This window comes from Myotis daubentonii, chromosome 3, assembly GCF_963259705.1.
Source record: "Myotis daubentonii chromosome 3, mMyoDau2.1, whole genome shotgun sequence".
NCBI classification, from domain to species: Eukaryota; Metazoa; Chordata; class Mammalia; order Chiroptera; family Vespertilionidae; genus Myotis; species Myotis daubentonii.
The window spans coordinates 75,095,239-75,383,596 of NC_081842.1; the positions used below are offsets into that span (position 1 = coordinate 75,095,239).

Below are 288,358 nucleotides of genomic sequence, written 5' to 3' on the forward strand. Positions count from 1 at the left end.
GGTCTTCTTTAACTGCTAATGATCCAAATGCTATTTCATTGGTAAAATGTAAAGAATGGTATGGGGAGGAAGTCATTAAATTACTCAAATGATAACAATAGCAAATGGTTTCATGTAAAGTATGTAGTAGAAAGGGAAATTGAATCTACTGCATATAAAAATATCACATTTAACTTATAGATGGTGTTAAAGGAGAATACATATAAATCATTAGCTACTAGAGCCGCCAGCATATTTCTACTGTAATTGGCAATGTTAATATTATAAACATTGCATTAAATATAGTTTTATAAGAATTAAATTGGTAGTCAATACCGTAGCATTTGGGGAGATTTTTTTTATTACCATGACAATTGGAAGCAGTGGGGATTTGAGCTTCTAATTTTAATTGATAAACCGCTTGCTATTTGCTGCTATTGAGCTCTAATGGCCTGTGGTCTGTCTACTTTTTCATCATCATTTCTGTGCAATTGAAATAAAATAATCAATTAGTCTTTTAAGCACAGCATCTGTGTTTCTAGGGCAAGTTGAGAATGGAAGTAGAAATCGATTTTGTGATGAGTCCCAGCGGGGTACTCTTTTCCTTCAGGAAAGTTCCCATCTCTGAGCAGAAGGCAGCTGCTAGATTTAGGGCAGAGGAACAGAGATGTGTAAGTTTAGTACACGACCGATAGTGTTTTAAACTGGTGACAACTGACATAACTGAGTGCAAATCGAATGCTACATTAGTTGAGAAAAACACAAGTGACCTAAAGAAAGTGATACCTATTCAGTATTACATACCTGGAAGGAAAGAAAGCCAGAACTCTAACTGTACATTGGATCTACTGCGACCTCTATGAGTGATAAGCTGGGCATGGATAGGAATTGAGGAGGAAGGAATCTGCAACGATGGGAATCTCTATCCTCTCCCAAACTAGGGAAAATCTTCACAAAGTCCCTGGGTTTTTTCACATATACCTGTCACATGCGTGCAAGGCTGTGCTTAATGAGTACTGTTTCTATAGAAAATATCCCTCAGGAATATATGTATTCTAAAGCTTATGCACAGGACTAAGATAACATCAGAAGAAATAATCTGTAGTAATAAGAATCTTAGGTTAATGAACATAGCCAGAATGTAGACACAAATGAGCAAGACCATGATATGTATACTCCCAGCTGACTATTAATGTCCTACATGACAAGGAAGACATGCCCAGTTGAAAAAGCTCCATGGATTCATTAATAGCCCAAATTTTGGTTAAAAAGATACCCTTTTGTTCTTCTGTTGTTTAATTTTCAATGATGCAGCCTAGAGCTCATAATATTCATTCCATTACTATCAACACCAGCCCAAGCAGTCAAGCTGTCATCTGTATCCCTCCAACACACACACACACACACACACACACACACACACACACACACCACACACACACACACACACAGAGCTTTCAGTGGAGGAAAGACAAAGTTCCTCATATCTTGAAGCACAATAAGAATTTTTACCTCATTCGGTTGTTTTGATTATTAAATGAGCCAATTTTTATAAAATGACTAGCACATGGAAATCTCATAAAAATTGCTGCTGCTGCTGCTACTATCTGGATCCAAGGCAATATATAATTTAGGTATTAAAATTATGCATGAGTCAGTTGTGGTATAATGCAAAGAGCTGATCTTGAAATCACATCAGCTTAGGTTTGAAACATTTAACGACTGAGTTTGGCTAACTTAACCCCCCCGAATCTCCAATTCTTCCTGTGAAAAACGGGGCAGTAACATTTACCTCTGGATTGTTGTGAGGAATAAATGTAAAGTAACTGATAAATGTCAATGCTTTTGCCATTTCCTCCTGAACCTCCCCTATGTGAGTCTCCACTCTAGACAAGAGGACTGAATGAGTGGACTGTAGCCCCAGACATTCCTTCCTACTGAGTGATTGATGGAAACCTGTTATCTCTTTCCCAGCAGCAGCAGCTCTTGACTGCCACACAAGTGTTCCCTAGAATGTGTTGTTAGCAGATAGTGATGCTTTATTGCTCAAGGTCAGCTGACCATTTCTCTGGAGGAGTGGGAAGCCCGAATAAAGTGTGTGAACCATTCAGAATATGGTCCTGGATGGATACAAGAGTGATGGCATCCTTCATACCCTGTTTCCAGCAACTTCACCTGCTTATGCAGCACTGAAATGCCCATTCATTATAACTGCCCCCATAAGGTACCCTCGTTTTTATGTGAGTCCCTAAAGCAAATCATCTATTCCCAAATTTGTTTTGCAAATTTTCTTCCAGGATTTTTCCAGCTGCTCTCTGGATTTAAGCTCTCGTATAGCTGTGTCTCCTTCCACAATCCTTTCCTGCTCTATTTCTTCCCAGATGTTGTCCATAACATTTGAAGTGGACAGTAATGTGTCTTGTTCTAGCCCTTCTTCAAAGGGGCAGAGTGGTCTTTGAGGCCAGGGCACAGATTTTACAGTATGAAACAGTCCGTATTATTTATCTGTATGGGACCAACATCAGTTAAGCTTTAGTTATCTCAGCTGTGCAATGGAGATAATAATGCACTCTGGTAAATAATTATTGATGCTAAAGTGAATGCGTGAATGGAAAATGCCTGGCCCATAATTCATGCTTAACGTTTTAATGCTTTTTTTTTTACACACAGACTTGCTTAGTCTATCTTCTTGATACACCTTCTATTAAAAACTCTTACACTGAACCTATTGCCCTGTCAGCTAGTCCTGTCACAGCTTCAAAGATGCAAGTGGTGAGCAAGTGGCTGTAGAAATGCCTCCAGCTGGATCATTCCAAAGCCTCAGGCTTGGTTGTGGGGATGAGAGGAATGGAGATTTCCTGGGAAGGAGAGGTGACACTATGGTCCCACCTTCTGTGAGACCACAGTTGGCCTGACAAACAAGAACATTTCTGGGGCACCCACTGGGCTCAGTGAGGGGTGACCCAGGAAGGAGAAGATGGGCCTTCTGCCGTACTGTTCTGCCTGCCAACAGCTTAGACTCCTGAGAGAAGCCGGGGAGTCAAGGTCAGCCGAAAGGATGTCACATCACAATGCATTCTACTCAAGAGGAGCTAATTTTAAGCTGGCAAGTATTCTACCTGTTAGCACAGAAAATATTCATTCCTGGAGTAAGGGAATCGGGATTTAACCAGATCCAGAGCACCCAGGGGGGCCTGTAAATCACAGAGCTGCTGAACAACCTGAGCACTCTGCTGAGAACAGTGAGAGTATGTGTTCCAGGCACAAAGGTGCACAGAAGCCTTTTGTAAACCGAATGAAGGTAGATGCTGTGCAATGGCTTCGCAGAAGGACAGAATCTAGGACGGCAGATACAATGAAGCCACAGCTAAGCCAAAGTCCATCTGCTATCTTTGTTTACTCAGTCCCTTTAAAATTTTCTGATTTGTCATTTGTGGATATTACCGGATCCAAAGGAAAATCTCTCTTCACCAGAGAGGGGCTGGGGATGGGAGGGGAGGCGTGCAGGGGCCGAGTGTGGGCTTGTTTAGCGTTGCTGTGGATCCCCCCTCTGCTTGGCCAGGGCAGGTTGCTCCACTGTGAGATAATGTGGAGCATGAGTTCCCCTGCTGTCTCAATTATTTCTGAAATGCAAACTTGCAAGGGCTGATTCACATGCTCGTGCTTGGGGAAAAAACCAAGCCCTTCCACACACACACTCCTGGGCTTTGTTCTCCTGGTTTGCTTCTGCGGGTTTCACTCTCCCCAGGTTAACTAGATTCTTGTAGAAACTAAACCGAAACCAAAGTGGGAAGTTTAATCCAGGTGGGCGGCTTATCAGTAATTTTATACAACCTTAGAAGGGGGATGTGTGACTGGCATTTCTAATTACTTATAATAACACTTTCATTACTATGGCTCTTTTCTCCTAAGGATTTTCTGATTTCAGCATGCTTTAGGCTACTGCTATTCATCACAGCTTATTGATTTAAAAATTGGAGTGAGGTGATATGCTAATAAGCAATCTAAAATTGTCTTTTAAAATTACATTTATACATGTTTTCTTTATTACATTCTTATATTGCCAACAGTGCATACTTTGCTGTTTCAATTACATTATATTTCTTTTTCAAAGGCAAATTTCAAAGTTTTAATTTAAAACAATAATTAAAAACAGCTAATAGAGTCTATCATGCTTACAGACAACTTTAGTAAAAGAGAAAGAACTCTAGATTTGAGACATAATTAGTAGGTTTAGTTTAGCTGTACCACTTTCGAAATTATTATTTCACCTTACCCACCTCATGTCTTTAGGCATAAACCAAGGACGAAGATGTCTACTTGACTGAATTGTGGTTATAAGAACTGAAAGTGATCAAGTGCATAGAAGTTACCAGGTGAAAAAGTTTATGATATTAGTGTGTTGCTGGATAAACAGCAGATAGAGACCAATGTTCAAAGAAGTGAAGGATATCTTTGAATAGAGGTTCATATTTGAGCACTATGGATAAGGATGAAAAGATAGGTTTCTTTAGGAAGCTCCTGAATCCTCTGAAACAATATGCAAAGCTTCTGGGCACCTGCATAGGTTAGAACTCTGTGGGTTGCAGGTGACAGAAACTGGACCCATACTAGCATATCCAAAAAGGAACTTAAATAAAGTATGGGTGGAAACACGGGTACCTTGGAAACAGGTGGAACCAGGGCTTGGAATAGAGCGAAGGTGCCCCCGCCACCTCGTGGCTCTGTTTCTCCCATAGGTGGGCCTCATTCACTTACCCAGCTGACCCGCTTCTTCCAAACACATCAGGGGGCATGGATTCAGATGATTACATCACTCACAATGGAGAGGAACTGACGCTGTATTTCTCTACTCCCAAATTAAGTCCCAAGAAATGATACTGATTATCCTGTCCTGCTCAGAACCAATCACTGTGGCCCAAAGATGCTAGTGGGGACCACTTGTAAAACATAGAGTGGTAGTGGGGGGAACATTTCCTGGGGGGGTGGGGGAAGAGGCTAAATGTGGTTCTGAGAAGACAAAATTCACACATATACTACTTTGTGAGATATTTTTCAGATTTTCAATTGTTTTCATTCACTATAGACTGTAGATTTGAGAATTAAAAGAATGTTTCCTTTTGTGGAAATATCTTGTGACAGATATTTCTCAAAGACAGCCAGTATTTCTGGCCAGCCTTGCTAGCCTCCATAAACGCATGAGCTGGAGCCAGTTCCTATGTAAAACGTTTTCATTTAACTTTAGTCCTACAATTAAAAAATTAATGCAACCTATTATTTATTAATAACTCTCACATAAAAGAAATTATTAATATTTCAACTGAAGTTCACAGAAGACTAAGATCTAAGAATTCACAATGGACATCTTAGGCTCTATAAAAATGGATATTATATGTAAATAGATGTCAATTTAACTCAACAGATACTTGAATACTTGTTCTGTGTAAGATTTGAGGTAGACAATGTCCAAAGCTAGTTGACAGCTTGGGAAAACATCCTTTGTGATGGCTACGCAATGGTGTTCAGTTGCGTCTCAGGCACCAGTCTTGCTGCTGTGAAACTATGTGTTAGATGTGGGCAACATTTCGCTCAGTAGACTGGGCAAACCAACTACTCTGCCATATGTGGGCAGCCTCATCCCATCACGTGAAGAGCAAAAAGAGAGCGTGCGCTTACGGACATGGACAACAGTATGGTGATTACGATGGGGGTGGAGGACTCGGGGGAGGAGAGGGGATATATGAAAGAAAACAATAAACTTAAAAGCACACAAACAAAGGTAGGTTTTTCTGAAACGCATTTCTGCCTCAAGACTGCAGCATAGAAACACCACCTGTGTCCAGCCTGAGACTTGGGGCTGAAGACTGGAGCCCTCAGTCCTCCCGACCTGCCTGCCTGCTCCAGAAGTCAGCCTTGCCAGCCTCCACAGACGCATGAGCCCGAGCCAGTTCCTCTCCTGTTCCCTCCCTCCCTCTCTGTTTTGTTTCTCAGAAGAATCTTGACTGACACAATATCCCTAAATTATACAGTATCCAAAATTCAGGAAAGGCCAGTAGCCCAAGAATAAAACGGGTGGAAGCAGAGCAGAAGAGGACATTCTCCAAGTTCACCTACCTCGTCCTGGACCCAGACCGGATGCGGGCCTGTAGGAGGAGCGGCTGATGCGGCTGATCACCACCCGCCTGCACCTGCCACCTGCGGGGAGGCAGCCGTCCCTACTGCTGCGCCTGCGCGAGGCCGAGGAGGCGGAGCCCGGGGAGAAGCCCCAGGTGGTCAGACACACCTGTGGGTCCTGAGCATCCTGCTCATGATGGGGGCAGCGTGGCGGGCGTCTACAGCAGCAAGATCTCCAGCCAGGTGGAAATCAAACCTAACACGCTAGGCCACTACCTGGGCGAGTTCTCGCACCTACAAGCCTGTGAGGCACGGTGTCTGGCACTGGCATCGGGCCACCCACTACCTCCACTAGGTCCCACTCAAGTAGCCAGCCCGGCCAATTAAGGCACAGACTTAAAAAAAAAGTGACTGTTCTGTAACTGTTCATGTAAAATACAAACAATATTTAACTTGGATCAAAGTGAGAGAATTCACATTACAACTAAATTAAGATATATTTGTTACATATCAAAATGACAAAAAATGAAATGCTTGCTCATACTCATTGGTTGTGGAAAAACAGGATTATCTTATGTCGTTGCCAGAAAAAAAAAGATACAACTCTGTGTACATAATTATATTTAGGAAAATTGAATGCACATTACACTTTGACTCAGCAATCTCACTTCTAGAAGTATATTCCAGACACACACTGGGAAAAAATGTAAAGTATACATAAGACTACCCAGGGAAGATTTATTAGTAATATAAAAAAAATTGCACACACTGAAATATTCACTAATAGGAAGTTGATTGAATCAATCATGATGCAATCATAGAATGGAGTATTATGCAGGTGTAAAAAGAGATTAGTCTCTATTTAAGAGGAGTGATTGCTAGGGTATATTGTCAGGTAGAGTAAATAGGGAGAATATCCATGTATATAATATATAATTTATTTATAGTATTTCAAAAAAGAAACAATGGAAAGATAACTTTAAAAATCCAATAATAATGACTACCTATCAGAAAGGAAACATAAAGGGTAGAAGAGGAAGAGGATTGCGTTATAAACCTGAGTTACAATTTTGACATTGAAAACATGTAAATATTTTATATATAATTTAGAAAAATATATATATTTTTAATATATTTTATTGATTTTTTACAGAGAGGAAGGGAGAGAGATAGAGAGCTAGAAACATCGATGAGAGAGAAACATCGATCAGCTGCCTCCTGCACATCTCCCACTGGGGATGTGCCCGCAACCCAGGTACATGCCCTTGACCGGAATCGAACTTGGGACCTTTCAGTCCGCAGGCCGACGCTCTATCCACTGAGCCAAACCGGTCTCGGCTAGAAAAATACATTAAATAGGAAAAAAATTAAATTTAAAAAATTTGAACAAAGGAACTCAACTGTTGATTGTATAACAACAAATAGACAAAAATTATTTCAGGTTAAAAAAAATTCAAGTGACTACTTTTAGTAGTAGATAAGTTATTTTGAAACAACAATACATATATTTAAAAGTAGATAATTAGCATAGTTAAGGAAAACGATTATCAGCATGAGACCGGAAAGAGATACCTGCCTAACTAAAATAAAATAAAAATAAAACCTGCAACCTACATTTGAAGTGGAATTTTTTTTTCCTCTTAATAAAAACATTTATTTTCTGACTGTCCATAGAAAAGGCCTAGCAGCAATGATAATTCATGTGGTTTGTAAGTTTGATTTTCCATTAAAATATTCTAGGACTCTTGGTGAAATAGCTGATTCTACTCAGACCTGTGGCAGAAAATGGAGAGGCGAACATGTTATTGTAACCAGAAATAGAAATTTGTCTATATCAATGGCCTTATATGTAAAGAATTCAGAAATTAAATGCAAAGGGCTTCCTCTTATTGGCCTAAAATAAGACAATGTGAACATCAAAAAGAACAATGATTACCATGTACTGAAACACACAAAATACATAAAAAATCTATCAGTTCATTAAAATTCTTAAAAAAAAAAGACTCTTTGATCATCATTTAGGGATCACTAGTGTCGATACCCAATGCTATTTCTCTAAAAACTATTTAAAGAAGAGCCAGGTATCTGTTGTTCCTTCCTGTGCAAACTTTACTTTGGTAAACAAGTAATTCATGTGTTACAGAATAATTTCCTCTAATACCTGCAGATAGAATGATAGAATTAGAAAATCATTTATCAACCCCTACATTATCAGTGGAACTTGGACAAGGTCATCAATGGATGTTCAACCATTTGTTAAAAATTGATAGAGAACTTCATGACAAGCACCTTGAACCCTAAATATAATCATAACTAAAAGTGGGACTACCACTAAACAAGTGCTGGCGAGGATGTGGAACCCTTGTGCAATGTTGGTGGGCACGTAAAATGGTGCAGCCGCTGTAGAAAACAGTATGGCAGTTCTTCAAAAAATTCAAAATGGAATTACCATGTGATCCAACAATTCCACTCTGGCTGTATACCAAAAAGAACTGAAATCAGGGTCTTGAAGAGTTATTTGTACATCCATGTTCATAGCGACATTATTCACAATCTCTAAAATGTGGAAGCAACCAAGTGTTCATTGAAGGGTTAATGGATAAGCAAATGTAGTATATATTTATGCAATGGGATACTATTTATTTATTCTTAAAAAGAAAGGACATGCTACAATATGCATAAACCTTGAGGACGTTACGCTAAGTAAAATTAGCCACTCACAAAAAGATAAACAGTGTATGATTCCTCTTATATTAGGTACTTGGAATAGTCAAAGTAATAGAGACAGAAAGTAGAATGGTGGTTACTAGGGGGTTGGGGGAATGTAGAATGGGGAGTTATGGCAAGATGGTCAATTTTATGTTATGTATATTTACCACAATTTTACAAAAAAGTAAGACTACCAGACACATGCCTCTTGATGTGATACAAAAGGACCTGCATATTACGGCCTACAAGAGATGTTTGCCCAAATAATTGCACCGAAATCCAAATTTAACTATCAGTTTACCAGGAGTACAGGGTGAGGAATGAGTTGAATTTGCATTTTGTTTTTATTTTTGTTTGTTTTCCTTCTCTTCATATTCTAACTTTATTATCTTTGTGTCATAGAACTAGATAGAGGACAATCACAGATTGGTGATTATCTTTCTGTAATAAGAAGGAAAATTTCCTTGTGCTTGACCATAACTGTTCTTTCAAACTAGGACTTCCTCCACAGGTAATATACACCTTATCTTCTTTTTAGTTTTTTAAACGAATTTATTTTTATAAATTTACTTTAAACATAGTTTGTAAAAGTTCAAAAAGCTTATTCCCTACCCTTCTTACGCATTCACAATTCCAGTCTCCGGAGATAACCTTCCCCAGGCCCAAACCACTGTTTTAGCTTTCTTTTTCCTTCCTTCCTTCCTTCCTTCCTTCCTTCCTTCCTTCCTTCCTTCCTTCCTTCCTTCCTTCCTTCCTTCCTTCCTTCTTTCTTTCTTTCTTCCTTCCTTCCTTCCTTCCTTTTAATCTTTATTGTTGAAAGTATGAGGCCTGGGTGAGGGCGGGAGTGAGATGAGGAGCATCTTGAAGTTTGATAGGAGGAAGAAGGGGTGAGAAGAAAGCTTTAGAAGCAGAAACCAAACCCGTAACAAGTAGTTCCTGTGGGAAATCACAGGTGGGAGACCGTATCTGGCTGACTCCTGTGTAGATACAAACAAATCAAAACACTGAAATCACTTATAACTGTTTGCTAGGGACCAGGCACTAAGTTTCTTCTACTTACTTCTCACAACAATCTTTGGTGGGAGGCATTCTTTTCATTGTTTCACAGATAAAGGTTGAATAACTTCCCCAAGGATACCCAACACTCACACAGAGGAGGTTTCAAAAATTCAATGTTAATACTTGCTTGACGGTAGAAGAGCAAATTCATGGGAGAGAGCATTGCTTTCACCTCTCTAGCTAATGCAAATCACTCTTTTTGATTTGTCCTTGGCTTTTTTATTTGTCATCTACTACATTTTATTGATCCAAAGGGCCAAAAGTTGTAAGACTCAATTATTTTATGTATTAAGAAAAAAAATGCTGTCAATTAACATATAGCATAATATTTTATCATTTAGAATTTTTATTTGCTGCCTAATGAATAAATTTCAATAGTATTATTAAGACATTCATTTTTTAATATATATTACCATTATCATACAGAAAATCAACAATTAGCAAATGAAGTTGGCTAAGAATTCCTAAAATTTCTTACCATTCAGAGTGTGACTTTTTCTACATTGCTTTACAATTCATCAAGGTTTATGTTTTTTTATACCACTTTCTTTGTGCCCCTGAGAGCCAGAATATAATTAAAGTCCATTGGTGCTGGGCCCCTAAGTCAGTTTTGAAAAGATATAGAGGTAGCTTACCTTTGAATACCATTTGGAACTTACTCAGCCCATTAAATCCAAACCCTTCCCACCTCTCCCTGAAATTATTATAATGGAAGTTAAAGGAGTACTTTTGATTTTTCTCCAATGTACCAAAATTTAATTTTGCAACTTTCAATGCTGGAGCTTTTCATATTTTCCTATAAAATAACAACTGTCATGATTGCTGCCAGGTAAAGTAAGGTGACATGGACCATAACTTGTATCTTAATTATGAGATGTTAAAATATGAGCAAGAAAAATGCAGGCTTTAGGGTTGTTAAATATGGTAGCTAAAAATAAGATTCATTTAAGCATCATGACCTTGTGGGGACAGGATATAATTCGAATAGTTTGCTGGTATACTGCCTGGGTTTACTAGTAAATCCTCTTCAATTATTTACTGTGTGTCCAGTGGCCATTTTTTTCCCCTCTTGCCCTATTGATAAGGGTTAGCTAGCTAGCTTAATCAGGCAGACAGGAAGGAAGGGTGTCTAGAGAGGATAGAGGCATCTTGGCCTGAACAGTTAAAGCAGCGTAAGTTAGATCAAAAGCAGCCCTGACCTGAGCCGCTTGGAGACCCATGAGGGGTAATAAAACATCTCTGGCCAGGACAACCGTGAGAAAGCCATAAGGTAGATCAAAAGCAACTCCAACCTGAACAGACAAGATGGATATGTGAAGGACAGAGAAATGAATAATGTGGAGAAAGACATACATTCACAGAAGATTAAAAAAAAAGTCACAGGATATGGGGTGGGGGAGGAAACATTTTCACAGAGGATAGAGGAATGTTGCATTGGCCTTTGAAACTGGTACTATGTAGCAGAGTGGCCAATGATTACGAGGAAGGGTCTCCAGGGTATATACCTCAAGATAAAGAGAGCAGTGGTCACCCTTCTTAGCCAGGAGAGACAGAGTATTAGAATTAGAATCTGGTTTAGAGATAGAGATAGAATCTGCTTGCAATAAAGTTTCTGTACTTCTCACCCACCATCTTTTGTCCGTGGCTTCATTATTCAAATCCACCTAGACAAGAACCTTGCTGGCTTTCTTTCCTATACAGTACATATTTGGTGTGTCTTTTATGAACTAAATATTAGCATAGGTGCTTGGAAGTCATTAGAAAATAAAATAAGGATCACAATGTTATGCAACTTGATTTTAGTCTTAAAGAAAGAGGAGCATTTGATGACTGCAGAGAAAAAGAAAGACAGTTTAGATAAGTGGAATATCTAAGAGAAAGCAGGGAAGTAAAACAACAAAGTTGAAATAAAAATGTATTTTCCCTACTATTAATTTAGGCTCTTCAGAAATTACTTTTCTAACCTTCAAATTCTTTATTTCCATATTACATGAATAAATTGTGTGTAGGAATGGGTTTGTTTGTGTCTATTACACTTTAAAATAAAAATACAGATGAGCTCTCTTCTACAAAATATCATGCATTTTCTTCAAGGTGAAGAAGAAAAACTTCTGCCAAAAATGATCAGTGAAATGCAAAAAGAGCAACAGCATGAAAACGAAACATAAATGAGGTTTATGAAATTATCTTGGTTATATTTCTCTAAGGTATTGTGTGCAGCCCAGGTGACCCTCTCATTTAGCACAGACAGACTTCTTGGTTAACTAAGCTGCCTTTGGAGGTACTGTGATGTCATTTATATGTGTTACAGATCTTGTTTTTCCTTTAAATCCACAAACACATACATCCTCCCCAAACACAAACAGCCATTTTGAATTTGAAATATTTCCCTGGATTCTTCATATAGGAACAAATCTGTTATTTTGTACAGGAAATATTTTTCCTTTGCTTGATATCACAGGCTGAAGAGCTTATCATTTTTAGCAATTTAAACTTAAATAAATCAGCATGCTCACTTGGATTGGCCTCTGTTCCTTCACAGTCACATATAGTCGTTTGCCTTAATTAAGTTAATAATAAAGGGATTAAAATTCCTAGCTTGCAAGGGAGAAGCCTGTCAAAAGTATTAAATTTTGAATTTAAAATGATTGCCCTTGCATGCTAATTATCAGCTGCCAGAGATACAGAGGAAACTCAGGAAAATGATACTCTAAGCACGTGTTAGTTTAATTCTGGAGAAGAACCTTTAAAGAATGAATTGCATTGAGATGTGCTTTCTAATCAGACCACACATTAATTTAGATCGATGACCTCAAATCCTTTAAATCCACTATCACTGGCAGTAATTGCGAGAATTCTATAAGACTGTCTACAAAGTTTTCTACCAGGGCACAAGGGAAGATGGATTTGTTAACAAAATTGAATTTGTAATTGTGAACAATAGAAAACTCATCTCATTAGTTGTAATGGTGATGAGATAATTTGACTCTCCTGTAGTTGATGAGTGTGTAAGAGTTTCGAAAGAGGAGAAAAGTGGAAGGAATGGTAAGAAAGAAATTACCAATAACATTACTTCTTATCTACAATCTCCTAGTTACTTTCAGCAGCCTAACTGACTGGTACTCCATAGTGCAGACAATCATTTTCCCTTTGTTTAGTCTAGGTATACACGCAATAATGAGGCACAGTTAGCACTGGTGCTGATTGCTGTATTGTTTATTCAATGATCTCAATCTGAAGAACCAGATACCCGAATGAAGAGCATCTTAAGTGCCCTGTCCTTGGATAGGAACTTGGGAAGGACTCAGGAATTTTTGGTTCGTGGGAGAAAGTGGACAATTCCCTTGTTACTTGAAATCACCAAATGTAGTCTCAATTCAGTAAGTGTGTCCATCCAGGATATTAATCAATCATTCAATGCTAATTTCAAGGGAGGCTTTCCTTTCTCCAGTCTGTTCTAAGACGTGGGCGCCGAAATGAGGTGTGACTGTCTCCTTTCTCCCCTTCAGCTTCGGGATATTCAAAGTTGTCTCTTTTAATTATTTTGTTATTATCATTTTTCTCAAACATAGCATACCCGTTGAAATACAAAGGTAGCAAGTAATTCACCTGATTGAATTGGAAGAGGTGATGTCACCACAAAGATTACTCAGTCCGTTTTAGCTGTATGGGGTCACCTACATCCATACTGCTGTTAACGGTAGTAGACAAGGACAATGCAAGATAGACACACCTACATCAAGCACCTACTCACTATAGAGCAGGCACTGTGATCCCTTCGACGATTCAACCCTGGATATTGCCAGGGCCTGCTGAGAGCAGCACAGAGCTGATTTAGGCTAGAAAGAAGAACCGTTTCACATTTGTGGAAAAGACTGTTTTCAGGAATAACCACCAGCAGCTAGGCCAGCATTTGCCCAGGGACTAACCTATTGGGCCAAATACCACCATCAAGTTCACTTCACTTTCCCAATGTGGGAAAATACACTGCGTATAGTTTTCATATTAAACACACACACACACACACACACACACCTGTTTCTTTGCTCACTGCCTCCATGTTTGTAAACTATACTCTGTTGAATTGGGTTCCCCCTGCCCTGCAATTTAGTAATCTGCAATTTACTAAATAGTGGGGGCCAGAGTAATTTTCTCTTTAACGTGTGCATTTTATTCTGTTAAGGAGAAGGCGATCTTATGTAATTAGTTCTGCGGCCATTTTACAGATGAGGCAACTGAGGCTCAGGAGTTATGTTCAAAGCCTCACTGCTAATGAATTGCAGATCCCCATTCTTTTAGAAGTCCATTCGAAATCTATTTCTAAAGACTGTCATTTTTTTTCTCCATTAAACCAATAAATACATCTGTCCTTCAGGAATGCCTTGTGCCATTTGGTGGACACAAAAATGAAGTGCCCACGTCTACCCTCACACCATTGTCACCATCACTTCGTCCAGGATGTCATGGACAGTGAGAATCTGCATAGCTTGCAGGAAAGCTTGCTGAGGGTGTATGTATGTGTAGGTTTGTTTAATAACTCCTTTCTAATTGTTTCATATTTAAATAGCCCTGTCCATATTTCCCTCTTTTTACACTGAAGCTTCCTGCTGAGTTTTATATGCCTGAAATGTGAAAACATAAGTAAAGGTTAATAAATGCAGTTAGAACAAGTTTTATTTCTTTTAGGATGTTCCCATTTAGTTAGTACCTGGGCACCTGAGTGCTTGTTGATTTGCATGATTGTCCTAATGACCAATGACACGAATAGCTGAAAATCTAATTAGGCCCTCTGAGCTGAGAATATTTTTAAGGGACTCTGACATTTGGTGAGGAATGTGGTGTCAGCAGAATATCTAGCCTGAATGTAATTTCTAATTTGAGGAAAGGTATTGGCATGTAATTATGTGGACATACAGAGAGAGCAATTATATGAACCTGTCATGAATGCTGAACTTTCAGAACAATGAGAAAGGACAAATGGGGGACCAGTGCCAGACAGAACTCACAATGTGCCCAGACTGCCAGGAGACGTGTATATGATTTATATACGCAAGGAACATCTCCAAACAGCTACCTAGCATTGCTACAAATAATCCCTATGCGTTGATGCCAAAGTATATTTAATACATAGAGGGGTAGGGGGCCCTGGGTAGTGAATATTGACTCCAGAATGTCAGGGAAGAGGGGAAATTTTCAAAAGCACAAACGTTTAGTCATTACAGCTTTAATAAAATATGCCCAATTATTTTTGGGTGAACGAAATCCTATATAATAAAAGCCTAATATGCAAATTGTCCCCTCGGCTGGGAGTTCTGCCAGGAGTTCGACCGCTTGCTACGACTTGTGCTGACACCAGGCTGCGACACAGAACATGGTGGGCGTTGGCGTCACAGCACTGGCAGAGGGCAGCAGTGGAGATGCTGTAGGCCCCTATGGGCCCTGATGAGAGAGGGACAGGGGTGGGATGGTGGAGCAGGTGAGTGGGCAGCTCCAGGCCAAGGTGAGTGCAAGCCACTGGTCGGCAGGCGGGGTCTGATCACCCTGCCAATCTGATTGTCCCGCTGCCAGGCTTCCAGGCGCTGAGGGAGCTGGGTGGGACCCTCTGCCCGGCTCCCTCAGCACCTGGGAGCCCAGCGGCCGCAGGGCGATGGGTGGGGTGATCAGGCCCCTCAGGCGGCAACCAGTGGCAGTAGTGGGGGTCAGGTGGCCAGAGGAAGGGAGGGAGTACCTGGCCTGCAGCTTGCAGCCGCTAGGGACCCTACCAGTACACGAATTTCATGCCCTGGACCTCTAGTGTTTTTGATATTATCCTGACCTAATAAGCCAATCAGGAAGTTGTTACCTTGAAGAGGTGTGCTAGTTAGCTATTGTTGCATACAACAATCTCAAAACTTAGTGGCTTCAAGCACTCCTTTATAACTGTGGCCCATGTATTGTAGCCCAGGTGTCTATGGATCATCTGACTGACAGCTGATGCAGATTGGGCTCCAGTGATCTTGGCTGAGCTGGCCCTGCCATACCCTGTGTTTGTCTGAGGCAGCTTACCTGGTGCAAATCTGCTGTGTGTCTTTAACCCCATCTTGGCATGAACAGGCTGGCCTCGGCTTGTCCTTCCCATGGTGACAAGCAGTCAAGAAGAAATATGGTATGCTGCTTGAGGCCTAGACTCAGAACTGAAAAACTGTCACTTCCACATGATTTTATCGGATAAAGTGAATCATATGGATGAACCTAGTGTCAAGGAGTGAAAAAAACATTCTCTGATCCTTTTGTGGGAAGAATTGCAAAGTCACATACCAAGGCTATGGAGACAGGTAAAGGTAAAGAATTAGGGCATTTAATGCCTGGCTGGTGTGGTTCAGTGGTTGAGTGTCAACCTATGAACCAAGAGGTCATGGTTCGATTCCTGATCGCGGCACATGCCCAGGTTGCAGGCTTGATCTTCAGTGTGGGGTGTATGGGAGGCAGCCTATCGATGATTCTCTCTCATCATTGATGTTTCTCTCTCTCTCCCTCTCCCTTCTTCACTGAAATCAATAAAAATATATTTAAAAAAAAAGAATTAGGGCATTTAATGCAAAAAATGGCCCATGAGTGAAACAGGAATAGGATTCTTTTTGCAGAAGCATTTGGTTTTGGGAAGCATCTTCTGAAACACACAGGGGAGGATAGAAAGGGCCTGTGCTGTGGTATTGCTGTAGTAGTCTTGTCTAGGAAGAAAAGATGAGCCAAGGACAAAATAAAAAACTGTGTGAACTGTTGCTGACATGCTTCCTCCCATAAAGTCGTCTTTTAGCAAAAGCTCGGTTAACTGCAATTGTAAATCTATGTGCTTCATATCTGAAAACTCGAGCTGACATGCAGAACCAAATCATAACTGAACAGCTTCCTGTGGTTATCCAACTTTCTAAACCTGTCCTGCTCCACTCTGGGACAGCTGTAATACTCTCTACAATAAATATTTTAAAAAAATAAACTAAATAAACTATTTTGGTAAAGTCCATTTGACTTTTCTCCCAACCACATGATTTTCTCATTGGATCAAATGCTTAGAAACATAATTTTAAAAGAGGGGGAATGATGAAGATGGACGAACAAAATCTGCCTCAGTGCCAGTTCCTCTTCAGTGCGATGCCAAGAGTCCCTGGGCACTGATCCTGATGGTATTAGTGTCAATTTAACTCCATTTTGTTGCAGAAATCCCATAAAAACAACAGCGTTAATATTTATCAATCTGTTCAACCTTTGAAATGAACACTGACTCCACACATTGCCGTTATTATCAGGACAACAAAAAATAGGAATCCTGTCATGATAACTATGAAGTACATATTTGATATTTTAATAATTACATTTTATTGCATTTAATAAAAATATCTCAAAAGAATGTGAGAGTAACAAAGTCACTATAGGAATCTTAATAGATTATCAGTTAGGAATGTGGGGAAAGAACTGTGAGTTGTTTTTGTGGTTTTGCCAATATGACCAAAAATTCATCATCTTTTAAACAGCTTGTGTGTAACTGTTATATATGATAAACAAAGCTCTCCAAATTAAGAAAACTCATAGAATATGACTCCGTACATGAACCTTCAAAAGTTTTAAACAGTAAACTTTCCTCTTGGAATCAGATTCAACAATAGGTGATATATCTTTGTCTCTCAATACAAAGTCTATTTTAAAGCTTTTGGTGGACAATTATAATCAAGCTAAGAAAAAGAAGCTTAATTGTTACTGTCAACAATGTAGAATCCAAGAATTTCTGGGTAAATTGGGTTTTAATAACAATTTACCTTCTAAGGAATCACTCTAATACTTAGACATAAACATTTTCTTAACAGAAATATTCTATTTCCTTAATAGGCCATTCAGGGAGAGGGTTGTGAATCTACTTTCAAGCAATAACTTCATCTTATTTCACTAATATTTCACTACATATTATTTCTTACTGATGAGAATTCAAAGAATGATATAGGGTTGCCCGAATTTCAACCGTTATTTCTGTGGAAGTGAACATCTTAGATCATATGTGAGTCAAACCATCAATTTTAAATTGTTAATTGAAGCTCCACTTATCCTGGCCTACCTGGGAAGATATGATCATAAAGAAAATATTTATGGGAGTTGATATTTAATTTTGATTCCCTTACACAGAGTCTAAACCGAGTTGCTATCAACTTCCAAAGGCACATTTTGTCAAGTGCTGTACCTTTTGGAGACCACAACCTCTGTTCTCTGAATATACAAGTTTTCTCAAAAATCTAATAATTTATGAGCCTCTATTATGTTGAGGCCCTCATTTATTTCCTGATATTATAGAGTTTATGCAATTAGATTTATTCATACAAATTTCACTGCAACTGTTGAGTCTAGTATGTGGTATTGTAACTGTAACACCTATGAATGCCTCACATCAAAGTGCCATGAACATTTTCACCCTACAGCTGCTTCCTATTTGACAAATATTTTGTATCTATTCAAGAAATTCCTTTTTAAGTAAGGAAAATGGGGCAAAAAACCTAATACTTATATAATAATTTGTTTTCAAAGCGGTTGTCATGTCTTTCTTTGAATATGAATGACATGTTGCTAAGGGGATCAGATAAGCTATTCGATGCAGATCTTTCCTCTTGGTCGTCTTCCCAAGCATAGATAGACGTATGTTCTTATAACAGGGAAGGCAAACAATGTAGTGAATAGAACTTGGACTTTGGCATCTTGATCATAGGTCCAGGCTTACCCACCTCCCATGTGTGTGATTGTAGACAAAGTTATTTACATTGTCTTGATCTGTAATATGGAGATAGTACCTCCTGTGACAGGATGTTGAATACATTCCAGTGAAAGTGTAAATAACACATCAATACAGTGCCTGTCTCATAAGAGGTACTTGGTGTATGACAGTAACATGCATGTTTAAAATATATTACATACATATATGCACATCACATTTTTAAACATGTGTTTTAAATAAACACATGTAATTATATATATAATAGAGCCAGGGTCCTAACAACGGATGGCTCGACCAGACCAGAAGTCAGTCCTGGGTTGCCATGGTGACCCAGCACTGACTGGGGCCACTGCAGGTGCCCTGACCCAACACTGACTGCAGATCAGGCTGGGAGAGAGGCCTGCAGAGAGAGAGGCAGGGTCTGATCTGAAGCCTCTGTGGCAGCTGTTGATCAGAACTTGCCTCTCTTTCTCTCCTGGCCTGGCCAACAGCTATGCCTCCATTTCTCTCCAGGCCTCCACTGGGGCTGCTGATCAGCCCCACCTTTCTGATCAGGCCCCGTTTATAGGCCCAGAGACACTGACTGGCATAGAAACTGACCAACCAGAACCAAGTTGGCTGGCAGAGGAGGGTAGTTGGGAGCGAGATCAGGCTGGCAAGGGGAGGGCAATGAGGGGTGATCAGGCAGGCAGAAGCAGTTAGGGGCGATCAGGCCAGCAAGGGAGAGCAGTTAGGGGCAAGATCAGGCTGGCAGGGGAGGGCTATTGGGGGCTTCCAGGCTGGCAGGGGAGGGCAGTTGAGGGCGAGATCAGGACAGCAGGGGAGGGCAGTTAGGGGCAACCAAGCAGGCAGGCAGAGGCAGTTAGGGGCGATCAGGCAGGCAGAAGCAGTTAGGGGTGATCAGACAGGTAGGCAGAGAGGTTAGGGGAGATCAAGGCAGGCAGGCAGATGGGTTAGGAGCAATCAGGCAGGCAGGCAGGTGAGTGTTTAGGAGCCAGTGGTCCCAGATTGTGAGAGGGGTGTCCGACTGCTGGTTTAGGCCCGATCCCTGTGGGGTCCCCGATTGGAGTGGGTGCAGGCTGGGCTGAGGGAACCCTCCCTCTGAGCATGAATTTCGTGCACTGGGCCTCTAGTATCTAATAAAATATCTAATCATCCAAACTCAGCTGGAAAATCTATAATAATAAAAGCGTCATATGCTAATTAGACTGGACATCCTTCAGACGACCTTCTGGATGAAGCCGTGGCTGCAAGGGAAGCCCGGGTCCCAGGTGCCAGAGGGAAGCCAGTACTGGCAGCTGGGGGAAGGAAGGTCTACTCTTGCACAAATTTTGTGCATCAGGCCTCTAGTTATATAATATTGGCCTATTCTAGCCTTTATTGATGGTATAACCAGTTCATGTGTCAATTAATATTTCCCAATTTTACATATTATAAAAAGGAGGATTTCTTGATTAAAGAAGTTTGGAAACTATTACTAGATTGGGCCAAGCATGGCCTTTAGAATCAGATCTGGTTTTTATACCAACTTACCTACTTAGAAGCTAAATGTGCTTGGGGCTTATGGAACCTCTCTAACCTTAGATTTCAGCTATTAAGTGCGGGGGGGTGGGGTGGGGTGGGGTGTGTGTGTGTGTGTATTTAACACTATTTACAACTAGTAAGGATTAAATAAGATAGTGTATGATTGGCCCTAGCACACAGTATGGGCTCAATAAATATTAATTTTTTTCTCTGATGTTTACAGCTGACTTTATCTTATTTTAAAGGTAAAGAATTACTATGAAAGTTCATGCCTCAGTAATTTTCAATGGTAAACTGAATGGCGTGTTAATAATAGAAGCAAAGAAATAGGAGCATGTCCTCTTCATTATGTTCCTAGGACAACCACATGGGACACCCACAATAAGTATGATCCTATCTCTTAAGATAGAGACACATACATTATAGAACCAATTTTAGGTAAAATCTAGGACTGGTTCAGGTGGCAGAATAGGAAGGTGTAGACAATTCCATTTTGCTGAATTCCTTCTCCAGAGAGATGAAGAGTCACAATGAGTTTTCTACTGTTTAATAAAGACAACTATTTTCTATACACAAACATCCTAGTTTAGACAAGAGGCAGACAGCTGTGAGAGATATGTGAAGACATATTTCCGTTTTATTATCTTTTAGGCTTAGACGGGTGTGTTAATCCATTTCCACATACATTTGCTGTAATCAAAGATTGGAAGTGAAACTTGAACTGGCAAAACCTGTCTCCTGTTGCCGAAGAGCTAAACTGAAGAGACGCAGCTTCGGAAGTTGAGGATTGTGCACGATCTTCCTTCCCAGCCTCGCTGTGCACACCTCTGCCGTCACACACACAAGCTTTCCTGCTCATCCGGGCATGGATTCAATAGTTCTAATGTTGTCTCCCGTTTCCCGGTAAACTTTCTGCTTTCCGTCCAGAGCTCTGTGCTGTGCATGTTCTGCTCTCTAGGTTCCGACACCCGTTTTCGGACTCAGTTAACCACAGCAAATGAAAGCCAAGAAATAACGGTAGCATAACCCTCTTTTTCTATCGTCGCATTGCTTCTTTCTGCAAATATCCCCTAGGAGTTAGACTTTGAACCTTTGATCTCCCACACCAAAAGAAAAAGTATTTATATGAAAGTGACTTCATTTTAGTGTTCATGGTTTATTGTGGAAAGCAGGTGTTTAAAAATTTTAGAATTTCTTTAACAAAATTCTAAAGAAAAGAGAAAACAGAGAAATCACAGTATTTACAGAGAGATAACAGAATGGCTTTGCCATGCAGAACAAATAACTTTGGTTTTTCCCCTTTCACTTTGGTTTAAATATTGACCAAGATTCAATTTTTTTCTGCCAAATAAAACTTCAATAAATGAAAGTTTAGAGGCAAGATAACATGTTTGTCCCCCCTCCCGTAATATTTTACACAGCTTTGAGTCTAATAAGATATTTTATGTATTTAATTCATACCAATGCACTACAGGAAGCTTTTATTAAACTGAAATACTATTGCCCAGATAGTAAATGGTTTACAAATGTACAATAACATGTGTTTCTAAACAATGCAGAAGTGGCAAAATATTATTCCTAATATCCATCTTTAATTTATTTTTCATTGCCTTCATAATTTTTATTCCATCAATATAAAAAAACACACACCAGTTTTCCTCTTTCTCCCAAGAACACAGTTCTATACCTGGGAATCTGATGTTCATTTTCTTTTTCTACAAAGTTTTGTAAATCTTGGGACAAAATGGCTGTGCAGTGTTCTCCCAGAATCCAGGCTTCTGCTTGAAAGAGCAAAGTTTAAAAGTCTAGTCACAAGTAGCTACTGGCCCATATCCAGTCTACTTCAAAAAGTTTCCATTTATACTACCACCCTATAAAGTTCCTCAAGCATAAAACACGCTTATAAAGTTACAAATTTGAATGTAACTAAAGATACATAGACATTTTATTATTACACTTTTATGTACTGCTTGATAAATTATGTACCAGTTAAAAACACTAAATTATCTCAAGGTGCATTCAATATCTGTAGCATAGTTAACAAAAACACACACGAAAAAAATATATATTCTATATTCTGTGGAAAATAACACAGCTTTGATAATGACCACTGTTAAAAATCTCCAATTCTGACTGATATCTTTTTTAAAAGGAAATGTGTATAATTTTAAGGCAGTGGATAACCCAAAGGATTTAACACCAATTTTTAAATACAGCGATTTACATTCTGATCTATGAAAATGGAAATGTTATCCATGATTTTTCCAAACTGTCTCTCACACATTGTTTTTTTTTTTCCTTTCTTCTGACAGAAAATAATTTACTAGCAGATGTCTCTAAAGTGCTACCCAAATTCTGTAATGTTATTTTTTTTTCAGTATAGGCAAAATCGTCGGTTTGGGAGTACCGTTATTACGTATGTGCGTCCATATGCATGTGAGATTTCCTTCTGAGAGCCAGCTGGTGGTGCATACGCAGCATCAGCTCATCCAGGGCTTATCAATCTGACTCTCCGCCTCCCCCTCTCATGATAAAACCACAGTTTTGTAATTGGGCAATGTGTGTGTTCCCAGTCCTCACAAGCTGCCACCTTTGGGAGTTAGGGGCTTGTGAAAAAGTTTAGGGGCGTTACTGATAGCAATCAGAATCAGAAATGTACCTGCTCAGATTATCCATATAAACAATTGAAATAAAAACATTACATTATACATCAGATTAACAGCAACTCCCAGAACAAAGCTTACAGTGTATAAAAATAGCTACGTAAAAAATTTACATAAAAGGCAAACAAAAGGAAATCCTCAGTGCAGACATTTACAGAAAAAAAATCAAACCAAACACAACATATGACCTATCATCATGGCTACCAAAACTTGTTGTTATTGTTTGCAATTTCATTTTATTGTTTGACTTGAGATAATTCTCTAAGATCCTGTGACAGCTTGGTAAAATGAACTGCTTAATATTTGAACCATGAATTGCTGTCAATGTCTTTGTATATGTCTTAAATACAATCCACGTTCATGCTTCAATTGGCCTATATATTTTTTTCTCTGAAATAATGAAAAAAAAATAATTTAGTAAGTTACCATAGCAATCATTTCTTCACCATCAACAGATGCTTTGTACTAAAAGTGACAGGAATTACTTTATAGGAGACTTTCATAAAACTTCATTGTCCCTGAACCCATCTGTAATGCCAGGCATTGCTATGCCCCTTCTGCAAATAATTTTTTTGGAATAGCTGAGTGTCTTTATTTTTACAAAAATGGCTTAATTCATGTGAAGAGCATAAAGGTTTTCGGAAAAACATGTCATTCTGTCTAAAAAATTCACATATCCCTTCAAATCACACTCTTTTGTGGGCTTTGTCTTCATGCTCAATTTTCCTTTGAGGATTTACTCTATCCCATTTTGAAGATAACAGTAGGTAAAAATCTATGTTTATGAAAGATGGAGGAATGAACCCTAGAGAAGCAGAAAGAAAAAAAACACCACAGGTGGAAATGCTGCCTGCCTTGCTTCCAATGAAAGGCAAATAGGGGGAAAGAATCCAGCTCTTCTTTCTCTCAATCAGTTTGAGGTCCTATTTTTCAGATTTTAAAAGTGTCTTACTTAAATTATTCTATTTTTCTTTCCTGTGTGCATCCGCCCAATTATAATTCTTTCCCAGGCCCCATATCTTCTCTATGGGATTAATTTGGGTGACATGCTCAAATTGTGACTATGGCTTATGTATAATGATCCAAAGTTTTACTCTGGTTGTTGGGGATTTTAACCTCAGAGAGTCAGCAACAGTAACAGTTATTCTCACTCAAGGACACACAGAATAATGTGCCCAAATGACTTATCTTAAAAGAATCACACTCATATACATTACATATAAATATATGCAATACACATAACAAGTGTATATATATTATATGAATACTAGAGGCCTGGTGCATGAAATATGTGCACTAGAGGTGGGGGGGGCGCTTAGCCTGGCCTGCATCCTCTCACAGTCCGGGGCCCCTTGGAGGATGTCTGGGACCCCTCACTCCTCACCACCCGCCTGCTCGCTCCTCCTTACTGCTCGGCTCACTGCTCCTTAGTGCTGCTGCAGAGGCAGGAGAGGCTCCCACCACTGCGCTCGCCAGCCATAAGCCCAGCTTCTGGCTGAGTGGTGCTCCCCCTGTGGGAGCACACTGACCACCAGGGGGCAGCTCCTGCATTGAGTGTCTGCCCCCTGGTGGTCAGTACACATCATAACGACTTGTCATTCTGGTCGTTCTGCCATAACGGTCACTTAGGCTTTTATTATATAGATATATATGTGCATATACCGACACATATATGCATACACATTAGTATATAGTATACATACTATCTGCAGAAGTGTATGTGTATGTATACACAAACTTGTTGGTCTTTTAACTAACATGATTTGAGAGATGGCTGTATAAACACTCTGATACTTTTAATATCTTAAATTCTTGGATTAAAATTTTTATATTTAAATATTATTTTCATAATTGTTTTAAAAAATAATTTTAAATTAGTAGAATCAGCACTCATCCAACCAAAACACAGTTTATAAAATTAAGCTTCTTTGCACTCAACAAAATTTTTGACATTAGAATACAAAATGCTAATTAAATGTTAAAATCTCAAAATTGATTTTAATTATTCAGAGGATAATGATTATTTGTTTAGAGAATATGGAAATGGTTGAGATTTCATTCTTTTGAAGACATCTGAGTTACCAAAGTTTGCTTTTGAAAAGCTCTCTTCCTGTTTTAAAAGCCTCAATTTTGAAGCACCTTACTGTCAAGGCTTTCCCTTTCATCTCTTAGGGTGTTTCATTCTTTACTGGGAATTATTTCTATAAACCACACACAGCTCACTTACCTGGACAACAAGAAAAATTTCTCTCTTAGGCTTCTGTTTTGTGATTGTTTTCTTCTAACTTTTTATTTTCCTCCAGATTACCAAGGTCCTTGTTTACATGTTTTGATGCGGTCCTGTAAAGGAATTAATTAAACATTATTATATTGACACACACATTTTCCTTTTTGAAATTTAGGGTTCACATTAATGTATCTTTGAGAAGCACATGTTTTACCTCTAATACAGGCAAACCACTAGAATGAACAATTCCACATCTGTGAGCCTTGATTGGTAACAGGACCCATTCCAATGAAATGATTTTGACAGTTGGGTTGAATTAAATAAATGCTAAGAGAAATATAAATCTATTATTTTGAACACAGACTATACATACTTAGTTGCCTCATGGTTTTGGCTGGGTTTTCTCTCCACTTTCTGGAAAGTAATTATTATCACTTTTTAGTCAAAATTCTCATTCTGTGCAAATAGTTTCTGGCAAAAATTTTCTGAGGGAGTTTCCCTAGGGCCTTTCCCTTTTTAGCATCCCCTATTATGCATCCAGGTTGAGCCAATCCCCTATAGCTTTGTTTATGGATTTTATTTTATTGGATAAATCAAATGCAAGATTAGAAAGAGACTGAGATTTATGACAGAAGATTGGCAGCAGCAGAAGCTAAAGCAGCTCTACTGTGGTGGTTCTCAAATAGTGGTCCCAGATCAGCAACAGAATTATGAAAGCAGAAAATGCAGATGGGGCATACAATCTATGATAAGCAAGACCTAGTGGTTCTGCTGCAAGCTAAAGTTTGAGAACCACTTCCCTAGCGGTTGCCATGGTTACATAGAATTGACTAGGTCCTATCCTTTAAGCACTGAAACCAGGTTTTCTTAAACCTGCAGCTAAATTCTTTGGTTTTGTGACTACCCAGGAGAAATCATCACTGTATCTGTGTATCATTTCCTTCTTTCCTGTTTCCTTCCTTCCCTCCCTCCCTTTTTCTTTCCCTAACTCCCTCACTCCCTGTTTTAAGCACATCAGGGGAACCACAGTGATATGGTACTTCAAATTATTATTGCTATATAATTCCTAGTAATTCTTCTACATTTAAGATGTATCTCTTGGTTATGGAAGCTGGGGTAGAAAACTCCAATTTCCCTCAAAGTATTTCTATTCTTTAAATAAAATTTCTGGGCTCATTTGCTAAGAATCACAATTTTACCAGAAAAAGTGTTATAATGGTATATGACATTGGTCCAAGTGAGATAAAGACATACAGTTCATTCAAACTGAAACATTCATTATATTTAGTATAAATTTAATTTGTGATTTAAAAATCCTTAGTTTAGCTTAAATTACAGCCTTCTAAATCTATGCATAAAAGCAAGAGAGCAATCTTAAACTCTGTCAACATGATTAAGTTCTATATGTGATAGCGTTTTACGAGAAAGGTATTTAAAAATGTAAATGAGACCATGTTGTAAGTTTGAGTCTATATCTTGAGTTATATATCACATAAAAATCTTCATTCTTGTACTAAAATGGTACATCATACTAAATGACAACTTCTTTATCATATATATTTTCCAGGCAAATAAAAGAATAATCTGTATATAATTGTGTGTGTGTATATATACCATCTACATTATATATATATATATTATAGGCGATTTTAGGTCTATTCTCTTTTGCTAAAAAATTACTTAACTAATGCATAATAAAATCTTAGTAACCTCAACAGTAAAATATGAGGGGTGGTGATTTAGGATGCTCTCTAAGACCTATTTTAAGGCCTAGACTTTCTATAAACCTACAAATCCTTTAAGATTTGATTTGTTGAAGAGTTATATAGATATAAAATAATGTACCGATAATAAAAGTAAAATTCAATAAATTTTCAAAAATTTCATGCATGAATGCAACCTGTACCCAGCTCAAGAAACAGGATAATTGCAGACCCTGAAGTACAACATTATGTTCCTTCCACTCACTATTGCCTCCCAAAAGTTACCACAGTCCTGAGTTCTCACAGAACAGTTTTACCTGTCCTAGTAATGTGAATATAAATGGAATTATACCTCATGCATTCACTTTTTTCTTTTATTTAACCACAACCTAAGTTTGTGACATTCATATATAATATTGTATGTAGTGTAGGTTTTGATTCTCATGGCTGTATAGTTTGTCATTGGTTCAATAAATAATTTATTTATATATTTTACTAGGGTGGGCATTCTTGCTCTTTGTTCTTTCGGGATTTCACTTATACTTGTTAGATCTTTGTGTGTTGTCCCACATCTCTTATTTTCTTATGTGTCTTATCTATTATTTTTCCTTTCTGTGCTTCAATCTGGGTGATTTCCATTGATATGTATTCTAGCTTACTTCTCTTGTGTTCTGCTGTGGCCAATCTGTTTTTAATTTCATCCACCCAAGACTTACTTTTCAATATATATTTTCAGGTCTAAAGTGTCAATTTGATTTTAAAATATTTTAAAATACATTTAAATTCTCTATTCCATTAATCTCCAATGACCATATTTTTCTTCCACTTTCAAGATATTAGAGTTATTTAATATCCTTGTCTGTTAACTATAGTATCAAAATCATGCATGAATCTGCTTGTTTACCTTTTCTCTTGATTACTGATTGCATATTCTTGACTCTTTGCATATCTAGAGTATTTTGTATGACACCATGTATAAATGAACTGTAGAGATGGCAAATAATGTTGTTTTCCAAGAGATAAGGTCCCCCTTTCCTTTGTTAAGTAGGCAGGGTGAGGGGCTGATGACTCCAATTCAATCAGAGCTTAAGTTAGGCTGAGGCTCAGCTGCAGTTTTAGTAAGACCCAGTGTTCCTCTGGTTTGCCCTTTCCCCTAAGGCAGTGATGGCAAACCTTTTGAGCTCGGCCTGTCAGCATTTTGAAAAACCCTAACTTAACTCTGGTGCCATGTCACATATAGAAATATTTTGATATTTGCAACCATAGTAAAACAAAGACTTATATTTTTTGATATTTATTTTATATATTTAAATACCATTTAACAAAGAAAAATCAACCAAAAAAATGAGTTTGCATGTCACCTCTGACACGCGTGTCATAGGTTTGCCATCACTGTCTTAAGGCATGACCCTCCAAAGCTTCTGATTAAGATTCTGGCAAGTCCCACTATTTCCACCCCTTAAATACAGAGATCCATCTCTTTGGAGAGTTTTCATCCATATCTCCAGCCATCTATCTCATGATACTTCAAAATATGGGCACACTCTTTATTCTTCTCAATTTGAGTATAGCTTCTTGAAAGTAAGGATCATGTTTTACTTCTATTTACCCATAGCATATAATACACTGACTGAATATGGTAGGCAGCCAGAAGGTATCTGATAAACTGACCTCACTGTATATGTGTTTTTTCTTCACTATGATATTCTTAATAAAATTTTCTTTTCTCCAGCTGACTTTATTGTAAGACTATAGTATATAATACATGTAATACACAAAATATGCAATTGGTTGTTTATGTTTATATTTATTTCCTTTTACTGTTCCTTATATTAGTGTTCTACATACCCAGCTGCTGTTTTACAGACAAGTAAAATATAGAGAATACTACATAGAATGACAAAACTTGAGTGATGTCTTACTATAATCTTTTGAGATAAAATTGCACAAAATCATATGCATAAATATGTACCTTGATTATTCTAATAGAGTGTTATAAGTTAAGAGTCATTATTGTAATCTCAAGAACAACCATAATAAAAGAATACAAAGAGGTAGGGTTAAAAGACCAGTAGAGCAATAAAAATGCAATACTAAAACTTATTTGAGTACCTGAAAGCAGGAAAAGAGGAACATAGGACAACTAAGAGAACAAATAGGGAGGGGGTGGTCTTAATTATATTGATAATTAAGTCAAATGTAACTTGTCTAAAATAGCCAATTAAAAGTTAGAGATTGTCAGACTATACTATGTAAGCCAAGAAAATGCTCGCGAGCAGGGGTTAAATTATTTTTCTGAAAGGTCCAGATAGCAAATATTTTAGGCTTGCATGGTTATTGTTCCAACTCTTCAACTCTGGCAGTGTATTATGAAGCAACCAACAGTGGCTATGCTCCCATAAAACTTTATTTACAAAATTAGGCAGCAGCCTGGAGTCATAGTTTTATCAGCCTTACTGTATACGAGATATACTTTAAATATACATAAAGAGATAAATAATTGAAAATAAAAGGGTAGAAAAAGATAAACATGTAACCAGTAAGCTTATGGATGCCATGTGGCTATATTAATACCAGGCAATGTAAAATTCAACACAAGCAATATTGCAGTGATAATGAGAGACATTTCACAATTATAACAGGTTTAACACCTAAAAAAGTCATAACAACTACAAGTGTGTGTCCCTAATGAGAGAATAAAGCAAACACTGACAGTACTTGAGGGAAACATAGACAAGTACACAATCTCATTTAGAGACTTTAATGACCTTTTCTCAGTAGCTGATAGGATTAATGAATCAAAATTCACTATACATGATCTTAATAAAGTAGCTAGTACTGGGTGACTTGAGCACTGGAAATGTATACTTATATCCTTTATATGTAAAGTGATTTTGTATAATTGAAAAAAATTATAAAGATAATATTTTAACAAAGTATTATCTAACCTGACCCAACATACAGCTATAGAACACCATACCCACCAATAATCAAATCATTTTTTTCAAGGGCCAACATAGCATCTACCAGGGAATACTGCATGCCTGCATACCAGCTCAACCCCCCAACCATCCCCACAAACAAAACCCCACAAATAAATCTCAATGAATTTTAAAAGAGTATAAGCATACAGAGGAGGTTGTCTTAACAAAACAGAACTAAATGAGAAATGTTTAAAATTTAAGACAGTTCTAGTTACATGACTCCAGATAAGAAACCACAAAAGGAATTTAAAAATATTTTGAACTGAATAAATATGTAAATACAACATACTTGAATTTGTGGAATGTTGTTAACAGAGTGCTGAGATTAAATTAATAGTTTAAATGCTTGTGTTATAAAAGAAGAAAGGTTAACATCCATGATCTAAATTTTCCCTTTATGAAATCAGAGAAAAAAGAGCAATTTAAACTCTAAATAACTTGAAGAAAGAAAACAGTAATATAAGAGCAAAAGTAATTAAAATTGGAAATAAGCAATAGAAATAAAAACAATGCCAAGAGTTTTTAAAATATTAAGAAAATTAATAACTCCCTTAAAAAGACTAAGCAAGATAAAAGAACAAAATACAAAATAACAATATTAGAAAAAGAGTGTTATCACTACACAACCACAGGCAAAAAAAGGATAAGAGAATCCTATGTATAACTTTTCTTTTTGCAAAAATATCAAGAAGTTAAATGAAGAAAACATTTTTCTTGAAAAACCAAAATTTATACAAGAAGTAGCAACTTTATTTCTATTAACATATATGTTAATCCTCATCTGAGAATATTTATTTTTGCCATTGCTTATTTTTAGAGAGAGTGAAAGAGTGGGAGAGAGAGAGAGAGAAAGAGAGAGAGAGAGAGGGAGAGAGAGGGAGAGAGAGAGAGAGAGAGAGAGAGAGAGAGAGAGAGAGAAAGAGAAATATCAACTCTAGAGAGTGAGAAAAAAACATTGATTGGTTGCCTCCCCCATGAGCCCTGGGGCTAGGGATGGAACCTGCAATCCAGGTATGTGCCCTTGACCTGGACCACAACTTTTCAGGGCAGGAGCTGATGCTCTATCCACTGAGCACACTAGTTAGGGCCATTTATTATTTTTTTAAACAAGTTCTCATAAAGAAAGTTCTAGGCCCATGTGGTTTCACCATTAAAATATATGAAACTTTTAAGAAAGTAACACACTTTTTCAGTATAAAAGAGGATGGGACTCTTTCCAAGCCATTTCATGAAGCTCACATTATCCTAGCAACAAAACTTGATAGAGATATCACAAGAAAAGAAAATTACAGATCAATATTCCTCATGAATGCAGAGAGAAAAAATCCTTAATAAAATGTTGGCAAATTGTATCCATCAATATATAAAAATTATGACACATCATAAAGACTTGGATTTATTACGGGAATACAACACTAGCTTAGAACTCATAGTCAATCAATGAAATTTATCATTTTTTTAAGAATAAAAATGAGAATAAATGATTATTTGTAGAAATAACTGATATAAATGTAATGTAATATAGAAAGGGTGTTTGAGAAAATTCAACAGTGATTTATGATAAAAACTCTTAGCAATCTAGGAATAGGAATACTGAAAATTTCTTTAACCTGTTAAGGACATTGGGTAGTAAAGAATTTGGCCTTGCTCAAAAAGCAGTCTGGCCTTTGTCCTTAGTTCCTGGGAGATAACCTCTAAATAGTTAGAATTTTCTGAGTGATAGGAGTCACCTTATTCATGGTGAGCCTCTTAGGTCACACCTGATAGTTTATGCTGAGGAAATGCCCCAGTAAGGGCCATCAACGCCCACTAGTCTTAGGGTGTAGGGTGGCCCCAGCTCAGAGAACAACTATAAGCATTTGGGTGGCTTTGGCCATGGGATATCAGCCTGACTCTGGGAAAGTAAAAGGCTGGAGACTGAGTTCATCCACGTGGACAATTAATCAATCAAGCCTACATAATAAAGCCCCAATACAAATTCTGGACACTAAAGCTTGGTAAGCTTCTCAGATTGGCAAAATCCATACTTTTGGAACACATCTATATCAGTAAAGTAACACATCTCTGAGTACAAAGGATACATCCCATATGGAAACTTCCCAGACTCTACCCTATACTTTTCTTCCCTTGGTCAATTTTGGTTAATCCTTTAATTATAATAAACCTACGAGTATAATAGGTTTCAGTGAGTTCTGTATTTCTAGAAAATTACCAAACCTGAAGATGGTTTTGGGAAACCCATCAAACTTGAGTTGAGGTCAGAAATGAGGGCAATCTTAAATGGATTCTTCCCTCTAACTTTGTGTTTGTACCCTAAATCCTTGCAGTTGGGGTCAGAAATCTTGAACAGACTTGGCAATTTGGAGGACTGTGTCCTCAACCTTACAGTTTGACTAACTCTGGGTAGGCACATATGAAAAACATACAGTTAACATCATCCTGGGAAATACTGAATAATTCCTTCTGTATGATCGGGAACATGTAAAGATGTCTGCTGTCACTCTAGTCCAGCCGTGGGCAAACTAAGGCCCGCGGGCCGGATCCGGCCCATTCGGCTGTTCTATCCGGCCCGCGGAGCCAAAAGAGCGGAGGGTTCTCTTGCTCTCCCCTCCGTTCCTTCACCAGCAGCAGTGTTAACATGTATTAGTTCACACAAACACTCCATCCATGCGTTTGTTCAGGCCCTCTGGTCCAGTTTAAGAACCCATTGTGGCCCTCGAGTCAAAAAGTTTGCCCACCCCTGCTTTGGCTCAGCAGATTCGATTCCCATCAAGGGCACATGCCCGGGTTGCAGGCTCAATCCCCAAAAGGGGGCGTGCAAGAGGCAGCTGATCAATGATTCTCTCTCATTATTGATGTTTCTATCTCCCTCTCCCTCTCTCTTTCTCTCTGAAATAAATAAAAATATATTAAAAAATAAAGATGTCTGCCATCAACATTCTATTCAACATTGTATTAGAGCTCTCTATGAGTGCAAGAAAAATAAAAGACATATAGAATAGAAGAGAAAAAGTAAAATTACCTCTATTGGCAGATGATCGTTTTGATAGAAATCTTAAGGAACCCACAAAACAACTAATAAAACTAACAAATGAAATTAGGAAGATATTAATCATGGGGGAAGGCAGGAGGGGTGGAGGGGGTGAATGGGGAAAAAAGGGAGACATCTGTAATACTTTCAACAATAAAGGTAAATTTATAACATATATTAATCATAATACCATATATTACTATAAAGTGGAAAATAAAAATTATAAAATGCTTGCATTTATAATATCTGCAAAATACATAAAACCATGAATTTTATAAGATTTCCAATATCTGCATTAAAATTTATAAAATATTGCTAAGAAAAAATTGAAAAAATTATATGGAGATATGTATGATATTCATGGATTGAGAAACTAAATATATATTTTTAAAATATGCTTTATTGATTCTTTTAGAGAGAGAGAGATGAAAGGAGAGAGAGAGAGAAACATCAACGAGAGAGAAACATTGATCACCAGACTCCTGTATGCATCCCGACTGAGAATGGAACTAGCAACCTCTTGGTGCATGGAATGGCACTCAACTAACTGAGCCACACTGGCCAGGGCAGGAAACTAAATTTTTTAAAAAAATATGTTTTGATTTATTTCAGAGAGAGGAAGGGAAAGGGAGAGAGGGATAGAAACATTAATGATAAGACAATTACTGATTGGCTGCTACTTGCACGCCCCCTACTGGGGATAGAGCCTGCAACCAGGACTTGTTCCCAGATCACTCAACCACTGGGCCACCCTGTCCAGGCTGGAAACTAAATATTTTTAAGATATAAAATCTATCCAAATATACCTATAAATCTAAAGCAGCCACAATCCCTAAAGTTTTATAAATTTTTTGGTAGAAATTAACAAGTTGCTAAATTTTATATGGAAGTACACAGAAATAAAATTGTTAACATAAACAGAATATCAAAGTTGAAGGGCTCACATTATTATCATTATTATGTGCCAAGGTGAAAAGAAAGTCTTTATAGTAAGTGGTGCTGGAATGACTGGTTAAATATATATAACTAAAGCAACAAACAAACAAATACACCACCTTTACCTTATACCATACACAAAATCTTATATGTATCATGTCCTTAATGTAAAAGTTAAAACTATAAAATTTCTCAGAAAAGACATAGAAAAAATATATTTACTATTTTGGGAAAAGCAAAGATTTTGTAGAGTGGACACGGAAAGCACTAAACATTATATGAAAAAATTGAGAAGTTTTTTAATCAAAATGAAAAACTTCTGTTCAACAAAAACAGCATTAATATAAGGAAAAATCCAGCCATGAACTAGGACAAACTATTCAAAATTTAATTATGACAAAAGACTTTTGTGGAATATGCAAATAATTCTGACAACTCAATCATAAAAGGACAAATTCCAATGAAGTTTTTGGCAAATGATTTAAATATTTGCTGCACAAAATAAGATGACCAATAAGCACATAGACTTTAAAATCATTAGGTCTCAAGGAAATGTGAGTTAAAACCAAAATTAGATATCATGCCATCCTTCCTAGAATGAGAGAAATTAAACTGAATGACAACCCCAAATTCAAGTGAGGATGTGAAAGAACTGAAACTCTCATATACTGCTGGTGGGAATCGCAGAAAGGACAAATACTTTGGAAAGCTGTCTGGCAATTTCTCATGAACAAATATCTACCCTATGACCTAAAAATTCCATTTCTAGATATTTACCCAAGAGAATAAAAACATGTATATGCCCACCAAAACATTTGTTTGAGAATGTTGATTTTAGCCATATTTTTAATAATACCCTGAATAGAAACTATGCAAATGTCCATAAACAAGAGAATGGATTAAAATAATGTGAGATATCCTAATAATGGAACACTACTCAGCAATTAAAATAAGATTATTAATACATTTATCTCAGCAACATTATGTTAAATGAAAGAAGTCAGACAGGAAGGTGTACATAATGTATAATTCCATTTATATGAGGTTTAAGATTAGTCAAATCTTGGTGATAAAAGTCACACAGTGTCTACCTTTGAGAATAGGGCTGGTGGGTCAGATAGGAAGGGAGTTCAAGAGAACTAGCTGGGGTGGTGGAATGTTCTATATCATGATTTGAAGTAATGGTTACAAAGGTATATACATTTATCCAATAAGATGTAACTGTACATTCAATGTAAGCAAATGTTACCTTCATACTATAAAAACATACAGGGGTAGGCAAATGTAGGGTTACAGTTATTCTTATGGAAAATAATACAATCTACACTAATAAAAGAGAAAAATGGTAATTGGCGTACGACGCTACCCTTTTCATTGGCTAATCAGGGCTATATGCAAATTAACTGCCAACAATACGGCGGTTAATTTGCATATGTAGGCACAATGCAGGGAGGGGAAAGGGAAAGCAGGAAGAAGCCCCCTGCCACTGACAGTGATCGGAAACCCAGGGGGGAGCTAAGAGCTGCCCCCCAGCCATGATCAGAGAATCAGGCGCCTTTGCCACCCTGGCCAGTGATAGCAGGAAGTAGGGGTGGAGACAGCGATGGGAGCTGGGCACAGTCGAAGCTGGCAGTCCCGGGAGCTAGGGGTCCCTTGCCTGGGCCTAAAGCGGAGCCCACGATCGCAGGGCCGCTGCAGCTGCGGGTCCCCGCTGCCTGGGCTGGACTCCTAGGCCAGAGGCGTTAGGCCTGGGCAGGGGCAGAGCGGGAGATCGCAGGGAGCTGGGAGTCCCCTGCCCAGGCCTAATGCCTTGGCCAGAGGCGTTAGGCCTGGGCAGGGGCGGAGCCTGCAACCACGGGGAACTGGGGGTCCCCTGCCCAGGCCTGACACCTCTGCCGGAGGCCTCAGGCCTGGTCAAGGGGCCGATCCGGTGATTGGTGATCGGAGGGTGATGAGGGTCAACTCCTCTGGCCGAGGCATCAGGCCTGGGTGGGGGGCGGAGCAGGGGATTAGGGGGATATGATGGTTCCCTTGCCCAGGCCTGAAGCCTGGGTCAGAGGCGTCAGGCTTGGGCGGGGGGTGGAGCAAGCGATCAGAGGGAGATGGGGGTCCCCTGCCCAGGCATGATTCCTGGGCCAGAGGCCTCAGGCCTGGGCGGGGGTCAGAGCCAGTGATCTGGGAGAGATGGGGGTCCCCTGTCCAAGCCTGACACCTCTGGCAGAGGCGTCAGGCCTGGGCAAGGGGCCGATCAGGCAATCGGAGGGTGATGGGGGTCTACGCCTCTGGCCGAGGCATCAGGCCTGGGCAAGGGGCAGAGCCAGCAATCGGAGGGGTCTGGGGGTCCCCTGCCCAGGCCTGACGCCTGGGCCAGAGGCATCAGGCCTGGGCTGGGGGCAGAACCAGTGATGGGGGGAAATGAGGGTCCCCTGCCCAGGCCTGATGCCTCTGTCAGAGGCGTCAGGCCTGGGCAAGGGGCCGATCCTGCGATTGGAGGGTGATGGGGGTCAATGCCTGAGGGCTCCCAGTATGTGAAAGGGTGCAGGCAGGGCTGAGGGACACTCTCCCCCCCACCCAGTGCACGAATTTCGTGCACCAGGCCCCTAGTAATTAATAAATAATAATACAAGAATAAAATGTTTCTCATACTCACAATTGTAAACCTACTTTTGCCCCACCCTGTTGTGAGAAAAACGAAAGCATGATCCCTTTGGTCAGAGATTGAAAGAACCAGGCAAACAATGTAATCCATTCCCATTTTATTTACTTTCTAGGTGGATTTGTTTAGGGATGGATAGTAGTTTCTGTTATTTCATCAAGCTGTACCAAATAGAAGGGGATATAAAAAAAAAATGGTATTGAGGAGAATTCTTCCTAGGGAAGTTGTGGTATTCAGGGCAAATCACATATCTTTCAGTATATCTGTACTGTGAAAACTATCACTGCTCACAATCAGAAATTACAAAATGGATAAGAGAAACATGAAACATTTGTAAAATATGAGTTGGTTAACTTCAAACTAATTATATTTTTTATTTTAAAGTTTATAAAACAAACAAAAAAAATGGAATGGTAAATGAAAAACAAAACTCTCCCTTCTTTTCTTAATCTCATCTCCAAAAACAGTAACTACTAAACTGACACTCTGGTAATGCCTTCATGTGCCAGGCACTGTTCTAAGTGCTGCATAGATATTAAATTATTGTAGCCATAGGAAATCTCTATTTTACATTGAGACTAATAAACTTGGTTGTGGTCACATAGCTTCTAAGTAGCAAAGGCAGGATTCAAACTCCAACAGTCTGGCTCCAGTATCCATGTACCAAGTTACAGATATGCTAAGTGAAATGTACTAAGTAGAAATGAAAATAATGTTGCTGGTGTGGGAATAGGTATTCATTGAGTATATGTATATACTATTTATTTATATGTGTTTTATTATAAACTAGAGGCCCGGTGCATGAATTCGTGTACCAGTGGGGTCCCTCGGCCTGGCCTATGGGATTGGGCCGAAATGGCTCTCCGACATCCCCTGAGGGGTCCAGGATTGCCAGAGGGCACAGGCCAGGCCTAGGGAACCCACCAGTGCATGATCAGGGCCAGGGAGGGATGTGGGAAGTTGGCCAGCCTAGGAGGGACCGCAGGAGGGCTCCAGGGCATGTCCGGACTGTCTCGCTCAGTCCCGATCAGCCAGACCCCAGCAGCAAGCTAACCTACCAGTCAGAGCGTCTGCCCCCCGGTGATCAGTGCACTGGTCGACTGGCCAACTGTCTGCCCTCTGGTGGTCAGTGTACGTCATAGCAAGCTGTTGAGTGGCCTTAGCATATCATTAGCATATATTATGCTTTGATTGGTTGAACGGCCTACTGGACAACCAGACACTTAGCATATTAGGCTTTTATAATATAGGATTTCTTTATTTTTTGTTACTGAGAATCCACTCTCCCTAGCAGAGAAAAACCTTTAAAAATTATTCTGATTACTTTTGGCTTGGCTTTGAGATTGCTGTGGCAAAAATCAATATAATTTTATGGATGTATCCTTTTGTAAAAATTCAGAGATTTGAAAGAATTATAGAGGTTAAAAATCCATCTATGACTGGAAGAGAACAAACACTTATTTATATCATTCCCTTCAGCAAAATATTTTCAGTCAATTGATTTGAGGGACGCAGTTAGGCATTTATAAAGAATGAGTGCTTGAGTAAAAGATACTAATTATATGATTATTTGTCTTAAACTTTCTTCATCAGTTGACTTTTTGTAACTTAATACGGGAGAAATTTTAAATCATAGAATCCCAACAAATTAACATTAGGAGTAGCCCTAGAGGTGACCCTCTAGTCTAATCCACGAGGCAGAGAGAAGAGGCCAGTGGGCCTGGGTTCTCACCCTCCTGTGTCAAGTCTGAGCTGAAAGACCTTGGACAAGTCCCTCCTCTAAAGCATGCCTGCTCATCTGTAAGGGGGGGAAACAACAGGACCTATGCACAGGGCTACTGTGAGGGTAAGTGTGACATATAAGCGAGACCCCAGCAGGTGACAGGGCCTCGCCAAATTGAAGGTGAGTCATGGAGCTAGTCCTAAGGCCGTTAGCTATGAAGTCGCAGAAGGGAGTTAAACCTGGTCTGAATGCTTCATCTGTGTTATTTCCATAACTGAAGAGCCTATGAAGGGTTTAAGTTACTTTAAAATAATTTTTTTAGAAGATTAGTTAGCTTTTTTGAGAGATTTCCCTCAATAATATAAAGTTATTTCGAGATCTCCTTCAAAGAAGGTAGCGGATTAATCTGGTGGCATCTCCTAAATTTGCTTCAGTTGTTGCCAAGAGACTAGACATTAAGTGTTCTTACCACAATGTGAAATGATAATTATTTGCCCTGATGGAGGTGTTAGCTAATGCTACAGTGGTAATCATATTTCAATATATAAATGTATCAAATCAATACATTTTGTAAACCTTAACCTTACTCAGTGTTATATGTCAATTACAGTCCAATTAAAATATTATTTAGTGGGGGATGGAGGAAGCAGCAAAAGTGAATAGCATGGGAGTGGTGGGTATAGCTAATACATCACAATCTTGCAATGTGCTATCATTTGAAAAGATACAGGAACTGTTATAATAGAATTATGTATCTGAAAAACAAAAAGAATCCCATTTAAAATAATTCATACATGAAAGAGCTCATAAGATTGTAGGTTTTCCAAATGCAGGCATATGTACAACAAATTTGAAAACTCAGAGGCAGCATGAGAAGTCATTAATACTTTCTAGTTTGAGAAGCATTTTCTGTGATGTTTAACTTATAGTATTCCTGGGACACACCATAGTAGGGCCATGGGACTGCAGGTATTTAAGACTTGGGACCCTGGCCCTGTAGAATTGGCACTTCCAGCAAGCTGGCTACTGACATCTGTACAAGTAATTAGAATCGCATCCAAGAGAACAGTTCTTTACCCTCTTCCCTGGTCACAGCTGTCAGCAGACTGAGTTTCCTTTTGGCCCAGGATTAATTAGTTAAAGGAGAGGAGGGCTCTAATCCCTGCATCCCAGGAGGACAGTTTCTGCCAGCAATTTCTGGGTTTAAAGAAGGAAGTGAAGAATAAATAGTTGGTCTTATTTCAACTTTCAAGTTTATGTCCTTAGAATTTCCAAGAGTCTCCAAAGAAACTCTCCATTTAAATAGGGAATCCTTTTATCCTCAGTAAGAAATAGAAAATGGCCTTTTCATCTAGCAAATATGGGGACCATCCATTTAAAAGATGAGGAGGCCAACACAAACATAACCACACTGAATATGCATAAAAACAGGATGCCACCTGCATGCATTCTGCATCATGGCTTGAGGTGCATTCTTAAGGTGCTACTGTTGGGTCGGCACATAGCCTGGCCCATGGCAAGTGCTCAGGGAACAGGACTTCCCTTTACCGTTGAAAAAAAATAATTAAAATAAACATTTGAAATAAAACACAAAAATCCAAATGTGTGTGTGTATGTATGTGTGTATATATAAATATTTATATACAGATCAAAGAAATTAAAAAAAAACTTGAAAACATTCTATTTTGATACAAGCTGATACAAGCCCTTTCATCTGGAAATATTTCAGATCACATGTAGTAGGGGAGGGGACAACCATGGTTGGTTCTGCCCTTTAAGTGGCCAATGACCTTGTGACTCTGGTACTTTCATGTGATCTTATTTTCCCTCTAGTTTACACTATTATTTGTGGATCGATAGAATAATGAGGAATTTCCTTTCTTCCTTCTGGCTTCTGTCAGACCATGGCTAGGGCAGCAGAAGGAAGCCCAAACTTGGATTAGCCCCTCTTCTCACATAGGGAGAGAGACCACGTCAGCCCTGAGAGCTTTAGAACTCACCCTCCATCCCAAATACTATATTAAATGCCAGCAGGACATCAAAGTCAGGTATGCAACTTTAATTCCAAAGATGTCCTGGGGAGGCACCAAAATATATTTGAAAATATATGGGATATGGAATATGCTTGGTCAGGTTAATCTCACTGAGCTTACTATGAAATAGGATTAGTTGTATTCCCCTCATTAAATTGTTGAGGATTCAAGTAAAAGAACAAAAACAAGAAAAAAGAAAAAAAGAGTAGTAGGTGCTTATGTAGTGATAAATGAGGAAGGATTTAAAATGTGTTATAAATGGTACCCCGGCACTATCTTTTCAATTTATTCAGTAGGGAGCCAATCTTCCCTCATCAGAGTGAGTATTGATTGGAAATAGAATTCAGCTAAAATAAACTTTCCTGTGAGATCCTAATTCCATAAATCAAGAAATACTAATGAGAAGGGTTTTAGAAAGGTTTAATATAACATTGTTCCTTAACATTTCAGTGTTATAGGCAAGTCCTCTTTAGTCCTTCACCAATTTAGAACTGTCCTTTTTTTTTTTCCTGAGACAGTAGTGGAATAAAATAGCATTATATAAGGGCAGAACTAACAGAACATATTTGTAATTTTCAGATTTCCAGATTATCTATACATTACACACTAATTTTCATGAAAATAGTCATGAATTCCAGAGTTGCAAAAGATAAATCTCTCGCTAAGTTTCTAATACTCAGACAATGTGCATTTTGAGATTACAAATATCTGGTAAATGCTTACTCCCAGTTTACTGATAAGAAGTATGGTGGTCAGGGGTCTCTTAAATGCAACAAACATGAAAGTTATGGTTTTAATAAACCTCTGGACAAGTTTGTGGCTACATCATGCTGCCTTTTCCCCTTTATCTTTGGCTCTTTTAATTTTTCATTAGTTCTTGTACTATAAACTATGTAGGAGAGGATTTGGAACTCAAATAGTCACATTAGATTCCTGCAGAGCTAAAAGCAATGTTTGGAGGACAGGATGAAGAGAAAAGGAGTAAATAACTTAAAAATTATTAAATTATCTCTAGATCTTCTATGTTCTCCAACCTGTTAAACAACTAGACATGGTGTGGGCTTAGTCAAATAAAGGCTCTTTGCCTGGAACTGTTAGTTAAAACCCTACACATAAGGGAAATATCCATTCTCATTACTAAAAAAAATATCCTAGTAAAAAAAGGTTCCAGTGAGAAGTTATATGAATCAAAATAGCAGAGGAAGCATGAGTTCTTACTCTGCTATGAATATAGCATTTTGAAATGCTAAGCACCATGCTAAGCACTTCTTGCTGCAGGTCTCCATACTAAAAATGGATATAAAAATATATAGCTCATAATAATGGAATGGGGAGTGCATGTTAGCTGGGTAGCCACTAGGTATGTTAACAAATATACTCTTAAATTCTACTTGGGTATAAAAGATTTGTTTTTCTCATCTCTCTCAAGTGAGTTTTTAAATTGCCAATACAAAAAACTTCCCCAAATGTTTCTCGAACTTCTCCAATGGGCAACCTGTGTCATTGAGGCTTTTAAATAAAATATTTGACTCATAATTTAATTGTTGCTCAAAGCTATTTGCAACAATAAGTGACTCTAAACTTACTGATGATATTATTTTGTAGGATGGTAAACAAGACTATATATTTTTAGGTGTCTGAGGGAAAGTCTGGACCATATCTTTATTAAAAATTTATCACATGTATGTAAAATGGTGAGGAATTAGCTACAGGTAAAAATGAAACCCTTACAATAATTTGTAAAGTTTAAGAAATGATCTAGAAGAGGAAAAAGAAAGAGAATATAGTAAAGCCAAAAATGGACTTAGCAATTCTGAACTTGAAGGTTCTTATTATAAATATGAACATTAGACAAAGGGATTAACAATAATTCATATTGTCAAAGGGCTGCCTTATCTCAGAGAGCACCAGCAAGGAATAACATGCTAACAATAATCAGGAAAGCAAAGCACTTAGCAAACTTGAGGAGTGCCACAAATTCATTAGGAAAACACTTTGATTCTTGGGATAATAAATGAAATTTATTATCAATAATATTAACTCTTGAAAAGTAGGAACAGTTTTCAATTAAGTAACAGGTATTTGAATGAAAGTTCAAGTCTGATGGTAAAAAAATATACTTAATTTAATAAGATACTTTATTTTTATTATTTTTTAATATAAATTCTTTATTGTATAAAGTATTACATATGTCTCCTTTTCCCTGTTGACCTCTCTTCGGACACTCCCACTCCTCAGCACAAGCCCTCACCCCCCTGCTGTCTGTGTCCTTTGATTATGCTTATATGCATGCATACAAGTCCTTTGGTTGATCTCTTACCTGCCCCACCCCCCTTCCCCTGCCTTCCCTCTGAGGTTGGATGGTCTGTTCGGTGCTTCTATGTCTCTGGATCTATTTTTGTTCATCAGTTTATGTTGTTCATTATATTCCACAAAGGAGTGAGATCATGTGATATTTATCTTTCTCCAACTGGCTTATTTCACTTAGCATAATGCTCTCCAGGCCCACCCATGCTGTTGCAAATGGTAAGAATTCCTTCCTTTTTTATAGCAGAATAGTATTCCATCGTGTAGATGTACCACCGTTTTTTAATCCACTCATCTGCTGATGGGCACTCAGGTTGTTTCCAAATCTTAGCTATGGTAAATTGTGCTGCTATGAACATAGGGGTGCATATATCCTTTCTGATTGGTGTTTCTGGTTTCTTGGGATATATTCCTAGAAGTGGAATTACTCAGTCAAATGGAAAATCCATTTTTAATTTTTTGAGGAAACTCCATATTGTTTTGCACAGTGGCTGCACCAGTCTGCATTCCTACCAGCAGTGCAAAAGGGTTCCTTTTTCTCTGCATCCTCACCAGCATTTGTTGTTTGTTGATAGCCATTCTGACAAGTGTAAGATGGTACTGCATTGTTGTTTTGATTTACATCTCTCAGATGATTAGTGACTTTGAGCATGTTTTCATGTCTCCTGGCCTTCTGTATGTCCTCTTTCGAAAAGTGTCCAATTAGGTCCTTTGCCCATTTTTTGATTGGATTGTTTTATCTTCCTTTTGTTAAGTTGTATGCATTCCCTATAAATTTTGGAGATTAAACCCTTGTTGGACATAATATTGGCAAATATGTTCTCCCATGCAGTGGGCTTTCTTGTTGTTTTGTTGATGGTTTCTTTTGCTGTGCAGAAACTTTTTATTTTGATGTAGTCCCATTTGTTTATTTTCTCCTTAGTTTCCATTGTCCTAGGAACTGTATCAGTAAAGATATCGCTACGATATATGTCTGCTATTTTGCTGCCTATGGATTCTTCTAGGGTTTTTATCATTTCCCGTCTTATGTTTAAGTCCTTTATCCATTTTGAATTTATTTTTTGTGTATGGTATAAGTTGGTACTCTAGTTTCATTTTTTGCATATATCTGTCCAATTTTCCCAACACCATTTATTGAAGAGACTATCTTGGCTCCATTGTATGCTCTTGCCTCCTTTGTCAAATATTAACTGAGCATAATGGCTTGGGTTGATTTCTGGAGTCTCTGTTCTTTTCCATTGGTCTGTATGTTTGTTCTTGTGCCAGTACCAGGCAGTTTTGAGAACAGTGGCTTTGTAATATAGCTTGATATCTTGTATTGTGATCCCTCCAACTTTGTTTTTCTTTCTCAAGACTGCTGTGGCTATTCAGGTCTTTTTAAAATTGCATATGAAATTTTGGAGAGTTTGTTGTAGGTCTTTGAAATAAGCTGTTAGTATTTTAGTGGGGATTGCATTGAATCCATAGATTGCTTTGGGTAGTATGGACATTTTAATGATGTTGATACTACCAACCCACGAACACGATATGTTCTTCCATCTCTTTATGTCTTCCTCTATCTCTGTTTTTTCAATGTCCTGTAGTTTTCTGAGTACAGGTGTTTTTGTATTTTTTTTTTTTACCTCCTTAGTTAAGTTTATTCCTAGGTATCTTAATATTTTTGGTGCAATGGTAAATGGGCTTATTTTTTTAGTTTTGCTTTCTGTGAGTTCATTATTGGTTTATAAAAAGGCCACAGATTTCTAGATGTTAATTTTGTATCCTGCTACATTGCAGAATTCATTTATTAGGTCTAGTAGTTTTTTGATGGAGTCTTCGGGGTTTTCTATGTACAGTATCATGTCATCTGCGAATAATGACAGTTTTACTTCTTCTTTTCCAATTTGGATGCCTTTTATTTCTTCTTCTTGTCTGATAGATATAGCTAGCAGTTCCAGTACTATGTTGAACAGGAGTGGTGAGAATGGGAATCCTTGTCTTGTTCCTGTTCTTAGGGGAAATGAGTTTAGTTTTTGCCCATTGAGTATGATGTTGACTGTAGGTTTGTCATATAAGGTTTTTATTATGTTGAGGTATGATCCTTCTATTACCACTTTGTTGAGGGTTTTTACCAGGAAAAGGTGTTGGATTTTGTCAAATGCATTGTCTGCATCAATTGATATGATGCATCTATGTTCATCATGGATATCCTATATAATAAAAGGGTAACATGCCAATCGACCAAATGGCAGAATGACCGGTTGCTATGACGTGCACTGACCACCAGGGGTCAGATGTCCAATGCGGGAGTTGCCCCACAGGGGGAGAGCTGCTCAGCCAGAAGGCGGCTGATGACTGGTGAGCACAGTGGCGGTGGCATGAGCCTTTCCACGGGGAGCCAGACTAAGCTGTCAGTCAGACATCCCCTGAGGGCCCCTGGACTGCGAAAGTGCACAGGTCAGGCTGAGGGACCCTTCCCCTCACCCCCTAGTGCATGAATGTCATGCACCAGGCCTCTAGTTGGCCTCTAATTCTCTTTCTTTGTAGTGTCTATATCTGGTTTTGTGATTAGGGTAATGCTGGCTTCATAGAAAGAGCTTGGAAGTTTTCCTTCCTCTTGAATTTTTTGGAATAATCTGAGGATAGGTTTTAGTTCTTCTGTGAATGTTTGGTAAAACTCCTCTAAGGACCGGGTATTTTGTTAAAAACAGTTTTTTGATTACTGTTTCAATATCATCAGTGGTTATCGGCCTATTCATGTTTTTTGATTCTTCCTGATCGAGTTTGGGAGCTTGTATTTTTCTAAGAATATGTCCATTTCTTCTAGGTTGTCCAGTTTGTTGGAGTAGAGTTGTTCATAGTATTTCTTTTATAATCCTTTGTGTATCTATGGGGTCAGTAGTTACTTCACCTCTTTCATTTCTGATTTTGTTTATTTTGATCCTCTTTCTTGGTGAACCTGGCTAGAGGTTCATCAATCTTCTTTATCCTTTCAAAGAACCAGCTCTTGATTTTATTGATCTTTTGTATTGTTATTTTTGTGTGTGTGTTTTTTCTTTTTCTTTTTTTGTCTCTTGTCATTTGTTTTCACTCTGATGTTTATTATTTCCTTCCTTCTGCTTACTCTGGGCTTTTCTTGTTGCTCTCTTTCTAATTCTTTAAGTTGTTGGGTTAGATAATTTATTACCATTTTTTTTGAAGTATGCCTATAGGGCTATGAACTTCCATCTCAGGACTGCTTTCACTGTGTCCCAGAGATTTGGAATTGTTGTGTTTTCATTGTCATTTGTTTCCAAGATACTTTTTGTTGATTATGTGATTTTTGTATCTCAATTTGTTTATGTGATGTATAACGTTTATTAATTTGTGGATATTGTACCAGCCTTCCATCCCTGGGATAAATCCCACTTGGTCATGGTGTATGATCTTTCTAATGTAATGCTGGATCTGATTTGCTAGAATTTTGTTGAGGATTTTAACATCTATGTTCATTAGTGATATTGAATTTATTCTTTGTAGTTCTCTTTCTTTGTAGTGTTTTTATCTGGTTTTGGAATTAGGATAATGCTTTAATAAGATACTGTAAAGGAAATTCAGGAAGGTGTAACCATTAGCCTATTGATACTATAAAGGCAAGTGTCCATTTACTTATCCATGATGTTAATTTTAGGTTACCATCTGGTAATAACTAATGTAGTAACAACCTAACTGCCCACATAAATTTCTTCTATTCATAGAAAAATGGTATCTGATGAAATACCGGGAATTAGAATAGGGAGATTAAGGATGTTGGGGATAGTTCAAGAATTTAACAGTCATTTGATCATAATTTAGAGTACAACTGCTCATTTTTCAGCTCAATTTCTGAATATACGGAAATTTTATTTTCATTCTTTTAGGAAATAAAATTACTTTGGAGTATGTCAGAAATCCTAAGAAAATTAAATAGAAAACCCTAGAGCCCAAGCTGCTAGATTTGTGCATTTCTTATTGTCTGTTATAGATTTTGATCATTAGGAAACATATAAATAGATAGTGAATTTCTATAAGATAGATATTGCCTCTGGGAAACTCTTTGCATTTCCTTTCACTTTCATGGGACAGGCAGGGAAACTTCCTAAATTTTCCACAGAAACCATGGACACAAGCCCACATGAAGTAGTTGTAGGCAAAATGTTCACTGAGAAAAGGAACACGTGTTACCATGTGATGGTGGGGACTGACCAAGATTGAGGAGTGAAGTCCCAAGATCAGAAATGACTGTACCCCAATGTGAATGTGCACATATACATCAAATTCAACATACAATAGGAAAATGGTTCTGCCTTACATGACCAAACAAGAGAAAAAGTAAGGCACAGTGAGAGGTAGTAAGGCCTGGTGGTTCTAAAACAACACAAAGATTCTAAAACATCACTGCCTTAAACACAATTCTGTCCCTTATCAACTGTTCAAGTCATTTAACCATTACCTGCATTAGATTTTTTAAAATGTAAAATCTCTACATGTAAAACCCTAACATGCAAATAGACCAAATAGCAGAACAACTGAACCAGTCACTATGACGTGTGCTGACCACCAGGGGGCATGTGTGTAACATGGTGGGCACTGGCAGCAGAGCGTGGAACATGCAGGGCGTTGGCCACGGTTAGACAGTGGAGCAGGTGAGAGGGGGCTCCAGACCAAGGCTGGGCACCAGTCACTGTCATTGGGGTGAGCCTCTCGTGGTTACTGAAAATTCTTTGCTCCCATGCTGTGGTCCTGCCCGTCGCTCACCCCTGCTGCTGGCACTGGCTCTGCTCACACCCGGTGCTGGTGCCAGAGCTGCTATTCACAACCACTGCCAGCACCTGGTGGTGCCCCCGATCAGGGCTTCTTCACCTCCCCCTGCTCCTGAGGGGCGATCGGGGCAGCAGCTGCTACTTGCACCCCACTGACAGTGCTGGCCCTGCTCGCACCTGCTGCTGGCGCCGGCCCCAATTGCTCAGCACCATCAGGCCCCAATCACTCTGTGCCGTCAGTGGGTGCGAGCGGGGCCAGTTCATCAGTGCATGGGAGCAGCAGCGGTGGGAGCCGGACTGCTGGCAGACAGGCGACCGGGGACCTCAGCAGAAGGAGCCAGGCAGGGGTGCAGAGGATGGGCCGAGACCTCCTCTGTGCCCACTGCAGCCTTGTGGCCCACAGTTCCTTTCAAGGTGCATGAATTTGTGCACTGGGCCCCTAGTATGAATAATAATAGTATCTACTTCAAAGATGGGTTATGAGAATAAAACAGAGCTCAATACATGCTCATATAATGTGACTTAAAAATTTCTGAGCTAGTGTCTCCCTTTGAGCTCCATTTGAATATTTTTCCACTGAAATTGTTCATATCTTCATAGAGTAAGATCATGAACACTGAGTGTGCTTTTTCGTTTGATTTTCTTTTAGGTTAATTTACCTGAGCTGTTAAAAGTGGTTATATTAGACAACAAGAAAATATAAAATTAAGTCCAAATTTGCCACTAGCTATACACATCCCCTTGCAAAAGTCAATGTCTTCATTTATAAGATAAGAGGATTAGAAGCCCATGTTTTAAATGAGCAGTATATCACAGAACCACCAATAAAACTTTTAAAAAATGCAAATGCTAAAACCCATCTCTGCCCAAGTTCATCTCAATATAGGGTCAGGGGTGGGGTGATGAGAAGTAAGAACCAGGCATGTGGGAATGTTAAGAATATTTTAGTTAATTGTATTTTCATTAAAACCACTGTTAGATGATTTATAAGGTTGATACTATCTGTATTATTTTATGATTCTAATAATTTTAAACCTAAACACCATCTAAGTCATTTTAAAGTAATCTTGGTACTTTGTCTAATAATTTTTTTAAATTCAAGATGAAATAATGAATAATTTTTATTTGAATTACATCATTCTATGGAGCAAAGTGACCTAAATAGAATAGAGGAGTAGTGACAACAAGATTATTCTAGCTCACTGGCAGTTTCACTGATGGCTAGACCTGTCCCTGCAAAGATACTTGGCCATATGTGCAGGAAGTACTAGTCACTTTTAAGTAACCTCTATCAACCTCCATAAAATGGTTTAGAATGGTTGACTTTTAGGCAATATGTGGTTTTTAAAAATCCACCTAGGCACTGAAAAATTAAATAGCTGAATTCAGACTATTGACTGAGAAAAGTAATGAGACACATGTGAAATCATACTCCAAGCCGTGTCCCCGATGTTGGTAATATCACTATGAGCTGAAAGCAAACAGGATCAGCCTGAGGTGGGTGATATGTCTTTCCTATCATAGAAATTACAGCTGGATGGAGCATTGCATTTTCTCCCGGTGGATGTCAATGAACAAGAAAGATCTTTCCCACACAACTTACTTTGATTTCTTCATGTACAGCCAGTAGACAACTCCAGCAACGAGGGCAGCAAGGAGGAGACCAACGACGATGCCCACAATGAGCTTTGCCTGATCATTCACCTTTTCTCTGTTTTCATCTACAACAAAGAAGAAAGGCCCATGCGATTATAGACAATGCCAAGGATTTTTGGAAGGAAATCAATCTGGTTATTATTTCTTATTAAAAATGATTGTGGCTCACTACTATTAGTAACATGCAAACTTGTGAATTGAAAGGATACAATTTTAGCATTCTTACTATCTCGTTTCATTTTAATTCAAGTCAAAATTGTGGAGGCTAAGAAAATTACTTAAACATTGACACTTCATAAATCTTGAGCTGACAGTCAAGGAAGAAGAGTCGGCAGCATAGTACCTACCACTTATCACATCTGCCTCATCGTGTTCTGGAATACTTACTGAAATGAAAAATGTTAATATGAAATTAAAAACAAAATTTGTTGATAAATGAAAGTCACCTTTACTATTATAGTATGATATAATAATACTTAGAGATAAAATATCTATTCTAAAGCTAAGGGTAGAAAAAATTTTTACATTTAATAGAGCGGGAACTTTTCTACAAGAAAATTAATCTTCTTTTAAGGAAGGAGAGTAGTTAAAATTGCAAAAGGATGAATTTACCATAAAAATTTCACAACTGACAAGCTATAGTATGAATCTAAAATACATAGAAATTTCCCCACAACCTACCATCTTTTAATGGGACTTTTTTTTTTTTTTTAAAGAGAAACAAGTTGCCACATATGAAATCTACAATGCAGTGTTTCTCAAATTTTCTCAATTTTTCCTGCCTCAATAGAGGAGAAGTAATTTTCTTCGTTAGTGTTAGGGACTTACCACTAGAGACCTCCTTAAAGTGGTGGGGCTGGAGGTTAAAACTGGGGATGTCTTGGAAGTTAAGAGGCACTGTGTGTGATTTTGTAAAAGCCTTCAAAGAACTCTGCTGGTGCCAGGCTCCTGGCTCATTCTAGGAATCACTGCTGCAGTGGATTGCCAGCTGAAGTCAAATGACCTAAATATTCTCCTAGGCATGGGCCTGAACCAGCACGTCCAGTGACGTTTGTTAAACTGCAGATTCCCCAATCCTTCCTCATAAAATTGGGATCTCAGGAGGTGTTCACTGAACTGGAAAACGACTGTATTAAATGTTGATCAAACCACTGCGAAGTCTAGAAGACCACTCTTCAATGGGTTAAAATAAAAAGAGAGACTTGTGTTCAGGGAGAAAGGATACGTTTCCTTTCTAGGTAGAACAAATCAATACTCGCTGAATTAAATTCTGAGAAGTCAATGCTCCTATTTTCCAGTTAAATTTGTTGGGTTCTTTTCTTGTCTGTTCAGCAGGCTTTAATATTCCAGTCATAATCTATTAAAAACTATTATCTTTAGACGATTATTTTCTCCTGGCTCCAGCTAACTCCTGGCCAGTGTATTCCTATCCTGCTAATGTCACATACAGATTCCAACTGATTGAAGCGTAAGAGTTTGGAAGGTCAGGTAGCCTCCTGTTCAGAGCGGAACCTCATTCTAAGCCTCTCCTGATTTCAGGTTGACTTAGTAACGGGAACAATGACAGAACTGAAGATGATGGGTAATTTCAAATAAATGACAAATGTTTTCAGAAGATGCTTTTGGTGTGCATGCATTACCCTGATTTCACTATTGACAATTTTTTTTCACTTTTTCTGAGATAACCTCATATGACTTTTAGCTATGATTCAACTATTGTATTCAAAAGCATCAATTTTTAAAACTGGATTTCATTAATTCTGACACCAATTTGACTACCAATTTGCTAAATTACTTTAAGCATGTGACATTCCTGTACAAAATAACAGCAGGATAAATACCACAAATAATTAGTATGCAAAATAACAGATTAAAGATAATTAAAATTTTATCAAAATTAAAACTGTTACACAAGTGTTTTAAGAAAATCTTTGAATTATCTATACTCTGAACACAAAATATAGATTAAATAATAGCAACTCAGTTCATATCATCTCATGCTCTTAGGAAATATTCCCATATAAGTTAAGGCCTTTGATCCATAAGACATGAAATAATTTAGCTGTCAAGACAAGAATTATAAAAGAATGGACACCACAAATAAAAAAAAAAGAACCTATGATGATGATACCAAATGAAAAATAAATAAAACTTACCATAATGCAGGATAGGAAGATGGAATTGAAGATTTTAAACTAATGAAGAATAACTTCAAATTTTCTTACTTTTTTAATGTCAGAAATGAAATACTCACTAGCAGAGACATTCAAGGAGTTTACTGTTCTCTCCAGCTGGTTTTCTGCTGTGCAAGTTAATGTAACATTCTCTTCAGGGGAAATGATAATTTTACTATAATACTTGCCATTGATATAAGGAGATTCCTCTGTCTGGAAAAGAACAAAGAAATACAGATTTAGAAATGGAACTAGGTCAATAACATGGGAAAGAGTAATGCTGAGTGAAACAGGATAGGTGTGGTGCTCTGTAGTGCTATCTGATGTTCAAGGGTATATGTAAGGTCATAGACATAGACTATTTCAGGTTTACATCTACAGCAGAGATGGGAAAAAAAGTAGTAAATTCATAATTGGACTCCTGTTTATGCTTGTATTATAAATTCTAATAATTAAATTCACTAAACTCATCTTTTTCAAAAGATACTCAGAGTAGTTAATATTTTGGCATGAGAGTACTTATTTCAAAATATTAATCATAAATTTTCCCATAATAAACTAATGAATTCAGTGCTCTTTTAAAAAATACGTTTTTATTGATTTCAGAGAAAGAAATGGAAAGGGAAGCATATAGAAACATCGATGAGCAAGAAACAATTGGCTGCCTCTTACACACACCCTACTGGGGATCGAGCCAGCAACCTGGGCATGTGCCCTGACTGGAAAGCCAATCAGTAACCTCTTGGTACATAGGATGACCATTATGTCTAAGTACATATTTATATAGGTTTTTACTCACGGGAAATCTCTTTTTTCCTCAATTTTCCTGAGCTAAACACAGAGGATGAGTTCTTTCTTAGTTATTGGTAAATTCATTCTGTTGTTGTGAAGTATTGATGAGGACAATCACTGTATTTAATTCCTCCAAAAATGAGACAATTCAATTTAATCTCTTCCTAGAACTAGACTCCTAAGTCTAATATGACAAGAGCAAATATGTACTTGTGCTCTTTTCTCAATCCCTATTTAGACATGCCATGTATTGGTCCCGACTTAGTTTCCCTTCAGCTGCAATGTAAGGTCCTTGAGAACAAGAGCTAGTTTCATGCTTAGGGATTTTTTCTAGTTCCTGGGGCAGGGTGGGGCAGGGTTTTCAGGAGTTGTAAAATAATAGATTCACCATGTGTTTTTGGAGGGAACAAATAAAAGATTATGTGTATCAGCACAAACCTAGAACAAGAAAAATAACATATCACCTAGTGGGCCAGAATCAATTCTTCTCCTTGACAATGAAGAATAGCATTATTATTTTTATCCTCATAGTAAGTTCACCTGCTATTGTACCACTTCCCACCAGTATTTTTCATGTGACTTTCTCACTGAGTCTTTCTTCTTGTTATTTTTAACTCTACACATATATTTACTCATTTCTTTTATACCTTTGCATCTTTCATTCATCAAATATTTATTGGGTGCTTATTTTTCTATTTTTTTTATACTCACATTACCAATACCTATAGGTTCTTTTTGACTTTAATTGAATAAGAGAAGGGGAAAAAGAAAAAAAATTAAGTCATTTTTGATGCTAAAATTTAACTTGTACATTGTATAGGTGGTTCACATCTTCACCTGAGTCAGGACACCTACATTTCCTGCCAGAGCCTCTCTGTCCTGCTTGTGCATGCTTTCTGTGTGTCCCCATCCCACCTAACCAGATCGGTAGTCTTTTGCTTTGGGGACCTTCCATGTTTGGAATTATGCAAATATATATGAATCAATCATAGGTAAAAGAGCCAAAATTCACCTTGTTCTGCAAAAACCACATTACATAATTTGGACCAGCAGCCCAACATCCCTGGACAGAGAAAGAGTAGAAATTTAAATTTAAAACTCAATTGCAACTCTGCTTTATGTATGCCTTCTCAGATTGCAACTGGGCCCAAAGCTGAGAAAAAGGCAACACAGAAGATTCAGAGAATCAAATGGCACCTCTGGGTGTTGTTGAAGAGTCTTTATGTGGCTCCACTGAGAAGAGCGACCTGAAGACTGTCAGAGAGAAAATGGAATTAAGAAGTATCTCAGTAACCTCAGCAGACTGGCAAGTTAATGAGATCCTAGCTCTGAACCCCTAGTGACAGACCAGATTCTCATCGTTTTAATTTTTTTTAAAATTTTGCCAAAGTAAAAAGAAAATTACTGGTGGTGTTCATAACTTCTTAGCCCTTTACTATGACTAAAATGTCCTGGCAAAGGTACAAATATTGTTTTGGTTTATGTCTCCTTTGGTTCAGAAGGACACGTCCTAGTTACTATGTATTTACCTAACCTTACTCTGGCCCGGGCCCTGGCACACACAAACCAGGCCAGATGTCAGCGAACACTTGAATGTGTTCTCTACCACACTTCAGGGCCCAGTTTTAAGAGGAAATATCCCTTAATGTGCGTAAGTAAGCAAAGTAATGGAGGCCACTTATACTCAGACGTGTTAAGTTTATCATGCAGAAAAGTACATACCTTAATGTTTTAATCACCAGGTTTCAGGAGTTAATTACCATGGAACAACATCCAATTTATGTTCTTTTAAAAACAGATACTGACCACAACACCATGATTCTTTCATTCTCCATGGCCCTGGTATCTAAAATCTCTCTTTGAGCCATGTTCTGCCTTTGGGAAAATTAAGAATTTAGCAAAAGCTTCCTCTGAGGACATTCTGAAAATTTCACCTTGGTAAGCAGCCTCACCCAGAGTCCAGATAAAACCCCATATTGGACCAAGTGCAGCATATAACAAGAAGATGAATACTTGCTTGGTTTATGACACTTCCGCTGCCAGTAATTGTCCACTGTATGGCAGGCTTCGGAAACCCTTCCACATGGCAAATGACTGTTTTAGATAGGCCTCTTGGATCAATGATTTTTGTCATTTTGATTTGAGGTTTTCCTGAAATATTATTAAAAACAAAATAAGATGTTGACCAAAGGTCATAGAATTAACCAGAGAGCAAATTCTCAAAGAAAAAATGGAGGGAGTGTTTAAGTATTTTATTACCTTCTACAATGAGAGTCAATGACTCTCTTTTCTTTAGTCCTTCCACCTCCTTCAGAGCAGTTTCACAGACATAGTTTCCCGCATCCTGATATTGGAGACTAGAAAATGATGGGCTAGATTTAAGCCTGGTGTTATCCTGATTAAATAAAAAGTTAATTACTGCACAGGGCACAATAATAACTCTCAATGTGTTTACTAGATAAATAATTAGCCCTAAAATGATTCTTCTGGGTCTAATGAAAACACAAGCTTCTTTTCTTAACTTCGGATGACTTCAAAAGTAGGTTTCCCTTTTCTTTTGTACTCCTAGAATTGGACATTATTTCAGACTCTTCTGTGTATTGAACTTGTAATTTGGAGCAGTTCTTAAATTTCTGACACTCAGTTTTATTATTTGTAAAAGAGGGTAATAACCTTCTTGAACTGTTATGAGGCCTTTTTATAAAAACAATACAATGTGTTTACACTAAGGAAAGTTCTTGATGCATAGTAATTACTCCTTGTAGAAAATGTATAACTAGGAATGACAGACATTGAAGACTTGTGCTACGTAATCAATGATGGGTATAGATGCTTGAAAGGATACAGTTATCAACAGGGGATCCAATACAGAGCCATGGCAATTATGACAACATGCTTTATTGATTGATTGATTGATTGATTGATTGCTTAATCTTCACCCAAGGATATTTTTCCTTTGATTTTTAGAGAGAGTGGAAGGGAGGCAGAGAGACAGAGATACAAACACATCAGTTGGTTGTTTCCAGTACATGCCCTGACCAGGGCTGGGGATGGAGCCTGCAACCACGTTATCTGCCCTTGATTGGAATCAAACTCGGGACCCTTCAGTCCATGAGCTGATTCTCTACCCATTGAGCAAAACTGGCTAGGCTGACAACATGCTTTTTAAAGAAACCCTTAATAACAACTTACTATCCAATTTCAATGAACAAAGGAAATATAACATTTAATTTAAAATAATCACTTGATATATAGAAAATGATGCTATTTTATTAGGAATTGAAATGCTCAGATGCAGACAACTAAACTGAATCCTAAGATTATGTGATCTTTGTCCACTATGAATTTTTTCCTCTCCCATCAACGAACCAACGGCCAGACAATATTGATCACTAATATTAGGTATTCAATTAACAACAGTGACTGCAGTTGATATAGAAACTGGTTTAGTCAAGTAAACTAGAGTCTTTAGTCCTGTAGTAAAAATACTATGAATGTTCATAATGCCACTGAGTAGTCTAATTGCTTAGAACTTGTCTAGCCCTTTGATTATCAACTACTATAAATATATAATGTTAAATATACAGTCTCTTGAGTAACACTTTAATATCTGAGTGAACAAAAAGTTGTGATAAGGTGGTTAAAACAAAGTGCAATAAGAAAGAGTCAGAGAACACGTAACTGGCTCTGGCATTAAAAGAGATCAAAGAGCAATACAAAGTCATTTATATTTTCATCAAGAAGAAGCTCTAGGAATAAATTTCTCCACAATTGTTTATAAAGATAATACTTGCCAACCCTTACTTCAAATGGTATGTATGCGTTTTGTCAACACTTTACTGGTAAAATGCTCCTGTTATATGCCATGTTCTGGGGATTAATGTACTAAGTGTTTAGATTTAGTAGCCAAGGATTTGGGTGGAGGTATCACAGTTACAACCATTGACTTTCGGGGGAACCCTGTCTCAAATAACAGATTACCAATCCTACTTTCGTACTCTAAAAATATAGCAATAATTGGGTCCAGGAAATGCCCTACATTTCAGATAATTACAAGAAAATATTAGCACTCCCTCAAGAAGTACTGACTGAGATCCTAGCATGTTCTAGGTGTTCTACTATGGCTTAAAGATGAAAGAGATATGTACCTCCAAAGAGTTACTACTTCAGTAGAACACACATTCAGACACTTAAGATTAGTTTCAGCAGTCTTTACTCTTAGTAAGGCTGGAGCTCAAGTCTCTACTCTGTCACTTATGTGCTTTGTGATTTCTTTCATTTCAACCTCTTTATGATTAATGCGAGGAAATAATAAATGTCCTGCATATTTCACAGGGTTGTTGTAACTGTCATGTAAGAATAATGTGGGTTACAACACATCATAAATCCTTCAGCCCTAAAAAATATAGATGTTCTAGAGGCCTGGTGCACGAATTCGTGCATGGGTGGGGTCCCTCTAGGTGGCCTGCGGGGATCGGGCCAAAACCCTCAGTCCAATGCCACCTGCAGCTTCTACCTGCCACTCCTGGTCATCCTGGCCCCACTGTGCCTGCCACAGGCTCTTGCCCAATCAGTCCCTATCAGGAGAGGCTTGCACTGCCACAGCAGCACTTGCCAGCCATGAGCCCTGCGTCTGGCACTCTCCCAAGGGGAATGGCCTGCGGGATTGGGCTGAAACCAGCTCTCCAACATCCCTTAAAGGGTCCCAGATTGCAAGAGGGTGCAGGCCATGGTAAGGGACCCCACCGGTGCATGATTGGACCGGGAGGGACCGTGGGAGGGCTCCAGGGCCTGTCCGGCCCATCTCTCTCAGTCCCAATCAGCCAGACCCCAGCAGTAAGCCAGCCTACTGGTTGGAGCATCTGCCCCCTGGTGGTCAGTGCACATCATAGCAAGCTGTTGAGTAGCCTTAGCATATCATTAGCATATGACACTTTGATTCATTGTTTGGTTGTTCTGCTGTTTGGTCTATTTGCATATTACCTTTTTATTATATGGGATATGTGTGTGTCTCTGAGCATGCATATATGTGTATAATTACTTAGTATATACACATTATTAAATTAATACCCCCAAACTAAGTTTCACAGAATCCATTATAAATGCTGCACTATTGTTTAGTACCTCTAAATTGTATTGTGACATGATTTTTATTATTATATACTAGTGGCCTGGTACATGAAATTCATGCACAGGGGGGATTCCCTCAACCAAGCCTGCACCCTCTCCAATGAGGGACCTCTTGGGGGATGTCTGACTGCAGGTCCTATCCCTGTGGGCAGTCAGACATCCCTCTCGCAACCTGGGACCACTGGCTCCTAACCATTCACCTGCCTCCCTACCTGATTGTCCCTAACTGCCTCTGCCTGCCTGATCGCCCCTAACTGCCCACCTCTGCTGGTCTGATCTTGCCCCCAACTGCCCTCCCCTGCCGGCCCGATCACCCCTAACTGACTCTGCCTCGGCCCCCACCACCATGGCTTTGTCTGGAAGGAAGTCAGATGTTCGGAAGATGGCCAGTCAACCTGGTCTAATTAGTATATTACCCTTTTATTAGTATAGATCGAGTATGAGTGTGAGTACCCTTGAATATACATTACCCTTGAATATACATATTGTATATCACATAAAATGCAAAAGAAGCCTGAGGAAGAATCAGTTCAAACAGCAGATATTACCAAGGAATATTACTTACTTTCATCCATACCACAGTTGCGTTCCGACTAGCAGATATTGTGCATGACACAGGCAGGGCATCCCCGATCTGCTTGGTCACTTCCCCACTTGGATTTAAGGACAAATCCAAATCTGTGAAGCAGAAAATCTGCTTAAAATTCAAACTTCAGGAAGGAAGATAATCAAAATATTTTATAGAAGAAGTGATCGGGAAAATCCCTCTAACTTCACTTGAAAATTCAGAACTGATTTGTGTGCCTGAAATAACTGAACTATAGCATAATCAGTCATTTTTCAAACCAACTTTGAGACCAGGTTAGACAAGTGAACGATCCATCTAATTGATTATGCATTTATTTCTAGTTAACATGATTGATGTTTTCACTGCACATATGTATACCCCAGGGGTCTACCACTTTAAGAAAAAAAATTCTTAAATCACTTCTGGAAGAACATAAAGAATGATGATGACTAGGTAAATATTATAAAAACAATAGGCAAAGCATAACATGGGAAAATCAAGTATATGTAGCCAGGAAATAAGTTAAAAAGTCATGAGGGAGTCTACATAGTTTCTTCAGAGAGAATTAACTATGGTAGTTGAGTATTTTTTTAAAAAAGGGGTTCAATTTTTCATGCAGTTGACATTTTAAATCAGATCTATTGTAAGGTACACTGTTAGCAGATATCATCTTTTTAAAATTGAGTATATATATCTAAGGAGGTATAATCTTTTAGAGAAATAATTTCTATAAAAATTTTACTGTCATAGTATAACCTGTATGAGGAAAATCTAGTTCAATATGATAAACATTTCTTGTACAGCTACTATGCTCCAAGCACTGATTGGAAATACAGAGATGAATCACTTGAGCATATAATGTACAATTTTTGAGGTAGAGATAATTGTACACAACTATGCAACTATAATCCACAGTAGTATGAAATCAGCACCTGGTGGCAAACATGCTAGAAATTAGGGGCTCAATAAATATTTGTTGAAAAAACTAAAGGAAGGGCTACAAACAGTGGTATAAGTAAAGATGAGAGTATAGAGACCAGAGCCAAATTGGATTTCAAAGCAGTAATAAAGGTTTTGTATAGGGGGCAGTATGATTGTGGCCCCAGTGGTTGAGAAAGACTCTGATAAGTGGAGATATAGAAAAAACTTCTGCCACATAAACAGTCAAAGAGGTGAGAGAAATTTCACAATGGCGAGTAATCTGGTATGAATGGTTATAACATACGGAAGATAAATTAATTGATGCCAGGATGTAAAGGACTGTGCTTGCCAATCTCAGAGTTGTAACTGTACTCTATATCAGTGGGAATTTGCTATCACACCCTGTGCTTCTCCTTGGTTTTACCTGTTATCATTGCGATTCGTTGGTTGTTTGAACCTCAGTTTTAAATTCTTGTTTCTCCTGCTAGGCTATAAGCACCATGAGGGCAGGGACAACAATTTGAGTTGGCACTGTGTTTCCACCATGTCTGCCACATGGTAGGCTCTCAAAACTATTTGTTGAAGTATGCTTTCTCAGTTTCTCTTTAATATTAAAATACGCATGTTCACATAGAAAAGTGGAGTTTTTTGATGAATTATATTTAAATAAAAATTCTATTTAGGGTGAGTTAGAAGCTTTCCTTTCCTAGAGAGTTAACTTGCCAGTGATAAAATATTTTAAAGCATGAGGGCGGGCTTTGGAAGTTCTGATGAAGAATCTCTACGTGCAGGAATTGGCAGGAAAATAGCAGACATTTCATCAGCAACTATGGGTCTGTGGGTGGAAGCCCTGCTGAGAGGTCTGTTTTGCAAACATGTGCAAGTATGGGCTGGAGATTCTCCAGCCACACACACTCCTTCCGGCCACCAATGAAAAGAAAACAAATCTTGTTTTTGGAAAACAAACAAGCTATCCAGATAAATGGGCAAAGAAGGGGTTTTTATGTTTTCATTTCATGTAACTTAGAGAAACATCTTGATGAGCTTGCAATACTTTTTTCCAGCTTTTAAGAAGCTATCTAGGACTTAAAATCTAATATTAAGCGTCTACCTGCCAAAAATAAAAATCATTTAAATCCAGTAAAATGCACTGAACTCCAATTAAACTATTACATGCTTTTACATTTTTTTCCTCATCCCAGTATCCTGGAGGGACTATGTGGCTGTATCCAAGTGCTTTGCTTTATTAGTCTGTTATCTATTTCTCCCTGCTTGATCTACAAGCGATACAAATAATAGCCCTCTCGTTTTAGGGTTCCTAGTAGCTAAGTAGCTAACATCTCTTCAACATAACCGTACCACCTCTTAGCATTGGATTATTGGTTATTGACCCAGTTATATCAGATAGTTATTCCATAGGAAATTCTATATGTTGGTTATAACCTCTTAATTCACTTTATTTTTTCATAGAACAGGCTGGATAAATAATGGCCCCAGGGCTGATTAGTTCTCAAAGAAAAGTAGTGCTGTTGCTATCCTGAGAGATCACTGCATTTTGTCTAAACAGTCCCTGGTGGCAGACATACTCAGATCTGTGCAACATGAATATTGAGCAAAAAACAGAGAAGTGGACGGGCTGTGAGTATTTCTTAACAGTGCGCCATTTTTACAGGCCTTCCCAGGATGCCCTTCCAACATCACACACTCCAGAGTAACCATCTGGTTACTCCGTTCCCTAAAGTACCTCCCTGTATCTCCCTCAAAGTTTTAGCTTCTGTCCTACCTGTTTCCCAAGCATTATGGGTCAAGTGAAATATTTAGAATCATTTCCTCAGGACCATTTCTAAATTCTCTTTCAATTTTAAAACAAGGAAACCCCTCATAATCAATAAGATGGCAGTGGATCATGTCTAGAGGAAACCTATTTATATGATGGTGCTGTTGGGTGCAAAATATATGTTACAATGTTTGGTCTGTGCTTCCAAGCAAGACTGACATTTGCCCAAAGCACTCTGTGAAGTCTAGTGTCACCAGAGAACAGTTCAAATTCATTCCCAAGTTCCTCACTGCATCAAGTACATCAGTAATACAGACTTCCAGGAGTTACAATATAACGCACACAAGTAAAGTGTCTGTTTTCTATGTGTATCTTTTGCTATTACATTGGAGTAAATATAACTTTTGAAGTACATGGAGATCAAAAGCAGGTGAAAAGTTAACAAAAAAAAGGTACTTCAGGGTGATTTTGAAGAGGCTCTAGTTCTAAAAAGTTTCATCTTTCTCCAAAGAAGCCAATAAATGGCTTTTAGTAGTCTCTACCCCCTCTTCCAAAGGTTGAGTCTATATTAACTTTTATTTTTAACATTAACTTTGTGCTGCTTGGGATTGGGTATTAATATTATCTATGCTATTTTCAAAGTGATACTTAATCTATACTTTTATGTGACAAGTGCAAACTTCGTCCATTTCAGGAATATCTAAATGTTTTATTTAAAAGATAAAGAGTTATTTCTTTAATATCCATGTATATATTTTGTTGGTACCTCAAACTGAAGGCATTTATAAAAAAGATGGAGGTTTACCATGGTCAAAGTTGCAGCTATTTGACCCATGCAAGGTTACAATATTGCAGTGCAAATCTGGAGCGAGGTGGAGCTGGTTTCTATGACCTTCAGTAAGTCACATGAAACCACATTATATAAAGAATACGGTGACTTACAGTGCACGGTGATGGCTGTTGATGCAACCAGGCTATTTCCGTCTGTCAGGGAGCATCTGTAGACTCCTGTCGCATTGCGTCTCACGTCTGTCAGTGTGTAAGTATGTGAGCTTCTTATTCCTTCGGGCTGTCCCTTTTGATAGAGGCAAAATGTCAGGTTATTGCACTTGGTAGCTACAACAAGAACAGTGGTATTTCTTGATGAAAATGACATTTTCTCAAATAATAAAAAAAGTTATATAGTTCTTTGATTGGACAAATAAGAGTAGAGTTTGTATTATCTGATTCCTGGAAAAATAATTGATATGGAGGAGCTAATTTACATTGTATTGATGACATCTGTCTTATTGATAGCATGGATTACATTTTATTTCTTTAATTTCTAATATTTTCTTTTTATATTTATACCTTGCCTAATCTGATAGAAATATTCAAGGTGACTTAAAATAAAACATGCCATTTATCCAAATAAAAAAAAGAGAGAGAAAAAGAATGGTAGGGAATAAGGAAGGAAGGAAGGAAGTAGGAGGTAAGGAAAGAAGAAGTAGGAGAAAAAATAAATAAAAGGAAAAAAAACAATGACAGACTAAAATATTAAAATATAGATGAACTGGAAATATATGTAAAAAAATATAAATACCAGATATTATTGCTAAAACTAGACAACATTTGGCTCTGTGATCGCCGACAGCCAAGGTGGAAACATAACTAGTTTCAAAACAGCATTTGCACATGAGACAAAAACAGTATGTCAATTTATTAGAAGAAACAAAGTTGTGTGTCAACATTGAAGTCTAAAGAAAATTACTTATACTAGTCTTCTGAGTAATGTTGCTTGGGATTAAGATGACAGTCTTCAGCACTACTGAGTAATGCAGCAGATGACATTGTAAGCGTACCCCTGCAGTAAACACATACATAGTTGTACAAGGCTTCTCTCAATGGCAGGTTATGTCAAAGAAAAACTCAGAAAGAGCTGTCGGAGAGCAAAGAGTTGTCCTCACGTGAGCTGTCTCCTAGTCTGGCTCTCTACCACTATGACATCTAGAACACATCCTAGAAGAATTATCCAAATGATCCTCTATACATATCATTTCTTTCATCTATGATACTGATGAAAGTCAAGGAACTGGTGCTTCGAAACCATCCACCATGGCAAGATATCGCCCCAGCTTTAGTCTGACAAGCTAACTATAATCTGCAACAGGACTGTTCCTACTTCAGAGGTCCCCAGGTGTGCTCAGGAAGGTGCTATGGATGGATTTAAAATCTGTATCAGAGCATTTGCTGCCATCACTCTTCATTTCAGTTACCTGCATCTAAAGGTTTTTATAGTTTACTTGGATAATGAAGGTTGAGGTTTTATAATTATGGTTTTCTGTGATTGGCGTTTTTCCTCAAAATCTCTTGACATTGAAAAAACAAAAAAGGCAAGGCCATTGGAAGATGCTGAAAAATGGTATGCCTTGCCCCCAAGAAAAACAGCCTTTCTCACTTAAGCTACTCATCATGTGCATTCAATCCTTAATGTCAGCCAGCTGACAAACAACAGGACAAATGATAGAGTTCTAGCTCAAGTAATAATCTCAAGCACTTACTGGTAAGTAAAAGAAAAACTCCTCAGGGGGAGGGTTGCCATTGCCTAGGCATTTCAGAGTAATGTTGTCCCCTTCTTTGATGGCACTTCTTGGTGGCAGCACTTGGAGTATCACTTCCTCTGTAGGATCTGTAGGAGTCACAGATACGAGTTAACCATTTTTGTCAAGTACCAAATTACTCTGTACATACAATGTAAATGACTAAATTATACACAATTTTCTCAAGAAGCTAGTCATGGTAATTACTTAAATGTATCTTTTTATAGAAGGATTGAAGTTAATAGCTACTTGCTACACCAAGCACTAATCTTGGTTAGAACAAACTGCAAAGAAACCTTGTTATAAAAAAAAAAATCAATTTCTTCTTAGCAAAATTTCTTCAACTGAGGTAGGAATGACCATAATTATTTTATGGGTACCAGACCAGCAGGAAAAATTGCACTATGTGATTTCATTATAGGGACATTTAACTATATTATATGAATCTTAACAGTTTGGAAAGACTGGATCAGCTAGGAAAGTAGCTAAAGCTATTAGGCACTCCTGGATTCACATTACATAATAATACTTTATATTAAATAAAAAGACACATGAGCTAAATAATGCCAGCAATATTTTGGGGATTCAGGAGAGTAGGTCCGCTTTCAAAAAGATGAATGCCATGAACCGAGGGTGATGCTAAACACAATCAACAAGACCATAAGTATATTGTAATTCTGTTCCGTTCAGTGGAGCCAAGATGCAACTTTCATTCCATTTTGATCAATTTTAGGGAGAAAACAGGGCCAAAGGGTATTCTTTAGTGAGGCTACTGCTCAACATTAGAATGCTAAAGAAATTAAAGCCTGGAGCCAGTGGACCATATCTAGCAAATATACACTAATAAAAGAGAAACATAGTAACTGGCGTACGACCGCTACCCTTCCCATTGGCTAATCAGCGAGATATGCAAATTAACTGTCAGCCAAGATGGCAGCCGGCAGCCAGGCAGCTTGAAACTAACATGAGGCTTGCTTGCTTCAGTGATGGAGGACTCCAACGTTCCCTGCAGGCCGCTGCAGGCCTCTGAGCCTGCAGTTTCAAACATTGTAACAAATATAGACACTAAACAAAACCCCAGAAACCAGCTTTCAGCGGCTGGGATCTCAGAGCTGGAGTTGATACAGAGTTTCGAGAACCGAAACAAACCAGATACCTGCTTTCAGGAGCAGAGGCCTAAGAGCTGGAGCCTCAGAGCTAAAGCTGGCCCAGAATAAAAAAGAAAAAAGAAAAAAAGGAGCAGTTGGGAGCTTCAGTCCCAGCCTGAAAACAGGCCTCAGCCCCTCACCCAGACTGGCCAGGCACCCCAGTGGGGACCCCCACCCTGAATGGTGTGTGACCAGCTGCAAACAGCCATCATCCCCTCATCCAAGCTGGCCAGGCACCCCAGTGGGGACCCCCACCCTGATCCAGGACACCCTTCAGGGCAAACCAGCCGGCCCCCACCCATGCACCAGGCCTCTATCCTATATAGTAAAAGGGTAATATGCCTCCCAGTACTGGGATCAGCGGAGCTGAGAGGCCTCCCGGCACTGGGATCAGTGTGACAGGGAGCAGCGCCCAAACCCCCTGATTGCCCTGCGGCTCTGTGTGTGACAGGGGGTGGGGCCACAACCTCCCTAACAGCCCTGCTCTTTTCCTGACAGGGGAAGGCGCCCCAATCCCCTGATCGGCCCTGCTCTGTGCATGACAGGGGGCAGCGCCCCAACCCCCCTGATTGGCCCTGCTCTGTGTGTGACAGGGGGTGGTGCCACAACCTCCCCATCAACTCTGCCTTGAGTGTGACAGGGGGCGGTGCCCCAACCCCCCAATTGGCCCTACCCTGAGCGTGACTGAGGGTGGCATTGCAACCTCCTGATCCACCCTGCTCTGTGCATGATAGGGGGCGGCGCGCCAACTCCCCAATCGGCCCTGCTCTGAGCCCGACCAGGGGCTGCACCTAGGGATTAGGCCTGCCCTCTGCCACCCGGAGCAGGCCTAAGCCAGCAGGTCATTATCTCCCGAGGGGTCCCACACTGCGAGAGGGCACAGGCCGGGCTGAGGGACCCTCTCCTCCCCCCTAGTGCACAAATTTTTGTGCACCGGGCCTCTAGTCTCTATATATAAAAGCCTAAGCAACCAAATGATCAAAGGACTGAACGACTGGTCGACCAGTTGCTATAAGATGCACTGACCACCAGGGGGCAAATGTTCAATGTAGGAGCTACCCCCTGGTGGTTAGTGTGCTCCCACAGCCAACCTCCCCCAGCTGGCCAACGGTTCCTCCCCCAGGCCGGTGGCCTGGATGATCTCGATCAGAGCCACTGGCTAACCTTCCGTGGCCCCTGCCCCCACCAGCCAACCTCCCTTGGCCCCAATCAGCCCCAATAGCAGGCAAAGCCGAGGGACCCCACCCATGCATGAATTCATGCACCGGGTCTCTAGTATGAAATAAAAGGAAATGGTGCTGGTAGTTATAAATCACCCACTTTCTAACTTAGCCACCTGTTATATAACTTGATAATACAATAAACAATGAATTTCAAAACTATTTAATGCAAAGGTTTATTTTACAGAACCTTTCCAGAGGCTTAATACCATTTAGGTATGCGCCTATATTTCCAAACTGGTAGCACGAAAAATGATCTATGAAGACTTATTTTGCTATTAGCTAAAACAAGTAAATGGTAGATTTGGGTGCTTTCTTCTATCTCTTGCAGGCACTTATTTATATTTCTAAGATTAAAGTACAGGAAAAACTTAGGAGGATTGTTTTAAATTTCTTCTTTGCCATTTCTTCATGCTTGGGCATCTCTGAGTATTTGCCCAGAATGTTCTGAGGCTGAACAATGATTGGTTTAATATATTTCTTGTTTGTTTTTCTTAATTTGTCTGAGGTAGAATCCTGACAAGCAGTTCCTGGTAAAGCTGGAAAGTAAATTGTTTGATTTTGTTCACATACTCTGACCTTCCATTCCTGGGCCTTCCTCACTCTTTTAGGCGCCCCTTCTCCGACTAGCTTTCGCCCATTGCTTGCCACGGTGGCACATTTGCAATCAAGGCTGACACAATCCATCCGACTTCCTGCTCCATTTCAAAATTCCCCTTCTCTGTGTCCCCTTTTCAATAGGCTCTGCTCTGTATTAGAGGGTGGAAGGACTGAGTTCAGAAGGTTAATGTAACATTTTACTTTTCACATTTTACTTTTCTTGATATCCACTAACATGCCTCAAGCAAAACTAATGATCTCTTGCATTCCCTTTGCCCTGATTTTGAATTTTACTCTGTCATTCTGCCAGTTACTCTGGCTTTCTCCTTTGTCTTCTCTTTTCCACTCAATCACCCAGTCTTAATGATTAATACTTAAAATATTTGGCACGTGAGTCTCTCCTTCTATCCCTATTAACACTTCCCTAGTCCAGGCTCTAATTAATCTACAGGGGAAACACTGCCATCAAACTTAATTCAGTCCCTCACCTTCTCTTTTCTCCTCCTTCATATACAGAGATGGGCACAAGTAGGCTTACAATTTTGAGTGCACCATTTATTCTTGTATTATTAGTTAATTATTGTATTTTACATATGAACAACTATAAACCTACTTTTGCCCATCCCTGCGTATTTCCTCTAAATCAGTTTTTAAGCTGTTCTTTGACTATTACAATGATATTCAAAACCCTCATGCATTCCCAATATGTATGACTGAAATAAATAGTTCCTAACCTGGTATCTATTTTTCATCTCACTACTCTATACATACCCCTACATTATTACCAAAAGAGACTACTCAAATTTTCTTTCTCCCATCTCTTAATTTATCCTCTGTCCAGTCATTTATTCATTTGTTAGCTAATATTTTGTGTTACTAAGTACTAGAGTTATAATGTGAAAGCAGCATACTACCCACCTTCAACGAACTTTCAAATTACGATCACACCACACTTAAGACTATAACGTAAAAACTGCACAGATATAAGCGAAGTCACCACTGGTAGCTTATAGATGAGAGTGGGAAGCTTCTAGTAGGAATTGACTCTGGACCTGGGTTTTGAAGACTAAGTAGGTGCTTGCTAGATAACAATGGTGAGGTGGTAACAGTATATGACTAGGCTTGTAAGTGGTATTTTAGAGGAAGAATCTGGAAAACAACAAACTGTGGTAGGTACAGTGAAGTAATGAAGGTTGAGACAGAGCAAGACCATGTGCATGGGAGACTTAAGGCATATTGAAATTGCTCAGGAGTGTGAAGATCAGTCTCAGAGATCTAAGGTGTCATTGAAGAATTTTAATGACAGCAGTGACACAGTCACCTGTGTTTTAGAAAGATATTTCTGACAGCATCTTGGAGGGCAGCTTGCAGTGAATAAACAAGAGGAATACTATTTAGAAAAGTATCACTCAAAATATAGATGATGAAGAATGGTGACATAATTTTGGGTGGTACAAGAAGGCAGAAATCAGATAAACACAACAATTAAGAAACTAGATTCTATAAGGATTCTTAACTGACTGAATTAGATAAGGAAGGAATGGACTTGGACAACTTTTTCAAGATGAATTTATCGAACTTCTTTTTCTTGAGTGTACGCTATGTCCTTTTGATTCAGCTGCCCCCTTCTCTTCGCTGACGTCATCCTGGAGCAGGGCTTCTCAAAGTGTGGTCTTCGGTCAGCAGCATTAGCATCACCAGGGCATTTGCAAAGCGCTGACTCCTCCCAGCACCAGTGGATGAGAAACTAGAGCAGGGTCCAGCAATCTGTGTTCCAACAAGTTCTCTAGGTGATGCTGGTGCATATTCAAGTCTGATGATCACTGTCCTTGAGCACCTGAGCTCTTAGGACTGTTCACCAAGTCCCTGTGGCACCTGGACCGCTTGCAATCTGGCACTGACAGTTTCCCTAGTGGAGTAGCAAATTCCTTAAATATCAGGACGACATCACAAACATGTTTGTGTCTTCACCATGAGGCCCAGCACTGCATACATTGTGCCTTCTCAAAAGCCATGCTGAATGCACCCAGTACAGCCAGTCACAGTAAAATAATTGCCTTCAATAAGATCAAGAACCTCTCTGCCTATCAAACTCCCCATGCCTGACACGCACATACACTTGTTCTTTCTTAAGCCAATTTCCCATTCTTTAGTACTCATCTTGATGCTCTTTCCTCTCTTGTATTACTGCACTTATACCAAGACAGTTTATTTCCAGTTGAATATTTGAACAGAGAGAAATAATAGCTTGTTTTTAGATAAGCTGCACATGATGAAATCCTCTCAATCATTGCTTTTGAGTGAAGTTGAAATGTGCATATTTGCAAAGTGAAAGGCAAAAATGACCCTTTATTATTAGGACAAGTGGAATTTCAGTTTTGTTCTTAATAAGGTTCCACACTTTATGGAACCAAAATAGAAATGTAGGTGGGTTAAAAACTCTAAGGCTCAGGTGGACTTTATGTCCTTTTTCCAGAGCAGATGTAGAAGTGTTAGGTTATGCTCCAACACATGGCAGCATTACAAGAATTTTTGATGCATTTAAAAAATAAACTTCTTTCTTGCCTTTTCCTAAAAAGATATCACTATATATATCTTTATGTAGTAACAATGATAATTTTGTAATAATGAAAATAGTACTTAATAAAGAGCATTTAATATGCCATACAGTATGCCATTTTAGATTTGTGATTTCACTTAATCTCCATAATGACACTATTAAATTAAGTATTATATTTTTCCCATTTTGAGATAAGAAGAGTGAACCCTAGAGTATTTAAGCTACTCTTCTAGAAACACAGAGTAATAACAGAGCAGAGCCAGGATCACCAGCACGTTTGCTCTTCATCATTAGATTATCTTGGCATCTGTCTTACAGGAAAGAGCACGGCATTAGAGAAAACGATTCTACCCCAGCCTCTAATTTAGGACAAGTTTCAGGGCCTCACTTTACTGCTAAGCAAAATAATTAAGTTAGACCAGATAATTAAGAAGTTTCCTTTGTAGTCTATTATTACAGGTTTCAAATCTGTGAAATAAAGTTAACCAAAACATCTTGGAATACAACATCCTATTTAACTTAAGCAACTGATTTCACTAATAAAATAAATCTCATAATTGAAATGGAAAGCCTTTATCTAGAAGACCAATCAGCCATAAGCCTCTGTTCATCTGTCATTCATTTAGGAAAGCATCGGAGGGCATTTTGAACTCCTAGAAAGTTCAGGGCTATGTGTCAGGGCTCAGAACCATCAGAGGGATAAGACTAAGTTAGAGATCTTGTATTTAAGGAACTTTAGCATCTAGCAGAATACAGAAAAAAAACACTAAAAAAAAAACCAATTAGGGAGTGAAAGATATCACAAGACACGTAAGCCTTTATTCTATAGGTCTTTCAACGAGGAAGAGATTATTAGTGTGCTATGGAGTAGGAGTATGGGGTTGAAAGTAGAATCCCAAAATCATTAGCGACTTAAAAGGCTGATAAGCATTTTGAATTTTTTTCCTAATGAATTAAATTGCATAATGATATGTTGAGTTACTTACAGTAGATATCAAAGACTGCTTGTTCAGAAAAAACTCTTTTCTGGCCCGATGGTCCATAATATGTCACAGAGCAGGTGAATGGCATTTGTATGTCAGCCTTGGTTGTCTTGTACTCCAGGGATGAAGTCATGGTGTAGAGTTGAGTTACCGGGTCCATTTCTTTTTTAAAAACTATGTCCACCACTGAAGAAAATACAGAACACTAATGACAGGATCTTCATTTAAAAAAAAAATCGCAATTCTTAATTAAATGCCACAAACACCTTTAAGAAGTGGTTTTGTCCTTCTCATGTATTCAATAGGAGGGGAAAGTGACATGTAGTGAGGTAGGACATCTTTTCAAAACCATGAACCAGAGACAAAGACAGAAATAGAATCCCGGAATCTGATTTTCCACTCACTCTAATTAACTTCTAAAACATGCCACACACAGAATCGTTTTCTCTGCTCTAGATTCTTCTGCACAAGGGCTAAAATGGTGTTTTAAAAATCACTTAGTGATTTAATGGGTACCTAAAGTAACATAGCACATAGTCACAGATCAAAAGCGGGCAACACATTCAGGTGCAGGACAGTTCAAGGCATCCCAGATGAGAGAAGTCAAAGCAGGTCGTCTGAACTTTGCCCACTTAGTACCCACCTCCTTCAAGGGGTTGCAGCACTATTCCACTCCTGTACCACGTGATGTTGCCCTCTGGATAACTGTCTTTTGAAATGCAGTCACCCAACTGCAAAATAAAAGAGGAAATGTTACTACTTTGGTTTCCTCAGTGGTTGTCAATTTGGAAGCTCAGAATCGTCAGGGGATTTTACCAGTAGAGTCATCCCAAAGTTTTCCTGACCCACTCATTTTCCAAGCACTGACTAAGGGCTGAATGAATGCTCTCTTATATAAAAACAATTATGGTCTTGCCCATTTTAAATTATGCCACAGATGCTGCAACTATTAATAAATAGTAAAAACATTCATGTAAAAACATTATCCATTTTATTTTGTGCATGATTCCTTTTTAACTAAATTCCTTTTTAACACGATTCCTTATGAACTAAATAACATAATTACATTAACACTGACGATTGCCATGGTTCATAGATCTGCATATGCAGAAATCACTAACAGTGTTACAGTGTGGCTACCTCTTCGGCTTCATACTACATCCATTCCATACTACAGTGCATACACCCACCGCTTTTCTTCAAATGTGTTTTAACTTTAACATTTATTGTTTATAAACTAATTTATGCAGGAAAAGTTAATGTGATTAAAAGAATTCCAGACTTGTTTTTATTCCATCATAAGGTAAAATTAGCTACTGAAATGGGATTATTAGTCAACCGATGTGCCCAAATATGGAACTCCAGATTTGTCCCTCTTCCATTACAGCCTCCCTCACACCTCTGCTAATGTGATATTTCAAATCTGACTTTTACTTCAACTTTTCAGTAGTTTAACTTGTCAATAGAATAAAGTCCAAATTCCCTGTGTAACACATAAGGCCCATCATAAACCAGCCTCTTCTTACCTCTCAAGATTTACCTCTTACTTCACTCTCTCACCTACTGTCTTAGCACCCAAAAGTTCGGCAATGGAAATAACTATGTTTTCCAAAAAATGTCATTCTCTTCCACATCATATTACTTCAAATTGCTGGCCTGGGAAAAATCTACTCATCTTTCATGACTCCATTAAAAATGTTCAGTTCATTCAAACAAGAAAGACATGCTTCTCTCTACTCTCATTTCCCTCTTCTCCTTCAGAAATGGCATCGCCTTCCTCTGTGTCCCCACTCCACCTTCTGCAGACCTTCTGACTGGCACCTGTCACACTGTCAGCTACACAATCACTATCTTGTTTGTCTTGGCATCTGAGGCCCAGAGAAGGCATTTAATACTAGGCTAAGGAAAGCAACTAATCAAAAACAAGCTCTTACCTTTTTCAGCTGCTCTGTTTCAAGAAATGGTGCTTTGCTAACAATTTCAGGTTTAGATGGTTGCTCTAAAGTTAAGTAGAGAAAGGTTTTAAGTACATGTGGAAGTATAAAAATATGTGTTTTGGCTTATAAAAATAATTCATTTACTCAAACTAGAAAAATCAAGCAAAACATATACTAGTAGGTTTCCTATATAAAATGTCATTATGAAATCAAGTTAGTCCACCTCTTTAAATATTTGCTTTATTATGTTAAATATTATTTAAAATGTTTGCAACTCCTTTGAATAAAATATCAATAGTGTTTTCTGGACACGTTATAAAGAATAAATATGGACATGATTACCATGCCCACTTATCAATAGCTTCCAACTCCTTAGGTGAAGGACCTGAATGCACATGAATCAGAATCACAGGGGTACTTGTTTACTATGCAGATTTCTGAGTTCTACCAGGCCAATAGAACCGGGGGGGGGGGGGAAGAATCCCATATATTTACATTTTTAACAAGTTCCATAGGGAACAGAGGACACAATAAAGTTTCAGAATCATTGCTCTAAAATAATGAGAAATACAAAGTTAATTAAGGGACACAGAGGCCCAACTTTCCAGTATATCTCAAACCTTATCAAGTCAAGTCATATTACAAAACTATAAATGTGGTGATATTTTTCAAATTTGTAAACTGAGATAATGGACAGAAGCATTTTAAATACAGGAAATTCTGTAAGCACAAATTCTGATAGAGGCATCAAGAAGAATTGGTTAAAAATTTCAGCAACAAGGTAGTATTTAAGCTTATTTTATTCTTTTCCACTAGTTTTCTAGCATTGATGAAATTTTTAATTATCTCTAACAATTAGCCTACAGAAAATGGAGATTGCCTCGTTGGCATTGATTTTTTGTGAATTGCATGGTGCAAAATTATTCTATCCTCATATAAACAGACATATAAAAACAACCAGCTAGTCTTTCTTTTATAGTCTTATTATTCATCAACTCCAATACCAAACTAAACTGGCTTTTTATAATTATTACTCAATCTGGAATTCAGTTATCAGGCATGCTACCTACCCTGACCATTCCAGGAGACAAAGATGAAAACAAAAAAGGCGGGGCAGCAAAGTGAGTATCACCAGGACTATAAACAAGAAATGTAAACTTCTTCAGATTAATATTGAGAGTTCATTTCCCCTTTGCAATATTTTATATTATAAATTAGAATAATGAATAATAATAAATCTGCTTATGTGTGGAATGTGGAACTCATGCACTTTAATTATAGAGGGCCTATTTACTATTAATTCTAGAAATATTATACAATTTTCACAAGTGATTATCTATTTTCTAAATACATATATTAGAAACAAAACATTAAAAAGATAGAAACATATAAAAAAGAAACATAGAAGAATAGAAAGGCATGACAGAGGCAACTACATTGATACAAACAGGAAGTGACACTTAACTCCCTGGTTATTAAAGATGTGATCAGCCCTGGCTGGTGTTGCTCAGCCGTTAGAGCATCAGCCTTTCTCACTGAAGGGTCTCAGGTTTGATTCCTGGTCAAGGGCACATACGTGGGTTTCAGGTTTGTTCGGTCCCAGGCCCTGGTTGGGGTGTATGCAGAAGGCAACCAATAGATGTGTTTCTCTCACATCCATCTCTCTCTCTCTCTCTCTCTCTCTCTCTCTCTCTCTCTCTCTCTCTCTCTCTCTCTCTCCCCCCCCACCCAATAACCTCTGGTGAGGATGAACAAACAAAAAAATGACCAAGAAAACTTATTAAAAACTGATAAAAACTCAATATAAACAGCAACTTCTGGGAAGCCTTCCATATATCATTAAGCCTTGATGTGATCACTATGTTTAATGTAGTATCATTGTGTTCATAATCACAACTCAGAGTTATTGCTAATCATTAAATCTGTTGAGAATTGATGTTTTAATGCAAATATAATACATTTGAAAGAAGTCTGCAACCAAAATATTCAAACATAATGAAAATCTTGGGGCTTAAATAGGTAAACAAAAATCCTTTGGGAACTAAAATCGATAATTTAGTAAAAACTCTCTGAGAGCTGAAGGGAAATAAGATCCTAAATTTATTTATGTGGTCAATCAAGTCAAAATTAACAAGAAAAAAATGTGTGTGGTTTTTTGTTTGTTTGTTTCTTCTTCTGTAGTTTCTATGCCTGGAATACATGGAGAGATTTGAAAGATCCTCTGAAAAAACGGAGGTTCTTAAAACAAAATGTAGGTAGTCAGTTTGCCTAAGTCTCACTACTTTCTAGTTCACCAAAATCACAGTTGAGAACATACTTCCTCTTATGTGAAATATATTTCTCTCTTTTGCCTGGTGAATCCTGTGATGTTTTATCAATTCACATAAGATCATGAATACTTGGCCATGTGTAAAGGACCAACTACCATTAATGTCTTCAAAAATTTATTCTTTTTTTAATAAAATGAAACTAGCAAACCCAAAGAACCTTGATGAAAGAATGCTTAAACTTTAGTCCTCTTTACACTGATTCATCTTCCTATGTGAAAGAGGGAATCACAGTGGGTATTGTGGAAGTAATAGTAATACCTATTGCATTTATTTGAGTTATTTTCTCTTTAAGCTTTTGTTTCAAACCCTCTATATTAACTATATATTCTGTATGTAATTTTCTCTTATATTAGCTTGCAACAATCGATGAGTATTAGTTGGAAGACTATAAAAGAGGACACACGTACTATTTTAACAAAATTGCATATTGATTCCAAAGTGTTTAAAAAAACTTTTCATGAATTATGTCTTAATATGATTCAAGGATTCATAGAACTGAACTGAAAGAAAAAGTATAGAACTGAAAGAAAAAGTCATGCCCCAAATTTATTTGCATTATTAAAATAATTTTGTCAAGTGTCTTATAGCCAAGTGAGGATGGAGTAATGAATGCAAAACTGCTCTATATCATCCACAAGGTAGAGTGTTATTATAAAACCAGACACGGGAGAGCTCAATTTGATGTGGCAGGAGAGCAAGGAAAGGCAGGTGAACTGTGACGTTGGCTCAGAGTGCTTTTCTCAGAACTTTGCTAGCAATCACCCCTCACAAATCCTGATGTACTTTAGGTAAACCATTGTGAGCATGGATTGAGCTTATTTTCCTCATGAGATGGGAAAGGTGTTTTTTTTTTATATTTAAAGAATTAGAATAAAATATATAATTTAGGTCTCATTTGTTAAATAGGTCACTTTCTGCTTCCTTCATTAGAAAAATTATTTGCAGGTTGACTAACTTTCCCCAGGGAGGTAGGAGGAAGCATGCTCAACTCTGATAAAACACTGAGAACAATATCCAAAGCAAGTGCTAAAATAACTCTGTAAAACAGAGAGAAGAGCGGGTCCAGGTGCACACCAGACTCTATGTCATGGGAGCAAGTCTTTCTTTAACACGACAGACACCAGAGTATAAGAGGCTGGACAGATTAGCCTGGATTGTGGTTTTCAAATGATTTCTTAGAGGTGAAGCTCTTCTGCTTCCCCTCATTTCCCCTCTGAACAAATTATCATGAGAAAACTTTGAAATACTGAGTAGGTGGAATTCTAGTTAATATAATAGAAGTAGCTCCTCACTTTCTCAACGCTCTAGAATTGTCAAGCGGATCTTAGGAACACAATGGGAAAACTGGCTTCTAATCCAAAGAATTTATTTTAGTGATGAGGAGGGATGCTTAGCCCCAGCATACTATGAAGTGACTTGCCCAAGGGTAGAAATTATCAATATATATATATATATAATTATTTCAGAGAAGAAGGAAAGGAAGAGAGAGATAGAAACATCAATGATGAGAGAGAATCACTAGTCTGCTATCTCCAGCAAGCCACCCACTGGGGGTCAAGCCTGCAATCTAGGCATGTGCCCTGGCTGGGAATCCAACCATGACCTCCCGGTTCATAGGTGGATGCTCAAGTACTGAACCACCCCTGCCTGGCAACAGCACATCTAACAAAGCTCAGTCTCCTGATGACCAGTTCCGTGATTTTTCCTTGATACCACTGACAGCAGCCATTTGGCAATCTGGGTACCCATTTGACCTCTAAGACCTTTGCACAATGACTGGAGTGAATCTTTGAGAACTTTTAAAGGTCTATTCTTCCTTTTCAATGGTATTAACTTCAAATGGACATTAAATGTAAAAACAGTTTGATTTCAATGCCATTCAACTGCCAAAAAATAAAAAAGCTGTATTAGTGGTGACAAAGCACACAATTTATTGTGATCTGGGCTGCTTTATTGAAATGATTTCTTACATTTGAGGTATAGGTGAAAACTAAACAAACAACCCTACATTAGAGGTAACAAAGTCATCAGTCATGGCTCCTAGTTTGAATAAATGCAATTTGACTTTGCCCATGAGATGACACTCTGCAGCAAGCTGATCTGGGATTAGCTCACGTTAACCACTCTCCATTCTGTGGTACACAGTGCATGTTGCTAGGTGATTTGACAGAAGGAAACAGAGGACTGATTGATGAGCCTAGTAACTCTTAAGTGACTGCAATATATGCATGCGTAGCATGAAAGCCTCCCTGCCACAGCTGCTGTTTGCTTTATGAAAAGTGACCCAAAGTAAATTCTTTCTTTTAGAAAATGAAGCGAAGCCCCTATATGCTCTTGTACACATTTTCTTTATCATGAGCTGTGCTGTTCATTTGATAAGCCTTGCAGTGTCCCATGGTTACTAGTACAAGACTCCATTTTCTAGAGCTTGTAACTTGTCCATTTAAATTCTCCCTGGCCCAGGGCCTGGAATGCAAATTCTGTTTCTGAGAATCACTTTGTTTTCAACAACATTCAAAAGAGAAGGGGTTAGGGGTGCTGAGGGTATGCGGGTGTGAGTTTGTTTTCACAATCAGAAATCCTCTGTATTCCAAAATGGTTTGCAAATTTTATCTAATTAGACCAACTGAATTTTTTTCAGCTTGCTGTAGGGCATTTTTTTTTTTAAAAAGAGTATAGTCTGAAAATTGTCACAAATGTAACAACCTGGACTTTCTCAACTTTCTTGTATACTATCTTGAGATTAGGTAATTTTAGCCCATTAAAAAAGAAACCCGACAATGACAAATCAAACACAGAAACTTTGGAGTGCTGCGACTTAATCTCTGCACCTGCTGGGGTACATTCTTGAATGTGCTTAAATTTATGACATCATGACCTCATTTAAAAAAAATGCTCTCTTTAGAGAGCGTCCCTAGCAGTGTACCATCCATCTTCCTAATGGCACCAACATGAAGTAAAAGAAAGAAAAAAAAGTACATGGGCCATTGCCAAATACAGGTTGTAGTTTTTTTGGGGTGTTTAACAGAAGGCGGAATGACTGACAAACACTTGACAGTTGGTTTGATTCCTAAAATAATCGAGAAGAGTGGATGGTTTCTGGCAAGTGCCTTCTAAGCTAAAAAGGTAACCAACTGAAACCTGTCATATGCTTTTACAAGTTTCTTCTGGAGAACAAAGCACTCTTTGAATCTGTGTCATGAAGTCCATAGGAGCTTTGAAGTCCACATAAATACTTAAGGGACAGTCCTCCCTAGTTGCATAGGCTATTATGAGAGAAACAAGAAAAATCCATGCTTATTGCTGCAATACCATGGCCCTCTGGGTTTCTGCCTTCCCTATTTATTTTAATTATTTCTAGGTGCTGCCAAGTCACCAGGAAGCAGAGAGAAAAAAAACTGAAAAGTGAGACCTTCTTCCCTAATTAAAAAGACTGGCATTCTGAAGCTTTGGAGATGATTTTCTCCCTGTATTTTCTAAAATATTATGATGCAATAGAGGTGGGGCATTTTATTTTCAATATTAAAAGATAAAATACGTTAATTAGAACTTCTCATGTCATGTCACTCATTTGCATAGCTATTTGCCAAGTCACATTACCTGTTGGGGCAGGGGAGCCTTGACATAATGACTACGTAGTTACTCCAAGTTTCTTCCACACTCTTCTTTTAACCCTACTCTATGTTTTCCCTGTCTTGTTTTCTACATATACATTCAGGATATGGTTAATTTTGTTATTTTAGGGCAATTTTATACACCTACTGAACACTTTTGAAGAAATAAATCAGCAAGCATTAAAGGCTAGGATATGTGTGTGTGTGTGTTGGGGGGGGTGCGTTATACATATACACACATATATAAAACTTAGATGTCTAAATCATAATATAGTTTGGATTTTGCCTGTATTTTATACATCAAAATTCTGCCTAAAACAAATATATGTATGCATGACATGCATGATTACGTGTATGTGCTGTGTAAATATGTAATATCACAGGATATTTATTTGTACGTGTCAGTGTATGTTAAAGATCACGTGAACAGATTCAGAAACAGAGAAGCATCGATCAGACCATCAAACCTCAGAGGGAAGGCAGGAGAGGGTGGGGGTAAGGGGGTGAGATCAACCAAGGGACTTGTATGCATGCATATGAGCCTAACCAATGGACACAGACACCAGGGGGGTGAGGGCATGAGTGGGGGGGGGGCAGGCAATGAGGAGATAAGGACACATATGTAATACCTTAATCAATAAAAAAAAGTAAACTAAAAAAAAAATCAAGCCCCAATTCTCACATAGTAATACCTCACATCACAGGAAATTTTAGCCGACAAAACAACAGAGAATACTCTTTTAGTCCCTCACTTTAAAATCCTTTTTGAATTTTGTTTTGTTTTGTTTTCCTCACTTACAGAATGCATGAGAATGAAGATCGCTAGGAATCCTCTTACACAGATACCTGCTTGTGGAGACACTGCAGAGAGTTCTCCTCTTTCTCAGGAACATTTTCTAGTACCAGCCATCAATCCCACTTAGCACTTATACTGCCGACTACTTACTGAACACCTTGACTATTGTAGGAGCCTCGAACACGTTGTCCTCAGTCACTAGCATGCACACAAATCTCTTTTCATCGCTGATCCTCGCATTACTGATGGACAGAGTGTAGTTTTCGGAGAGGCTCAATCTGTCTTTGTATTCTGGCACATCGTCATACTGCACACTTTTCTTCGTAGAGGATCTGAAGGCAATAAATACTGGGGAGCCATCGGGCTTTTCCTAAAAGTTAAAATAACAATACATTTTAAATACAAGCTTATGCTGATGTTTCAGGATCATATCCAGAACAACAAAATTTCTTTGGCCGTATTCTTCCACTGATATTTGCAGTTGTGTCCAAAAAGAATAATCATGGATAAAGCCTCACATAAATCTTTGGGTACAGAAAATTAATCTTCACAAGAGAAGCTGTAAGTTACTTTACAGGTACCCGCTTAAATATCTGAAGAGGGAAGGGCAAAGCTCTAGGAATCTGAGCCTTCCTTGCATCTGGAGGGCAGAATTAGTGACCATTTAAAAACTAACAAGAGCTGGCCTTGTGTCTCATATAAAGGGAAAAAAATAGATGTAAACAAATATACAAATGCACACAATGATATTCAGCTAACCACCAGAGCAAGCATACACCTGAGCTGCAAACATGCCTTTAGCAGTCATGGAGGATTCTTTTGCATATTCATGACTTTAATGTATATATGGTACTTTAAATACCCATTCCTTTCATTTTTCAGCCAAGACTGACACAGCTGACCTTTACACATAGCATAGTTTAATGACTCTTCATGGAGGAACAGTATTTGCCCTTGTGAAACAATCATGTCCATTTAGCAATAGAATCAGATTAATCACTAAAATCCATAGTTTTTCTACCTGAGGCATAAAACTTAGCTCAAAGGGCTTTCATATAAAAGCTTTTTATCAAAATAAAATATAATCTGGGCATACACGGCTACGCCAAAAGCACTAAGACATGTAATTCATTTCTTCGTCTGCTCCCATAAGAATTATCTTACCTATTAAAGGAATTCAATAAAAAATAGGGGGAATCTCTCTTCTACCTACCTCAAGACCTTTGAGAAAATAAAAATGATAAAACATTTTAAAGTGCATAGAGAATTTCAAAGTGTTACATTTTAAAAATTATTAATATTTATTACTGTTCTGGATGCAATGTTTATGTCCTCACCTAATCCATGTCAAAGTCCTAGCCCCATGTGTTAGTATTGGGAGATGAAGCCCTTGAGAGGTAAATAGGTTTAGATGAGGTCCTGGCAATGGTGCACTCATTTGGGATTAGTGCCTGTATAAGAAGGTGAGAGACATGGGTGGTGTCTATCTCTCCCTGGGAGCACAGAGGAGAGGCTATATGAGCACGTAGCAAACTGTCAGCTGTCTACAAATCAGGAGGACCCCCACCAGGAGTCGAATGTGCTAGCACCTCACCTTGATCTTGGACTTCTCAGCCTCCAGAGTTGTGGGACATATCTGTTGTTTAAGTCCATGTCTCTGGTATTTTGTAATAAGGGCCCACACTAATGCAATTACTAATCTAACCTTGGAGTTCCCAAGTTTTAGTTGGTTGAATATATGAATACATCAATACTGTTCTTAAATATTTTAATTTTGTCACAGGTTTATAATGTAAATCCTTGCCCTAAATCATTACTCATTAAGAGAAATATGTTAGACCAGTACCTCAAATTTGTGTATTCATTCATTTATACAATAAATAATAGTTAAGTTTTGAGTACTTAACTGTATACCAAGTGCTTTATTTGAGCTATCTATGCATTCATTAATTTAATACTCATAACAACCTTGAGAGTTATGACATTAGTGCCAGACTAGACAATGGAGACAGAGATTGGTTATGTAACTTCTCCAAAGGCCCAGCTAGTGTATCTCAGCAAAGCAAGACTGGAGCGCAGCAATCTGGCTCCAACGTGACTACCTAGCACCACTCTCTACAGCCTTTAGATGCTGCCTCCGTACCAGGCATGGAGGCAGGTACAGGTGAAGAGGTTGTGGGAGTGGGGTGCAAAGGGGAGCACCGGGAGTTAGGATCTCCATTCACTGGGAGGTGACCACACAGGAGGGGAAGAGATGATCCTTCCTTCCTCAGTGTTTGCTCCCTTTCATTCTTTCCAAACCTGCCACTTGTCTCTCAGGCTAAATTATATTAGAGCTTGTATACGATGCCTGCAAATCAACAGTTTTCAGAGCACATGGTCCATCAGATGCATCTCATCAGTTTATTGCTGAAGCTTTTTACTACATTAACCATTTGAAAATTGCCATTATTGTTTGTTTCCACTGCCACAGTGCCAGTGCAGCTTAGGTGAAAATTATTCCCTAGGTTATCCTCAGAGAAGTCTGTGATCACAGAAGCTTGCACCATCTGTGTTCTACTAATTTTGGCAGTAAATTTGACTCAACAGGTCATAGTCTTCAGACAGTAGGAATTTTAGGGGTGCAAATAGACTCTGTGGTAGTCTCCAGTCCATAGGAATTTTAGGGGTGCAAATAGACTTTGTCCTCATAAGCCTTAACTTCATATGTCCACTTTTATAGGAAGTCAGAAATAGTTTAATGTGCGCTGGGTCAGAGAGGCGGGTGAGCACAGTGAAGTGCTTTGTCGCTGCACTGCCTCGCTCTCCTTTCACATGCCCCTCACATACAGTGTGCTTGGACTTCGCAGCCCCACAGTCATAACAGCTTATATTTTTCATGCAACTATCCATGTGCCAAGCACTGTGATATGAGTTACTTCATGTAACCCTCACAATACTATAGGGAAGATTATTCTTATCAACTCATTTTATCGATGAGAAAATGGGGATTAATTCCCTGCCCAGAATCCCACAGTGAGTGTGTGGTAGAACATGCTGGTCTGACTTCAGAACCCATATTTTAAAAGAATGTGCTATACCACCCTTTGGTGCAGCCTTAAGCACATTGACCACATTTCCTAAATTGTGCTCTGTAGAATGTTTATTTTTACATATATCTGAGGGGGAAAGTTTGTATGGTTTAATAAACCTAAGAAATCAATCAAACTCAGACAATTCAGAATGCACCCTAATATATGAAAAGCTCTGAACTTCAAAATGAACTTCAAAAATTATTTGACTATTAAATCATTTTCTTATTCAAATATATTTTAATATATCAAGAAGCTGGGGCACATTTGCCATTATGTTCAAGGAAACATGTCTATTTTAAGCTGATAAACTACCATGAGTCTCATGTGACCCAGCATTGGGAAATCATGTCTCATAGAACACCTTTTGTTGGTTTTGGTAACTAAGTTGAGACATTTTGTCAGCCAATGTTACCTAACTGCTCTACATCCGCCTACCAGGGTATCTACCCTCCATTTCCAGATCCATCTGTACCTGGATACTTGAGAAAATATGAATTTGCTGTCTGAAAAAAATGGATAAAGTCAACAATGTTAAATGTAAAAGGCACCTACCATACCAACACAGTTCTGAGACTAAATCACCCGAAATGAGCTTTTAGTACTGATGATTAGTTTTCAGTGAACACTTGGGTATGCTGGCCACAGCAATAGGTGCACTAAGCAGAACACGAGCATGTCATGTCGCTGCTGTCTTCCGCGAGGCTCTGTCCTGTACGCCACCCGCTTTTCTCTGGAACTCTGCCTTTCCTTCTGCCTCTAACACTGAAGGTTGGGTTTTTCAGATTAATATGACCTAAGAATTAGGTGTTTATTGGCTTTATTTTAAAATAGTATTTGTTATGTAAGACTTAGGAATTAATTCTTTTTATATGTTCAACACAGGAATTCTACCTTCTTCCATTTGTACTGCAGCTGAGTATTTCCAATATGTTCATTTGAAATTCACATTCGCTCACAGATGGAATTTTATTTCAAAAACTAGAGGCCAAATTAACCAAACCCAAGGGAGGTCCCACTTACATATTTCCATTTGCCAAACATGAGGTTCTGAGGTACATCGAGTCGGCAAGGCATGATAATGGTATCTCCATACGTTGAACTTACAGTATACAATCCAAGGCCTTAGGAAAAAAAACAACAACAGAGAAAATTTTAAGTATTTTCTTGAAGTAACAAAGTACAGTAGTTCCCCTTATCCACAGGGGATATGTTCCAAGACCCTCAATAGATGCCTGAAACCACAGATAGTACCAAGCCCTAAATAGACTACATATTTTTCCTACATATAGAGCATGGGGCAAAAGTAGGTTTACAGTTGTGAGGATGCAAAACAGAGTTCATTTTTGTATTATTATTAATTATTGTATATTGTTCCATACAAACAACTATAAACCTATTTTTGCCCCACCCTATACATACATATAATAAATTTCTAAATTAGGCACAATAAGAGATTAACAGCAATAATCTCTCTATATAAAACCATAATATGCAAATAGACCGAACAGTGGGACAACTGAACAACCGAACAACAGAACAACCAGTCGCTATGATGTGCGCTGACCACTAGAGGGTGCACACGGAACATGGTGGGCATTGGCTGCGACAGGATGGTGGATCAGGTGAGTGGGGGTGCCAGACCAAGGCAGGCGCTGGTTGCTGTCATCGGGGTGAGCCTCTGGTGGTTATTAAAAATTCTTTGCTCCTGCACGCTGCGGTCCCACCAGGCGCTCACGCCTGCTGCTGGTGCCCTGTGCGGGCCCCAATGGCTCAGCACCATCAATGGGTGCAAGTGGCAGCTGCCGGCCCCAATCACTCCTGAGGACTTCTCCACCTCCGCCTGCTCCTGAGGGGCGATGGGCAGCAGCCGCTGCTGGCACCCACTGACAGCACCAGCACCGCTGGCACCCACTGGTGGCGCTGGCCCCAATCGCTCTACATCATCAGTGGTGCTAGCAGGGCCGGTGTCATCAGCATGTGGGAGCTGTTGTGGCAGGAGCAGGGCTGCTGGCAGACAGAGGACCGGGACCACAGTGGGAGGGGCCGTGTGATGGCATGGAGGATGGGCCGAGACCCTCCCCTGTGCCCACCGCAGCCTCATGGCCCACAATTCCTTTCAAGGTGCACAAATTGGTGCACTGGGCCCCTAGTTAACAATAAAATAGGACAGGGCAGGATAGCATAAGATTTCATCAAACTACTCAGAATGGTGCTCATTTAAACTTATGAATTGTTTATTTCTGGAATTTTCCCTTTAATATTTTCTGACCTTGGCTGTCCATGGTAACTGAAACGTAAGAATTGAAGTCTTGGATTCAGGGGGCAGGGGAGACTGCTGTAAATACATTTTAAGATATATATCTTGACGTTTATTTATTATCATTTTATCTTAAATGACATACTAAAAGTGTGAAGCTAGAACATATATACTAGTACTATCTAAATATCATCAGCTCTTATTTAGCTACTAAGCCTTTGAATGTCATGAAATTCAAATTTACAGCCTCCCTCCTCCAATTTTATCAGGGAATTCAAAGAGTGTATTCCCAATGAACACAGTGAAATCTGTATTTTCTCTGTATTTTTTAAAATATATTTTAATTGATTTCAGAGAGCAAGGGAGAAGGAGAGAGAGAGAGAGAGAGAGAGAGAGAGAGAGAGAGAGAGAGAGAGAGAGAAAGATCAATGATGAGAGAGAATCATTGATCGGCTGCCTCCTGTACACTCGCCACTGGGGCACATGAGCCCACAACCAGGGCATGTGCCCTAATGAGGGATCTAACTGTGACCATCTGGTTCATAGGTCGACACTCAACCACTGAGCCACAAAGGCCGGGCTCTCTGTATTTCATGGGAAAAACATTCACTATATTTCAAAGAAGTGTGGAACTAGACAAAGATGAACATGTATTAAATTATCAAAACTAACTTAAAATATAATTTTCACTTGAAAATATATTTATCTTCTGGAAAAAATTTTAAAGTATTAAAAACTAAGAACTAATACATATAGGGCTGCAATAAATTTTAATTATAAATGGGAAAATAAGCATGAAAAGGGCTTATGTTGTAGTAGTAATGGTTAAAACACTAGTTTGAATTTTAAATAAATTATTGTCACAATAAGAATTTGTTGTATGAAAATTCTTCATAAAGTATTTACAAAATGCAAACAATCTAACTTAAACCATAATTTGAAACTAAGGCACTGAAAACTTCTTACACATTTAATTCTATATAAAAATATGTAAATGATAAAAATTAAATTGTAAAAAGAAAATACCCCACAATTTTTATATTTGTATGTAATAGACTATTCAAATCCATATATATTCATGTAATTTTAGAAAAACTCAGATATTTAACTTGTCAATAGTACTTAGGAAACACCTCAGGTTTTTATCTGATATTGTTTACCATAATCTTTAAGATTAAATATTTTTATAATTAAGATATGTCATAATTGGATATAGAGTGAAGGGGCTAAATTTAATGGTAGAGAAAAATATTTTGTCCACCAGGTGGTGCTAAAGTGCAAAGCTAAGGCAATTTGCAACACATAAATAAGACCATTTTATGACTTTCTGAAGAAACAGGGCAGGGTGAATAGCATATTTCACCATTACCCACGAATCACAACACACACAAAATTTCATATTGGGATAAAAATAATTAACCTTTGTAAAAATAAAAACAGCAATAAAATCCCTATTTAAAAATTCTGTCAGTTAAGGAAGCTATTTCCCTTTAAAGCAATTTTGCTCCAGTGAACAAAAACATTAAAAATAACACAAATTTTATGTATTTATGTCACATAACAACTAGTTTCCAGAATTTTTAACATTGTTGAAATAAAGTACACATGGTATAACCCACAAGAATGTGGTTTTCACTTGCTATTGGAGATAAGATGTTTACTAAAATTGTTTACTGTATCTTCAATGCTATAATATAAAAATTACCTCAATATTTTTTAAATTGCTTAGTCTTTCCTATGTTGTAAATTTAACTCCTTTTAACTTCGATCCATTGAAAAGCATAAGCCTGTAAATGAAGAGATGATCTCTTCAGCCTTATTAAAATAAAAATAAGAATTGTGAGGAATGAGATCCATGGTTGCAGATAGGCCAACTAATTGGAGTTAAGAAACTGCTTTATTTCACAACACAGAATAATTTTCTACAATTCTTTAGCTTCTAAATATGGAATTTTAATTGTGCATTTTAACATCTGTTAATGCATTAACCAGGGACAGGTATGCCAAGCCAAGGAAACCATTTTGTGATTTAATGTTTTGTTTTATTCATCAGTATATAACAAGGTGTTTGAATATGCAATAACCCTAAAATAATCTGGATCTATACCTTAGATTATGGCAGGACATCCACCTCTAATTATCTCATCATGATAAAAGCACATCTTTCGACAACTGACGCTGCTCCCATAGTTAGTCAAGAAGTGAAAACAACTTACAGGGCTTAGGTACCAACGAGGGGAATCGTTTGCCAGATATACAGAGAAGCAAGAGAGAATTCCTTTTCCAAAAATGTAATGCTTCGTGCTTTCATACAGACCCTTTTTCTTTTATCTTCCCTAGAGAACTTTAATGTGATATATATACACACACATCAAATTTTATTAAAATGGTAAAGCTCTACAGATTTCAAGTCCATAATGTATTAGTGATGAAAGTGCAGTTACAACAGGGAAGGGACCATATATGTTTAGTCTCTGCATCCCTACGAGCAGCTCCTAGAATAAAATGGGCTTCTAATAAGGTGACTGCTCATTTGAACATTGTGGACTCCTTTCCATTTTGTTTATCAAATTAACTTTTGAAAATCAGGAAGGAGTTGACAACACTGGGATTTTGAGAATTCTTATTCCTACCATATATTCTCAAGGGTGTCATAAATTTTGATTCATATAAAACGGGGATTTGTTTTTGCATGGCACTATCTTTTTTTGAAGAGAAATAATACAACATTTTTGTAAGAGTTCATGGATAAAACTACAGAAAACATGCCCCCTTTCCTTTCAAGAGAAATTAAGGATTATTCGTGCTCTGTGATTTGCAAATGATACTATGAAATGTCATTTTGTTACTTGTGATGACCACAATAATTTAAAGATGATTTAAAGCAGTGATAATTTAAAATTATTTTAAAATTCATGCATTGAATCTTTTAATGACAACTTGACATCTAAAATTAGCCAGGGAAGGACTCTTTCAAACATAAAAAACATAAGGAAAATATGACATGTGACAAGAATCAGGCCAATAGGTAAAAGGCCAACAGTTACAGACAGAAGCACTAGTCTACAAATTTAGGGCAGAATGAATGAATGATAATCAATTGGGTGGAATTAGGGTCTACAATTATGATGATTTAAAAAATAATTTTCAAGTTTGTTATAATCATCAACCTTCTTCTTCTGATAAGAGTATACTGACTTCCAGGTTCACCTGAGAGAAAGGAAATTCTTAAACATGGGAGAAAGCTAATCTCTCCAACTCTGTAGGGATGAAGTGGCTACAAGGACAACTGTGGTTTGGTGATGAATTGGCATCCTGATTTCTAAAGATGTCTGTCTTTAAGATGAAGTGCCAGTGAGACTAAAAGTACTTGTCAACACAAATGATTCTGTTTATATTTTTCATAGAAGAGATTTTTATCTTTGAATTGCCAAGTCTGAATTAAATTTGCCTTAGAATTTCCCTACAATTTTCTCTCTATAATATAAGTTCGTTAAGTTATTCATGGTTTTGTAGTCTAGAGATTATTGGACATTATTGCAAATATAGAATGCCTATGATGTCCTTTCTCAAAGAGGTTAAGTGTAAAATATAGAAGAAATGTGTGTGTGTGTATGTACAAGTTTGTGCACTTTTATGTGGTACATGTTATATTTACATGTACATGCATATGTTATAAGAAGCTTTAAAATGGGCTAGAAAATAACTACATTTGATGTGTTCTATAAATTTAAGGTATTGTTATAAATTATTAATACTGATGTTTCTATAAATATGTCCTGATATAAAATAAATTATAAAAACATATTTGAAAATATTTGCATAATTATTTAAATTTTTATGAATAATAATTAACTAAAGATAAAGAACAATAGAACTAGAAAGGCTACATAGGAGAATTCAGTGAAAATACATGGGAAAATCACAGCATAAGAAAAATCTCTTCACTAAATAATCCTGACATATAGAATCTCAGGCAAGTGATCATAAAATATAATTGGCTCAGAGCTTATAAGAAATAACTCTCAGTTATACAGAAATGTTAGGTAAATTTATTTGTGCAAACGAATTGTTGAGGAGAAGTAGGTAGAAATAAGAAAGTTATTCTTAGAAGTTACTTTCACATTTATTTGATGAATTTGACAGGTAAACATGCTAGTGTCCCAATATGCTTTATTAATAAAGTAAAATATGTACAACTCTAAAACATGTAAATATTTTGTTACATCAGTTTTTATCTGTGTTTCTCAACTTCATCACCACTGACATGTGGGTTGAATACCGGTAAATCTTTACTGTGGGGGACTGTCCTGTATATGTTAGCAGCATCCCTATCTGTGCCCATTAGATGCCAAAGTACCCTCCTCCAGTTATGACAAGAAAATCTCGAGACATGACAGATGTCCTGTGGGTGGAAAATTCCCAGCCCCAAACTCCAGTCTAGTTGAGAACCACTAGTTTAGATTTTCAACAATTGGCCTCCTTCATTCAATAAAATGTGGTTTCCAATAAAGGGAATTTTGTTACAAAATAGAATCTTCATGTAGGACTAAATAACATTCAGTAGGACTGAATATGAATGAAGGGGTGGATCTAGAAAAGGCGCATAAAACACCTTGCTATTATGAAATTCAAACTTTTTTCCTCACAAAACATCTTATAGTAAACTATACAAGGGCATTGATTCCTGACTCTAGGAATTTGAGATGCAATCTCTTCACAGAAATGTCAAGAAACATTCTAACAAATCTAACACATGTGCCACAATCAAACACAAATTATACATGCTACTTAGTATATGTACTTTCTAAACTATACATGTACTTTCCAAACTATATGACATTTTATTTAATACTAGTGGCCTGGTGCATGAAATTCATGCACATTAAAAGGGAATTAATTAGAGGAAATATTTTAATATTGCTATTTGCCCTTTTTCTATAATAGAATTGTCAGAGATGAAAGAAAATTAGTAAAATGTATATGAAAATATCCCTTCTTTCAGAGTCTGGGGTGTGCCGTGGGACCCAGAGTCAAGTCCCCGCCCATCCGCACATACCTCGAAATCATGCAAGACCCAGACCCAGCCGGCCCCACCCCCATCAAGCCCCACAGGGCACAGGGTGCAGCCTCAGGTCCTCTGGCCCAGGCTCAGGTCCCTGGTCCCGGCATGACAGCATGATGACCATTTGCATATTAGCTCTTTATTATATAGGATGATAATATACTATAGTTCTTTTAATAGAGAGTGAAGTAGATAGCTTTAAAGTATCTTCTAAGCCTATGATTTTATGATTCAATGACATAAAGTTATTTCATATTTCTTCCCATACTTTATTGCATTAAACAAGAGCTTAAGATATTTGTAAAGGTCATGTGATATAAAACAAGTAAGACTCTGTGTGTGTGTGTGTGTGTGTGTGTGTGTGTGTGTGTGTGTGTGTTTCAAGGTCCTGTAATTCCCAAGTAATTTGGAAAGGATGGCAGATGGGAGAAGAGAGCTGATGAAACTTAATGTTATTTTGAGAAATAGATAAAAGGGTTTTTCTTCTCTCTCTTCCTTTTTCAATTTCCTTTCAGTAAACTTAAATAGTTGGGGGCCAAGATGCGTCTTTTGCTGAATCTGAGAAGGGATACATTTGCTAAACATTTACTTTCTGCATTGCCTTTCAAAGGGTCATATATCATAAAGTAGGTATGATTGTATAATTCCTACAAATAAGAAAATCAGTAATTCTTCCTGTCTCTTTCTCTCATCAGTTCCTGCGATTCTGTAAATTCATTACACTGTATCTTTAGATACAATGGTGAGGACATTGTGGAATAACATTTAGAGGGAAGAGGACCATCTTATTAAATTATAAAATACTGCTGGTATACAGAAATATATTTTAAGATATATGCTCTTCACTCCCTTTCAAATTTGGTATATTATAATGCTCAAAATATTTAATTATTTAAAAAGTATAGGTCAATGTAAGAATCCATATTATGTCTTACAAAGGAGATTTATAAAAACAATACATATTTTAAAAGAGTATCAGTATTTGCACTACTGTGCTGAAAACTATCTTCTCAATTTCCCATTTCCCATAGCTCAGTAAACTATAAGCATGGAGTGACCTATGAGGCTGGATAAGTCATAATTCTTCCCAATTACTTTAGGCTTTGTCCCATCTCTCCTTTATTTTATCATTGTTCCTTAGGCTCTGTCGGAATTTCTGTATGTCCTTAAGGCCCATCTCAAAAATCATTTATTTATATCTTCATGCATCATCTGTTTGTAGAGCACCTACTACAGGCACATTGCTAAGTGTTCTTTGTGGGGAAAACACATAAAAAGAATACTGAGGCCAATTCCTCAAGGAACATGAGGGAATTCGAATGCTCTGCTTAAGAGGTTAACTAAATGCTGTGTGAATGCATAGAAAAGAACCCCAACAATGAGCTTGATGATACAGATAAAGGCTTCTTGGAATAAATTTCATTAGTTTCTATAGATAAGAATTATGTCACCAGAATGTCATAGCAGGGACCACATGGAGTCACTAAGTGACATTTGGTCTCCTCTTTGAAGGCAAACTCCATTTTTTTATTATAGTAATTTCTACATAGTAAATCTTTGGCCTTCATAAGGAATATGTCCTAAGACTGGCAATTTTCCCAAATTCATAAATGCACATAAAACTTCTCTAATAAAATGCAATAAATTGTTAGATCTTTTTAATATCTCTTTACTTTCAACACTAGCATTTGAATTCCTTTTGGGGCTACTATAAGTTAAAAGCAAAAATTCTATTTAGAAATTATTTAAAAGCAAGAGAATTGATTTAAGTAATACATGCTTATTTTTATTTGTTGAGAAATGCCACATACATTTTAAATCAGCAAATGTACAGATTTTACTGTGCTTGTTAGAATTTCTTAACTTTGGGTCCATAAATGAACTCTAGGGCATCTGTAATTCCTCTAAAGTAATTTAAAAAGCCCCAAACTGTGGTATAAAAACATTTGCTTTTATATAAAGAGAATTTAAAGCTTTCATCAAATTGTCAAAGAGAACACTGAATAAAAATAAAATATTTAAGGTTGAATAGAAAGTATGGAAGCACAATTTGACGGTATACACCCAATTTAAAAGGCTAACATGCTTTGATCCAGTCATTCTACCACTGGGAATCCATCCTACAAAAGTTTTTGCACAAATGCACAATTGTATACAAATATAATACAGCATTATTTTGAATACTAAAAAACTGTAGTAACATAATGTTCATTACTCTGGCAATAATAAAATAAAGTGTAATCCACACCATGTTATACATTAACTCATTGAAAAGAGCTGAAAACCAAATATATTGTTTCTTTTCTCTATATATTGTGTTAACCATTTTTTATCATTTATACATTATCATTTATTCATTGGATACTAAGTGCCTACTCTGTGCCAATCACTGTTCCAGGTCCAGGTTGGAGAATTCAGCAGAAATAAATAAGTAAGTAAGTAAGTAAGTAAGTAAGTAAATAAATAAATAAATAAATAAATAAATAAAACATGATAAACCTGCTTGCATGGAGTTTAAATTATATATATATATAATTTTCCTTCAAAAAAGAGAAATTTGTCAGTATAATTCCTCTACTGTACTGCAAGTTATTCGAAGGAAAGCCTACATTTTACTCATTTAAACATTTTTTGCAGCACCATTTGCAGGAGCTCAATTAATAAAGGGTAAAGTAAAGCCCACTGCACTATATTGAAAGTAATTCTCAAGAACATATTCTAGAGCTTGTATTTTTTTCTCTGCATTTAGCATTCCAGAAAGCCATGTGTGCTACTTTTTGAAATTCTAGGGCAGTGGTCGGCAAACTGCGGCTTGGCAAACAGCGGCTCGTGAGCCACATGCGGCTCTTTGGCCCCTTGAGTGTGGCTCTTCCACAAAATACCGGCTCTTCCACAAAATACCAACTTCTGCACATGGGCCACGAAGTTTCAATCGCACTGTACGTGTGTGCCCACACGTGGTATTTTGTGGAAGAGCCACACATAAGGGGCCAAAGAGCCGCATGTGGCTTGCGAGCCGCGGTTTGCCGACCACGGTTCTAGGGAATCCAACAAATTGATAGTGAGAAGTGCTATGGTGATTAGAAGTCAATATCTTAAAATTGTTTAAAAAATCTACTTTTGCCTTTTTTTAAAAAAATATATTTTATTGATTTTTTTACAGAGAGGAAGGGAGAGGGATAGAGAGTTAGAAACATCGATGAGAGAGAAACATCGATCAGCTGCCTCCTGCACACCTCCTACTGGGGATGTGCCCGCAACCAAGGTACATGCCCTTGGCCGGAATCGAACCCGGGACCCTTCAGTCCGCAGGCCAACGCTCTATCCACTGAGCCAAACCTATTAGGGCTACTTTTGTCTTAAAAAACTTTTTAATCATATATAACATTCATGCAAAACAGTGCACAGATCTAGCCTTTTGCGAATGTCACTGAAAGCACCAGACTTGAAGGTTTCTTTGGCAACTCTCTGCACATTCTTTGTTCTAGTGATGAGACTGGGATTCCCACACATTTGTCCCACAGCTGAACTCTGTGTTTACTGTGTCATCATTCCTCAGTGACGAGGCTATGAGTCCATGCCAACATGCCAAACACTGGTCTTTGTGCAGGGACCAACTTAAATACAAACCCCTAAAAACACTTAATGCTGTGTGTTTGTATATGGAAAGGACAATATTCTATATTTTATTTTAAAGTAGATTTTCACAGTGAAGAAGACTAAACAGTATACTGTGTAAGCATATTTTCCTTTAGACTATATAGTTTGCTTATTATAAATGAATAACATTTATGTAATTAATAATTTATGTTAGTTGAAGTTTATAAAATTTACTAATGTCTATTATCACACTTCTCCTAATTATCTAGGAATTAATGCTGTGTTTTTTTAAATGCTCATATAAGGAGAATCATATAATTGTTCCGCACTCAGATAATTACTCAATATAATGCTCACATGGAGTTTAAATTCTAGACATATATATTTGAAATATTATCTTCCTTCTGCTCTCCTTTCTGCATTAGTTCTTGCATTAACTATATTCAGATCCTGAGGACTTCAACTGCGAACTAGCTTATCAAAAGAGGTAGATAGAAGAAACCAATATTTGAAAACTCCTTGGGTTAAAATAATGAAAAGGAAAGACGAATACATTTATGCTCCATTGCTTTGCATATTTTTTGAGCTTGAAAGTCCAGGCTTAACTACTTAAGAATTTCAGTTGTATCTGAATGTGAAACTTACATTATCCTGTGCATTTTGACATAAATCATATTGATATTGTGAATACAGTTCAGTTATTTTTAGCAAGAACAATAACTGTACTGTGTTCTTGAAAACACTATCAATAGGAAACAGGCATGACACTTCATGAAAAACCTTAATTGTATCATCTGAAGTAATGGAAACTTGGAATTGAGACTAGAGTCTGCCTTTAGAAAGAGTTCATAGTTATTATGACATTAGTAAATTTGTTTTCTGCAAGTAATTTAATGCCATGACAACTATAAGACCTCTTGATTTGAGAAAATCAAAGCTGTCCTTAATAACACTCTCAAATCCCCAAACAACAAATTTCTAATAGATTTACTACTTCTCAAAATGTCTTAGGAAAGATGTGTCACAAAGATTTTTAGCAAATAAGGTCATCATTATTTCACAGAAAACTTTACTTAATAACAGCCTGTGCTAATTGTATTACTTTACCATTTAAAGTAATATTCAACAGCATTAGATAAATTAAATTTATCATTGAGGTAATGAATTACCAGTGATAGCAAATTAATTGTTAAGGCAGAGTAGTAAACTTCTGCTTCTGGATTGGTTTAATGGTCTTTTCCAGTAGGTTCCCTTCTGGAATATTCCATATTAAGTATTTAACTAGGTACTAGAAAATGTTTACATAGGTTGAAATAGGTTTTTGCTTTTTTTTTTTTTTTCACATGAATCCCAATTAGCATTGCCTATGTCTCCCGAGGATATATATTTCAATCAAACATGGTTAAGTAATAAAGGTTAAACATTTATTTAATAGGTTTTCCCACATATTCAGCACAGATTGCTGGCTGGTTTCCGAGACTGAAATTTGTGTAAATTCCATGCTTTTAATTGACAACTCCCCAGAGGCGTTGTAATATAATTTAAGGTCATAGGAAGAAAATGATGGCTCTCCATTGCACTTTCCTTTTCTTTAAGAACTAAACTCAGCTTACTATAAAATCTAGTTTTCCAGTTTTGAGGAAAAAGGAGAAATAGAAACATTTTTCCAAGATAATATTTTTGAAAGAGATGAAAACCACAGGAAAGATATACAATTTTAAAGTGATACAAATAGTTATATACACCTAGGAACTCAGCATAATCTGTTCTATGAAATGGAAATCATCTTCCAGACTTTGGGAATCTTTTGTCACCTCAAAGACCAAGTGAGCCTCGAAAACAATACCCATTGTAGCTTGTCCACAGTGACAGCTCAATGAAGTAACTATGGAATGCATGAACTTGGAGAGACAATGCTGTCATCTATTAATATTAACAATAACTTTTTAAATATTCAATTTTCCCTGACAGTTATTATTCTTAATTGAAGAGTGGGAGGAAAAGTGGGAAAGAGAACAGAATAATTTAGGAAGGCAATGAGTAGTGAGGAGAAATATAGAAAGCTGTATTGAAAGGTAGTTTTATCATTGCTAAGGGTGTTCGAGTGGAGGAATGTTTTAATGTGCATATGAAATCTGGACCTGAAGTTGTCTCCAGCTTTGAAACTGTCCCTTACTCCCAAAGACTTTAACTCTGAAAGCTCCATTTCATCGTACCAGTGGCCAATTGTAACTTAACCAAAGAAATATGTGCATATACGCATAGCCCAATGACAAAGACAATAGTGCAAGGAAGGCCTGGAGTGGAGCAGGGGCCTGGTAGAGGTGGGTGGTGGGGGAGAGGAGATGGAGGGAGGAAAGGGGGGAAATGGGGGCATCTGCAATACTGTCAACAATAAAAATTAATTTAAAAATAATAAATAAATAAAACGTGCCATATTTACACTTTAATTTAGAAAACTGTTTAATGCACCACAGAAGAAATTTTGGAAAACTAGCTATCATGGACAGGTAGGGAAAAATAAACTAGATAAAGGAAAGAAGTTCTTACAAGAAAATGTGCCTTCTGTAGACCGTGATCATACAGGAACCCAAGCATGTGAAGTGCTATTAAACTACACAGGTACACCTCTCCTGAGAAAGGTACCTGTAGCTGGTTTCCAAGCTTGCAAAAGTTTATGTCATATCTCACCTGCTCCTGCTATCCATCTTCACAGCCTCATATAAGCATCACTACATCAATGCTTCCTTTTTACTATTCAAAGGGGACAAAAATGTTTGTGAGGTTTGATGGACATGAAATGTACCTCATAGCCCCCAACTGCAGGGAATGTAACTTTCCAAGGAGCCCAAATGGGACACTCTTCTAGCCATCACCAAGTTTGTGTTGGTCATACTTTCTACTAGCAGCTCCCAGCTCATGATTGAGTGCAGCAGCGATATGAAGGCATGCAAGGTGCTGAGTCACGGGACTTCTCTGAGGTCTGACTATGACCAAGGACTCCCCAACTTTCTGACAAACGTTCCTTAGACTGCATGGCAATTTAGGACACATCCACCAAACCTTCTTTTCCTCAGGGTCAGGTTTACTGTACATTGCTGTCTGGTGATTCCCTCAGCTCACCAGCTCCCTCCTCATTTTTTTCTAACATTAGTGTTTCCTCTAATACGATCCTTGCATTTTTAATCCACTTTGGCATCTATTCTCAGAGACTCCTGACTAATACATGGAGGAAATTAGGCAGAACAGAACTATTTTGGCCCTCCTCTGACATTAGTATAGCAGGATTTCAATATGAACATGAGAAAATACACACTATACTTTGATTTAGTAAAGAGTTAGCTAAATTACAAACAAGTGATATAGTAGAGCAATATAATAATAATAATGGACTTTTTATGGTACTTTATAGTTCACAATATTCTTTTATGTCTATACTAGAGGCCTGGTGCATGTCATTCGTGCACTGGGGGAGGGGGTGTCTCTCAACCCGACCTGTGCCCTCTCACAGTCCTGGACCACTCAGGGGATGTCTTACTGCCAGTTTAGGCCTGCTCCCCGAAGCCAGACATCTCCTGAAGGGTCCTTAGCACTGCCGCGGAAGTGGGAGAGGCTGCCGCCACTGCCTCTGTGCTCACCAGCCATGAGCCCAGTGGCGAGCCTGGCTTCTGGCTTAGCGGCTCTCTCCCAGTGGGAGCGCACTGACCACCAGGGGGCAGCTCCTGCTTTGAGCGTCTGCCCCCTGGTGATCAGTGCACATCATAGCGACCAGGCATTCCACCGTTGCCTTCGGTCAATTTGCATATTAGCCTTTTATTATATAGTACTGCATGTTTTTGCATTTGGAACTCACAAAGTCCTGTATTTTGAGCATATAAATTTCTATGGTGAACAATTATTAAGATATTTCATTTTACTGATAAGACACTGTTCACCCTGCAAAGCTAAGAGAGGATTCTGACATTACTAAGCCAATATGTGGTAGAGCCAGGGCTCAAAATTAATTCTTAACTAAGTCCAATTCTCATCACTATCATAGATATAGAGAGAGTAATTACATGTTCATATTTCATTTTATATGAAGGTAAATTTGGGAATATTGCTTGAAAAGTGTTATAATGCTTTCCACATTTAGACTTAGATGTTTAAAAAAATACCCTGTATATTGGAGGAACTACCAAAAAATAAACTAATATATTTGATCACCTATCTCTCAATGGGCTGCTATATAGTAATTGAGCATTTATTCCCAGGCATACTAACTCCTTTCCATGATAGCTCATCTAATTTTCAAAAGAACAAAGAAAACTATAAAAAAAAAAAAACCTGAGAAGGTAGGCATCTTTCAGATAAAGGGCCAGAGGTATAATAAAGCTCTTTAATGTAGACGAGGCACTCAACAGAGAGAGCAGCACTTTACACGTAACGGAGCAGAGATATAGACTGCCAAGAACTTTTCATTGAATGAAAATGTTGGGATTCAAATCCAGTATTTCTAATTTTAAAATCCATGTCTTTCCTTTCCATCAAAAATACTTTCCACAATTACAACTTTTAAGTGAGATGAAGATTTAAACTCACACAAAAACCTGCACATGAATGTTATAGCAGTTTTATTCATAATTGCCAAATTTTGGGAGCAACCAAGATATCCTTCAGTAGGTGAATAGATAAACCAACTGTGGTACAGCCTTGCAAGTGGAATATTATTCAACACTACTAGGAAATGAGCTATCAAGTCATGAAAAGACACAAAGGAACCTTACATGCATATTGCTAAGTGAAAGAAGCCGATCTGAAAAGGATGGGCACAGTATTGTTCCAACTATATGCCATTAAAGGAAAGGCAAAACTATGGAGACAGGGAAAAGATCAGTGGTTGCCAGGGGTTCAAGCAGAGAGAGGGGGAGGAAAGAATACGTGGAATACAGGAAATTTTTAGGGCAGTGAAATTATTATGACACTAAAGTGGTGGATACAAGTCATTATACTCTTATCCAAACCCATAAAATGTGCAATACAAAGAGGGAAACCTAATATAAATTATAGACTAATAATAATAATAATAATGTATCAATAGTGGCTCAACAATTCTAACAATGAGACCATACTAAAACAAGATGTCAATAAAAGGAAACTGGGAGAGGGCACTGTTGAAGGAGTTTATGGGAACTCTACTTTCCTTTCAATTTTCCTGTAAACCTAAAACACATAAAATACTCTATGAATTAAAAAAAAAATGATGCATAAGTTTCTTCAGTCGGTGGAACATGTTCTATCTTTAGATAATGTCATTTATATTCCTTGATTACGGCACAGAGAAGGACATAAAAATCATCCAGGGCAAAGTTTTGCATCCACCAGTACAGGTGATCTCAGCCCAGGCAGCTGCGTCCCCAGGTGGACCTCAGGGGGTGCTGACACACCAAGGCCTCTGCTGGACAGAGTGTCCGGGGCGGAGGTGAAGCCCGGTAATTGCTGTTTTAGGTCTATGTTCCCCACATTTTCCCAATCCCATTGAGGAGCTAATACATTTGGTTCACCTTTCTGTTGAAAAGAGATAGTGTCTTTGATAATTTGTTCATGGTTACTGCTCAAGGAGACAATGACACTAAAAATTCCCCTAAACTGAATATTATAACATCACTTCTTTGGCTCTGCTATTTTTAACATATTTTAAAGACAAATGTGTCATTGAGGTTAAAAATGTTCCCTGTTCATACCCATTAAAAGAGTTCCAGGTTACAGAGATGAGCTCTAAGAGTTTCAGCAAGGGTTCAGATGTGTCATGACTTTTGTTTAGGAATTTCATTAAAGTTCTATAACGGAAAGAACTCCAAAAGCTACCGTCCTCCCAGGAAGAAATGAATTAATAAACAAACAAACCAAATGGAAAAGACTGAAATGACTGTCACTGTCTGAAAAGCCAATGGTAATTTCCAAGCCAGCTCCCTCTTAAGAGTCCTACAAAAATGTGGAATAAGTGTATGCTTTTCAACCATTATGCTACCATTCTCAGTATATTATACAGATGACAAAGAACATCTCTGGAATCAACTTGAAAACATTTTCTTCTTTACCTTTTTTGAATTGCAGGCAGCTTCAACATACAAATATGATTACTGGCACATATTCAATCTATTAGTATATATTAAATATCTTCTAGGGGATTAGTATGACTTTAGAGTTTGTTACTCAGAAATCCATTGATTCTTACATTTAATTTTTAAAAACTGGAAGCTACTCTACAAAGGAAATTTCCAACATAACACCTTATCTAACAGTCATCCAAGGTAAACATGTGGACAATGAAAATAACTGATACACACAGGACTTAGTAATATGTCATTATGGAAGTGTGGTATTCATTCTCAAAACTCTGTGGTTATAAGACAATTTATGATGATGTATGTGAAAATCCAGTAAAATCTATTGAAAAAGAAAAACTGCACGTGCTTGGAAAATAGACTACATATAAATATGGGTTACACGTTTATCCAGTATTGTTGATGCTAATTGAGAAACTGTACAAGATATATGTGAGTGCTGGGAGGAGGGGGGTTAAGAGAGGTGGAGGAGTGAATGGGGGATTAATGGTAATAGAAGAAGACTTGACTTGGGGTAGTGAACACACAATACTGTGTACAGATGAAGTGTTGTAGAATTGTGCATCTGAAACCTGTATAATTTTGAAAACTAGTGTCACCCGAATAAATTCAATAAAAAGGAGAAAAATATACAAAATACTAAAAAATAAAAGATATATATTAAACATCAAGAGCCACATGCTGCATTTTCATATCATAGATTTTTTTAGTTATTGACCTATGCTAAACATTTCCTAATTTTTCCTACGAATATTTTCTATAAACTTTTGAAAATCAAATTTCCCTTAATCCAAGGATTCTATTTCATAGTAATTCAAAGACATTGGGTAAAAAGCTATTGATTGGTTACAACATATCAGATACTATGTTTCTTCTGGGCATACAAATATAAAGACATTCTCTATTCGAGATTAAACTCTACAAGAAGCAAATGAAACACAACTAGCAGCACAGCACAGCGGTTAAAGCATAGTCTCTGGACTCAGACTGCATGAGTAAGACTTGAGCCCTGCTACTAATAAGGTAGCTGAGAGTTACTCAACTGATAGGTGCTCATGTTCCCCAACTATTAAATGGAAGACAAGAACAGTATGAAGCTCACATGATTAAGGTGACTATTAAATAAATAAATATATGTAAGTTGCTTAAGAGTGCTTTTCAAGGAAGAAGTGCTCAGTAATATTAGCTAGTATGAAAGATGCTCAATATTACTAGTCATCATGGAAATACAAATCAAAACCACAGCCCTAGTTGGTGTGGCTCAGTTGGTTGAGCATCATCCAGTGCATCAAAGGATCACGGGTTCGATTTCTGGTCAGGGCACATGCCCAGGTTGCAGGTTAGGTCCCAGATGGGGGAGTTTATGGGAGTCCACCAATCAATGTTTCTCTCTTACATTGCTGTTCCTCTTCCTCTCTCTCCATCTCTCTTCTCCTCTCTCTAAAATCAATAAAAACACATTTAAAAAAATTAAAACTACAATGAGATATCTTTACACCTATGAGAATGACTATTACCAAAAAGCCAAATGACAAGTGTTGGCAAAGATGTAGAGAAAAGGGAAACTTTGTGCACTGGTTGTGGGAATATAAATGGGTACTGCCATAAACACACACACACACACACACACACACACACACACAAACAAAGAACAAAAACAAAAACAGTACAGAGGATCTTGGCTGATATGGCTCACTTGGTGGGTGTCATGGTGCACCAAAAAGTTGCAGGGTGGATACCCTGTTGGAGCACATGCCTGGGTTGTGGGCTCAATCCGGGTGTGTGCAGGAGGAGAACAATCAATGTTTCACTCTCACATCCATGTTTATCTTTCTCTCTCCCTCTCTAAAAATCAATTAAAAATAAAATTTAAAAGAAAAGAAAAACAGTACAAAGATTCTCAAAAAATAAAAATAAAAAATAGAACCATATGATTCAGTAATCCTACTTCTACCACTTTTAGGTATATGTCACAAGGAAATAAAGCACATATTTACATTTTCATGGTAATTGCAGCATTATTCACAATAGCCAAGATATGCAAACAACCTAATTGTCTGTCAGTGGATCAATAGATAAAGAAAACGATACACATACACACATATGAATGCTATTCACCCTTAAAAAAAAAAGAAGAAAATCTCTAAATCCTCTAATTATGACAGTATAGATAAACCTAGACATTATGCTGAGTGAAATAAGTTTTACAAGAAAGACAAATACCTACTTAAAAATACAAATCTCACTTATATGGTGAATCTAAAAAGAAAAACAAACAAACTAAAAAAACCTTGTAGAAGCAGAGAGTAGGATGGATTTGGGGATGTAGGGGGAAAATGGTGACACATTAGTCAAAGGGTATCAACTTTAACTTATAGGGTGAATAAGTTCTGAAGACCTAATACATAGTGTGGTGACTATAATTAATACTAACCTATATATACTTGAAATTTGACAAGAGAGATCTCAAGGTTCTTATCCCCCGACACACACACACAAAGGGTAAATATGTGATATGTAAATTAACTCGAATGTGGTAATCATTCACAATGTATACATATATCAAAACATCACATTATATACCTTAAATACATTAAGTATAAATAATTTAAAAATATATACAGTTTTTAACATTAAGAATTTATAAAATGTCTCAATAAAGTTCAAAATGTGTGGTTCCCTGGTTTTAATTAAATGGAACATATGCGAAATGTTGTAGGCGCAGAGGAGAGATTGATAAATAGATTGGAGAAGACCTTACCTAAAAAGGATATTCATAGTAATCTTCACAGGTGAGAACTTATTCAAGTGAAAAGGAAAATGCAAGAAACCCCTTGTAGAAGAAAGGCTAGGAACAAAAGGCATGATCATGCTCAGCCGTGTGCCTTGACACTGAGGGCATGTGAGAGGCAGCAAAGGAAATACAGCTGGAAAAGGAACTTTGTGGGTGATACTTTGACAAAGCCTTTAAATAATAGCTGATAGAATTTGGACCTTATCCCATAAGGAGTGAGGAGGCAATAAAAGGATGGCAGTGAAGTGGTCAGATTTCTGCTGTAGCCTGGAGGATTACCAGCTGGAGAAGGAACTAGAGGGAGGTAGACCTGTTAGGAAGTTAAACTGTTTAGAAGGTCACGTAATCACAGTGAAACAGGAACGGGAATGAAGAAGAGGAAGCATGATGAAGAGGAGACATTTCCAAAGTGTAACTGACATGAACTTCAGTAAGTTTGCTGTATGGCGCAACTACAAAGTTCACATTTCCCAACACAGCTAGGTACACTGCTCACATGAAGAACAGCTAATACTCAGTCTCTCCAGAAGCACATGATACACTGTGTGTGAAATCACACGCTCGCTAGGCAAATAAGAAAGCTGCCGTTTTGTGTTAGCTCTTTGGAGAAGCTTGAGACTAAATAAGCAGAACAGTCCAAAGCAAATATTAACTCTGTTGGCGTTAGGTGCCTCGATTTCTAAACTCAGATTGTTAATGTAACATGCATTTTGACTTTAACACATGCAAGCCCTTGTTGGTCAAACCTATACAGAGAGAGAAAAGCCCAAAGCTAGAACTTAACAGCCATAAAAAATATTGCTTTTTTTTTTCCTACGGCTTTATACTTACCAATTGGAGCTTTGATAAAGAAAAAAGACATAACATTGTGCTCTCTGTCACTAGTAATTTTTCTTCTTTGGAGCAGTTCCTAAATTCTTTTGGGACGCCCGAAGTGTTTCTGCAAACACCGATGAGTGGACTAAGGACCTCATGCAAAGATCTGATGTAAAGTACAAAGCCATGGTGCTATTATTGTTTAAACATTCCAATTCCCAAGTGATAGTGTGACCACAGAGATGTGTCAGCCCTAGTGCTGCCAACTTCAGTTCCTAGTGCATTTCAGCTTTCATCGGATGCACCATGCCTCTCCTATACAGGGAGAGAGTGGGAAATACTACTTATATATCTTTCAAATATCTCTTTCGAATGTTGCTCATAGCCAGGAGTTAGCAGCCTCTGGTGGTTTTGTGCGCGCGCGCGCGCGCGCGCGCGCGTGTGTGTGTGTGTGTGTGTGTGTGTGTGTGTGTGTTCCTTTCCTTGCTGTACAAAGGAGTAATTGAGCTATCTGTGCTCCGTCGATCCCACTAACCTGCACCTGCCTGGCTGATGGCCTTGCTCCTATTCACTATTCAGTTGCTTCTGTTTCCTTAAATGCCCCGACTCTGGGAAATGATTTCCAACATTATGGCCTCAAGATCAAGGACTGTGATGTCCCCCAGATCTTTATTATTAAAAACTCCACCATTGCCCACCCAGTGTGGCTCAGTGGTTGAGCATTGACCTGTGAACTAGGAGGTCTCGGCTCGATTCCCTGTCAAGGCACGTGCCTCAGTTGTGGGCTTGATCCCCAGTGTGGGGCGTCCAGGAAGCAGCTGATCAAAGATTCTCTCTCATCATTGATGTTTCTATCTCTCTCTCCCTCTCTCTTCCTTTCTGAAATCAACAAAAATATATTTTTAAAAAGTCTCCCATTGATGTTATGCAGCAGATGCTATCTTCATAAAATATCAGTTCTATAACTTGTAGTTGAAAGAACACTGGCATAGGAGTCTAGAGACCTGAGTTTTTGTCTCACCTTTACCTCTACTCATTGTAATCCTGCCTTCCTGGGCCTCAGTTTACTCATGGATCATATGATATAAAACAAGGCTTAAATAGTCTAAGGTTCACATTCCCCAATATGAGAAAAGCATACAGTTAATGCTTGGCTGGGATTTAAAGGCATATTACATTTGTGTCTGGACTGGAAAAAGCTTACAAAAAGAGAATATCATATTTCTCATTTCAGAACTTAATTTACTGTTGGAGGTTCCCATGAATATTTTAGTAACTTGACAATGAACAAACTTTGGTTGGGGTTTTAACTCTATATCAAGTGATTATTATTTTTAGATATAATTTGGTTTCCTCTAGATTGGGTACCACTATCATTTAATAATTATTGAAACTTTTCATAAGTTCCTCAGCATGTAGTATGTTTTGGGTGTTGGTGTGTACCCTGTTCTATATCTCTCTGATAGTACTATGATAATATGCTCATGAGTTTAGAAACAATGCTGCAAAAATTCTGAACCAAGAAAAAATCATTTTGTTTAAATGTGGAACAAAGTTAATTAATGTTATTTTATCTTAATTATTTTCATTACAGATAATAAAAATTAACTGCATTTCAAAATTAGAGTAATATTTTATGCATTTAAGATTATTCAGATATAATTTTCTAGGTAATTCAAATGTAACCCCTATGTTTCATAGATTTTTAATTCTTTTACAAGGAAAACACTTGTACCACGCTGAATACTCTCCTGACTTCAAATATGACAATAGTTAACATTTTGTAGTGTTTGATCCTTCCAATTACGTCACCAAATATGCCATCTTTTAAAGCCAGTGTTATTCAGACTATAAATAAGCTTTTCTGTGATAACTCAGTTATTTCCATAAGCATATTATGCTATAATTCAGTGAGGATCTGGGGAACTACTAAAGTGATTAAACCTGTTTGCCAGGATACTAAACAGTCCCACCCCAACAGGATTTTGAAATTGCTGTTTTGTTTGAGGTGATTGATCTTTTTTCTCACTCTTCCTGTCACTTGTGCTAACAGCTCACCTTGCACAGCACGTCAGAGCCTACGGAGCACTTTCCCATGCACTGCTCCACTCTGTGACTGCCTTGTAGTCCCTTTCCAATTTGCCACCAAAGTGCCAGGCCTTTGAAAACAAGATAATCAAACTTAAAAAGAGATTCTATTTAGAGAGTAAATAGTCTCAGAGTGAAGGCCCCAAGGAGGTGCCTTCAGAACAAGGTTTAGTTCATGGACATCAGCATTTATTTTGGCTGCTCAGAACTTTTCTATTTCCCATGGGTTCTGGACTGGGCCCTAAATGGTTGAGGTTGGCCGGTAAGAAGCCTCTGGCTTTATGAAATATTTCTGCCATGACACTTTTATAAGGAAATGTCTAGTGGTTTATGGACATTGTACATTAGAATGTGAATTAACCATGGAGATTATTTTCTGCAGGATTCCCATCATGTAACTAGGGAGGCTGAGGACCAGAGAATTTTTAGTATTAAAGGCAGAACAGACTTAAGAAAATGACCCTTCTGATTCTCAATCCAGTTATTATTTTTATTAACACCACACCATGCATTTGTTCTAAATCATCTTGGTGTGGGAAGCCACCCACTGTGGATACTATCATGACAGTGCACCAAGGATTGCGGAAGGCCTATGGACCTTGGGAGTTAACAGGGCTGACGCTAAGCACCTCATCTGTTGAGATAGTGGTGGCTCAAGGCAATTCCCTAACCCGAGAATCCTTTTACTGTTTACCAAACTTTACCTTTGATATGCCTGTATACATTGCTAAAGAGCAAATGTGTATTCAAGTAAATAAAAAATGAACTCGCCAGAGGTCAGTGTTCTCTTTATGAGAGAGACACCACCTGGCCCCCTACCGCTTAATAATTCATATTTCTTGTCTAGTGTTTTTCATTTGTGCATCAGCCCCTCCTTCAGATCCTGAACTCAGCCGTGCATGTCGTGACATCTTGGTATTTTTAAGTATTGAATTTTGGAGAGTTTAGCATAACTGATATGTAGAAGATAATGCATTTTCAAGTGTAGGTACCATGATATGCAATGAAGTATGTACTAGAACCACTGCCTTTCCACTGGTAAAGTGTAAATACTGTATCAGTACTTTCTCTGGAGCTTCTAAAGTTAGTGATGAAACACTTCAAAAAAGATGCTATCAGGGGGATCACTTTGTAAAGTATATTATTGTCTCATCACTATGCTATACACCTGAAACTAATACAAAATAATATTGACTACAAACTATAAATTAAAAAAATATATTCATTCTTTCTGTAAAAAAAGAAGAGATATTGATTTTGTAGTGAAGGAGGGAGGGAAGAAAAGAGAAAGTGAGGGGAATGGAAGGAAGGAAGCAGAACCAGGAGAAAATCAGTCATTCTTTGTATATTAATATTAAGGAAATATGGCAATTTCTGTGTGTCAAGAGTTTCCTCCCATCCTAATATAAACTAGAATAGTTTGTTATTTCAATTGCAGCTTTCTGACAGAGGTTAAGGGTGGCTTAATTGGTTACTTGTAAGTAATGGTGTGGCTGAAAACTTATTACTATTCCCCTAAATATTTCACTGTCAACTAAACACAACATCAAACGCTTTGTCATTCAAGTGAGTGATAGGTATAACTTGATATTTAATACTTTGTAGATGTTGAAAGTAGGAATAAACTGGTTGCCTATTACCATTTTTAGTTTATGCTCTTGATGGTCAAATGACCACTCTGGAATAGAAGGAAAATGGAGCAAGAACCTTGAGGTTAGAATATTTCATTTAAAAAACTTGTATAATGAAATAAAGGTAGTCCATAAATCTCACTTTAGAAAAGTCAGTCTGTTAGTTCCTTATCAGTAACAACTTTGCAGCATGTTTATACTTAACAACAACAACAACAAAGTGAAGTACACTTTTCCCCTTGATTAGAAGAAATTGGCTTGAATAATTGCAGATTTGTTGTTCTTATGACATATTCATAATGATTCACATATTTCTCATTGGACTTAGAATTCTGGGGAAGAAATTCTACTGTCAATTAATGTGGAAACTGTGCTGGTAAATCAAGTATAATATCAAAGAAATAAATTAGGAGATTGTCACTGATATGAAGTCCTAAAGAAAAGGTAGAATGAAGATCCTGAATAAACTCTGTTAGAGAAGCCAATCCATAGCTCACTGACATCCTACAAATAGGCTCTGAAAACAAAGTGGTTGTTCTATAAAGTAATTTGAAATAAGAAATGGTAGCAGAAATAATATTAATTTTTAAATTAATTTAGGACCAGTATTCATCAGCATAGCAATTTAAAAAACTCAATTTTAAACAGTAGTTCTCCCTTGGGACTGCTAGAATTAAATGAAAGTAGAGTAGTGAAGAATGCAGAAGAGAGGGGTGGCCATATTTGAACTCAGGTCATTTTGGGTAAGCTGTTCTCTTTAGAAAGCACCTGGGCTTTCCCCAGAGGATCATGAGGAAATGTGGTTCTGCTTGCCATCCTGCTAATGTTTATCCTCCTTAATTATTTGCATTAAACTTGATAGGCCAATTACATCACACAGCAACTTCTTTACCCCTAGCAGATTTTAAAAAATCTTTATTGTTGAAAGTATTACATATGTCCCCCTTTTTCCCCTATTGATTCCACCAAGCACACTCACACCCACCCCAGGCCTTCACCACCCTATTGTCTGTGCCCATAGGTTATGGATACAAGTTCTTTGGTTAATCTCTTCCCACCTCCCCCTCCCCCGCCATCCCTCTGAGATTTGACAGTCATCTCCAGTATTTTAATTTTTTTTATTTATTATTTATTTATTTTATTTTATTTTTTATATATATTTTTATTTTTTAACCAGTATTTTAATTAATGAAAAAAATTAATTGGTATGTAGAAGGACATGAACTAATTTATAGAACATATTTTAAGGCAATAAATTTTCTTTTTTCTATCTAGCAAGATAGAATAAATAATTTTTCTATATATGGTTAGAAATTAAACCATGTTATAGTTAGGTGAGATTTCTGGGAATTTGGAAAAGAATAAATAAAATATACCTTATTACTAGGCCCATTTACTAAACCGACAATATTTTACCATGAAGAAAATCAACAAAATTTCTTCTTTAATTTTTAACTGTAAATAACATTCTAATCTGATCTTTTGTTTTAACTGGTAATTCACTTATCAATTTTGGTCTCCTCTTACCTAAAGTTATGAACTCTTAGAGGGTATAAGATATTTGCACATTTTTAATTATTTTCTAGCTCTTGGATATTAAAGATACTAGAGGACCAGTGCACAAAATTCGTGCACAGGTAGGGTCCCTAGGCCTGGCCGGTGATCAGGGCCAATCTGTGGGGCGGCCAGCAGGGCGATTGCGGGGGAGAGGGAGGGGGTGCGCTGGCACCCACTGCCTTGGCTGGCCTGGGGACAGCTCCTGTATTGAGTGTCTGCTCCCTGGTGGTCAGTGCGCATCATAGCGAATGGTCATTCAGCTGTTCGGTCTACTTGCATGTTAGGCTTTTATTACATAGGATAAGATTTGTACTCTAAGTGGTTTTGAAAATTCTACTTTGCTTATAGTTTTTTAAAAAAATATATTTTATTGATTTTCCCACAGAGAGGAGGGGAGAGGGATAGAAAATTAGAAACATTGATGAGAGAGAAACATCGATCAGCTGCCTCCTACACACCCCCTACTAGGGATGTGCCTGCAACCAAGGTACATGCCCTTGACCAGAATCAAACCTTGGACCCTCCAGTCTGTAGGCCGACGCTTTATCCACTGAGCCAAACTGGTTAGGGCCTGCTTAGAGTTTTATAGTGACTTCAACATCATTTACATTCAGGTCGTACATTTTAGCAACTTTCATGAACTCAGAAGTAATTTTGTGACATTATACTATTTAATTTATTGCCATTCATTTGCGTAAAAAAAGGTCAGATAAGCTGTATCCTTTCTATTGCCCAACATATATATCTTTTGACCATAGATTACCACAATTCAGAGAATTCTGAAAAATACCAGTATTTATATAACATATTGGAGAAACTTTTTTTTACTTCATTAGCGCAGCTTGTGATGGAACTCAATCTAGAGGGAAAAACACTAAAGACATTATATCATAACCAATATTGTTTTCTCATATAAAAGAATAATACAATAGAGATTTAGCAAGGTCCAACTTTAATTGTTAAGCTAAAAGGTTTCTATCTGAACTTTTGTTTCACTACTGGGCCGTTCTGTACCCCTGAAAGTTTTTAAGTTGGAGAGTTTTATTAGATTCCTTCTATGTCAGTAGCCTCCAAGCAGAGAGTAGAGCTCCAAGCACAAAATTTCTTCACCAATGGAGCAAAGCTAATATGTTATGTCACACTGAGCAGATGACAGCAAGAAAGATAAACATATACTATACTAATAAACATAATTAAAACGCACACGACTACAGGCGGACAAACATGACAGACTGATAACAAGGTTATCAAACTTAAGACAAATTGCACTGTGATTCTTCTCTATTTAATATGGAGGCCTAAATCCTACATTTCGTAACAAAGTCTTCACACATTTAATTTTTAGAAAACTTCTCACTTATGCTGAAGTTTCATATTTAATTGAGCAGAAAGTACAGAAGAGTGAGGCAGAAAATTACTGCCTGGAGGAAAACCCCCAGAGGTTTGGTAAAGTTCTTGTTTGAACCCCAGCACCATGACTTCCTCGCAGCAGTATAATCTTCGATACATTTCTTAACCTCTATGCCTCTCTCCTTCATAAACTGCACAATGGGACTAATTGTACCTATCTTTCAGCATGAAGTAGGTAATGAATGCAGGCCATTAGTCACTCTGGCACGTGGCGGGTGCTTCACAAAGAATAGTTCGATCTCCCTCTCAAATGGTAAGAGCCAAGAAAATCTGTTTGGAAACACACAAGTGACCATATCTCCCCAATGAAAAATTGAGACATATCTGCCAAGTACAAATGCATTTATGGTGACAGCAAGGCAAAATATTCAAAACTCCAAACACCACTGCAAAACCGTAATAGTTGTTCATCATGTTATGAGGAATGTAGACATCAGGAGAGCATCCAAGCACATTCATTTTTTAAAAGAATTTTATTTAACAGCCCGTGGTGTTTTCACAAAAATAGAGGCGGCTAACTAGAGCACAACACATTCAGAAAGTCAATTTTTCCCCCAAAAGACACCTAGATACCTGCATGATACTTTCCATGTTACTGTAAATTGCTGGGTGACCAATTCTGATATATGCAGATTCAAATACAAAGATAAGGAGAACCTGAAGAAAGTTCCTTATCCATTTGAATGACTGGAGAATGCTCTTCTTCCTTCTCGACCTCCTCTTTCTATTTTGTATCTACAGGGAATTAATTTCTTATCTTCAATATAGTCAGTGACTCTTTAAAAGCCCCCTTTCCTAGTGAGAATGATTTGTTGTTTGAAGAAAAGAAATAGAAAATAGCGTGGTTCTCTGGGTTTAGGTGAACAACAAGTACACTTTATTTGAATTATTTTCCTTAAGATGCTACAAAATGTTCTTTTCTTCAGTGATTTAATTCAAAAATAGAAGAATTTTTATTTAGCTCCTAAGAGAAGTTAGAAAGAAGTAATAGGGTGAAAGAGGAGATGGAACAAACCTGTTCCATTTCATACTTGAGGGCTAATCTTTACTGCACTTCTTCATTGCTTCTTCTTGTCTCCTCCTTACTCTGCCAGATACACATACACGTATTTTTATTTAATTGGACACCCAGAATATCTAACCTCACTCAACAGGGTTAGAAGTCATCTCTGCAGAAAGGACCTCTTCTATTAATAATAAATTACCTCACAACTTTCCCTGAAGATAGTCTTATCTACCTTCGTCACTCTGTTTTGTTAATGCGCTCAGCACCAGGAATATCAGAAGACCTCGTGGAGAATGACAAATGGGAGAGCATGCAGATGATGTCCGTGATGACTGTATGCCAGGTCTAACAAAACTGAAGACAGTGAAGAGCTATAAAATATATATTTCCTTTACAGTGACTGAGGAGGACAGGAAGCTTTTATAAAGCCTGTTTAGGTGACAGTATCCAAAGTATTAACTTTCTCTCTCCTCCTCCTCCATCCCTATTCCATCTGCCTTTCTTAGAGCATGCAAAATAAGCAAAACTCCCTGTAAATTCACCCTGTTCAATTTCCTCCTCTTCACCCCAAAATGTCCTTTTGTACTACAGTTCACACCAAAGGGGATCCTGCCTATGGACGTTCTGAGATACCATGAGCTCCTAAGCGTCAAAGGCATGCCGCTCCAAAGAAAAAGAAACCGAGGAGCTAAATTACATTCTGGTCATCCCTGCTTTCTGACATGGAATGACCTGTCAGGTGCTTTGTAAAGAGACCTCACAGCTCTCAGGAGCTCATCACGTCGGATGCCATTCAGAGGCAAGAAGAAGTATTATTTGGGTGAAGAGGAAATAAAATATCCAATGCTCCCGGGTAAGTCAGTCAGTCAGTCAGTCACTAAGTAAGTAAATAAATAAATGATAAAACAAAAAACAAACCTCCCCAACGTGAATGAGTAAAAAGGAAGGTAGGAAGGCTTTTGAAAGAAGGAGAAAAGAAGCATTAAAGCACCAAGGAGAAGAAGGGCATCTGGGCGTAACAAAGAATAAGAGAGGAGACAAAGAGATGGGGGCATTTTTCCTGGCAAATCAGTGTTGAACATATCTTTTCAAGAAAGATCAAACTTTTTTTCTTCTTAGGTAAGTAAGGTACTGCTTAGGCTGAAAAAGAAAAAGGAGGAAGGAAGGAAGGGAGGGAGGGAGGGAGGGAGGGAGGGAGGGAGGGAGGGAGGAAGGAAGAAACCCCTCACCAAACAAAAGAACCTTTGCTACATTCTAGAATATATCACAGTTATCCTCACTGGCCTTCTTTCCACTATGCAATTGGTGCAAAAAAAAAAAATTATTCTAGAGTAGGGGAAATAAACAGGAAACTCTTAAATGGTTTTAATACATAGGGGTATTTTAAACATATTGTCTTTAGTAGACAAAACAGTCTTGGGATCAAATGCATGCTTCATCATCTACATAAACTGTGAGCTTGAGAAGTTACTTAAACACCCTAAACCTCAAATTCCTTATGTGTAAACTAGGGATAATGATGGTCTTTGTTTCTTTGGGTTGTTTTGAGGCCAAACTGAGTTAATTTAAATTACCACAGTGGACTCTGATACATCAGAGTATTTTATTGCTGCTGCAAAGCCAGCAACGTTGTATCTGTCTTTTCCTCACCGCTGCAGGAAAGCTTTGAAGGACTCCTGCAATTAGGTTGGACCTACTTTGATAATCCAGGATGTTCTCCCCATCTCAGCATTCTTAACCTAATCACATCTGCAAAGTCCCTACAATGTAAAGTGCCATATTCCTGAGTTCTGGGGAACAGAATGGGGACATCCATGGGAGGGGGTTGTGGGCAGCATGTCATTCTGCTTACCACAGTCTGGTACATCATGTACTCCATAAATGTTGTTACTTCATTATTATCATCATTACTATTTTATTGAGATGGGCATGCACCTACAGACTCTTGTAACAGGTGTTATTGAGTGACCCTGCTCTCCAAAACATATTTACACTGCTCTTTCTCAGATGAGGATTAGAGACCAAGATATTTTAAATGATTTGTACAAGGCCATTCAGCCAGGGGACACTGGTTTTATACAGTTGGTTGACCATTCCTGAATTGAAACAGTGTTCTCCCATATTACAGATCTGGGAACAGTAATCTGAAATGTATACTTAATATTTACACTGAATTTAATGTTTAATTTCCATAGATTGTCAAAAATATCAAACTAAATTCCTTACCTATATAGCCAAAAGCATCAAACCATTGAAACAATTTTTCTGTTTTATATAGAAATGCTCTTAAAATGTATTAGGGAGAATGACAATAATTGCTAAACTTCATTGAAGTCAGGTTAGAATTTAGAATTATAAAAAGTGAGTTTTTAGAGAACGAATATATCTCTGTACCTATATTTTTCCTTGCTTGCTTTTTATTTCCTTTTCTTTTTTAGTTACCATAGTTATGAATGAATACCATTGTTCAGTAGACAAAATCAACACCTTAAGAAGAGAACATTTTGTTTCTAATTTATGATAGCATTATATCACTAAACTATTATTCCATTTTTCTTCTACAACATTCCATGTTGATTCAAATAGGCTACACACCAAAATTGTTTGAAATATGCTGGGTTGTAATTTTAAAACATCACCAATAAACCCTGCTAGAGGGAAATAAGCACAGGCTAATGATACCTTATAAATCTAACATAAGCCAATAGTTTTATTTTGGTCACATAAATACTTTACATAGACAAATCCAAGCAAAATTATGTTTCTATTTTTAACACATTTAAATCAAATTATGATAAGGCATTTGATGGCTATATCTCTTATTCCTCCAATAAACTTATGAACTTCTTCACTTTTTATTTGAGTTCTCCCAGGCAAACTTTTCAAATTTCTAGACATCTGATGCATAGCAGTATTAAACTTACTTGAATGAGAAACAATGGTGGAAATGTTCTATTAATAACTAAATAAGTCATTCCTAATTATTACTCCTTTTTGTAACTTCTGCTTTCTTTTTTTCTTTAGGACCTCATGAAAAGAGGTTACTTCATTAGTAGAATAACTGGGATTATCTAACCAAAAGTCAATTTAGCAATGAATTTAGCCATTTGAAATATGCATAGATGATAGGATTTCTGGTTTACATGTAACTAATGAATGACAAGTGTATTTTTCCACAATGTTCCAGCTATGTTCAGTATACCTTCTCATGGCAGTTTCATATCTCTTGATATACAAATGTTCTGAGTATAAACCCAAGTGTACATGATACTCAAAGTATGTATTATTCTATTACAAATTGATTCTTTTTTGGAAGAATTATTTGTATTCAAATTGCAGGTTAATATTGAGTAAAAACTACATATACTGAAAATTAATTTTTCACTTATGGGAGTCCATGAAGAGTCAAAGATAATGGGTATTCAAAAAGATTAGTATCAAGAACATTCAAGCTTTATTGAGTCCAGTTCATAAATGATGAAGAAAAAAATCCAATAAAAGTATATTTTTTAATTTTACATGAAGAGAACATTTAGAAATCACAATCCTAAATCCTAAGCTATACCCTCCTTTCTTCTTAACCATTCCTCCCAAACAAGAGAGAGAGAGAGAGAGAGAGAGAGAGAGAGAGAGAGGGGAGATATTTTAAAAAAAATAGAAAAACAGGAAATAAAGAATCACAGGACATAAGTATGCATTTCAGAAAGAACAAAACTTTTACTCCTTTTTCAAAGGTACTACAGGCTAAGAGGATTCAGTATCACAAAGTAAACCTGAACAGATATCTTTATTTACTGAATTCTTTCATTAAGTGTTAAAATAATTTTATCCCACATAGTCACTTGACATCACTCTTCTAGTTAAGGCATCACTGAATGTTTGTGAAAGAGTAGGGACAAAAGAGGCTCAAACATTTAGTATTTAGAAAATGTGAGATAATAAAAACTTGACTGCAATGCCTAAATATTGAAGGCTCTTGCAACCTAGAAACTCTCAACACAGAAAAATTTTAGGAAAGAGGCCAGTTGCAGCCAAAGGAAAATTATACTTTTGAGCCTTACTTTTCCAAACTCCTTAGTTACTTGGTAGGGAAACACAATATCTTAAAATGTACCTGAGTGTAGAGACTGATAGCAGCAGTACTAATTCCACTTCTAGAGTGTTATTGGCACAATGACTGGAATGTGAAAAATTACACTGGTTAAAATCATTAAACGGTGACCTGGCAGAGTGAGTTCAAGTGATGTATGGGGAAAAGTATCCAGATACATTTTTTTAACAGCAATAAGTCTTTTCTCTATGCCAACACAGTCTTCAGAGAATGTAGTTTATATTCAGTCTAATAAAATAGATTGAATTATGCCTAAAGGCATCATAAATGTGTATATTGACACTGACACCTCTTTTATGTATTCTCCTTGGGAATAACATGTTCTAGTAGAGAAAATCCTTAATATGATTAAAACATACCCATCTACACTAATAAAAGAGAAACATGGTAATTGGCGTACGACCGCTACCCTTTTCATTGGCTAATCAGCGAGCTATGCAAATTAACTGTCAGCCAAGATGGCGGCCGGCAGCCAGGCAGCTTGAAACTAACATGAGGCTTGCTTGCTTCAGTGACGGAGGAAACCAACGTTCCCCGCCTGCGGCTGGAGGCCTCTGAGCCTACAGTTTGAAACATTGTAACAGATACCGCAGGACTTCAGCCAGCAGATTTGCAACATTGTATGCAATGGCCAGGAACCTACTTTCAGCGGAGGCCTAAGAGCTGGAGCCAAGCCTCAAGCTAAAGCTGGCCCAGAATAAAAAAAAAAAAAAAAAAGGAAAAAAGGAGCAATTGGGAGCTTCAGTCACCCCCAGCCTGAAAACAGACCTCAGCCCCTCACCCAGACTGGCCAGGCACCCCAGTGGGGACCCCTACCCTGATCCAGGACACCCTTCAGGGCAAACCAGCCGGCCCCACCCATGCACCAGGCCTCTATCCTATATAGTAAAAGGGTAATATGCCTCCCAGCACTGGGATCAGCATGACAGGGGGCAGCGCCCAGACCCCCTGATTGCCCTGTGACTCTGTGTGTGACAGGGGGCAGGGCCACAACCTCCCTATCCATCCTGCTCTGTTTGGTACAGGGGAAGGCGCCCCAACCCCCTGATCAGCCCTGCTCTGTGCCTGATAGGGGGGAGCTGCCCAACCCTCCCACCCCCATGGGCCCTGCTCTATGTGTGACGGGTAGAGCCATAACCTCCCCATCGGCCCTGCCCTGAGTGTGATAGTGGCGGCACCCCAACCCCCTGATCAGCCCTGCTCTGTGGGTGATAGAGGGCGGTGCCCCAACCCCCTGATGGGCCCTGATCTGTGTGTGACAGGGGGCGGTGCCCCAACTCCCCTATCGCCCCTACTCTGTGCGTGATAGGGGGCAGCGCCCCAACCCCCTGATAGGCCCTGCTCTGTGCGTGACAGGGTACAGAGCCTCAATCCCCCTGATGGGCCCTGCTCTGTGAGTGACAGGGGGTGGCGCCACAACCTCCCCATCGACCCTGCCTTGAGTGTGACAGGGGACCGTGCCCCAACCCCCCAATCGGCCCTGCTCTGAGCCCGACCAGGGGCTGCACCTAGGGATTGGGCCTGCCCTCTGCCACCTGGGAGCAGGCCTAAGCCAGCAGGTCGTTATCTCCTGAGGTGTCCCAGACTGCGATAGGGCACAGGCCAGGCTGAGGGACCCCCCCCTTCCCCCCGAGTGCACAAATTTTTGTGCACCGGGCCTCTAGTTTAATTATAAAATTACACCATATTAACAAGACATGTTTGACATTTTGAATGGCAATTTTTCTTCACTGCATTGAACACTCCATTGATTTATCCATCAAACTGGGTAATATGTTGGGCATAATCTATCCTATGATTGATGATATGAGGGTCAAAACTATTGTCCTGTATTCAAGAGAAGAAATCCCCTAGGAAGTAGCAGGTTGTCTGAGTGTGTTGGACCATCCATTATATGCCTTCCAGATTGCTGCGTTTTTCTAAATTCTGATTCTTCAACCTCCTTCATCACTGTCGACTACCATTTCTTTAGTGTGTCTAGTTTAATGATTTTTCCCTTCCTCTCCTTGCTACTTCTAAACTGTCTTCCACTAAAATAAACTAAGTCAGACAACTGAGATTTAAAATTCAGCAATCTTAATTTTTCACATAAGAAACTAAATCAGTGTATTCTTTTTCCCCCCTCCATTATCTAAATTCTGGCAGCATTTCCTTGTCTTTGCTACAGGATAGATATAGAATTAGTTCTGGATGAATGGCATTGTGAAAACTGCCAAAATCTGACTATGAACAAATATGGAATACATGGGTTTGCTTTTATTTCTCTTTAAACCATCAGAATATATGTATTTGCATATGAAAAAGGGGTATTTATTGCTATCTCAAGGGAGCTTGTTAGAAATAAAAAGCTCAGCACCACCCCCACCCTGCAGACCTACTGATTCAGAACTTTGACATGATATATATGCACATACATTTATCCCTACATGATATATATGCACATACATTTGACATGCACTGATTTAGCACATAACTCTCCAATAAAACGACCTCATGATGGACTTTCATTACTACCGTCTGAGAAATCAGGATTTTCTTTTTTTTGGATCTCAGTCTTTCCAGTTAACACTCTTCAGACTACCATCATGGATTATTTTCGTTATATGACATAACTTTAGCAAAATTTTTGTTATTCTTGTAAAAAAAAAAACAACACCTTCGAAATAAGTCAGTCAGAGAAAGATAAATATTACATGATCTCACTCATTTGTGGAATATAATGAACAACATAAGCTGATGAACAAAAACAGATCCAGAAACAGAGAAGCATCGATCAGACTGTCAAACCTCAAAGGGAAGGTAGGGGAGGGTGGGGGTACGGGGGAGAGATCAACCAAAGGACTTATATGCAAGCGTATAGGCCTAACCAATGGACACGGACACCAAGGGGGTGAGGGCATGAGCGGGGACGATAAGGGCACATACCAGTATGTAATACCTTAATCAATAAAGAAAAAAAACAACTTTGAATTTAAATAAATTTGTTGCAGATAAGTAGATACATTATTCAACTCAACTTAGAGCCATAAATCATAGGTTTTTAAATCCTCAAAGAACATTATAAATCATCAGGTTCAATCTAATCCCCTCATTTTTCAGAAGAGAAAACTAAAGTCCAGAGAGGTGACTTGTTTTACCACATTAATCAAGTGTTAACATGCTTTATGCTGTCTTATTGACAGGTTCTCACATTCACTTACAGGTATCCAGGTATTTTTTTTTTAAACTTTTTTTGTTGAAATTCATACACTCACTCTTTTTACACATGTCAGTACCAAAGCTGTTCAACGGGCTTATTATCCCTTAGATTCCTCTGCATATCTTTATCAAGATTTGTAGTTGGGCTCCCATTTATTTATGCCTCAAATAGTTTGTTCCATTTTTGTTATTGGCCCTGTGTCTAAATTAAAGCTTTATTCATTTTCCACTGTTGTTCTCCTGGTTTCCATTTTTGCCTGGATTGACCTTTACATTCAGGTGGTGGCACTCTGCACAAGGTCCTTGAATTTTACTGGCTCAATCTGTGACCTCTTAAACTAGCAATTTTATCTTTCCCTATTACATCATTAGATCTCCTGGACTGGTCTTGTTATTTACCTTGTAAGTCTTCAGTCTCATTTCTCGGTTAGGAAAAAAAAAAATCTCAACTCTACCTCCCTTTTCCAAAAAAAAAATAAAAATATTTAAGTATATTTAATTGATTTTTTTTTACAGAGAGGAAGGTGAGAGGGATAGAGAGTTAGAAACATCGATCAGCTGCATCCTGCACACACCCCCCCCCCCCCCACTGGGGATGTGCCCGCAACCAAGGTACATGCCCTTGACTAGACTCAAACCCAGGACCCTTCAGTCCGCAGGCTGACGCTCTATCCACTGAGCCAAACCGGTTCGGGCACTACCTCCCTTTTTAATCCTACACTTAACTCATAAGAATAAGCACTAACATTAGTAATGGCAAAGGCTTAATGGCAGGAGATTATGATTTCTGGTGAAAAAAAGAAAAAATGAAGAAATCTTCTCTTTCCAGTTTCCCTTTCATGTCCTGTTACAGCTCTTGGATTGCTTGTCTCCTCTGCATTGCTTTTCTCTTAATCTTCCTGTATAGTAATAGGGGGCCATGGGCAGAAACACTTCATTTCCTTCTCACAAGCCCATGGCATCAACCAGGAAAAATGGAACAGGAGTTGACCCCACAAATTAGATTTTACTTTAGGTCTTCTGTGAGACATACATTGCATTAGATGAAAGTTCAGCCCAACTAGGCAAGAGCATAGGGATTTAAATTTAAAGTCTAATTAGAAATAAAAAGTGTTAATTTACCTGGAATCCCTCTTGGGCAGTGGTTCTCAACCTTGACTGCACATTAGAATCACCTGGGAATCTTTTTAAAATCCTGATTTCTGGGCCTCATCCTCCGGAAATTCTGTTTCTTTGTTATGGGGTGGGGCCACAACATTAGTAACAAAGAAACAGAATTTCTGGAGGATGAGGCCCAGAAATCAGGATTTTAAAAAGATTCCCAGGTGATTCTAATGTGCAGCCAAGGTTGAAAACCACTGCTCTTGGGCATAGCTCTATATGAGGATCTGAGATATGGACACTCTGGAAGAGCAGAATAAGAGAAACCCTTCTTATTGAAACTGCCAAGGGACCTAGACAATTTTGTATGGCTAGATTTTTTTTTTTAAAAAAATAGTTATTCCACCTCTAAAATTTATGACATTTGAATCTCAGCTGTTTTCCCCAAATGAAAGCTTTCCTTTTTACAGGTGTTATAGATAAAACTCTTGCAAAACTAGGCAACAATTATCTTCCTTCACTAATAACCCATTTTGAATCTCAGCCTAGCACAGCAACTAAATAAATATGTCTTGTACTCTGCTCAGAGAGATAGCACAAGAATAATTCACCATTAAAAATAACCTAATTTTTAGTGCAAGTGTTTATTTTCAAAATATAATTCACCCATTTTAAAGTTAGACCTCATGCTAACCAATTTAAAAATTAATGTTGAAAGACAAATGGAAGCTATTTCCTGAAGCAAGTTTTCCATCCATATTTTTAGGAATGCCTTTGGATTGGTTAACTGTCAAAAGTTGACCTTCCTAAATGCCCCATATCTGGTGAATTAATTTAACTGTGTGTATATGCATCCTGTTCTGTGGTAAATTACATAGTAAACAACCAGTGCAATTATAACAGATGCTTGCTCACTAAAATGCATAAGATGAGAATTCAGAATTACATAGAACACATTCTCCCCTTATTAAAAACAAATGCTAATTTCCTCTAATATGGACTTTGTCATGCAATTTGAGCTCTTCTACTCCCCTTTCCCTTAAAGAAGAATTACTAAATTACAGTTAAGTATACTATAGAACACAATTGATGTTTGTTGAATACTCATTTGGAAGGTAGCAAATACATAAGGCTTTATAAACTTATATAATAGCTTATTCATAGGATAGCAATTTATGTGAAAACTAGAGGCCTGGTGCATGAAAATTCATGCACTGGAGGGGGGGGGGGGTCCCTCAGCCTGGCCTGCCCCCTCTCACAATCTGGGAAACTTCAGGGGTGGGAGGCGACCCGGTGATCAGGGGAAGGTGACGCCTCATCACACCTCTGCTGCTGCCACTGCCGGCAGTGCAAGCCTCAGCCGGCCCTGGTTACCTGCGCCTCGGGATGCCCTGGGTGGCTGAGGGGACTGGGGGACTCTGGAGGAGGGTGGGCCCGGCCTTGCCACATGCCTGCTGCCCCGGTGGGGCTGAAGAGACTGGATGCCGCCATCTTGTGGCTGTGGGCGCCGCTATCTTTGAGGGCGGGGCACAATTAGCATATTCCCTCCTTATTGGCTGTGGGCACTGCCATCTTTGAAGCTGGGGAAGTCAATTAGCATATTTCCTCCTTATTGGCTGTGGGTGCTGTCATCTTTACGACAGTGTGAGGGTAAATTAACATATTCCCTCTTTATTAAATAGGATTCACTAAGTGCCACAACATCTGAAATAGTTAAATATAGTAAGCATCCACTATGCACAAAAGCATTTTTTTAATCAAGGAGAGATTTAGAATTATCTATCACAATATTAAAATCTTTATTCAATAAAGTGGACCTGTGTCTCTCCCAGTAGGACCATCACTGTAATGACAGGATGCTGTTTTATGAAGCATGGGAGGATCAAGGCTTTCATCTAAAAACATTAAATTTAGAAGGTTCAAAGTTGTTACAAATAGATTAACTTATTAATGCTTTAATTAAAAGGTATCCAAACAACTGTTGATACAAAAAGGTATACAGGCAATAATTTTCTAGCAAGAAATCTGACGTTATTGTTATTTTTGGTAGCTGATAACCCATAAAAAGGAGCAAGTTCTTACTTTACTCAGATTTTTAAGAATTATCCTTTTTGGCTGAGCTCGTTTAGTGTCTACAAATCAAAAGGTCACAGTTCGATTCCCTAGTCAGGGTGGGCACATGCCCATGTTGTGGGCTCAATCCCTAGTAGGAGGCATGCAGGAGGCAGCCAATTAATGATTCTCTCTCATCATTGTTTCTATCTCCATCTCCCTCTCCCTTCTTCTCTGAAATCAATAAAAAAATACATTAAAAATAGTTATTCTTTTTAGTAAATTGATATAACTTCTGCTAATCTTCTATATTAATAGTAGAGGAATATGCAAATTGGCCAGATGCCATCACATAAGGACCAATCAGGATGGGGCAGGGCCGTAGCGGAGAGCTCTCAGCATGCCTGTGCCAGGGTCCGTCCGAAGGGCGCGGAGAGGAAGGGAGAGCAGATGGGCAGTTAGGGGAATCAGGCCAGGAGGGGAGCGCAGATAGGTAGTTAGGGGAATCAGGCCAGGAGGGGAGAGCAGTTAGGGGGATCAGGCCGGCAGGAGAGAGCAGTTAAGGCCAGCAGGCCGGCAGGGGAGCAGATAGGGGCATCAGGCAGGCAGGCAGGTGAGCAGTTAGGAGCCAGTGGTTCAGATTGCGAGAGGGATTCTGGACTGGAGAGGGTGCAGGACAGGCTGAGGGCCCCTCTCCCCCATGTACGAATTTTGTGCACGGGGCCTCTAGTATATTCATAAGCTATTAATTAACATTTGAATACTCAGTGATAAATACTAGTTTCAATGTTTTATTTTTTTTTAGGTAAAAATGAAATACTGGCAATTTCATATTGTTTAACCTAAAACCAGGGTTGATAGATAGATAATTTCATTAATACCATGATTATCATCTAGTAACCCAAATGATTAGCTTGTACTACATATTTATTGAATGGAGGAAAAAAGGAAGGAAGGAAGGAAGGAAGGAAGGAAGGAAGGAAGGAAGGAAGGAAGGGAGGGAGGGAGGGAGGGAGGGAGGGAAGGGAGGGAGGGAGGAAGGAAGGAAGGAACAGTGGATATTTGACATAACTCTTCTATCTATAAATCTGCTTACAGACCTAATGCTTAAATCCAAGTTTCTGGGTTAAATCATATTGATTTCATGTGGCTTCTGCCATATAAGAAGCATAGAAGAAGGTAAGTTTCTTCTGTATTTTTTAATTACATGCAATGATCTTACCCCTACTTCTCTTTTCTTTCTTCTCTCTCTACCTCCCAACCACACCTCCCTCTAAATGTAGTACTGTTTGGCACCTCTAAAATAAACTAGATTATGTCTTAGGATTTCTTTCAGGATTGTAATCACATAATTTCTTTCAAATATATATCAATGGGATACTCAAGGTAAAACACAAGGGCATTTTCTGACCAGGAGCAGTCTGTGTGTGAACAGGGCTTATGCCAGCAATTCGGATGCACCATCCACAGGCTTCTTTTCACACTGCATTAGAGATGAAAATTTGTTTTTCCCAAAATATTTACATTTATTTTTATCTCCATCTGTTAAGCAGAGTTTATTTTCATAATTCAAGGTTTGATAGTTAAAAATTGGACAATGAATAAAAAAAGGTTATTATATTTTAATTTTTGAGCCAATATTTATAGGACATTTGGTAAATATTGAGAATATTTAGAGATTTCCACTATTTTCCGAATAAGTCATTCCTGATGATAAGTCTTATTATGAGCTTAGTGAAAGCATTTGCTTTCCTAAGGTGAGACCATGCACCAGTTCACCAGCTTCCCAGTTGTTTCTCTAGCTGAGCAAAGCTTTCGTTTTGGTAGCATATATCCATGACAGCTGTTTATTCCACGTTTCCATTGAAAGCCTATTAATATGAGTCCCTGGGGGATAATTATGATCATGTATGAATGCCTTGGATGTTAATGATTTCTCTTCTGCCCTCTCTCTTGTCTTGACCCAGATATTACTATGTACTAGTAGTATCTTTCAGGCTTCATAATACTGATAGCACCCTGAAAGTCATCCACACTGATTTTGGTTAAGAAAGCTTAAGTTTTGGTAAATATTTTTTAGTTAACTATATATAATTTAACAAGTAGAATTTTCTCTCTCTATGGGGTATGTACTAATATTGCCCAGTAATAATAATGTGATTCATTGACCTTTGTTCATCAGGAATCATTCAGATTTAATAATTTTTTTTGAATCCTGGTATGGCAATCATATAAGATGTCATTTGGATAAAGCTTGTGAAGGAAAACATCAACATTATCCTAATTACACATATTTTTTATTTGGTTTCAGTTGACATATAATAAAAGCAATTCATCCAACAGAACAAAAACTGGCAATAATTGCTCTCTTACATTCCTATTTGTACAATTTCAACATTTTCTTAAATGGTTGATTTTATGATGTATAGTATGAACGTGACATAAGATGTCTATATTTGTCCACTTTTATTTTCTAGAAAATTGCTTCTGACCCAGAAAGTTTCCTGCTAATTCCAATACTGTATGTAAAATATTAGAGCTAAAAGAATCATTTCACTGAAACTCTAATTTAAGAAAGAAAAAAAGGTAAGGGGACATTGAAACTTACTTAATTATACATAGCTTATTACAAAGTATTTAGTAAATTAATTGGGTTTTATAAAACCCAGACAGGTGAATCTCTCACATTCAGAATAGAGCAAACTATAAATATGATTTAAAAATGTTAATTATTACATGTGGTTCATTTCACCTCCTTTGACTCCACTGTAACATGTGATCACATACGTTATATAATACACAGTTCTTACTTTACCTTCATGATATCTTGCTCTCCCACTACTCTTCTCTCTTCTCTGAGTGCCCCTTCTCTTCCCGGGCTGCCTGGATGTCCAGGTTTATTAACCGCATCCAGTTGTGGGAACCTCTCTGTGTATTCAGCCCGACATGCTCCAGTGGTTCAGACCCACATTTGCAATTGCTCACAGGTCCTCTTCACCTGAATGTTTTACAGACATCTTAAGCTCCATACTAGGTGTACCGGTTAATAATAACGAATTTTGTAATCAAAGAAAACACTGTAATTTCAAGAGAAACATCACAAGTGCTTTATTCGAAGTAATGTCCATCACTAGCTACACATTTCCCCCATATTTCAGGTAATTTGTGGATACCGTCCCAATAGAACTTTTCTTGTTTTGAGGCAGATTATTCAGAGACCCAATTTTACTTCTTCGTACGTTTTGACGTGCTGCTCAGAAAGTGCGTGTGCCATCAATCGGAACAAGTGTTAATCTAAAGGAGCAAGGTCTGGTGAATACGGCGGGTGGGTTAATACTTCCCAGGCAAGATCTTTTAACATGTCTTTAACTAGTTTTGAAGTATGTGATAGTGTGTCATCATGAAGCAAAATTACTTTGCCATGTCTTCTGGCACATTCTGGTCATTTCACAATCAAAGCACGGTTCAAATTGATTACTTGTTGTTGGTAGCAATCAGTATTAATGGTTTCACCTGTTTTAGAAGTTCATAATATACCACACCTTACTGATCCCACTAAATGCAGAGCATTGTCTTCTTTCAGAAGCGATTTGGACTTGCAGTCGATATTGATGGCTGACCTGGATCACCCCATGATTTTGTGCATTTGGGATTCTCAAAATAAATCCACTTTTCATTGCCAGTCACAATTCGATGCAAAAAAGACTTTCTTTAGTGTTGTTGAAGCAACATTTTACGATGACTTTTCAGTTTTCCATTTGTTTTTCATTCAGTTGATGTGGCACCCATTTTCCTTCCTTTAAAGTCTTTCCCATTGCTTGTAAACGATCAGAAATTGTTTACTGAGCAACATTTAATCTTTCTGCAAGTTGTTTTTGAGTTTGATATCCATCTTCATCCAATAATGCTTATAATTGTTGGTCTTCAAACTTTTTCGTTTGACCTGGATGTTCTTTGTCTTTCACATCGCAATCATTACTTTTAACACGTTTAAACCAGCGTTCACAAGTATCTCGAGAAGGAGCATGTTCACCATAAGCTTCCCGAAGTATTCAGCAGCACTTTTCTTCAAAATAATGAATTATAACTTCCCGCAAATGCTCTTTTTTTTGGCACAAATTCGACATTTTTAAGTGTAAAAATATGATGTTAACACATTCAGCAAATTTGACATATTAAGTTTTGAGGTTTGTTGTCAATACAACAAAATAGCATACATATCAAATTGCATATATATCAACATATGTATAACTCCATCTATTGGAAAAAATCCGCATTATTAACTGGTACACCTAGTAAAGCCCAACCTGAATTTTCCTCATCTTATCATCCATAAGCTTCTTCCCCTCTTTATTTTCTACTTAGTTATTAATTCAACAATCTATACAGGCAACCACGTTGGGTACTTGGACGTCACTCTAGATTTCTCTTCCACCCTCAATTCCCAACTAAAGAATCACAAAAATCCTCCCATCATATTATATTGACATCTGTTATCTGTCCCCTCCTCTTTTTCCCCAATCTACCACATAGAATGAACTCCATAAATATTTATTGATGAAAGAACAAGAGTGAGCAAGTGAATGATGACTAAGACAGTTTCTAGCCTTGGCGCATTCTAACAAATGGAGAGAGACAAATAAAGGAATATTGATATGATGCATGCTATGTTGCAAGAGAGATCATATATGAGAGGTACTTTACCAGAGCTGGGGCTCAAGGAAGTCTTTCTGAAGAATGAAAACCTAGGTAATGAAGAAATTTATTTACTCATTTATCTACTTAGTTTTCTACTAATATCTTTAGATTGAGTAGCAGAGGAAAATTAGATGAGGAAAAGGGGGAATTAAGCTGGTTCCATAAAGACCTGTTTGCCTTTTCTATTTTCCAGGTAGCTATAACTGCTTAGATGCTCTTGGGTACAATTTTTCCTAAAGGACCTATGATCTCTGTCTTGCAAAATTAATGGCTTACAGCGACAGACTTATCCCCAAATTTTAGCCACAGATTATGAAACATGAAGCTTCAATTAACTAGCTGATTGCATTGTTCTATGAACTTTTATATGAATCCAAGTAAATCTTATGTTTTAATAAAAAGTGTAGGCTGTACAAACACTTATAAAGCTGTAGGATCCTATGCAGTCACAGCCTTCTTTAGGGTATGCTCCAATTCTGGGCTGGTCTCAGCTATGTGGTGACAGTATGAACAGTTTTTTCTGGTGGTCTTTACTAGGTTTACTTGTTCTGAAATGGACTAATTATGCACTAATAATTATAGTAATAATAAGAATGATTCAACTTTTCATAATGTATTCCCTTTAAAAAATTATTGAGAATTTAGAAACTTTCTTCCTTTATAAAATAAATTAATATTAGTAGGAAATGATCAAGACTGAAGTCGTATTTCTTGACTTTTAAAAATATATGTGTTTCATTAAACTTTCTGTTCAGGACTAATTATGAAGCCTATAAAATAATAGTGTTGCTTATTCTCTAATTACCAGATATGATTCAGTAAATAGTGAAGAAACCAACACATTTAATTATCATTTTGAAGTTAAACATAAAAACTATCTTTAATGAATTGGTCAAAAGCTGAAATAACACTTTTATAATTTTATAAAGAACAGACTAAGAAATACCTAAACAACTGAAAAAGAGAAAATATGGTTTTAATTTTTTCTATCAAGAAAACCTCTCATCCCTATATTTGTGCCACTCTATGTCACAATTCACTTCAAGAAATATGTGGGGAAATTAAATAAATGAAAAGGTACCATTTTAAATCTGTATTTAGTCTGGTCTACTTACAGGCTATTCTTGAAGTAAATAATAAAAACCTACTAACTCAGAATTGCACACTACCTTTCATTCTCATTTCACTTATTTTTAAGTCTTTTTAAGAACTAACACTACATTTTAAACTCAGTGACCTGTAACCTATGCTATGATTTTTCCATTCTTCAGAAAAAAAGGTAAAGGTTTTTCACTTCAATCAGTGAAAAATGAAATTCCAGTTGCTTTCAGTATGGAAATACGAATAGCATCACCTAAGTCATCCTTGTCCCCCATGCAATCAGTGAGCAACATTAAAAAGTAAATATGGAATATAGTTATGAGTTCATTTTTGATTTGGAAAAATAAAATATTTTTATACATCTGATATAAGTACCATGTTTGGTGGCATTTGCTTTATTAGCCCTATAAAGCATCCTGAGCTCACCAATTTTCTCTTAGCTTTCTAGCTAAAAAATACATTCCACTATCATAGCTGCTGCAGATTCCTATTTTTGTAAACAGTGTTAGGAAAAAAATTTAAAACTTTTCATGTCCCAAGGCTGTGCTACTCCTAGCCTCTCTGGGGGTCAACGGATAGGGCAATGGGAAGAGTTATGCACTGTCACACCCTGAATGAAATCTCATCAATCAAGACAACAGGATTTCACTCTCTGGTGCCTTCTTTCCACCAGACTGGAAAGAAAGGAAAGGATCCCCAAACAAGCAATTCTGTTGACTTACTGTGTAAGATCAGGGGAACAAATGACAGTGCTCATATCTCTAGTAAGCACTTTTCAACATGAATAAATTGTTCCCAGAAAAGTAAATTTTATGTGAAATTTTATTTCATAAACACAACAGGTTCAAAGTAACCACACATAGAAGTTTAGAAAGATATAAAGTCAAGTTTTATTCTAGATGGAGAAAAGTTCTCACCCTGCTAAGACCTTTTTTTTGCTGCATGTTAGCCTAGCATGCCCTTTCAACAATCCCTGATGACTGCCATGCTGAAGTCATGTTTCAGGGATTTGGATCTGAACTCTATGATTTCCTCTCAAATAAATGGCTCACAATTTTTCTCCCTTCTCAAGGCATCTCTTAAGAACTCTTTCAAAGACTTCATGTACACACAAGCACCCACATGCGCGCGCGCACACACACACACACACACACACGCAACAAGGACTTTAAAAAACCCTGAGTAGGACAAAAATTTGAGGCCAATGAATGAGTAAATTTTTAAATTTTTCTTCCTTCCACTGTGTTTTTTCCAGATATCATTATTTGCTAACAGATTTTGCCAAAATGTGTAAATTCATATTGTTGGGATGGTAGTAAGGAATGTAGAGATGCTATGAATAAAAGCTGGCCTGTTTCAGTTGTGTTTGGTCTAAGGTAGGAGTAGTCACAACTGAGTGAAATCCCCATAGTACACAATCTTGTTGAAAGCTTTGCTAGTGTGATTGGATTTGGGGAACTGATACATACCATCTAAGTTCATAAGGAATGGCTATTTAATCCAAATGCAAATAAACAGGTAGTTGCAAAAAAAAAGATGTATGTAAAAAAAGATTCACTGTGATAAGACTAAGCATAAAAAACCTGCAGTGACTATTTTATATCAGATAAGGCATTTCATAATGATACAACAATCAGTTAACAAGAAGATGTAACAATCACAAATACATATGAACATAGTAATAGAGCTTCAAAGAATATGATGAAAAAATGCATAGAATTAAAGGAAAAAATAAATGTTGCCGTAGTCATAGTTGGAGATTTTAAACATCTTCTCAGAAATTGATACAACTAGACACAAAAAAACAGTAAAGGTGCAGATAATCTTAACAACACTGTCAACCTTGACCTAATTGATATTTATATACCTCTACATCCAGCAACTTCAAAATACACAACTTTTTCAAGTAGTCAATATGCCAAGATAGATATATGTTGGGCCATAAAACAACTCTCAAGTGCAAAATAAGTAAAATCATAAAAATGTGTCCTCTAACCACTATAAAATTAAGTTAGAATCAATAAAAAAATGCCTAGAAAAAATATTTGTGACTTAAGTGCTAACCTTTATTTACTTATGAAATATATTTATGAATAAAATAAACTTCCCAAACAATATATATGGTGCATTTTCTAGTATACTCAACTGTTATAGAACTTAAGAAGAGAAAGAACTCAGAGATAAGCAAAAGGCTGTGGTCTTACTTCTAAGTAATAAAATATTTAAGTATATGTGGTCAATGAGCTAGTTAGTGATATTCCAGAATTTACATGTTTTGTTTTAAGGTGCTAAAAGAAAGGGATACAAATGCAAAACATAATTATGAAATTCAGTACCTATCTTTGCCACATTTCCCAAAAGAGTTTATTTTTGCAGTCTTTGGTAGTCATTATTTTTCACTGACTGTTCCTATTTTTAAATCTATTTGTTAATATTCAGTCAACCTTGAAAAGAAAACTCTGTTAAATATGTATAATATATTGTATGATTAAAAGGGCTTTTACAATTTAAATACAGTAACTGAACAATTTCCAACCTGATCGAGAGTTTTAATTCAGTTAAGTGTGAATGGCAGAAAGCTTTAAGAAAATGTTAATAGTTAAAATCCCAACATTTATTTTTATTAGACTTATATAATCAAACATTAACTTTGTGTTCTGTTTTCATTTTTGAAACATTTATCTTTTAAAATCTAATTAGAGAAGAAAATTTCACTCGTTATGTATTTATTAATTTGAGAAATACTGTGAGGCATTATGCCAAGAGTTAGCGGTATAATCATATTCTTTGCTCTAATATAGTTTATATTCCAGTGGAGAAGTAAGAAAGTAAATTAGAGTACAAAAATAGGTAACTATTTAATTATAACAGTGCTACAAAAACAAAGTAAGTGATATTATCAAAGCATGTAGTAGACATCCTCAAGTGACAGTAAATGAAACAGCGCTTTGAGGAATGAGTCAGAGTTAACTAATCAATGGAAAGAGTTTTGGATAGAGGGAAGAATAAATGAGGTTGTGAATCAGGAAGGAGAAAATGGGTTTGAAGGAACTAAGAAGAGGCCTATCAGTGGAACACAGAAAGAAAGGAGGTATGGTCTCCAGGTAAGGTAGTTAAGATTACCTGAGTTTGGAAGACAAGTAAAGGATGTTTTTTTCCTAGATGCAAACGGATAGCCATGTGAAGCATTTTAGACAGGGAATTTAAAATGTAAAGGAATGGTAGATATTCTGATTTGGAGAGTGAAAGAAAAGACTAAGTAATAGTTTCCAGGTTTCTAGCTTAAGCAACTAAATGATGCTGATGCTACTTGTACTTGCTGAGATGGGAAACATGGAAAAGGTAGATTTCTGTGGAAGAACTATAGAGTACTGCTTGGGACATGTATGACGTTTTAGTGGAGGTATTGTAAAGACATTCAGAGGAAGAATTTAGGTGTACAGCTCAATGCAGAAGTGGGCATCAGAGGAGGGTTTTCATTTTAATTTGAGGACCATTAGCACACAGACGATAATGGGAGCCATTGTTGTGAATGAGAACATTTAGAGAAAGAAGAGAACTGGTATAGAGACACAAAGCTCATGAACTCCAACATCTGCAGGTTAGGTAGATGAGAGTGAGCCAGCAAGGAAAGCCAGGGTAGGACAGGAATGAGTGTTGTGCAGTGTGGGGGCAGCAAAAATATTGTGTCTAGAAGAAGGAATCACCCATAGCTTGTAATACAGTTAGGCCAGAGAAGTCATGTACAATAATCAAAAATCCCATTGCATTAGTAATACAGGCCGCTGTTGATCTTAGGAGGAATTATTATTATTTTTGTGTGGAGGGCTAAAGCTCGAAGGAAAATAGACATTGAGAAGAAATGATGGGTAGAAAATGAGGAAATGGAAATAGCGATTGCAGATAGCTACTTACAAGAAGTTTGTCCATAAAAGAGGGGGAAGGAGAAAGTTGCATATAGAAGAGCGAAGGAAAGTCGGGTAAGGAAAAAGACTTATTCAGGTGGGAGGATTCTGAGCATGGTGATGATGACAAGGAGCCAGTTCAGAAGGAGAAATTATAGACACAAGAGAGGGTAAAGTTCCTGAAGAACTGGGAGAAGCTATGACTGAGATAATTTACATTTTAAGAGTTAGTCCAATAATCAGAGGCAATATTTTAGAAGAGGCTTTCTCTTAGACTTATTCAAATAATCTGATATTTTGCTGAGCATGAAATTTATAAGGTAGTTATATTCGAGGCTGAAAAACTTTACTGCCAAATTTTGTGTTTGTGTGATATTAAGTCTTCTGTATTTAAAACTTATGCTTTGGTTAATGAAAAGTTATAGATGTGTTTTATCTACTCAGCAAACATCATCTTAAAGGGAAATGCTAACTTAACCAGCAAGTTACTTTCAAGCAAGTGCACAACTGAACCAGACGAACAGAAAACATATTGCAATTTAGTGTTTTATTTCTGTAGCTTTAACTGAGTGATTTCTCCTCAGAGCAACCAAAATGATTTTTAAATCTTATTTTACATTTTGCTAGCACATAAGCCAACCTCACATGAAGGATATTACATAGTGTTATTTGTGCCATTTTAAAATGTATTCATTGAGGAAACTATAAACTAAACTTCAGTATTAATAGACTTTGTTTGATGGCTCAAATTCAAAATCCAGGTTTCAAAACAAACTCTCTTCACATACTGACAATGCAAACAAGCACCCTCAAGGATAAAATAGATCAGAAAGTGACTTGGCAGGTTTTTAGCCACAGTAGGAGCTAGGTAGATAGCTCTGGCTATAACTGAAAGAACATGGCAGAGCTGTTCTAACTTATGATTAGATGAACCATCAGCCATAGTATATCCATTGTTAAATAATCAGATATCATTTGCTCTAATTGAGCTGCTATAGGGGTTGATCTTCAACTGGCCAGTTGAATGAATGACTGGCTGGAATCTGTAAACCATTTTATATATGGCAAAAATAAAAAAACAACTGGGAAACCAAAGGAAGTTAAAAACAATAATTCTTATAGATTATAATGATCACAGAAATATTATAATTAAAATTATAGTATGTCTACCACCAATGTAGCATATAGCTATCACTTACTCCCAAGAGAAATTGACTAACTTTTGAATGTAAAATAATAATTAAGTTTTAGCCCTAACCGGTTTGGCTCAGTGGATAGAGTGTTGGCCTGTGGACTCAAGGGTTCCGGGTTCGATTCCAGTCAAGGGAATGTACCTTGGTTGTGGGCACATCCCCAGTAGTGGTGTGCAAGAAGCAGCTGATCGATGTTTCTCTCTCATCAATGTTTCTAACTCTCTATCCCTCTCCCTTCCTCTCTGTAAAAAATCAATAAAATATATATTAAAAAAATAATTAAGTTTTATTCCTTCCTTTTTAAAAATGTTTTTATTGATTTTTTTCATTATTAAGGTATTACATATGTGTCTTTATCCCCTCATTGCCCTCCACCCCCCTGCTTATGCGCTCACCCCCCAGAGTCTGTGTTCATTGGTTATGCTTATATACATGCATACATGTCCTTTGGTTGATCTCTCCCCTTCCCCCCACCCTCCCCTGCCTTCCCTCTGAGTTTCGATGGTCTAATCGATGTTTCTCTGTCTCTGGATCTGTTTTTATAATTAACAACATAAACTGATGAACAAAAGCAGGTCCTTCCTTTTTTTTTTAAATAAGGGAAGTCTTATGTCTGAGTATTTTCATTTATCTTTGAAAGCATAGTTACCAAGTGAATTAGATCAATTATGAATGAAGTTACATATGGTTGCTCTTAGGTATTAACCTCCTGTTCTGGGGATAGTTCGATAGGCTGAACATCCTTTCACAAGAGAAAACACATGCTCAGAAAATTTTCCATATGATACCTCAATCTTATCTAACAGTAACAGTAGGGAACAAGTTGGAGTACATAAAAGTCGTGAAGCTGCTTCGTGAACACTACAGAGAGGAGGCGACATGCAGAATGGGTAACAACAATTCTACTCGTGGTCTAAGTACGTCTTTAATTCAAAATTATGGGAGGTCAAGTAACAGAACAGTATCAAAATTCTTATAACAAAGTTTACATAATCTATTTGATGTTGTTAGGAAAACAGCATTTGTTTTGAGTAATTGCTAAAGCCTCAAAGGATCCTTTCCCAATTATTGTCAGTGAAACCAAATGCTACAAAATAGAACCACAAGTACATATCCTCAGCAACTGACCCATAAAGGCATTGTTTTAACCTTGTATATAACCTTTTGACAAATACTTGAAGATAGTCAGCTTAACTTTTTGAAGAAAAACTGTCTCATTCCCCACATCACCTAGTGGCTTAAGTGACCTAATACCTTTCCAAGACTTCAATGGGGGAGGATGGAATAGGAGAAGGAATGTGCCATGAAACTTGGTGGATGGGAGTCATGCACACATTCCTTAGTCATAATGTGCTTTAGTGAGAAAACATAAGCATATGGGAAAGGAATTTACTATAACCATATTGTAGGATTCCTGAGAATTGAAGAGTGTTCATCTGAGATTTGTGATCATGCACATTATATATGACACTAGTCATAATAGTTGTACAATTTTTCTCCAGCCATGTTCACCAGCTTATGTGTAACCATAGGAAGACAGCTAACTTTATATTAGACTAGAGGCCTGGTGCATAAAATTTGTGCCCTGGGGGGGCTGTCCCTCAGCCCAATCTGGGACCACTTGGGGGATGTCCTACTGCCGCTGATCATCCCTCTCACAATCGGGGCTGCTGACTCCCAACTGCTCATCTGCCTGCCAGCCTGATCACCCCTAACCGCCTCTGCCAGCCTGATCACCCCCTAACCCAGCCGTGGGCAAACTACAACCAGCGGGCAGAATCCGGCCCGTTCGGCTGTTCTATCAGGCCCGCGGAGCCGAAAGAGCGGAGGGTTCTCTTGTTCTCCCCTCCGCTCCTTCACCAGCAGCAGTGTTAACATGTATTAGTTCACACAAACACTCCACCCATGCTTTTGTTCCGGCCCTCCAGTCCAGTTTAAGAACCCATTGTGGCCCTCGAGTCAAAAAGTTTGCCCACCCCTGCCCTAACCACTCCCCTGCCAGCCTGATCACCCCTAACTGCCTCTGCTAGCCTGATCACCCCCTAACCACTCCCCAGCCAGCTTGATCACTCCTAACTGGCCTCCCCTGCTGGCCATCTTGTGGCTGTGGGCATCGCCATCTTTGAGGGCGGGGCAGTCAATTAGCACATTTCCTCATTGGCTGTGGGTGCCGCCATCTTTGCAATAGCATGAGGGTCAATTCACATATTCCCTCTTTATTAGATAGGATTGGGGTTTGTTGAGTAAGAAAAATAGATGATGCAAAGGACACAAGTTATAGTTGGTAAGGATATAACCACAATGAAAGATCAGAGGATTTAGCCTGGGAAAGATGGAAGTAAGAACAAGATGGGGAAGGCTGATGAATCTTGAAAAGAAAATATTGTCTTGTTATATCAAGATTTTTTTGATTATGGTAGAGAAAGTAAGCTAGAAAAATGTGTCATTGTGGCCAGAAACTGGAATGTTTGAACCCAAGATTTTGAATGTGCAGCAATTAAGCATAATGACACAGTACAAGGGCCTACGAGGGTCTATGCTAACTGCTGAAGAGACAATGATTAGTACGACAAATGGACCTGATACATGGATTTTACGTTCTTTGCTGAGTCCTCTTGGAACTCAATTTTAGACATTCAAACAAATATATGTTACAATATAACAATAAATTGTTTATTTTTGAACTGTTGATTGATATTAATATTTAGATTACCAGAAAATGCCCAGTTTTAAGCATGAAGGTGCCAAGATAAAATTCTCCAAATATGGGTATGTGACACTTTTGATCCATTGCTTAGAGAAGAAAATAGACATGGGATCTATCAATATAATAGCATTTTGTACTTTCCTAATATTCCTTTTTCTCTATTATTTTCAATTACAGTTTACATTCAATATTGTATTAGTTTCAGTTGTACAGCATAGTAGTTAGACAGTCATATACTTATAAAATGTCCCCAATATTTCCGATACTCATATGGGACAATACATAGTTATAATATTATTGACTATATTTCCTGTTTATATTTTACATCCTCAAGACTATTTTGTAACTACTAATCTGTACTTCTCAATCCCTTCACCTTTTCAGCCAGTCCCCTAACTCCTTACACTCTGGCATCCATCATTTTGTTCTCTGTTTCTATGAGTCTGTTTCTGTTTTGTTTGTTCATTTATATTATTCTTTAGATTCCACATGTAAGTGAAATCATATGGTATTTGTCTTTCTCTGACTGAATTATTTTACTTAGTATAATGTTCTCCAGGTCCATCTATGCTGTTGCAAAGGGTAAGATTTTATTCTTTTTATGGCTGAGCAATATTCCATTTTATATATGTACTGAATCTTTATCTATTTGTCTACTGATGAGCACTTGGGTTGATTCCATAGCTTGACTATTGTAAATAATGCTTCAATGAGTATAGAGTTACATATATATTTTTGAATTAGTGTTTTGGGTTTCTTCGGATATATATCTAGAAGTGGAATCACTAGGTCGTAAGGCAAGTCCATTTTCAGTTTTTTGGGTTTTTTTGAGAACCAATATTCCTAAATATTGATCAAAACTATTACAACAACAATTTTGTTATGAATGCTTTTATTGCTTTAGATTGTAGAGACATCGTTAGCAAAACTGACTTTGAAGAGACAGACCACAAACCCAGGAAACTCAGAGAACACCACGCTAAATAAATGCCTCAAAAGCCCCTAGGTATAACATTTTCAAACTTCAGGAAATCAATTTTTAAAATATTGAAAGGGGACAGAGGGAAAAACACCAAGCACACATAGGACCAAAGATAAAAAACCATTTGTCTTCAAATAAATTGTTCATTTATTTTTTTATTATTATAGAAGCATGTTGCTTTATATTTCAGCTGACAAAAATCCAGTGCCAATATTATGCTATCTTACCATAATACCTTCTCCCCATAAGTTAACTAGTATAAAATTAAGTAGCATTTATATAGACATTCTCCACACAGTCGAGTTTCTCTTGCTAATGTTGACTCCTTTTATCCAGAACATTTTTCATTTGCTGACCTTTTTATAGTATAATAATCAGGATTTTTACAGACAAGATATTCTTAGGAAATTAAATTCTTCCTTCCTTTTTCTCTTTTTTCAATAGTTTGGACTTACAAGACTTAAATTCTGGTTTCCCAAAGAGAATAATTTAATTATAGCACAATAAAGAATCTTATTCCCCACAGTATCAAATTTGATCAGTTCCACACTGAAACAATTTTCCAAGCAATATTCAAATTAAAGTAAATAAATAAATAAATTTATCTACATGCATTAGAATAAATATCTCTTTATTTTCTTCCTTCTCCTTTCCCCGGTCTCCTTTGTTTGGGAGAACCGAAGTTGAGAGGAAGGGCAGGAAATTATAAAAGTAAATGTAACATTTCACAGAGCAGCTTGGAGATTTAAAAAGCTCTTTACATACTAATAGTACAGTGCTCAGAAAATGGGATGTTCTGACTAATTAAATCTTCTCATGAACTTAAAGTAAACTCAGGAGAAAAACCTTTTTTAGAATTTCAATCCTTTTAAAAACCTTTTGAAAATGGTTTAATCCCCTTCTTGGCTTATTAAGTATAATCTGTGGAGGAGAATGAACATATTTGGTGAGTTAGATCGTGTGACTCAGAATCATCACCATGAATAACAATTCTCATTGTACATTTCTGGGATGGTGTAGGAGTTTGAACTGATTATATATAATCTTCAAGCAATGCCATAGAAGCTTTTCTTCAGAATAAATCCTGTTTATCACTTCCTTTTTCCCTCACTTTTCTCTTTCTTTCAAATTTCAGTGTTATAAAATTCTGATAAACTGAGAACTATGGTTAATCCTATTTATAATTTTAAACTAACTTTATATGAACAATTTCTGATTATAAAAATAGAAACTACTTTAATCATATTTAACCTTTCAATCCTTGCTGCCTAACTTCCATCAACCTGGTTGCTTATATTATTAACTCATTTCTTTATACAAATACATCATTGATTACTGTGGCCCAGAAGAACCTGAAAAAGAGTTGTTTTGATTAACTGTGTAAGTTCCTTCTCATCCTGGTGAAGATATGTAGAACTTTTGAGATGAGAGAAGTTACATACTTCCTTAATCTAAAGTGCACAGAAGATGGAAAGTTTATCCAAGGAGAGGATAGAAAAGCTGATAGTAATCCAGAATTTTCTTAGAATAATTTTTAGTTTATCTATTTATTAAACAATATTATTAACCTCCTATGTAAAAAGCACCCCTGAATCTTGGTACTTCGTTCCAGCCTTCTAAGACTTCAGAGAGCAATTGAAAATGTATCACTTTCCATTCAGGTAAAAATTGTAAGCAGAAATTAAACCTATCTTTTGCTGAATACTTACCACGTGGACACACAAATACACATAAACATACACACAAACACATACATATATATGGTATTATTAAAATTCATAGTGTCCTAGGAGATAAGAATTATTATTTCTATATTTATAGATATGAAAACAGAGGCTCAGTAAGGTTAAACTGGAGAATTTATGCTCCAATATGAGATGGAAATCATACTATCAGCTAGAAGAGTAAGAAAGAGATTCCTTCAGGACTAAAATTTGGTCCTAAATGGTTACTAAATTGGGAGAATATGAAATCAAATTGCTGGGTATTGGAAGTAGGCATACAGAATGATATAGTTGCAGTTAAAAGCTTAGAGTAGAATTCTGCTTCTAGAGTCCAGAAAGAGCAACTTTCCTACATGTAAAAACTATAGCCTAAAAATCAGGGAATGAACTATATGTAGCAAATATTTTGTTCACACACTTTATTTATTTGGCCCTCAGGCAAAATCCTGTAAAACCAGGAAACTTACCCGAATTCACCCAGTGCCATTCTCTTTTTCTAAGTTTACATGTCAACTCCTCTGTCCTCTGCTTGCTGATCTCTCTCCAGTAATTTCAAGTTACACAAATAAAACCCATAGTCTTACTGCCTTAACGAACCAGAGTTTGGAGCTAACACAGCATCCTGAGAGTGAAGGGGAAATCTTGGAAAGAGCTGGAGGATAGTGGGGGGGACAAATACTGTGTATTAACTGCCTACTATCTAGCAGAACTCCAAACTACACATGAGCAGAGGATACTCTAAGAAAGCTAATTAAGGCAAAAAGTTAGGAACAAAAATGTTAGCTGCTGCCCACAATAGGAGAGATGAAGTTTGGAATGAAATACTTCATAAAACAGAACAAAACAAAAATCACTCTTTGGGAGAATATAAAGAACCCAGAGGCTCTACAATGTGTTATTTACGTGTCCTACATGTAATCCAGAATTCCCACACATATGAAGATACAGGATAATGTGACTCATATAACAGAAGAACAGTCAAGGGAAATTGGCCCTTGTAAGACCCAGATGCTCAAATTAGCAGTCAAGAATTTATATCAGCTATTATAACTATGTGCAAAGACATAAACATTTACATTAAAAATAAAAAAGAAATGACATCAAGAAATAAAAAATAACTGAAAATTGTAATATTAAAAATACAATATCTTAAATAAAAGGTTGGAGTTGGCACATAGCATTTGTTTAGGTAAGCATCATTATTTTCAGAAATGCCACCTTCACATTTTAAGTACAAAAACACTACAAATATGAACTGAAACTAATTTCATATGCTTTTGGTCTTTGTCTATGGCTTCATTCAGCTTTGTTAGTAAGGAATTCTTTTTTCAGAAAGGGCTAGAGATGCTAAAGTAAATCATATTGGCAGCTGTTCTCACACACTGCTCACCAGAGGCATGAAATCCCAGCCTTCTTCCAGTGGACAAAGCCTGTTAATTTTCTGCATTGCTGACAGAAGACAAAAATTATTTATAATTTCTATTATTTTATAAAAATTAATGTAAGTGAATACATGTTGGTCAAGTACATATAGTCTGACCATCCTATCTAATAAAGAGGGAATATGCTAATTGACTGCCCCACCCTCAAATATGGCAGCACCCACAGCCAATAAGGAAGGAATATGCTAATTAACTGCCACTCCCTTAAAGATGGCGGCGCCCACAGCCACAAGATGGTGGTACCCAGTCCCCTCAACCCCACTGTGGCAGCAGGTGTTTGGCAAGCCTCGGATGGCTGCTGCCCAGCCACCCAGGGCTGCCCTAGGCTCAGGTAACCAGGGCTGGCCTAGGCTTGTGCTACTGGCAGTGGCAGCAGCAGAGGTGTGATGGGGCGTCACCTTCTCCTGATTGCTGGGTCAACTCCCACCTCTGAGGGCTCCCGGACTGTGAGAGGGGGCAGGCCAGGCTGAGGGACCCCCCCCCCCTCCAGTGCATGAATTTTCATGCACCGGGCCTCTAGTTAAAAATAAGAGTTCACTCTATGACATTACTTGAAGAAAAGAGTATGCAATGCACAATGTGATGCCATTGGATCTCTTAACATTACTACTGGACCAACCATGGTTGATCAAACAAACATCTTACTGACATGTCTTTATCAAGGTGCAACTAATAAGGTAGTTTTACTACATATTTTGTAGTTTCCTGTCCAGTAGTGATGCCAAAAAAAGAGAGATACAGTCAAGAGTTTGGTAAAAAGTTTTCTCATTATTTCTTGGCTTAAACTTCAAGTGCAAGTTTAGTCTGAATCAAGCACTCTCCCTTTCCTAAATCCATCATTGGTTCTCCTACTACACCATATACATAGCTCAATGATGAAATTAGCACATTCTATTGTAACTGTCTTTTTATTGCCTGCATTCCATATCATACTCAAACTTCTTAAGGATGGTATAAATTACCAGTGTTTCAGGGCCAACAGGCAATCATTTTGGGGAAATTATCTTCCAAATTTACTGTGGGAAGCTGCCTATTGTCTTCACTAGCAAAGAGGTGTGGACAAGGATCCTGGAATGCTGGAGACCCTTGAGCTCTGGCAATGCTCAGGGCTGTGTACCCACTGTTAGTCCAGACAATGGTAGCTGAAGCAACTTCCCCATTTACTATTATGTAAATCCTTGCTGATGGGCTAGTCTGCCTATTACTGGAAATTGCCTGCCTAAGGGTCGTGGGTGTATCCCAAACCAATAAAAGGTTGGCGAGGTCTGAGCACCAGTGGAAGTTGGACTTGCCCGCCTGGCCCCCCCAATATTTCCAAATTATTATTTCTTGTCTTGTCTCTTTCATTTGCGTGTGGCCCTCTTCCAGATCCTGAACCCTGAACCACGCGTGACATGGGGGGAACAAACACATACAACCTTACACAATTTACTTCCGGACCTCAACAAAACTGAAAAATTGAAAGTGAAAAATGAAAAATGAAGAGAGAAGTTTTATAAGGCAGCGGAGGCAGTGGTGTTCGGATGTAGTATAACACTACATGGAGCCACAGGGCTAGTCTGCAAAATGAGATCATTCATTTGGATGATTCGTTTATTTGTAATTTGTGCTTGGTCCACGGCAGGCACCAAGTACATTTTCTCACGTTTGAATCAGGGTGTAGAAATCATTTGAACCAACATAATTAGAAACCACACCCTAATCTCTCTTGATATATTTAAGTCATCTGTAAACCTCACTAAAAATATTTTCCTTATAAAAAATGTGTCAAAAAAGACTAAGAGTCAAATTAGCTAAGAATGTCATCTTCTAGGACAGAAAGTATAAAATGAAAGTATGCAAGTAATAAGAAATATTGAGAAAGAACATGTAGTGAAAATTTTCCTATCTCTCTCACAATCTTTATGGAAGAGGCTTATTATCAACCCAAATATTTCTAAGTTGTAGAAGATCAATTAAACTAGTACTGGATGAAAATATCGCTCTTTGTTTAGTTCTAAGTTCATGAAATAACTATTTAATCTGTAGAATGACATTCTGAAGGAATCTTCCCAGCAGTATAGTAAAAATTTTTTTAGATAAATATTACTGATCTCAATAGAAATAAAGGCAAAGAAAACAATATTAATTTTGCATGTAATTCATTCCAGGAGGGGTTCCTATGTACTTTTTTATATACAGCCTCTTTAATTCTCAGTGGAGTTCTGAATAAGTGTTATACTCATTTAATAAGTAGGAAAATTGAACTCAGAGGGACTAAATTATATCTCCAAAGTTACACATCTGTTAAATGGTGAGGATAGGAATTAAACCTCATTCTACATATGCCCAAAGTTCATGTTCTTTCTATTCTAATGCAAATTGACAAAATGCCATTTTGCTCTGTGCATCAGTTTCTGATGAGCTTGCTTAGTGCATGTAAGTGCTCCTTCAGGACCTACTCACTCTACTTGGAACTGATAAAATCTAAAGTCTAACTCCACGCTATTGAGACTAGACCCTGAATTTCCTAGTGGAAAAATCCAACAGCCAGGTCCCTAGCATCTGAGGCTAGAAGTCAAATATCTGATTGCTCATTTGACCTGGATCTAGACAAAATCAATTCAGGTCATTTGTCACTAATTAATATGTGCTGAAACAATGTCCTAAACATTCAGGGTCCATAACCTTTTCATTCTGCATGTCTCATGGATACCAGAATGCAGTCACCTCTTGATTAAACTGGATGACAATTTAACCTTTGAGCTGCATCCTGACACATGAAAAGGAATAGCTTTGATAACCTAAGGAGCTGGGAAGATTATATTTTTAATATAAAAAGAACAAATGGATATCAGAAAAGCACTTAAATGCTTTTTATTCAAGGAGCGGAATCTCCAGAACACATGCACCCTTAATAAATGAGTAACCATTAAATAAAAATGTGAAGATGGCACAATGTTAAAGAAAGCTTTTGCCTGATCTCTGGCCCCTGATTGCTGATTTGCACTTAAGAGCATAGTCATTCTGGCCTGTTCATCTATGCTTTCTTGGAGAACTTTCAAGATGATCAGAAAGGTACTTAATAGGTATAAGAAGTACTGGAAATTAAGGAAATCTAGACCTACAAGGACAAGAGCTCCCCCAAATGTTGAAGAGTTAAGAAACTATCATCATAAAGTAGGAGTAAAAAGACAGTCATTGTCATATCCTTTAAGTTAGCAATTAAGCACCAATAAATAAATGGTGAAGTCATTTAAAAAAAAAAAAAGATATTAGAGGCTTGGTTGAGTGGCTCAGTTGGTTGGAGCATCATCCCATACACCAAAAGGTTGCATCGTTTGATTGTTAGTGAAACAAACAGCTGGGTTTTGAAGGATAAGCATTGCCTTATTGTTGTATTTTTCCTGGTGTTTAAAGTCAGAATCTATTTGCTTCTGTGGTAACATGCAGGGGACTAGATCCCTGACCAGGCTTAATTTGAGATACAAATGTGTTCCTGAAAGATTAAAGCTGCAAAGTTTCTGCAAATTTGAGGAATTTTATTAACAAATGCATTTAATACTTATCTACAATAACAGTAGGAGTAGAAAACAAAATAAAAAATTTCTTAAACTCTCTAAAGGATTATCAACCATGTTGTGCTGAGATAAATATATTGCTTTTTAAAAGCTTGAATGAGATAGTTTAAACTGGAGATGGGTACCTTCAGACATCATGTTGAAAGGGGTGACAAACTATTCAAACCACATATAACCAAAGAGTGGGTGTAAATATCTGACTCATAGTAATGGCCATTCCCTTGACCCTTACCAATTCTTTTTCTCTATCTATACATTTTTTTTTACCATGCGCCAGTTACCATTATATTTTTTATTACCTGCAAAACCATTTTGTCCATTACCAATCTTGATAAATCATGTCTCTGATTCCCCTGAACCTATTCTTTAGCAGTTCAGAATTTTCGGGGGGAGGGGGATCATGTAACAGTGTTAAATGACACCACTATGAATGTATTTTTACACGTCTTTTTGTTATCTCCAGTTCAGAAAAGATATGTTTCTACTCTTTGAAAAATCACATTATTGCTTATGCCCTCTCTATTGAATCTTCTAGTTCTTTCTCTACGCAGGTTCTTTTTTCCTTAGCTCATGAACAAAATAAACAAGACCCTTCTATCCTTGCCTCTTGTGACTACTAAGAATTACTAATTTTTTTTCAACAAAATTTTGAAGTTTTTACCATATTATTGCATTTCTAACTTTAAAAAAAAAATCCTCACTCAAGGATATATTTATTGATTTAGAGACAGAGAAGAGGAAGAGAGAGAAAAAGAGGAGAGAGAGCATTGATGTGAGAGAGAAATATTGACCAGTAGCCTCCTATACAAGTCTTGACCAGGAATTAAACTTGCAACCTTTATTAATCAGCAAATGTAGTCACCTCTTTTGGATAAAAAATTACTCCTTGGTAAGATTTGTTTCCCTTTATCTACACTAATAAAAGAGAAAAATGGTAATTGGCGTACGACGCTACCCTTTTCATTGGCTAATCAGGGCTATATGCAAATTAACTGCCAACTAAGATTGGCAGTTAACTGCCAACAAGATGGCGGTTAATTTGCATATGTAGGCACAATGCAGGGAGGCGAAAGGGAAAGCAGGAAGAAGCCCCCTGCCACTGACAGTGATCGGAAACCCTGGGGCTGCCTTTGCCCTGCCCCCCAGCCATGATCGGAGAATCAGGCGCCTTTGCCGCCCTGGCCAGTGATAGCAGGAAGTAGGGGTGGAGCCAGCGATGGGAGCTGGGCATGGTCGAAGCTGGCAGTCCCGGAGGCTAGGGGTCCCTTGCCTGGGCCTAAAGCGAAGCCCACAATCGCGGGGCCGCTGCAGCTGCGGGTCACGGCTGCCTGGGCCGGACGCCTCAGGCAGAGGCATCCTGCAGGGGCAGGGGCGGAGCCCGCGCGATTGCGGCGCCCCCCGCTGCCACTGCAGGTCCCCGCTGCCCGGGCCGGACGCCTAGGCCAGAGGCGTTAGGCCTGGGCAGGGGCGGAGCCTGCAACCGCGGAGGCCTCAGGCCTGGTCAAGGGGCCGATCCGGTGATTGGTGATCAGAGGGTGATGAGGGTCAACTCCTCTGGCCGAGGCATCAGGCCTGGGCGGGGGGGCAGAGCCGGGGATTGGAGGGATATGATGGTCCCCTTGCCCAGGCCTGAAGCCTGGGTCAGAGGCGTCAGGCTTGGGCAGGGGGTGGAGCAAGCGATCAGAGGGAGATGGGGGTCCCCTGACCAGGCATGATTCCTGGGCCAGAGGCCTCAGGCCTGGGCAGGGGCCAGAGCCAGTGATCGGGGGAGATGGGGGTTCCCTGTCCAAGCCTGACACCTCTGGCGGAGGCGTCAGGCCTGGGCAAGGGGCCGATTAGGCGATCGGAGGGTGATGGGGGTCTACGCCTCTGGCCGAGGGATCAGGCCTGGGCAAGGGGCAGAGCCAGCAATCGGAGGGGTCTGGGGGTCCCCTGCCCAGGCCTGATGCCTGGGCCAGAGGCATCAGGCCTGGGCTGGGGGCAGAACCAGTGATGGGGGGAAATGAGGGTCCCCTGCCCAGGCCTGACGCCTCTGTCAGAGGCGTCAGGCCTGGGCAAGGGGCCGATCCTGCGATTGGAGGGTGATGGGGGTCAACGCCTGAGGGCTCCCAGTATGTGAGAGGGGGCAGGTTGGGCTGAGGGACACTCCCCCCCGACACACCCAGTGCACGAATTTCGTGAACCGGCCCCTAGTTTTGATGATAAAATACAATTTCTGATAAAGTAGAAATTTACTATTCCAAGGACAGCCAATGCAATAAAATTTATTATTTATCCTACTGTGCTTATAGTTACAAAGGAAAAACATAAGAAAAAATTAGCACAGCTGGTGTAGCTCAGTGGTTAAACATCGACCTATGAACCAGAGAAGGTCATGGTTTGATTCCCAATAGGGCACATGCCAAGGTTGCAGAATCAATCCCCAGTAAGGGGCATGCAGGAGACAGCCGATCAATGATTTTCTCTCATCATTGATGTTTCTATCTCTCTCCCTCTCCCTTCCTCTCTGAAATCAATAAGACACACACACACACACACACACACACACACGTCCCCTTACTCTGTAATCCCTTGTAGGTAGCTATTTGTCTGTCTCAAGTAACCAAAACACGTCTATACATGTTTGCTAAATAGAAAAAGTTTCCTTTCTAAAATGTTCACTATTTCTTTTACTAGCTAAAAACTCTGTATACAGAAATTTTATATTTGGGAATCAATTTTATATTTGGGATTATGCACCATATGAACAATGGTAACTTACTAAATGCTTTCAATTACTGTTCCATTATATTGTGTTTCTTAGTGTCAAATGTTCCTCTCAGAAGCTTCCTATGAAGATTTTGGTGAAAAAAATCTGAATTTATAAATACTTCAAAATAAAATACTTGGACAAAAAAAATCTATCTACCTACGACATAATTGTCCCTGTTCATGCACTGCCTTGTACTGATATGGAGGTTGACTGATTGTCTCTTTGAGAGGGCAGATATTTCACAGGCACTAAATGTGACAAAACAAGCTGCACATTTTGTTAGCTTATTTTAATCTTGCTTGTAGTGAACAAAATATCTGCGCATCATTAAAAAAAACAAACAACGCTTCCTTATGAAGGATGCAAATTTTATGAATTGTCAATCATCCAGATAAAGTACTTTGCAGTTTCTGGGAAATTGCTTTTCATTCTATTGACTAAGTGACTTCAGGGAAAATACTTCAGTGAAAAAACAAAATCTCCAAAATTTCTAAATAGCTTTATTGTATATCTGAATCCACAGCCTCAATATTCCACAGTTACATATTTTAACACATTTACCATGAAAATGGAGTAGATATCTGTGCTGTCTCTAAAAGTCAACAAGGGATTGTTTAAGAGTAATTGTGAATTTTAAAATTTTCAAGAGAATTAGTCTAGCCTTGTGATGCAGGTGGTAACCATCAAGTAATCTTCTTTTTTTCAAAACCTCCAAAACTCACAATTCTTGTAAAATGAAAATTTAAAAAACCTTAAGAATATTCTAGTTTTTATCAAAATGTCTTAAGAAAGTGTGTTAAGTTGTTCACTGTTGGAAAATTCTGTTTATAAAGTTATATAACTTAAAGATTCCTGCACCTTCACCTTCTTAACATAGAGATTTACTGGACACAGAAATAGACAAATGAGAAAATATATTTGTGAAGATAAAAATTCTATCAGAACAGGCAGTAATATGTACACAGGAGAGCCAGCATTAGAGAGACAACTACCCAGTGTCTGCCGCCCGAGATAATGTTGTGCTGACACAGTAGAAAGAGCACTGAGGGAGGTGAAATATTACTGAAATTCAAATACTGGGATGTTCCTTTTGGGCATATATTTTTTAATCAAAATTAAAAGTGATATTAATCTATAACCCTTTTCATGATTGAAATATAGTTTTGTGACACGTATACAACAAAATAAGGTTAAATTGCATTATATTTGTTATGTAGTATGTCAGCTATGAAGGAGTAACATTTTTAAATAATATGCAAGATGCAGATTTAAGATGGTCATGCTGCCACTTTATTTTGCTTGTACATATGGATCTGATCTCTCTCAATTTTCAAGTTAAATTTAGAGAGTGCACAGCTAATACTCTGTGTGTCTTGGAAAAGTGCCAGGATAAGACTGTGAGAAACGGCTGGAAAAGTTAGACTAACAATATAGCATTTTAAACTGTATGTTATTCTGAAATACAAGCTTTGTAAGGACATATTTAATATTAAACTACTTAAGACTTTAACTAATGCTTTTGTAATGGCTTTCAACTATGTGATCATGTTTTAAGAGTAATACTGAGTTTCAAACATCAACATAGACTTTTGTTAGCTTTATGTTCTGCAACATTTTTGCTCTGGGCCATGAACACCTGATTGAAGATGTTTTTTATCCTCTAGAACTTACTCATATTCATTGATTCACAGTGTAATTATTTTTTAATAATTACACATTACATTTTGCACTTTTTAAAACACATTACACTTTGAACTGTTAAATATGGGCCTTTGATATAACTTTATATATAATCTGTAAAAACAGATGGTCATATTTTAGTAAAAGGCATTTGCTGAAGGTAAAATACCAAATAATTTTATATTTATACATGTATATTATTTTATCATAAAATATACATAACCAAAAATCTTTTGAAGGACATACCAGTATCGCTCTTGCCAAAATAATTATTTCTCTCTTGTATTCTACCTGTCTCTCTGCAAAATCTATGCCCTATGTTCTCAAAAGCCATGAGAACTAAGAAAGCAAGGTATAAAAATATTACTAATAATGATTTTAATATTTGTCCTGATGATAAGTATTCATTCAATGGCTGTTGAATGGAAGGTATTCATACTGACCAACCTGTTATTTTAGTTTAGCCACCACTTTTAATTTTTTTATAAACTTTTGATGAACATGAGATTGTTTTATACTCATTTGCTTCTAGAAATATGTGACATAAGTATTCAACACTTGGTATAGAATGTCATATTCAAAATTATATTTTGATTATAATTTCTCAGTGTTATGGAAATTATTGAGTAACTCCACTTCCTTCTGGAATAATAAAATATATATCTAGTGTGACTGTTCATGTAATCAATGCATAGGTAATAAGGTTAGGTATGACCCCTGTGTATATGCACAGGAAAGCATGTATAGAGCATTAACAGACATTGTCCTCCAGAGCCTGGAGTAGGGCTTGGCACATAGTTGGTATTAAATAAATAGCCTAGGTCAAAGTATGTGATGGTAGTGCATGAAAGAAAAAACAATGAACTAGTAGTTAGAAGAAATGGTTCTAATTCCCACATAGTATAAACTATTTACTGTCTTTCCAATTATCATCTCTGGGCTCCATACTACTTTTCTCACTTGGAATATTTTCTCCCTTGCTTTCCACCAGGGATAGCCACCCATTCTTCAGGTTTCAGATAACTCCCACTTCTTCACATAATTCTGATTGAACCTCAGCCAACACTGATCTCTCCCCTTCTATACTTATGAGTTTGTCAATTGATACCTCATTTTATTTAATTTAACATCTAATTATGTAATGGCTTATACTACTTTTGAATTGCTTAACATGTTATAAGTCTGTCTTCCCAAATTAGATTCTAATTCGAAGGTCTGGAACTTGTAATTGAATTTGACTCGTATACATGCTTTATTTGACCATCACAAAATGTCAGTGTTTAGCTAGCTGCAGATATTCACATGAGAATGCATAAAAAAAACCAAATTGACAGTTTTCTAGTTCCTCTTGGAAAAATGGGTCTGCATTCTTGTTTGGCAGTCATCAATGAGAGCTGAAAAGCTCCAGCTCCTTTAGTCCACACACATATTTCAGTCAATCCCACCTAGCCTGCTTTATTTATGTTCTCTGCCTAGAACCTGTGGGATGTGTGCGATGTTAGCCCCTGAATGATGATATGCCATGCTAATATACCCATGCCAACACACACACACACACACACACACACCAAATGTACTTGAAGTCTCTACAAAGCTCAGACATCTCCATCTATACATCTCTTAGGCATATGATATTCAAGATACTAAAAATTTTTAAAAATTATTTAAATTTTCAAGTTATCTTTCTGTTTTCTACATATCTGTAAAGTGGGTTTCAATGAAAATTGATGTTAAAAATATTTTATTTATCTATTTTGTTAATCCTCACCTGAGGATATTTCCCCCACTGATTTCTTAGAGAGAGTGGGAGGGAGGGAGGGAGGGAGGGGGACAGACGGAGGGAGAGAGAGGGAGAGAGAGAGAGAGAGAGAGAGAGAGAGAGAGAGAGAGAGAGAGAGGGAAATACAAAGTGGGAAAGACGAAAGACACATGGATTGGTTGCCTCCCGCCCCAGGGAGCAACTGGCAACCCAGGTGTATGCCCTTGACCAGGAATTGAACCCATGGAATCAAACCTGAGACCCTCTGTGCACAGGCTGATGCTCTAACTGCTAAGCCCACAGGCCAGGGCTAAAACCACTCCTTTAATTTCTAGCTTCTTGCAATTAGAAATTGAAAAGCCATTTTGACTTCATCTATATCTCTGTATCCAAGGACTTCCCACGCTCTGTAAAATTTCCTGGCAGAGAGAACAGTTAGGATGGTGGAGAGCAGTTTATTTTCTTCTCTCCATTCCTATTGCTTCTGCCCTCAGAGTCTGCATTTGGTGAAATGATGCCCTTCTCTATGGGGAAGTACCTGTCCTGAAAATTAACAGAGCCCCATGAAGAGACTCCAGTTAGTTTTGCTTCAGAGTCCAGAAACCAGAGTCAATTTATAGCCAATAGTAAAAAAGTTGTTTTAGAGCCCAAATTCACTTTCATGGAGCTTGCAAAATGACACTTCGAAACATTCACAATGATCTAAGAGACGAATGGTGAAATGTTTTGGCACCAGCAAGTCTGGCATGCAGCCCTTGAGACAAGCAGCATTTCAACCTACATCCTACCTGACTTTATTAGAAGCACTGCGCGTGAGAGAAACAGGAAATCTGTGCTGTTAAAGCAATGTGGTGAATTATAAATTAATGAGGGTTTTGTATGGGAAGGGAATAACATCTGCAGAAGAGCGGATCTCATAAAGACAAAAGGGAAAAAGGTTTCCCTTAATAAAACATAACCTTTCTGCATGCACAATCGATTCTCAATTAGTCAGACCAGAGAGAGTCTCCACCACACACTGTCAGGATGGCCTTACTTTGCTTCCTCCCCCCTACTCTCTTCTCTGGTTTTGCCTCCTCTCACCCAAGATGTTCCTTGAATTAATATTCCCAAATATTTTCTTCATTCTCTTTCTGCTGTCAAAATATCCTGTTGACTTTTAAAAATTTCCATGGAGTCTCCATTGCATGGGACTGCCTTTCCTCACATAATTTCTTACCCCTTTTCTGCCCCAGCCTAATGCTTAATCAACCAGACTGGGTAAGAAGCCAGAGGAGAGCAGGAACTAAGAGGAGAAAGGGCCCAGCCAGTGTCGCTCAGTGGTTGAGCACAGGCCCATGAACCAATCGGTCACTGGTTTGGTTCCCAGTCACAGCACATGCCCGGGTTTTGGGCTCGATCCCCAGCAGGGGGTGGTGGTAGGCAGCCTATTGATGTTTATCTCTCATCAATGTTTCAATCTCTCTATCCCTTTCCCTTCCTTTCTCTTTAAAATCAATACAAATATATTTTATAAAAAGAGGAAAATGGTTTCCCTAGGAAGTGTTCTGATTCCTTCTTTACACCTCTTTAATGAGCCTACAACAAGGATATCATCATTTTGGAAGTTCAAAGAGACTACAGGGATATTTGTTGGAGTAATTTAAAAATTCAATTCAATAATTATGGATTGAGTACTTACTATGTGCAAAGCCTTTTGCTGGGTAGCACAGGCGAGAGAACTCCCTGCCCTATAGGGGCTTACAATCTAATTGGAAGGGAAAGTAGAAGACACTTTTACAAATAGCCATGACATACATGCTTGGATTATGGTCACACCAACAATTTACTGCCCACTAACGTAGGCAGGTGGCCATTCAGTAATTTCTTCTGAGACACTAACTAAACGTTCACAATGTGTCAGCTGCTGTGTAAAGTCTTGGGGAATATCAAGATGCACGAGTTAATACCGGCCTCCACAGTCTATTAGGGAAGAAAACCGTCACAAGCACCTGATTAAAATGGTTCTTCAAGTAGAGAAAGGCATGGCTATATGGGCCCCAAAGAGAAAATTTCTACCTCTGCCCAGAAATGGGCAGCAGTCTCAAAAAAGTCCTCACTTACCTGTGGTTTGTTTACTGTTAGTTGCCACTAAATGAGACCTGGCTAATAGATAATCTGTTAGATAATTTTTTCGTGTTTGCAATTTGTTTCTGTGAGTAGGAATAAGTTATGGGATGTATTATTTTATTATAGTGTTAGTTGATAAAAGCAAAGAATGTGTTATAAACTTGATAGACTTTTCAGATTTACATTTTAAAATTATACTAGTAAATATAATGTTATCTCCCTTTTAAATAGGGTCGGTATGGCTCTTGAGCAAGTCATTTCACCACCCAGTGTCTCCGTTTTCTCATATGTATAATGGGTACAAAAATACAACATAGGGAAGATTTGAAGATAAGATGAAATAAAATAGTAATACATATTTTTGTGTAAAAATTCAAATTGTACCAAGCAAATTAAAAACACTCAAATATAACACAAATATTACTATTGGTTTTCTCAAAGGGGCTTATGACACTCACACAATTAAAAAACCACTACCCTATGCTTTCATGAGGAATAATAACAATGATTGATTCATTTAAATTCTTCTTGGGGTGCTAAGAGGGTCCAAGTAAGGTGGCAGTGGAAGATGAAAGTTGGCCTAAGACAGTGGTCGGCAAACTACAGCTCACGAGCCACATGCGACTCTTTGGCCCCTTGAGTGTGGCTCTTCCACAAAATACCATATGCGGACGTGCATGTACAATGCGATTGAAACTTCGTGGCCCATGCGCAGAAGTTGGTATTTTGTGGAAGAGCCACACTCAAAGGGCCAAAGAGCCGCATGTGGCTTGCGAGCCGCAGTTTGCTGACCACTGGCCTAAGACATGGGGAAGATGAAGGTGGTATGAGTCTGCACACCAATTCTGGAAGGACTTCTACCAAAATGCCTCTGCTTCTGCAGAGCAAATGGGAGTGATATTGAGAGAAAATATGGCATTTCAGTCAATAGTAGGAGAAAAGGAAGAAAAGAGGAGGTTCCAATTGTGGGAAAGAGATAAAGTGAGCAAAACCATGTTGGAGTATCTCATCCATTACCTGGAATGGCTACTGTATGTTACAGATGGGGCACCTTCAAACTGGTAAATCTGTTGTGAATATTGATGCAACTATTACGGGAACTGTTATTAGTACCATTTGGGAAATAATAAGTAGTGCCCAGAAGACAGTAGTAAACCTGGGAGAACACCCTTTCCTTCAAAACACACAGGGAACTGTTCATGCCTTATTTGTTAATGAGAGATGTGGCAATGTAGCATAATATACCAGACTAACTTTAATTAGCAGTGTTTTATAAATTCATAATTTGGAAAGAGATGAGAAAAACAATCTTGATGAAAATAGTATACTGCTGTTAAAGTACACAAACAATGCCACCAATATCTGGGTAACTTTCCTCCTCTATTACTCATTATTTTCAACCCATTAAAATTTTTTTGACAAATGTAGATTCTATAAGGCTGATTGGTTTGATTAACCTAATACGAAAAAAAAAAAGCCACTTACCAACCTTCACCTAACACTGACATAAAGTCTTTATGTCACACAGTTCCTGGGTTTTGGCATTTGAAATGGGGCTACGGATTGCTAGGAGAAGGAATGGGGTTGCAGTGCAACGGATTAATTAAACAGCTCTCAGGAATGATATTGAAAGGTAACTGATTAATTGAACATTGAGGCCATCTAATCAAATAGCAGACACAATAAATATGTTTCTTCAGAGATAAATCATACCCTTATTAGCATATTCATTTATACAGTTGCATTAACTCTTTAAGTGCTTTTTAAGCTTTGCTTAGCCAGAAATAGCCACCTGCTACAGATTTTTTTCATGTTATTATAAAAATGCCCGGTGAACATGCTAGCATTAATTTAAGATTGGATCAGTTTAATCATGAAATATGCAAACTTACTGTTCACCAGCACACAAAAAAAGGTTAAAAAAAATCAACGGAATCATTATTATTATTCCACACAATCTGCAGTGAGGCAAAACATGCAATAGTGTTGAAGATGCAACAAGAACCTGTTTTACATTGAACCCAGGGTTTAGTAAAGAACATATTGCTGCGAAAATGCCAAAGATCCACCATGCTATTCATATATGAAAATATATCTTTATAGGTATAAAAACATGGTTATTCTTTTTTTTTTTTTCAGAAAAGCCTATAAAAGAAGATAGTCACTTTACAATGATAAAGCTTTAGTAAATTAAAGGGTAGATCTTAAACCAGGGCATCTGGGAAAATATAAATTCAGAAGTCCTACAGCAGTTCATTTGTATTTAGGACTGTTTTCCCTTTGGCTGAAACTGAAGCCCTGGCCCCATTTTTTACACCAGGGCAGGATCCAGTTGCCACAGCTGTGCAGCTGGATGAATAGGAAGAGCCTGCGTCCTGTGCCTTCAGATGCTCACCATCAAAGGGGGTCTGTCACCCTCTAGTCCAGAGGCGAGTTCCCTGCCAGCCTGAGGGAACAGAGCCGCATGGGGGAAGGGCAAGAAATCACAACGATAAGAAACATGGCCTTGTCAGCATCTGAGCCCAGGAAGCTTTAGTCCTAATTCAAGTCCTGACTGATTCCTGTGTCAATGGCTTTCTTACAGAAACCCTAGCTCCACCGAAGGGAGAGCTCTCCGGGAGCAAGGTCCTGCAAACACCTCCACTGCGCAGATGTCATGTGGAAAATTGGATGGAGCCATGTTACTCATCTCTCTAAATTGAAATTGGCTGAAAGGGCAGTATCGTGTGTAGCAGCAAAATGTTACAGAGCTGTTGGCTGAAAAGGGACTTGGAAGATTAGTGGGATTGTTTTTTTCTTAAATGGAGACTAAAGAATGCAGGTGACATTTTTCTTTTAGCTTAAAGGAATTTCATTGGATCAGTCATTAACTGGACAATAATATTTTACATATTCTTTCTGTTTATAAAACTTTCAACTTTAGGATGGTATAAAAGGTAAAATGTGGTGAGTATATGTGCATATATGTAAAGTGAGTATTATATGGTAAGTATATATATATATCTGAAAATAGATTAAAATTGATCAGAAAAGCAGGTCTCCAAATTGGAACTGAAATGCTTTCATTACTTTACTGAAGCACTGATACTGATAGTTCAGCTTCAGATGACATTTAAATAGCTAACCACACTTCTGGAAAAAAACAAGTATTCCCCATAAGAACTTTAAAATCCCAAAAGCTTTTTTGTTGGTGGTGGTGTCTATATATCAAGGATTTATGTTAGACACATCCAATTGCCAAAATCTGGAGATCTGCATGAAAAAATACAATCAGAATTATTAAATATTTTCCACCTTATATTTTTATTTACTCCTTAGACTATTATAAAAAGAAAAATAAATTTATCTTTTCATTCTATTCATGTTTATTGGTAACAATGTTATAAAAGATTCCATGACCAAACACTAGCACTATTTGACAACAAAAGGAAAACATTTATCAAAAACATGCTAGAGTTTTCAGAAGGGTATTTTAAAAGTTATAAACACAAATTTGTTTCCCTTATAGTAGGACAGGTGGTCATGTACCTTTAAAAATATCCTTAGTCTTTCATAGATACAGAGAACAAACTGATGGTTGCCAGAGGGGAGGGGGTCAAGGGAGTGGGGTAAAAATGGTGAAGGGATTAAAAAGAACAAATTGGTAGTTACAAAGTAGTAATGAGATGTAAAGTACAGTACAGGGAATATAATCAATAATATTTTAATAACTATGTGTAATGCCAGGTGGAGACTTGAAATATCTGGGGGATCACTTTGTAAAGTATATGACTATCTAGCCACTATGCTCTGTACATGAAACTAAAATAAAATAATATTGAACATCAATAAAATAAAAACAACACAAATTTGTTATCTTAAAATAAGTGAAAAACTATATATATGTGTGTGGGTGTATATATATATATATATATATATATATATATATATATATATATCTCCTATCTAATAAAAGAGAAACATGGTAATTAGCGTATGACCGCTACCCTTCCCATTGGCTAATCAGGGTGATATGCAAATTAACTGCCAGCCAAGATGGCGGCCGGCAGCCAGGCAGCTTAAAGTGAACATGAGGCTTGCTTGATTCAGTGACGGAGGACTCCAACGTTCCCCGCCTGCCGCTGCCGGCCTCTGAGCTTGCAGTTTAAGAAATATTGTAACAAATATAGAAGCTAAACAAAACCCCAGAAACCAGCTTTCAGTGGCTGGGATCTCAGAGCTGGAGTTGATATAGAATTTCGATTATAGAGCCGAAACAAACCAGATACCTGCTTTCAGGAGCAGAGGCCTCAGAGCTGGAGCCTCAGAACTAAAGCTGGCCCAGAATAAAAAAAAAAAAGAAAAAAAGGAGCAGTTGGGAGCTTCAGTCCCAGCCTGAAAACAGCCCTCAGCCCTTCACCCAGACTGGCCAGGCACCCCAGTGGGGATCCCCCACCCTGAAGGGTGTGTGACCAGTTGCAAACAGCCATCATCCCCTCATCCAGGCTACCAGGCACCCCAGTGGGGACTCCCACCCTGATCCAGGACACCCTTCAGGGCAAACCAACCAGCCCCCACCCATGCACTAGGCCTCTATTCTATATAGTAAAAGGGTAATATGCCTCCCAGCACCGGGATCAGCGGAGCAACGAGACCTCCCCGCTCCGGGATCAGCGTGACAGGGGGCAGCACCCAAACCCCCTGATTGCCCTGCGGCTCTGTGTGTGACAGGGGGTGGGGCCACAACCTCCCTATCTGCCCTGCTCTGTTCCTGACAGGGGAAGGCGCCCCAACCCCCTGATTGGCCCTGCCCTGTGCCTGATAGGGGGGAGCTCCCCAACCCCCTGATCGCCCTGCGGCTCTGTGTGTGACAGGGTGCAGCTCCCCAAACCCCCACCCCACGGGCCCTGCTCTGTGTGTGACGGGGTAGAGCCATAACCTCCCCATCGGCCCTGCCCTGAGTGTGACAGTGGCGGCACCCCAACCCCCTGATCGGCGCTGCTCTGTGGGTGATAGAGGGTGGCGCCCCAACCCCCTGATCTTCCCTGCTCTGTGTGTGACAGGGGGCGGTGCCCCAACTCCCCTATCAGCCCTACTCTGTGAGTGACAGGGGGGAGCTCCCCAACCCCCTGATGGGCCCTGCTCTGTGCATGACAGGGGGTGGCGCCGCAACCTCCCCATTGACCCTGCCTTGAGTGTGACAGGGGGCGGTGCCCCAACCCCCCAATCGGCCCTACCCTGAGCGTGACTGAGGGTGGCATCGCAACCTCCCAATCCGCCCTGCTCTGTGCATGACAGGGGGCGGTGCCCCAACTCCCCAATTGGCCCTGCTCTGAGCCCGACCAGGGGCTGCACCTAGGGACTAGGCCTGCCCTCTGCCACCTGGGAGCAGGCCTAAGCCAGCAGGTCGTTATCTCCCGAGGGGTCCCAGACTGCGAGAGGGCACAGGCCGGGCTGAGAGACCCCCCCTTCCCCCCCCCCCGAGTGCACAAATTTTTGTGCACCGGGCCTCTAGTATATATATATGAGGCCCGATGAATGAAAATTCATGCACTGGAAGGGGGTCCCTCAGCCCAGCCTGCCCCCTCTCACAGTCCGGGAGCCCTCAGGGGTGAGAGGTGACCTGGCCATAAGGGGAAAGCAACGCCCCATCACACCTCTGCTGCTGCCACTGCCGGCAGTGCAAGCCTCAGCCGGTCCTGGTTACCTGAACCTCGGGCGGCCCTGGGTAGCTGGGGGCTGAGGGGACTGGGGGACTTTGGAGGCAGGCACGTGGAGTGGCCAGGCCTGCCTGGGGGCGGGTCTGACCTTGCTGTGTGCCTGCTGCCCCAGCGGGGCTAAGGGGAATGGGTACTGACATCTTGTGGCTGTGGGCACTGCCATCTTTATGGGAGGGGTAGTCAATTAGCATATTCCCTTCTCATTGGCTGTGGGCACTGCCATCTTTGAGGGCATGGCAGCACTTAGCATAGTCCCTCCTTATTGGCGGTGGGCACCGCCATCTTTCCGGGAGGGGCAGTCAATTAGCACATTCCCTCCTTATTGGCTGTGAGCACTGCCATCTTCGCGACAGCATGAGGGTCAATTAGCATATTCCCTCTTTATTAGATAGGATACAAACTGAAATAATACTACTAAGCATTTTGGTTCTAATTGAGAAGCTAAACACCTTATATCCCGAGGGGTCCTGATTTAGGTAGCTGTGGCATTTTTAATGATTTTTTTTTCATGTTCAGTAAAAATTTTAAGATGTACTTTTAGGCTTTTTACAACTAATTTTACATTATGTTTCATCAAAATGTTTTGTTTCCTTAGCCATATATATATATATACCTAAGCAACCATTATGACCAAACGATCGGAACTGGTTGTTATGATATGCACAGACCACCAGGAAGAAGATGCTCAACGCAGGAGCTGTCCTCTGATGGTCAGTGCACTACCACAGTGGGAGCACCTCTCAGCTAACCAACCTGTCCTGGTGGCCCACCAGTCCAGCAGTAGCCACTCACTCCCTCATTAGTCCTTCAGATCCAATCTCTGGAGAACGGGCCAGGCATTGATGGACCAGCACCACCAGCATAATCCCAACAGCACCACTGGCCTCCTGGAAGTCAACCTCAGGCACTGTGGCCACTTCCCTTCCCTAGATGCTCCACAAGGAAGAAATGATATAAAAGTGGCCACCAGGTGGCACCTGACAACCAGCACGAATGTCAGCAAATGGATCTGGATCCCGGGCCAGCAAGGGCATGCCGCCCCCGCCCCCTCCCTCAGAACCTTACCCATGCACGAATTCGTGTACTGGACCTCTAGTAGAAAATAAATTGCAATACCATGCCCAGCCAGTGTGACTCAGTGGTTGAGTACAGACCCATGAGCCAGGAAGTCACAGTTTGATATCAGTTCAGGGCACATGCCTGGTTTATGGGCTTAGTCCCCAGTAGCAGGTATACAGGAGACAGCCAATCGATGATTCTCTCCCATTGATGTTTCTATCTCTCCCTTCCTCCCTCCCTCTGAAATCAATAAAAACATATTTTAAAAAACTTTAAAACATTGCAGTACCTTTATAATAGTAAACATAGCCACCTCTATTTTGAATGCATTGTAAAAAGCAGCAAGCATATCTTGCTCTATGATAGACAAATCATGCTGCTCTTATGGTGAATTTTTTTTATGTTCCTTTAAGAAACTAGTGGTGGTTAAGTTTTATTTGAAAGGTATAAAATGAGTTCAGCATTTATACTGCTATACAATTGCCCCAGATTCTCTTTATCATATCAGCAACATTATTAAACTTGGTCTATGTCTTTGGCATTGTGACAGCAGTCTTGCAAAATTGGGTGTGGATGAATAAAAGTAGGCATTAAAGAAACATTTGATTTATCTTCCTAACTAGAGGCCCAGTGCATGAAATCATGCATGGGTGGGGTCCCTCTGGGTGGTCTACAGGGATCTGGCCAAAATCCACAGGAGAATGCCGCCTGCAGCTTCTACCTGCCACTCCACTTATCTCAGCCCTACTGTGCTGCCAGGGCTCACACCCCATCAGTCCCGATAAGGAGAGACTACTACTGCCATAGCAGTGCTCGCCAGCCATGAACCCTGTGTCTGGCACTCTCCTAAGGGGAGTGGCCTGCGGGATCGGGCTGAAACTGGGTGACATCCCCCAAAGGGGTCCTGGATTGCGAGAGGGCACAGGCCAGGCTGAGGGACCCCACCAGTGCACGATCAGGCCAGGGAGGGACCTCGGGAGGGACCTCGGGAGGGCTCCAGGGCATGTCCAGCCCATCTTGCTCAGTCCCAATTGGCTGGACCCCAGCAGCAAGCTAACCTACTGGTCAGAGCATCTCCCCCCTGGTGGTCAGTGCACATCAGAGCAACTGGTCGACCAGTTGACTATCTGCCCCCTGGCGGTCAGTGCACATCATAGCAAGCTGTTGAGCAGCCTTAGCATATCATTAGCATATTACGCTTTGATTGGTTGTTCGGTTGTTCTGCCATTTGGTCTATTTACATATTATTACCCTTTTATGATATAGGATACTGTGAAAGTAAAAGAGTTTTGAATTTATTTCAAAGAATGAAAGCATGCACCAAATTCATATGCAGAACCATTGGAAACTCATCTACATCTATTTTAAACAGCAAAGACAATTTCATTCTACTTTTATTCAGTACTTAAGATCCAAGCCTACCTGTATACGTTTCATTATAATTTCAAGAGAAGCCATTTTAAACTACAGATATTTTATATACATTTCCTGGTTTTAAAAGTATGTTATTTTGGAAAAATTCCAGCTATGGTTTTAATTGATGAATTATTAAATTCTACTGTACAACTCTTGCTATAACTCAATGTTTTTAGATAGCCATGGTTTAATGCGTTGATTCTCAATATTTCTTCATCTTTAGAAAGCTCATTTGCACAATATATTCTACCCAGAAACACTGCACATGAACAGTATAATTTTCAACACAGTAGAAGTGGAGGGAACCAGGACAAGGCATACTAGATTTGGGGGAAACTGGGAGGTAGGCATGCAGTTTGAAAAAATTACCACTAAGGATCATGATTTAAACCCTAGGAATATATGCCTATCCTCATGTGAAAATCAGTGATTAAATGGACAATGCTTCAATTTAGTTTTCCAAATAATACATATAACATTTTAATAGTGTACTTCATATCTCAGAAAGGGTGCGCTCAAAATAGGAATAAGAAAAAATATCTTCAACTTGAAAAAACCATTTTTATTAGTGTAATTTCTGCCTCTTTTTAATAAGTTTTGACCTATTAAATGCCTCTTTCAACCCGAGAACTTGGAATTCACTCATTTTCACAAGTAACTATTTTAAAAAACTATTTTTTCTCCTCAAATTTTGATATTTTTGTCACTTATTCTAAGGAACAAAGTAAAAATATATTTTCATTATTTCCTTACAGTGGAAAAAGTGTTTCATAAGTTATTTAACCAATTTCCTACAATGCTCTAATATACTTGGAAAATATTAAAGTTCTAAATTTTGCTTAAGTCCATTTGGGCCTCTAAGAGTTAGGATGGCTTGAACAAACCCAAGAGACAAAGAAGTGGATAAAGGTCCAAGGTAGATTGGTTCTGGTTATATTCCAGCATTGGCCCACCTCCACTATTACTTTTCTCAATACCTTCACAAATACATTATATACCAAGAAAATGAAAATGTATTGGTATATGTTAAATATCCTGGGTTATTTTTTAAAGCTGATAATGAAAAAAAAAAACAAAAAACACACCACTTCACCTATAATAAATAATAAAAACTGAGGCTTAACTAGAAAGTATTGAAGCTTGAAAATAGGTTCTAAATGCTATTCCAAAGGAACAACAGCCATAACCTACATGGAATTGCAACACCCTTGGGATAAATATATTGCCCTTCAGGGTGACTCCTTAGAGGGATGCAGCCTCCATTTAGACATTTAAGTAGAGTTGGATTTCTTAAAATATCAATCTTGTAAATTCATTTTTATAGTAATATCTTAATATTGAAGATAAATGCTAAGCCCTTCTTTTATGAAACTTACAATATAAAGTGGATTGATTGGAGCCTGTTACAGACAGAAAAAAAAGAAGCTTTACAGAAGCTTAGATGATGTGTGAGAAAAACAGACATTTGAAGGTGAGTGTGAAGGGGCTAGAATACTATTTCATTTATTGATCACAGGATTTACAAGCAGCAACTTGGGAAGGATGCATGGTCAAGGTCAGCTGCACCTTTAAACATAAGTTCACCCATTACTGATGAGCTACAGCTCCATATGTTTCCTACTAAAAATCTGTGAAGCCTTTTTCTTTCAATTGATTAAAAGCAAAGAAAGTTGACAAGGGAACTAATGAGCTATACATAATAAATGAGGTGGCAATGTTCTTTTCTAGTCAATCTTCCCTTTTATATAAAAGGGAGCAGAAACCTGATTCAATGCATTGCCATAGACACTGATCCATGAACTTCAGCCACTGTAGCAACTACACTGTTGAAACCACATAGTTACCTTAGTTAAATATGTGCAAACATGAGAAACAGAGCCAATGACCTGGTTCTAGGCTAAAAAAATGTAAGCCCACAAGAAAGATTAGATATTTAGAATTTATGTATTTTCTTTTAGTCTGGTTGGTAACAACGTATCATGGGCTTTGGCAAATGTTCAAATGATATCTAGGCTTCTGCTCATAACCCAGTGATTATGGGTGATGTAGAGAATCAAATCAGATCCAGGTCTTATTATTTTACATTAGTTCAGGCATCAGCAACTTACTACAAATGTTCTTGAAAGGATTTTCCAACTCATAGGAAGGCCTTGAGTAAAAATAAAGACTAGAGAAACTTTCTTTTCAGTGCTTTCTCTCTGTTTTAATTTCACCTTTCTCTCTGGTTTCCATGCCCTCATTCTGTTTCCCCAAGCAGATTCTGCAAGATCCAAATGGCCAGGACTCCCAAAGAGACTCACACCTCTCCTCCACTGCTTGAAAATAATACCCTGGGGCAGAAGATCTGAGATAGCATAGAAAGAAAAGCAATTTGTTTGGTTATCTGATGGAGGTAATTTATGGAGAAGTGTGAATCCACTTAAATTTCCTGCCTAACTTGCTTTTAAAGAAGACATTATTAACATAAATGATTCTTTATAAGTGACAGGAGGTGGTAGGCCTAGTGCTCTTTGCTAACTTCTTATCTAGGGCATGTTGGAGATAAGAGGTCAGTAACTTGGCCACCCTTTAAAGACTGCACCACCTTTTTTTTTTTTTTTTTTCTTGAAAACTTCTGATTTGCTGGTCCCTTTGCTTAGTATTAAAGGCAGGGACATAAAGGAGACACTTTCCAGTCTGTTCTTGAGAAGTTGTAACTGGAGGATGTTTTCTCCCAACCCATCCTTCCTTTCTCACTCCATCACAACAACACAAATAATTTAGCCAAACAACAAAATTAAACAGATCTGAAAAGGCCCTGTGCTACTCTAGAATGAGCTGTAATCAATAAATATTTTGCTTTTTAGCTTTAGAATTGTTCAACAAGTGATTTATTCGCTTTTCCTATCACAACTGCTACCTCCTAGAAGAAGCTTCTCTCTACTGTTTCATGTTCTCATGACTATCCTGCTCTGAACTTGACTTAGGAGCTGACTTAGGCGCTATTCCTTGTGCATCTATAGCTAAAGGATTCTGAAGTGTTTTCTCAAATTCTGAGTTTATTTTCTCCTTATCCTCTCAAGAGTTTTATCCTAATCACTTTAATCTTCATTCATAAGTAGAGTTCCTTGCAAATAGTGGCTTTTATATATTGTTGAATGAAGGTTGTATAAGTGGTATTTTCTCCATAGGAAAGAAATAATACTATGTATCTAAATAATCTTTTGACAGAAAAATATTTAACAAATAGTTGTAACTTCATATTCATTTGAATGCAAGACAATAAGTCAAATTATGCAATCTAACAAAAACTTGTGTCTTAATTTGTATGAAGATGGAAACAAGGACAAAAGACTTTAAAACATAGCAAACTAAAATTATTCAAGTTTTACTGAACCTTTGATTGAGGAAATTGATGAAAATGGGCTCTGAAACATTAATATTTGGTAATGTTTATCTTTACAAAGGTACTAATGGAAAAGTACATCTAAATTTTGTCATTCTTATTACTTTTAAAAGATTTAAATGAGGTTAAAGGAAAGGTCTTTAATCAATAGTGTTTTCTGACAGAATTCACTAAAAGAAAATTCTTCCACTAAGACTAAATGTTCCTAGAATAATTTTTTAAATGTCTACAATGCCAGTGACCAGTTATTTAGAAATTATTTCTATTTTACTTTGTTTTATAATCATAAATCATAAGGGGAAAAAAGCATAATAGTTTGTCTCACTTGGTATTTTGAACTTATAAGATGAACAGAAAATAACCAACAACTTTATACTTTTCAGTGCTGTAGGTTGAGAGGTCTTACTCAAAATATTGATTAATTCCCTGACTAAATAAGTAATGAAGTGGAGAAGAGAAATAGCGTGCACATTCAGAAATCACTGAATATAATGTAAGGATTTGAAAACAAAACTGCAAGGATGATGAAACAAGATAATTTTATTCTTTTGGAATACAGAATTGTGTCATACTAAAAACCTATTTTTAGAAATTTTAAAGAAAATACTTGAATGTATGTTAAAATTTTTAATATGAAAATGTACAATTTAAATTATTTTGATTCATTACTTTCCACTTTTTAATTTGAAGAACTGATATTACCCATCTAAATTAATCTAGCTTTCCTTTTATTTATAGTACTTCCATCAGTATCTAATCATGGAACACTTAACATACATTTCTTATTTTACTTTTTAAACAGAATTTGTTTATGTGCATTTTTCTTACAATGGTGTAGCAAAGCAAGGAAAGTAAAGAAGAAAACTAAAAGAGAGTGGACTATGTTCTACAGATTCTGCTAGGAACTTTCATATACCTTGTTTTATTTAAAGACAAACTCAAAACCAAGAAAGAGAATTATTTTCCTGCAGAAAAACAGCGATAAAGTGAGTTGTAATTTTAGAATAATAATTTATTAACATTTATTTATTTTTTAAATTTGTAGACTAAAAATGAACTTAAAAACATTCTTACAACCACACTTCTCCTTCTATGTTATAGACAAATATCAGCAATAACAACAACAACAAAAATATCAAGTTCTACAGCCGCAGGAATTCCACTGTCTATAAAGCAACTATACTTATTGCCTTGACCTTCAGGCTGGAAGACTCATTCAGGAAATACAAAATAGGCCACAGAAGTTACTCACTATGCCTTGGGATCAGATTCATTGTTTGCTCTGAATACTTGTATTCTGATCTTAGTGCACTTGACCTTTTAGATTTTAGATCAACACTTGCTCCAACTTTCCATTTCAGAATTCAAGAAGCTCAAGAATCCACATTTAGCCCAAATTCTTCACATCCCCAATTCCAAATCATTTATATGACTGATACTATGACTTTCTTCCCAACAGAATAATAAGCTTATTTTAGAAAGAGTATATTTCTTATCCAAATCATAGTAAGTATAATTTCTTGAGTGGTTACATGAGGAATGTAAATTCTATATGGTTTCCTATATATGTAAAAAAAAAATCAAAACATATAAGGTATTTTTGTTTTGCTTTGCCCCCCCACCTTGTCCATTTCATTGATAATGAAATTGAGGCATATACTAATGGTACAAGCCGCTGAAATTACCTAAATGATCATCTGAGATTCCATTCCAGATTCCAGAATTACAATTACAGAACTTTGAACTCAATATTTGTTCATAACCTAATTAAATAAAACCTCTGAGACCTATCACTTTGAGTTAATGATTCTAAAATTCTTTGGCTCCTGACTACTGAGAAGTACAAATCCTCTGCCATTTTTTCTAATTCCCTCAGTTGTTACTCTAGATACTAACAATCACAAAGCCATAGTCTCTGCTTTCATCCTTTGGCTCCTCACTGTCTAAGAGTTTCCAACCATCTCACCCCGGCATGAAGAACAAACACTTCACCTGATTTGCTACTGTAATATAAGATCATCCCAAATCCATATCCTTGGTCAGTAGTATAACATTACTTCCATCTATGTGTTCTTTTCAGTAACTTTAGCAATATGAATGGTTCATCATAGGGTTAACAGTCTGAAATTTTTCTAATTAATCTACATTTGCCATATAATTAAGGATTGATGCAACATCCAAGTTCTGAGGCTTCCAAGAAAATAACAAAGCCTAGTATATTACTGAAATGTATATATAATAATTTAACAGGAGCTTCCTGTTAAGATGGTGGAATAGGTAAATATGGTACTCACATCTTCCCAAGACACATAAAAATTACAACTAAATTACAGAATAACCATCACTCAGAACCACCTGAAATGTAACAAATGGAAGCCCTACAACTGAGGATATAAAGAGGAAGTCTGGAATAGAGACTGATAGGAGTGGGGAAGACTCAGAATTGGTTGATCCCACAACCACTTGTGGTGGATAAAAACTGGAAGGGATACCTCAGCTGCAGAGGTTCCCCCTGAGGGAGGGTTCCACCCCCCACACCAGGCCCCCTACCCTAGGGTTCAAGTGCCAGAAAGAAAAGTCCTCATAACTCTGGCTGTAAAACCATCAGGTATTGAGACTGAGTGAGATAGAGGGCTGCTGGAGTTCCAGGCAGTTTCTCTTAAAGGGTTACACACAAACTTACTTGGACTCACTCCCTCTGAGCTCCAGTGATGGAGCAGCAGCTTGAAAGGCACCAGGGGCATAACAAGGCAGAACTTAATTGTCTGGCATCAGGGCAAGAGCTGGAGGGACAGCTTTCTCCCAGACAAAGCTGGCAGATGCCATTGTTCCTTTTCTGAGCTCTCCTAATATAGAGCCTAAAGGTGAGCAATAGACCTGAGTCTCCATCTACCTGGCTAACATTGTTCTCCACACCCTGGTGATTCCCTGAGAGCCCACCCCACTCAACATCGTAAAAAATGAATATGGAAACAAGGAAAAAGAACCAGTCAGAAATGAAGGATACAGTAACTGAAAGGAAGAACAATTTACAGGGAATCAGTAGTAGAGTAGATAAAACAGAGAACCAAATCAGCAATTTGGAAGATAAGAAAGCAAAAGAACACCAAAAAGAAAAAAAAAAATCCAAAAAATAAAGATAGATAAGGAGCCTTTAAGACAAGTTCAGGCATACCAACATTTGTATCATGGAGGTGTAGAAGAAGAGAGAACAATAAATTGAAAACCTATTTGAAAAAATGACAGAAAACTTCCCTTACCTGGTGAAATAAATAGACATACAAATCCAGAAAACCACAGATAACCCAAACAAGATACACCCAAGAGGCCCACACCAAAACACATCATAATTAAAATGGCAAAAAGAGAATGTTAAAAGCAGCAAAAGAAAAGCAGTTAGTTATCTACAGGGGAATTCCCATAAGACTATCAGCTGATTTCTCAACAGAAACTTTGCAGGCTGGGATTGGCCAGAACTATTCAAAGTGATGAAAAGCAAGAACCTACAACTAAGATTACTCTACCCAGCAAAGCTATCATTTAGAATTGAAGGTCAAATAAAGACCTTCCCTGACAAGAAAAGCCAAAGGAGTTCATCACCCACAGATCAAGATTACATGAAATTTTAAAGGTTCTTCTTTAAGAAAAAGAAGAAGAAAAAGATAAAAAATATGAACAATAAAATGGCAATAAATATATGTCAACAATTGAACATTTTGACAGTTGCAAGGTAAAAGAGTGATTGGGGGTATGGGTAAAAAAGATGAAGGGATTAAAAAGTATAAATTGGTAGGTACAGAATAGTCATGGGGGTGTAGAATACAGTATTCGGAATATAGTCAATAATATTCTAACATATATGTGTGGTGTCAGTTGAGTATGAGATTTATTGGGCTGATCATTTAGTAAGACATATCTAATCACTGGGGTATACACCTGAAACTAATATAATATTGTATGCCTACTGTAATTTAAAGTACAAAAATGACTAAAAATGTAATTATATTCCTTGTCATATAATTTTGATATATATTTCATAATGAAAATTTTTCTTTATCAATTTATAGATGTAATCCTCCTTAGTAGATACTGAATAAATATGTTATTGGATTATAGAGATTTATTATTTTCTAATCAATTTAAAAGTTTTAACATTTAAAAAATTATTTGTGTCCATCAAGTATAAAGATAAATAAGATGTAAAGGAGTCATAAAGATGATTAAACAGATTATATAAACAATATGGGACATATTACATTATATGAAAATCAAGCATGTTAAATTCATCTTAAACCAGTACATAATCCATGACAAATTAAAGATTCTCCATCAGGTCCAACAGTAGCAGATCATTAACTGAAATATGATGCTTCATGCTTCACATCATAAAGAGGATCACATTCTTCATAAATAATAAGACAGATATGAGTAAATATTTAGAAAACAAATGGTAGGAATAGACAGCAGACGCCAAATTCATGCCATAAAGGTGATTTTACATTATTTAAGGAGTTATGTTGCAGATTTATTTACTTACAAATTGGTTTTAAATACCAGCTAAGTATTTTCTTTTAAAGTTTAAATGTAGCCTAAATTTAACATTAATAAAAAGATATATTTTCTTGCTGTAAAATGTGAAAGTTTAGGAATTTCCTTATATTTACAGCTGTAAAAATACATTGCTCCTAAATTATATACAATGGTCTAAGTATGATAATTTGTACTCATTTGTAATTTGAAAAGGAGTACATACCAGTGTGATGAGTTTGAGAGTAGATTTTAAAAGAAAAAGTTTCCATGTCAACTTACATCCTTTTTCCTCTTTTGGGGGGAAAAAAGATGTTAAACTAGATTCAGAAAGAAACTATTATTCCAGGAAGATGGTATACTATTAGGACAGTAGTCTCTTTAATATTATAGCTAACTAGAGTTTTTTACCAGCTCCATTCCAAAGGTTCATGGAATATAGTTAAATTAATCAGAGTATCTTTATGCACTAAACTTTTTCCCTATTAACTGTTAAGAATGAAGTGTTCTAATGATTTACCATGTAAGAATTAGCCAGCACTTGTTTCACAAAGTACCTAAGATTTTTATTTTATTTTTAAATATATATTTTTACTAAGGTATTACATGTATGTCCTTGTCCCTCCCATTGCCCCCCTCTACTCCCCGCTCATGCCCTCACTCCCTAGTGTACATGTCCATTGTTATGCTTATATGTTTGCATACAAGTCTTTGGTTGGTCTCTCCCCTTCTCCCGATGCTCCCCTGCCTTCCCTCTGAGGTGTGATGGTCTGATCAATGCTTCTCTGACTCTGGATCTATTTTTGTGCATCAGTTTATGTTGTTCATTATATTCCACAAATGAGTGAGATCATGTGATATTTATCTTTCTCTGACTGACTTTTTTCGCTTAGCATAATTCTCTCCAGGTCCATCCATGCTGTTGCAAATGGTAGGAGTTCCTTCCTTTTTACAGCAACGTAGTATTCCATAGTGTAGATGTACCACATTAAAGAATGCTTCCAGGAAATATCAATACAAGGAATAATAGTTTTGAAATTTCCTTGTCTCAAGATGTACTCTGAGGAGGTTAAGAGGTATAAATGATAGAAAGATAAAACTGATTTTACCTTTGCCATGAAGTCATATTAATTATCATGAAAATAGTAGTCCAGAAATGGGGGAAAGCTTTCTAAAAGACAGCTAATGAGCTCCCCAAGCACTATCAAAATAATTAATATTTTTACTAATAAAATATAAACATTCTATAATGTGTGACATATTATAGGTTTAAAAATTCTATTAAGTTTTCAGAGGTTTGTAACTTTATAGGCAACAATCAATTGTAAGAAAAATAAAACTAAATAGTTTGTTCTCAAAGTATAGAGGGTGGAAGTGAAAAATGAATTAGTCAAGCAAATATTGAACCAAACTTCAATGCAAATAGCTCTCATATCATGAAATATATTATACTAATTATTATAGGCTCAATGTTTATGTCTTCCTAAAATTCATATGTTGAAGTCTTAAGCCCCAATGTGATGGTATTAGGAGGTGGGGGCATTGGAGGTGATTAGGCCAGGAGGGTGAAGCCCTCATTAATGGAATTAGTGTCCTTATGAAAGCGATTCCAGAATGCTATCTTGTCCCTCCCACCATGTGCGGACCCAATGAAAAGATGTCTTTGAACCAGGAAGTGGGCTCTTATCAGAAATTAAATCTGTTGGCACCTTGATCTTGGACTTCCCAGCCTCCAGAACTATAAATTTCTGTTGTTTATAAGCCCTCCAGACGATAATATTCTGTTATAGAAGCATGAACAGACCAAGACACAAATATTTTGCCTGAAGTCAACACATAATTCTTTCTCTCCACTGGAATAAACAGCACAAGGGTAAAGATTTTTGTCTGTTTTATTCAATTCTCTGGTCTCGGGATATAGAAAACATCGTAGTACACACACACACACACACACACACACACACACACACACAAATGGTGAGCACTTTCTTTTCTCACTTATCCTTTCCTTTCTCTTTGATTATTTATCGGAGTGTGTATTTATTGCTTGGGCCACCCCGACAGTCATTCCCTTTTCTGGAAACAGCACCTTAATTTTCATTGCATCATCACTCCTTCTCTATCCTCAACATGTGCAATTCTGGCAGATTGACATTGTTCCCACACTCCAAACTGACAGGCTCCAGAGAAGAACACACACATAATTTGTCCAATAGGAATGGTCCTTTCAACTGAGCCATATGATTGGTTCAGATGAGCATGTGACCAATGCCAGGCCAAGAAGATTCAGCTGAAGAACTTTTACTGGAATTATAAAGAAAGAGAAGCTTTTATACTGAAGTTGCTGAATGGATGGACTGCATTCCTGGCTATATTAACACAACATGGCAAGAAGTTATCCAAATAAAATAAAAACAAAAGAAAACAAAGCTAAGTGATAGTACAATGTGTATTTTGGCAGTATCTGAGATCTGGATTCTAGGCCTAAAGCCATTTCTATCCCATTCTTTTGAAGTTATGTGACCCAATAAATTTAATTTTTATAAATCTAATTTGCGATAAGATTCCTGTTACAGTGGGGCCTTGACTTACGAGTTTAATTCGTTCTGAGACCGAGCTCGTTAAAGAGCTTGTTAACTCAAATTACTCTATCAACTCAATGCAAAAAATCGGCCGAGAGACAGCTGGTATCTCAAAAAACTCGTTAGTCGGGACACTCATAAGTCAAGGTCCCACTGTACTTGCTTCTGGAAGAGTAATCATAAGCAGACCCTCCAATAGCATTGTGTTAATTACCTATGGCCCTATATATAGAAAATATAAATAGCATCATGCTGATGTTGAGTCATATAATAACCATTGGAGTAAAATAGTGATAGGCATATGGTATGCTCAGAAATGTCCAGCAGTGTTTGGTTCTCCTGTTTATTTCCTCAGACTAGATTTCAAGAAGAGACAGTAGTGTTTGTTAACAACTCTAGATGGTACATCTTTCCTTGTGTGACTTGCCACTTGTTTCAGCACTGCTGACTATAGAACTGAAGTAAATTTTTAGTTACATTTTTGATAATAATAAACAACTATAGGCATAGTTTAGATACAGAGAAAGAACAATGCATATTTTGAAAATGATTACAATGTATTAATTTATATCAGGGCCTAAAATGGCTTCAAAAATCAGCAACATCTATACCCTCATTTTACATTTGAAGAAAATTAAGGGACTTGCCACTGTCATATCACCAACTAGTAGGAGAAGCAAAGGCTACAATATAGCAAACCATACTATGATTTCACTTATTTTATATTATAATTTCTTTCCAAAGATTTGCTGTGAAATTCCATACATAAGAACTTAAAATATTTATTTACACTTAGAATTCTATTCACATACAGAGAACTGGTCCACAGTTGCTGCATACATGTATTGTCACTGGGAAGAATGACAAGGAATTTCATAGTGTGCTCTGCACTCTATAAGAGCTCATTAAACAGTGATTTCATTCACACCCTCAAAAATCCAATATAAACTTATACAAGAGTCAAAAAATAAATTGCTTCATTTCTAGAGAATTACCTCACTTTTAGGTCAATGAAACATAACTCATCTAATGCTACTTTAGTGTCTTGGCAAATTCAATGTATCCCTACTTACGTCTAAGAACAGGTCTATGAATTACTTTAGTAATTGCTCATGAGGATAAAATGGCCAATGTAGAATACATTGACATACATTAATATATGAAATTTTTAGTGGAGGCTCAAAATCTGAAACAAAATATTCTGCATATTACATTTTTGAAATATGGGCAAGCCATCGTAAATTAAAATCTAATTTCAGTTTTAAGTGTATCAGCTTGTCTGAGAGTGCGCATACATATACATTTCCTATTGTGATGGAAGTAATGTCAAGCTCTGTTCAGCAACCCAAGTCTTCTCCTTTTTGCATCATCCAAAGGAAGTGAAGGAGGACTTTGGTTGCTTAGCCACAACTCTTATTCATGGATTCTATGCAATGCAATAGTCAGGATCTTGTAGTGAATATCTCCTTGGCTGGAATACCAGAGTGTTTTATTGAACCAGGGAAAGCTCTGATTTGAAAACTGCACATTGATTTATATTTATTGATTTTGTTTGTCCTTTATAGACTTTGGCATCAAGGGCCTGGCATCATCTAGGATATCCTGCGACATGTATCTGGCAATAGCAGAAGAATTAAGTTCTCAGAAATGTATCTCATATTGAAGCCTGAATATTACAACTATAAGCAAACTATAAGCAAGAGCTTTCATAGCTCTGGAAGAAGGAAAATGTGGCATTTAAACTGAAATTTAATGTAGGCATTTCTGTTTTCCTTTCCTATGTTGTCATTTCTCAAAGCTCATGTTTTGAACAGAGTTATCCAGCTTAATTTGTAAATATGCACACACACACACACACACACGTGAAAAAATGTAATGCTAATATTAGTGGGGCGCATTGATTATCAAAATGGTTAATGTATGCTCCTGTCAAGTTTCAGAGAATATGGTTAGCACAAGAATATTTATAATTTCTTGTAATAACCTGCTGGTTTGTGCCAATCATTGCTCTGCTTAGACTCTGCAGGATAACTTACTTTCTGCTATGCATTTTTCCATGCCTAGATGCGTCAAAGGGTTGGTATACAGCAGACTATCGAAAAGTCAGGATAGTAGACGCATGTACCCCAAGGTGCGACAGGAAGACTTTTTAAAATAGCTCTTGGGAAGTAAGTATTAAGCAACTATAAAAGTCTTTGTGGAACTTGGTGATATCAAAATATTAGTAAGGACCTCGTTATGTGTGAAGCATTGTGCTAAGTTTCACATTCTATATATTGTTAAATTCTCATTAAAAAACCATAGGAGATAGGCTCTGTACTTTTTTACTATTAAGGAAACTGAGGCTCACAGAAGTTAAAACTCCCTGCTAAACCAATTTGATAAAAGAGAGAATCAGGATTTCAACCCAGATCTCCCTGGATCTGAAGCTCTTCTCTCTTTCACCACAAAGTGCTGCCTCAAACCTAAGCCACTTTCTAAGGGAAGTGTAATGGAAACTGCTCCTTTCAGGATTGTATCTAGCACACAAAATGTAAACATAAAAGTTTATGTTTAATTACACCTTATAAATTATTTTCAAATGTTTGAGAAAAAAAGAGATTTATTTCATTTTGTTTGATTTTATTTTTCCTGCAGAAAAAAATAGGATTTGATATGTATGAATTCTTAAAGGCTTATTTTTGTTTAAATACACTCTAAAACAATAAATTTGCATGTTGTATATTTTACAATTGTCAATAACTCTGTTTTTAAGAGAATTTCCATGGACACCTCTTTATAAGCAGGGATTTATCATTTCCTGAATATTAACTGAGAATAGATTCCTCATATATGTAATTCTGGCACAAATGTATATGGAGGAGCTTACAGGCATAGCTGATTCTTTCATTTTACAGACCAGTTCATTATTACACTTCAAGTTTTGCTACATGAAATTCTCATTCTTATTGGAAATACACCCCTACTAAAAAGCATTTGTTCAATACGATTTCATTATAATCCGAGATGTGTATAGAACTGAAAAGTAAATTACTATCTTATACTTTTAAGCGATTCGGTCGTCAGTTTGGAAAGAACAGTTTTTGAAGTATGACAGTTAATGATAATGCTTTGGCTCCACTTGCTGTCATAACTCATAACAAAAATAGGGTGGAAATTTATTTTAAAAATAATAAACACAAACCCAGGAGAGCTTAGACACTTTTCCTTGCACAGTTAGGCATGGTAGATTGATTCCTTTAATGGCCCTATTCTTTACTCCTTTCTGTATAAACTACATTTGCCATGTGACTTTGTAGTTCCTCTCACAGAGGCAGCACAATCTCTCTCCCCACTTCTTACATTTGGGCTCACCTTATGCTTTGCTTTGGCCACTGAAATGATAGCAAATGTGATGCAAGCAGAGGCTTGAGAAAAACACGTAATTTCTGCTCACTCTTGGCTATGACCATGAGAACTTGCCAAGCTGTCACCTTTCATGATAAGAGGCAATCGTGGACCACGTGAGGCATAGCCAGTGCCTGGATTCCCCCTAACCACGCTCCTACCCCTCCCATCACTGCTACAGACACCTAGGAGTAAACTCTGCCATCCAGCCAAACTCAGCCATGATCAGCGGGACCCCCAAAGACTCATGAAGCTAAGTAAATGTTTACCGTTAACTTTTGATGGTTGTTTATATTGCCACATTACTGTGGCAATATCTAAATTATATACTGTCTCCTCTTACTATTTTTTTTTCTTTTTAAAGGTATAAGTGGGGATCTGCAATTAAAAATTACATTCTTTATAATAAAACTAGAGGCCTGCCTGGTGCACGACATTCGAGCCCTCTCGTAGTCCAGGACCCATTGCTCCTTACTGCCCGCCTGCAGAGGAGGCGAGAGAGGCTCCTGCCACCGCCGCTGCGCTCGCTAGCCCTGAGCCAGGCTTCTGGCTGAGCTGCCCTCCCCCTGTGCAAGCATACTGACCACCAGGGGGCAGCTCCTGCATTGAGCGTCTGCCCCCTGGTGGTCAGTGTGTGTCATAGCAACTGATCGTTCTGCTGTTTGGTCAATTTGCATATTAGGGTTTCATGATATAGGATATACTTTCTATTTTTAATAAGGAAGTAGCCCATGAGCATATTTCTATATTAAGGTTCACAGTAAATTACCATTCACTGAGTATCTACTGTTTCTGGCACTGTGCTGGGAACTTCCAAATATAAATCAATAATATAAAAGATCATGCCTGGAATGAATTGAGCAATAAAATAAAGTAGTAATGGACTATAATCCATAGCATAAATTAAATATAAATAAGTCCATACTGATATAAAGAATAAATAAATAAATAAATAAATAAATAAATAAATAAGAATAGGTAAATATCCCTAGCAGAATAATTCCACAATAAATTAGGAAGCTACTCCAGCTTCAAGGAGACAGCACATAAATACTCCTAAGTGTGGGCTACGCATAGTGACTTCCTTCCAAAGAGTCCAGTTTAGAAAGAAGCACAAAGACTAGCTTTACAATGGAGTAATCTGATAAACATCAACTCAGCCAGGTGAGCCAATTGACATTGACATTGACAACTCAGTCAATGTCTACAGTAGCAGGCTGTGTTGATAATATGTGCCTTTGATATGATGTGATAAAACTAGCATTTTCCCTTTGTAGTTTTCCTTTCCAAAGTCTATTACCTCAATCCACATATTGTCATAAAAAATCAGACAAACCCCAAGTAATTATGCTACTAAATTCATAACCAGTTCTCACCTAAACTGTCAAGATTATTATAAAGATAAAAGAGGTGGGGAGAAACCCCAAGCAACTGTCACAGCCAACAAGAGCTTAAGGAGACATGATGATGGAAGGTCATCGTAATGTTCCAGAAAAGTAACATCAGGTAAAAATTAAGAGGTTATGAATAAAGTATGAACGTTAGCAAATAATTATGTAGTCATATTGGTTGTTAATAAGGTTATTATAATTATCAAGCATAGTTTTTTTAAAATGTGAAAATTTGTAATTTCCCAAATACTATTATAAAGAAATAAATTTTAACAGACTGCTAATTTAATATAGACATTAACAAATAGTGTGTCACTCTGGAAGATAAAATAACTTATGTAGGTTAAGATAATTAATTTTAATTCTAAAATGGATTTAAATGAGTAAATTGCACACTGTTTTAATATAATTTTGAAAATAAAATGCAAATTGCATTATCACTTGTTTTTCACTAACATTCTCTAAAATTGTCAAATATCACTTCTTGTCACACTCTGAAGATTAATGGTAGAATCACAGAGATACCAGCTGTTTAAATATTCTTTTTATTTACCATGTTAGCTTAATAAATAACCAATCTGCTTAGCAACTATAATCTTTTTGAAGCCAAAAAGCTTTTGTGGAGATCCCCTACATATGGAAAATTATTATATGTTTAATACTGGGCCATTATCTGTAATAATTTAATATTATGAGACAAATAATAAAATTTTATCAGTGAAATGACAAAAATAACCCCTTGTTCAAATGCTTTGTAGCTTAAAAAAAAATTAAGGATATCCAATGGGCTTTGGTAAATAGGTCTCAAAGATAAAGGAAGCATGTGTAGAAGACATTTAATAAAGCATGCCTCTCATTTTTTATTCCTTTTCTGTTTGGTTTCTCAGGAATCTGTTTAACAGGGACTGCAGTGTATTTGCTTCAGGCAGAGGCTTTCATTCTCTTTGTCTACTGATGTGGCAGCCGAAAGAAGAAGGGCAGAAAGTATGGTTAACACTTAATACTACGTTTTAAAAAGCAAAATAGGCTTTTTGCAGATTGAATTATAGTGTTGAGTAATTTAAAATGTTGGTTTAATGTTTATTATTTGAAGTTAGACATGATCTGAAAGCAGATCACAGATTTCAACCATAGGTTCTAATGGAATCATGGTACATTTGATTTTTTTTTTCTGTAAATAAGAATATCAACATGTATTCATTCAGACTGTTTGTGTCTGTGTGAAGGTGATATTGAGGATAAATAGACAAATGTAAGTCACTAAATCATGAAGATTAATTTCTTGCTTCCTTAAGGTCCTGTTTATGCCAATACTAGTCTGGAAACCAACTCCACATTGTAGCACTAACATGCTTTCTTGCATGCCCTCACAACCACACTTTCAAATTTTAATATTCTTTTTGGTTAACTGTTTCAGAAACTAGTAGTATTAATCTACCTTTTCTTTGCATATGATCCACACACCAACTCCTATGTCTCCACAGGAGAGGCAAATAGTCAAACTATAAAGAGAAACATTAGTTACCTTTTATTTTTTTATTTAAAAAAATATTTTATTGATTTTTTACAGAGAGGGAGGGAGAGGGATAGAGAGTTAGAAACACCAATCAGCTGCCTCCTGCACACCCAATACTGGGTATGTGCCCGCAACCAGCAACCAAGGTACATGTCCCTGACCGGAATTGAACTTGGGACCCTTCAGTCCATAGGCCAACGCTCTATCCACTGAACCAAACCGGTAGGGCCATTAGTTACCTTTTAAAAGCAGCATTCTGGCCCTCACTGGTTTGGCTCAGTGGATAGAGCATCGGCCTGCGGACTGAAGGGTCCCAGATTTGATTCCGGTCAAGGGCATGTACCTTGGTTGCGGGCACATCCCCAGTAGGGGGTGTGCAGGAGGCAGCTGATCGATGTTTCTAACTCTCTATCCCTCTCCCTTCCTCTCTGTAAAAAATCAATAAAATAAAATTTTTAAAAAGAAGCAATTCTGAAATACTTGCTAGAACTCAGGACTGTAATATATACTCCTTGCATTTGCTCAATAGCTTATTCCCTTATTAATGAGATTAGCAGAAAATTAAATAAGGGTATTTGTATATACATTCCTAGTATTTATCTATAATACATGCATTATATGTAGCATTTTAAAATATGTATATAGATTACTCAATTAATCCCTTTCATTGTCAGAAAACATGAGTATTACAATATTTTCGAAAGAAAAAGTCTCAGAATAATCTTTTCTTCTCAAGAAAAGGAGGTAGTTTAAAGATTTAGGGACAAAAATTTAAAAGATAAAAACACACACTCTCTTTATTTTTAATGGTTTTTATTTTAGACTTTATTGCTTCCAGGTTTGTTAAACCTTAAGAGAATCATTCTGTCAAAGAGGTCTTTTAACCCTGGAAAATCTTTTGGTCAAAGAACCTAAGCTTCTAATTCTAAGGTTGTCTGATAATATTTACTCAGTCATGGAGAGTTTATAAAGGATATGACTAGTGTGATCCCAAGAGCACACAGCAACTGCAGGCATTTCTAGGCATTCAAATATTTAGTTCAGATGGTTCAGAATTATAAATGAAAGATTTAAAAATATTTTGTTTTCCTTTTCCAAAATTCTTGTGTGTGGGCAGGGAAGGGGACAGATATTATCTCAACCCAGCATTTGATTTCCCTACTATTACAGGTTGTCTCTGACCTTGGAATGCTTTGTCTGGACACTTCCTTTGTATAATAATTTGTAGGCATTTCCCAATGGAAACAAGTTGGTGCACATGATGGTGAGGGTTTCAGGAGAGGCCACAGAACAAGGTAAGGGCTGATAAACAGCAGGAAAGAAGTCACAAAAAGAGAGTTAAAAAGCACAGGCAGGTTAGGTTATGTTGAGCCAAAATTAAGTCCAGGGTTTCTATATAATAAAAGCCTAAGCAACCATTATGGCGGAACCACCAGAACAACCGGTCACTATGATGCACACTGACCACCAAGGGGCAGACACTCAATGCAGGAACCGTCCCCTGGTCATCAGTGTGCTCCCACAGGGGGAGCACCACTCAGCCAGAAGCTGGGCTCATGGCTGGCGAGTGCAGCAGTGGTGGCGGGAGCCTCTCCCACCTCCACAGCAGTGCTAAGGAATAGCGAGTCAAGCAGTAAGGAGCAGCGAGCAGGCGGGTGGTAAGGAGTGAGGGATCCTGGACTCCAAGAGGGTGCAAGCCAGGCTGAGCGACCCCCCTGCAGTGCACAAATTTCGTGCACTGAGCCTCTAGTATCTAATAATCTGATAAACTCCATGGCCTCTTCCCCAACAAACCTGCAAAGACTTTAAGATGAACAATTCAGCCCAATCTCTGCCTGCACTGTCATGGAACATTGTGGAACACATTTAAGGATCCCAGGAGCTCGGGGGTGAGGAGACCTTGCTCCTGATACAGAGTCAGACAAGGCAGGGGAAATACAGACGTAGCTCAGAGATATTGCAGGTTGGGTTGCAGACCACCACATGAAAGCTAGTACAGGCATACCTTAGAGAGAATGGGGGCTCAATTCTAGAGCACCGTAATAAAGTATCAGGATAAAGAAAGTTTAATCCTTTTGCTGGTGGAGAGTTTTGCCTTCAGTTTGTAAAAAACACAACCCCTGTGGACTGCAGTAAAGCAGGGCAGGCTACAGTGAAGTGTAGAGGAAGACAGGTGGAGGCAGAGGAAAAGCAGAGCTTTCCTGTCCCCAGGCTTCCTTGTCTTTCCTTCACACTTACAGGCAATCTTTAGCCTACGGTGCAGAAGCAGAGAGGACAGAGGCAAGAAGTGGCAGCAAGGAACATTTTAAGAAAATCTAGAGTTTGCCTTTCTCCCCTCACTCCCATTTTTCTCTGCCTTCCATCTGCTCTTCCTCCCTTCTCCCTACCTCTGTAGTACAGAAGAAAGACACAGTAGCTGCCAGGGGAGCTGACATCTGCCAGGGAAGGAGGAGCATAGCCAATGGGATTCCTTTGATAACAGATCACCTTTATTGGCCATTCTGCTCTCCTAGCTACCCTGGCTTCCCTCCCTCCATATATTCTATCCCTCCTGCGTTTACATTTCCTCCATTTCCCCATTGGGCAAGGGATTACTAAGAACTGAATAAGGTTCTTTTGAAAAGTATGGGCTGTGGCTGCAATAAGAAAGTGACTTTCTCTCCCTCTCCCCCTCCCTTCCTTCTTCATTTCTTAAGGATCCCTAGGGCAGCACAGTCCCTCCTGGCACTGAGGAAGGTAGCTCAATCTCTATGTCTTTCTAGGAAGAATGACTGGTCAAATGTGATGGAAATATCCCAATCATATAAAGTACGAGACTGCCTACATTTTGTTAAATTGTGCTTTTATTTAAACTGTAATAGAAACATTTAAAAAATAAGTTTGGAAAGTTTTTCTAATGATTATTTGTTGATGTTAATGCTAGCCATATTTATAATTTCCAGGAAATATATACATTTATGGGTTAATTTACATTGTACATTTGAAGTGAGTAGAAATTCTAAAGTGGCCAGATGTCCTTTAACATATCCAAGATCAGTTATGTCCCAGAGGAAAGCCCTTTTTGAAAACATATAATGACATGCAGTCTTAAACTTTGTTAGCCAGCTGTTATATTCCTTCCTCCATTGTTTGTTAGTCCTAAAAGTAACAAAATTACGTAAATAAGTATCATTGTCCCAGTAGAGATATCTAGAGATTGGGTCTAAACCTTATTGAATTCTGGCGAGGTTTATGAATAGTATTTTGCCCAATGACATTCAAAGTCTAATTCAGAAGAATCCAAGTTGCTTATGTAGTTCATAATTCAATCTACAATTGAACATTTTTCTTCATCTCAGACTATTGAGGCATTTCTTTTGTAACAACACTTCTAAGTATTTTTGATTTCTAAGATAATATAGAAAGAACCTTGGTGCCAAGAACCTTCAAAAATAGAATGGATATAGATATATGGTTCATTTGATTTGACACAACCTATAAAGATTATTTATTTTAAACTTCTAATTTACCAATTAAAAAAGTAAGACCCAGAGAGCTTAAATGACTGCCTCTCCCCCAAAAAAGTCACTTAGAAAGTTAAAATCACTAAATATAGATTCAAAAATACCCCAATTCTCACTCAAATTATTTCCAGTTTATAACCCTAAAATGAGGAACATAGACAAAAAGGCACCTACAAAAATAGAGTTTTGCTATGATCTTAAAGCTAGCATACCCTCCAACTAAAGGAATAGGTCTTTTATAAAAAGAAAGAACATAAGAGTAATCTCATTTTTGATAGAAAGACTTCTCAATTCCTAAGAAATGAACAAATCACCAACTACATAGCAACCAGGCAAAAACTACTGCTCAGATTCTAAAACAAATTTTTCTCATTCTAATAATCATGTGATGGATACTTCCACTCTACAGACTCCATCCACTTTATAGTAAAAAATATTAAAACTTTGTCAGCAAAAAATGCCTCATAGCTGTAGGATTTATCTTTTTACCACATACATATTACTGGCTATTTAATTTATGCCTACTTATTATAAGGTACTGCATGGTACATTTAAAACATAAGGTTACAGCTAATCAGAAGCTAATTAAAAACTTGACACTATAATTTTCTGTGCTTGCTTTCATCTGTAGTTTTACGGGAGTAATTATATGATTTTTAATAGTGTGATCTATTTAATTTTTACAAATTTTTCTTTAAATCATTAATGGAGAACAAAAATCAGCTCTCTGAAGTAGAAAGTATTCAGCAGAGGCGCTAAAGGCCCAACTGTCTTCTAACGGAGGCATCTCCTCTGATTGAGATTGAGAAGGTCACTCTGGAAGAGGAGGGAACTCTGGCTAGCCTCTCCTGTTCAAGTCTAGCTAGATATTACACACACACATGAGAGAGAGAAAGAGAAAGAGAGAGAGAGAGAGAGAGAGAGAGAGAGAGAGAGAGAGAGAGAGAGAGAGAGAGAGAGAGAGAGAACCAGGTAACACTAATAGCAAAACAAATAGAACCAGTATGTCACTAAACATACAGCACAGCCTGAACTCAAATAAGAAAGTATTTTTTTCAGAGAGAATAGCACTTAAACTATAAGAATTGATTAAGTATTTATCAATGATGAAGCACAGAACAAGACTGTAAAGATTCTGAATTTTTACACTGATGCCTCTATTGATTATTAAAATAACTTGAGGCATCTTTCAGCCCATTTATCTCTAGAATGACTCAAAATAGCTGAACATGCTGCCACCCAGAGGGGGGAGGCAGTATAGTGAAAGTAAGAGTGAAGACCATGTAAAACACCCAACTTCAAGTTCTTGTACCACCATGTACTCCATAGTACTTACTTAACACAATGGCAGGCACACAGGAGATGCTCAGTTTGGGTTTATCATAAGTGACTGAAGCCAGTCTTCCTGGTTAGAAAGTAAGTTATTCTTTCCTCTTCTTCTTCTATCAGAATCAGTCCATCAGTAGATCATTTGTTTATTTGAAATGTCAATGGTGTTCTGAACATGTTTTCATAGTCTGATGGATGCCATGTTAGTCTGGCTACACTTTGCATCAAGATTTCTGTAACATCAGCACTTATCTCACTAATTTTGTCCTTTCCCAAATAAAATTTGTCTTTTTTTTCCTGTCGCTTTTAAACATATTCAAATTTTACCAATGCCTTGAAATACAGACCTTAACAAATCCCTGGTTATAATGCCAGTAAAATATTCCCTAAACTGGCCTTACAACTATTCAACATTTACCCACAACTCTAAAATCACACAAAGTTGATTCTTCAGTAGAATACTATACAAATTCTCATTTCTATACCAATGTGCATTTGCTCTGAAATGCCCTCTTAGCTTCAGTGCAGAAAAAGAACATTATTTTTGGATTAAAAAAATTTAAGAGCTTATCTCAATTCTGATACTTGAATAGATGTATAATTTAGGATAGCTTGGCTCATTATAAAATGAGAATAACTACCCAACACACTTTTGTGAGAATCAAATGAGATAATAGCCTATATCTACACTAATAAAAGAGAAACATGGTAATTGGCGTAAGACCGCTACCCTTCCCATTGGCTAATCAGGGCAATATGCAAATTAACTGTCAGCCAAGATGGCGGCCAGCAGCCAGGCAGCTTGAAACTAACATGAGGCTTGGTTGCTTCAGTGATGGAGGACTCCAACGTTCCCCGCCTGCTTTGCTGGCCTCTGAGCCTGCAGTTTCAAACATTGTAACAAATAGAGATGCTAAACAAAACTCCAGAAACCAGCTTTCAGCCGGCTGGCATCTCAGAGCTGGAGTTGACACAGAGTTTCGATTGTAGAACCGAAACAAACAAGATACCTGCTTTCAGGAGCGGAGGCCTCAGAGCTGAAGTCTCAGAGCTAAAGCTGGCTCAGAATAAAAAAGAAAAAAGAAAAAAAGGAGCAGTTGGGAGCTTCAGTCCCAGCCTGAAAACAGCCCTCAGCCCCTCACCCAGACTGGCCAGGCACCCCAGTGTGGACCCCCACCCTGAAGGGGGTGTGACAAGCTGCAAACAGCCATCATCCCCTCATCCAGGCTGGCCAGGCACCCCAGTGGGGACCCTCACCCTGATCCAGAACACCATTCAGGGCAAACCAGCCAGCCCCAACCCATGCACCAGGCCTCTATTCTATATAGTAAAAGGGTAATATGCCTCCCAGCACCGGGATCAGAGGAGCCGAGAGGCCTCCCTGCACCAGGATCAGCATGACAGGGGGCAGCACCCAAACCCCCTGATCGCCCTGCGGCTCTGTGTGTGACAGGGGGTGGGGCCACAACCTCCCTATCCTCCCTGCTCTGTTCCTGACAGGGGAAGGCGCCCCAACCTCCTGATCAGCCCTGCTCTGTGCCTGATACAGAGCTCCCCAACCTCTGATCGCCCTGCGGCTGTGTGTGTGACAGGGTGCGGTGCCCCAACCCCCTGATCGGCCCTGCTCTGTGTGTGACAGGGTGTGGCACCCCAACGCCCCACCCCCCACAGGCCCTGCTCTGTGTGTGATGGGGTAGAGCCATAACCTCCCCATCGGCCCTGCCCTGAGTGTGACAGTGGCAGCACCCCAACCCCCTGATCGGCCCTGCTCTGTGGGTGATAGAGGGTGGTGCCCCAACCCCTGATCTGCCCTGCTCTGTGTGTGACAGGGGGCAGCGCCCCAACCCCCTGATTGGCCCTGCTCTGTGCATGACAGGGGGCAGCGCCCCAACCCCCTGATTGGCCCTGCTCTGTGTGTGACAAGGGGTGGCACCACAACCTCCCCATCGACCCTGCCTTGAGCGTGAGAGGGGGCGGTGCCCCAACCCCCCAATCGGCCCTACCCTGAGCGTGACTGAGGGTGGCATCGCAACCTCCCAATCCGCCCTGCTCTGTGCATGACACGGGGCGGCACCCCAACTCCCCAATCGGCCCTGCTCTGAGCCCAACCAGGGGCTGCACCTAGGGATTGGGCCTGCCCTCTGCCACTTGGGAGCAGGCCTAAGCCAGCAGGTCGTTATCTCCCAAGGGGTCCCAGAGTGAGAGAGGGCACAGGCCGGGCTGAGGGATCCCCTCCCCCCCGAGTGCACAAATTTTTGTGCACCGGGCCTCTAGTATATATATATATAATTTATTGAGAGCATATATAGCAAAGCAAATAGAACCAGGCCTCATTCTATGTCTTTTACTTATAGGTATGCATTTGATACTGACAATAAATCATGAAGTAGCTAAAATACTATTTCTCATTCATGAGAAAATTATGGCACAGAATGTTAAAGCAACTCCCTAGTATGTGGTTTTTGAGCTGACACTCTTAACTACTAAAAGAAAAATGTATCTAGAATAGTGTACCTGGTATAGGCCATATTAGTGAATGAGTAATTTAACATTTTAATAAAAATGCATCTTGTTTTAAAAAGTACTAGTATTTTCTCCCCAAACTATTCAAATTATTTGACTCAAGATAAAATAGCCACCATGAATCAAAGTTACTGACTATATAATTAGACCCTTATAAGTTCTATTTTCCCTCTGTGAAAAGTACACGAACTCTCAACTACAGGCTCAGGTTTATTAAAGTGGTGATTGCTTTGGACTTTAATACAAACATAGTCCTGCAAGAATTAAAAAGCACATTGTATAGAATTTTAAAATACATGATTATATGTTCTGTTTTTTTCCTGAAAGAACAGATGTTAAAAATATGCCCAATAAAATGTGATCAACTATTATATGCAGCTTAAAGTTATTCAATTCTAAAATCCTAGGATAACTGATTCAGCTAATTTTTTTATTAAATCATTGCCCCTGTTCATCCTCCACTGAAGCAATCTGTACACAAATGAGACTCCGTAGACATTGCTAACTGTGACTTGTCATAATATTTATTTTCATAGGTACTGAAAAAGTACATTGCATATCTTTATTCAATAGTGTATATGTGTTGGGGGAGCAGTTAGCAAAGAACCAAGGATATTATAGTAAAGAACTCAGGATATTGTAATTATATTATAATGTTTGTAATCAACTATTATAATAAAGTTGTTACTCTAAAGACTTTGTGATTCATCATTCAAAATACAGGCATGAAGATCTAGTAAAAAATTTCTATTTCACTTAGCTTTTTCAAAAACGCTCTAGTGGCCAGTTGTTACTTTCATTGCTAACAGTAGAAACTTACATTAGAAATTTACAGTAAAAATTATATGACTTACCTATATACTATGCTGTAAAATGGGATGGCTACTATATTTTCAAACAGAGCTAGTACAGCTGCTAGTTATGAGTCTAATAATTTCTGAAAAGTATGTTCTGTTGTTAAATATGTCCTTCCCTAGAGTGATGACTACACTTGCTCTTTCTCTCCATTAGTGATTTCCCACTTGAACACTGTGTATGCATCTTGTGTTCCTAAACAGTCAGTGGACAGAGGGGGATGGAGTGGGGAAACAAGTTCATCTGGCATAATTTTATAATTCTTAGTGACTAAAACACTGCTTGCTTGAAAAGCTGTTTCTGTTTTGTCTTATTATTGTTCAATATTCTGCTCCATGATACATCAAAGAAATCCAATACTATACCATAATGATAACAACCAGCATGTTGCACACATTAAATGACTGCTACAGTTCCCATAAAGAAAGAAAGGCTCTATTTTCTCCACTTATCACTTTTGATCAGGCAAAGCACATATTTTTCCCAAGGCTATAAAGTATCTCAGAGGCAAAGCAAAAATTCAAAAGCATTGCTTCATCAATCAGTCTCCATAAAGTACATTGGTTCAAATAAAAAAAGGAAGGTCAACAAATTTTCTGCCTGAATGTATTACCGGTAGTACCACTAGAAATAATGTTGGAATTACCAGTTGTTCAGAAGTATTGTCACCCTGGAAAGGCCAAATTGTTCAAAATGACGCCCTAGAAGTGGAGTTAAAATTTTTTAACCTCATCAAGGTTTTGACTCAAGAATGAACAAAAATATCCTAGAAAAAATTTTTTTTAACTAGAGCACTTCTTTTGAGTTCCACTTTAAATGCCATGGACTGGGCAGGGTTGTAGAACCTAAGATTTCTTTGGATGACAAGTTTAACTCTTCAAGGTGGTACCTTTGTATCAGAAACCATCTCCTTCTTGATCCTTCATTAAAATAGAGGAGGTTACAGAAAAGAACAGCTACTATTAGAAGAGTTATATATATATATATATATATATATATATATATATATATATATATATATATATATATATATATATATATATTTCAGAGAGGAAGGGGGAGGGAGAGATAGAAACATCAATGATGAGAGAGAACCATTGATTTGCTGGGTCCTGCTTGCCCTACACTGGGGATCCAGCCCACAACCTGGGCATGTGCCCTGACCAGGAATCTAACCGTGACTTTCTGGTTTATACGTCGGTGCTCAACCACTGAGCACGCCGGCCAGACTGCTTTTCTATTTTAAAAATGCTGAGAGAAGTAATTCTTCAAATTATCAATTTTATTATCATCTTATGATAAAAGTTCATTATAAGAATATGTGGTCATTGAGATTTGGTATTTTCCATGCTATGTTAATTTTTTTTGGATCTCAAAATAGCCCAGATGCTATTATTTCTTTTTTTCTTATCAATTCCATAATTTGTCTAATTTTTACAGGTTCCCCTCTGACATTTAGTTTAATCAGCTAGAATGTTGGTGGTGATTAATAATTGTAACCAGAACATTTGCTCATTCTCTCTTAAACTATTTACTTATTTCTAAAATAAAGCCAACAACTCTTACCTCAAAGGGTTATTGCTACTATTAAGGGAGATAAGTAAAACACCTGCTACCCAAAAGTATGCACATAGAGTTTGAGGAATATGAACAAATATTTACTAAAGTTACTACTAATCCATCATTAATTTCTTAGCTTAAAATACAAACCAGTTGTGTCTATAAACCCTAAATCTTTTACTCCATACTTGTACAGGGATAATCTCCCTCCTTTTACATTTCTCTCTTCAACACAGACATGTAGTATTTCCACATCTCTACCAAAATATATTGCTCCATCATCTATATTCCCATTGCAATATCTCCATGATAGCCCTCATTCTAAGTGCATAACAGTTCATGATGAATATGTGTGTCATTTAGCCTGAGTTTTGAGCGCATCCAGAGAAAGAACCTGTTACCTGCTGGAACATGCTAGGCTCTCTCTAAATGATTGCTGAACTAAATGGCTCAGGAGTGGTAAGAAATAGTTACTCTTTAAGCTAAGAGAGATAGTATTATACAGAAATTATTATTTTATGGCACACATAATTTCCAAAATTTAAATGTACAATTCCAAATACTCTTATCCAGCAAATAATTCACTCAGCTTCCACAGAGTTCACTTTGTAGTTAGTTCATTTTGGCTGATGTTTAGATGCAATATTTCTTCAAAGCACACACTCTTAGAGCCAAATTTGGGTCCTTTTATAGTGAATACCAGTGTACAGACCCCGCCCTTGAATTTCTCTAAGTTAAAATTGTTATCTCGATATTTTGCAATAAAGAGATCTGGGAATGTAATAAAGGACATTACCTATTTAGGCACTGAACACTTTTGGAGCACTTATTAAAAAAAGAAAATCATGTAAGGTTTGTCTAAGGTGCTGCAAGTGTTCTATACATGACAAAATGGGAAGGGGAAAGCTGCCACTTCTGAGGCAAAAACAAAAGGCAGACCTCATTTTCCACATTTTGGTTCTGATTATCTTCACTCCTTGCAACTATTTTGTAGGCTGCATGTTATATGTGGAATGAAGGAACTTCAGGGACTCTTAGTGAGCATAACCCTTAATCAACTCCTATTCAGTTCTTCCCAAAATACAATTCAGATGTCTGGTATCTGAGAAGGCCACAGAGATGTGTGAACTGTCCCTTCCTCTTAGCGTGTTAACACATTCTCTCTAATATACTGGCTTTCATTCTTTCGGAGGTAAAGCATCTTTGAGAAACCAAGAAAAGCAATAAAACATCTCCTCAAAACATACAAGTGAGCAGAAAGTACCACAAAATTTTTCCAATTAACAGACATTGCAGCCTATGTAATCCACATCAAGAAGCTCTGTAGTTAAGCTCTGTATTTTTAGAAAAATGGAATCTATAAAATCATCCTATTTCTCTCTTTCCCCTGGATTCAAGAAATTAGAATAGAAGTTAGTGTGAATTTCATGAATGCCTTCCATGTGTGTGTGGGACACTGCATAAGATGCAACACATACCTAATTTATTTGGTTACTACAATTCAAAAAAGTAGATTCTGTCAACCCTACTTCAGCAATGAGAAAACTGAGATGCAGGGAGGTTATGTGGTTGCCCAAAATTAGCTGTTTGGCAGAGCATTTCAACACTACTGGACACCACCTTCAAGTACGCCATGTTCCCAGTGAGACAATTAGTAAACAAGAACAATATTACCTCATGTGTATCCTGGTGCTACAGGCTGATTCTATCTCCACCCCCTAAATCCATATATTGAAGCCCCAACCTCTAATATCACTGTGTTTGGAGATAGGGCTTATACGGAGGTAATTATGGCTAAATGAATTTGAAAAGGTGGGGCCCTGCTCTGATAGGATCGGTGTCCTTATAAGAAGTGACATCATAATCATAGTGTTCGCTCTCTACACCTCTCTCTCTCTGCCCCCAAAATGTGAGGTTACAATGAGAAGACAGCCATCTGCAAGCCAGAAGAGAGCTCTCACCAGGAACCAAAACAGTTGTCACCTTGATCATAGACTTCCCAGCCTCCAGAACTCAGAGAAAAGAAATTCTGTTGCTTATGCCACAAGTCTATGGTGTTTTATTATGGCTGACTGAGGTGACTAATACAACTGAAATAATATCTACTTTCCTTTCAAATATTTTCAAATCACTCTTTTACCTTAAATCTAAAATGTCAACAATATATGTTTTAATTTTGTAAGTAACAGAAATTCATTTTTATAAGAGATGAAAAAATAGTTTTTTAAAAAGGAAGAAATAAAGGTAGGAAGGAAGAGAAAAAAGGAAGAACATCCAATAGTGGCTCTATCCACTATGTGAGATAAGTAAACTGTTTATGATAAAATTGGAACACTTACCTTTGGGAGTTCTTAAAAGTGTTTAATATTTGCTAATTTTCAATTACACTTTTGGGTATATGTCTGAAGAAATTCAAAACACCAATTCAAAAAGATATATACATTCATACTCCTATGTTTATTGCAGCATTGTTCAAATAGCCAAGATATGGCGGCAACCCAAGCGCCCATTTATTGACTATTAGATAAAGAAGTGATACATATATACAAAGGAATGTTATTTAGTCACAAAAAAATGAAATCGTACCATTTGTGACAACATGGATGGACTTAGATGGTATTATGAAAGTGAAATAAGTCAGAAAAAAGACAAATACCATATGATTTCACTTGTATGTGGAATTTAAAGAACAAAATGAATAAACAAACTAAACAAAAACAGACTCATAGATACAGAGAACAAACTGAGGGTTGCCAGATGGGAGGGGGCTTGGTAAAAAAATCTGAAGGGATTAAGAAGTACAAGTTAATATTTACAAAACAGTCACAGGGATGTAAAGTACAGCATAGGAAATACAGTCAATAATTTTTTAAATCTTTTTTTATTGATTCCAGAGAGGAAGGGAGAAGGAGAGATAGAAACATCAATGATGAGAGAGAATCATTGATCGGCTGCCTCCTGCACACCTCCTTACTGGGGATTGAGCCCACAACTTGGGCATGTGCCCTTGACTGGAATCAAACCTGGGACCCTTTAGTCCACAGACTGATGCTCTATCCACTGAGCCAAAGAACCAGCTAAGGCTCTTTTAATCTTTATCATTGAAAGTATTACATAGATCCTCCTTTTCCCCCCATTAACCTTTTCTATCTCGGTCCTGTCCCCCCACCTCCCGGCAGGCCCTCACCACCCCATTGTCTGTGTCCACGGGTTATGCATATATGCATAGAAGTTCATTGGTTGATCTCTTCCCACCCACCCTCTCCTGCCATGTAAGGTGCCAGGTAGGTACTAGAATTATCTGGGGGAATCATTTTTAAATTATATAATTGTCTAACCACTATGTAGTACATCTGAAACTAATATAAAACAATACTGAATGTCAACTATAATTAAGAATTAAAATTAATAAACAGAAAAGAATAATATTCACTATTATTTCCGACTTTAGAATATGAAATAATATTGTGAGCCTTCAAAAATTCTTGAAAAGTTTTTGTATTTGTGCTTATACATATAAAAAGGTTTTATCTCTCTCTGGTCCACCCATATTCTATATACATGTCCAGATGGTTAGAACTGTGAATGTATAGCTGTGCCAGGCACAAAGCAGGCTCACAGCACATGCTCATTTGGGAGGGATAAAATTGAATTCTATCTTCAATATGTGACCTTCCTCGCAATGTGAACTTATGTGATATTATATCTACTTGCATGTTATTATTTACACATTCTCCAGGGAAATTTAGTTTTCATAATCACCTGTTTATTTTAACAACATACTATTAAGCTTCAGATTAGTAGCAGCTTTTCAACTAGAAAAATAAGACTCCTTTGGGACCACTTACAGATTCTAGTATGCTACATTTTTTTAAAAATCCCCTATAGGAAATTTTATTACCATCCACTTTGAGGCCTAACAAAATTTAGCACTTTATATTCATTTCCCTTCTTTATCTCTGGACTCTCCCTGTCAAAATGACCCTGAAACATCACAGAGCTATTGAGTTCTCTGTGATATAATTGGGGCACCTCTTTTGCCAGTTCTCAAGGCGAATGTAAGATAGCTCTCTCTTGAGTTATTACCTCATTTCCCCATTAGGTCTTTAGAACCATTATGTTTTCCTGACCTGTTTTTTTTTTTTATTAGGTATATATTATATAGTCCAAACTTAAATGCTTGATACTGTTTTCTCAAATGCTGCAATGTAAAGAAAGGGCATCAATCTGAATGTGATTAAGAAATCAAATTGTCTACTGAACTTAAACACTTTCATAAATTTAATTTCCACGGCCTCACGGGAGCCTTTAAGGAACTAAATGATCATTTAAATTATAATACCACTTTCCTTTTACATTTTGAGAAAAACTTGGGTGCATTGATATATATATAATTTTTACCTTATAGCAATCTCTTTTAGAAGATTATAAAAATGAAAATTCCTATAGATTGGAATTGGGGGAAAAGAGAAAGAATCACAAAAGAAAGCAGAATGTACCAACTGTCCAAGAAAACACAGACATGGAAATTGGTAAGCAATGGTTATTTGTAAGAAGGCAATAAAATGGTAGAAAAGAGTAAGTGAATGATAATGGGTAAGAAATTCAAGAGAATGTTGTAGGGTCTGTTATAAAACATATAACTCAGGAAAAAGTAGCATTTTCCCCCCACGGTTACTATTTAGGAAAGATAAGAAACTAAAGATGCAACTTAATTCCTAACATATCAAACACTAGCTTTTGTCCAAAATATATTTTTTATAATATTGCACCTGTCATTGCTTTTTTGTCCATAGCTTTTATGCTAAAACCCTCAAATTCTGAGGCAGATGAGGCTTAATGCATCAAATTAAGTTGGCTGCAAAAGAAAAGCAAGCAAGCAAACAAAAAAACACATCAGAAGAAAAACAATCTAATTCCTCAACCATCACAATACATGGTTTCAGGAAAGTTTGTTCTATGGAGTGAATCTGAACTGTCATTCACTTTTTTTTTAATCTCATGGTAGTACAGACTGATTGAAAGAAGCACATCTGCTTGACTGCAGATTCAAGGAGAAATGGTGTCATACTCAATCCCTCAGCTGTTTCTTAATGGAGAATTAACTTCCAAGTTTTGGGAACATTTAAATTCTTACACTAAAGCTGGCCAATGAACACAGCGTTCCATGCGAGAAACGAAAATCTAATTTTAAAATGGACAGCTGGTGAAGATTGCATTTTAATATCTTAAAACCAAAGATGTTACCCCTTCAACCCTTTTATTCTGTTTTACCTTTAAAAAGTCGAGTAAGAGATATTTTCAAAACACACAAGATTTGCATTAAGCTTATACTCGATGAATTTAAAGACCTCTGTACGACAGAATGAGCATAGCCATATATCAAAGGAGGAAATGAGAATGAAACACATTTCTTCACTCAGGGTGATTTAGCACCAATAGACCACATAATCAAACCCCTCAAATTAATCAGCAAAAGTACAATTTTTTTCTGGTACTTTTAACCATTAGGTCACCCCTTTTTCCTCAAGTTGCAGTAAAGAATATAATACTCCTTCCTGGAAAGAAAAGGGACACTAAAATAGCTTATCATGAATCATTCAAAGAATATTGCACAAAGAAGGGAAAATATTTGTTCCATATATCCTAGGAGAATATGCAAGAAAATGGCATGAATACTTCACACTAATAGAAATCACAACTACTACTTCAAAAGAAAAACTCTCAATGGGAAAAGAAGAAGTAACATTTATAGAAAATGCACTGTTTGGTGCTTTACATATGTTACCTTATTTAACTTTCATAACCACCAGGGGGAGAGTATAATTATCTCCCAATTTCCTGACTTAAAACAAAACAAAACCTGAAACAAAACAATTTGTTCAAGGTACCACAGTCAGCATCTGGTCAAGGCGGGATTTGAACTCAGGTCTGAATGGTTAATAAAAGCCTATTACCTTCTTACTATACAGTTCATTCATCTCATTCAACAATTATTTACTAAATATCTATTACTCTTCTATGTCATGCATTTGTGCCAAAATAGTGAAAAGTTAAAATGTCACTGTCTTTAAGCAACTTAAAAATGAGTTGGAGAATAGTAGACCTGGAATAAGTAAATACAACAGTGAATGTAGTGTAAGAAATCTGGAAGATTTAATAATTGGTAAGCAGGGGGTGGAGTGTGGAGGGAAGAAGAAATCAGGAATGCTTCTGGGAAAGTCCCTAGAAGGAGGGTAAGAGTTGACCTGATGAAACAGAAGCTTTAGAGGCAGAGAAAATGGTGTGTCTAAAGGTGTTGGAAGGAAGTAGGGCAGGGCAACATTTGGAGAAATAACGAAAGTTCAATAAAGCTGAAGCTTTGGTGCAGAGGAGACAAATTAGGCAAAGTATGCATGGTGCTGAGTAATTCTTATTAGCTCATATCAAGATTATGAGATGCTATTGAAATGTTTTTAGCAAGGAATAACATGATCAGATTTGAATTTTTTAAAAATCTCTCTAGCTGTAATATGAGAATAAGTTATAGAGTCTACAAGAGAAGTTTTGGAAAATGAATTAGGAAACTATTGTAGTAGCTCAAGAAATAAATGATGGTGGCTTGAAATAAGAGTATGGCAATGTATAGAAATGGAAAAAAAATGTGTTGAGATGCAACAGAGATCTAGGAAATAGAATCAACAAAATTTGTTGATTGAGAAACATGACAGATGGAGATATGCTAAGGATAATTAAGGACACTGCTCTAAAAATTGGTTGGATGGTGGTGGTACTTATCAAGATTGGGTACACAGAAGGAGAAGCAATATGGGGCAATTTCATAATAATATTGTTACAATTATCAATAATAATGATGATGATAACCAATTTGTTAAACTCTTAATTGTGTTGCAAAAACTGGGGTTAGAGCTTTATAAATTTTTAAAAATTTTTTCACAGCTCCCCCTCTGAAGTAATTATTCTTATTATCTCAATTATATAAGTGGAAAAATTAAGAACTGAACTGAAAAATTTAATAACTTTCACAGCTGGTGTATGTCAATGCCAACTGACTAGGCAGTAAGAAAAGAAGACTTAATGAGAGGTTAAGTGCTGTATTTAGAGAAAAGAGAGCTCATATCATTGATGACGTCTCCACTGAGTGCTCTCTAGTCCTAAGGGGACATCCTAAGGAACTTATTCTCCAATGGAAATCATTGATAAAGACAGTCTACATTACATCCTGGAAAGAGAATGAGCAAGGTCAAGTTGGGAATAACAAGTGAAGTAAAGAATTAGGAGTCAGGTGAAAACTAATGGAATGGGCCAACTCTGGAAACAAGCGGGAGAGGTGGAAGACTACCCCCAAAGAGCAATCCCAAGCACATCTGCCTAGTCTAATGGCACATAGATAGTACATAAGAGTGCATGGTTATCTTATAGACATGCAATGAAGAATATCAATAGGAGAATATACCAAAACCCAAATTAAATGTATACTTACTTCAGCCGCCCCCCCCCAAAAAAAACTGAATTATTCTGACTAAATTTTATGCAACCCACAGAATAACAGTTAAACCTACGGAATGAACATTCTCTATAAAGTCTACTGATGTTACTTTACAGTTGATCAAGGAAAAGCCATTAGTAGAATAAAGATATATTGATTTACATAAATTTGTAGTACAAATTTAAAAAGAAAGAGGCACAAAGACAAAAAACGTGGTAGAAAAATACAATATGTAAGTCTATCAATAATAACTAAAAAATTATACATACAAATAAAACTAATTTACATATGGTCACTTTGATTCAACACAGTCATTTATATGGTTTCCATAAAAGAACCAATAAATGTTTCCATGGCTGGCAAAAATCTGGATGTGGGGCTAATCAGTGGGTGTTTTCTTAAGCGTATATCTGTAAACTGTTGTCATAGACAGAAATTTTCATTTCCTGTGCAAAAGTTGGTCGTGGGAGGTTTATTATTTGGTGATCTCTGCTATTCTTTCACTTTACACAATTTCTGCCTTTTTAGAATTTATCTCCAAAGCATAGTCCTAGACACCTGTAAGATTTATTTGTTTCAGGAAAACTGTATGTTCCATAGTTCTTCTTTCTAAAGAACTTTATCTCAACCAATTAATCCTTAAAACCTCTCTGAGACCAAAGTGATAAAGACAAGTGATTCATGTTTACTGAGAAAGCAAATTTAGGCACCTTGCCCAGAGTCCCTTAGTAAATAAGCATGAAAAAATGGGCATCCATCAACCATTCCGACATGCTCTCCAAAGGGACTTTGCAACATTTCCAGTCTACTAGCCTGACAGCACATGCAAAACAGCACTTTCCAGAGTAACCAAAACTATCTAAGTGGCATAGATCTTGTTGGTGCTCTCGCTATATCTCTTAAGTCAGCTCTATTCTCATTGCTATGGATCAGATCAAGTTTGCCTCTGGCTCTCCCTTCTTCCAAACTCTCTCTTCAAACATATCTTAAATACTAGCATCAGAATTACCTTTTTCAAGTAAAAATTGGGCCTTTTTATTCCCCTAGTTAAAATATCTTTTGATGTGTTCCCACAATAAGCTCCAAAACTCTTAACCTAGATTTCAAATCTTTCAACTTAATTGCAACTTACATTCTTGAACTTTATCTCCCACAACACTCTGACTCTTAACCCATTTATTACAAACACACACAGACACATACACACACAAGCACATGCATGGCCTACATTTGAGTTCCCTAAACATGCATTCTAAGCTTATTTACATTTATTCCCATCAGTATTGGGCATGATGTTTTGCATATAATATGTATCACATTTGCTAAATTGAACTGAATAATGTTTGATAAATAACACCATAGCATCTGGCCATTCTAGGCTTAAGATCATTATATCCTACATCATTTTCCTACATTCAGTGACTGCAAAATTTTAGTCAAAATATTGTGCATTCTATTTTATAATTACTTTTCTTTTGTGTTTCTTCAATATATAGAGATTGTAATGAAAAGGAAACCTACAATGCTCAAATACATGTTGCAATAAGGAGCTGTGGACACACTACATATTCAGTGTTAAGTCTGTACTGTCAACTGTAGAGATTCTTGACATTATTAAATCTATAATTACAAACAACCTATTATTTAAATATAAATCCTCTCATTTTGCACATGACAACTGAAGGACAGAGATGGAACAGGTGACATATCCTGAGCCCAGTTATTAAGGGCCCGAGCAGGAACTAGAAGTCAGTATGTTCCACTATAGAATCTAAATGTGTTCTAAACTATAGCATAATCCTCCAGGTCTGTAAGACTGAAATGATATGTGAGTATGTATAGAGAAGATGAAGAAACTATTTTGTATTTTGTGTTCTGAGTTACACAGCAAGTTTTTACAGAAATTTAACACCATAAAGGACTACTACACAAGAATACCGTTTCTATAACTGTCCAAACTGTGATACTTAATCTAAACTATATGGTGTTCTTATCAGATATAATTAAAATTATATAATTATATAATATAATCTTCACTGACATATTAACATCAATCACTGCACCCAGCATTTAATTTAGTAATTAATTTAATCATCACAAGAACACTGAGGTAAATACTATCATTATACATTTTTTACTGATGAAGAAATGGAAATTTAAGCATGTTATTAACCTATCCAAGGACACATTGCTAACAAGTGTTAAAACTTTGATTTAGAACCAGGCCTGTTGGATTGGCAATATCAGTATATCCCCTAACTGCCTAGGTGTACCGGTTAATAATGCGGATTTTGTAATCAAAGAAAACACGATAATTTCAAGAGAAACATCAAAAGTGCTTTATTCAAAGTAATGTCCATCGCTAGCTACACATTTCCCCCATCTTTCAGGTAATTTGCGGATACTGTCTTAATAGAACTTTTCTTGTTTGTTTGTTTTTTAAATATATTTTATTGATTTTTTTACAGAGAGGATGGGAGAGGGATAGAGATTTAGAAACATTGATGAGAAACATCGATCATCTGCCTCCTGCACACCCCCTACTGGGGATGTGCCCACAACTAAGGTACATGCCCTTGACTGGAATCAAACCCAGGACCCTTCAGTCCACAAGTCGACTCTCTATCCACTGAGCCAAACCGGTCAGGGCAAGAACTTTTCTTGTTTTGAGGCAAACCATTCAGAGACCCAATTTTCCACTTCTTCGTACATTTTGAAGTGCTGCTCAGAAAGTGTGTGTGCCATCAATCAGAACAAGTGGTAATCTGAAGGAGCAAGGTCTGGTGAATGCGGCGGGTGGGTTAATACTTCCCAGGCAAGATCTTTTAACATGTCTTTAACTAGTTTTGAAGTGTGTGATGGTGTGTCATCATGAAGCAAAATTACTTTGCCATGTCTTCTGGCACATTCTGGTTGTTTCACGATCAAAGCGTGGTTCAAACTGATTATTTGTTGTTGGTAGCGATCAGTATTAACTGTTTCACCTGGTTTTAGAACCTCATAATACACCATACCTTCCTGATTCCACCAATGCAGACAGAGCATGGTCTTCTTTCAGAAGCGATTTGGCCTTGCAGTCGATGTTGATGGTTGACCTGGATCAACCCGTGATTCTGTGCATTTGCGATTCTCAAAATAAATCCACTTTTCATCACCAGTCACAATTCAATGCAAAAAGACTTTCTTTCATGCCACTGAAGAAACATTTTACTGATGACTTTTCGGTTTTCCATTTGTCTTTCATTCGGTTGATGTGGCACCCATTTTCCTTCCTTTAAAATCTTTCCCATTATAAACGATTGGAAATTGTTTGCTGAGCAACATTTAATCTTTCTGCAAGTTGTTTTTGAGTTTGACACACATCTTCATCCAATAATGCTTGTAATTGTTGGTCCTCAAACTTTTTCGGTTGACCTGGACGTTCTTTGTCTTTCACATTGAAATCATCACTTTAAAAGCATTTAAACCAGCATTCACAAGTATCTTAAAGTGGAGCATGTTCACCATAAGCTTCCTGAAGTATACGATAACTTTCCGCAGCACTTTTCTTCAAAATAAAGTAATGAATTAAAACTTCCCGCAAATGCCCTATTTTTGTCATGAAATTTGATATTTTTAAGCATAAAAATATCTGTGATGTTAACACCTTCAGCAAATTTGACATATGAAGTTTTGAAGCTTGTTGTCAATACAACAAAATAGCATATATATCAAATCATATATATATCAACATATATATTAGATACTGTAGTGTAACTCCATCTATTGGAAAAAATCTGCATTAACTGGTACATCTGGTAATCCAGGCAAATTGAGCATGTGAAAATGTTAAATTTAGATAAACTTTTCATTATTATTTATCATATGATGAAGAGTATATATACATAAGATTCATGATCATTTACTTTAAAATGTTTCCTTTGAAAAATTATAGTTAATATGTCCATTAACATACCCACCAGTTCTTATTGAGTATCTATCATAAAATATTAAACATACTAGATGAACATTAATATATATTTCATATTTTTATTCACATTTTCTCCTAATATGTTCCAAAATTATGTGGCTGAGGAAACTTTTTCTTCAACTAACTAAACAAAACCATCTTTTATTTTGCTCATGTTGACTTCTGGTGCTATATCTAAGTCATTTTTCTCCTGAAGAATACAAAACTGAAAAGTGTAAATCATCTCAAGTGTAAAACAAACAATATGGCATTTAAAAATACAATTCTGAATTAAAATCAGAGTACTTTCCAAACACCAAAGTATAATGTTAGATTAATAATTTGCATAAGACAATAATACATGGATCAGTAATTTTACTAGTTTTAAGTATGAAACCTCTCTACTTTGTTTTAACTATAGCAGTGTTACTGTGAGAGGAATATATTAGTTTAAATTTTGAGTTCCACACTGCAAATTAGTTATAATTATACAATTTGTGAACCCTGTCCAGCACAGCCAGGGGTGAACCTGAGGAGGGGCAGTGAAGGATTAAAGAAGACAGACAAGAAAATACAGTTGGGATCAGGTAGATCACTGCCTAGATGAGGAAACAGTGACACAGCCTGTAAGCTGAAGCTTTATTTTATAGTCATATCACACAAAGCAAAACAAGGGGAGTGGTCAACATGTTTATAATGTTATTGCAAGTTTCAAATCTATTTCTTTATTCAAGCCTTGTTTTGGCAGCACTTGCTGCACCTTCCACAGCCCATTAGCTACCTAGGAACAAGGGAGGATTATGTCAAGCATAACTGTGCTAGGAGGGCTCTGCCCTCCAAGCTGGGACTTGTATGTGGCTCTGCCATAGGTCAGTCCGAGGCTTGACCCTATAGCCACTCCCTACAAATTTGAACATTATATACCATACTAGGGGCCCGGTGCACGAAATTCGTGCACTGGGTGTGTGTGTGGGGGGGGGGGAGTGTCCCTCAGCCCAGCCTGCCCCCTCTCACATATTGGGAGCCCTCAGGCATTGACCCCCATCACCCTCCAATCGCAGGATCGGCCCCTTGCCCAGGCCTGACGCCTCTGACAGAGGTGTCAGGCCTGGGCAGGGGACCCTCATTTCCCCCCATCACTGGTTCTGCCCCCAGCCCAGGCCTGATGCCTCTGGCCCAGGCATCAGGCCTGGGCAGGGGACCCCCAAACCCCTCCGATTGCTGGCTCTGCCCCTTGCCCAGGCCTGATGCCTTGGCCAGAGGCGTAGACCCCCATCACCCTCCGATCGCCTGATCGGCCCCTTGCCCAGGCCAGACGCCTCCGCCAGAGGTGTCAGGCTTGGACAGGGGACCCCCATCTCCCCCCGATCACTGGCTCTGACCCCCGCCCAGGCCTGAGGCCTCTGGCCCAGGAATCATGCCTGGTCAGGGGACCGCCATCTCCCTCTGATCGCTTGCTCCACCCCCCGCCCAAGCCTGACGCCTCTGACCCAGGCTTCAGGCCTGGGCAAGGGGACCATCATATCCCCCCAATCCCCGGCTCTGCCCCCCCGCCCAGGCCTGATGCCTCGGCCAGAGGAGTTGACCCTCATCACCCTCCAATCACCAATCACTGGATCGGCCCCTTGACCAGGCCTGAGGCCTCCGGCAGAGGTGTCAGGCCTGGGCAGGAGACCCCCAGCTCCCTGCGGTTGCAGGCTCCACCCCTGCCCAGGCCTAACGCCTCTGGCCTAGGCATCCGACCTGGACAGCGGGGACCCGCAGCTGCAGCGGCCCCGCGATCGTGGGCTTCGCTTTAGGCCCAGGCAAGGGACCCCTAGCTCCTGGGACTGCCAGCTTCGACCGTGCCCAGCTCCCATCGCTGGCTCCACCCCTACTTCCTGCTATCACTGGCCAGGGCGGAAAAGGCACCTGATTCTCTGATCATGGCTGGGGGGCAGGGCAAAGGCGGCCCCAGGGCCGCCTTTGCCCAGCCCCCCAGCTCTTAGCTCCCCCCTGGGTTTCCGATCACTGTCAGTGGCAGGGGGCTTCTTCCTGCTTTCCCTTTCGCCTCCCTGCATTGTGCCTACATATGCAAATTAACCGCCACCTTGTTGGCAGTTAACTGCCAATCTTAGTTGGCAGTTAATTTGCATATAGCCCTGATTAGCCAATGAAAAGGGTATCGTCGTAAGCCAATTACCATTTTTCTCTGTTATTATATAGGATCAGTTCACAATGAGAATAAAGCACATTTGTTTCTAATGCTTTCTAACTTTTGTGTTCTTTTCTTTTATCTCAGCCTTTAACGTTGTTAAGGTGGAATGCTGAAGGAAACTGACACCATAATTATTTAGACTCAAGGATCTCTTTCTCTCCTTATGAGGACTGTCCTGAGATATTAAAACATTTAGCATTACTTTATAAAAGCATAGGTCTGAAAAGGGCTCTAGAGTTTTACCTCTACTTTCTCCAAGTTTTACTCATATAATTCTATACTGATGTTACTGGTCCTGAAATTATTATTATTTTAATCTTTATTGTTGAGGGTATTACACAGGTCCTCCTTTTCCCCCCATTAATCTCTTACAACCTACGCCCTGCCCCCCTCCCAGGTCCTCACAACCCCATTATTGTCTGTATCCACAGGTTATGTATATATGGATACAAGTTCATTGGTTGATCTCTCTCCACCTACCCTCCCCTACCTTCCCTCTGAGGTTCAACAGTTGTTCATGCTTCTATGTCTCTGGGTCTATTTTTGATTATCAGTTTATTTGGTTCATTAGATTTCACATATGAGTGCTATCATGTGATACTTATCTTTCTCTGATTGGTTATTTCGCTCAGCATAATACTCTCCAGGTCCATCCATTCGGTTGCAATAGTAAAAGTTCTTTCTTTTTTATTGCTGCATAGTATTCCATTGTATAAATGTACCATAGTGTTTTTCCCCACTCACCTACTGATGGGCACTTAGGCATTTCCAAATCTTAGCTATCGTAAATTGTACTGCTATGAATATAGGGAACTACATTAAAGTAAAAAGCTTCTGCACTGCAAAAGAAACCTCATCAACAAAATGAAAAGGAAGCCCACTGTATGGGAAAACATATTTGGCAATGATATATCTAATAAAGGGTTAGTACCCAAAATATATAAGGAACTTATACTACTTAACAAAAAGAAGATAAATGATCCAATTAAAAAATGGGCAAAAGGACCTAAATAGACACTTCCCCAAAGTGGACATACTGAAGGCCAAGAGATGTATGAAAAAATGCTCAAAGTCACTGATCATCAGAGATGCAAATCAAAAAGACAATGAGATACCATCTCACACCTGTCAGAATGGCTACCATCAACAAATCAATAAATGACAAGTGCTGGCGAGTTGGTGGAGAAAAGGGAACCCTGCTGCACTGCTGGTGGGAATGCAGACTGGTGCAGCCACTGTGGAGAACAGTATGGAGTTTCCTCAAAAAATTAAAAATGGAACTCCCATCTGACCCAGTGATCCCACTTCTAGGAATATATCTTAAGACCTGAAACACTGGTCCTGACATTAAATGTCTTCAGGGGAAAATACTCATTTCCTCTTTCAGAACCTATTTCTGTTCATAAAATGTCCTCAGCACTATAAGATTTCCCCTTTGTTCCTGTTTACAATACAAAATTGTGTATGTTATTATTTTTTTATTTGTTTCATCTTGATAGTAAACATACTCTATGCCTTCATTTCTCTCCTAGGTTATGAGACCTCAAAACACAGAGGACTGTAGAGCTTTCCATATGTTCTGCTCTTCAGCTTCAGAAGCCAAGCCTGCAGGAGCTCAGAGAGTCCCCAGAGAATGCCTATTTTCTTAAAGGCGGCATTGCTAAGATGTCCCTGGTCAGCTCTTCTCACATGTACAACCAATATGCTAAACTTTGAGCACTGCAACACCAATTTGCCCGTTTAGCCCTTTGCTGATTTTGATGAATAATGTTCTCATAGACAGTATTATATAAAATTGGAATAACATGTTATAAAGGCTATTATGGGAATTAAATGAGCTAAAACATGTAAAAAGCTTAGAAGAGTGCCTAGAACATAGTAAACAGTCAACTAAAAGTTAGCCATTGCTCCTGCTGCCTCTGATACTATTTCTACTACTCCTATTACTGCTATTGCTACCACCACCATTACTACTACTGCTACTATTGTTACCTACTATTACTGCTATTAATGCTACTACTGTTACTTCTACTGCTATTATGCCCTCACAGATGCACTTTCTTCTACCCAGTGAACTGGATGCTTTGGAGGTTTGGGGATCACCTCTTCCCAACTCCCTCCTCCTCTTCAGCGTACAGTTGAGCTGCATTCTGCCTGATCACATGGCCTCTAACGCAATTATTATCCAAGTTGACAAAGGTATTGCAGAAAATTTATACAGGTCAGGGTCTCTAGGTTTTCTGGTTCTTCCTCCTTCCTGCAATCTTCTTGACAGTCTGTCATTTCGTAAGATCTGCATTAATGTTCTTCCATTAACATGAATAATTGAAAGTTCGAAGTTCATCTAATAGAAATACCTTTGAATATTATATGATGTTTGCCAACTCTATTAATGGAATAGAAGTACACAAGAATGTAGAAAACTGCAAGGATAAACCTAATATTAAATTTCTTAAATAGGCCTATAAATGGGAAATGTTACACTTTTTCTCTGTAAGTTGATGTCAAAGAAAATGTTGAAAGCAATTAACTTTTGCATAACAATTTATATGTTCAAAGTACTCCACCATCACTTTTATTATGTATTCCTCAAACAAAGCCCCATGAGGGAGTACAGCACCATCAAACATTTTCTCACAGTCGAAGATTCTAAAGTGTAGATATCATGCAATTTAAAAAATGGGTTAAAATATGATTAGATTTCACGGTCTCTGAGTCGCTGGCATGCTGTTAAATCAATTGAAGCCTGCCTGCCTCAGAAAGGTAAACAGAATAAATGAGTGTGCATCTAGATTTACAGATAAACCAACAGTGGATCACAAACCAAGTTAGTAAAGCCTGCTTTCATGGTGGTATCAAAATATTGAGGTACACAAACATATCCAAACCACATACACATGTGTATAAAAAAGTGGGCATTAACTCTCCTGCCCTGAATTGCTTTAACCAACTCTAATTTTATGATGGGCTCTATGGTAGACATCACAGCAGACACTACCTCCTTTCCTACAACTTAAGACAACTTGCCTTTGTGAATTCTAACGCAGCCTGTCCAACCTGCCTTTCCCCTTGTGCTAATTCTGGGTGACCCAGATTGGTGATCTTGGAGACTGAAAGTGCCAATGGTGCAGTTCAGATGGCCCTGTTATAACATCAAAGATGACTGTGAGGATAAAATAACACCAACATTTAATATTACAAATGCCAAATTCAAGCTTATGTAGGTCTTATTTTAAATATGTAGATCAATCCGGCCTAAATTCATTGTCATAACATAGATCCTAATGGCAAAGAATAGCAAAATAATCCATTTACTGTTGGTACAGGAAATTCCTGAAAATATGACCAAGTGTCTAGAGTTAGCACCTTTCTTGACAGAAATTTCTATTGAGTATAAAGGAAATCATTATGTTAGCTAAGACTAAGTTGTTTTACTTGCTTTTTGTAATAGCCATATATTTTCAAGTTCTGAGGAGGAGGTTTGGTAAAGTTTCAGAAATATTAATTTTATCATTCTCTTTGCTTAGTGTTTCTCATTATTCACTATCTCAAAATTATATAGTCACTGCTGTTTCCCTTTTGTTTTTTCTGAATTATAGATTAGTTTCTATTCTTTTCTCCTCCCTCACCCAACAAATCCTACCACCACTTTTACCACTACCACCATCCCACCTTTAGAAAATCTTTCACTTGGGTATTTCTTCAATTCTGTGTAGAAAGAATTCTATCTCTATATCAAACTCTAGAGGGCCTTGGACTCATCTCTGAAAGTGGGCATAAAAAATGTTAACAACAAAAAAAAATGTTAACATTCTTATTACCATTGCATTTCTTCTCTGAAACTATAAAATTACAGAAGGGCATTAATAAAATCATTATATAAATACAAAGGATACATTATGCTTGGTGCAGTCACGATGGGAAAACAGTATGGAAGTTCCTCAAAAATTGAAAATAGAACTGTCATATGATCCAACAATCTCACTTCAGTTCTAGGTATATATCCAATGAAAATGAAAATGGGATGTAAAAAATATATCTGCACTCTCATCTTTATTGCAATATTATTCACATTGGGCAAGATAAGGAAACAATTTACATATCCACCAATAAATGAATGGATAAAAGATGTGGTGTGTGTGTGTGTGTGTGTGTGTGTGTGTGTGTGTGTGTGTGAATTCAGCCATGAGAAAGACGGAAATCCTGCCACTTCTGACAACATGAATGGACCTTGAGGGTATTATGCTAAATCAAATAAATCAGACTGAGAAAGACAAATACTGTTTCATCTCACTTCACATGTGGAATCTAGAAAAAATTAACTCAGAGAAACAGGAAGTAGACTGGTTGCCAGGAGTTGGGGTGTGGAGAAAATGGAGAGATGTTGCTCAAAGGGTGCATACTCCCAGTTATTAGAGTAACAAGTGTGGGGATTTAATGAACAACATGTTGATTATAGCTAATAATACCATATAATATACTTGAATATTGCTAACAGAGTCCATGTTCTCCCATAAAAAAGAAAGGTAACTATGTGAAGGAATGAAGGCAGTAGCTAATACTTTGGTGGTAATTTTTTTGCAATTTATAAATTTATCAAATGAATCCATTGTACACCTTAAACTTACACAATGTTATGTGTCAACTAAAGGCTCAGTGCACGAAATTCATGCATGAGGGGTGGTTCCTCAGCCCAGCCTGCACCCTCTCCAATCCAGGACCCCTCGGGGGATGTCTGACTGCCGGTTTTGGCCCCATCCCGCAGGGCAGCAGCAGTTGGGCATCCCTCTTGCAAGCTGGGACCACTGGCTCCTAACTGCTTGCCTGCCTGCTGGCCTTATAGCTGCCTAACCGCTCCCCTGCTGGCCTGATGGCCCCCAATTGCCCTCCCCTGCCAGCCTTATGGCCCCCAACTGCCCTCCCTTTCCCGTCTGATCACTGCTCACCACCTCTGCCTCGGCCCCCACCACCATGGCTTTATGCTGAAGGAAGTCGGACGTCCAGAAGATGTCCGGTCACCCAGTCTAATTAGCATATTACCCTTTTATTAGTATAGATGGTTACTGAGCAGTGCATTCTGGGGAACATGGGGAAGTGGCCTTATGACTCAGAGACCAGGGACTTGACAGGAAGCTGGGAGGTCTGGTCTCACTCAGCAGAGGAAGGGCCTGGGATCATGGGTGAGGCCTGGACTGTGTTTAGGTCTGAGGAGCCTCCCTCCTCCAGGGACCACTTGCTCAGTGGCCTCCTGCACACACCACAACACGGGTTCAAACCCACAACCTTTCAATGTACAGAGCTACCCAGCCAGAGCAGTTATTCTTGGCTTTTCTTTTCTTTTACTTTTTTCTTTTATTTTTTACTCTTCTTATTAAATATTTATTGTTGAAAGGTTTACATAGGTCCCCTTTCTCCCCATTAACCTTTTCCAGCCTATTCCCCCTCTCCAGGCCCTCATCACTCCATTGTCTGTGTCCAGGGATGATGCATGTATGCATACAGGCCAATGGTTTATCTCTTACCATCCACCCACCTTCCCCCACATTCTCTCTGAGGTTCCACAGTCTGTTCATGCATCAGTGTCTCTGGGTCTATTTTTGTTCATCAGTGTATTTGGTTCATTACATGTTAAAAGTGCTCTGGTTGGGATGACTTGGGTTTTCTAAAGATGTAGTCACATCATGTACAAATCTTTTTTCTTTCTCCAAGTGTACGTGTGGACACATTGGGAATATAGATACCAGAAATAGAAGTCTGTGAATAAATTGGGAATAAGGTGCTTTTTCTTTTGTGACGTTGTGTACATGATCCTGTGCTCCCGGCGTGTTGAGAACATGAAGTACTGTGGCTTCAGGGGGGCTCTCATTGGAAACTCATCCACATAGAGCCATAGCCTCCCTCTCCATCAGCCGCAGCTCCCAGGACAGATGCATGCACCCCTCAGCAGAGGTGGGGGCACTTGGCCATCTCCCACAGGCTTGCCCCCTGTCATCACCCGATGGGGCCCATCTTCCACATATCACCCTCTTGTTCCTACTCCCAGGCCTTTCCATGCACTTCCTCTCACCCAGCCCCCTCCCTCCTCCCGTCATGTCCAGAGCCCCAGGTACTGTCCCTGCGAGGTGTGTGACACTTCCAACTGGACCGTTTCATCTTATTCTTCCACTAGTGGCCCAGTGCAGGGAATTCGTGCACGGGGGCAGGGAGAGTGCTCCTCAGCCTGGCCTGCACCCTCTCCAATCTGGAACCCCTGGAAAGATGTCCTACTGCTGGTTTACAGGGATCGGGCCTAAGCCAGCAGTCAGACATTCCTCTAGCAATCCGGGACTGCTGGCTTCTAACCGCTTACCTGCCTGCCTGCCTGGTTGCCCCTAATCACTCTGCCTGCCAGCCTGCTCATCCCCAACTGCCCCCTGCCACCGGCCTACTCACCCCCAAATGCCCCCCTGCTGGCCTGCTCATTCCAAATGGCTCCATCTTCTATTCCATTTGTGTCCTTTCCACCCCTAAGTTAATGTCATGTCCTTAGTATGAGGCTATGATGTGTCTCTGTGTCTGAGCTGGGAAACCTTTCACGTTTCTCTTTCCTTTCCTTTCATCTCAGGATAACTGAGCTCTGCAGTTTGTGTGGGACCAACGGCCCTGGGAATACAATGCTGAGCCCTCTGAACTCATTTAATTCTTTATTGTATTATTTGATTCCTGGGGCTGAATTAAACATGAAAACAGAAGAAAATATACCCTTAGATATAGAATCTGAGTCATTACCTGAAGATTTCTGCGGGAGTTGACACTGAGGCATGAGACACATGTGTTTATTGGTCAGTTTCCTCAACTATGGAACGAAGGTTGATCCTGCCCCTCGGATCCTTTGGAGGTTGGATATGATGCATCCAGAGGGATTAACTGGCAGCTCGGAGAGTAAGATCAGAAGTCAACAGATACTTGTTTCCTTTACCCAGACAGAGTTAGAAAAACACAACTCCTTTTACCATAACAGCAGGAAGGGCCAGGCCTGTGGGAGGAGGAGCAGGGAACCAGGGCTTCCCCCTTGCTCCTTCCCCGCCCTCCCTCCCTCCATCCCTGCACTGGTCCAGCTGCTATGCTATGGTGGAACCCCTCACTCAGGCTCTAGCCCTGCCCATGTCACAGAGAGGAGCATGCACACTTCTTGCAGACACAGAAGCAGCTGTGGAGTAGGGAATTGGTGGTTATTCCCCTGAGCAGGCACTGAAGTCCTTGTTGAAGTCTCCACTCCAGAGCCTCTCACAGAGGCGAGTCAGAGTCCTGGCAGGCTGCACAGTGGAGGCACCACATTACTTTCAGTAGAATCTGAAGGTTGATCGTAGCCTGCCAGCTGGGGGGAGGGACCAGGAGGTCTGCCTTGCACCCTAGCCAAGGCCCAGTCCCACTTCGCTGTCACCCAGCCTGGTTCCCCTTGGTTCCCTGTTGGCCATCCAGTGATGGGAGCCTGCGGGCCAGGGGGAGGGGAAGGTTGGGGGAGAGGGACCGAGAGGTGCTCCATGCACTTCCTGGTGACCAGTTGTCCAGTCTGATCTGATGATCCTAGGCTATTATTAGTATAGACTAGGAGCCCAGCACACTGGAAATTGGCTGCGCCGCCCACCCTCGAGTAGCCTAGGGATATTTTCCCATTGATTTTAGAGACCATGGAAGAGAGAGGGAAAGACAAAGAGAAACATCAATATGAGAGGGACACATGGATTGGTTGCCTCCTGCATGAGCCCTGACCTGGGCCCACAGCGCAGCAGCCCCTGCAGCGGCTGCCCATCCAGCCCTGCCTCCGCTCCCTGGATCCCTGGACCCCGCAGCCTGCTGGTCGGCCCTGCCTTGCTCCCCAGGCCCTGCAGCCTGCTGGTCCAGCCCTGCCTCATTCCCTGGCCCGCAGTAGCAGAGGCCACTGCCGGTCCAGCCCTGCCTCCCTCTCCCACCCTTGTAGCAGCAGGGGCTGCTGCTGATCAGGACCTCCCCCAGCTCAGGCGCAGGGGCCCCTGCAGCCCCAACCTGAGGTTGCATGTGCAACCTCCTTCTGTCTGGTCCACCATTACTGCGTCTGGTTAATTAGCATATTTCTCTATTTTATATATACTAGGGGCCCAGTGCACGAATTCGTGCACCTTGAAAGGAACTGTGGGCCGCGAAGCTGCGGTGGGCACAGGGGCGCATCTCGGCCCATACTCCACACCCCTGCCAGGCCTCTCCTGCTGCGGCCCCGTTCCCTGTCTGCCAGCAGCCCCACTCCCACCACTGCCACTCCCACACACTGATGGCACCAGCCCCGCTCACACTGCTGATGGCGCGGAGTGATTGGGGCTGGTGTTAGGCGACGGCAGCAGGTGCAAGCACCAGGCAGGACCACGACACACGCTAGCAAAGAATTTTCAGTAACCACCAGAGGTTTGCACAGATGACAGTGACCAGTGCCCTGCCTTGGTCTGGCAGACCCATTCACCTACTCCACCATCCCACCACAGCCAATGCCCGCCATGTTTCACACTCTGCCGCCTGCTGCCGACACCCGCCATGTTCCACGCGTGCCCCTTGGTGGTCAGTGCATGTCATAGCAACTGGTTGTTTGGCTGTTCAGTCTATTTGTATATTAGGGTTTTATATATAGAGATATAGATTCCCTCTCAGTCAACCTGGGGGTTGGGAGAAGGAAACATTTTGTTTGAACAGTATGTTACTCAAAAGTTCTCCTTTAACACTATTAGCGAATAATATGAAAATTATTTTATTTTAAAACTGTTTTCAAACATTTTATACATGTGAAAATTATATTGGTTTCTGTTTGTTATTTATAAATTAAATGACATTTAGAGAAGATGTCAGAAGATAGTTTTCAAAACCCAATGAGAAAATATTTCATCAATGGCAAATTAGAAGCTTTAAATATCTATAAACTTTCTATTACAAATATTACATAATCTCATTGATGACCCAAGAGAGAAATATTTACTTTTTTCATTATTCATTTCTATTTTTATTAAAGTCACCTAAATTAATTTCATTGGCATTCAAAGGACAATGTAGTTACTCCTTCTAGCTATTGTGCTTTTAACGTGAATTATTTGAAAACAAGAATAATGACAACATATTAAATCTGTATATAAGAATAAAAGTCCTAATAAGTCAGTGACAGAAAATAGAGGCTAGTAGAGAAGGACAGGGTAGGGGGAGTTAGGACAATGTTTGCAATAATTCTCATATGAAGGGATGCAGGTTGTCTGCTAAACAAGTTAATTTCAGCCAGTGGGTACGAATACTCTGTATTCTCAGTCAATGGCAACTCTGCTGAAAAGAGCCAAAGTTCTCCAAACAGAGTGACCCTTGTTGTCTTTGTGTGAACTAACCAGCTCTTTTGGATTTTCCAAGGAGGGCAGGTTTTCACAGTTTGGGTGGTAAGAAAAGTCTAACCTGCAAGATTGGGCTAAAAACATAAAGCTATCAAGATATAATATTAAACCATTACCAGATAGAGAAATTAACATGATGACAATAACTGGGTATAGTCTTTTGCTTATTTAATTCACTGTTTTAATTTATATTGAAATCTGATAAGAAAAATTAAAGAATTTCAGACAATCAATCTACTTAGCTCTAATATATGTACATATTTGCAATACTATATATTCATTGTGGCTGATTATTTCTTGTTAGCTACTCTAAATTGTTTTTAACTTCTTCTTTGACATACAGATAATAAAATATTCTGGCATCAGGTTACATTTTTATATTTCTTTTCAGATTTACAAAGTTTGAAAAGGAAGATAAGCATTGTAAATATATAACAATGACATGTAATTTCCTTTAAAGCCAAATATATAAAACAAAAATAGTCAGGTCACCAAATATTTACTGACTTGTATTGGGTATTATATGATGGATACAGAAATAAGGTGACCAATGTCCAAACTTTGCCTGTTTAACTTGAGGTCTATTTATTTTTTAAATAATAAAAAAAAGACCATTAAACTCAAGTAGCATTTTTTTAAAAAAAATGTTAAAGTCTATTCCTGTGCTTTAAGGATATTTCAAATAAATCCTATAAGAAATTTACATTTGAAGCTGTGCTTCTATGTATTTCAGTGAACTATCCAGAGCCACTTAAGATTCACAAGGAAACGGGTTTAGAATAAGAACAAAATAAAGGAAGTTTAAAGGTAGAGAGAGAGAGAGAGAGAGAGAGAGAGAGAGAGAGAGAGAGAGAAAGAAAACCAGGCTCATGAGGACTAGAAAGCCTTTATGCTGCTCTTGGCAGCAGGAACAAAGTGAAAGGCAAGCTCCAGTGCTAAAAAATGCAGACATGAATTGATGGTGATTAAAAATTGGTAAATATTATCAGCTTATTTATAAATATCTCCTCTAAACATTAATGGTTTAGGATACAAAGGATATGGCCAAAGCATAAGCTATAAAAGGGGCCTTCATGCTAGGGAAATCATTTATACAGCAAACACAAGTGTAGTCATTCCAGCTGGCATGCTGCTATCCATCTTAATTATTGCAATAAATGACCACTGGCCATCACTTTGAAAAGACTATGGAAAACTGGAGGGTTACCAAAAGATCAGAAGAAAAAGCTTTATGTTAAAAAAAAAAAAAAGTGATGATTAAATTGAAAATCAAGCCATAATGCTGATGATACATTTTTACTAGGATAAACAAGGCAGCTTTGTCTTTGAAAATGATATCTGACCTCGTAAATTTCTTGATAATTTGATAAGCAACTATACAATTTGTGCACTATACACACCAGAGTGCATTTAGAGAAAGCATTTTTACTACTAGAAATAACCACAAAGGGGGGTCTCTGCAGTGGGAGTGGGTCAGCAGAGGGGAGGCTAATTGGAGACCTGGGGGATAGACAGCATCGCCTTCCACTAGCACAGCTGTTCTCAAAATGTGGCCCCAGGACCAGCAGCATCAGCAACATATGGGAGCTTGTTAGAAATACAAATCCTAGGCTGGATCAATCTGAGACTCTAGGGGTTGGGCTCAACAACCTATGTTTTAGCAGGCACTCTAGGTGATTGATTCTGATTCCAGGTCAAAGTTTGAGAACCACTGATCCACTGAAATGAAAGCTCTGTGGGACCATATTTATTAAATGAATTAAATTGTTTTTAAAAAGTTTTTTCTTTTAAAGAGCAGATTTAAAAATTATCCCAAACCACCATTTTTATGTATTTTTAGTGTTTTCAAATAATTTCATTTATAGAACAGAAGTTAAACTTGTGATTGCAGGGGGTAAAGGGGCGGGTAGAGGTAGAAGAGGTCATAGAGGAGATAAATGGTGATGGGAGAAAATTAAATTAAATTTAAAAGTGAAAAAAGCTTCATTAAAATGGCTGAATTCTTATTCAAATCTAGAGTAAGTTGTATTTAAAAATCAAAATATTCTTTAAAAATATATGTGGCTCTATTTTCCATCCAGAAACACAGAAGCATAGAACAGACTGATGAATTTCAGAGGAAAGGTGGGGATGAGTGGGTGGGTGGGAGGGACAGACTAAACAACCAATTTACATGCATATATACATAATCCATGGACACCGACAATAGTGTGGTGAAGGCCTGGGGGGGATGGGAGTGGGGTGGAGGGGGTCAATGGGGAAAAAGGGGTATATCTGTAATAATTTCAACAATAAAGATAAATAAGATTAAAAACACACACAGATGAATTGGGCCATGTCAAAAGGACATGCACACACACACACACAAAGTGGCAATCTTTACATGACTAGTTTTTAATTTGTGGATGGGGAGTTAATTTTTTGTTTTGTGTTGTTGCTCTGGGGGGGGGTATATGAGGAGAAATTGGTCTTTAAAGTGGGATTATTACCTATCATTATCTATAAATGGCATAAATCATTAATATCCAAAATATATAAGGAACTCATACAACTTAACAAAAGGAAGATAAACAACCCAATTAAAAAATGGGCAAAGGATCTAAATAGACATCTCCAAAGTGGACATAAAAATGGCCAAGAGACATATGAAAAAATGTGCAGAGTTACTGATCATCAGAGAGATGCAAATTAAAACAACAATGAGGTATCACCCCACACCTGTCAGAATGGCTACCATCAACAAATGAACAAATGACAAGGGCTGGCAAGAATGTGGAGAAAAGGGAACCCTAGTACACTGCTGGTGGGAATGCAGAATGGTACAGCCTCTGTGGAAAACAGTATGGAGTTTCCTCAAAAAAGTAAATATGGAACTTACATTTGAGCCAGTGATCACACTTCTAGGAATATATCTTAAGAAACCCGAAACACCAATTGACAAGTATCACATGATCTCACTCATATATGGAATCTAATGAACAAAATAAACCGATGAACAAAATAGATCCAGAGACATAGAAGCATGGAACAGACTGTGGAGTCTCAGAGGGTGGATGAGGGTGGGTGGATGAATGGGAAGAGATCTACCAAAGAACTTGTATGCATATATGCATAACCCATGGACACAGACAATAGGGTGGTGAAAGGCTGGGCAGATTGTATGTGCAGGCTATAAGAGGTCAGTGGGGGGAAAAGGGAGACATCTGTAATGCTTTCAATAATAAAGATTTTTAAAAGTAAAAAAATAATTAATACATGCTGTAAAAGACAGAGACAAAAAGCAAAACAAAAAATAACACTTAAAATATGAGATGATAATAAGATTTGTATCTGTAAACTCTAGACATTTATTGCCGGTTAACTAAGGGAACAAATACCAAGAGGAAAATTTACAAACCTCACGGGACAGACTAATGACCATCATTTCACAAAGTGCAATTTTAGGCGGCACACTTTTATTGTACTTTTGTTTGAATTATAAACTTTCATAACAAATAGGAAATTGGGCAAAGTAATACAATTGAACTCTAGAATACCATTTAATATAGCCTCACCAAAAAAAAAAAATGTTGCTTTGAAAATTAATTCAATGTATCTGCAAGAGGTAATCTGTCAGCATGAGCTGAAAGTTGTCTGAAAACCAACAAAAAGAAAGTTAAACACTTTAATGTCATCTAATGATATACATATCCTTTATATAAAAGTTACTATTTCACATGCTAACATTAATAAAAGAACTATAAAAATGTTAAGAAATGAATCCAGAGGCCATCTATGGAAAAAAGTGATAACATAAAGGAACAATCTCTTTTCCTGAATGTCATCTGTGGGGTTAACCATGCCAATAATGCCCACACCATGAGCATCAAAAACGTGTGTAAAAAAACAAAGAAATTCAGGACCAGGTAGTGGGGAAGCTACGGTTCCACTTTATTTAAACTCCTACATAGAATATATTACTAAAAAGTGCCCCAAAGTAGATTTAAGTCCATGACAATTGTACTTGAAAACTCAACTGTTACTAATGCCTTTATCCATCATTTGGTTTCATCTATGAGAAGGAAACCCAACAAGTGCTCTTCTGTCATTTCTTGGCTCCTCTTCTTCCTCCAACTTTAACACTTTGCTCAGTCAATTCCCATTTGCTTCCAAATTTGGTTCTGCCCCTTTGGCTTGCTCTTTCTTTGCTGTTGGCTCACACATGTATCACAAAAATTCTCAAGAGAATCAAACCTCCTATATCCTTAACCTCCTATTTCTCTCCTTATGATCATGACCAAACTCCATTCTCTGCACTGTACTCCAATGATTTGTGCAGTGCTGTATCCTCTTACACCTTTGAATGCAGATACTGTATCTTACCCATATTTACCCATCACAACACCTACATGCAATGGCTGGCTTATAATGGATGTCTAATAAATATTAAAGTTAAATTTTAAAATGTGCTATAGTATTATTTTGCCTGCACAGTCCTAGCTGTTATCACATGCCCAGTTTTTGTGAAACTGCACAGAAATATGCCAACTTCCCCTCCTCCATTTATAGTTGATTGATCCAACGTCAGTACCTGACCCAAACTAAGCCAATCAGAATACTTTCTGTGCATATTTGGATCAAAGCAAGGGAAACCATGCTGGGTAGTTTATTAACTGGAAAAAGACCAAATCCAGGATCTATAGACTGACATATGACATTAGCATCAAAATAGGATAGTCTGCAGAAAGAGAGAAGGCACACAAAAAGAAATGGGAGACAGAAAGAACTGACAGCATTCATGCCCTTGTTTATAACTATTTATCAAGTCCTAAGAAGCTGTATTATCCCCTTAGTTATAGAGATTTATTTTTTGCTTAAGCTAGATATTGTAGACTCCTGGAACTGCAACAACATATTCTATAAAATACAGGTGCCAGAATCATGGGCCATATATTGTTAATTGCTTTTAACTTAATAAGAGAAAAGTATATTTTTAGAGGGAAAAAATCTAAAATAGAAAGGTAACATGGAAACGTCACTTGAAATCAGGTAGAACAAATATATCACATCAGTTTATGTAGAGAACAATCTAGCAAGAAAAAAAATATGTATATGGAAGTGGAAGCTAATTGTGGCTTTGGATTGCTATATTTCTGTATATTCTCCCAGGACAAAAAGTTCTATGTATCTATTATACTATATAGGATTAGGGTAACAATGTATTAAACATCATCCTGAAAATGTTCCATTGAATATTGTTAAAGCTAAAATGTAAAAGCATACTCCACTCTGGCCACTAAATATATTTTCAATAGAGAAATATGAAAGGATCCAAAGCAACCATTTAAAAAATTTAATAGCACAAATCCTTTGTCAATAAGTTGGCAGGAAGATCATCTGATATGATATAATTGATACACATGCTGATTGTTAACTTGTGATAAGCTTTCGGTATAATACTTGTGGCATGAGATACATGCTATGCTTCTAATTATAACGTTATGAAAAGCTCTATATGAACCATGATTTTTAGTATCTACCCTGAATTTGTTTCACCAAATATAAGAATTTCGCTTTCCACATTAAGGAAAAGAACTCCATAGAGCAAAACCTTATAGAGGCCACTATGATAGAGTTATAAAAAGCAAATGCAATCTCTGTAAGCTACTGAATTATTAAATATTTTTCCAAAACAGTAATTGGTTTGTATGGCTGTAGTTAATCTTAAAATGAAAAAAAAAATCACTTCCTAGACTAAATAAATGCTCATCACAATAAATGCCTAAGTTCCAGGAGAAGACCGTAAGGCTGTGTAGTTCTAAGTGTACTCAACGGAACTCTGAAATATGGAAAATCATTTTCAGGAGTACTTTGTGGAACATGTTTCATGGCTCACATTATCTTAAAAACAGTGATAACTTACTATAAATCATCTGGAACAAAGGTCTGTTTTACAAAGTTAGCTGAGATTGAGGGAGTCAAAGGAAATCCCTAAGGACTTAGTGTAAAAGGCAGCTGAGAAGCAGGAACATGTCTCGGGCCCTTTTAAAGATGGAGCAGGGGGGTGGAAAAGCCCAGGCATCAGTGAGTGAGGGTGGTGGCTTCCTGGCCATGACTATGTGTTTGCAACAAGAAACTGGGGTCTTGACTCGGGGTGGTGAACACAATACAATGCACAGATGATGTATTATAGAACTGTACAGTTGAATCTATATAATTTTTAACAGAGAATACATTTTATTTTCAAATACCTATTAGTATATAAAAACAGAGCAGGTGCCGGGCTAACAAAATGCCTCAACTAATTTCAAAGGACCAATATCATTATCGTAGGTTCTTTTATTATAATTAAAAAAAAAAGCCCACTATATATTCAGAACAAATATAGTTTAAAAACAAATTCAGGACAAGAAATTAAAAGTAGTGTAATGAATAACTCAAATAAAAAGAATATAACACAAAAAGGGTAAAAGCATAACAAACAAAAATCAGAGAAAACAGTTCTTTAAAACTATTTTAAGATACAAAATGTCTGATATGACCTGTGAGAGTAAAAGGTATCTGACACAAAATTGAAAATAAAAAATGGAAATAATTAGATATAAATTTTTTAATAATAAAAGTTTTTGGGTCAGTTATATACTAATAAATCTTAAAACCTAGGAGAAATGCGTACTGTTTTTAAGAGTATAAAATGACAAGTTGCACCACAAAGTAGAGAACTTGGTAAGAAAAATAAATACTAAAGAAACTTAAAAGGTAGTAAAAAAAAGTAGTCGAAGTCTATAAAATAGTTTTTTTTCTCTTTCAAGACTAATATCTTTAATAAAAAAAATTTAAATTTCCCTTTAGTATTATCTAGGATCTTCTTTTAAATATTATCAGTAGTAGTGAAATAATTGTCCTCTGCCCTATCTTAAAGGTAAGGCATCTAAAGTTTTTCCATTAAGTTTTAATATATAATGTTTTCAACTCATGTCACCCCAATAAATTCAATAAAAAATAAAATAATTTGTCCTGGTTAACATCCCCCCCTCCCCACCCAAAGAAAGAAACTAGAAAAATCTCAAGATATTCATGCTTGCCCCTCCCTCATACGTCCAAAATACGCAGGTAGTGAGTCATGTGTTGTGAGCCCACACAGAGAAGTAAAAAGGAAACTACACAATCAGCAGATGGCCCCAAAGTATTCTGTACTTCCTTTGTAGACTCAATTATCCAAGAATTACTTTTAATTCTTTCAGTTTTAGGTGTTTTACATGCTCTTACTAATACCACACTTATTGAAAACGCCATGGTATTCTGGCTACTGGTGTGGCACTCTTGAGGAAATGGACTTGAACTATATTGTGAAAATGCACTAAGCCTTTTGTTTGCTCCTGTGGATCCTGGATTACTATGGCAATTTAAAGAGATTCACAATGCTTGCCATATACTATTCAACCCAGCTCATAAATTGAAAGTACTTTTACTTATATTAGCCTGGCTTTAGTAATTGACAGTGAGGTCAGTGAAAATACTCTGAATTGTTCATTACCTAAAGGCAGGTGTTGATTATATTTTTAAATGAAAAAAAAACACACACACAAAACAAATCAATCATTTACTCCCTGTGTTAATTTTTGGAATATAGTTTTATTTCAGTTGTTTCTTTAAAAACACATATACAGCCTGGCCAGTGTGGCTCAGTGGTTGAGTGTTGACCTATGAACCAGGAGTTCACAGTTTTAATTCCTGGTTAGAGCACATGCCTGGGTTTCAAGCTAGATTTCCAGTGTGGGGCATGCAAGGGGCAGTTGATTGATGATTCTCTCTCATCATTGATGTTTCTCTCTCTCTCTCCCTCTCCCTTTCTCTCTGAAATACATAAAATATATATTTTGAAAAATATAATATAAATAAAATCATGTATACATATGTTCTAAAGTCTAATCTCTTTTGAATTAGCTCTTGAATAGCTGTGAACTAAATGTCAGGTACAAAAGAGGGATTAGAATAATTTAGATTTCTAAATGCCAGAATACAAGCTAAAAGTAAGACACCATTACCTGGACTGTTGGTATTTAAAATAATCATTTTATGAGTGATCTTTCAGGAAAATGCCAGAGAGAATAGCTATAAGGAGAATGAGGCCAAGTGGTATTTCTTTGAATCAGACAAGTTATAAATATGTTTTGAATAAATCTATAAGCACAAGGAATCAACCTTGATGTTGCAAAGATTTCTAGGAGGGTTAACTCTATCTCATAATATTTAGCCCTGCTAAATTCCTCCAATGAAGACGTATGATTTAATATTTCCCATTTCTCTAAGCAATCCTTAAATTACAATAAGAAAAAGTTTTACTTATCAATATGTATGCTTCCAAATTTTCTATGACTTATCAAAATAGGTTGGCAATACAATTTTTCTATATTCTGTGCAGTAAGGTTATATCCTTGAAAATCCTGGAGGCCTCTAGGTTGCACTTATGAGGTGCTAAGTATTCAATACATTAAGCAAAATGTATCAATAATACAATTATTATTGGCTGCTTTCACAAATTTAAAAGTAACCATATTTAAGAAAGCTTAAGATTTAAAATTGGATATAAATTCCAAATAATGAAGAAATCTTACATGCAGCTAATAAGAAATGAACAGGTTTTTTTTGTTCTTCTGTTGTCATATTTTTATTTATAATGTAGAAATATAGTTCTAGATTATACCAGAAATCAAATAATGCTAAATCTGAATATGTTTCATTTATGAAATATATTTATGTAACATATTTTATTTGTAAACTAGAGTAATGTTTCTTTTTAATAACTAAAGATCATCTATTTGTTTTTCACTAATACTTTATCTTAGGACATAACTAAACTGGGTCATCACCACCTCACACAACTTTAAGGAGGATTAGTACAATGAATGTTATAAAGCAGATATGAACAGTTTTTAAAGGACTGGGACCAGGATTAACTAACAAAGAAAAATTTCCCTCTAAGTTATCATAAAAAATGTTTAAGTAAAAAAAAAAAAAGTTTAAAAAGGGGCTGATGGAGGTTTCAGGTTGAATAAGATCCTCTCATTTCATCTAATACATTCAAACCTGGCTAGAGTGTACCAAAATGGAATCAGGATTACTATCGTACAAAACTTCCCCAACACAACCTTGTCCACAGTCCCTCTCTACCCGCCTACTGCTTTCAACACAACTGTTTCCCTGTCTGCCAATGGACGACCACGTAGAGGTTCTCCTTAACCCAGTCTTTGTTATAAGGCTAGTATGTCTGGGTTTCAGCTTTTTAAGGAGGCAGCTGAGGTAGGCCAGATCACCAATAAAACCAAACAACTGACTGGTATCATATGTGATAGAGGGCTGTTGGGGTTCAGTCTCTTCAGATGTTCTTCATATATTTTACAAATGCCTTTCATGCATTCCTTCACAGAGTCTAGTCAGCATAACTTCTGCCTTACGGCCTCTTGGTGGGCTATACCAGCAAAATGGTGTGAAAGCACCACACAAGCTTAGCCACCAAGTAATGCTTCTGAATCAATGTTTCTTCAATGTCTCAAGTCAGACACCAGCTTAAACAATGGTTAACTAATTTCTTGACATTAGGAATTAGCAACGTTTATTTGTATTGTGAATTTTAAGAATGAGTATAAACATACACCATTTCACAAATGAATTTGATCATGGCCTAAATAATTGGGATCTCAAGAATTTGGGACATCCTGGGTGGTGTCGCTCGGTGGTTAGAGAGTTGGCCCACGCACCAGAGGGTCTCAGGTTCCATTCCCAGTCAAGGGCACATACCAAAGTTGCAGGTTGATCCCTGGTTGGGGGATGTGTGGGAGGCAACCAATCCATGTGTCTCTCTCACATTGGTGTTTCTCTCTCTCTTTCTATTTCTCTCTCCCTTCCTCCTCCCTTCCACTCTTTCTAAAAATCAATGGAAAAAATATCCTCCTCAGGTGAGGATTAACAAAACAACAATGACAAAATACTTCTCTAGGACTACAATGCCACTAGCTTATAAAATAATCCATTTCATTAAACATGGTTCAACAACCTTTAGTATCAGAAAATTATTACTGACACAAAATTAAAATTCCATTCATTGTATGTTTTTCTTTCTCATACTCACTTGTCATCACAGGCTTGAATTTGTTAACTATATGATTGAGCAATCTTTTATCAGTCATCATATAGGATTACAATTTTACATTTGCAAATCACTTCAGAACACCAACCTATAAGCAAACTCTGCAATCTCATCTTGAATATGATTTAAACTTAAATGTGGACTAGTATTATTAAAAATGCCAATAAAAATGAAGGATCATTTTAATTCCAGTATGTTTTTAGGTTTACTGTATTATATCAGAAAACAAGGAAGGGAAAGAGAAGCAAGAAACACAAAAATGAGTAAATTAACTACTTGAGAGGTGCATTTCTTCTACAGTTTTGGTAGTAGCATCATTACTACAATAATCTTTGCATTAGTAACTTAAAAATAATACATATATTATAAATATTCAAATTGCACGAAAGAGTATGTAGCTAGAAAAAAAGGTTTCCTTTGCTGTAGCTGGTTTGGCTCAATAGATAGAGCATTGGCCTGTGGACTGAAGGGTTCCAGGTTTGATTCTAGCCAAGGGTACATACCTTGGTGGCAGGCTCCTCCCCAGCCCGGACTCTGGTCAGGGCTCATGCAGAAGGCAACCAATTGATGTGCTTCTCTCACATCATTTCTTTCTGTCTTTCCCTCTCTCTTCCACTCTCTCTAAAAATCAATGGGAAAAAATCCTCGGGTGAGGATTAAGAAAAAAGGCTTTCCTTTTATCTCATATCCCCAGTCTGTGCTTTCGGCAATAGCCATTATTAAAAGTTTTTGTATCTTTTTCAGGAAAAAATATCTATATATACACAATTCTATTGAATGATGATGTCTGTTTAAACACATCTTCCACTTTCATATAATTCAACATACAGTGGGGCCTTGACTTACGAGTGTCCCAACTAACGAGTTTTTTGAGATACCAGCTGTCTCTCCGCCAATTTGTTGCATTGCGTTGACAGAGTAATTTGAGTTAACGAGCTCCTTAACGAGCTTGGTCTCTGAATGAATTAAACTCGTAAGTCAAGGCCCCACTGTACCACTTTTTCTTGCTATTTATCCTTATATTTTTAATGTATAAGAATAAAGAGAAATGTAGTGGGATAATTTTCCACTTTACATAGAAAAATTTTTCCTCTTTTCTATTTCATGTGTCATATTTGAACTTTTTATTGGACGGTACAATATATTAAAACATTCTAGAGGCATGGTCAATTGATATTTGACAAAGGAGGCAAAAACATACAATCTGGGAAATATAATCTATTCATTAAATGATGCTGGGAAAATTGGACAGATAAAAAATGAAGCCTATCACTTTACAGGTAACTAAAATGTAGCATTAATTATCAATTTATTATCCTTCCATAATGATCTCCAAGATGAAAGCAACATCAGAATATCTCTGCCTGGAGTAGGGAATACATGTAAAGCATCCCAGACAGACAAGTGGCTATAACGTATTGTATTATCAGAGACAGTGGTCTCTGAGTCTTCCCCAAAAGCAGCAAATCAAAATCAAGGAACTAGCTTTTTCTTTCAGCAGTTCAATCCTGTTTTGTTATTATCATTGTGGGCTAACTTTCTATGATGACAGGAACTCTTGGATGAGTGTTCTTATCACAGCTATTAATTCACCCTTTATCCCTTCCTTCTGTAGACCTTAACCCCTCCTCACAGGACCTGTAGTCTATAAGGTTTAATCTGTGAACCAAATTAAACTTCTCTAAATCTTTATTTAGAATATGAAGACTAAAATGAAATGTAATTCTGTACTCTCATGAAGTTTGTTCCATGTTGAATAGGGGAGAAATGTTAATGCTTGCCTCTATTGTGGTTTGTTTTTTTTTAATTTTATTTCTATGGCTCAATTATTTCATTTATGCTCTACAGTGAGTGGGAATCTCAATCTGCAAAATGTTACATGGCTATCTCTAAATCTAGCATAGTGATGAAGACAAAAGAAAAACAGCCCTGACCAGTTTGGCTCAGTGGCTAGAGCGTCGGCTTGTGGACTGAAGGGTCCCAGGTTCGATTCTGGTCAGTGGCATGTGCCTTGGTTGCGGGCACATCCCCAGTGTGGCGGTGGGTGGGGTGCAGGAGGCGGCTGATCGATGTTTCTCTCTCATCAATGTTTCTAGCTCTCTATCCTTCTCCCTTCCTCTTTGTAAAAAATCAATAAAATATATCTTTTAAAAAAAAAGAAAAGAAAAACAAACAGCCCTAGCCCATTCATTCAGGGATAGAGCCTCAGCATATGGACTGAAGGGTCCCAGGTTCGATTCTGATCAAGGGCACATACCTTGGTTGCAAGCTCAGTGGAGATCCCCAGCCCTAATGCAACCAATTGACACACTGATGTTTCTTTGTCTCTTTCTCTCCCCCTCCCAGTCTCTCTAAAAATCAATGGAAAAATATCTTTGGGTCATAACTAACCAACAAAATAAAAAAGAACAAGTAATCCAAAAAAGAGACAATGTAAAGGTCATTTTTATTTGGCAGTGGAATAAAATCACGCAATACTCATAATCACATGGAAGCTCACTAGCCTAATATCATCATTGAACAAGCAAAAAACAGAACAGAAACATGAAGTGACTAACCAAAATCCCTCAGTTGCTGACAAAGGTGGAACTGAAACGTAGGGCGTATCTTCCCTCTCTTGTCTTCTATATCACTCTGACATTGATCACTGGCAGTCATCTCACTGAGTAGGAAAGTTCCTGGTCACTGTTAACTCCACAATGATCCTGATTACTGTTATTGACTCAACAATGATGAACCAACACACACTATTAAATGCTTTCTGTTTAATCACTAAATAATAAAGTTAGTGGGGTGTATGGACTGTTTGCATGGGGCCTATTTTCTTAACTGCTTTGTCATTTTATTTTATAATTTGTGAAGCAACTATATTTAACAATGCAATTATGTGGTTAACAAGTACACACTGGTTCTATTGTGAGAATCAATGTTATTTTTTAAAAAGTTAGTGGTACATTCTGTATCCTGCAAACATCTAAAGAGAAAAAGCTAATAGATTGTGTAATACTCCCAGAAGGCAAAGTAAATAACCAACAAAAGAGTAAAGTAAAAGATGATCTTATGTTTAAAGTATTCCTGGGCTTTGTTCGATGGTTTCCTGGTTTTTTTTGTAGGTAGGGAGGATTGCTTTTTTAAAAAATTTTTATTTCCACCTGCCCTTCCTATAAAAAACTCATTTAGAACCTCCACCTTTTGACTACTACATACTGCTGTGGAAAATTTAATTATTCCACAGTTATCCTAACTATTTCTCTATGGAGAAATCTCTAAATTTATATTTAGAAAATGACCTAGGGGAAAAAGAGAAGACAAAATTTAAAAGTTGTCAAATTGAAATATCAATACTTCATCTGCTATTAACCAGACTGAGATTGAAACTATTGAAAAAAAGTCATGTATATTGGGTAATTTGCTCACACTACTTTTGATGTTTGTTTTCCCATTAAAGGATTAAGTTCAGAAGGACGGCATTCCAAACACTGGAGACTGGGCTCGAAAAAGAAATATAATAATACTCATTATTTGTTAGTTGCTGAGTTGGGGCTTTGTGTCCAAACAGGCATGCTTCTCATAAATGTGCCTAACTTGGTAGGAAAGGTATAACATACATTTCCAATGTAATTTTATTTTTTTAAGAAAAAAATCCACAAATCATGAAGAAAGCAACTAAATTCATATATTTATTTTAATAAAAGGACAAGCCAAGTCTAAGCTGTTAGTCAGTGGGGTCTAATGTTTAGGGGCAGATGCCTTGGGGAGAAAGGATAGGAAGGTAGGATGTGGGGAAAAGTCTTACAAAATCTAAGCATAAGGAACAATGCCCCTACCAGCGGTTCTCAACCTGTGGGTCGCGACCCCTTTGGCGGTCGAAAGACCCTTTCACAGGGGTTGCCTAAGACCATCCTGAATATCAGATATTTACATTACGATTCATAACAGTCACAACATTACAGTTATGAAGTAGCAACGAAAATAATTCTATGGTTGGGTCACAACATAAGGAACTGTATTTAAAGGGCCAGAAGGTTGAGAACCACTGCCACTGAGAATGGGATTTATTTGGGTTCTATTAGTTAATAAACCAAGAGAGGGAACCTGTAACGAGGATCAAATATGAAGTTTATGCTGCCCTTGAATAATTCTACTCAGAGGTCTTATGCATGAATCATTGTGTAGTTGATTCCAAACAGATGTAGACAGATCATTGATAGGGCCCAACCAGTTTTATACAGTAAATTAAAAGAATGAGAAAGTCCCACTTACTTGACTTTATTTGATAATATCTTTGCCCGGATTACTTTTGATCTATATGCTATAGTGCATTCAAAGTTCTATATTTTATAAGATTAAAAGTGAGAGTAGATTTTATAATTCAAAAATTTTAAAATGTACAATTTTTAAACTTAAAAATGGCTTATGAAAGTATATTGGTCATTATTTTGCTAAGTGCTACTGTGCATGGAACATAGCAGGTATTCCATAAGTGGGAGCTAACGGTGACAACATGTTAGACTTATATTGGTTCATCTGAACAAGTATTTTTATAACATATTAGAAAAATACTAGAATTTCTCTGCAGGAATTCAGGAGACAACTTGAGTCGCAAACCATAGAAGTAAAAGTTTACTAACAAGGTAGTGTATGGAAAATAACAGAATAAAACCATGAAATAGAAGTTAAAATTCAGAACAACTGGGAAGGATCCAAAATTTTAAAAAAAGTAATCAAGACTTAAAATAAAAATTTTTAAGAATTAAGACTATTTTGCCCAGAGAAGAGCTCTATGTGATCTGGTTGACCAATGTCACCCCAATACTTTTTTAAAAAAATACACTGTTGAACCTTAAAAAAAAAAAGACAGCCAAAAGACTTAAACCACTAAGGTTTTACCTATCAAATACTCTCAACTAATAAGATAATATGATAAATCCAATTCTGCACTGTTTTTTGATTTTGTTTTTTATCAGTATCGGCCTGTTTCTTAAAATGATATGTTACCTTTAAAAGTATAAAGTTTAGCCGAAACCGGTTTGGCTCAGTGGATAGAGAGTCGGCTTGCAGACTGAAGGGTCCCGGGTTCGATTCTGGTCAGGGGCATGTACCTGGGTTGCGGGCACATCCCCAGTAGGAGATGTGCAGGAGGCAGCTGATCGATGTTTCTAACTCTCTATCTCTCTCCCTTCCTCTCTGTGAAAAATCAATAAAATATATTTTTAAAAAAAGTATAAAGTTTACTTTTTTATATATATTTTTATTGATTTCAGAGAGAAAGGGAGGGGTGTGGCGAGATACAAACATCAATGATGAGGGAGAATCATTGATTGGCTGCCTCCTGCACAACCCCCATTGGGGATCAAGCCTGCATGTGGCCGGACCTGGAATCGAACCAAGACCTGCTGGTTCATAGGTCCACACTCAACCATTGAGCAACACCGGCTGGGCTAAGGTTTACTTTTTAGTAAAAATAAAATCATCTCATTTTTCTCAGGTTTGTGTCTGAAACATTAAAATGCTCTGATAGAAAATACATTTGCAAACATCACACCAGATTTTCTCCATATTATCTCTAAATTTTATTGTTAACAGCTTTCAAGGCATGGCCTACAATACACACGTATTTTCTGTGTCACAAATATAATAATATTGGCTGCATGACTGATCAACTTGTTCAAGAAATATTTTCTACACTATTTTTTGCCATATTTAGAAAAAGCCCTGAGCCACAGGTTTAATCTAAGAATTAAAAACAGGATGAATAAAAGACTGCCAGCAATTTACTGCCTATTGAGAATGTGTTCCTTTATCCTATAAAAACTTTGTTTTAAAAATAAACTAATTTAAATAAATTTTTATATGTCTCTAGAATATCTTACACTTAATGTTTAATGTCTATGGAAGCTCTAGAGAATGCAGTTATTCGAGTTTTTATTTTATATGAACCAGGATTGGCACCTGGAGGAAAAGTAGACTGACTTTATTCCATTTCTTCTTCTATTGCATTGCATAGCTTGAGCAGAATATGTCAAATGTTTTATTGTTTTTGTTTATTTTAAGGACCATAATTCGAGAGGTTTATCATCCTCTAATTAAAGTTCTAAAAGAAATTGAGAGATTGTCTCAATCTACATATTTCTTAGTCACTTGTGAATAAATGTCACAGCTTTTAATAGGCTTCATTAATAACCAACACTTCTAATTTTAACTAATGCATTTATTTAATCATCATATATGTACTTGGGACATACTATAGAGTCAATGAGTAGAAAAAAAAGATTAAGAAAAGAGCTCTTGCCTCTAGGAACACAAAAATCCTCTTAGAGAGAATGACAAGATGAATAGGTAATAGACAATAAATGAAATTAGTTCTGGAACTACAGAGGACGGACAGTTTAGGGAGCTAAGGGGAGTTTCTGGAGGAGGTGGCATAAAAATTGTGTTCTGAAAGATGGGAATGCTAGTTATTTTGTTCAGATAAAGGAAGGGTGATAACGGATGGTGTGAAGGAGGCAGTTCTAGAATAAGTCAGTGACATGAATAACAACCGAGGAACAACAAGGCTATGGCTCACTTAGAAGTAGGGCTGGAGCATGGAATTTCAAGAAAGACTGTGTTAAAAAATAGAAGAAGGACCTTAAATGCTATGATAGGAAGTTTGTATTTTATCCTTATTCTAGCAGGGACTCTTTGAAGTATTTTAAGTAGATTAGTTACAAGATTCTACTCATATCATGTCATGTCAATTTGATGGCAAAGGAGAGAAGAGATTGGAAGGGGAGCTAGACTGAAGTTTGAGAAATCTGTTAGATTGTATTTATTTTTCTCACTTTCTTAGATTATTATGATCATTGTGGTCTATCTTATTCTGAATCTAGAGTCCACATAAGTCTTAAGCACACGCACTTTTCCACTCCTAAAAAACCTCTGGCTAACTTATACTGATGACCTAAAGCAACAATATGCTTCACACATTCTGAACTACAGCCTACAAGATGTCTTGTTTTTAGCTTTAAGTTTACCTTTAAATTTAGATTTAAAACTCAGAATTGCAATGCAGTGATGTTTCATTATCAGATGAAAATGGCATCATAATGAATATAACACTAATAATTAATGGATAAAGTCTGGGAGTTTGTGAATGACTCATTTGTTTGATCAGTGAGTAGATTCAAAATTATGCCAAATAAATAATATAACATCACTCTTATTAATATTCCATTTTTATCGGTGGAAAAAAAGGTGGCATGGGAAGAGCTATAGCTGGCAATTTTATAACTTTGAGACAATTTGGGGTCTTTTTTATCTAAATACTCCTGGGACTAAAATTGTTTTTCTTTTATAATCATTATTACTTGAATAATATAACAATGTATGGAGAGCTTGTTATTATTATTATTATTATTATTATTATCGATTTCACAGAGAGGAAGGGAGAGAGGACAGAGAGATAGAAACATCAATGATGAAAGAGAATCAATGACTGGCTGACTCCTGCAACACCCACCACTGGGGATCAAGCTCTCTACTCGGGTATGTGCCCTGACAAGGAATAGAAGTATGACCTCCTGGTTCATGGATCAATGCTCAATCACTGAGCCACACCAATCTGGCTGGAGAGCTTATTATTTGACAATCATACCACTGATTGAGCTTCATATGTATTAATTTAATCTTCCCTAAAACCCTAAGGCACTATTATCCCTATTGCAAAGATTAGAACATAAGAGGGCTTGATCACGTTGCCCAATGTCACTTGGGTGAAGGGTTGAAAGTGGAGACACAGGTTTAAAAGCCACACAATTTGGCTCCAGAAGTCATATTCTCAAGCTCTAATCTATAACAAAAAGTAAACAAAACACAATAAAACAAACACTAAGAATTCTTAAAACTGCAATGAACCAGCTCTAGGCCTCAATCCTCAGGCCACCCTCCTAGCACTGACATAAGCGCAGATATCTAATTTCAATAGGAAATGTTTAAAAGCTGTCTATTTCTTCAACCAACAGCATTTTAGTAATAAATTAAAAGGTCTAATGTGTGGGATTATGTAATTTCTAGTGACACTCAATAAAATCATTTTCACTTTTAAAAAAAAAATAAGTGGGGTCATCATTTAAATTATTTTTTCTTAATTTGGAGTCAAGTAAAAGTTGTTGATTACCATAGATTCAAATCTATACAAAATGTTCTAAATTGATGTATAATTTTTAAAGCTAGAATTTTTAAGCTGCAAATATATTAAGAATCATATGGTACAATACACCCATGAAAAGAATTAAATCTCATAAAATGAAAATCAGTCACACAGGTCAAGCATATCAACTCAGATTGAAAATATAACTGAATATATCTAAATCAAGGGGATATTTGGGAGAAAAACACAAATAGGGAGTTCAATTAGTGTGGCTCAGTGATTGAGTGTCGACCCATGAAGTCAGAACTCAGGACCCATATAGGAGGCAGCTGATGTTTCTCTGTCATCATTGCTGTTTCCATCTCTTTCCCTATCCCTTCCTCTCTCTGAAATCAATAAAAAAACATATTTAAAAAGAAAAAAGAAAATCAGGGAAAGATGTGAGTATAGACTATTTCCACAGATAAATTTTTAATCATTTGGTTAAAAATCTAGGCAGAGTAATTGAGAAAAATGCCAGATATTTTTTTCTCGTATTCAAATATATAACTGTTTTCATTTAATAGTACCAAAAAGTAATATAAAATAGTCATTATTTTATCATTGTAAATAAATTTTGCTTTCCTTTGATGCCTTGCTGTATTAGAGTGAAGTATGCTTCTCAAGAGCATACATACTTTTAACTTCTTTTAGCAATTTATTACCTAAAGGGTACAAAGAGCTAAGAGCTAGGGTTTTAAGACATGTATTGTTTGTAGAAGCATTTTTGAATCAAATTAATAAGAGAATATTGTTCAATTTCTAAAATATCATTAATGTTATAATTATATTCTTAATAATAATTAGAGAAGATCGTAATAAACAGAAGCATCTTACAGTGGTCATAAAAGAAAGTGGTTGATCTCGCGCTATTGAATTGTAGCTCAGAAAATGGACCTTGTATTTAAAAATCATAATTTTATCATCAAAATGACTATTATAATAATTATAAAATTTTTCTCTAGGATTGAATGTCTTTGAAATCTAGAAAAACATATACAATACCAATTTTAAGAATATTATTGTAAATTACATGTCCGTATAGTTTTAAAATGTGTGTTTTATTCTTTATGGTTTTTGTTTGAGGGAATTACATTTTAAGGCTGTAATTTTAAATTTGTGTTTTTCTTTTGTTTTCCTTGAGTACATAAAGCTGAAAAGTTACTTGACTGACATTGGGATTTTGAAAAATCCTAATAATAACATCAATTCCAATTTTGTTTTGTTTTGTTGTTTGTTTGTTTCTTTTTATCCTTACCTGAGGATATTTTTTCCATTGATTTCTAGAGAGAGTGGAAAGGAGGGAGAAAGGGAGAGAGAAATGGAAGGGAGGGAGAAGGGGGTGACAGAAAATAACATCCACAATGTGAGAGAGACACATTAGCTGGTTGCCTCCCACATGCACCCCTACTGGCACTGGGCAACCTGTAACATTCCCCCTGACCAGTAATCGAACTCAAGACCTTTTGCTCCATGGGATGCTCTAATCACTGAGCAAAACCAACCATGGCTCCAGTTTTGTTCTTGAAAGCCAAAAATGTACTTACATGGATCTTAAATATATCTTCCAATCAGTAAAATGATGTATTTCATATATTTTCTGATATGAATAAACTAACATTATATTATAATTCCTGAAATAATGTGGTTCATAGTAATTATTATTGGTTGAGAGTTCACTACTATGTGCCATGTACTGAGAAATGCACTATCCACTCATTACTTTTTGAATATTCATATTCAATGAACTTGGTAATATTGGTATGATCATTTTACAGAATAAGAAAATATAGTCAAGAGCTAAAAATCAAACCAATATTCTGATCCATAGCCCAAGCTCTTTAGCTCTGTACAATGAAATCTGTGCTCTATATTGATAATATGTGAAATATATAAGCATTGACAGTCTATAAAAATTAAGTAGAGAATTATTTTTTTAAATATCATCGAGCTATAGCCATCCTGTCTATAATAAAATCACTACTCAGCCAGTTCAAAAACTTTGTAGCCAAACATTTTGGAACAATTCTAAAAAATGATAACCTATAGTCCATACCCTGAAACTCTACATTTTTTTGTCATTTATTTTAGTAAAAAGACATATTTCTAATCAGCAAAGGGAAAAAACAGCTGAGTAGATGCAGGGTTTGTTTTAAAAAACAGGTACTCCTTTACCTAGTATGAGAAGAAAAGCAAATTACTTTATACTAAATAGTCATTTCTAAAAAGAAAATTTTTATTTGAGAACTAGTTTACCATCCACTGGGTTGGGTTCAGTAGGGGATTAATCCAACAGGATGAATTCAAATCTATATTACATTTTACTCTTGGAGCTGATAGCAAGAGTATTATTCATATTGTAATGCTATAAAAATATAAAACCTATGTCTTATAACCAATATAAAATTTTTTTTTGAAAAGTATCATATTGCCCTATCCAGTTTGGCTCAATGGATAGAGCATTGGCCTATGGACTGAAGGGTCGAGGTTTGATTCTGGTCAAGGGCCCATGCTCAGATTGCAGGCTTGATCCCAGTAGGGGGCGTGCAGGAGGCAGCCAATCAATGATTCTCTGTCATCATTGATGTTTTAATCTCTCTATTCCTCTCCCTTCCTCTTTCTGAAAAGTATATACATATTTATCATCCAGGTAGAGAAAATACTTGCAAAATAAAGTACAAATCCCACCAGTTTGAACATTTAAAAGTAAATGCTAGGCAGAAACTTATTTATTTACAAAATTATAATATGTGCATATGTACTGATATGAATTCCTTTATGAATAGTTGTTGCTTTGTTTTAAAAATATATCCTCAGCATATACTTGTTAAAACAAATATTTTTCTCCTTTCCATAATAGATCCAAAAATTACAAGGTGAAACATATTCAATGGCACTAATGATTTTTATAAATTAATAGATGATAGTACTTTTTATCAGCTCATAAACAGTTTTGACAAGTTGATTAAACTTGTTAGAAAAATTGTTCAAAATATGATGTATTTAAAAAATGACTGAAGTCTGTTTAGTAAAAACTATCATGCGGAGTTTTAGTAAAAACTCCACAATGATTGTACAATGAACCAACAAAAATAAAGGCACCCCAACATACTTTTGTTGGAACTTTTAAAAGATTCATACTCTTTTTATGGAGACATAATTGACATGTTACATTGTATTAGTTTTGGTGTAAAACATAATGGTTGATGCATGTATATAGTACAAAATGATTACCACAATAAGTTAGTTAATATCCATCACTACACATAGTTACATTTTTTCCTTGTGATGAGAACTTTTAAGTTCTACTCCTTTACCAACTTTCAATTATATAATAAAGTACATACTCTTTGAACTGGAATTTTAGAAGTTCTTTCTAAATGAATAATTAGACATATGTTTTTAATTCAGCAATTTCACTTCCAGGACATTTTCCTAGCAACATAATTTCACATATGGACAAAAACTTGTATTAAGATATTTACTTCTATAGTGTTTGTAATAAAACAAGATTGGAAACTACATTTCCAAGAACCAAGAAAATGTTTAATTAATTATGGTGCATATTATAAACCCAATACACTGTGTTAAAAAGAGTGCTGATATGGGAAAATTTCTTAATCTCCAAAATGTGTGCTAAGTGGAAAAGGAAGGTACAACATGGTGTGTACAGTATGTTCATTTTTTTAAAGGGGGGAAATGTATGAGTATTTAAATAAGATAAAAGAGATCCTCTTCTGAACCCCTTAACTAATAAATAACTTAGGGAAATTACAGGAAAGTATTTGAACTACTTCAGGGAATACCTAGTTACCCAGAGGAGTTAGAAGTCATTTTCCTTCCCACCTTTGCATCTTCTCTCATATCATTCTCTCAAACCATATCCTTTGCTGGCTTATTCCCCAGTGCATACCTCAGATATCACATCCTGAAAGAACCTTTCAGATTTTTTTCCTAAACTTTAGACCAAATCTGGGCACTTTGATGTAAAATGACCTTTATTTGTTCTTGTAATAGTTAGCAAAACTTCTAGCAAATAATTATAGAATTAGTTAATTGACTTTTGTTTCTCAAAGAGAACATAATGTCTTGGAGTGAGTAGGCACTAGTTCATTACAGCAATCCTAACAGTATTTATCGGATGCTGTTATATGTGTTGACTTGTTTATTCACATGAGTTTTACTCTTGATTTGGCCAACAGTGTGATCTTAGCAAGTAGCTATGTGATTTTAAAATTCTTTATAGCTCTAAAACCTTGATTCTATGATTCTAGGCCTAAGAACATCATTGTCTCTAAAAACTAGCTAATTTGCCATTGAGTTTTATGTAATCTGTTAACCTGAGGCTATCTCAGCTGTCAAGTAAGAAAACTGAACAAAATGAATGTGTAAGGCACCTTTCTCATTTTTCCAACAACCCCTCTTCTATCACATTTTGGCTTCTGACCATGACTTGAATATTACAATATTATATGCCTTTAACCCTTAAGAATCTTCTCTCTCTCTCTCTCTCTCTCTCTCTCTCTCTCTCTCTCTCACACACACACACACACACACACACACACACACACACACACACAGAATTTTCCATAATCTGATTCCAGGGGAAGATAAAGTTTGAGAGGTAGGAAACAGTGTTCTTATTGGACACTGCTTGAGCCTCTATAATCTGTCCTATTTCTTGCCCAAGGATGAATATGGGGCTAAAGATCTCCAGTAAGGGTCTTTGCTACTGCCACATCCCCCATTATTGTTGTGAGAGGTAGCCTGGTTGCAAGAATGGTTCGTTCTCTCTCTCTCTCTCTCTCTCTCTCTCTCTCTCTCTCTCTCTCTGTCTGTCTGTCTGTCTTTATCCACACCTTTTGCAAAGTATTTTTAGTTCCTTCCATTCAATAGGTGGATATGATTTCCTCACCCTTGCTCCTTCCAATAGGTGTGTATGATTTCCCCACCCTTGAACTTGAGCTGGGCTTGGGGCTTGTCTTCACCAACAGAATGTGGCTTCCACCAAGAAAAATAAGCCTAGGGAAGTGTGTGTGTGTGCGTGTGTGTGTGTGTGTGTGTGTGCTCGCGTGCGCATTTGGCTAAGTGACCCACCTTAAAATAAACGTTGACACATGCGCGATACATATAAAGTTCTCACTGACACCAATCACACATGACTCCAGAATGTATCTGAAGACCAGCTATTGGCACAAGGTACCTCTGAAGCTGAAAGAAAGCAGTGTCCATATTTTTGTTGTTTTTATATCATGTTTTTATTATTTTCATATCATTCCTTGTTGTTGTTATATCTTGTTGTTTATTAATCAATCTATTAATCATTGTTTTTATGAATGTTGTTTTATATCATGTTTTTATTTTTATATCATGTCTTTGTTGTTTTTATATCATGTTGTTTATTTGTTAATCAATTTATATATTATTTTCATATAGATTTTACTAATTTTCTTTTATCTCTGACACTTCTATTATAGAGAAAGGGCAAGCAGCAATTTAAAATATTTTGTATTTTAATTTTATAATACTATATTATATATACTATTTGACATGTAATTTTTGCAGTAATGTAATTACCACATGAATCTTTCTTCTAATTAATTTCCTGTCAATGTGCACGAATCCGTGTACTGGGCCACTGGTTAGAAAATAAAAGACCATGAAGAAGAATCAGTTTTCCCTGAACAACCACCAGCCAACTCCCAGAAGTAAAGCTTCCTCGGCTGAACCACAGCAGACTAGTAGAATGAAGACATCTAGCTAAAATCAGAAAATCATCCACCTGCCCAGACTAAACTGCCAACCTTCACAATGATGTGCTACATGAAATGTTTGCTGATTTAAACCACTATGTTTTAGAGTGCTTTATTATGCTGCATAATTAACTGATACAGTGTGGTTCAAGAAGTCAATAATAGTAGTGAGACCTCTTTATGTTTTTTGTTTGATTTGAAGCTAGGTAAATTCCATACCCAGAAACTTCCCAACTATCAGGGAAAATCCTTGGGAATATACTGACACGAGTTTTAACCACAAAGGACAATACCTTCTCCCTTTTTCTTCCCTATTAACTAGGATAATACTATGGCATCCTTTCTCTAACTTGTGTGCTTAGATAATACCCACTCACCATTCCTTATCTCCATCCATTGTTTGGGTTTTCTGAGTAACTGAGACACTCAGAGATAACTGAACCAAATAACACATGGGTGCCTAATTAGGAAGAGTCAGTCTTGGCACCAACTGTTCTAGAACCCCAAAATCATTTCCGATACAACTGTAGCTTACATGGACAGACAGACATAGGACTTCCATTAATTTTATAGACATCCCTGTAATTCTTTTCATCCAAATTTATAATAAGCTGCTGAGAAACCTTACAGAAGAACAGAATGGCAATTGTGCAATTGGCTGAGAAAGGATTTCAGGATCACACTGCAAAAGCCCTTCCTAGATATTCCATAGCTAAGTATAGCTCCCAGGTGAATTTCAACACCATTATTCTCTTGGCATTGCAGGTGAATTCGGTTTCCATTCCAAACCATGAGATCCTTAATGTTTGACACCCACTACAATATTCTGGAGTTCCAAGCTATATCCATGTCTCTCTCTTATACTTGATATTAAAGGGACATATAATTCCTATTGTTAGTTCACTGTAGCTGATATTTTAATTTAAAAGGATTAGAAGCATGCAATGGTCAGGATGAAGAATGCACATCTTATAGTTAAGTACTCTAAGACAGACATATAGACAGGAAAGTCATTAACAATCATGTTAACCATATAATTTGTCATCCAAATTGCACTTCTGAGAGTAAAATCGGGCACAGTTAATAACTGAATCAGGACATCAGGCATAAACCAAGACTGCATTAGATATACCAGGCTGTATGGTTCACTGAGTGATAAAGAGAAAGCTGTATGGAAACAAAAAGGGGGAATCAAGCCAGAGAAACTAGACAGCTATCTAATTTCTAATCCATTCTCCCACAGTTTAGTTGCATTATACTGTAAAACTATGAATTCTTAGAAAATCACACCTAAGCATGTTCATTGAAGTACCTGAACTTCAAAGTCAAATTAAGTAATCTTTTGATTCGAAATTGTTTTGGATTGTGCACAACATTGAGCTCCTCTTAAATGCAATGGATAATTGATAACTGACTTGATAAATAAGAGAAGAAGCACTAAAAGCTAATTTCATTCTTGGAACATATACTGCAATAATCGTTTATGATAATAGGTTACCATGAAACAATTGCTAACTATCACAGCACATTTGGAACTAGTCTTAGCTGAAATATGTATTGTATTCCATTTAATAATAAGGTGAAGGGGAGAGAATATAAATTTTGTTATTTAAGTGGAGAAATTAGCTGAATGAAAATATCAGTAATCCCAAATATAACACTTTGTACACTATAGGAATACATGATTTATAGTATTTATATGATTTAACCTTATCATATAGCCTATAATCCTCTTCTTAAATATGGAGAATCTATTATAGTCTTGACTTTGATCTCCACAAGGAAGAAACAATTCTGACCAAATAAAAAATGAGAAATATAAATGGGCATTTTTCTGGTCTTTTTCATTTCTTATTTTAAAAAAACCTGATATCCAAAAGTAAGAATCAAATAAATATTACTTCCATCAACCACTACTTCAAAGAAAACTTTCTTTAGTATTCTAGTGAGCTAGCTCATTTCTTAATATGCCACATATATTAATGTATAAAAAATGAAATGAAGGGGTCATATATGTGGTGACAAAAGGAGATTTGACTTTGCATATTAAACACAATGCAATATACTGATAATATATTATAGAATTGTATACCTAAAACCTATATAATTTTATTAACCAATGTTACCCCAACAAATTTAATTTAAAATTTTAAAGAATGAAATGGTCCTTTGTGAAAACCTAACAATAAAGAATAAAATAGCACTTTGAGAAGAGTTAAATTTAAGTTTATATGCATTCACAGAGATACTCTTTTATCATAGCTGCACTCACGTTGCTCTATTACATATTTGAGGTCTATATTGCATATGTCTACTCGAGTTAATGGCTTCAGAGAGCTAGAACTCATTAATGGTGTTTTATACAAAATCCATGGCCAGAGCAAAAAGAGGTATGTGTTTGAGAAAATAAGACCAAGGTGATTGTAAAGCATTTAAAATACTATATGACAAAATGCTGCCATCTTACACCAAGTAATGCTGATACTGTAGTGCTCAATTTTACAAAGGCCTATGTTTAGTGGCATGAAAATTTGGGGATAAAAGAAAAGGAATATTTTGCCTGCTTTTTATAAAATGATGAAGTGATAATTAAGTGAAATAAAAAGTGTCATTCTAGTAAGAATATAATGAAAGTCTGTATAGCACATTTTATTTGAAAAGTTCAAATGCCGAATGAGGGAATTACTAATCAGAACCATGCATTACGTAAGGAGAAAATTTTACAGATTAGATATAAAAAAGAGCAGGAAAATAACTTTCCCAAGGTCACATCATTCTTATATGGCATAGCTAAAAACTGAACACATACAAGTATGGATAGAATTTTCTGGTACTGTTTGCATTATTAAAGTATTGTTGATTTTTTAAAATAAGTCAACAGTAGACAAGCATTCTCTTCCAGATTTCTATTTTTTTAAAAAAAAAAGATATGATAGTTTGAATTTTCTAAAAAGTTTGGAATACAACTTTTGTTACATTTGTCATAAAATCTTTTGGATTTGTATAAAATTGAAAACATGAGGAAAGCATTAGCATTTTCTGTGTCCTCTATATTGCATTCCTGACCATGGTGCAAATCAACTTCTTTGCAGGTGTTCATGTAAGGCTTTGTTACATGAATATAGATAGCATCAACTATCACTTTTATCTTGTCCTCGGAGCTATGTATGAAGTTTAAATAGAGGCAGGCTTTCAGGAGGGATCGGTTACACTTATAGGTATTTTTAAGATCTAAAAACGTTCTCCTGGTTCTCTTAACCCAGGAGAGTTGGAGACTAATTCCTCTCCATGACACTTTTTTTTTAATAGCCCTATTCTAGCCTGGAGGAATAAGCACAAGATAGTAAAATGAGTTTTAAAAGGTAGGAAAAAGATGGAAAATTAGCAATTGAGGCACATTGACACTTTCTAGTAGTAAAATTTATATGAATTAGTGCATCCAGCCTGTCTGAAAGAATTAGAAAAGGACAAGAAAATTACTCTGCCTTGTCTTGATAGGCCTTTTTTTTACCTTAGGTAGTCAGAAACAGTTTTGAGCTGAAGATATCTGGGCGAGTAGGTCCTTAGCTCACCCTTCTACTTACACATGAGAAAGCTGAAGCCCAAAAAGGTGAAATGACTTTCTCAATGTGCCTGAAGATAGCTCCTGAGCCAAACCTAGAAAAGTAGTTCACTGAAAATAATACCCTATTAAATTGTAATTTTTATTGGATTAAATAAATCACCAAAGAAAAAACAACATTTACTGGCTACTAAGCAGTTTGCAGTTTTAAAATTAATAAATTTAATAGTCCCACATTATGAAAGGACATTTGGTTTTAGTTGATGCTTTCCCCAAGGCCTTCCTGAGATAAACTGATACTTTCTGAACATAATACACGGCTAAGACAAAAAAAAAAAAAAGAGGGAAAAAAACACTTTAAGGGTGTTTATGTCTTGGAGTCAACCTCACATCAGTGAGCAGTTAAGGAAAAAATCCAAAGAGGAGGGCGCACAGATGAACCAAGTGAAGAAACAGTTGACTGCAGGGCCCCACCTCCTTGTTGTAAATAAATCAAGGAAAGCCTTTTTAAAAGCAATACAAAATGTCACCACAGGCTGACGCTCTTTCGATAAGAATAATGGGATTCTTTGCTCCCTGCGATGATGTGCACATACTTCATTGCCTTTATAATTCCTCTTTCAGTGTTCGTGGTTCATACATACTTTCCCTTCCCTGCAAAACTGGTAACATGCCATGCCTAAAATATAACAATGACTGGTATGCAGGAGCAGTTAGAACTGTTCCGGAAATGAAGGGCGGCGAGCTGGGAAGTCACTTGGCCCCAGTGACTAAGCGGGCAACCCCACCGGCCTGGGCTCTGCGGAGGGCTGCCAGCAGGCGCACTTGCAACCCAGGACTTCTTCTCGAGTCCGGACTGGGCGCTTTTAGGGCCATAATCCTTTCTGTGAAAGCACACTGGCCGACCGTTTCGTGCACATGCCAGCCGGGTAAATTCAGGGAAACCGCTGATTTGAGGGGCTGAGGCTCTGATCCCTAGGGGAACCCCGCCTGACGCTCGCGGAAAAAGAGAAGAAATGGGTGCGGAAAAGAAACGCGAGCTGGCGCTCCACAGGAACCGCCACGAAGGGGGTCGGAAAGCGGAACCTCTCCCCTTTTGGCAGTTCCCTGTGCGGAGAAACCTGTCCCAGGAGCTGACTTCGCTGGAAATAAATACCAGTGCGACTGCAGGGGAAGGGAAACGGGGCGTGTGGGTGTGTTCCGGGGTGGGGCTGTAGGTGAGATGACACTCCCCAAGTGGCGAAAGGGTTACACTGACAGCCAACTGTGGGCGTGAGCATCTTTGCATCTGACGAACTACAGCACCCTCGTTCTCCCCGCTCTCCTCTTGGCTCCAGATTGAGTGCCCTTCCTTCCCACAGCAACACTGGGGTCAGGAAAAAGAGAAACCCGCACCGTGCCAAACCTCAGGGGTCTCTCCCTCCCGCCTCCCCGGGTTCCTGCCCGCCCCACACCTGCTTTACAGCCGACTGAGCTCCCGTTTCACAGTCCCCGCTCCACACCCAGAGCTTGGTCACACACGCCTCTTGCTCCAACCTCAGAACAGCAGGTGAGCTCATGACCTCACCCCGAAATGTAACTTTGAGAAAGAGATCGCGAGAGCCCCCCTCCCCCGCACCACTACCAACCACAAACACACACACACACACACACACACACACACACACACACACAGCTGCAGGTCACAAACACTTATGATCCTCACCCTTTCCCCCCCCCACCCCCCACCCCCGCTTTTCCTGGGAGAGATCCAGAGGCTTTCAAACCTCCTCTTTGGCCCCAACTTGCCAACAACTGAAGGGATGTGCAGAAATTAAAGATGCAAAAAGGCAGCGAGTTTTAATTTGAGAAAAAAAAAACACTAAAGAAAGGAATCAAACAAACAGAACCTGAACTAAAAAGGAAGTAGGAGTTGTGCTTGCAATTGTCTATAAAGGGCTAGCGACCTAAACTTATGTATGGATGAAAAAAATTCCAAAAAAAAAAAATCCTTAAGCCTAGCAAGAAATAAACCTGCTGCTCTGTCAAGTGAGAGCGAGTAGGAAGAATGCGCTGTGAGGACCAACTCGGTCAGCCGCCCGTTGGTCTCAGCATGACAGAGCCAGGGGCAGCCCTAGAGTGGGGCAAGGGATTCCCGTCGAGATATTTTAGGTGTTGGGGTTTTTGCCTTATATTTTTCTTTTTCCTGAGGCTCAGAACAGAACTGAGACCTGAGGTTGAATCACAAGTCCAGAAAAATTCACAAGCGCCACGGGAAGGTCTCAGAAACCTGGCTGGGTTCTTCGCCTACCATCATTCCTGAACTCACTCTCCACCCAGACAACGCGGGAGGGGGCGTCCGAACCGCGACGCCAGCTTTAGGGGACGTACGGGGAGCTCCTCAAGTCCTCTCTCTCTTCTGCCTCTCCCACCGCCTCTCGGGCTCCTACCACGGGGAAGTTACCGGGGGATTTATCACGAAAAGAAGTAGCCGCAGTCATTGCCTCCGAGCGCTAAGCGAAAGGAAAACTGCCTGGAGCGAAGTGACGTGGACTTTGAGACCACGGACCGTCAGGAGCCAAGAGCTCGCCGCCTGGGCGGGAGCCCCTGGGGGGGAAGGGGGGCGAGCCGGGCGAATCCAGCTCGCCGGCCCCTGGAGCCCCGACCCCGGCCGCACCCGAAGTTCCTGGACATGTACCGGGTGCCCCAGAGGCCGCGCAAACTTCAGCCAACCGGCCGGCCAGCCGAGCCCAAACAGCGGCACAGGTGTCGGAACCCAGGGCGGGTTCTGCGCCCGCTCCGCGCTCCGTTTACCTCCCCGACGCACCTGGGCGCCCTGCCCCGTGGGGCCAGGCCGGGGCGGGGGACCTAAGGAAGCTGCCCCGGCCCACGTCGGCCAGGGGCTACTCGAGGCCTCTGCTCACCTGGCCTGAGGACAGCAGCGGAGATCAAGAGGCAGAAGACCAGACGGCAGGAGGGGGCCGCTTTCGATGCCATATTCCTCCTCCTCCTCCTCCTCCTCGGGAGTCACCGACGGAGTCCGCGCCGCAGGAGCAGAAGGGGGCGTCGTTCCCTACCCCGCGCTGCCCGCGCACTCGCGGGTCGGGACGCAGGGGGCAGCGGCTTCTCGCAGACACACCGCCCCCCGGTCTGTGGGCGCTGCACCTTCGGGTCTGCGCGGCACGTAACTTTCCACCGCGCAGTGGCCAACTCCTCCTCGCTCCTTTCAACACTCGCCCTTGGCCCCCTTGGCTGCTTCTTCCCCGGACGGCGACCCTCTCTTCTCGGGAGACACTTGAGCAATTAGGAGAGGTGTGCGTGGTTCTTTTTGCCCGGTCTGTGATGTCCCTTTTCTTGGAATAATAATAACGCTGACGGTAGCGGCAGTGTGCGTAAAAAGCCGGTGCCAGGAAGAAACAGCCGGGGGCGGCAACAGGGGGCAGCGGGTCCAGGCGGTCTCCGCAGGTGGCAGCAGTTGAGGCAGCAATCGCAGCAGCAGGGATAGCAGCGGCGGCAGCAGCACTCGGGGCTGCTCTGAGTGGAGGACTGGAAGGCGCGTGTAAGCGGCCGGTCTCCTCCCTCCGCCTCTTCCCCCTCCCCTCCCCTCCCGCCTTCCCAGGACGCTGCACGGAGCAGGTGGTTGCAGCACCGATCTGCAGCCTAGAGGCGCTGCAGGACCGAGGCGAAGACTCCGAGCCCAGCTCAGAAACGGCGCCCGGGAGGCGGGCGCGCGAGTGGGCGGGGCTCCTCCCGGACCCGCCCCCGGCGCCCGCCAGCCAATAGGGAGCGGACGCAGACGCGCCCCGGGGGGGGGCCCCCGACGCCGCCGCTTCCCTGTGGCGCAACCCTCGTGATGAAGCCTCTCGGTGCTCGCTGCTCACCCAGCCCGGTCGCGGTTCAGAAAACCAAATTGCCCTTTTCTTTCCCCAGGACTCGCGTCGCGTTGACTCACTCGTCGGGGACTTTTCGGCGGTGGTGCCGCAGCCTCCTTCTCCCGTGTGGAGAGCAGTGGGGCAGGGCAGTGGGGGTGGGAAACTCACAGGCTTTGGGTCAGAGGGCGGGAGCGAGGGAGGAAGGAAGGGGCGGGGGCGGCGCCGAGGGGGAAACTCACCTGCAGGGAGTGACCCGAACGGCTGGGGCGGCCCGGGGCAGTTCACCTACTGAGCTGATGTCTACTCCTTCCTCCCCCGTCCCCACACGCACCCCCTGTCGCACACACCTTTTTTTTTTCTTTTTTTTTTTTTTTAAAAAAAAGGGCCGATGGCTTGAGTGGACTGCCCAATACCAAATAGAAATATTTACTCCTTCCCGGGGGAAATTAAATCAGGAAAGTCTAGAGCGTGCTTCGTCACAAGGATTTTCCCAGTGTCTACAAAAGCCAGCGCGTGCCTCTTTAATTTTGAATTAAGCGGCGATTTTAAGTTACACACAGAAAATCCTCAAGTTATGCAGATTGAAAGCCAAGCCTCTCCTTGTCTGTTCCAGAAAGCCAGGCACCCCAGCAGATGGACAGGCTTCTTGGGCAATTTCTGGAGATTGAACCACCTCCCAGGCGGAACTTTGGAAGCTGCGTCGCTTTCAATCAGGCAGAGAGCATGAAGGAATATCTTCCTCCAGAACACCAGGGTGGAGCTGTCGGAGCCCTAAGTGGCTCTAAATCAGGGATGCAGGATCGCAACGCTCATCCCCGAAGCTTAATAAAATATTGGTCCCTGAACCACTTTGCCGGGGCATTAAATAGCCTTCCGTGCATCACAGGGTCACCCCTGTGTGAGGCTACTCTCCACCTGAGAATGCCAACTGGTGGTCGTCACATATTGTGCTTTCATCAAAAGGCTTGGGATCCCCAGCTACATGCGGGGGAGGGGAGTTTGCTGCAGGAGAAGCTTAATAAAACAAGCACACACAACAATGATCTTTAACTTTTTAAAAAATATTTTTATGGAGGTCCATTTTCAGCGGCAATTTTTTGTCAAAAGCCTACCTACCTCAGGGTCTCCTTCCATTACAATAACAACATTCTGGAGTAGAGCTCTTACATTTTTCCTCTCTAAATCAGTAGTTTCTCCCGCTTGGTTTTTAACGTTAATCATTTGCATCTTATGAACCAACAGGAAGGCTAATAATGCTAGGAGAGGCAAATGCTTCATATGCATTCCATTCAGTATTTCATAAACTAAGTTTGACTACATTGCTAGCATTGGATGGATTCTGTAAAATTCCTTTGGGGATTTTTTCTCTCCTTTCTTTTAACAGAGGCTCTACATAGCTTGCATTATAACAAATCATCCAACTATTTAATGTGGATCCCCCACTTTGTCTATCTGCACCCCTTTATTTGAAGGTGGGAGTTAATATAACATAATTGTTAAAAAAAAAAAAGTAGGTTTGCAAAAGGCAGACTGTCTAATTTGGGCTCTAACCTTTACTGACTACATGGTCTTGGGCAATTTACTCAACCTTTTTAGGCCTCAGTTTTCTTAAATGTAAAAAGTGATAACAATAGTGTCAGTCTCTTGAGATTGCTGTGATAACTGAGATCACACAAATAACTGGCTAGGTATAGTAGAAGGAGCCTGAGCTTTAGAGTCTAGTTAAAATCCCTGCCTGCACTTACTCAGCAGGTGACCTTGAGCAAATGTCAGTCTCTCATAATCAACATGTGATGACACATTAGAGTACCATCTTTAGAGCTCCACAGTTAAATTGGATCAAAATACATTCCATAAATTAAGACATCATATACACACAGTATGTATGGATTTCAGGAAGCAACAAACATGTTTGTATGTAAAGTCAGTAGCTTTCATAATTCTTCTTAAAGAGGAATTTGTCCTAGTACAGGAAAATGCCTTGATAAGCCACTTGGAGCAGTAACTACCAAGGCTATTAGTCGTATATAGCTGAGGCCACAAAAGTGATGGTGAAACTTCTCTGTATTAAACATAATAAAAATAGGAATCACAAAATAATACAAATAGGAACTTGATAGAAGAGTGAAAAGGGAGATGCTGAGAAGAGAGGAAGGCACAAAGACCAAGTCATGTAATTATGAGTTTGAAAATGGTCAAAGGCCTTTAAATATCTTTAATTAATTAATTAGTAATAGTTATTGAAAACTTTCTATCTACTAAATTATTTTAAGCCATTTATATGAAGTAATGGAAAAATTCCCCTCATAAAAACCCTATGAGTTGGGCCTGATTATCACATTCATGTTGCTCATGAGGAAACTGAAGCCCAGAGACATGAAATACCTTCCCAGGGTCATACGGTAATTCATAGTAATGGTAAAGCCACAGTTCCACCCAGGCACTATGATGCTAGAGTTTCATTCCTATTCCCTTCGCTCATCAGAAATGTCTAAAAATAAACTCTTGACTTTATTTTTGCTTGGGAGGGCATTTAAACATCAATTCCTTTATCTTCCCAAAATTTTAATAAAGTCTACTACTCTCAAACACATTTAATAAAATTAATAAGGCAGTATACGCTATCTGCATGAGCCAGGTATAGTGCATATATAATGACAAGACCAGTTTTTAGACTGAAATAATTTAGCATAAGCAAAAGTTTGGAGTCAGAAATACAGTTTAGAATGTAAACTTCTCAAAATACTGTAATGGAGAGCCTATTTGTCCTTAAAAAAAAAATCTATCATTAATTGTAACAAAAGCAATTGTGATCCAGATGCAGCTGGGAAAGCTCTTCCTTACCTAGTTCTTAAGAGGAAGAGCTTTTCCAGCTGCATCTGGATCACAATTGCTTTTGTTACAATTAATGATAGATATTGTTCCAATGACATATGCAATATGTCAGGGTTTAGTCAGGGTTCAGACCATCATAATGGGTATTTCTTACTCCAAGAGGTAACGTTCAGCCAGAGGAAAATATATCTCATGTTACCTAGAACAGGAGATGAGTTTTGCATCTTCAGTATGAAAGAATAATCATCAGTCAGTGACAAAGCAACGACACAGCAGATTAGGCAACATTCCTGCTTCGAATCTGTGGAACTCAGAACTCAGGATCCCAGAGGCTCAGGCCAGGCCTCTTTGCCCTGTATTAAATATTAAGCCACCAGTATGTGACAACATGGCCAGGGAAGGTACGTGAGCATTTGAAGAGTTGAGATGATTTTTTTTTATTTTCCTTCTAATTAAACAATTTTCTACTGGAGACAAAATTTCACCAAAGATGGTTTTGGAGACTAGTGACATTTGTTCCTTACCACCTTATACTCTTCTGTGTGTCTTCCTAGTTTTTGAACAAAACTTATGTGCAATTCAAGAGCATGCAGCGAATCTAATCCACTTTCTTTCCCCCACTTCCCCATTAGTAATTATACATCTCTAGCCAATACTTTGCAAATACATTGGACACTCTCTATATATTTATGTACTAGAGGCCAGGTGCAGGAAATTTGTGCATGGGGGGGTGGGAGTCCCTCAGCCTGGCCTGCACCCTCTCCAATCTAGGACCCCTTGGGGGATGTCCAAATGCCAGTTTAGGCCCGATCCCACAGGCAGTCAGACATTCCCTCTCGCAATCCAGGACTGCTGGCTCCTAACCACTCACTTGCCTGCCTGCCTAATTACTGCTAACCACTCTGCCTGCCTGCCTGATCACTCCTAACCACCTCTGCCTACCTGCCTGATTGCCCCTAATTGCCTTTGCCTCAGCCCAGACACAAGAGCTTTTTCCGGAATGATGTCTGGGAGGACTTCCAGAAGATGTCTGATCTATCTGGTCTAATTAGCATATTACCCATTTATTAGTATGGATAAATGCTAAGTGGTGAGAAAGAGCTCCTCTTTACAGGACATAGACTTTGAAACTTATTAGGAAAGGCGATAGACAGAGATGAAAGGAGATGAAAGGGTCTTCAGTGATGGGACTAGTAAGGATGATTCCAATACTAATTCTAACATGGGTTTTTACGCCCTCACCACCAAGCAATTCTTGGACACCAGCTGGGTGTCCTACAATTCAACTCAATTCTGATACTCCATAGAGAGAGCAGTTAGCCAGATGGAAAAGCTCTGTAGGGTCAAGTATGTGAAAAGGGGACCAGGCTACCATGTCCTCTGAGCATACCAATCTCCATTCATTCACCAACTCTGAAGTGCTCCACATCCTGTCCTTTGATTTGTTGTGGAGGTTTCATTAAGTAGGAATGATTGATTAAGTCATTGGTCATTAGTGCTTGTACTTGATCTTTAGCACCTTTTCCCCTTAATTGGAAGTTGAGGGGTGGGACTAAAAGTTCCATCCTTCTAATCACATGGTTGGGTCTCATGGCAACAAGTCCCCCAATCCTAGGTTACATATAAGCTTTCTAAAAGTTACCTTATCATTAAAAGACACCTTATCATTCTCATAACTTAAGAAATTCCAAGGGTTTTAGGAACTCTATGCAGAGACTTGGTCAAATACAAAATATGTATTTCTTTTTATAAGTCAACTAGTGCCCTGGTGCACGTATTCATGCACATTGAAAGGAAATTAATTAGAAGGTGGCCGGTGGGACAGGACTGGGTGAGACAGGCCAGAAATGCACTGGAGCCAACCTCCTGCGGTCCCTCCCCGGTCAGTCATGCCTGGGGCAGTGCCAGGGCCCAAAGGGCATCTACAGAGTGAGCTGGGTCCCTCTGGCAGGTGGGGTCCCTCTGCCTGGCCTGCAGGGATCGGGCTGAAACCTGCAGTCCAACATCCCTTGATGGGTCCTGGAGTGCGAGAGAGCACTCTGCAAAGTTGCTGTCGCTCAGCAGCTCCTGCGTTGAGCATCTGCCCCCTGGTGGTCATTGCATGCCATAGCTACCAAGCAGTCGGCTGGTCAGCTGGTTGGCCGGTTGCTTAGGCTTTTATATATATAGATATCACAACTAGTCAAACTCAGGTTTAGGAAACACAAGGAGAATGAGTCAAGTCCTAGTGACCATAGTTAAAATTTTTAAATACAAAGTAAGGACATTTAATCTACAGGAGGAAGAGAGTGATAAAAACTATTTGCCATCAATGAGAATAAAACAAAAAGAGCCATGCTGAGAATACATGGTAAATGTTCTAAGTGACCAAGCAGATGAGCCTAGGCCAGTGGTCGGCAAACTGCGGCTCTCGAGCCACATGCAGCTCTTTGGCCCCTTGAGTGTGCCTCTTCCACAAAATACCGACTTCTGTGCATGGGCCATGAAATTTCAATCGCACTGTACGTGTGTGCCCACATGTGGTATTTTGTGGAAGAGCCACACTCAAGGGGCCAAAGAGCTGCATGTGGCTCGTGAGCCGCAGTTTGCCCACCACGGGCCTAGGCTAATGCACTGATGACAAAGATTGAAATAGAGGGCTAAGTAGCGTTTATTTTAAGTCTAGGAAGATAGAACTATTTTTAAGAGGCACAGAGATTGCATGGGTATAAAATAAAACTCTGTCATTTCTGGACCCCAAGGATTTTTTAAGTCAATAATTCCTAAAGTCACTGTGGATATGGGTATCTGTCATCTTAAGAAATATTCTTTTCAATTTTATTGTTTAATTTTAATAGTAATATCAGTCATTATTTTAATAAAATTTTGTAACTCACATTCTCAGTAATACTAAGCAATAAAGATATACCGCTGGAGCTCAGGAGGATAAAAACTTTCAAAGCCTACGGTAAACATTATGTTCTTATTTGAGACTGTAGATTGCTTACTGTCTGGGTACAAAAATAAATGCATAGCTATTTCAGATCAAGTGGAAGTACCTTTAGTCATTTTCCTTCTGATCTTAGACATGAGGAATGAAGAAAAATTTGAGCTAAGCTATTTAACTATGAAACTTACACTACACCAATAAAAGGGATGTCAAAAACTCTTAGTGTATTAAACACTCAAAACTCATTAGTGGTTTTACTCAGTGCATAAAATTGACTAAAAGTGTATAACAGTTTCGGTTTAACCTACCACTTGAGAATTTCTCTTCAGAGGTCTCTATATGAATAGTTTTCAACTTTCAACTGAAATACACAGCTATTTCAAATTTGAGTAAACCGAAAGTATCTCCGGGTATACATTTTAAAATGTTTGATACCATAAAAAATTGCAACTTCATTAATGCTTAAGAAAGTCTCCAGAGTTATCTCTACTTGCTTTACCATGTACCATTATGACCCATGACATTTTATTCAGAAAGTTGAAGTGGACATACAATGACTGTAAAAAGATAAAAACAATATATATTTGATTTTCTAAACCAAACAGATCAGTATGGATTCAATGCGCTTCTGGAAACACAAAGTAATTAAATACTAGGCCTAGCTTATCCACACTATTTCCTCTTAAAATAAGTAAGATTATTGAGTTTAAATATTAAGAAGCAATTCTTGAATAAATATAATTTCTAAGGAGTGATACTAATTAGCAAAAGAAAGATTAATACCACTGAATGAAAGATAATTTATTATCTTACCTAATAGACAAACATGCAAATTGACCATACTTTCGCTACACCTTAAGCCATGCCCACAAGCCAATCAGAGTGACTATATGCAAATTAACCCAACCAAGATGGCAACTGGCAGCCACGGAGCTGGAGCGAGCAGGAGGCTTGCTTGTTCCAGTGATGGAGGAAGCCAGCCTACCGCAGGCTCTGAGCTCCACTCAAAAGCAACAAAGTTTCAATTATAGAAGGTAAATAAACCCCAGATACCTGCTTCCAGTCACCATGGCCACGGAGCTGGAGCAAATAAATAAAAAAACAAAAAAAGGAAAGGCTCGAAGCTTCAGTCACCAGGGGGCTTGGTCAGTCTGAAAACAGCCATCAGCCCCTCACCTAGGCTGGCCAGGCACCCCAGTGGGGACCCACACCCTGAAGGGGGTTTGGGCAGCCTGCAAACACCCATCAGCCCCTCACCCAGGCTGGCCAGGCACCCAACGGGACCCCCATCCTAATCCAGGACACCCTTCAGGGCAAACCAGTCAGCCCCCACCGGTGCACCAGGCCTTTATTCTATACCAGGGGCCCGGTGCACGAAATTCGTGCACTGGGTGTGTGTGGGGGGGAGTGTCCCTCAGCCCAGCCTGCCCCCTCTCACATACTGGGAGCCCTCAGGCGTTGACCCCCATCACCCGCCAATCACAGGATTGGCCCCTTGCCCAGGCCTGACGCCTCTGGCTGAGGCATCCAGCCCGGACAGCGGGGACCCACAGCTGCAGTGGCCCCGCGATCGTGGGCTTCGCTTTAGGCCCAGGCAAGGGACCCCTAGCTCCTGGGACTGCCAGCTTCGACCGTGCCCAGCTCCCATCACTGGCTCCACCCCTACTTCCTGCTATCACTGGCCAGGGCGGCAAAGGCACCTGATTCTCCGATCATGGCTGGGGGGCAGGGCAAAGGCGGCCCCCAGCTCTTAGCTCCCCCCTGGGTTTCCAATCACTGTCAGTGGCAGGGGGCTTCTTCCTGCTTTCCCTTTCGCCTCCCTGCATTGTGCCTACATATGGAAATTAACCGCCATCTTGTTGACAGTTAACTGCCAATCTTAGTTGGCAGTTAACTGCCAATCTTGGCAGTTAATTTGCATATAGCCCTGATTAGCCAATGAAAAGGGTATCGTCGTACGCCAATTACCATTTTTCTCTTTTATTAGTGTTGATAATAAAAGGGTAATATGCAAATTGACCCTAACAGCAGAACGACTGGGAATGACTGGTCACTATGACACACACTGACCACCAGGGGGCAGACACTCAATGCAGGAGCTGATCAGTGTGCTCCCACAGGAGGAGCTCTGCTCAGCCACAAGCCAGGCTGACGGCTGCCAGTACAGCAGTGGTGGTGGGAGCCTCTCCTGCCTCCTCAGCAGCACTAAGGACGTCCGACTGCAGCTTAGGCCTGCTCCCCGCTGGCAAGTGGACATCCCCCGAGGGCTTTTGGGCTGCCAGAGGGATGTCTGACTGCCAGCTTGGGTCCGTTCCCCCAGGGAGAGGGCCTAAGCCAGCAGGTGGACATCCTCCGAGGGGTCCCAGACTGCAAGAGGGCATAGGCTGGGCTGAGGGACCCCCTGAGTGCACAAATTTTTGTGCACCGGGCCTCTAGTGTATTATAAAATAGAACCTTAGAATATTAAGGTTTTTCAGGGCCTTACAAGTAATTTAAATGAAGAATTTTCTATCTTTAAATACAAACCTTTTTCTTCTAACAAGGCTTACACTGAAGTCCAATTTTCTATTTCTTCTTTATTCTATCCATTCAGACCATAGTGATTTCCTCATTATTCCTAATTACACTGGCATATGCCCACATCAGGGCCTTAGCACTTGTTATTTCTAATACTTGGAACTCTTTCTCCCTAGGTATTAGTATAATTTACTCCATCACATCCTTCAAGGTATTTGCTCAATGTTACCTCTTTTATATATATATATATATATATATATATATATATATATATATATATATATATATATATATATATATTATTGATTTTTTACAGACAGGAAGGGAGAGAGATAGAGAGTTAGAAACATCGATGGGAGAAAAACATCGATCAGCTGCCTCCTGCACATCTCCTACTGGGGATGTGCCCGCAACCCAGGTACATGCCCTTGACCAGAATCGAACCTGGGACCTTTCAGTCCGCAGGCCGACGCTCTATCCACTGAGCCAAACCGGTTTTGGCTCAATGTTACCTCTTAATGACCTTTTCCATGAGCAACTCTTTAAAATTTCAATTCCCATCCCCAGTATGCCTTATCTCCCTTTCCTGCATCATTTTTCTTTATGACTCTATCACCATATAACATAATATGTGCTTAATTTATTAGTATATGTCTCACATGCTGTCTGCTGCTCTTTACTAGCATGAAAGCTCAATGAGGGCAGGAATTTGTGACTGTTTTATTCTCAGCCATACACCTAGAATAGATGGACACATAGTGGACACATAATCCTATTTGATTTATGATTTCATTGATTCATAAATATATGGGTAAATACTAAATTACTGTGCAGGATAATTAATAAACTGATAGAGGTGGGCTGCTTTGGCTGCAGTTTGATAAGCAGCCTGTAGACACTTTAAGGCTTTTCAACATGGAAAACCCATGGAGCCTGCCTGAGTACATCATATGAAAGATGAGGTAATAGAGGTCTCAGGAGCCAGAGACTGAACCAAAATTTACATAGCTATGAGTACCACTTTGCTTAAATGCCAATGGACCACTTTCAGGTAGAGTAAATACACAAGATGCCCTACAACTTTTAAGACAGATTCTCAGCATAATAAAAAGTTTGGATGCATATCAGACAGTATTAATCAATTTCAGCTACAGTGCATTTATCTAAATTCTTTTCAGAACAAACATTTTAAGCAATGTTCTATAAATTCTTCACTAAGGCATGATTATGGATGCAGTACCAATATTGCAAAGTCTACAGAGGTGGTTCAGTATTTAAGATTTTAAGCCTCCGTGTTCCTTATACTTTATTCTTTATAGGGTGGATTTGGAGAAGTTATAATTCAAAGCAATGTATTCCACAAACATGGATGATTCATAACCTATTCAGCTAACTGTGCTATAGGACAACTATTTAATTTAATATCCAGCATTTTAACATTACATGGAGGTGTTTAATGTGTTTACTTATCTTTGAAAGGGTAATACATTCACTTAATAATTGTACCGGAAGGTAAAAAGCTTTAATAAGTATAACACATATTAAAAAAACTATATAAGCTAATGCACAAAATATTTATAAACATGTATATGCTATCATTGAAATTATAGGAATCAATTATGTGTTCTAGCTGGCAGGGCAGCAAATTAAATTATTTTTGGTCATTGCTTTAAGTTTTAAAATTCTGTTAAAATGAGTTAATTGAAATATATCTTAAGGAAAATGATTTGCCTTTTTATAGAGAATGACATCCAAGTTATAGAGTGAAGCATTCTGTCCAAGAGTAGTTAACATATCAAGTTAGCAGAGAAACCCTAAAGAGCATCATTCTCAATTATTTTTCCTAGACTTATGGACACTGCAAAAGAGTGCCAGGTCCAGGCTTATTCCTTAGATTTTTTTTCCCCAGACAAATACTGAGTTTCAGATTAAATGAACACTAAGTTGACCGTTAAATGCAAAACACTTGAAAGGCAGATTGAAGGGGAATCATACTCATTTAGCCTGACTGAGTAGGTGGGCCATGTTACTCATGATTTTTCCCCATACCAGTAACATAGTCATCTATTCTCACTTTCACCTCCTGCAGTCTTCAAATTTTGAGATTTTCCAAGAAAGACTAAGAAAACCTCCCAAGTTACTCTATCTTGAGGTGATTCTTTACCATCTGCTAAAATTAAAACCATAAAATTTAATAAGGAAACAATTTTTTTTAGTGCTGATTTGCCCTTCCAGTTCTAAAATGATCAGCATCTCCTCCCTTCCTCTCCTCTCAACTAATCCCTTGTCTTTTGCCTGTTCTGCTAAGGCTCAGCATTTTGAGTGAAAGAATAAAGCCATGATAATTTATGAATGAAAGAGTAAATGTATTGTGATCTATGACAATGAAAGAAAGAGGAGATTTCCAAAGAGAGATGAGTCATAGGCCAGAGAAACAAAATAAAATAAATTAGTATATCTTAGAACATAAGCCAAGAAAGAAATTTAGTTCTTGGTATTTCTCCATCTTCTTTTCTTTGCCTCTTTTTAAGTTAAGGAGATGTTATTTTCAAAATCTCAGGTAAATTTTGTCATTAGGTCAGGAAATTTGTACTAAGGGTTTTGTAATGGTCAAAATATTTTCAATCGAAAGTGACAAAAACCCACACCAAGGAGCTTAACCAACCAATCAACCAAACAAACAAACAAACAATAATCCCCCAAAAACAATAACCAAAAAAACCCCAAACCAAAAAAAACACAGGGAGTCTTACTGGCTTAAATGACTGGGAACCCCAAAAGTATGTTTAGTATGTGTATGCGTAGGCATAGCCAGACAATCATTCAAGTAAAATTGTCAAGGCTCTTTGTCTTTCCCATCTCTTGGCTTTATATGCCTTTGCTTCTCTTTGAGTGCTTTATCAATTTTCTCTGCAGCAGCTCAACCTCATCCATAGTGAAAAGATAATTAGCTTCAGACATGAGCCTAGATCCACAAAGATTAAAAACCTAAAGTAAGAGATACCCTTTCACTTATGAAAAAGGTTTGGTTGGCTTTGCCCATCTCTGGAGTAATTTACTGTGAATAATAAGATCTAGGACCATGACTCATGATGGCCAGGCCAAAGTCTCATGTCTACCCATGCAGCCAGAGAGCAGGTGGGCAGCCTGCTTGACCTCAAAGTCACAGGGATTGGAGACACTCTCCAATGAGCAGATAGAAGCAATAGACATCCACTTCATTTCCTTTATATTATTTTTTATTGGTTCTAAGGTCAGTATGCTTTCTATCCAGATTGTGTACAGGAACTTTTGAGTATCAAAAGGGAAAAGTAGAAATATTCTGCAACACGGGAAACATAATTTTATTTTCACTTTTCCTTCTTTTAAAGGTCTAGATAATTGGCAGAGAAGAAAAATGGGCATTATTTGCAGGTACTAGCTTATGCTTTTTTTTTTCTCCTCACTATCCCATGTTTTGTTTGGTTTTTCACTATCCTATGCTTGATTACGTGGGGAATAAGGGAAGCATTGGTTTTGTTTTTGTTTTTGTTTTTTTCCTTAGAAACATGTGAAATAAAGTGGCAGAATAAGTATGTTGAAGTATTTGCAAATATATTTATTTCCCTTGGATATAAATTCAATAAAAGGTATATTCAGACAGTCTGTTGGAACAGCAATCTCTTTTGAAGGTGAGCACTAAGTAACTCTTTTCAATGTTATTGTCTGTATATTTGCTATGCCTCATTTTCCATCAATTTATCACCTTAATCTGTCTGCTGTTGTCCTCATCATAAAGAAAAAGTAGATAAATAGCCAGAAATTCATGTTGGCCAATCTTTTTGATTCATCTAGCCCTGATTTGTCTATTAAGTATGTTTTTAGTTTTAGCAGTCATTAAGACAAGTGCTTGCTGACAGTTTCAGATAATATAAGTCAATGCTTAGGTCTTATTTTTTGCTAGCAAATTGTCATCCCTCAGGAATGGTGGTTTTCAGCAAGTTGCTGCCCTCAACTAATTCTAAGTCATGTTTTCTACTTGATGTAACCACAATTAGGTCAATTCATCTACCTTCTTTGAATATAACCAACCTAATCCCCATTTCAGCCTTCAGTCATTACCTCTTTTTTCTCCAAGTATTATTCCAAATCTCTTCCATTTTTCCTCTAACTCATTGCCCAAATGTCCTTCCTCCATGGTACAGTTGTATGCTGGAGGCTCTCCAGAGCTGCTTGTGAACATCACTTCCAGATGCCACATTCAGGGTTGTCACACTGACAGCCTGAAATCCATTATTGTGGAATTATTCACACCCAATGAGAATTGGAAATTGGCAAACACTACAGATCAGGGTTGTTTTTGTTTTTGAGAGCTGGTAGTTAGGCATGTAGTAGCACACTCTGTCCATGGAACCACATCAGTCTTCACTAACCACTAAAATAGTTCTTAAGAGCCTAAGCTTGGAGTCAGATAAACGGAAGCTCAAGTTCTGACTCATCTGTTTAAAATTTTAGTATTTATGTGACACTGAACAAGTCATTTCACCTCTCTAAGTCAGTTTTATAAAGTAAAATAACACATGTGAAAACTCCACTACAGGAAAGTACTAAATAACATTAGCTATTTCTCCAATAGCTTTTGATGCTTCATGTCTATACTATTCAAGGCATATATATATATATATATATATATATATATATATATATATATATATATATATATACATATACATATATATATATATACATATATATATATATATGTATATATATATATATATATCCTATCTAATAATAGACAAAGATGCAAATTGACCATACCTTTGCTAATACCCACCATTGGCAAATCAGAGCGATATGCAAATTAACCACCAAACAAAGATGGCAGCTAATCTGCATATACCGGCTGGGAGTGAAGACTGAAGACACCATAGAAGGAAGCCAAGCAACGGAACTGAGGTAGCGGAGATGGGAGGGTGAGAAGTGGCAGAGACAGGTGGGAGAGAAGCAGCAGAGACGGGTGAGGTAGGAATGGCAGAGAAGGGCGGGTAGGAGCGACAGAGATGGGCAGGGTAAAAATGGCAGAGATGGGAGTGAAGCCCTATTCTTTCAGGAATCTTCCTGCAATGGGCTTCTAGGATATAGATATAGATAGATATAGATATAGATATAGATATAGATATAGATATAGATATAGATATAGATATAGATATAGATATATAGATATATAGACATATATTTATATATAGATAGATATATAGATATATAGATATATATTTAAATTTATTTCAGAAAGGAAGGGAAAGGGAGAGACAGACAGAAACATCAATGATGAATGATGAGAGAGAATCAGTGACTGGCTGCCTCCTGCATGCTCCCCACTGGGGATTGAGCCCATAACCCAGGCATATGCCCCTGACTGGAATCAAACCTGGGATCCTTCAGTCTGCAGGTGGAGACTCTATCCACTGAGCAAAACCAGCCAGAGCTATTCAAGGTTTTGATTAGCTATGGATCTGACTGTATATTGATGTCATTTGTATGCCTCTTTCTTCTACCATAAAACCCCTGATCTTAAAAAGGATCATTATAGTATCTTCTTTAGTGTATTTGACAGACAGGAAATCCACAATAAATGCTACTTTAGAAAATATTTGTAGGATAGACAATTCAGATAGTCAGGAATGTATGCCCAATGAAGCCTAAGATGAACTTTAAAAAAAAATAAATAAAGGCAGAAACAACTAGGGGAGAGAGCACTAAGTTAGGGGTAAGGATATCTAAGTTTCAGTATCAGAACATCCTGTATCAGGGGTCCTCAAACTACGGCCCGCGGGCCACATGCAAATACAAATATTGTATTTGTTCCCGTTTTGTTTTTTTACTTCAAAATAAGATATGTGCAGTGTGCATAGGAATTTGTTCATAGTGTTTTTTTAAACTATAGTCTGGCCCTCCAACGTCTGAGGGACAGTGAACTGGCCCCCTGTTTAAAAAGTTTGAGGACCCCTGTCCTATATAATAAAAAGGTAATATGCAAATTGACCCTCACCCCCTCTGGTCATCACAAGATGGCCAGTCCCACATCATCACAACATGGCCGTCCCCATGTCATCACAAGATAGCTGCCCCACATTGTAACAAGATGGCCACCCAAATGTTGTCACAAGATGGCTGGCAGGGGAGGGCAGTTGGGGGGGACCAGGCTGGAAGGGGAGGGCAGTTGGGGGCAACCAGGCTGGCAGGGGAGGGCAGCTGGGGGTGATAGGGCTGGCAGGGAAGCAGTTAGGTGTTAATTGGGCCAGCAGGGGAGAGGTGAGGGGGTGATCAGGCAGGCAGGCAGAAGCAGTTAGGGGGCAATCAGGCAGGCAGACAGGCAAGTGGTTAGGAACCAGCAGTCCCGGATTGTGAGAGAGAGATTTCTGAGGGGTCCCATATTAGAGGGTGCAGGCTGGGCTGAGGGACACCCCCCTCCAGTGCACAAATTTTATGCACTGGGCCTCTAGTAGTATATAAGAACTGTAAGAATGCCATGATCTGATAACTCTAGTTTGAGTCCCAGTTTTGTCTCTAATTATTGGTACAGCCTTCACCAAGTTACTGACCTCAGCTTCCTCATCTGTTAAATGGACTTAAAAGTAGCTTTGTACTCAATAGTTAGGAGGGTCAAATGTTTTGACAGATGCTAATAATAATAGGCAGTTATTATCATTCTTCTACTAGTTGATTGTGTGGTTTAATCTTCTTAAGCTTCATAGACTTTAAACTATAACTGTAAAAGTTAGAGAACTGACTTGGTGCCCTCTTAGGAGATCTTTTAAATTGAATGAAAGTCTTTGTGCCTTAAGCCCTTTATTGTAAAAACAGATAGAAGACTTAATGCCAATATTTTTGGTGTCCCAAGACTCCTGGATGTCATAATCAGAAAATTTCCAACCAGTGTTCCTACTATCTGGTTCTTCTCTCCATCCTTTAGACTTCTCCTGTTTTCTTAAGACAGACAGACAGAGACACACATTTTATTATGTCACTCCCTTTCTTTGAAATCTCTGCTGGAATCATTTTACCTACAAGATGAAAGCTCAACTTATTAGCAAGCTCTCTAAAGTCATTGACATTCTTGCTCCTAGTTTCATATGTGCCATCTTAGTTTCATATCACAACACCTAGTTTGATACGTGACATCTTAGTTTCATATCACAACACTCTCTTGTGAACTCTATGCTTCAGTCAGATTGCACTCACCTTCCTAAACACACCGAGGCAGCCTTTCTCAATGTGTGGCATTACATATATGGTTCCCTCAGCCTGAAATGCACCTACCACCCCTATCCCTTTGTTTTCCTGGGAAACTCCTACTCATATTACAAGACCCATCTCACCAGTCAAAGTTGCCTTTTAAGCCTTTCCTGATCCCTGAGGCAGTGTAGTCATGCTGCCTCTGAATTTCCATAGCACTAGCACTTACCTCTTTGAATTACATTTATTTGTTTACAAGTCTGGCTCCTTCACTGAAACAGTGACTCCTTAGTAGTGATGTGCCACAAGTCTGGAGTCAGACTGTCTGGTTTACAAGCCTCCACCCACCAACACATACTAGATGTATGAGCTTGAGGAAGCTACTTAACTTCTTTAATCCCCAGTTTTCTCACTTATAAATAAAATGGAATACTCCATTATAAGTGTCCTTATAACAACTAAAAGAGAAAATGCATTTAAAGCTCTTACCTCTATGGCAGACATATATGAGGCTCAGTGAATATTATAGTAAGTGATGTTGATGAGGTCAGAGAGCAGAAGGAGGAGAGAAAGTAATGAAAAAGAAAACTCATTTATCTTTTCAGTCCCTGGGCCACTTCCCAGCTTCTGGCACCTATTAAGTGCTCAATGCATGTTCGTTGAATGAATAGTTGCGTTACTTTACAACACAGCCAAGAAAATAGATACCAGCTCTTTTCTCATACCTGAGTCCATGATTTTGAATTAACTTTCGGGATTCTAGCAACTGAGGTGCTGATGAGAGGAGGAAAAGGAGGGAAGGGGAGCAAGAAGAGAACTATTGTGATGGGGATGAAGTCAAATTACTCTACTTCACAATTTTGTCTAATCATCTCAGTTGTTTTGATTATCAGAAACTGAAACAGGCTTTAAAAATAGAAAAGAAAAAAAAGTGAAGAGGGGCAGATTCACAATTTAGAGAACAGCCCCTGCCAGTAGCCATCACTTTGGTCTAAGGGCAGTCAAAGCAAACTTCTTTGATGTGCTTTGAAAGCCTGAGGGATAAAACAGCAACCAGTCAGGGGCTGGAATGCAAGGGTCTTGAAATGAAAATGTGAGTCCCTGCTGGTGGAGGAGGGTGAGGGGGTGGGAGAGCTCACTTAATAATGGAACCCCTGGACTAGAAGGGACTGGTACATTGAGAGTGGAAGACCAAATTGCAGAATAATATACTCTGAAGGCATTTGAGCAGATACCAACCTGGCACACAAGATATAAAAACTGAGACAAGTTCTTTCAATTAGTCCAAAAGATCAGCTTGGAACTAGGCTAGGGGTGTGATGGGACTGGCATAAGAGAAAATAAATTGGAAAAGAAAAACCGAAGAGGTGGAAAGATAATCAGTGCTACTGGGTTTATTTAAAAACAAAAAAAATGCTCTCCTGTTTTCATTAAATAATGGATGCTCCCCAGACCAAGAGTCCAAGCTGATTTGCTATTGCACTTGGTAAAGAAGAAGAACAAATGCCCCCCTCCCCACCAAAAAAGCAAGCAAACAAACAATAAAACAGAACACACACACACAAACAAACCAACAAAAAACCCACCATAGAAACAATGAAACAAGAAAAAGTGAAGTGCTTATAACTTCTCTCTTCCTTTGTCCAACCAAGTGCATCCTTTAGCCCCAGAGCCTGAACATGATGGTTTTTGTTTGTTTGTTTGTTTTTTCTTCTTTGCGTTAATGCTTGTTCCTTTGACCCCAGCAGCTTGCCATCATATCCATTGTCCAGACTCCAGTTGGGTTTGGTCTGGAGCCAGATCTCCTTCCCTCTGCTTTTCTCTCCTCTCCTGGTCCCTTCCCTCCTCTGTTCAGCTGTCACTTGCTCCTTACCCATGTCTCTCCAACCTGGTGGTTGGAAGGAGGGTCCTTTGATACTCTTGTAGAGTTGGCAGAGTCCCAAACGACACTTCCAACCTTCCTCTTTAAGAGAGGAGAATGATTTCCCCGGCCAAGGACCGTCCTGTCTACATCTGGAGCAGGACTGCTGGGGCAGGGGCTGGGACCTGGGAGAGCAAGGCCAGTGGTGCCCAGCAGCAGCCAAGCTTCCTGGCCACCCAGTGGGGTTGGGGACCGCCTGCCACTAGGATCAAATTGTGTGGCTTCTGCCTCAAGAAGAAAGGTCATAGTCAAGGCAGGTCCCTAAAAATTGTCCAGGTGAGGGCTGTAGCCTGCTCCATTGGTCAGAAATCATTGATTCACCATTCTGGGAAAGTGGAATGACTGACATACATAGAGAAATGTCACAAATATGTTAAACAAAATAAGCAAGTAAGTGCCATGTCTTGTCACTGTCACTAGCAAGAAGTCCAAGGTTTTTCCTTTTCATTTCTTTATTTTTTTTTCCTGTTTTTTTTTTTTTAAATTGTTTCTGTTTTTGTTTTGTTTTGGCCTGGGTGTGCCCACCCCCCATTAAATTTTCATTATAAAATGACACTATATTCCATATAATGTTGTCTAGATAATGATGATTGCACCTTAATCAACACTTGAACCTACCAAGAATCAATACAACTATTATTACTTTGAAAAAATTCCTCAGAAAGCAAGAATGTGTAACTGCTGGAAGGCTACCACTTGAATTGCTGGCCTGGAAACCAGAAATAGGATTGAGAAATACCTGACAATACAGCTGAATTGTTGTTTTATATTTAGGTGAGAATGCTGATCTTGACATAATTGATACATAGGAAGTTATTGAGTTGAAGGGGGATACAAAAATCATAGGAATCCTTGAGAAATATCTGAAAGGGAGCATCTAATTCTGTGACGAGAGTAAAGGGAACAGATCAGCTTTCAAAATGTATCTCCATTGTACAGTCAGCCAATAAAATATAATTCCTACTCAAGCAATTAGAGAGCGTGGAGTTTCAGTTGGGATTTTTAGCTTGGTTAAAGCAAATAAAATACTGTAGAAGAAATGAGATCAAACTTGTTGAAACTTGGATTTGCAGAAATATTAGGTAGCTTGGAAAAGATGAATTCAGGTGGAAAATGACCTTTTTTATTATGTGCAGGAAGGTATTAGAATGTCAGAAGAAATGCTGGAAAGGAGATTTATTACCATAAGCACAGTTGACAAGTTCCGTTTTGTTGAGTATTTTGATGGAGGAAGGAAGCCAGAATATCAGGAGGTGATTAAAAAAGCTCTGTAAAATGTTCAGTTATCCAAGAATGGGCAGTGAGCAAGTATGAAAAATAGTTGGAGACCAAAATGGGCAAGGAATGTGTTACTCTCCATCTGCTGAGAGATTCCTGGGAACTCAAGGACCTTATGCCACCAAAGATTTGCTTATTTGTCAGAATATTTGTCCTAGGTGGATTATAGGAGATATGAGATGGAATGGTTACTGTGTGTGCGTGGTGTGTGTATTCTATAGGGATTTCAATATAAATCATTTTGTAGTAAAGTGAAGTTACATGTATATTTGCTGTACATTTTTGAAGGCCACATTTACCTGATACAAGCACACACTTGTGTTGCCTAGAAGGCTAATGTTAGGACTTCCATTTTAACGGTAAGGAAATGAGGATCAAATGAGGGAAGTGATTTTCCCATTGTCCTTTCCCTTTGCCACAAAGCCTTTCACAGTATTTGTGATTCATAAGCATGAACTTTAAACCCACATGGGGCCTCAACACATCCTCTTTTCTTTTACCTTTTCCCTCCTTTTTAGTTTGACTATCTAGTTGAAATCCTTTAAAATGTTCAATAATTTTATATACTTGTTCACTGTCTATTCTTCATTCTTGCTTTGTTTTCTCCTAATCCTTCTATTTAATGTACTTTATATTTTACATATTCATCATTTTCTTTCTTTCTTTCTTTCTTTCTTTCTTTCTTTCTTTCTTTCTTTCTTTCTTTCTTTCTTTCTTTCTTTCTTTCTTTCTCCTTCCTTCCTTCCTTCCTTCCTTCCTTCCTTCCTTCCTTCCTTCCTTCCTTCCTTCCTTCCTTCCTCTCTCTCTCTCTCTCTCTCTCTCTCTCTCTCTCTCTCTCTCTCTTCTTTCTTTCTTTCTTTCTTTCCTTTCTTTTTCATTTACTTTTCTGCTCCAGAGAATACACTCAGTGAGAACTGAGAACTATTTTTAAGGATTCGGGGGTTGGTAAGGGTGGAGCCCTTTCTTCTGCATATCCCTAGTGCCAACAAATGTATAGAGTTAATTGTAGGCACTCAATAAATAATTGTTACATGAATGTGAATGAATGAATGCTTGAAATGAATTCATTTGTCCACTTGGATCTAATTAGTAACTATCTACCACTGCTTTTTGTGAGGGAGAGATGTTAATTAATTACTTACAAGAAAAATAATGGAAATATGCTCACTGTAGGTCCCTGGACACTTGATGTGGAGATAAAATTCCTACCTTAGTTTTTCTGGCTAGCAACAAAATGTGATATTGGCATCCTCATTTCAGATCAGCAAATGATGTCTCTGCTAAAGGCATGGAACATTTTTGTATGTCTTCTCTTTTTGCCTCCCACTCACCCTTCACCTTTCTCTCTGCACAACCCTTAGAAAATGCCCTTTGCAGACATCCAGCCAGGAATGTATTTTTCCTGGACCAGAGCCCTTTACTTAGGATCTTTCCAGACTTTTTCTTCCCTCATTAAATTTTACCTACCACTTTTTCCATTCCTACTGGTGTCTGCTTTCCATACTGTTTTTATGCTTCCTAGGTAATATATTTTTTATTTTGGAGTCAAGTTATATCAGAATTGGAAGGTCACGTAGTGGAGCTTCTCTCCCAGTGAAGCAAATCTTTCTACTGCATTGACAAGTGAGAGGCAGCATGGCTGAGAACTCAGTCTGCAGACATGAGACAGATGTGCCTTTTGCCTTTTACCCATTATACTAGTATGACTTTGGGAAAATGGTTTAACCTCTCTAAGCTTCAAGACCTTTTAAAATGATGTCAAAATAGATGTCATCTTCCGGAACCACTGTATTAAATAGGAATAGTCAGGGAGAGCACATGGAATAATTCCTTGCCAGTTATGACTAGTAACATCCTTGCTAAATTGTCTTCCAGACTCCGTTTCAATGCTATCAGTGTTGGGGAAGGAGATCACTACTTTCTTGAGTCAATCAGATCTTTCTGAAGACACATTGTCCACCTGTTGTAAAGATCCTTCAGAATTAGCCCAAACCTGCTTCCTTATCACTTCTGTCCATTGGTTTTGAAGAAACATAGACTACATATATGCTCTTATGAACTGAGCAGTTGTGCTCCCCTCAAATTTATATGTTGAAGCTGTACCCCTCAATGTGATGATATTTGGAAATGGGGCTTTGGGAAGGTAATTAAATTAAATGAGGTTATCAGTGGTGCTCTCAGGATGGAATCAGTGGCTCCAAAAGAGGAGCAAGGGGCAAGAGAGCTGTCTGTTGTTGAAGCCACCCAGTCTATGTTATTTGTTATAGTAGCCCAAGCTAACTAAGATGTGTGCCATGACTTTTAGAAGAAAACATTTAAAATTATTAAACACAACTAGGGGCCCAGTGCATGAATATGTGCACCTTGAAAGGAACTGTGGGCCATGAAGCAGTGGTAGGCACAGGGGTGGGTCTCAGCCCATCCTCCGCACCCCTGTCTCGCCCCTCCCACTGCGCCCCCCCCACCCATCCCCTGTCTGCTGGCAGCCCCTCACCCTCCTCTGCTGCTTCCACACACTGATGGTGCCAGCCCCGCTCACACTCACTGAAGGTGAGAAGTGATTGGGGCCGGCTCTAGGAGCAGGTGCGAGCAGCAGCTGCTACTCCCACCTCCCCTCAGGAGCACAGGGAGGTGGAGAAGCCCTTAGGGGTGATTGGGGCTGGCACCTGCAGCTCACACCTGCTGACAGCGCTGAGCAATTGGAGCCGGCACCAGGCACTGGCAGTGGGTGCGAGTGGCAGCTCTGGCGCTGGTAGCGGGTGTAAGCAAGGCCGGCGACGGCAGCAGGTACAAGCGCTGGGCGGGACCGTGGAGCGTGGGAGCAAATAATTTTCAGTAACCACCAGAGGCTTGCCCCAATGACAGCGACTGGTGCTTCACCTTGGTCTGGGGCCCCCACTCACCTACTCCACCATCCTGCCACGGCCGACACCCGCCATGTTTTGCACATGCCCCCTGGTGGTCAGCACACATCATAGTAACTGGTTGTTCGGTGGTTCCGCCATTCGGTCTATTTGCATATTAGCCTTTTATTATGTAGGATTATTATAGCCTACCTATATTTTCCCCATTTAAGTTAAGATTTTCCAATTCCTTCAACTGTTGTTTATCTGTAGTGGTTTCTCATCCCATCACCAACTAACTGCTCTCTCATGATGATGCCTGGTTTACCTATGTGCCTCTTTAAGAGCTGCACTAGAAAAAGATTCAATAGCCTAACTATTGTCTAACTGGTTTAAATTACAGGGGAGATATTATCTCCTATGATCTGGGCATTATATTCTTAATGGAGGCTGAGATCTCATTAGATTTCTTGGCAGCCGTGTCACACAGTTGGAGGCATATCTAGCTTGTTAGAAAGAGAATAAAAAATCCAGGTCTTTTTCACATGGAAAACTGAAAAACCAGGTCCAGTCCATTTTGTGCATGAATAACTAAGAGTGTGTCTAACAGAATTTAACATTTATTCTTATTAAGTGACACTTTAAGGAACTTCTGGTGACAATGTTTTCAACCTGTTGTTCCCAACCTTTTTTTCTTTCCCAATACACATTAATGATGGTGTTCACATGAAATACACATATCCGTGGGCACACCCGTGATTATATCTGAAATTTCCAACTGCCAGTTTTAACTCTACACTTTAGTCTCCTGTACAGAAAAAAGCACATCAGAACTTGAGTGAATAAAATAAATAACTAAATGTGAAAAACAATAGCCTAAAACTGTTGGGAGGTCACACAGGTTAATATCTTCATGACATTAGGGAAGAAAGGAATTTCTTACAAAACTCAAAAAGAAAGAAAGAGAGCACAAATAACAAAGGAAGAAGCTGAGACATTTGATTTCATTAAAACAAAACACATCACCAGCCCCCACAAAAAAAAAAAGGAAAGATATTTGTAACACATACATTTGACAAAGGACAAGTATGTTCCCAAGTTATTAAGAATTCTTACAAATTATTAAAAAGACAATCAATAGGAAAATTGGCAAAATACTTAAATATGTACTTAATAGAAAGAGAAACATGATTGAAAAATCATCTAAAAATTAGCAACAGTAATCAGGGAAATGTAACTTAAAATTCAATGAGCTAGCATTTGATATCCAAATAGAGTTGTGGAAGTTAAAATGACTGGCAATTCCAAATGTGAGGGAGGAGTTACAGTAATGGGAGCTCGCATACTCTATTGGTGGGAGTGCCAGTTGATACATCTAGTTCTGCCCTGCAACCATAGACAATCTTCTTGACATCGTTAAGACTCCATTTTTTCATCTATTAAATTGAAATTTTAATAACATATTCTTTATAGGGTTATATAGGGGTTAAATAACATAATGTGTAATAAGTTCATACATGCCTGTTACAAGGTAGGTGCTTAAAAGCTTTAAGTTAAAAAAATACAAAGATAGAAATGTTTTTCCCCTCAGCATTTGGTTAACATCAAGAGATGTTAACATTCTGCCTGGCCAAATATAGAGTCTTTTTGGATTTGTTAATTATGTGCACAAACTAGTTCTAACATGTGATAGCCCTGGCTTGTAATGGATACTCAATAAATCTTAGCTTCTTTTTATTTTAAGATATTTGGAAGCTTTGTCCTGTTTCCTTGAATATGTTATTACCCATGAATCTACTAATTAGAGGCACAAGTTGTAATTAGTAGGTGGAACATCAGACAAAAGAAAGTCACACTGTCTAGAGTGTTGTAAAGTTTTGTTCTGAAATTTTTGCTTATGTCTGAAGGTCAGAGTCCCAAGGGGTCAGTGATGTAAAATAAAATAATGTAAAATTAAATGGGAGAACTATGTGCAAGCTTATAGTACTATAATTGTATATAATAGGAACTTACTAGTGGTTCACTTGGATTTTCGTTTCCTCACTTGGAGTTGCTTTAGATGCTGTATTAAACACTAAAATAAATCCTTAATATATATTTGGCTTTGAAATTTGAGTCTGAATTTTGGAATTAGCTAAAAAGCCACTCAGAGCCAAGTGTGGTGAATAATAAAAGTGAAAAAGTTATACAATACCATTTTTGGTGAAAAACAAGTTGTGATGACATTAGTGAGACATTTATTTGTACCGGCTTGTAAACTGGCTCTGAAGGCACTTCCACAAAGGAGTTCCACACACTTTTAGGTAATCTATAATAATAAGAGCATAATATGCTAATTAGACCAGACGTCTTTCTGGATGACCTTCTGGATGAACCGGGGCTGTGAGGTAAAATAATTTTGTACCTATTCCAAATTACCCCTGACCTAAATTCCACTAAATATGGTTCCCCAACTTCCCAGCTGGCCTGCCCATACCCTAGGTTAACTCATGCTGCAGCCAGGGGTCTGAAACCCTGCTTTAGCACTTCAGCCCATGTCAATTCTGATTGGGTGATGCCTGTGCCATTTAGTTTGCTAATTATTTTGAATATCACTACTGTCTGTCATACTGTCTGACCTGAAATTTCATAGTTCTGTCAATGTTCATTTGGATGGTAAGCTTGGATAGTTTGAATAACATCAACAATATCTTTCTGAGATGACTAGAACAGAAAATTAGTAGTTTTTCTTTGGAATAAATGATCACCCTCAAAATTATTTCCTTAATAAGGTACATGCATCTGATTAAGACTTCAGATATATATTCCATGAATAAATAAATGTTTTCTTGATGTTTGCAATACAGACTTGGAAAAATATTAAGTATTTCTAGAGTTAATTCCAACACCCCTATAGATGTTAAAGCATAATTAATTCTGCCAATGATAACTCCAGGGGAATCCTAGCCACGATAAACATAAGCAGAATAAATTCCTAGGTGCTTATAAGGCAAATAGTACAGATCAGTGTAATCGAAGCACCTGGTAGGAAAAATTTCTTTGAAAATCCAGTTATTTATTATCTGTTTACTTTCACAATTTTTAGTTGGTCCCCATTGTATGCACTCATTGATATTTTTATTGGTCACAAAGTAGTTATTGTTTCATTTTTGTCATAAATAACTCCATCTTATTGGCAATTTTCTATTAGGGTTTCATTTGATATTAATTGTGATTGCCAGCTATTGATAGCATGTGATCACACATTCAGGCTGCAGCAGTAGTTTACCTACACTAATCCCAAAGAAGCTGTATTATGAAACACATAAATAAAATGTTATAAAATTTTATGACTTTTTAATACATTCCTTTACGTGCATTTGAAAGTAACTTTGCTTTCCTTTTCCTGCTCTTTGCATTTTGCAAGAAATGAGTAAATGAAAAAGCAAAGGGAAATAGAACCAAAGAACCTTAAGATTGCCAGGGTCTTCAGCACTGAACACAGTACTTGGCACATAAAGACATTCAATCAGTGGTCAGTGAACGGAGAACTATTGAGGCATAGAAATCACTACCTTAAATACTCTCATCAGTTACAATGTTGAAGCTCTTTACTGCAGGCCTTGTGGTACCAAGAGTGGAGTTTGCAGCCGTCAAGCTCCCTGCATCTCTCCCATTTAATTTTCAACTTGAAAGAGCTGCATGGTAGATGACATGTAGGAGGTTTCTGGACTCTGTTATCAATGCTTTCTTATTTGAGAGAGAGTCACGTTACAAGCTATGGAGTGAATCAGTATGATTAAGGTGCCAAGTCCAGACTAATACACTTTCCTACAACACTGTGTTTGAAATAGCTAGAGGAGGCTAAGGAAGCAAGGAGAAGGAAATGGAAACAGGCAGATGACTTTCTGCTTATTGTCCAAAAGGCTAATACTTTGGGTTCTTTGTTACAAAGTGAAAGAACTTAGGCAGTAACACGTTCTCAATACAACATCATGTTGAAGTACTATGAAGTAAAATATAATTTTATAATCTCTTCTCTGAGGATACAATGTAGTGTTTATATTAATGGTTGGGTATGGTTTCATTACTTGGAAAATAGAAAACTAGAATGATGCATTAGTTATCTATTGCTACATACTAAATTACCATAACACTTAGTAAATGTTTGTTATCTCTGTTTTCATAGGTCAATAATTTGAGCCCTAGCCAGTGTGGCTCAATGGATAGAGTGTCAACCCGCAGACTGAAGGGTCCCAGGTTCGATTTCTATCAAGGGCACGTGCCTGGGTTATGGGCTTGATCCCCAGCAGGGGGGCATGAAGGAGGCAGCCGATCATTGATTCTCTCTCATCATTGATGTTTCTCTCACCTTCTCCCTTTCTCTCTGAAATCATAAAAAAATTTTTTTTTAAATAATAATTTGAGAATGGTTCAGCTCAGAAAATCTGGTTCAGGGTCTCTCAAGAGGCTAAGTGAAAACGTTGGCTGGACACAATCAGGTGAAGGCTTGACTGAGTTTGGAGGATCCACTTTCAATACACCTCATGCACATGGCTAGCAAGTTGATGCTTGCTATTGGCAGGAGGCTGCCTTTCCTCCCTATTAGCCTCTCCTCAGTGCTACTTGAGTGTTCTCATAGCATGGCTGCTGGCTCTCCTCACTCCACAAGATGGTAGCAGCAAGGTCTTTATAACTTAGAAGGTGCATACTATTACACCTTCAATATTCTATTGCTAAACAGATTAGCCTAAATCGTGTGGGAGGGAACTACATAAGGGTGTGAACACAGGAAAGAGATCATAATTTGGGGATTACCTTGGTGTGTAACTGGACAACCAATGAGCCAATTAAGCAGGGACAGGGTTGAGTCATATATATGCATTTATTCCAATAATGCTGGCAGTATGGGAGAGTGGCAGATCATCCACAAAAAGCTGCTTTTCCCCTCCCCATAAGCCAGCTGCTTATGATGGGTAGAAGGACAAAGATTACATGGGAAAGTAAGAATTACAGGCATGGAAAAGTAGGCAAGGTATAATGGTTACAGGTTACAGGCAATGCAGGCTGGGGGGTGGGGCACCTCCAGGACCAGATTACAAGCAATAGGGACTGGGAGCTGCAACAGGTGGGCACCTTCAGGACTAGGTTTTTCAGCCATGAAGTTGTAAATCTTTCCATAATGGTAGGCAGTTCTTGGGAAAGGAGGATGAACTACATTCAGATGTTAGCTCCCAAGTCCCGGGGCATACAACTCTCAGCCAGGTTAGAATGTACTTTCTCTATTCAGAACAGAACAAACATGGTTAAGAGAGCATGATTAATATTTCTTATAATTATAGCTAGCTCCAAATATTCCATTTCTGCCCCTAACAGGTGGGTGCCACCAGTGCAAAATACTTAAATGTGAGTACTGTGTACTAGAGAGCTGGAAAATGGTTGTATCCTGACTTTAGTCCTCCATCTTTCTAAAAGCTTTTTATTAAATTTGTATCTACTAAGGTTACCTCATTTAATTCTCATCAGAAAACTGTAAGTGAGATATATTTTTGGTTTCATTTTTCAGGTGAGAAAATAGAGGCCGAGAGTGATTAAGGTTACACAACTAGTAAGTGATTTCAATTCACTGCCACTCATTGGTTCCATTTAATATAATGCAATTAAAAATAAAAAAATAGATGGGCTATTGCAGCTATTTAACTAGTAGATATAGATAGCAGATGAGGTAGAGTCAGGGGTTTATGATCATGTATGAAATACTACTCAGGAAAGATCATGTCTGAATTTTTATCAGAGCTAGATAAACTTTTAATTACTAAGCTAGACCAGTGTCCAAGATGCAAGCAGTAGTTTTTCCTGCTGCAAACACAATTTTGCCTGATTCCTAGGCTCTTGTATATCAAGGCACTCACTCAGTTATTTAAGTTTTGGAACAATTAATTTATAAATAAAAATTCTAGTAAAATTTATTTATAATACAAAATTTAATTGCCAGAGCAATTAGGTGTTTACTTCTATCTGACTAGCACGTTCTTCCTGTGTAGGAATTATTTATTAATTGTATCAGTTGTGATGATGTAGGTTATGCTGCTGTAAAAACCTCATGATTTCATTTTCCTGAAACAACAAAGATTTATTTCTTGCTCATACTTGTCCCACCCTTGTCAGTAGGGTGATCTCCTTGTAGTGCATCATGGAAGCAGGCTGGTGCAGGCTCTAAGTCATCTACTTCCAGGGCAGATCTAGGATTTTTGGGATCTGAGTCTTATACAATTTTGGGTTCTTTTTAAAAGAAATATAATACAAAATTATAAATACTGAATTAGATAGAGCGCCTTGAAATAGACTTATGTAAATGAGAGGCCCTAAAATCAAGGATTTTTTTGTCCTTTTTTTATTAGCTTCACAATAAATGAGTCATGCTTTAATGATTTCTAGGTCTGGGAAAAGGAATATGGTGAATCACCCATGGACTATTCAAGTTTTAATCTGGAAGTGACACAGACCAGGTTCAAAGTGATTTAGGAAGCATTATTCTACCATGTGTCCCCAAGGAAAAGAGCAGGGGACATTTGGTAAATAGCAGTAATAATTATTGAAGTAATCAAGGAGCAGGGACAGGAGAGATACATGATTTGAATGCATAGTCTTATCACCTTTTAAATTTGCTACATCCATTTGTGCAAAATTTCTATACCTACCTCCCAGACTGGAATCACAAGTTAGCTTTCTTGGGTCTCCCTCCCAAGGACAGCGCAAAGATGGGTACAGGCAATGTGTGTTTCATAAACTTCTACTTGCTCTTTCATTTTAAAAATAAAGTAATCACTTCCTTTTTAGAGTGATGCATTCTTTCTTAAATATGATACTATCTTCTGTCAAGTTGTATATCTATATTATATAGATACCAGTGGCCCAGTGCACAAAATATGTGCACAGAGGGGGAGGTCCCTCAGCCCAGCTTGCACCCTCTCCAATCAGGGACCCCTTGGGGTTGGATTGGGCCTAAACCAGCAGTTGGACATCCCTCTCGCAATCTGGGACCACTGGCTCTTAACTGCTCACCTGCCTGCCTCTCTGATTGTCCCTAACTGCCTCTGCCTGTTTACCTGATTGCCCCTAACCTCTCTGCCTGCCTGCCTGATTGCCCTTAACTGCCTCTGCCTGCCTGCCTGATCATTCATAACTGCCCTCCCTTACTGGCCTGATCTAGCCCCCAACTACTTTCCCCTGCCAGCCTGATCTTACCCCCAACTGCCTCTGCCTGCCTGATCACCCCCAACTGACCTCCCCTGCCGGCTTGATCTTGCTCCCAACTGTTCACCCAGATATGGTTCTGATTGGTCAGTTTCTATGCCAGTCAGCATCTCAGGGCCTCTCTCCAGGCCTGATCACAGTGGCGGGGCTGACCAGCTAATCAGAGAAACAGAGGTGCAGGCTTCTGGTGAAGCCCAGAGAGAAAGAGAGAGGCAATGGCTGATCAACAGCTGCCACAGAGGCTGCAGATCAGACCCTGCCTCTCTCCAGGCCTGATCCGCAGCCCCCTCTGCAGTCAGTGCTGGGTCACTGCAACCTAAACAGGCAGTCGGACAGCCTTCTCAAAATCCAGGACTGTTGGCTCCCAACTGCTCGTCTGCCTGCCTGCCTGATTGCCCCTAACTGCTTCTGCCTGCCAGCCTGATCACCCCCTAGCCACTCCCCTGCCAGCCTGATTGTCACCTAACTGCTCCCCTGCTGGCCTGATTGGCCCTAACTGTCCTCCCCTGCTGGCCTGGTCCCCCCCAACTGCCCTCCCCTGCAGGCCATCTTGTGGGGCCATCTTGTGTGTTGGAGTGATAGTCAATTTGCATATTACTCTTTTATTGGATGGGATATTATATATAGATACACTGATAGTCCCTGACTTATGATTGTTCGACTTACAATTTTTTTCTTTATAGCAGTGTGAAAGTGTATTCATTCACTAGAAACTGTACTTATGATTTTTAATTTTGATCTTTTCCTGAGTTAATGATATGCAGCACGATACTCTCTCATGATGCTGGGCAGTGGCAGAGAGCTTCCTGTCTGCCACATGGTTCTGAGAATAAACAATCGATATCCTGCAGTGTACTATATTGCAAGTGTTCTTTAGATATTGTGTTTTTGCATCCCAACATGTCTACAAAAACACATTTATTTTCTGCTTCTGGCGAGAAGAAGAGGGGCAATTACACTTGAAATGAAACGCAAGATTCTCACTCACTGCAGGCTAGTGTAAGTGTTCTGAGCATGTTTAAGGTAGGCTAAGCTAACCTATTATGTTAGTAGGTTCAGTGTATTAAATGCATGTTCAAGTTATGATATTTTCAACTGATGATTGGTTTATCCAGACATAACCCTATTGTAAGTCGAGAAGCATCTGTAAGTATAGTATATATAGATATGTATGTGTATATATATACTGTATATAGTATAAAGACTATACATAGTATAAAACATTTGTATTCTATAGTATATTTATATGTACTATAGATATATAGATAGGTAATATAGATATATATATTGTATTTTATAGACATGTACTATGTATATACTCTAAATATCTAACAATATAAATTTATAGATATGATACTATATTTTAGCAAGTTGTTTGGGTCCCTTTCAGGTGATTTTGCATAAAATCTCTGTTCTTATGTATTGATTTTCTAGTTTTCTGAAAAAATACCTTTCTTTTAAGTTCTTAGAAATGTAATGCCTAAAATATCTTCTAGGTTTTTTTGGAATGTTGCCCATGTTCCAGCTTAGGGAGTATGATAGCTCTGAGTAATCATTGCTGCTCTGAGAATCTGAAATAATCATCAGATTCAGGTTTAAAACAAACAAACAAAAAAGTGGAACATGTTAATTGAAAGAGTTTTTGTTTTGTTTTTTTAGAGTGCAAAGATAAAATTCAAAATTAATTACTGTTTTGAAAATGAATGTATTGGCTATATTTTATAGTTATACATTGATAATCCCAATACATTATTCTAAAGATAAGTAATCACATTAATTTGCAGTTAATCTGTAAATATGCCAAAAATTAGATTTGTGTTTAAGTATATGTTTTGTTCATCTACCAAAGCAATTATAATAGACCATTTGTTTTCTCTAATGTAATTTCTTGTATTCAGCTCTCAACCATCTATTTTAATAAAACGGGGGCTGTGGCTTGGATCATTTTTAAAACAATGACAACAGAAGTTCTAAAATGTATTCAGTGCCTATTAATGTACTAAGAAATAATGATTTAAATTAATGCTACTTAGCTCTGATAATTTACAGCATTTTTGAAAAACTTATTGTTTGAGTTGAGATGTGCTTAACTTTTCATGTTTACTACAATAAAAGAGGAGCTTAGGAGTAAATAATACTTGAACACAAATAATGGCAATGATTAGATGGTACTGAGTACGCTTTGTGCTAGGCTTAAAGCTACTTATGTGTGTAATCTCATTTCATCTGCTTCTAGTGACTCTGTGAGGTACATATAATTTTTTCCATTTTATTGAGAAGCTGAGACTCTGAGAGGTTAAGAAATGCATGATCACAGCTAATGAATAGTAGGCCAGCCTAAATCAGAAGTGCAATATATGGTTTCATCAATTATATTATCCTTTCAACTCTTCAAATCCCCAGTAAATGGGTTGTCAGTAAGAAAGAGGCAATTAAAAGCTTTGTGTAATGAGAAAATGGTTCATCTCTAGACAATCGACAAATGGGAGTTGATTTTATGTTTAAAAAAAAAAAAAAGGAAAGGAGAAGAAACAACTAAATATATAAATAAAGGTCCATAAAATAGAGTTCATGGTAGATTAATAATCCTCATAGAAAGGACATAACCACTGGTTGATCCAAGAACTGGACTCAGGCAATTGGAGGTTCCTTACCTTCTCCCCTGTCCTTGGAATGTACGTTCCACCCACTGTTCCCAGGACCAGAGCTGTTTCAAGGACACAGCCTTGTGTTATTGAGACTATCTGGATGGTGTACATTACTGAACTCAGTTAAGGCCTCTGTATACACTTTTAAGATTCTAGCGGGCTGGTGGGGAGATCTACTTGTCTTGTAAATGCCCAACAGAAGTCTTGCACATAATTTCTCTCACTTATTAAAACTGCCACCTCCCAATTTATGCGTTTGTCTTTGGTTTCTCTTTGCCCTCTGTGTACACAGCTCAGACTGGGAACCAAAGAAATGGTTCTTGGGAAAGCATTATCTATGGGGGAAAAAACAGGCGTGGCCATTGACCTCTGTGTGGGAGGGATGGCCAGTATGTTAGGTGCTTGTGTGCTGCCATGTGAGTACAGAGACATCTCAAAAATGCTGGCTGAGTTAACCCATTAGTTTGAGAAACTGCACATAGTACACCTGATACGGGACATTGATATCCGTGCTGAGCCCAGTTGTGGGAAACTATATTTATGATGTTGTGCACTCTGTTGTTGATTTGGAGGAACTGATAAATTCCAGAAACACTTACGGGCTGTGAGAAAGACTGAGACAGAGAGAAAAGTTGAAAACCCAAAAGCCTATCCCAATCGGCTATAACGTGTCCAATAGAAGTAACCTGGAAATAAATGTGGTTTAATCTCATTGCTGCCAGGATACCACCTGAAAAGATAGACTGGCAACCCAACCCTATGTTGATTGACATGTGGAAAGCCTTAAAATCTGAACAACTGTTTATACCTGCCACATCTGGCCCCATCATCCCTGTTTCTCTCCTTCATCCCAGATATAGTATGCCTCTGTGCCCTCCCTTCCAGATGGGTTTTTATCTGTTGGATTCTGCTATATCCTGAGTGCCAGGCGCATAGAAATCAATCAATACCCATGGATTAAGTGAATGCCCTATGTAGTGACCCTTTCCCCTTAAGGCAGAATGCATTGGGTTCTACATAGGCTGTTTTGGGGCTCAGACCTGTTAGTGCATTTTATAGGGGTTTTCTTTACATGCTAATCACAGTCCTGTTTCAACAGTGGGGGTGCTGTTTTGATGATCTGGGGAGTTGCGTGCCACAGTGTGGATAACGTCCTTGTGGGGACTGAATGGTAGAACAGCCAGAAAGACCAGTCGACCAGTCGCTATGATGCACACTGACCACCAGGGGGCAGACGCTCAATGCTGGAGCTGCCTTCTGGTGGTCAGTGCACTACCACAATGGGAGCACATCTCGGCTGACCAGGAGCAGCTGCTCCCACTGCAAATCTTGGGCCAGTGGGTAGGAACCCAGGCTGCAATCATCGCCTCCTTGCCCCAGGCTCCTCCTCCTCACTTCCTGCCACCTCCTCTCTGATGCCCGCAGGCTGTGCAGAGCTGACCCAGGAGGCTGGGAGGTGGGTTTGTGGATGCCATGGGACTAAGGCCTACCCCGCCGCCTTTCAGTGCTATTGTCCCTGGGCCTGGCCCCAACTGGGTCCTCTGGAGAGGCAAGTGCTCCGCCTCCATGGAAGATGCCGGTCCAGGGTGCAACCACTCAGAGGGCGGGATGAGCGGTGCTCCCACAGCAGGCCGATCCCTGGAGGCCGGGCCCCCCACCAGTGCATAAATCCCATGCACCGGGCCTCTAGTCATGAATAAGCCCTTGTGGGGTCAGGACAGGTGGGGAGGCACTGGGCTCTCTTGCAAGAGTCTGAAGGAGCCCTCACTATCTTTCATGTCCCATTTCATAAGGGGCTGACAATCCCTGGCTGTCAGGAAAGTGATGCCCAAACTTGACAACTGATCTTTTAGTAGATACAGCAGATTGGTACATGGAAAGAACGGCCACTGTAGCACCCCAGGTGGGAGGCATATTGCCAAAGATGTTGGATTGTCCTTGAAATACAGTGAATTGGTTGATGCCCTAACAGCATGTCCTGTGTGTTATAAACAAGACCCAAATAAGTCTGGGGCCATCACTGGAGTTCCCAGAAAATGAGGGATTGGCACATTGATCACATTGGCCCCCTCTGTCTGAGTGAGGGTTCTAAATATGCTCTGGTTTGTCTGGTCTACCCATAAGTTTCTCCTGTTGCCATGCAAACCAGGCTGCCACTATTCGGGGATTAGCAAAACTGAGTACCATGTACATATACCCCCATCAAATTGACAATGATCAGGGGTCACATTGTAAAGGTGATGTGTGAGACTGGGCAAAAGAATGTGACATTGAATGGAGATTCCATCTCCTCTATAAACCCAAAGCAACAGGTTGAAAGGAAGAATAGAATATTAAAGCAGCAGATTAAATAACTAATAGGGAACACCACCTTGGTCTACCTTGGCTGGGTGGGCTAAGATAAAGTACTGTCCCAGGTTTTAACACCTTAAACTGATCAACCAATAGGGCCTGTTGCCCCATATGCCAGATTTGGAAGTCAAGAGAGACAGCCATTGCCTCTCACCATGGATCAATGTGTTATACTGCTGAGAACATCAAGCTCCATCCTGCCTAGGAAAGGCCTTATCTACTGGAATGTGTACTGGGACATCTCACCTTGATGGAAGAATTACTTTACACCATTAGGTGAGAGATAACTACTCAATCTCCACTGGGATCTTATTGACCTGCTATAAGCTAGAACTTTTGAAACATATTATACTGGAACTAGAGGCCCAGAGCAGGAAATTCGTGCACAAGGTGTGTGTGTGGGGGGGGCCCTCAGGCCAGCCTGCACCCTCTCCAATCCAGGACCCCTTGGGGGATGTCTGACTGCCTGTTTAGGCTCAATCCCGGGGATCCGGCCTAAACCGGCAGTCAGACATTCTTCTCACAACCTGGGACCACTGGCTCCTAACTGCTCTCCTGCCTGCCTGCCTGCCTGATTGCCCCTAACTGCCACCCGCTGCCAGCCTGATAAACCCTAACTGCACCCCCTGCCAACCTCGTCGCCCCCAACTGTCACCTCCTGCTGGCCTGGTCGCCCTCAACTGACCCCCCCCAGCCAGCCTTGTCTCCCCCGACTGTCCCCCTGCTGGCCTGGTTGCCCCATGCAGCCTGCTCTTCAGTCTTTTGGTCGTCCCTCACTAACCCCTCTGTTGGCCTGGTTGCCCCAAACTGCCCCCCCTCCTGGCCTGGTTGCCCCATGCAGCCTGCTGTTCAGTTGTTTGGTTATCCCTCACTAACCCCTCTGCCGGCCTGGTTGCCCTACACAGCCTGCTGTTCAGTCATTTGGTCGTCCCTGACTAACCCCCCTGCTGGCCTTGTCACCCCATGTAGCCTGCTGTTCAGTTGTCCGCCCAGTTGTTTTGGTCGTGACGGCCCCTGGCTTTTTATATATTAGGATGGAACAGACACCATTGAAGAGGGGAGAAGGTGGGGATCTTGGTCTGGCATATTCTTTCCCAGTCCATCTCCTCATGCCTGACAATGTTGCCTCCCCAGGCCAACATGTAAGATATGCACAAGTAGTCAAGTTCCTAAAGATGCCCAGCTTCCTCTCCTCAAGGCCAGATGGGCACATTCTGTTTTCACTGGTAAGATCATTTGGCTGACCATTTTTGTTTCCTCCACTGCCCTGGGGAAAGTGTAGCACATAAAAGGCTCTTATTATATTCACCCAAGAAGCCTTAAATGATACCCGGCAAAGCTGGCCTTTATTGAACACTGAACTAGCTCTAATGAGAAAAGCTGTCCTCCAAATTAGGCTGGTCCTGGACATTATTATTGCCTCATAAGGCGGCAACTGTACCATTATCCAAACAAATGTTTTGTGTTCCTACCTAATGAGTCTGCCAATTGTATCATCTTTATAAAATCACACGAGGACAGAAGTGAATGCCCTGAGTGACCCCACCTCCAGCCTAGGGGACTGGATAAACAAGTGGTTTGGATCATGAGGTGCTTGGGTGGGGGAAAGGGGCAGGGAGTGGATTACTGATTTTGGTAATCATCTTGATTTGTTTTTTTCTTGCGTTTGCCTATATTATCGCCGTGGTATTTGCCTCCAGTGCAGCCAGAGAGCTGCCAAATGAGCCCCCTCTGTGCCAATGAACCCCTTGCTGATGGCTCAGCACATTGTGGAACAGAGTGTGTGAGACGGTGAGAGCCAGTCATGAAGCCTGGAGTGCTGGAGAAGGTCATTGAGGGGAAGGGACCCCTGGTTAACCCGCGAGCTCCATCTGCGAAATCGGAGGGCCCTCATCACCTCTACCCTTATTTTTTAAATGTATGTTCTGCCTCCCGTTCCCACAGCCTGAACCATTTTCAAGGATGCAGGCTTGAGAGAACAAGGTGGTACTGAGACCATATGTGAAGTGACTGAACACAGGTAAGGCCTCTTTATAAAATTTTAAGTGTCTGGTGGTTGGTTGCTGAAACCTACTCTTGTTTCTGCCACCCACTCAAGACAATCCTGTAGGCAAGTTCCCTTGCTTATTAACCCTGCCTCCACCAGTCTGGAGTGGCCAGATTCTTTCTCCAGTCTCTCAGTCTCTTCTTGGCCCCACAGGGGCCAATTTGCAAGCCAACCATGGAATATTCAGAACTTCATTTTTATTGGAATTAAAATCCTATTTGAATTCTTTTCTAACTTACTAAACTATGATTACAGAAGCTTGATATTATAACATGAGAGTAGACATGGAAACTGGTTTTGAGACATTGCTTGTAATTACTGATAGAGAGGGGGATATTAGAGAAAAACATCTGCAAAATTTATTGCTGTTTCTTCAAGCATGGAGAAACAAAGCACAGATTACTAAGAGTTTGCTCAAAAGATCTATGAATTAGTGTTATTATAGATTGTTTACTTTTCTTGTGTTTCTTATTTTAATGTGATGAAAAAATATTCAAAAGGAGTAGGGAAAGAAGAGGATAAAGATATACTTAAAACCCCAAGTTATATAATTTTTAAATTAATTTATCTTCCACCAACTCCACTCTTATTTAAGTGCCTGCTACATGGTTTCCCATAACTTCAGATATCTACTGATAGAATATATACAGTTCATAGGTTACTCAAATATTTATTTTATAGTAATGTGCTTAATACTATTACTGATGCATTGACACATTTCCAGTGTTTTTGAGATTAAACTGTAAAAATATATAAAAACTAGAGGCTTGGTGTACAAAATTCTTGCACAGGCGGGGGCGGTGAGTGTCCCTCAGCTGGCTTGCGTCCTTTTGCAATCTGGGACCCCTTGGGAGATGTTGGGCCTAAACCGGCAGTTGGACATCCCTTTCGCAATCTGGGATGCTGCATGCACCAATGACCATACTTTTCATGCAATTGAAAGGCATCTTGCTGTTGTATGGGCAGCTACATTTTTTTGCCCTGATTATAAAAAATAGTACATAACATGAGCCTTAAGAGGCAGTAGCACCATTTCCCCCATCTTATGGGTCTAAAAACTGAAGCAGAGATAAGTTAAGCAATTGGCTTTGTCACACAGTTATAAGTGTCAGAATCAGGGCTGACCACAAAATGTGCAAGCTATCACTGCATCATCCTGTTTTCTCAGTGTTAGAGTAGCCTTGCCAGGTTTTAATTTTTAAATCTAAGAGACTGTTCCCAATATATAGGGTAGGGTCCCTAGGCCTGAATGGTGATCAGGGCCATCTGTGGGTCAACTGGTGGGTGGGGCAATTGGGGGCCCCTGCTGGCACCTGCTTTGGCTGGTGGCCTGGCATTGCCTGCTGGCCTGCCCTGCTCCCTGATTGCCACCAGTTGCCTCCCTCTCAGGGGGTGGGGAGGGGACAGATACTCAACACAGGTTGGGGGCAGCTCCTGCATTGAGCGCCTGCCCCCTGGTGGTCAGTGTGTGTCATAGTGACTGGTTGTTCCACCATTCCTTCTACCATTTGGTCTATTTGCATATTAGGATTTTATTATACAGAATAGTATCAGCCTATTATTAATGTTCCAGGACCTTTTCCCACTTTAGAAAATGATCAGGTGACATTATGTGGATTCTTAATTAGCAGCTACAATGTGTTTTGAACTGTGGTTATGCTACTCATATTTCTGTATCACCTTCTTTCACTTCAGTCCATAGTTCTATCTTACTCTAAACTCTTGAAGCATAAATTATTTATAACATTTGTGTCACGCACTGCTTTTTATTTAAATTCCCTAAATAGGTTTCCATATTTCAAATTATAAGAAGTTAATTGATGTAGAGGAATGTACACTTAAAAATAAAACCTCTCCTTGAGCCTAGCAATTAATATTCATTAAATAAAGTAGTACAAACACAACAGTTATTTAGCCAACATAAAGCCTCTTTAGAATTTGTGTTGTTGTGATGCACTTTAGTGCAGTAAAAAAGAATTGGAACATATATATTAACTTATTAAAGATATTTTTAACCAGAAAAATTATAGGTTAAAAAAGTACAATTTCTTTGGCACTTCTGCCTCTTACAAAGCAAACAGAAAAGGCCCATGGTAAAAATAATTTTAGAAAAATGATTATTGAAAGAAGACAGCACAGAGTGTAGCATTAGTAATTTTTGTTCAGTGTTCTATAAAGCACAAATATGGATTTTTTTAATAAAAAAGTAAAAGTAGAAAAACACAAATGTCAAAAAAATTATTTATGTCAAGTTTGAGATTTGGTAGCTAGATGACTTTCCACACATTATTAAATTAAGTCACTAGTTCATTTTTGAAAATCCATTTTCTAGGCAGTTCAACAGATGTTTACTAGTCAGTTTTAAATGGAAATGCATATTAAAATAGTTCAAATTATTAAGATGCAATACAATTTGTCCAAAGATGGAAAAGATTCAATGAAGGTGCAATTCCAGTGTCTTTCTTTGAAAATAGAATTTTAAAAGTGTATAAGGCATTCAAGGGAGTGGGGGGAGGGAAATTTTGCTCTTTGCCAGACACTTTTCTCAGTGCATTTTCATGTATACCTCATTTAATCCACTAGATAATACTATGGAGTAGACAGTGTTGTAATCCTCATTTCAGATCTAATGAGAATGAAGTTTCTAGAAAGGTATTTCAATCAATCACCTTGTAGTGTGTGAAGATATGATAAACTCTTCCATATGGTATTTCCTGCCAACACCTCTATATCTCACTCTTCACTACTAGCAATATATATATATATATATATATGTATATATATATATATATATATCCCTAATATGCAAATCGACTGAACAGCAGAACAACCTGCGGAACAGCTGGTCAGTAGGGGGCGGGGCCAGTGAGTAGGCCTCCAGCCAAGGCAGGTGCCAGTGGCCCCCCCCCACCCCCCTGCCAATCGCCACACCAGTCGCCCCGCAGATCGGCCCTGATCACCAGCCAGGCTTAAGGACCCTACCCATGCACGAATATCGTGCACCAGTCCTCTAGTATATATATATATATATATATATATATATATATATATATATATATATATATATATATATATATATTCAGGCTGGTTATTTGTCTCTAAACTCTTTTTTATTCTTCAAAACTCACTGATCCCACTTACTGCCTAGTTCTTCTTTCTTCTTCATGAGAGCTCACAGAGCACTTATTGTACCACACTGAATTTTTCTGTTGAATTCATCTGCTGCAGCTTTCATTGTGGTAGTTGATGATGTAACAGGACACAGAAGGCAAATTTCTTCTACATGTTTTATTTTCAAGGCAATAAAATATGAGGGCAGCATGTCTTCAATGCTATTCCAGGGAGAGCATCTTCACCTTTAGCTTTAGCTGGGGTTCCCTAAGAAACAGAATCTCTTATATGCTATACTTTATAGAAAGATGAAATTTCAGGGCAGAACGAGTGTGTGAAAGGGAAGTGGGACAGGGAAGGAGAAAGAGAAAATATAAGGCTCTTGTTGTGAGCTGGTCACAGCCACACAAGACAAAGCAGCTGGTTGCTCAGAAACATGGGGTGTCTTCCAAGGCAGCCCTATGGAAACACTACACCTTGGGAGGAGAGTCCAGTGGAAGGAAGGATTGGCAGTTTGTTTTCATCCTCCTTCCTGTCTCTTGTCTTTTCCTGGTTAAAATTTGACTCATTGGATGTTACCTCTCTGTACTCCTGGATCATTCCCTGGTCCCCTAAGGCAGGATTTCATCTGTCCCACATAGTGAGAGCAGCCATCATTTAACATTTTGATTTTTTTGTTCATTATATATATATTTTTCATTAATTTGAGTTTTTATTTATTGCATTACAATGTACTTTTCTTGATTACATCGTTTATTACAACCATTGAAATTTTGTACCCTAAGTAAAATATCTTGCTTGCCTTGCCCTAGCTCCAAACCTTCATACAAGCCCATATTCCTACACATCTGAGTTGCTCAACACAGCACTAGAATGAAATGGACAATTTGCATATAGCCAGATGCAGGGCCTCAAAAATTATCAGGCTCCAAGCAATGCCAGGATCATGTTAAGGCACTCTAATTAATTAATTAATTAATGGATTAAAAATATGTATTTAGGTTCTGTGGGCCAGTAAAGGTGTTAGCAGGCAGCTGTGAAAATGACAGATTGAATTATGATATCTAAAAATTTAATTTCAATTGCGATACCCTTTAATTATTATTATTAAAATTTGTATTGGTACATAACTAGTCTGTTTACCTTATGTAATTAAAATGTATGAAATACCCAGCACTCTTAAAGGGAAACCAATGCCTATGCTCAAGTGTTTGCTTTGATAACAAAACTAGAGGCCAGGTGCACGAATTCATTCACAGGTGGGGTCCCTCAGCCTGGCCAGCGATTGGGGCTTATTAGGGGACCAGCTGGCCAGGGGGAGGGACTTCAGGAGGTTGGCTGGCCTGGGGGGAGCAGCCACAAGAGAATGGCCAGTCTTCCCCCCCCTCCCCGCATTGGGGCCGGTCAGGGGGGTTGGCGGGGGGGTGGCAGGAGGGGCCGCAGGAGGTTGGTCAGCTGGGGAGGAGGGGCCATGGGAGGTTGGAAGTGGGACTGCACTGACCACCAGGGGGCAGCTCCTGCGTTGAGCATCTGCACCCTGGTGGTCAGTGCACATCATAGTGACTGGCCAACCAGTCGTTCCAGTCGTTCTGTCATAATAGTCGCTTAGGCTTTTATATATACAGATAGATTACCATTTTATAGAGAACTATTCAGAGCAAAGTTTATAAGCATGCCCTACTTCTAAAGTACATACTCAAACATCTTCCACTTTAAAAAATTAGTTGACAGGAACCTCCTATCCAAGTACATATACTATTGTAAGGTCTTATGTACTGCTCTTTTTAATACTTGATCTATGACTTCTATTAAAATCTATATTTCTTTTAGTTTGCTATTGTTTTATTTTTCACTTTTTGACTGAACATGTTACATGATAAAGAACAGGAAATATTCTCTATTATATTTCAAAGAGAGATAATATAAAATAGTTGAGAAAAGGGTAGTGGTAATGAATTTATCTGCACCTGAAATTTACAGGTTGCAATACCATGTCAAAGTGCATCAAAACACTAAGTATGCAATAATATACTAATGTAACTCACTGGTATACTAAGTATACTGCTATAATTCTCTCTAAGGAAAAAAATTAATTTGAAGCAGAAGTTGACTCATTACTGCAACACATAATTACTTAAAACTAAACTCCAATTGTTTTCAATTTGATATCTAGGACGTGCTAGACTGGATAATGAGCAGATGCAGACTTGAATGAATGACTAAGAACATATGGTAAGAAGGAGCTAAGAAAGATAAGCTAGATATCATTGGGAATTTTAAATGAATTTGGGGAGAAAAACCTGAAAAAAAATCACTGAATTTTTACAACAAAAAAAGGTATCAAGAGGGTATTGTGATGAGATGAATAGGGATACCTGCAATAACAAGCTGCCTCCCCTTGTGCTAATTGAAGCCTCTGGTTCATGTGTTTTAGAAGAGCAGTAAGTAAACTTGCAAGATTGTGGTAGTCAATGATGTAACAGGACACAAAAGGCAACTTTCTTCTACATGTTTTATTGTCAAGGCAAGAAAGTAAGAGTCGAGGCATTAGAACAGCGGTTCTCAACCTGTGGGTCGCGACCCTTTTGGCAGTCGAACGACCCTTTCACAGGGGTCGCCTAAGACCATCCTGCATATCAGATATTTACATTATGATTCATAACAGTAGCAACATTACAGTTATGAAGTAGCAATGGAAATAATTTTATGGTTGGGTCACAACATGAGGAACTGTATTTAAAGGGCCAGAACGTTGAGAACCATTGCATTAGAAGGAAAGGCAGTGAAAGAATCAATCTCAAACTGGCACAGCTTGATCTTATAGAGGAGAAATATATTAAGCCATTAAAATAAGAGATGGTGTATAAATCCCTAGAACATGACAAAATTGGAAAATAGATTATGACCACGGTAAAAAAAAAAAAAAAAAAAAAAAAAGGTAGCAGGGATAGCATTTGGTGTTAGAGACACCACGACTTAGGAAATCTAGAATAAAAATGTGCAAGTGATGTTGCCAATAACCTGTATCTCCTGAGTATGTTGCCTGTTTCCTAATTTTCTTTTGATGAGCACTTTGCGTTATAAACTACTGTTTATTCTAAACAAGACAATGCATGACGATTACCCATATATTTTCTCATTAAGATTCTTTGTACATTGTTGATAATCAACCTTGATTAATCAGAATAAATTAGAGAAGTTATATCTGCTCACTTATATGAACCGCTGTTTTTGTATTAATATTCACAGGAATCAGGGCACAAAATAAGCCTTTAAAGAACCTTTCAGTCAATTGCTCTTTTAAAAACAGGACTCCAGTAAAATCACTGGAAAGGTAAAGCTTCATTAATTTTTCTACACAAATATACCCAGTTTTCATAGACTATTTTAGATAGTTATTAAAGACAGTACCAGTTAGTAAAATTTCCATATTCCTTGAGGATTTATCATGTTTCAATACATTTATGTCTAGCATATTATAAAAAAGGGCATATATGATAATCATAATGTAGTAAGTAGCGAAGAATAGAAGTATATATTACCTCATTAGAGGATTTTTGTATTAATCGCAAACAATTCTAAGGAAAGTACTCAGAATATGTATCAATGTGTCTGAAAATTTCATTAGTGTCATAATTTCAGTGATTTAAATTATTTAGGAAGTAACATTAATTATTATTATTTCTATAATCTCTTTCATTAAAGAAATTTAGTAGATCATTTTTTTCTTTAACTCTTCGGATTTATTTCAAAGTTCCCCATATCATCATTATAGGAAAACACTTCAAAATAGCATATGATACCACTGATGAGTTACTTCTCTGGTGAACACACTAGAGTACATCTCACCTACAGGATTAGTGATAGCTTGTAAATGAAATGCCATCCACACTTCTCAGCATCTGTGTAGTAATGCTAAGGAGTCTGAAAAAAACTTTTAGAGAGAGAAAATATTTCCATTTATATTCCAGGTATCTTACCATGGCTTCAAAGGACCCATTTTTTAAAAAGATGAATTTTGAAAACTATTAACAGTAAACCAGTAAGTGATTTATAGAAAAGTAAATTAATAGTCATCTCAGGGAAGTAATCTTAGAGGCAGCTTTGTGGTCACTCAGGAGTAATAATGTGACAAACACTGTCTTGGACCCTTGGACTATTACTGTAATTTCTAAACTCAAAAACTGGAAAAATCAAGCATAATAGAAAAACTAGTGAATGAAATATGAGATCACCGCATTTGCTTGGTTAGGGCTTGGAAGTGAAAACCTAGTTCATGCGGCTCAGTGAAGCAATAGATAATGGAGCCTGGCATTGTTGCCAGAGGATTGGACGGGTGGAATTCCTCTATTGTTAGTGGGTTCTTGGGGTACAACTGGAGTAAGAATTTCCAGAGCCCCTACGGGAGAATGAGTGCTTTTTTTGGGGGGGAAGTTACATTTCTCGGTTTGCAAAGTCAGTCCTGAAAAATATGCAGCTGGGGGTTCAGTGGTGCTAAAACAGGGCCACTGTCCAGAGCTTCTGTGCCATGGTAGAGCTGGGTCCGATGTAGCATCAGACTAAAGTCCTTTAATCCATACTGTGGAGTCCACATGGTTGTGGGCCACGTGGGAGAATACAGAACGTGTGAGTCCCGCAAGCCAGGAGTCAGGCGTGAGCAGCAAGAGAGCAAGAAGTTAAGTATCTCAGGTTTGGGGCCTTTGCAGTGGCCATGCCTGTTCTGGTCACTGATTCACTCCCAGGTGTGACTGACAGATAAGTATCTTCCCAAGTCACCTAGACCTTGCCGGGCATGCATCTAAACTGCCTTTGTCCAGTCCTTTTCCCTATTGATCTGCAGGGATAGACTTGGAGAGTGTTAAATTGTAGCTTTCTGGCAAAGCTGTATAAATGGCATACCTATGTTATCTAGTCTTCCCTTTACTAATAACCATGTTATTATTGGTATCAGCATGACTTAGGGAGCTAAAGCACATACTGCCTTTAAAAGCAGAATATTGACCTAATTATTACAGGGGGAAAAATCCTTATCACTTCACCAGTTTCATGTACATGTATCTTCACAGTCTCGGGTAGAGCAGACAATGACTTAAAACAGAGATTTGTAAAAAAAATTTATAACACCCATACCTCTTTTGTTGAAAATTTGTATTTATTCATTTATTTATTTATTTATTTATTTATTTATTTATTTATTTATTTATTTATTTATTTATTTATTTATTGTAGGCTATAAGGGCATGGGCTAATTTTTCACTGGTGAACCAGCAACTGTGTCAAGATGATGAGATAGCCAGCCTACAGTTGGAGAAAAAGTAGTCCTCCAAAGAATGAGGTAAAGGGAAAATGAACAATTAAAAGGTATAACTTCCAAGGGTCAAAACTCCCTGGGAAAGAAAACTTTAAAGAATTAGTTGTGAGAGTATAATTATTTTTCTTTTTCAAGCAGTCAGCCTGATGCTTTTTCAAATATTATTCCCTATCAAATATTGCTCTATTGAACTATTGTAACAGCTTTTTATCAGGAAAGTTGAAACATTATCACCTGCTTACATTCTTAACCCTAAAGGGGTTAGAGGTTGCATCATTCAGTGGATTAAATAGAACTCAGAGCAACAGGTTTAAAAGGTAGTCCTGGCTGACTAGTAACCGGTAGAGGATAAACCTGAGTAAATCACCTCCAGTTAATATCTTCTCCACCATCTGCGGCCTATTGGAAATTGAATTTCAGGAACGTGCAGATAGATTACATGAATTAATGCAGGAAATAGTGTTAGAGTCTTTGGAAGAACAGAGACATGTGTTATCCATGCACAAGGAATGTAGTCTGAGTGGCGTGCCCAAATTTTAATTCTTAGCTTTCATGAACGATTTGCAAAAGAGCTTCTCTATATAAGTCACTTCTCTCAGAAACAATGATCATACCTGTTCCCACCTTAACTTTCTTAAATTGAATTTCAGTTTTCAACCATCTACTAACACTTAAAACTATGTTGTGGTTTCCTTCTTCCAATTCTAAGGATATTTCCTTTTTTTTTTTAACCTGTTTGATGTTTCTTTAGAAGACTATCTCAGGGAAACTGTCTCCTTTACTTTCAGTATCACCGTTGTTTGCTTCCTTTATTTCTATAGCTTTGTTTGAATAAATCCCCATAGTCCCTTTGTGGCTCTTAGTCATTCCCCATTCTTTAGCTAAGGGTATTAACAAGACCTAACTCTTAGATTCTGTTTTCTTCTTTTTCCCCTGTGCATTTATGAGACAGCTGCTGCCTGACCCCTAGTGATCTTTCTTTACATTAATGCCCTTAAATTGACTATGGCTGACACATGTTTAAGTATCTCCAACCCATACCATCAGCCCTTAATTCATGTCTTATCACCCAGTTCCAGTTGAACGTTTTAGCATTACATCAGTAGAAACATGCTTAAAACTTACATCCTTATCACCATTGTCCTCTTCATTTCTGTCATTGTCACCTACCTCCAATCAGATTCGCAGCCCTTTAGAATTCTTCTGTTCTCCTCCAATATACATTATTTTGTAAAACAAGCAAGTAAATAAATGAGTAAATAAATAACTAACTAAATAAATAGGAAAAAAAGGCCATTGAGCTAATCCTTGGAAATATCTCCTATCTCCTTTGTCTGATACTTATCACTTCACCACAGTAACAATTGCTATTGCTATCTAACTGTTTGGTTCTTCTTTTTTCACCACCCACCACATATTCACAGGACATCTTTGCATGCTTAATTTGTATAACATATGAATGTAAAAATTGATTATCTGAGAATGCTGAATAAATCATGTTATTCCAATCTCTATATATAAAATGTCAGTGACCATAACGGCCATAATGACCATAAAGACCAGTCACTATGATGCCCACGGTGGCCAGTACCAACCTTGCGGCCCCTCCCCCCTGTCGGCCTGCCCCTGATAGGACTCTCCCACCCCAATCAAGAGTGGGGCTGCCCGGCCAAATGCCCCATTCCTTCCCCCTGGCCAGCCTCGCCCCCTGATCAGCCTGCCCCACCACGATAGGCCCGCAGCCCCTCCCCTGGCCACCCCACCCCTGATCACACCCCCACCCCAATAGGGGGCATGGCTGGCCAGCCAACCTCCTGTAGCTCCTCCCCTTGGCCAGCCCTGCCCCTGATAACCCCCCTACCCTAATCAGGGGCAGGGCCAGCCGGCTAACCACCCATGGACCCTCCCCCACTCCACTGGCCCCCGATTAGCACCCCCACCCCATTAGGGGGTGGGGCCGACTGTCTCACTGCCCACAGCCCCTCCCCATGGCCAGCCCCACCCCCAATCAGCCCCCCAACCTCAATCAGGGCCGGGGCCTGCCAGCCAATTGCCTGCAGCCCCTTCCACCAGCCTGTCAGGCCCTGATCAGGCCTTGATTGGGGTGGACCAGCCAACCTCCCGCCATCTCCTCCTCCTGACAGGCCCAGCCCTGATCTGCCCAATTGGGGCTGGGCAGGCTGGACCCCACCTGTGCACGAATTCAAGCACTAGGCCTCTAGTTATATATTCCAATAATTTCTCTTTGAATCCACTCTTCTCAAGGCGGTCATTCAAGATGGTCCACAATCTGATCTGAGACTGTAATTTGCTTGTACATTCTGACCCCATCTTTGCTTGTGTCAAGGTCTATTCTGGCTTTAAAATCTTGCAATGATATTACCCTTTATTGATTTTTTTCTATTTTAGCCTATATGGGCCCTGTTTCTCTTATATCCTACAGTTTGTGCCACACACTTAATATTTTTCTCTAACACTATCTCCATATTTTCATATATCCATTTGTTCTATAATATTAATTTCATGTTTATTGTACATGAAATAAGTACATTATCTTATTTAATCCTCAAAATATCCCTATTATTATTATTCCAATTCTAAAGAAAAGAAAATTAAGGCTTAGAATGTTTAACTATGGTAAGAGACAGATCTAAGTTTCAATAATCTTTGACTTTAGAGTGTGATTATCCACTACACTATACTGAAGTATTTTGCCTTGTATTATCACATCAGTACTCAATAAAATCCTTAATCAAGTGGATGTCCCAAAATCCTGAATACAATGAATAAGTGGATGAAAGTTTTAAGGTTTAAAGTCTAAGGCTCCCAAATCAATGAAGCACAGCTTCAAGCCCAGGTTCATGATTTATACTAATGTGAATGTCCCTAATAGCATTATAATTGTAAACACTATAATTCCTAGCCTTACTGAAACTTTAGTATCAGCTGCACTGTATAATATTTTCTTATTTATTCATCAGACAAACCTAATTAGGTAGTTTTTCCAGCTTACACACTGGAAGAAACAGAGGTTCAGAGAAGTTAAATCAGCTGTCGATAGGCACATGGTAAGAGCCAGAACGAAGAACTATATGCAGCCACATTCACTTCTTATTCTTGTCTACTTCATTATGTACCCTGCCAATCAATGCTTAATTATGGAATACTCTCCTTATTTCTCCTGGGGGTTTGCAAGAACTGAGAATAAAAACAAGCTTGGAAAAAAAAAAAAAGAGAGAGAGAGCTAGAGAGAGCGAGAGAGCAGGGATACCTAGATTATCAATGCCTGTCACTGTGCCTGAGACATAGTGGGCATGAAATAAATGTGTAATAAATAAATAAATAAATAATTTTATTCCATAAAAAGTAAATCAATCAACAAATAAACTGTGTAAAAAAAAAAAAAAAAAAAGCTTGAGCAAACCCTTTCGTATGTAAACCGAGGCGACTGACTCCAGAGCTATGACAGCGCCATTCTGCATCTGGTGGTGGACTCCAGGTAGTGCTTCAAGCTCTCAAGGTCTCGTTCCCCACGTCTGTCTGTTTGAGTAGCCACTTAGACCTTTTTAGGTTTTCTTATGGGAAGAATCTGAAGGCGTTACTGTTCTGTACTGCTATGAGCCCAGGGTGAGTTGCAAATCTCAGGAAAATATATGTGCATTCAGATTGAGAACAGTTTAGGAAAATAGGATAAATGAATGAAATGAGTATCTATTTTGTATTTGTGTATCTATGTCATATTTGTTACAGTTAAATTGAAACCATACTCTGCACTTTTGAAATTTTTACTTGGTTGTAAGTTGCCACGTATTATTCTGTTGGCAAGAACATAGGCTTCCACTGGCATTTCTTTGAACATGTGGGCTATACATTAGGATGTTTAGAAGACATATAAAATATTATAAGTCACTTGGCATGTACAGGGCTTCATACACGTACTTAGGAATATCACACAGCCTCTGGTTTGCCTCTTGCTACCATACTACCGGTCCAGGCACATTGTAGATAATGAATGAGAGCAAGTTGTAGACCAAAAATAGGAGTTTTATCAACAGGGAAATAATCACTTCAGAAAATAATGACTGAGTGGACGATAAATGATGTTATCCTTTGTAAAATAATTTACTAAAACTTTTTGGCAAACTGAGTGTAGGTTTTGTTTTCAAGACATGTTCCCCTATCTTAAGCACGAGCTGTATATATACTTTTTTTAAATTACTGAAATTTAATAATTGAAAAAATATAAAATACATAGACACAGACAGCAGTGTGGTGATAGCCAGAGGGAATAGAGGGTGAGGGGTAGGTGAGGGTGGGCAAATGGGGGCTGAATGGGGACAGAAAGAGACTTAACCCTGGGCTACAGGTGCACCATGAAGTATGTAAATGATGTTTTGTTGAATTGTACACTTGAAACCTGTGTGGTTTTGTTAACCAATGTCACCCCTATAAACTAAACAAGAAAAAATATATATCGCAAGCATTATGTTACGTTTACATTTCTATTTCTAGTTCATTTAGTACTAAGAGTAAATAGTACTATGCTCAGTTAAATGTTAAAATTCAAAAGTATAAAACATGCAAAATACTAGCACATCCAATATTTATGAGCAAAGGTGTTTTGGCTGGTCTATATAACATTAGCATTTTTCAGTGATCATAGAATCTCAAGCCAAAAAAAAAAAAAAAAACCAACAACAACCAGCAAACAAACAAACAAACAAACAAAAACTGTTTAATGCAAATAAAGGATTTTAATCAAACCTAATAAACTATATTGGCAGTCAGGGTTGGGGAGTTGTGAACGATACTGGAGGGAAAAACAGGTTGAGAAATATACATGCAACTGAAATAATTTTATTTGAAATGAAATGGCTTAGTATCGGTTTATTTCAACACTAACTCTATTATTGCACAAGACTCCATTGTAAAGGGTGTGCCAGAACTTGTTATCAGATAACTGATGCCAGTAAAACCTGTACTAAAGGTCAATAGGACAGATTTGTAAATGTATGAAATACGTTGGTAAATGTTATGTTCAATTTCAACAGAAACATTGTTCAAAGTTCTTATGTGGCATAAAAAATGACATAATTTATTAAGACTGTATGTCAGGAACATAAAAAATGCTTCAATTTTCATTTCTGCAAGTCCAAATCACTATGGTGAAATAAAATGTAAGGGATACACCTACCTACTTAGGACATCAGGGTAGAGAGATATTGGTTGAGTCTAGCACAATTAACTATTTCCTTTAGGAGGAGCTGAAGTTGTTCTTTATCCCAGGATTGTATAATGGCAATAAATACATTGTAATCAGTTATATAAAACTGGAGTGTTAATATTAATAGAAATATATGAAGCAGATTATAAATACAGATTTGTACAAAATAAAATGTATCTAGAGATGTCTGGTTATTAGTCCAAATATTTAATGGTGAAATAATTTCCTAATATGCTCCAAGTCCTTTTTAAATATTACTTTTTGTCAATAAAC

The 288,358-nt window shown here is 38.4% G+C and overlaps 1 protein-coding gene across 5 annotated transcripts; it reads right to left on the reverse strand.

Moving 5' to 3' along the window:
* Positions 1-20,734: 20,734 nt before the first annotated feature.
* On the reverse strand, positions 20,735-238,345 carry ALCAM (activated leukocyte cell adhesion molecule). Of its 5 annotated transcripts, none has more exons than XM_059687936.1 (16): positions 237,668-238,345; positions 82,022-82,122; positions 78,078-78,297; positions 71,185-71,249; positions 69,894-69,981; positions 69,254-69,436; positions 62,701-62,828; positions 61,103-61,235; positions 57,460-57,572; positions 54,024-54,159; positions 53,778-53,915; positions 51,053-51,181; positions 49,146-49,184; positions 48,746-48,863; positions 25,006-25,122; positions 20,735-23,172 (listed from the first exon to the last, which is right to left on the reverse strand). In XM_059687936.1, exons 1-15 carry the CDS (start codon positions 237,738-237,740, stop codon positions 25,035-25,037), a joined length of 1,752 nt encoding a protein of 583 aa, XP_059543919.1. In that variant the 5' UTR covers positions 237,741-238,345; the 3' UTR covers positions 20,735-23,172; positions 25,006-25,034. The 5 variants fall into 5 exon arrangements, with proteins under 5 accessions (XP_059543919.1, XP_059543918.1, XP_059543917.1 ...); XM_059687935.1 differs by having other exon boundaries at positions 20,735-21,900; positions 25,010-25,122; positions 51,053-51,185; positions 53,782-53,915; positions 237,668-238,344; XM_059687934.1 differs by having other exon boundaries at positions 51,053-51,185; positions 53,782-53,915; positions 237,668-238,344.
* Between the last annotated feature and the right edge of the window lie 50,013 nt (positions 238,346-288,358).

Excerpts from the sequence above, each read along its gene's own strand:
- ALCAM (XM_059687936.1), bottom strand. The coding sequence starts at position 237,740 with ATGGCATCGAAAGCGGCCCCCTCCTGCCGTCTGGTCTTCTGCCTCTTG. Across the intron at positions 82,123-237,667 it reads CGCTGCTGTCCTCAGGCCAG|GCCTTGGATTGTATACTGTA; the intron begins GTGAGCAGAGGC and ends TTTTTTCCTAAG. Across the intron at positions 48,864-49,145 it reads TGAGGCAGATGTGATAAGTG|ATGAAAACAGAGAAAAGGTG; the intron begins GTAGGTACTATG and ends TCTTTGTTGTAG.